The sequence below is a fragment of the Mesocricetus auratus genome, unplaced genomic scaffold (genome assembly GCF_017639785.1).
Source record: "Mesocricetus auratus isolate SY011 unplaced genomic scaffold, BCM_Maur_2.0 Super-Scaffold_100023, whole genome shotgun sequence".
NCBI classification, from domain to species: Eukaryota; Metazoa; Chordata; class Mammalia; order Rodentia; family Cricetidae; genus Mesocricetus; species Mesocricetus auratus.
In genome coordinates, this window is record NW_024429204.1 from 17,815,616 (window position 1) to 18,090,909 (window position 275,294).

Here is a 275,294-nt window from a genome sequence, read left to right on the forward strand (position 1 = left end):
GCAAGAGAGGGAGGGAGGGAGGGAGGGAGAGAGGGAGGGAGGGAGGGAGGGAGAGAGAGAGAGAGAGAGAGAGAGAGAGAGAGAGAGAGAGAGAGAGAGAATGAGAATGTGTAAATCCCAATTTAGGGTGACCCTATAGAGTCACCCCACCTGAATTGTTCCTGGGATGGGGGTCTGAGGCCTTTGTCATATAGCTCATTTGCCCCCTCTGTCCATTCAAGGCTTCCTCCTCACTGGACTACTCTCAAGAGCATCTGTTCCAATAAACATGTGCCCAGATGGCCATCTCAGTCTGCTTCCAGGCAACCTGACCCTTGACGCCACACAACACAAACACTGAAAAGTGCATTGTTTACAATTGCACAACTTAAGGTGTTTTTATAAAATGTGGCCCCTTACTTAATAACCCGCACCATGACAAGAAACACTATTTCCTCATTATTCAGAAGAACCAATATTCTTACTTCTAACCAGGTTGCTTAGCATTTTGCTTATTAGGCATGTATACGTTGTTACCAGGGGTTCTGTGCAACCCACTCCCACTGAGACAAGGTTTGCCCTTCTGAGAATCTAAGTCCCTTTGTTTTGTTTGAGACTGGGTCTGACTATGTAGCCCCAACTGTCCTGGAACTCCCTATGTAAACCAGATAAGTCTCAAACTCACAGAAATCCATCTGCTTCTGCCCCACAAGGTGTTGGGATTAAAAGAATGTGACACTATGGCCAGCTCAGTTTGTTGTTTTATGGTTTTTTGTTTGTTTGGTTTTGGTTTTTCGAGACAGGGTCTCTCTGTATTGTTTTGGAGGCTGTCCTGGAACTCGCTCTGTAGACCAGGCTGGCTTTGAACTCACAGAGATCTGCCTGCCTCTGCTTCCTGAGTACTGGGATTAAAGGCGTGCGCCACCAACACTCAGCTGTTGTTTTATATTTTTGTTGAAAAATATTTGAGTAGGCCCTGTTTGAAGCAATGATGAAAGATACCACGGTGAATATTCTGGGAAATATCTTTGGTTGCTCATTAGCATCCTTTCCTGTAGGAAATGCATATATTTTAGTTCTATTAGGTACAGCACTACCAGTTTTTGCAAAGTGGTTGTCCTCATTTGTACTGTAATATAAGCATTAAGACCGACATTTGCTCTTTATCCATTTTTTAAATCCCAGTCACTGTGACAAATGTGCAGGGGTTCTATATTGTGGTTTGCATTTGCATTTTCCTGCGTCATTGACACAAAGCACATTTTTATATGTTTATTGGAGATGTGGAGAGTTCTGAGTGTTTGCTCTTTGTCTTCTCGTTTTTTGTTTTACATAGTGTCTCCCTGGGCCATCTTGAATAGGCTGGCTTTATACCCGCAATGATGCCCTCGCCTCTGTGTCCTGAGCACTGGAGTGACAGGCATATGCTGCCATTTGGGGCTTCCTGAAGCATTCTTAGTCAGTTTTTCAAGTTTGTTGGGAGCTTTTACAAAGACCACCTTCAGTTAAGATGGGAAAAAAAGCCGGGCTTTGGTGGCGCATGCCTTTAATCCCAGCACTCGGGAGGCAGAGGCAGGTAGATCTCTGTGAGTTCGAGGCCAGCCTGGTCTACAGAGTGAGTTCCAGGACAGCCTCCAAAACAATACAGAGAAACCCTGTCTCAAAAAAAAAAAAAAAAAAAAAAAAAAGATGGGGAAAAAAAGAGCTTGTTTTTCAAGGACAAAGCAATGGACTTGCTCATAATAAAGAGTGCATTCGGGGACTTGTGCATCAAAGTTGCTGCAAAAGCGAGGTAAAATGAGATTTGTTCCACAGCAACAAAGCCATGGACTCCTGTGGAGGAAGGTAAGCGGGACAAGGGAAGAGAAATCTAAGGGTACGCACAGGGTCCAGCTGTTGCCTTTAGAAAAGGCAAGTGGTAGTTTGGGGTGGACAACAGTAAGAATCCCAAGAGTCGACTCAGAAGACAACACAAAGCCACATACATAAGATGTCTTCTTGTTAGCCTTGTTAGAAAAGGCTATGTTTCCTGGCTAGCATCCCAAACAGAGACTAAGAGGAAACAGAATGCTTGCTGGTATGCAGGCAGGGGTGCTAGCTGAGAGAATGGGTAATCCAGGGGCACAGACATTTTTCAGACTCGTGGAACCAGCAGCGCATATGAGAAGTAACAAGGGCAGAGCGACCTAAGACGCAACAACATCATTATCCAGGCATCTGTGTTTCTGAAGAGCAACCCACAACCCAAGCAGCAGGAGGGGCCTGGAGCTTCCTCCGCAGGTTCTGCTGTCTTCCTGTCTGTGTGTGCACTGGCCTCCCCACACCCCAGTGCCAGCGCTGGACCTGCCCTTACCTGTCTAAGTGAATTTCGAAGCTATCTAGATTCTGCTTCTCCACCAGTTTGACCTAAAAGAGGTCTTCATGTTGGCTCTCAGGTCCCTATGGGTGACCTGAGAAATCGGGACCCCATGTTGTCCTTTCGGATCTCCATCTGAGGACTTGTACAGGGATGGAGCCCTCCCTCTTGCTTTACAGCGATAGGCCACTGAGAGACTAGGTTTTATTTTAGAGAGGGAGGGGAGAGGATATGTCTATTAGTCAAAAAATAGAGAGTGTAGGGACGAAATTATTTACTTAATATGATGGCTAACCTTCACTGCCTGCTTAACAGGATTTAGACACACCCCGGAGACAAATCTCTTGATGAATCTGTGTGGGTCTTCCCACAATAGATTAACAGAGGAAGACTCAACCTAAATGTGGTGACACTTGGTGTTCAGGAGTGAATAAAATGAAAAATATGAGCAGAGTGCAAGCATTCACCCCCTCTCTGTTTCCTGACTTCGGACCTAATGGGAACAAACACTCTCTGCTCTCATTGCTGTGACTTCCCTGCTGTGATGGACAGCATCCCCTCAAACCAGAAGCAAAAAGAAGCCCTCCATTAAGATGTATTTCAGTCAGGCATTCTGGTGACAGCAACAAGACAAGTAGCTAATACATTCAGTGGTTTGTTTTTATGGAGCATCTGCCATGAGCTTGGTGATATGTCCCTGAGACACAGCACCAAACAGGGACACAGGACCTTCATGGAGCTTTTAGTTTCAGATAAATGTCAGCCAGGTAACATCAAGGAAGTATAACAACAAGACCTAGACCTTCCTTCAGTGGGTTTATGTTTTTCTATGTGTTTCCCTTTGCTGTTCTTGTGGTGGGGGGTGGTGTGTGTGTGTGTGTGTGTGTGTGTGTGTGTGTGTGTGTGTGCGTGCATGTGGGGTTTTTGTTGTTGTTTGGCTCTCCTGGAATGCCCCCCCCCCCCCGTTAAAGGTGTGTACCACCACTGTCCTGCTTCTCTTTGTGGTTCCATGGGAAGAAATCATTGATAAATTCAAAGCCCAGGTTTCCCTGTGAGGAGCAGAGTTCACGGGCAGGGATGTTTGCTGACATTTATAAAGGATTTGGTTATGACAGTTGGTTGCTTCCAGCAAATAATAGGCAGAGATCGGGGGTGCAGCTAAGCATTAGCCCTCCCAACAGTGACTTGGCTCAAAAACTCAGAAACACAAGGTGTTTGAATGCACACCTCACCATCTGCTTAATAATGGAAATTCATAAAATAGGGACATACAGCTAAACATAGGTTTTAAACAGAAGACGTTTCAACAGAGCACACACTTTTAATTCCAGCACTCGGGAGGCAGAGGCAGGCAGATCTCTATGAGTTTGAAATCAGCCTGGTCTACAGAGCAAGTTCCAAGACAGGCTCCAAAACAATACAGAGAAATCCTGTCTCAAAAACCAAAACCAAACCAACCAAACAAACAAAAAACCCTAAAGCAACAGAGAATTCCTGTCTCAAACAAACAAACAAACAAAAACAAAAAACAAGCAAACAAAAAAAAAACCTACAAAAATCAAACAGACAATCATTGGAGTAGAAGGGCGTGATTTAAAACACTTGAAAATGGCCCTAAAAGGAGACAAGGACTTAAATAGTTCTAGAATACTATCAGTTGAGGCTGAAAAAGAATTAGAATGGGTAGAACAAAGAATATTGGAAGCACATGTGGATGGTGTGAATCCAAAACTGGACTGTATTCTGGTTATTTTGCCATCTAGAGACTACCCCTCTGGAATATTAATGCAGAGGGAAGACATAATACTAGAATGGGTATTTCTGCCACATAAACAGAAAAAAAACTGCAGACATGTATAGAAAATATCTCTGATTTGATATTAAAAGGTAAGTTAAGGACCCAGCAGAGATTGTTGTACCCTTAACAAATGAGGAAATTTCCTCCTTATGGAAGGATAATGAATATTGGCAAAGGGCTTGCAGTGACTTTTTAGGATTGATCAGTAACAATTGTCCCAAAACAGAGAGAATCAAATTCATAAAAGAAAACAATTTGGATTCTTCCACATATTGTAAGAAAAACACCTATCTCTGGAGTTCTTACATTCTACACTGATGCAAATAAGTCAGATAAGGCAGGTTATAAATCAGGAAATATAAGTAAAGTAATTCAAAGCCCTTACAACTCTGTGCAAAAGGCAGAGTTGCATGCCATTCTGGTATTTAAAGACTTTACAGAGCCTCTTAACCTCATTGTTTTTACAATTGCAGGAAACTATCAGAAATAGAACTGATCCTATATATATAAAACACATCAGATCCCACACGGGTCTGCCAGGTCCTCTAGCGCAAGGCAATGATGAGATTGATCATTTATTAATAGGAAGTGTGTTGGAAGCTTCAGGATTTCATAAGAAACACCATGTCAACAGCAAAGGCTTAAAGAAGGACTTTTCTATCACTTGGCAACAAGCCAAGGAAATAGTAATAAACTGCCCCACCTGTTCATTCTATAATCAGACTCCACTACCAGCAGGCAGTAATCCTATAGGTATTCACAGAAATGAAATTTGACAAATGGATGTATTTCACTTTCCAGAATTTGGAAGTTTGAAATATGTACACTATACCATAGACACATTCTCAGGTTTCCAATGGGCTACTGCCCTCAGCTCTGAAAAGGCTGATTCTGTTATAACACACCTCTTAGAGGTAATGGCTGTTATGGGTATACCTGCACAAATAAAAACCGACAATGCTCCAGCATAAGTCTCCTGCAAATTGGAACGTTTTTTCAAATATTATAACATAAAACATGTAACTGGTATACCTCACAATCCTACAGGACAAGCAGTGATTGAGGGATCTAACCGCACCTTAAAAGAAATACTTCATAAACAGCCAGGGGGAACAAAGACCCCCAAACACATATTACATAATACTTTACTAATGTTGAACTTTCTTAACACTAATGGAAAAGGACAAACAGCTGCATAAAGACACTGGACTATAGAAAAAACTTCTGAACTAAACCAACCAGTGTATGTCAAGGATATTACGACCTCAGTTTGGAAACCAGGATATGTGTTACGTTGGGGAAGGGGTTTTGCCTCTGTTTCCACAGGAGAAGGAAAACTTTGGATCCCATCAATTCTGTTTGGATTCGATCCAAACAAGAAGAATCCTCAGGAGGAGGAAAGATGACAGCTCATCTACCAGGTCGTATTCTACTATGTGTAAAGAGACCTCATAAAAGGGAAGTGAAGTGTTCTGTTTTTGTCTTCACAGGAAAACTCAGCTCCAAACAGAGAAAAATACTGGACACATGAATACCTGAAGAAGAGAGGATAGTTACCCTGAGGACCATCAGACCAACTAGGGGCTGTCATCTGTGTATACTTGGTTCCTTTTCTGAAAGTCTAATCTCCCTCATGTTTACTCTCTTCCTTATTGTTGCCTTTCCCGGTATGCATACATATTAAAGTAGAAAATTTCTCTGTTAGCACTAATGTATGAGTTTTCCAGAGAACAAGGAATTTCCTAACAGCAATCTTCAAACACTTCGGAAAGAAGATGGGACCCCACGTCATCGACTCCATCTGATTCTACTTGATACATCTGAACTGCCCCACATCATCAACTCCACCTGACAAGCACCATCCTGAAACTGGTTTGGAACTACATCGCTAGACACAACTCCGGACCAAGGAACTTCTACTATCTGGCCAGAGCTTCAGACGAGAGCTTCAATCAACATTAGAACTTCAGTCAAGAACTTCAATCAAGCATCTCCTGCCAAACAGAGACTATTTAATCTAGTTAAGACTCTTTCCCACAGGTTCCCATGAGACTGTCGTCATCCCATTTCAGCAGGAAGTAATTTTGAAAATACTACGCCCCCGTTCCCTACTGTTGATATTATAGGATAGTTTACACCTGTTAGTATTAGTTTTCAATTATTTTAGGATTGGGATTGGAAGGAGGTGTTCAGACTTGGGCATCTCTTTTAGATAAGTTTAGGATTTAGATGGGATAGATACGTTTAGTGTAGGATATAAGTAGATTATAACTCACTTATCACCTTCTATGTATATATGTTGCATATGTTTGAGTTTTATATCAAGTTTAAATCTTTTATTTAGACTAAAAGGGGAATTGTAGGGGTGAGCCCCCAAGGGGGCGTGGACAGGGGTACGGTTATAGGTGAGGATTGGAAAGGGAAAGCAAAAGTTTGCTCTCTTGGAAGCCGGCCACGCTTCTGATCTTCCCAGCTTGTGTGTAAGTTTTATCCAGTTAATAAATACATTAGTTTCTCCATTGCATTGACTCCCTTTACACCCCCCCAAAAAAAACAAAACCAAACCAACAAGACATTTCTAAACTCTCAGTGATTAAGCAATTCAAGTCTATGATGTATGAGCATAGATATTTAAAAGTGGCATCAGGACCTGCAGGATGGCTCAGTGGCTAGAGGGACCTGCTGCCAAGTCTGATTGACTGCATTTGATCCGCATGGTGGAAGGAGCAAACGGACTCCTGCAAGTTGTTCTATGCATGTGCTGAAGCAGGCATGCCTCTTCCCAACACACACACACACACACACACACACACACACACACAGACACACACACACATACACAGACACATACACATACACAGACACAGACACACCCCCACACACACAGACACACACACACCATGTAAATGTAAAAAATAATTTTAAGTAGCATCACTAAGCTGGGTGTGGTGACATTTATCTGTGACACTCAGGAGATTTGAGACAGAAAACTGTCACTTTGAGTCTAGTCTGAGCCATACCATGAGACCTTGTCGCAAAAAACAAAAACCCAACAAAACAAAACAAAAAACAAACAGACAAAAACTCCTAAACAGAGATTGATGGCCTCAAAAAATGTAAGCACAAAGATTCTTAAAATCTAGAAGTTGCTGGGCAGTGGTAGTGCATGCCTTTGATCCCAGAACTTGGGAGGCAGAGGCAGGTGGATCTCTGTGAGTCCAAGACCAGCCTGGTCTACAAGGACAGCCTCCAAAGAAAGCTACAGAGAAAGCCTGTCTCAAAAAAACAAACAAACAAACAAAAAAAAAAAATCTAGAAGTTTTGCTGGGTGTGGGGGCACACACCTTTAATCCCAGCACTCTGAAGGCAGAGGCAGGTGGATCTCTGAGTTCAAGGCCACCCTGATCTACAAAGTGAGTTCCAGAATGGCCAGGGCTACAAAGAGAAGCCCTGTCTCAAGCCCCTCCACTCCCCGCCCCCAAAACCTAGAAGTTTCTCCCAAGCATATGGAGCTGGGGTTGTCTCTGCCCAGTGAATCAGAAGACACCCAGGAGCTTGGCTTCACGTGTCATCACACTGTTTACTTAGGACAAGTCCAGCCGCAGAACTGTGGAAAGAAGCAAGTGATTTATCTTCCCTGTTTGAAGACTGAAAAGCAAGGACAAGGCAGAGATTAATAGAGTTGCACCCCTTGAACGACTCCAGTCTGCATACTCACTGGGACACAGGGGAGGCTTGGGAAAGGATGTCTGCTCCGAGTGACAAGAGTCAATGGAGGACACTGGTTTAGAAATCTCGGTGGCCTTGGGCCATACATAGGAGTGTGCTGTGCTTACAAGGCTGGAAAGTTCCAATGCTTTAATAGCAGGTGGGTACAGAAGAGGGGGAGGGGTGCAGGGACTGAGCCATTGTGAGTGTTGGGGCCCGGTTAGCTGACTGTGCTGCTACAAGTTCAAATTCACCTTGATGTTTCTTTAAAACGCAACAAATCCACCGTCCCTGGGAAACGGAGCACAGCTGCAGGCTCAGCCCTCCCCTCGGTTCATATGCTAATCCCTGATTGACAGCTAGACCGGCAGAGCCTGCATTTCCACCTCTGAAGGTTAGGAATAAATCTCCTTTCCCTTGCCATGCTCTCCTAGGTGCTGCTTATCAAAGTCTTCCTGGAGATGAGGGTACGGAGTGAACTGCACCGACCCCACATAGAGTCAGCTGTGTAATGAGTTGAAGTGTAGAATCGACATGAGTAATAAAGTCTAATTTTGTACCGATCAATTTTATCTGGGTATGAAAACACATTGATGTCTAGAGCTAGCTACTCGAGGGCTGGGATGTAGCTTAACAGAACACGTGCTTAGTTAGCATACTGAAGTCCCTGTATTCAATCTCCTGCAATCTCCTTAAAAGCCAGAATTTAAATCTTCCTCTTTAAGGAAGCTAACATCATTAAAAGCCAGTGATAATGGTTCCTCAGGTACCATAGACCCAGAGTATCTCATGCTGTTTCGTTTCATTCTTGTGGCAGCCCTTGGAGGTTGGTGGTGTTCTTAGCTCCACCAGACAGGTGAGAGGCCCCAGATATAGGAAGGTACATCAAATCTCCCAAAGTAGTTCGGGGAGTGGTGGATATGAGCCCACGGAATATGGCCAAGTTGCCATCTATAAGTCTAAGTGCCTAGCTGACGGTATTTCCTTTCTTACTGCTGTGATGAACTTTGGTTCATAGTTGCAAAGGGCTCAGTCCATGTCAGCAACAACACACAGGTAGCTGCTGGTTACACCCAAGATGTAGGGAGCCCCGGCTTCAAGAAGGGCAAGGCTATAACCCACAAGTCCCACCCACACTCTCCAGCTACCCATTTTTGTTGGCTACACTCCACATCCTAAAGGTACCCAAACCTCCCGAATTAGTACCATAAGTTCAGGACCAAGTGTTCAAACACACGAGACTGTGGGAGACATTTCAGAAGCAAAACATAACACCAACACCAGATTTCTTATTCTTCCCCATAAGACTGCACTCCTGAGTACTCTCCCAGGCCAGTGGAGGGAGTTGCCCAGAGCCTGAGACCTTTAGCCCGGTCCCACTGTGTGGCAGGAACAGGATCCGGGTTGGGGTTCTCTGTTATCTCAGGAACTCTTTCTTTCCTTTTCTTTCCCCCCCTTTTTTTCCCCAGCAGGCAGGTGGAAGAGGAAATGGATATTAAGACGTGGTCTTGTCTGATAGACCAGGGTGACTACAAACTTAGTCTCCCTGACTCCGCTTCTCAAGTACTGAGATTACACACATTATTGTTAGCTTCATCATTATTAGCGCCACTATTTTACCAGAAGTTCTTCAAAACAACGGTCGGGGGTTCGGAGTCAAGGTCTAACTGCACCTTGTAGCTTCAATCTCTCTCTCTCTCTCTCTCTCTCTCTCTCTCTCTCTCTCTCTCTCTCTCTCTCTTTTCTTTTTTGGTTTTTCAAGACAGGGTTCCTCTGTATTGCTTTGGAGGCTCTCCCAGAACTCGATCTGTAGACCAGGCTGGCCTCGAACTCACAGAGACCCACCTACCTCTGCCTCCCGTGTGCAGGGATTAAAGGCGTGCACCACCAACACCCGGCTTGTGTGTTCAATCTCATGTGAAACACTGCTGGGGTAGATCGTTGTGAGTCTTGTTACCTTGGAAGCATGCTGCACATGGGGTGGATTAGCGAACTCTGTGTCCTAGGGCTGAGTCCCCAGATGGTGTGTGGACTAGTGGTTTCTTTTTGACCATTCAGGCAGCGTGGCAGATGTAAAACATGTGTTGAAAGATGAAATTATTTGTGGGGGCAAAAATTTGGGGTGCCATCTGGTAGATAACCAAGAAAAGACTTTAGTTGGAGGCTGTCTTATGTTGTTTCTTTTGCCAAGGGGGCTTGATATCAAGTCCTGTCTAGTGAATTCAACAGGAAAGAAAAGATAACTAATAGGCACCCTTGGGAAGGGGAGGTAGCTACACTGTCCAGCTTGTGACTTAATGAAAGAGTTTGGTCTAAGTGGGAGGACATTGGCGTATCTTCAGCCTTTAAATAGGCTGCAGTGATTACCATTTGCAATCTGCATTCTCTTTGCCTGGCCAGGGCTTGGGTGCATCCTCGGTTGTCTTTCTGTCATGCTGGTTGTTTCTAGCCACGAAGGTCACCTCATTTCCCTTCCGTCTTCCCCCTCACCCTCTGGCTCTGTCTTCCACGCACAGGGTCTGGCCTGGAGCAACCCATCCTTTGCTGCAGTGGTGTGTGGAATTTCTGAAGGTGTTTCTTACCCACTTCGATGCTTGCATTCCTGCTGTCTCCTACAGCCCCAGAAATGACTAGGTCCTTGAAAGAAACTTGTCTGAGGACCTCAAAGTTGGTTATTCTCTGTTCACTGTGGTGGATTTCCCGGTTTCCTTTTCTCTGTCCATTACCCAAGGTGGACAGGCAGAGGAGCGATTATTGCTTCCAGAACCCAGACTGCATGGGAAATACTTTATAGCCATTGGTCTCTTTTCTGGGTTGCAAGATTTACACCAGGAAGAAGAAAAAAATTCCCTGACCATATGTCCACCTTCTTCCTACAGTCCCTTTGACGGGAAGTAATTAGACAGACACTTCTAAGGAAGAAGCCCCTCTAGTTAATGCTTTAAAGTAGCTCTTCTCTCAAAAAATATTATTATTGTGTATCTTGGTGTGTAACATTTCTATTGCTGTGATAAAACACAATGCCAAAGGCGTTCTATAAAAGGAAGGATTTATTTGGGTTTGCAGTTACAGACGTTAGAGTCCTTGATGCTAGAATGGAGGTCTCATGGGTAGCTGGGACTGAAAGATGAACACTCACACTTGAACAACAAGCACGAAGTCGAGAGAGTGACCTATAATAGTGTGAGTCTTTAAACTCTCAAAGCCCACCTCCTGGGATGTCCTCCAAAAAGGCCACACCTCTGAAGACTTCCCAAACAGTGCCACCAATTGACGATCAAGCTTTCCAATTCCCCAAGGTTATGAGGGAATCTCATTCAGTGTGTGTGTGTGTGTGTGTGTGTGTGTGTGTGTGTGAGAGAGAGAGAGAGAGAGAGAGAGAGAGAGAGAGAGAGAGAGAGAGAGAGAGAGAGAGAGAGAGAGAGAGAGAGAGAGAGAATTCAGGAACAAACAACATGTTTCTTGTGTGGAGTCAGAGGACAATTTTCAGGAGTCAGCTTTCTCCTTCTACATTTTTGAGGTAAGGTCTGTCTCACTGTTTCCTGCTATGCTGCATACTTGCATACTCCAGGCTGGCTTGCTGGCTTGTCTCAGGACCCTCTGGTCAATAACCCATCTCTAATTCCCATCTCTTCATAGGAATGCTGGGATCATAGATGCAAGCCCTCTCACCAGCCTGTCACATAGACTAAGAATTAAACTCAGGTCTTCAGGCTTGCACAGCAAATATTTTACCTGCTGAGCCTTATTACTGGTCCCCACTTAGTATTCCTGCTTACTCCTCTGACTTCAATACCGTCTTTAAGCATGGGGCAGCAAGCCTTGTTGAATGGGTTTCATGGATGAAAGGGAAGCTTCCACAGGAACTCTGTCAGTCAATCCATCAGACCTACCTTTGATGTCATAACAGGCTCTGGAGATAGAAAGCTGTAACAAATCCTCCTTTTGTCTTCCCAGAGGGCCCAATTTTACTGTCTTTCTAGAGAGAGTAAGCACACCGTGTCTAACACACCAAATCTTTGGAATGGCTCTTCTTCAAAGAGACGATTGACAAAATCATAATAAAATGTGATTCGAAGGGAGAAATGAAAACACCCAGCTTTATCATCTCCAAAGCTCCGTTAGAACTGGCATACCCTTCGTGCTCTGCTCTGTGACGGACTGGTCCATAAAGGCACTAGATGCACAGTTGTGCCATGGAAGTCACTTCCTGTCCCACCCTAATTGAGCAATCCACCTCTAGGAGCGAGAGTCAGGTGCTTCTGCCTCCAATCCGTGTCTACAGGAAATGGAGCCCTTACCGTGGAGTTTTGGGTGAGAAGTCAATTGTTTTCTGTGTGTGGCATGTGACCCAGGAAGACTTTGTATGAAAATACAGGGTTGGAAGCTAATCAACAGCAGGGGAGCACTAGCTATACGCCTTGGTTGGCTGTTCTTGAGACTAACCTCCCAGACTGTGGCGTCTTTTTAAGATAAAATGTTCTCTTAAAAACCCATTCCCAACAGATTTCACTTTACAAAAGAAAACATGCTCGTTCAGCATTCTTAATCTGTAACATTGTGAAATGCTGCCTCCTGGTGGTTTGTCAAGGTTGGTTTTGTTTTTGCCTTAAAAAGGATTTTAAATTTTAAATGTATTGGCAGTTAAAACATTTACAATTTGTTTTTGTGCTTGTTATTTTGTTTTGTTTTTCTTTTCCTTTGGTTTTTCGAGACATGGTTTCTCTGTATTGTTTTGGAGGTTGTCCTGGAACTCACTCTGTAGACCAGGCTGGCCTTGATTCACAGAGATCCACCTGCCTCTGCCTCTTGAGTGCTGGGGTTAAAGGCGTGCGCCACCACGCCTTTTTAACTTTCTTTTTAAGTTTTATTCTTTTCTCTCTATTATATAGTTCTGGCTGTCTTAGAACTTGCTATGTAGTGCTGGGCATTGGTGGCACACACAGATGACTGACCTTGAACTTCTGATATTCTTGCCTATGCTTCCCAAGTGCTGGGATTACAAGTGTATGCCCCCCCCCCGCAATGAACTAAAACTTTGCTTTGATATATTTTTTTAAATGGCCTACCTATTTTTCTCTACAGTGAAAGCAAGTGGAATTAATTATAGCTACTACTGCACATGACTATGAAAGTCTTTTCTTTTTAAAATAACATCCCTCGGAGAAAAAGCCATGGTTTCCTTTATAATGATAAAGGCTACAATCACAATAGATACTCCTGAGAGAAAGCCCTATGCACCTCCAATATGGGATTGAGCAAGATCATTTCCAATTGGATTCCTGAACTATTGTTTAGAAAAGAACAATATGGGTGTGAGGAAGGAGGCAAGGGAAGGCAGTTGCAAAGACACAACTGGAGGTGATTCTACTGTTTACTGCGTGCTAGGCCCTTCATAAATGTCAGGTCATTTAACCCTCCTAGCTACTCTACATAGCAAAATTCGTTACTTAATTACAAATAGTACTGCTTGCTATGAACATAGCAAACATCCTTGTGGTATGATTGGGCATCCTTTGGGTATATGTCCAAGAGTGGTATTGCTGGGTCTTGAGGTAGATTGATTCTCAGTCTTCTGGGAAACCGCTATATTGATGTTCAAAGTGGCTGTACATGTTTGCACTCTTACCAGCAATGGAGGAGTGTTCCCTTTACTCTGCACCCTCTCCCTGTCATCATTGTTTTTTATTTTAGCCATTCCGATGGGCATAATATGGTAGCTCAGAGTCCTTTTGATTTGCATTTGCCTGATAACTAAAGTTGTTGAGCAATTCCTTAAATATCTTCAGGTCATTTGGGTTTCTTCCATTGATAATTCTTTGTTTAGATCTGTACCCCGTAGTTTAGTTGGATTATTTGGTATTTTGGTGTCTAGTTTCTTGAACCTCATAGTTTAGTTGGATTATTTGGTATTTTGGTGTCTAGTTTCTTGAACCCGGAAACAACCTAGATGCCCCTCAACCAAAGAATGGATAAAGAAAATGTGGCACATCTATACAATGGAGTATTACTCATTGTTAATAAACGATGACATCTTGAAATTTGTAGGCAAATGGATGGAACTAGAAAAAATAAAAACATCCTGAGCGAGGCAACCCAGACCCAGAAAGACAAAAACAGTGTGTACTCACTCATAAGTGGATATTAGACATAAAACAAATGATAACCAGGCTACAATCCACAATCTCAGAGAAGCTAGGTAAAAAACGGGGACCCTAAGAGGAACACAAATGGAGGACCCTAGGAAGGGGAAATAGTTAAGATCTCCTGGAGTTCAGTTGAAGAGAGGGAGGAGGGATCATATGATGGGGGAGGGATGGTCAAGATCATGATTGGGAAAACCACAGAGACAACTGACCCAAGCTAGTGGAACCTCATGAACTCTGGACAGACAGCTGGGGAACTTGGCCCTCTGAATGTGGATGACAGTCATGTGACTTGATCTGATGGAGGGGGCCTCAGCAGGGAGACCAGGACCTATCCCAGGTGCATGAACTGGCGTTTTGGAGTCCATTCCCTATGGCAGGATACCTTGCTCAGTCTTGATACAGGGGTAGGGGCTTGGCCCTGCCTCAACTTGGTATGCCAGTCTTTATTGACTCCCCAAAGGATGCCTTACTTCCTTCGAGGAGTGGACTGGCAGGAGAGGTGAGGGAGGAAGGAAAAAAGGAAGGAGGGGGGGCTAGGGTTGGTATGTAAAATGAAAAACAATTTTTTTTTTTTTGGTTTTTCGAGACAGGGTTTCTCTGTAGCTTTGGAGGCTGTCCTGGAACTCACTTTGTAGACCAGGCTGGCCTCAAACTCACAGAGATCCGCCTGCCTCTGTCTCCCGAGTGCTGGAAAAACAATTTTTTAATAGAAAAAATGGAATGAGTAACCTGGGGGAAGCTAAATAACTAAGTAGGCAGCCAAGTGTCAATTGGCTACAGGTGTACAGACTTTACACTGTATATGTATTATGTCTCTGTGTTCCCACGAACATAAGGAGAATAACTATATAGCAAAAATAAGAAAGATAACTCTGTCACAACTGCAAATAACTGTGGAAATTGGTTTATGTATGCTATCTTAACAATTCTATATTTAGGATGCTTCTTTTTTATTTTACTACTTTTCTTTACTGAAAATAATTGTTTCCCATATGTTCTGATTAGGGATTTCCTCCCCAAATTCTTCCCAGATCCTCTCTTCCTCACCTGTCATCTGAATTCATACCCTATCACTCCTTAGAAATCAAAAAGGCATCTGAAGAATAATGATAAAATAAAATATGGTAAAACAAAAACAAACAAACAGGAGCAGAACAAAACAAACAGAAGAAAAGAAGCCAGAGAAAAAGCAGAAGAAACACATATGAATGCAGAGACACACATGTTTGCTAACACAGGAATTTCATGTAAACACAAAACTACAGGCCATAATATACACAGAAGGACCTGCAGGGCCAAATCAGTAAATAAAAATAAGAGTTAGAAGTAAATACATAAGCAGATGCCCTGACTAGGCGTTATGAGTCAAAGAACCTTCAAAAGATGCCAATGGTGAAAACTAAATTTTCAGTTGTGAGTGGCTATCTGTTGGGAGCAGCTTCTGAGTTAGGGGTGGGGCTTGTGTCCACTTCTCCTCTGAGTGCAAGGACCCTGTGTGGTGCAGACCTGGGCAGGCTGTATGCATGCTGCCACAGTCTTCAAACGTGTGTTGGTCCTGCTATATTTAAAGGTGTTTCTTTGGTGTTCTCCATCCCCTCTGGCTCTTACAATCTTTCTGTCTCCTATTCTACAGGGGTTTCTAAGCCCTGAGGGGAGGGATTTGATGGAGATATACCATTTATGGCCTACTTGATAATCATCGATGATCTTTTTGATGTGTTCTTGGATTCAATTTTTGAGGTTTTTTCTTTGTTTGTTTGTTAAGAGAAGCCTTTTCCGGCTGGGTGTTGGTGGTGCTCGCCTTTAATCCCAGCACTCGGGAGGCAGAGGCAGGTGGATCACTGTGAGTTCGAGGCCAGCCTGGTCTACCGAGCGAGTTCCAGGACAGCCTCCCAAGCCACAGGGAAACCCTGTCTCGAAAAACCAAAAAAAAAAAAAAAAAAAAAAAAGAGAGAGAGAGAGAAGCCTTTTCCTTGCCAGCCGCTTTGATTTATCCCCACCAGTTGCCTGGGCTCTGCCGCGTTGTAGTCTCCAAATAACACACAAGACGCTGTATTAATTATGAAGCTGTTGGCCTTGCTTATTTCTTACTGGCTAGCTCTGACTTAAGTATTTACCCCATAATAGTTAATCTAAGTATTTCTCTTACCAGAGAAAAGGGTCTGGACTTCTTACCCCTATGGCAGCTACATGATGACTCTCTGTGTTTCTCCTACCCAGAGTCCTCCTCGACTCCTAGTCCCACCTATCTTGCTTCCCTATTGGCCAACAGTGCTTTATGGACATATACACAGGACTTCCCGATCATCTCCTCTTTTCTGTCTAAATAAAAAGAGAGATCTTAACTTTAACATAGTCAAATTATATATAACAGAACAGCTATCAAGCAAGAATGCAGTTACAATATTTTGTCTATCAACATTCAGCAAGATTTAAAGAAAATATCACCCATCCCATCCTTGGGTGTCCAAAGTTTTGTATGTAGCTTATCTTTTATCATAACTAAGGAAATCTATAATTATAACTATCTGTCTTCAATTCTATCAAAGACCACAGAAGGATAATACATAAATACTAGGGTTGTTATTGTTGTTTTTTGAGACAGGGTTTCTCTGTATTGCTTTGGACCCTGTCCTGGAGCTTACTCTGTAGACAAGGCTTGGCTTTGAACTCACAGAGATCTGCTGGCCTCTGTCTCCTGAATGCTGAGATTAAAGGCGTATGCCACCAACGGCCAGCTGTTTTTAAGTATTTTATTGAGAACTTTTGCATCTATGTTCATGAGGGAAATTGGTCTATAATTCCATTTTTATGTTGAGTCTTTATGTGGTTTGAGTATCAGGGTAACTCTGGTCTCATGAAATGAAGTGGGCAATATACCTTCTCTTTTCATTTTGTGGAATAATTTGAGGAGCATTGGCATTTGTCTTAGTCAGCGTTCTATGGCTACAAAGAAACACTATAACCATAGTAACTCTTACAAAGGAAAGCATTCAACTGGGGTTTGCTTACAGTTTCAGAGGTTCAGTCCATTATCTTCATCGTGGGGAGCATGGCAGTGGGAAGGCAGACACAGCAGCTGAGAATTTTACATCTCGATCTGAGGGCAGCAGGAAGAAAGAGACACTGGACCGGACCCGCCTTGAGCATTTGAAACTCTAAGGCCCACCCCTAATGACACACTTACACCAACAAGGCCACACCTCCTAATTCCTGTTTTGTTGGTTTGAAAGAAAATGGCCCCCAAAGGGAGTGGCCCTAATAGGACTTGTGCCCTTGCTGGAGTAGGTGTGGTTGTCTTGGAGGAAGTTTGTCAAGATGGAGGTGAGCCCATCCTACGTGCTCGTATACTCAGAGTCCAGAGACAACAAACTTTGAAATTCAAGGTTTTTTTTTGTTTTTATGACTCAGAGACAGCACTTGTTTCTTACCTCTCAAAGTGCGCCAGCATTTTGGTTTGGTTATTGTACTAAAAGCTAAGATAAAGTAAACAAGTATTATACCAAATAACTGAATATTCCCCAGTCCTCTGATAACTATACTCTTGATGCTACTATTCACAAGAGGAATTTAACAACAATGAAAATTTACTGGTCAGGTACATTTAAGTCCTACACTCGAAAGCTTATATGTCAACAAAAATCAGAGTGCAACATGTGTGAATCTGAGTGAAATTCATAATAACTAAAACTAAATGTATCGTGCGTGTGATTACATATGCACCTATGAGCATAGATACGCACTCATGATTTATTAACAGCGTCTTAGCTACTCCTCTAGTACTGTGAGGAGACACCGTGACCAAAGGACAGAAGGACAGAAGGAAGCTTGCTTACAGTTTCAGAGAGTTAGTCCATGATCATCATGCATGGTGCTAGAGCAGTAGCTGAGAGCTTTACATCCTGATCTGCAGGCAGCAGGCAGATAGAGATAGATAGATAGATAGATAGATAGATAGATAGATAGATAGATAGATAGATGCTAGTCCTGGCATGGACTTTTGACACTTCAAAACACACCCCTTCTCCAACAAGACCACACCTACTCCAACAAGGCCACACCTCCTAATTTTTCCTAAACAGCTCAGTAGCACCAACTGGGGACTAAATATACGAGTCTATGGGGCCATTCTCATTCAAACGACCACATTCCATTCCCTGGCCCCCATAGGCCTGTAGTCACGTGACAATGCAAAATGCATTTAGTTCAACTTCAAAAGACCCCCTTAAGACTGTTTTAAAGGCCAAGGGTCTTGGCTGACACACAAGGCAATCTCTTAACTGTAAGCCCCTGTAAAACAACAATAGCAGCAAAACAAAACAAACAGAAAACTCCACAGATCATAAACCTTCAACATTCCAACATTCAATGGCACAGAATATTCATTACCATCCCAAAAGGAAAGAAAGGAACATTGATGTGGGACATAATTCTATATGTTGCCAATATGTGTTGCTTTTATTGGTTGACGAATAAAGCTGTTTCAGGCAATGGTCAGGGCAATGTAGCTAGGCAGAAATTCCAAACAAAGATAAGGAGAAAAGGAAGACAAAGTCAGGAAGACGCCATGTTAGCCACCAGGGAGGCAAGATGCAAGGACATCACTGTAAGCTACAGCTATGTGGTGATACACAGACTAGTAGAAATGGATTCGTTTATAAGAGAGTGAGCGCTAGCCAGCAATAAGCCTAAGCCATTGACCAAGCAATTGTAACTGACATTAGGTCTCTGAATGATTATCTTAGAAGCAACTGCTGGGACCTGGTGGGCAGAGAAAAACTGGTCTAGTGGGATCAGACTAGACAGAAAAAAAAAAAAGCCTCCTCTACAGAACATAGTGAAGAAATAGTGAATCAAAGCAAGACTGAAAACCAACAGGGCAAACTCCAAATTCTGCAACTCCATGTCTGATGTTAAAGGATTGACTGGGTGACTCTCCCTCCCAGCTTTGTGACCGCAGCCCATTTCTGTCTCTTGGGGTGGTCCCACATCCTGTTAGCTGTCCTCACAAGTATTCCGTAGCTCCGGCATCTCCAACGTCTTGGGATCTCTACTGAAATCTAGGCTTCACTTTCACACATGGCCTGTCTGGGCCTCCTTGGGGGGATTTCCCCGCTGCAAGCCTGACTTTCCTTAACCATGAAGGCAGAGTCCACAATTGATTTCCTGCAGCAGCCCTAAACCCAGAACGACATGGCCAAAACTGCCCCGTGGAAAGTTTCTGCACCCCCATAAGCCTCTCCGCCGATGCAGCGATCCAAGTCAGACCAAATCAAACCAAATTATTAATGGTTACAAGGCTCCCTGAGGGCAATCCAGCCCTCCCCCACCCTCCCCCACAGAGAGGGGATGGGAAAGAGAATTCTTCAGCTTGCTGGAGCTGGATCCTGGCCCCCTCCTTGACTTGGATTTTTATAAGCCTTTCTTTTTAAGGGCTTCATTTGCTGTTGAAGCTTTCCTTATTTTCTTTTTGCAGTCGTGGGGTTGGCCTGAAGCTAAGAAGGGGCTTGAAGCATGCCCAAGACCCCAGATTTTCTCATCCAGGGAGCGGCAGGAGTTTGACTGCTTATCCCGCCCTACCCCTACCCCACTCCTGCCTCGATCAGGCACCAACAGACCCCAGCAGAGAGGCTTCTCTGAGTATGGACGTGCCCCGCATAGCATCTGATAAGCCCCCACGTCTCCAAGGCAACCAGGCCTGGTTGCTGTTTTTCTGACCACTGAAGCATCCCAGGATGAACCTTATGAGGTTCCTCGCCCTGACCCCTGAGCGTGCACGTTAAGCACCCTCAGCGTACCTTGCCCCGATCTGTGACATGCCACCACCTCTCTGCACTCTCTCCTGCAAGCTCTGAATCTACAGTCTGCCTGGCCAGCAAACCTGTCCAAACAGGCAAATTCGGTGGGTGAAGTCCGGTACTCCTTTTGTCTGCCTGAGACAATATACGCTAGTCCAGTTACTTCAGTACCTGTGCTATCCACTGGCACAGTCTCAGGGTGTTCCTTTCCCGTTGTACTCGCTGCTGCCGCGCAGGGTCCTCTTCTGGCTCTTTGGTTTTGGGTCCCGCTTCCCGCTTTCCCCTCTCGCCTTGGCCTAGTCTGGACTCAAGCCCGCAATAGCCCAGTATGTGGCACTGACTTCTGTCTTAGTTACTGTTGTGTTGCTGTGCGATCTTTTAATTGGGTAATTGCTTACAGTTTTGGATGGTTAGTCTATAATCACAGTGAGAAGCAGGCAGGCTTGCCATGGGGCATTTGAAGCCTCAAAGCCTACTGCCAGGAATGTCAGGCCTACTCCAACAAGGCCACACTTCCTAATCCTTCCTAAAAAGTTCACTTGCTGGGAACTAAGTATGCAAACAGTGATCATATGGACCATTCTCAATTAAACCACCACGAGAAGTATTCTGCTTCTTTGCTTGGTGACAAAAAAACAATTTAAAGGAGAACGGGTTTATTTTAGCTCAAAGGTCATTGCAGGGAAGTGATGGGGGATGTCCTTCTGTGTATATGTTTCCCTTATTGGTTGATGAATAAAACACCGATTGGCCAGTAGCCAGGCAGGAAGTATCGAGGAGAGGAGGAGAATGCTGGGGTATGAGGCAGAGGGAGGCAGACAGGAGATGCCACGTTGCCAAAGGAATAACAAGCCAGATTATGGGTAAGCCACAGCCTTGTGGAATATATAAATAGAAATGGGTTGATAATTAAGAGAGAGAGCTAGCCAGTAAGAAGCCTAAGCCATTGGCCAAACTGTTTATAAATTAAGTCTTTGTGTGTTTATTTGGGGCTAATCGGCTTCGAGACCAGGCGGAACAGAAACTCCGTCATCAGGGAAGTATCCAGTCACATCATATACATAGCTAAGAGCAGAGAGAAAGGAATGCATGAATGCCTATTGTTCAGTCTCTTTTCTCCACATCTATACAAGCAAGGGCATCAAACCAAGGAATAGTGCCACTCACTTTCAGCCGAGGGCTCCCCACATTAATTAAGGCATTGAGACACTCTCCTACAGACATGTCCACAGGCTAACCTCATCTAGAGACACTCTCAAGGGGGTTCTTTTCCCCAGGTGGTTCTACGTCATGTCAAGTTGACAATGAAAATGTCACCATCACAGATGCTATCTTACTTGGTCATATTGGAAACAGGGGCACCCATAGGATAATGATGATGAGGCATGAACTAAGAATTAAGAGGAAAACAGTAAGATAACTTCAGGCACAGTGAGCACCGTACCTTCCATGCCTTCTCAGATACCACCTTGCTTTCTGCTCTCTGAGGAGGGCCTCACCTGAGCTAGCTGGCCTTTCATGTGGCTCAGATATCAAGGCACTATGAAATTACAAGAGATCCGACTTCCTCACGGGCTGCCAAGGCCTAGATAATCAGTCAGGAAACTTGGAGCAATTAGCCTCTTCCTGACCCTGCTTCTTCCTGGAGCCACAAACATTAATGACTTAGATGTAAAAATCTCTCTAATAACTGTTTAACCTGGATCCTACGCAAGCAGCTCAAGAGCAAATTTCATTATAAAATGTTGATAAGGGCTTGTTGTAGACCCGGGGAACCAACTGGTCTTGGGCCAGGATAAACGTATCTCCCAGACCCCATCAGAGAAATTTCTTTGTGCTGTGGATGGCTAACAGAGAAACTCGGGACTGAAGAGATGGTTCAGTGCTTGAGAGCACTGATGCTCTTCCAAAGAACCTGGGTTCAATTCCCAGCACTCCGTGGTAGCTAACAACTGTCTGTAATTCCAAGATCTGACACAGGCAAAACACCAATGACCATATAATAAAAATAAACAAATAAAAAACATAGAAACTCAAAGCTGGTTTTAACAACAACTAAGGGTTGATTGCTTAGCCACAAATGGGGCATTAATAACATAACACCTCCCCAAGGCTTAGGGACCGTGGAGGAATATGGGAGTGACAATATTGCAAGAGTCAGAGGTCAAGGACAACTGGAGAATAGCAATGTCTTCTGAATCTTACTGCTGCACACCCAAACTCAGCAGCTGTGGTCGCTTGCACAAGAGCTGCACACAATAAAGCCAATCAGAATTCCAGCGTAGAGTGAGAAGGGGCTCATGAGCCTCTAAGGAGCTGTCAGTTTTCTTTAAGGGTGTGGCTCCTGGTGGGTGGACCACGCCCCAGTGGATGATCCCACACCCAGTAGTCCGTGGACAGTACACACTGAAGTTGATGAACTATTGAACACAAACGCAGTCGTGAGGATTAAGGAGGCCGGGTGGTTCTGAGAGAAGCTAGGGAATAAAGTGTGTGTGGGTAAATATATTCAAATACCTTGTAAGAAATTCTTGAAAAATAAAAGTATTTTTAACTAATTAAATCCAACCCTTAAAAAACTAAGCAGGTTTTGTGTGAACAAAGCACTTATTAATAATCTACATAAATAGAGCAAACCCTCTGATCTTTTTTTTTCTGTGATAAGGGTACCACTGAAGAAATTAGTAGACAAAAAAAAAAAGAATAACTGTGTGGATGATACACTCACGGAGAATTCAGACTTAACTTCAAGAAAAAGATGCTTGAAGCGACTTATGTAAGCAATGGAAGGGTTTTGATCTATTATTGGGTTGTGAAAACATAGAGGGCTCCAAACAGCATCATAAAAAGCAGAAGGACAGACTGGCAAACATCTGTGTGCACAGATGTCTTAGGGCTTGTATTGCTCGGGTAAAACGCCACGCATGACCAACGAAATCCCTAAATCAAGAGTTTAATTTGGCTTACCACTCCAGAGGGTCTGAGTATAGGACAGCAGAGCTAAGGCATAGTTGTAGGCAGCTAATAGTTCATATTTTGACCCACCATCAAGAGTCACAGAGCACACTAGGAATGGCTTGTGACTTTTGAAACCTCAAGCCCATTCCCAGTGACATACCTCCTCCAGCAAGGCCACACCACCTAATCCTTCCCGAACAGTTCCAACAACTGAGGACCAAGTTTTCAAACTTATGAAGCTCTCTCTCTCTCTCTCTCTCTCTCTCTCTCTCTCTCTCTCTCTCTCTCTCTCTCTCTCTCTCTCTCTGTGTGTGTGTGTGTGTGTGTGTGATTTTCATTCAAATCACCACAGAGGAAAAGTGTGAGTGATTTGGGGGAGGTTTTCTTAAATGTGTTTTAGAGTTTATGTGAGCATATATATATATATATATATGTATATATATACATATATATATATGAAGTAATATCCTAAATGGTGTGTGTATGTGTGTGTGTGTGTTTTACAAAAGCTGCAAAAACACTGATGTATTTAGTGACAACAGCACATTTTTAAAACATAAGCAAAGAAAGACATATTTTTAGAGAATGAGACAACTAAGTGAGTTGCCAAAGCGTGATTCTTGTTGAGAGTCCAAAACGTGTTGGCTTGCTCACTGCTGCTCTCTAGTGGGAAGGATGATCTGGGAACGCTGCAAAGATTATGTTTTCTGTGTGTCTCCTAAAGCTTAGAAATGTTGCTGGCATGCATTTTGGCCGCTCCCTCCCGTGCTGACCTGCTTGGCCAGTTCTTACATACTACCCACGATGGCATCTTTCTCATCTCTCCAGACCCGGGAAAATGGGAGAGCAGCAATGGGAACAGACCTAACGCTTGACTTGGAGTGTGGAGAAGATGCCATTCATTTCCCGTTGGCCCTTACTCTACAAGTGATGAAAGGCCCAAGTGTCAGGGAGACTATTGGGAAGAAGACTAGGGTGTCTTCTGGTCACTCTGTGCAATTGAAAAAGATTAAACCCCGAAAGAGTGTAGCACAAACTCCTTTCTGGCAAGGACCTTCCATTTTTCCAGGCTTGCTGCCCAAGCATAGAATAAGCCTGCCTCTTGCAGGTGTCTGTGTCACTTGGAGGGAGTCATCCCACGGCAGGGGACCAAGCTGGCTCAGTGTCAGAACAGATAGCCAGAGGATGGAGAGGGACTTCTATTCATTCCTTCTCCAACCCTCTCTCTCTCTTTTTTTTTTTTTGGTTTTTCGAGACAGGGTTTCTCTGTATTGTCTTGGAGGTTGTCCTGGAACTCGCTTTGTAGACCAGGCTGGCCTCGAACTCACAGAGATCCACCTGCCTCTGCCTCCCGAGTGCTGGGATTAAAGGCGTCCGCCACCAACGCCCGGCTCTCCAACCCTCTCTTAACAGCTAGATTCTTGCTTCCTAACACTTAATTTTTTTTTTTTTTTGCTTGTGGAGCAAAGATTTGAAACTGCACTCAAATTCACAGACAAGAAGTAAAAAATAATTTGGCTGATGGGATGGCTTAGTGGGTAAAAGCAAGTGCTGCCAAGCCCGAATAACTCTCACCCTCTGGAGGGCGAGGACGTGTGGTCACAGGCTTTGCAGGCTCTCCACAAGAGTACCAAGGAAGAGTCCATCTTCCAGTAGTCTGGCAGAGAGGGAGGTGTTAGATTCTATAATCATTTTGCTTTGCTTTTGTAATTTTTTTATTTGTTTGTTTAGTGTGGGAGTAGCAATGTCCCTGTCCACAAATAATACATACTTTTAAAAAATGTTTGAGGAAAGGGGTCAAGAAGGTGCTGGTGAAACCCACATAGACAGCTGACCTGACAAGGGGGAGCTCTTGGACCCCAGACTGATGGCTGAGAGGCCAGCAGGGGACTGATTCAGACCCCCTGAATGTAGGGTAGTGTCAGTGAGGAGGCCTTGGTACTCTCTGGGGCCTTGGGTAATAGATCCATGTTTACCATGGCGTACGAATGAACTTTGGGAGCTATTCCACATGGAGGGATGCTCTCTCAGCCTGGTTACATGGGGAAGGGCCTAGGTCCGGCCCTGGATGAAATGTCAGACGCTGGAGATCCCCCTTGGAGGGTCTCATCCTCCCTGGGGAATGGTGTGGGGATTTGGTGGGGGGCTGGGGGCTGATGGAGGGATAAGGGAGGAGGGGTGGGAGAGGGAGCTGGGATTGACATGTTGAAGAAAGTACGTTTTCCATTAAACTCCACGTGTGTTTTGTTGACTTTTGTGGTTCGAGTTTCATCGTCCACAGCTGCAGCAAAGCAACACTACTATCTTTCTATCTGGAACAACTTTATATTACTGTAATAGAGTACCCAAGATACATTTCTTTTCTTTTTCTTTTTTCTTTGTTTTTTGTTTTTCAAGATAGGGTTTCTTTGTGGCTTTGGAGGCTGTCCTGGAACTAGCTCTTGTACACTAGGTGGTCTCTAACTCACAGAGATCCACCTGCCTCTGCCTTAGGAGTGCTGGGATCAAAGGCGTGCGCCACCAATGCCCGGCTCCAAGATACATTTCTTATGAAGAGGAAAAAGCTGATTTAGTTAAGGTTTTAGAGGTTCAGGTGTGGGAAGTGCAGCCTCATGGTTTTTGGTCCCTGGTGATAGCAGCATATCATAATGGGAGCGATGTAAACATTCACCTCAATGCTGTGGCAGTGACAGGGCGTGGGAGACCCACAAACCCACACTGGGTTTCACAGTTCCCTTTGAGTCACACCCAGAAAGCTCTGAGGCTCTCCCAGGAGGTCTCACTTCTCAAAAGTCTATAGTAATTCTTAGTATCCCCGTCTGACTCCAACCTTTATACATGGACCCTTGAGGGACACTCATCCAAACTATACCATTTTATAACTTTAAAGATCATTTATATATGCATTATCGTTCACTTTTTATTTGTTCTAAAATCCATTTCATTTAGCTAATGAAGGATTTCCCCCCTTTCTTTTAAATAAATGAATCTGTTTTATGAATATGGGTGTTTTGTCTGTGTTCATCTGTGCACCACAGGTGTGGTGTTTCTGGAGGTTAGAAAGGGATATCTGTCCCCTGGAACTGACATTATAAATGGTTGTGAACCACCTTAAGGATCCTGAGAATTGAACTGTCTTCTGAGCTGTTGTCTGTTCAGCCCCCTCACATCAAGATTTTTCTCCATAGCCCAGGCTAGACATAGATGTTATGGTGGAAGCTTCACCCAGCCCCTGGCATCCATATACCCAAAGAGTCTAGATGGTGTGGTGGAGGTTCCACCCAAGCTCCCCACCCCATCTCCCTCCAAATCCTGCTGCATCTCAGAAAGTCCACCAAATGATGGCCCCTCCCCCAGAGATGCCCAAGACCACTCCCACAGGGTATTTAAAATGTCCCCCAGGCCTAGACCCTACCCTGGATGACATGACAGACTCTGGAGATCCACCATGGAGGGCCTCACCCTACCTGGGGATCGGAGTGGAGATTGGGTGGGGGCCTGGTGGGGAGGGATGGGGAGGAGGGGAGGGAGAGGGAGCTGGGATTGACATGTGAAACAAACCTGTTTCTAACTTAAATTAAAAAAAAAAAAAAGGAAGAGGAAAAAAAAATGTCCCCCAGAGAACAGACTCATAGTTTTCTGGGTGACTGGAAAGCCACCTGAAAGCGTTGTATCCATTAAATGTGGGCTTTCTCTAATTCGGTTTGCTTTGGTCTGATTTGGATTGCTGCATTGGCGGAGAGGCTTATCAGGGTGTAGAAACTTTTCAATGAACGCCAACCTTCTCACTTCCACTTTCCCTGTGCTGGGATCTTAGGCCTGTAACATTATCCCAGAAGGTTATTTTTTTTTTAAAGATTTATTTATTTGTTACATATACAGTGCTCTGTCTACATGCCAGAAGAGGGCACCATATTGAATTGTAGATGGCTGTGAGCCATCATGTGGTTGCTGGGAATTGAACTCAGGACCCCTGGAAGAGCAGTCAGTGCTCTTAACCTCTGAGCCATCTCTCCAGCCCCCGGAAGGTTATGTTTTTAAAGCATCTGATTTTTTCTTTTCTGGAAGCTCCATTTTTGTTTTTCCAAAGTTACTTCAGTATATTTTTATTATCGCTTGTACTTGCTCATATTTTATTGAAAGTTTTATTTCAGTTTGTATGTCCACTAATCTTACTATGCAAAGTCTCTGCAGGTATGCTATTGTGCCCTGGCTTTATTGCTGCTGGCTCTGCCTCCTCCTTTTTTCCTTATGGAGCAGGAGCTCAGCCGTGAGCGCGCTAGACAAGCACATTAGCCTTCAGCTGCAGCCCCAGCCCCCTGCTGGCTATTGCTCACTATTGCTCATGGTCTTTTGTCTCCGTATATGGCATATGATTCTCTTAAGCCATGCATTAATATATTTTACAGTTCTGAGGTCTGTGTATAAAGTAAGTGCCTCCAGATGGGCCAAGTTTACTTCTGCTAGGTGTTGAGGGTCGTCACCAAGCTGAGACCAATTTAACATAACTTTAGCCTTTCGTGTGTGCACTGAATACACACATGATCTGTGTGCTCATACATGTGGAGGGTACAGATCCGAATCAGGTGCCTTCCTTGTTTGCCCTTTACCTTATTTTTTTTTGAGGCAGCATTTGTTATTGCCCTCAGGCTAGCAGATCCCAGAGGTCCTCCCCTCTTCACCTGTTCAGTGCTGGGACTACGGACATCCATATGGGGATGTCTTTAGTTTTCATGTGGCCCTAAAGGTTGAACTCAGGTCCTCATGCTTGAACTTTTTTGACACATTTCCTGGAAGAAATCTCTCATCACCTGATGGGGGGTGTACTTTTATACGTATGCCTCTCTTATTGGTTGATGAATAAAATAAAGCTAGGCAGGAAGGATAGGCAGGGCTACCAGACCAGGAGAAGGCTAGGGAGAGGAAGGGGATAGAAAGGCGAAGAGACACCGTGTAGGGACCTGGAGGATAGGATGCACCAGGCATTCTCTGGTAAGATAAGGCCATGTAGAAATACATAGATTAGTAGTTATGGGTTAGTAATTAACAGAGAGCTAGCCAATAAGAAGTCCTAGCCATCAGCCAACAGTTTATAAGTTAATGTAAGTCTTTGTGTGTTTATTTGGGGCAAAGTGGCTGTGGGGCCAGGTGGGACAGAAACCGTCCATCTTCAATCACCCATTCACCTTATTGTATGATCAGAGCAACCCTATGCAAGATCTGTCTTTCATTGGTGGTGGAGCCTCTCTGGTTGTCAGCACTCAGGGAAGGTCTCCTAGAATTCTTTTGTGGGGGTCCCTAGCATTGAACTTGAAAGATGGCTCAAGACCAAAGTGTGTTTGAGTGTTGATGCCCCCTATATGATTCCTGATTTTTATTAGCTTTTACACCTAAGGATTTTTTTCTTGCCAACTTATAAGATGCTGAGGTCTTTCATTTAAATCAACTTATAGATTTTGGGTTGTTTTCAATGGAAAAGTTGTCAATACTCATGCTATCCTACCTTGGCTACTTGGTTACTTCAAAGTCTAATACATTTTTAAGCTGGGCATGGTAGCATATGCCCAGGACAAAGTAAGTTTGCCGATAGGAGTTCAAGGCCAGCCTCAGCTATACAGTTAGTTTGACAGGGCCAGCCTGGGCTAAACAAGAATCTCTCAATCCATTTCATTCCCATTCCTTTTCTCCCTCCCTCTCTCCTTCCCTCCTTTTCTCTTCTTCCTCCTCCTTATCTCCCACTTTTTTCTTTCTTTCATTTTTGGTGGCTCTAGGTATTAAATCCAGAACCTTGTGCAGGCTAGGCAAGTGCTTTGCTGCCATATCTCCAGCCTCTGAGGACCTGTTTCAAAAAACATAACAAAACTAATTTTAAAATATTACACACACACACACACACACACAGGTTTTTCGAGACAGGATTTCTCTGCATAGCTTTGGAGCCTGTCCTGGCATTCATTCTATAGACCAGGCTGGCTTTGAACTCACAGAGATCCACCTGCCTCTGCCTCCGGAGTGCTGGGATTGAAGGTATATGCCATCACTGCCTGGATTAAATATATTTTAACTTTTTATTTTATTTAAAAGATTTTATTTGGTGCCCCAAAAGAGGGTCCCAGATTTCATTACAGATAGCTGTGAGCACCAATATATATATATATATTTGCTGGGAATTGAACTCAGGACCTCTGGAAGAACAACCAGTACTCTTAACCTCCGAGCCATCTCTCCAGCTATTTTAATTAGTTTATTTTTATTTTATGTGCAATTGTGTTTTGCCACAGGTGTCGAGTCCCCTGGAACTGGAATTACAGACAGCTGTGAGCTGCCATGTGGGTGCTGAGAATTGAACCCAGGCATTCTTCAAGAGCAATCAGTGCTCCTAAACACCGAGCCATCTCTCCAGCCCCTAAAGTATATGTGAAAGTTGGAAAATTATCGTAAGCATGTTATATATTTGAAGATGTCAAAATGAAAGCCATCATCTTGTACAATTAACATATGCTCAATTTAAATTATGATATAGACATCTATTTATAAATAGATACAATGATGCCATATTGGTCACTGGCAATAAAGTTGTAGGCATTTTGGTCGGATGGGGTGGGACCGGTATTCTGGCACTTGGGAGTCACAGAATACTAAGTGTTACACACACTGTAGGAGCTAAGAGATGCAGCAGCCAGGGAGGAGTGTGTACCACAACTGGCCTACTCCTTTACTTTTGTCCCCTACTAGATCCAGCTTCCAGCTCCTATTTTGCAAACGCTTACAGATCTATCAATAGTTACTTAGAAGACAGGACATTTATACAGTATGTGTGTGGAAAGACCAGACCCCCCCCAAAAAAAGACTGGGCTTGGAGTGGAGAAAAGAGAAGGTTTGAATGTAGGAAAGGAGAATCTCCTTCCATTTCCCCGATCGCTCTGAGTAGTTGCAAAGGTCCCGAATAATACTGGGATATAGGGTGCCATTACGTGGCCATTTGGACTGATTATCTAAGGGGTATTTAGACCAAATTTGATTATAAAAGTGAGTAAGTTTAGGGCCCTTCAGTTCAGGTGTCAGATTAGAGGCTGGAGGTTTTCTAAGAGGCATCCCAAGGGGGAATGAGAGGGTATGGATGACACCGTTCCCATGGATGAGAAGGAAAAGATCACTGCAGCCTGTAGTCAAGGGCGTCCCCAGGACTCAGGGAGGACCACCAGAAGGGGACCAAGCCGTTCAGAGGGTCATCACCCAACTCAACGGGGATTAGGCTTAGCCCAGCTAAGCCAGAAGAGACTCGGAGCCTGGTACCAAGGCTTTTCTAGAGGCCAGAGGCGTAGACGGAAACCGAGCTCTAAGAGGGGTCTCATCCACAGGAAAGGGTCAGGAATGGAGTTGCAGAAGCCACAAGGGCCTAGAGGAGCCATGGGATGACAGCCAGCTCCAAGGGGAGATAGGAAAGAGGGTCTGGAGGGGGTGCAATGACCCGATTGGACCTAATGAAACCGCAGGATTGCAATTCCCAGGGGTGGTGGGTTGGGGTCAGGTGAAGAGGACCAGCCATAGCCTTCAGGACTGTGGCTGGGGGAACCTGGGCCTCTAAGAGTACCAGAGGAGTGCCAGACAATCAGTGGCCACTTCCTCGGTCTCAGGGAAACGTTTACAGGGACTGAAGGGGAAACTTACGCAGTTGTTGATGGTGGATGGAGTGTTGAGGGATTGGTGAGCTGCAAGGCGAGTCTGCTGCAGGCCAACTGGAGATGAGAGAGAGGGTCCCAGTGCGGCTCAGACTAGGAAGGGGAGCACAGGCACCAGGAGAGCCTATCCGAGTCACGGCACCAAATGAGGCATTTTGGTCCGATCGGGTGGAGCAGGTATTCTGGCATTCGGGAGTCACAGGATACTGAGTGTTACACAGCTCAGGTGGAAAGGTATCCTGGAGCTCGGGAGCCAAGGACCACCACAGGTTGCAATAAGCTTAGCAGCTCACAGTTCCGCCTTAGGGAAAGGCTTCCCAGGCATTTCGGCTCTGTTCCAGCAGGAGAGGGTCTTCCAGATGGGGATGTTCGCCCAGTGTAGCAGTTTTGCTCCAGCAGGAGAAGGTTTCCCGGGCGAAGTTGCTACAGTTCAGCTCTGCTCTCGGAGTGTAACAACTCTGCTCTGCCAGGGAAAGGTTTCCCCAGCAAAAGTGTTACAGCCCTGCTTGCTCTGCTCCAACGCAAAAGAAGATCTTCACCCAAAGCTCATCCAAGGGGTTTATTGGAAGGAAGAATCCAGGAGAGTGGCTGCCCTCTATCAGAGTGGCAGAGGACAGCCTGGTAGCATGAACAGCCACAAACTCAACAGACACAGGGTTTATATATGGCTTCCAGGGTGGGGATTGGTCAGATTTTAATGCTGAGCTCACATTGGCTAGAGCTCCTGCTCGAGGATTGGTTAGTTTTCTGCACAGGGTTAGGGTCACATTTAGCTTTGGTTTCAGGGCCAAATCTTTGGCTCTGCTCAGGGTGTGTTTCTTTGGCTGGACCCTTTTCCCTACAAAAGTCATAAAACACTGATGTATGAGCTCGTTACTATAAAATATTTTGAGCTCCTTATATGCAGAGCAAAATAGCTCTGTGTAGGACTACTAGCATCTGCTCGACTAGCAGGGCTTGAATTCTGTGTGATTCTCTTATTTCTCCTTTTACAATTTTCCATAATAACATATATGACTGGCTAAAATATTAAAATCTATTGAAATGTGCATTTGAAATGGTGCATTTTAATCCTTCACAGAAACGCTGAATCTCCACACAATTCTTTTTTTTTTTTATAATTTACCAGCTTTGGCACAAACCCACTTTGCGTGCATAGAAAAGCCTTAGTTTGTGTGTGTTTGTTCTGGCCTTCGAGAGAATTCAGTTGGGTAGAGACTTAGTTTTCCGTAGAGCTTTTTGAGTTCTGGAAATGCAAACCTTTTGCCAGGAAGAACGGCTGCAGCTCCTGGGACCCTTCAGTATGAGGAACTGAAATGGTTTTAGAGGCAGGAAATAGAGTTTACAATCTCCCCAGGACTATGCAGGGACTAGGCTAAGATCGTGTGGGTGTGTCCCCTGTCTGAAATCTCCACCTCTCCCCTCACTTACTTCCTTATAGGAAATTTAATTCCAGACGAAAAACAATTTCACAGCCTTCTCGAAACCTGTCTTGCCAATGGGTTTTCTGGGGATTGGTCAGGAAACTGAAATTTAGTGTGCAAGTAAAGATCTGAAGACACGCAGACCCTTTCCTGGGGAGATATCTGGTGGGGAGCATTGAAGCCAGAGCAACTACGCGTAAAAGCAGCTGCTGTAGGACAACGGAGTTTGGGAAAGCAGCCTATGTCTCCAGGGAAATTCCATTTGTATACATCATCCATTCCATTTGTATACAAAATGTGTACGGTCATCCAAGACAATTGCGTTTTTTTTTTCCCCAGAAAAACCTATAGTGGTGATTGTTGGGATAAAACGCCAAGGGCACTGTGAGGATTCCATGGCAGAGGAGGGTGACCGAAGCAGGCAGACAGAGCTTAGTGAGAAGTTTTATTAGAAAGGGGAGGGAAGGGGGAAGGAAAGAGAAAAGAGGTAAAGAGACACAAAGGACAGAAGAGAAGAGGGAGACAGGAAAAGTCTCAGGGGCAGCAGAAAAAGGGGAAGGAGAGTGTAAGTGGGCCGGGTCTGTCTTTTAAAGGGGTCCTTTGCACCTTCGTGCAGACTATGCAACCACAGAGCTGGAATGACCAGGGCACTGCCGGAGTGCTTTCTGACGGGGCAGGCCAGCATAGTGCCTGAGTCCTTACAGTGATAACCAGCAGTTTAATCACGTAAATATGTAAATCATCTTCCTTCAGATATAGGTTCAGGAAATTTCACAACCACGGCAACAGAATAATTTACTTTTCTAAGATGTGGGTGGTGCTTGACTCTGAAGTTGGAAGTTCCCGTGGTGTTACTAATGGGTGTTAATTGCACCCAGTAGCCTCATGGCTCTGGTACATGTGCCCGTTTCAGTCTTGGACTTGAACTCTCTTGGTTAAAAACCTGCAGAAGGAAACGTTTTTCCAGGCTTGTTCAATTCCATCGCCATAAGCTGTCATAAATTACTTCATTATCTCAAGTGCTGATGGATCAGACTTGGCAAGGGTGCTTCCTAAGAGGTTTGGAATGGGCTGGAGGTTTGCAAGCATTTCTTCCTTAGTTTAGGGTTGGGTCCCTGGACAAGATGCTTCTGGGCAAGGAATGCATCTAACCCTTAAAGGACCTGGGTCCTCCTTTGAGTTCTAAATGAAGTGTTTGTCTTGTTTGTGTCGTCAACCAGATTAATTATCTTGAAAGTTGACCGTATAATTGTTGAGGTCTTACTTTTTGGGAGTCTGCCACATGGTCATGAAATACTGATTTTTTTCTTTTTTATTTATATTTAGTTTTTTATTTTATTTTTGTTTTTTGAGATAGGGTTTCTCTGTGGCTTTGGAGGCTGCCCTGGAACTATCTTTTGTAGACCAGGCTGGTCTCGAACTCATAGAGATCCACCTGCCTCTGCCTCCCGAGTGCTAGGATCAAAGGCGTGTGCCACCAATGCCCGGCTAGATTTAGTTTTTGAAACGAGGTTTCACCATGTTACTTATGATGGCCTAGAAATCATGACACTCTTACCCCTACCTCCCAAGTGACTGGGGTTACTGGAATTCACCAGGCCCGATTAATTTCTGTTTGTTTTCATTTCCCCAAGCCCAATTGGGCAGACTCTGTGCTCTTCCTATAGGCACGTGTTTATGGGTAGGATCATTCTCAAGTGTTTATTTCATAAAGCTTCCAAGTAAAAGAGTCATCTCATAAAAATGCTCTCGTTATCACTCGGAAAAATATGTTTCCACAGGGAGCACACAGGATGATCTCATCTGCCTGAGAGTGACAGCTGACCAGGCAGGCCATTGTTCTCTTGAGAGCTCGCCTTCTTACCCCAAGGCCCAAGGCCTCTCTAGTATCTGCAGCTGGTTAATAACACTGCAAGTGAGTGGAGGCAGCTGACCTTTTTCCTTGACATCTTCCAGGTCTGTACTGGTTGGTCATGTTCACTATCTGAGAGGGCCAGGCAAATATCATGACGGCCCCCAATACCTCAGTTAAGAACTACGTTTCACTTCCCAACAAAGGACAGTCATTAATGCCCCTGATACCGACTGGTACATCTGGACCAGCACATCTCTCCCCTCCCACAGGTGATGACCAAATGAGGACAAAGCCTGGGACTTGTCCAGACCTGCCCAAGAATGGAAAAACTATAGCTTTAGCCCACCTCTGCTAGCCCTAACCAATTAGAAATGTACTGATATGATTGACACTTGTGTAAGCCAATCCTGAGTAGAATGGTCACACTGCTTTTAAAATTCCTAGACTGTCTTTAAAAGGGGCTTACACATCCCTCTCGAGGTCGTCGCCATTTTGTACAGGTGGGTGTAACCCCACATGCATGGGGTCTAATAAAAATGTTCTTGCTGGTTGCATAGTGACTGGTGGTTTTTGAGGGACTTCTCCAAGACCCAGCACTATCCTGATAGTCACTGTTCCCTTACTCCAAAGAAGGTGGCATTTGTGGTTCTCTTTACTCTGACAAGGTTCCCAGCTGTCTGCCTCGTGCTTCCCGGGACCATCCTGGGCAACAGCAGCTTGTGTCTGTCCCCAATCCCTGTCTTACTCTTCTTTCCAGCTAAATGGTGTTGTTTCTCTGTTATATTTTCCGTTTGCCCCCACCACGGCTAAACTCCACATAGGAGGGGCCTCTCTACTCCCTGTCCCTGAGGGTCAGAATCTCAGTTGGTAGGGCTGAGGTGGTAAATGAATGTTTGTTAGCAGAAGGAGTGTCTCAATAAGCAAGCTGTTTCTGAACCCCGTGTCACCTGCATTTTTAGACAGCCAAATGTGTCGCCCATAGGGTAGATGGCTCATACCCGAAGACAGCCACACTCGGCACAGCTGTCTGAATTTATTCAAATTAATGTGGCAAACGCTTTTTGAAGGCCTGCGCTGGAGTTGACAATGCCTTGTCTGCTTCCCCGAAGAAGGCTTATAATAGATGATATACGGAAGATGACAAAGTGAATTGACCTCATCCAACTGGCACTTTCTCCCCTGGTTCCTGTTGAAAAAATCTGAAGTTGACAAGCCTTTTGTGAAGCCCTACTATGAGTCATGTGCTATGCCACTGGCAATCTCTGCTGACATACGCTATTACAGTGTTCTATCTTCTACCTTTAAAGATTGACAAATCTAATATGCATGGGGGGAGAAACAACTTGTGGGAAAAGGGTTTATTTTGGCTTACATGTCCTCGTTACAGTACATTATGAAGGAAAGTCGGGGAAGAACTTAAGGCAGGAACTGGAGTAAAACCACAAGAAATGCTCCTCATGGCTTGCTCGGCCTGCTTGTTTGCTTGCTTGATATTTTTAAGTTATTTTTTTATCATTTAAAATAAAAATTAAACTGATTTCCCCTCACCTAGCAGGTATACATATCAGTTCTATTGTTAACCTTTACCCTAGTGGCTAGGTTTATATTCATTCGTTCGTTTTTCTAAGAATATAACAAAATACAATATAATGGGATAAAACAAGAACTATCACATTGAAGTCAGATAGACAAAGCAACAGAAGTAACAGAGCCCACAAAAAGGCACAGAGTCAGAGACCCACTTATTCATAAACATGCGGAAATCCCAGGAAAACCCTCACCTGGCCTGGCGGTGGTTGGACACTCATTTAATCCCAGCACTGGGGAGGCAGAGGCAGGTGGATCTTTGTGGGTTCCAGGCCAGCCTGGTCTATAGAGCTAGTTCTGGGATAGTCAGGGCTGTGACACAAAGAAACCCTGTCTCAAACAAAACAAAACAAAACCCACTCACCTGCAAGCAATAACGTATTCACACAAAGGGCCTGGGGCAGACCTGTGCGAGCAAACATGGCTGCTTCAGCTTCTGAGTTTAAACGAACTTTGCTCATGGCGACTTCGAGGGCCTTGCTTTCCTGGTGTCGTCCATCCCCCGCCCCTGGCTCTTATGTTCTTTCTACACTGATCTGAGGGGAGGAATTTGATGGAGACATCCCACTTAGGGCCTATTGTTCCAAGGTCTCTCACTCTCTGAATAACGTCTGGCTGTGGTTCTCTGAATTTATTCTCATCTTCCGCAGAATGAAACTTCTCTGGAAATGTCTGAACAAGGCACTGTTCATATTTGTCTCTCTAGAACTGAGATACCTCATTCAGGTTGACTTTTTTTTGTCTAGTTCCATCCATTTACATGCATGAGCTGCCACTTGTTTTGTTGACCGTAGTCATTCTGACAGGTGTGAGATGAAATCTCAAAGTCGTTTTGATTTTCAGTTCCTTGATGCTAAGGATGCTGAATGTTTTGTGAAGTGTTTCTCAGTCATTTGTGTTTCTTCTATTGAGGATTCACTGTTTAGCTCTGTACCCCGTTTTTAATTGGATTATTTGTTTTCTTGATACCTCATTCCTGAGTCATGTATTTTGGATATTAGCCCTATATTGGATGTGTAATTGCTAAAAATCTTTTCCCATTCTCCAGTCTGTCTGCTTTCTTATACAATGCGAGACTACCTGCCATGGAAGGAATTGCCTCCTGTGGAATGAGGCCACCTACATCAACCATTAATCAAGAAAGAGCCAATCTAGTGGGGACATTTTCTCAATGGAGGTTCCCTCTTCCAAAATGACCATACCCTGTGTCAAATTGACAAAAACAAACAAACAAACAACACAAAAAACTAGTCAGTGCATGCATGTTATTTAGAAATACAGAGATTTGAAAATGTCAGAAGAAATAGAGGAGTAAAAGACATTATTTCAGCAGAGCAAGATCATGTTATTTACACCTTACACAATTCAGTATTACTGACTTTAACAATTGAACACGTGAATTGAACGCTTGCAGATAGGGTTTCATGTAGCCCAGACTGGTCTCAAACTTGTTGTGTAGGCAAGAATAACTTGCAACTGATCTTATTTCTGTCTCCCAAAGGCTGGGATTGCAGATGTGTGTCAGCTTGCCCAAATTATTTGGTGTTAAGGATTGGACCCAGGTCTTTATACATGCTATGTAAGCTCTCTACAAACAGAGCAACGTCCCCAGCCCCAAATTATTTTAACAAGATAATAACCAAATACGCAAAAATGAGCCAAATGAGCTCTTCTAGTATGACTAAAGTCAAAAGCTCTAAGTAAGGCCCTCCTTCCTATTGCAAAGAACCTTGCTTTTAGGTATATAGCATTGATCTAGCTACCACAGGCTCTTTTGGGAGATTTGGACAGGGTAGCTAATTCACTGTAAAATGAAGGGGAGTTGGCACATGTATAATTGCAGGCCTGCTCTAGCACAATTGTGCTATGAATAGAACCTTTTATGTAACATGCACCCCCTGACGGCCTGCTGTCACACATGAAAAGCTTGGCTGCTATTAACGTCGTGACTTTGATCTGGGCCACAGGGTTGAAAAGATGAAGAATGTCTTAATCACTTGTTCAAGAGGATGAATGGCGATTGTAAGCAGAGGACTGTCGTAGCACAGGACAGAATGAGTCAGCATCAGTTGGACCTCTGGAGTGATTCTAATCTTGCAGACCTAATATATTAAGCAAGAATAATGAACTTGAACTTGAATGCTTCTTGTAAAGCAAAGCCCAGTAAAAACATGGAAGGTATCATTCATGTTATTTGGGAGGGGTCAGCACATCACAATAATACAAGCTCAGACCCAGGGATTAGGACAGTTCAGTCTGGTGCTGACTTTCTGTTGACACTCTGGGTGAACTTGGGCAAGCTTCCTTACACCCTTGGTGCTCCTCGGGATTGCTCAATTAAAAGCAGCCTTCTTTGAAGTTCTCCTGTTGGCAGGGAAAGAAATTCAATCTGGAGTATGGAGGGCTGCTCCTATTAGAGACAGGATCTCCAGAAAGGGAAAGACAGGTGCTTGGGAGAGCTGGGCAAGGCTGTTATTCAAGACATTGAACAACCAGCTCACCACAGGGGCAGCTTAATCAGAATGCCTGAAGCTCAACCTGAGTAGGGATCTGGAGGCCCAGCTCGATTACTGGGACAAGGGAAGATCATGATCACGATTCCAGGAAGGTAGTGGAGAGGTCATTTGGGGCAGCGGAGCAGCTGTCACTCAGCAACCACATGGGAACATTTCACTATCTCAGCATGCAGGAAGTCGCAATGGTAAACTCCTGCTGGAAGCTGGAGTTACATCTGGGTACAAGGTTATTGTTCCTTCAGGCCTCAAAGTTTGGATTGTGTCGTGAGATCTGGTTTGTAATCTACCAAATAAAGCTTGCCTGAAGATTGGAGTGCAGAGCTAAGCCACTAGTTAGCCACAGACCTAGTTAAGACCTAAGACACCAGTTAGACACACACACACACACACACACACACACACACACACACACACACACTAAACCACTAGTTAGCCAGACACCTGAAGTCACTAGCTAGCCGTAGAGGACAGGCAGTGGCGGTGTACAGCTTTACTCCCAGCACTCGGGAGGCAGAGGCAGAACTCTGTGAGTTCAAGGACACCCTGGGCTACATGAGAGTAAAACAGTCTAAAATAGAAACAGAGCTCATGCCTTTAATCCCAGCACTAGAAAGAATATAAGGCAGGACCTCAGAGTAGTCTCAGGACAGTCTGAGGTTTGGTGGAGAGCATTGCAGTCTACAGTCACTCTGAGGAATGGATTGCCTTCTTTGGCCTGAGCTTTGGTAGAGGTAAGAACTCTCCAGTGGCTTGGCTGCTTTGCTTTTGTAATCTTCAGTTTGAGCCCAATATCCGTCTCTGGGTTTCTATTATTTGTGCTACAGGTTTCAATGGGGGCAAAAAAAATGTATCATGGCCAGCAAGCACCTCCTAGGCTGAACCATGTCCCCAGATCTTCGTATAAAAAGCTTAATAAAAACTGTTGTTCATACTTCTTTTAGATGGATATTTATACACACATTTCATATCTTGTGATCTTCAATCTTCCACCCTCAACAAGTGGTAGTTAAATAATCCACCCTTTCTGGTCTCTTCCCTACAAGTCTGTGCCAACTCAAAACTACCTCCCCCAAGAGAATTAGAAGAAAGGTTTACAGTGGTCATCAGCACCATGATACATTATTAAAATGGGATCGTAATAGACGTTTGGGGAGGAAAGGACATCTAGCCAAGGAACAAATACTTCTTGAGTCGATGCTCCTGTTTGTCTAAGGTCTGTTTCCAGTTCTCCAACCCGGTGCAGACACCAGGTGGCGCTCTCGCCCCGGCAGTCCAGTTTGCGGGTCCTCAGCTCTGACGCGGTCTACTGAAAACTGTAGCCTCCCGGGATCCCGGAGAATTATGCTCTCTAAAAGGCAGAGGCAATTTCGTGCAGCAGCCGCCTCGCCAGTTGAAGGCAAGGCTGATCCCCGACCCACGGTCTTAGGGAGGAGGCTATAGCCGCCTTTCCGCTCCAATGTGAAGTTCAGAAACTAGGCAGAGGTCTCAGAAGCCACCTTGAAAGGTGTCAAGCATCCCGTGTGTGCTCCCAGCAGGGCATTTGGGAAGCAGCTGGGGAATTCATGAGAGTACTCCTTACTTTCCTCTACCCCCTACGCTGGGAAGTGTTTTGTTTTGGTCTTTTGTCGCAAAGTATGGCCTTGCTAAATGGTACACATGTATGCAGTGCCCGCTCCCCATTTGAGCCAACAACAGTTTCTGGGCTCAGGTCCCTAGACACCCAGGGCTCTGGAACTTCTGTTCTTGTCTCAGGTCAGAACTTCTCAAAGGGCGTGCCCTGCATGGACTAGGGCCTTCAGGGTTTTGGCATGGGTTGGGTCCCTGAGATCCTCCCAAACCTAGCGACTATAATATCTGTGCATGGGGAAATCTGTAGGTCCAACCGCACGAAACTGTCCATATGTGCTTTTTGCGACCAAGAAAACCCTGCGATTTAACATTCCTCCAGCTGATTCCCCTGAACATAAAAGTCAACCCATGGCAGCCTTGCTATGCTGGCCCCTTGAACCTGAGCAAGGGGCAGGAGACCCTCTGAAGGGCGACAAGGTTCTTCTCTGGAGATGGGATCTTTTGGAACTTGGGATGAAATCAGGAGTGCCAGAGATCTCTCAAAGTGACCTGGGGCTCTGGTTTAGGATCTGGCGGCACAGGCCACTTGCAGGGGACCAAGTGGCTGATCGCCCATGTTCTGAACCGAACCCGGCTGCCACGCACGCACACCTGGGTCGGCTGCCAGGCCTGGAGGTGGGGGGAACTTGGGAGGCGTGGGGCGGGCGGGCTCCTCTGCAACTTGCGCGGGGCGGGGATGCTGGCGAGGAGGAGGAGGGAAAGTGGGGGTCTGTCTCCCCCACCTCCCGCCCCCGAGGCCACCTTCGGCTTTATAATTGGCTCGCTCAGAGGTTCCTTTCTTCTTATCTGATCCTGGGCGATAGGAGGGGAAGCTCTTTGGGGGAGGAGGAGGCAGGGAGAGGGACAAGGAGAGGACGGAGTGAGCGACAGGAAAGAGAAGCTAATTAAGAAAGGGTACTCCGAGGGAAGCGAGCCAGGGCAGTGGTCCCTAAGAATCAACCGGCGGCAAACCTTCCCTAGGCGCCAAGAGGTCCCCAACTTGGGCTGGAAAGTTGCCCCGCACAGGTCAGTGGGTCTTTTCTCTACTCTTTGGTTCGGCTTTGCAGAAGTCCATAGATGGAGAAAGAAAGCCAGAGAGAGCGCGAGCACCTGCAGACCGAACGCGGTTTCCAGGACGGTCCACCAAGCGTCTGCCCGCGGGATGGCCTGGCGACCTTAGGAGTGAGATAGGAGATCGCGCGCACAGTTGGTGCCTCCTCTCTGGGGACCACAGGGCAGAGAGATGGCAGGCTCTGAGGTGTGCCGACAGCGAAGCAGCCCTTCGCTTCTCTCTGGGGTATCTCCCGATGGTGTCTGGGTGCGGTGGGCGCCGGACAGGAACTATCTGCCTTTGGCTGCTCTCCAGTGGCGGCTCCAGTAAGTTCTTTTGGTAGGGTCTTAGGGATTTGTTTGGAAGCTCTGCGTGTAGACCATAGAGCACAACGCTGTTTTGATTCTGTCTGCTGGTGGCTTGGGAGACTTGTCCGCAGAGACGACTCTCACCCAGGCGTTCAAAGTGCTGCTGCGGACCCGGCTCTGAACGCGAAGGGGAGCAGCCAGGCAGAGCTCCTAGAGGGTGGAGCGCTACCACGCTCCCCGTGTTGCTAAGTTGAGAGGAGCCACTGGGCTAAGATGCTGCGGAACCCTCTTCACTTAATTTCCCTTACATCTTTCCGAACTCCTCTTTACTTTCAGTCTCCTTGCACGCCGCCTCTGGACATTCGAGGCATCAGCAGAAGCTGGGCTTTGCCCTACACTGTGTGTAGGCAGGGGCAGGGCGAGGGTAGCTCGTTAGAGTAACCTTAGTTACCGGCCAAGGTTTGGAGTTACGCAGACTTGGTGCTGAGTTCCTGCCTGCTCCTTGGGAAGCTAGTCCTGCCCTGGAGAGCACAGGGTTATTTAACCTAAGTCCAGGAGAGTTTCCAACGCTCCTGTAGACACTTGCTTACAGAGGACTGGACCCTTCCCCCTTTCAAGCATCCCGCCCCCAGGCTATACGGAAAATGCCTTCTAGAAGGAAGATTTATTTAGGCAGGGTCTTATGCAGTCTAGGCTGGTCTAAAACTTTCTTCGTAACTGAGGAAGGCCTTGAGCTCCCATTCCTCCGGGTCTCCACCTCTCAAGAGCTGGGGTTACAGGATACCTGGAGTTCCTGACTGGTAGCGGCTGTAGCCGTGGAGTGGAGACCGGAGGAAGCGAAGTAGGAGACAGTCTTCTGTTGCATCACTGTAAGGAGAAATGAAAACGAGTTTTCTCAATCCTCATTTGCTGGAGGCCCTGGAATGCAACTTTTACCAAGGGCCAAGAGGGGCGCTTCTTTAGAGGGTCGTGTAACAAGCAGGCTCAGGGTGGTTGGAATGAGGAGACTGGGTGTTCTGTCGCTGATGAAGGATTTCAGCTCTGTAGGTAGCCTCACTGTTACATTAGAGATGGGTGGGTGGACGGATGGACAGATGGATGGATGGACGGATAGATGGACGAGATTTAGATCTGAGGTTAAGGGAATAACACGAATGGGCTTTGGTTGAAGCTGGGCTCAATGCCATATTCTAGAGTAAGTTTCTTTGGTGGGTTTTTGTTTGTTTTGCTTTGTTATTTGTTTTATTGGGACAGATTGTTACCCTTTAGCTGTGACTGGCCTGAAACTTGTCATGTAGTCCAGACTGGCTAGGAATTCCAGGACCGTCCTGCCTTAGTCCCGTAAGTGCTGGAATTACAGGCTTGTACCACCATGTCTGGTTCCTTCTTTGTGTATTTAACAGTTTACTTGACAATAATTTCACACAGGATACAACCCACACATTTAGAATGCATAATTCAAAGACTTTTAGTATTTTTAGAGTGGGCAGTCAATATCACAAACCGAGAATGATTTTGGGTGCCTGAAGACAGGGCCTAGTAGTTAAGGGCACCCATTGTTCTTCTAGAGGGTCTGGGTTTGGCCCCCAGCAGGGACATCTGGTGGCTCACAACCACCTGTAACTGCAACTCCAGGGGATCTGACGGCCTCTTCTGGTCTCCATGGGCACTTGCACGCAACACACACACACACACACACACACACACACACACACACACACACCATAACACATATCCCCATACCACATGCACACTTACACACATGCACATACATGCACATTTCCAACACGCCACTACACACTCAGGAATATGCACACACACACATTCCCTCTCCCACATGTCCCCCATGTCCCCACACATCCCCTTATACCTACACATGCACATTCCCAGCACACTACATACATACACACTCACACAGAAGCACACACCCACATCCACACATTCCCCTACCATCCACACATCCACACACACACCACATCCCCCGACACACAGACATACACATATTTTAAAACATTCTAGAAAGAAATAGAATGCATTTAGTATTTCCAAAAGAAGATCTACACCTATGGACAGTAAATTCCCAAATCTTTCTGTCACTCTGTCTCTGGGGTTTCATATAAATGAAACAAATGATCTAGGCCCCTTTGTTGATTGACTTTTTTCATCTACTAAGATATGTTTAGGTTTTATCCATGGCACATAGGGTATCCTTTTAGTCTCTCAGTAAACACTGGACACCCTCTCCTTCTGCTTGAGGAGCTCTGAACGGGCAGTCCCAAATCTCCATCGCAGCCCTGACCTCCTACAGGTCCCTTGGAAAGGACAGGAACCACCCTTGTGAGGCCTCTTAATAATTAATTCTCTGGGCAGTGTTCCTTGGAACCTGTCAGTGTTCCTGGAGTAGTTTTGGATGGCTCCCAGGCTTCAGGATGGATGGGAGGAGCCCTTTGGCCCTGATCCTGGTGCTCCCACAGCTCAGCTGAGGATTTCAGGGAAGGCTTTAGCCTTCCCTGCTTTTTCAGAACCCTCGGGGGCTGGCCTCCAGGACAGACTGAGCAAACTAGAGTGACTAACACGCAAGCCTGGGACGGCCCTAACTTACTAGAAAGACCCCGTATCGTGCATTCTCTTCAGCATTTACTTCCCACTGTCCCCAACTAAGACACAAAGATCTTTTTTCTTTTCTTCGAGGCTGGTTGTAGTTGACATTCTCTGCAAAGATGTGACTTCAGCTACGTTGGAGTCACTCTCAATCAAATTCAGCCAAATGAGCGCTGTTTTCCTGGAACACAGAGCAGAACTGACAATTTCTTTAAGTCATCTTGAATTGCTGCACGCTGGGGCTCTGCTGCATGTGAGCACCACTGAGCTAACACGCCATCTGTGATTATGGTATCGATACAGGACACGCTGGATGATCACCCGAGGGACTGGCAGCAGAGGCGCGGGGTGCGGGGGTTAAGGGGGTGCAGGGGTTAAGGGGGTGCGGCAGGAAGCAAGTTTAAAGGGAAGTGACAAAAGTTTACTTTGTCTCAGAAAATATGTCCCTGATAGTGATGGATGTCAAGGAAGCAATCACTCTCTTTTCTCCTTATATGTAAATAAATAGTGGCAGGGGCCCAGTTACTCTTTTATACATTAAACTTGGAGTGTAGGCTGCTTCTTGTTCTCATGGGAATAACGGTGTGTGTGTGTGTGTGTGTGTGTGTGTGTGAGAGAGAGAGAGAGGGAGAGAGAGAGAGAGAGAGAGAGAGAGAGAGAGAGGGAGGGAGGGAGGGAGGGAGGGAGGGAGGGAGGGAGGGAGGGAGAGAGAGAGTTGTTTATCTGTCTGTGTTAGAAGCTGTGCTACTCAGCATTTTCTCACTAAAACAAAACACTTAAGATAATTATAACGAGAAACGATGTACTTTGGCTGATGGCTGAGGAGGTCTTGTCCCTGATGAGTTGGCTCTGATGCTCTGGGCCTGTGGCAGAGCAGTTCATCAAGTTGAAGTGCATGGTGGGACAAAATCATTTACATTGCGAAGGAGGGACTGAGAGGAGAGGAGGGGGGAGGGGCTTTCTGAGCAAGCCTTTCTGGAGACCCCACTTTTATTTTCTACCACCTTTCAGAGGGCCATGCCTTTAATACATTAGTCTTTGGGTGACATTTATAACCCCAACTGTAACAGAGATACTGGCACGTTCTGGTATTTATTCCTTTCTCTGTAAAAGCACACTATCTTCTCATTACTTCGGGACATAAACACTATTTCCCTTCTAGGAATAAAGCCTGAACCCCAGGGGAACTTGGCACCTCCTCTGGGGTCACAAGTCTAGCAAGAGACAGGGAGAAGATGAGGGAAGAGGGTGGCGGAGTCTGAGTGTGTTATCACTTTGGGCACTCTACCCACTGGTTTCTCCACTGGGGGAAGCAGCAGGAAATGTGTCTGGAACTGGAGTACATGGTGTAAGCTGTGGTCACATGCTCTGGTAGCTGAAACAGAGGAGGGGAGGCAGAGGGATGTGGGGACCGCTTAGCATCAAGCTTTCTTCAAAGAGTCTGGTTGACAAAAGTGATTTCTTTTTTTTCCTCCTGCTTCATTCTCTTCTTTTCCCTCTTAAAGAGTTCTGTAGTTTTCTTTTCTTGGCTCATTTATTCTGTGGGAATTGTGACAAGAAAGGAACATCTGTGGGGTATTATGAGAGCCAAGAGCACAGATTGGAGTGTAGAGCTTAGAGACCCAAATTCCACCAAGGTTGAAAAATTTAAATCCATAGCACCCCTGCAACCCTTCCTCTCTTTCCTCCGTATCTTTTCCTTATGTGTGGTGTATGTGAGTGTATGTATGTGTGCCTGTGGTGTATGCACAGGTGTGTGGGTGTACATATGCCACATAGCCATGGGGAGGGCAGAGGATACTTTCTAGAGTTAGTCCTCTCCTTTACTATCGGTTCTGGGGCTTGAACTCAGGTCACCACTGTGTAACCCAGCTGCTGCCACCTATGTAGCTATTGCTAGCCTGGAACTCACAGCAGCCCTCTTGTCTCAGCCTCCCTTGTGCTGGGAATACAGGCATAAGACACCATGCCTGGTTGTAAATCAGTTGTCCTCTTGCATTTTTCTGTTAGTGACTGCTGAAATTACCCTGGCAGATGTCCCCAACTTGAGCTGTTTAGGGAGTTGCATTCAGATTCTTCTCCCAGATTTTACGGGAGCTGCTTGTGAAGATTACTGCAGAGGGGCTAGCCTTTGCTAAGGCCATCAGATGACTAAGGGCAGGTCTGTGTGGACAGTCAGGAGACACTTCAGTGAATAAGGGTGTGCTCCCGGATGGCTTCCTGTCTCTGCTTTTGTGGAGAGGAGCACACTGAATTGAGGTTTTAAAAAAAGAAGGAATTTGATTGTCTTCTTCTGGAGTCCAGCATCTTGCCACAGCACCAAATATTCAGAGTACAGTATTGCATAATGCACATCTGAAAGCAGAGATGCAGTTGACGACTACAGTTCAATGATAAGCTTGTAGAGTGGAAAACAGGAAAAAGGGTCTCGGTGGGAGGACCAGGGCAGCCTTCCTGAATGGAGATGTGTGCAGTGAGAGGTGAGGCTAGCTAGTCCTCTACTGAGGATAGTCACAGGCTTCCTGAAGGTAAGTCTGATGTGGGAAGTCCTGTGTATATGTCAATAAACCACTGTTGGGCCAATGGGAATCTAGATAGGTGGGACTAGGAGTCCAGGAGAACTCTGGGAAGGAGAAACACAAGAGAGTCAAGATGTAACGCCATGGGTAGGAAGCCCGGAACTATTCTCCGGTAAGAGAAATACTTAGATTAACAATTATGGGGTAATTACTTAAGTCAGAGCTAGCCAGTAAGAAATGAGCAAGGCCAACAGCTTCATAATTAATATAGCCTCCTGTGTGTTTATTTGGGACTGATGCGGTTCTGGAACCAGGCTGGCGGGAAGGCTTCTCTCTCAAGGAAAAAGCTTCTCTTTACATAAGTCCATTTCTTTGGTGGAGGAAATCTGTCAGTCCTTAAAAAGCAAGACGAGAGGGAAGACAAAAGCCAGATGATGGGACACTCATGGGTCAAGTAGCTGTCACCGATCTGCTGGGCTTCTGGAGTGGCTCTGGCTTCTATCTCAAAATTTACACATCCATTCAGTTTGAGTGTCGCTCATTCTCTCTGTCTCTGTCTCTGTCTCTGTCTGTCTCTCTCTCTCTCTCTCTCTCTCTCTCTCTCTCTCTCTGTGCTTTCTCTTTCTGAGTGTTCTGTCTCTCTATGTGTGTGTGTGTATTCATGCTCTCTCTCTCTCTCTCTCTGTGTGTGTGTGTGTATTCACATGCATTCATGTATATATAGATAGGTCTAAAGTTGACTTTAGGCATCCTTGATCATTCTTTACCTTGTATATTGAAATAGGGTCTCTAACTTGAACACTGATCTTGTGGCTTTGGCTCCTCAATCTATTCAGCTGATTCTGGGGTTTCACGTCTCTTCGGTTCCCCAAGATGGGATTAAAGGTCACTGCCATACCCTCTTGGCCCTTATGCGGGTGCCAGAACTCTAGTCCTTACACTCTCCAACCCCCCAAAGTCATCTCCTTAGCTTGAGATCCATGTCTTAAATAAACAAAAAACAATCAAGAAACAACAAACAAACAACAAAGGAACCCCTACAACAAGCAAAAAAATATGAACAAACAATATTGGAAAGGTAGAGTTGAGGTTTTTGTCTAGCCCTGACTGTCTTGTAATTCTAGCGCTGGGATTAAAGGCATGAGCCACCACCACCTGGTGTGTGTGTGTGTGTGTGTGTGTGTGTGTGTGTGTGAGAGAGAGAGAGAGAGAGAGAGAGAGAGAGAGAGAGAGAGAGAGAGAGAATTGGTGTTTTGCCTATGTATATCTGTGTGATGGTGCCAGATCTTGGAGTTACAGGCAGTTGTGAGCTGCCACGTGGGTGCTGGGAATTGAACCCAGGTCCTCTGAAAGAGCTGTCAGTGCTCTTAACCGCTGAGCCATCTCTCCAGTCCCGAGGTGGACATCTTAAAAACCATTTTATCATGCCCACCCCACCAAGTAGGAAAACTCACTGGGATTGTGATCCTAATCTTCTAACAGAGGAAAGTAAATTATTCTCATTGTTGGACTTTGAATTTGCATCAATTCCTTTTAGAAGGAGCACCAAAGAATCCAGTTTTAGTTTCTGCGTGAACGCACAAAGACATCTGTTATACGCCTCTCATTCTCAGCTCTCTGCGGCCTGAAACATGCTGGAATATCCCTATTCCGTCACAGCGTCTTCGCACAAACTTGCCCACAACTGCAAAGCCTTTTTTCTTAAGCAGCCTGTGAATGGCTCTCGAGTCAGGCGGCCACATCAACAGAAAGCTGATTATTTTAACCTGCATAGAGTTCTATCTGGAGAGAGATAAAAAAAAAAATGGATAGGAATGTGTTCGGAACCGTCTACAGTAGTTCGCGCAAGTGGGTAATGGCTGCCTCTGTAATTATCTGGATCCTCAGTTTTGGCCTCAACCTTTCTGCCAAGCTGGCCCTACACCCTTACCATGGGGGAGATAGAAGGTTCTTTGTTCGCCTTCTTCCTTCAGCATCTGCCCAAGCAGCGAATCCACTGCTTATCACCATTTCCGTTTCCTCTCCATTAACCTGGTGCCCAGGGGCCAGAATTAGAACCCTTTGAGTGCTATCTGTGTGTTACGGTGATCATCTTTCTTTTCAATTGGTTTTTAAAAAGTAGTGTACCAGCAATGGTTTTTAGCCTGGCGTTTTGATACTTTTTGTAGCAGCCTCTCCCTCACTCTGTACTCCTGCTGGTCCTTTTCTCCCCACACCCTCTTGACTTCGTGTCGCATATATATATATATATATATATATATATATATATATATATATATTTTTTTTTTTTTTTTTTTTTTTTTTTGGTTTTTACGAGACAGGGTTTCTCTGTATTGTTTCGGAGGCTATCGGTGCAGCCCGGCCTCGAACTCACAGAGATCCGCCTCCTCTGCCTCCCGAGTGCTGGGATTAAAGGCGTGCGCCACCACTGCCCGGCTGTGTCACATATATTCTATTTCCCTATTTTCTTTTCTTTTACTTACCCTTCCCTCTTTCAAGATGTATTTTATTCATATGTGTGCTTTGCCTCCACGGACGTCTGTGTACCACATATGGGCGCTGGGAATCAAATCTGGTCATTTGAAAGAACAAGTGCTCTTAACCACCGAGCCTACTCTACAGCCCAAAAGCTCTCATTTCTTTTTCTTTTTAGAAACTCTAAACTGTCTTGGAACTCACTCTATAGACTAGGCTGGCCTTGAACTCAGAGATCTGCCTGCCTCTGCCTGGTGAGTTCTGGGATTAAAGGCGGGAGCCACCACCACTGCCCAGCTCTTACACACCATTCTTAAGACGTCATTTCCCATTTCGTGGTTCCCTCTCTGGTTTTTATGATCCATACTCCACCCTCCACACACATATATGAAAATTAAAATCTAGTCTTTGCGTGTAATTATGCAGTGTCTGTCTTTCAGAGTCTAAGATGCTAGTTTAATGGGGTATTTTCCAGGTCCTTTGGTTTTCCTGCAAATGTCAAGACTTCATTTTGCAGAGATGAGCATTATCTTACATACATCATTGACAATGAGACACACAGTGACTGACATGACACCCATCTTGGGCTAACATTCTTTCATTTCATACCTGTTTTAGCTCTGCATTTAGCTTGCAGTCTTGCTTTTTAATGGAATTGTAAGAGCTCCCTAAGGGGAACACGTGGTATGATGCTTTCTACATTTTTCTTTGCACTAAGGACTCCACTTTGGTTATATGGTAGGGTTCTCAATAAGTGTTGGAATGATAATTCCAGTTCCATAAATATCTGTCTCTCTCAGAGCCTGGGTCTTCAGCATTTGTGTTTTCCAGGTGGCTAAGAACAACAGTTCTGTTTAAGTTTGCAGGGTTTATTTTATAAATTAAACAGTGATTGGTGGGAATACTCTTCAAGATTTGGTTGTGTATATGTATAAGTTTTGGCGAGAGCTGTAACTGTTGAATAAACATTTGAAGGACTTCTGATAAAACTGACTGTCTGCTAAGCTGAGAGAATTCTTTGAATGCCTGTAAGCGCTGGTTAATGGCTTCATTTGGGTCCTTGCTCTTTATTAAACCTAACTACACAAATGAGATTTGATAAAACAAATACACAAACTAGAAGCAGGCTGAATTAGCACTGATAGGGCTGGTTTACAGCTGTTTGTAACGATATGACAATGTTTTGATCATACTACGCTATGTGCTTTCAGAAATAAGTAGCCATTTCTGACATGGTGTGTGTTTAAGAAGAAGAAACAAATCAAAGGAGGGTTACTTGCTTATTCAGACTCTCGGGCAAAGTTTCAACAAACGAAGCTTTGACATTTTTTGGTAAATGTTAAAATGTCTCAAGGCACTTAAAGAAACTGAGACTTGTCTTGTCTCTCCTTCTCTGCCCAAAAGTTTGGTGACTTGGCAGAAAAGCTTGGGAAAATGAAGATTCTACTTCTCCCAATATACTATTGCTAATTTAAAGTAAACAACTGAAAGAATTTGAAGAGAGGCTCTGCATAAAGGCTTTATTCCCACTCTTATAAAGAAACTGTTTACCCCCAAACTGATATAAGAAGGGCAGTAGGTACATAATTAGCTAAAGTATTTGAAATGTATTCACTTCCAATGCTACCTCTTAATTATCATGCAATGTCAGGGCACAGGAACTACAATGTTTTGGTAGAAACAGACAAAGGCTCTGGCCCTGATATGGCTGGAGAAGGGACCTTCTCTTCCTGTGTTGGAATAGACTTGCACATCTGATGGGCATAACCCGGTATAAAAAAGCCCACGGACAGATGTGGTCTGTTTCCCTGCAACCTAGGGTTACCATGTTTGGGGAAGGGATTCTTAGGATGAATGCTTCATTTGATAAAGAGATTTTGTGTCTTTATTTTTTGTGCATGTGTGTGTGTGTGTGATGGATAGATCCATGCATGATTAGCCGATTGAGGGATATGTTAATCCGAGGAGGCTGAGGCTGCCTGCTGGAATCTTCTCAAGTTCCTGTACATAAGGGCTGCTCAGTCCCTTTGGATTGGTTTGCTAACCTGTAGTAAATTAATTTAAGCTCAGATGCTATGCAGATAACACCATTGAGTGTTCTGCCACTTCCATGGTTTCTTTGTGAATGAAGTGCAAAAAAAGTAGTTAAATATTCTTCCAGATATACTATACCATTCTGACATAAAACCAGAATACAAGGTTGAAGTGTTGATGAGCTAAATTACTTTAACGCTTTATGGAGTTATGGTTTATGATTAATTCTGAAGACAAAGCCTCACATAGCTCAGACTAGCCTCAAGCCTTCTCTGTAGCAGAGGCCAGGCTTGAGTACCTGATTCTCCAGCCTCTGCTTCCCAAGTGATGGGATGGCAGGCTCGCACCACCACGCCAAGGGTTTTACTGCATTCACAGAAGGGAAGCCAAAGCTTATGTGATGGTGCCAAAGCGTGTTCAGCAGCAAAGAAAGAATAATGTCTTAATGAAGCATTAGACAAAGCAATACATCAGCAGCAAAGAACATTGTGCTATCAAACAAAAGTTAAAACAGAAAACAACTATTAGTGATAAATGCAGAAATAAGCTGGGGGAAAAAGCAATAAACTTGACAATTTATCAGAATCTCGTTCTTAAAAATTGCAAATTGGGCAAATCCTTAGACTGTGTATTTTGTGTCAAAAAACATACTGATTTAGTGCTTTCTTTCTTTTTTGTTTATTTGCTTGTTTTTGTTTTTTGAGACAGGGATTCTCTGTGGAGCTTTGGAGTCTGTCCTGGAACTTGCTCTGTAGACCAGGCTAGCCTCGAACTCATAGAGATCTACCTGCTTCTGCCTCCCAAGTGCTGGGATTAAAGGTGTGTGCCACCAACACCCTGCCTTGATTTAGTGCTTATAAATGGAAAAGAAACAGTTGGAGCGGGATAATCTAACAATGCTCAAGTAAACATGAAAATCCATATGCAAAGAAAAAAAACTTACTGGGAGATACCTATACCAGAGCCAAGAAGAATAAAATTTAACTAGACTTTAAAACAAGAGAAAGAGAGAGGAGGGGAAAGGTTGTGCACGAAGAAGGGACACAAGATCACTCAAAGATGACAATAGGACACTTTTTAGTTTTCCTTAGGAAGCTAGAATAATCTCGACACCAAGATTTCTCAAGAAAACTGTAAGTCAACTTTGGTTATTGACATAGCTTGAAAATTTTGGCTGCACAAATTAGATTTAGTGGAAAAAGGGTACTAAGTTAGTGCAAAAGATATGTGAGCCTGGATGGAAGCTCCTAAGAGGAGGCTTTGCACTGGGGGAGCCTGATTGGCAGCTGTTGAAAGGTCCTGTGGTAAGCCAATGCACCAGTGGACGGCACAAATTCAGTCCAGGACTAGATTCTGGCACCAGAACTCTGTGCAGGAGGCTCCCACAGATGGCCAGAATCTTGGGATCCTTGAGATAAATCATTGCCCAAGTCTTGCCTCATAGGGACCTGGTTTAGTCTTCAAAATCCTGGATGCTAAGTCACTGTTATAGGAATTTGGATAGAGTAATTACTAGCAGAGGGCTAGTTCCCTAGTGGCTGTACAAGCCGAGCCGTCTCCTGGATCTCCTTCTGTGTGTTGCGCAATCCTTAAGAGAAGCCACTTTGGCAGCATGTGACACAGCTTCAAGAGAGCAGAGGGCCTTTAGGATGTGATTAAACGACCCCGTGTGTGTGAGCACCAACGTATTTGTTCACTGTGGGAAGTGTGCAAGAATCAGTTGCCTCCCCCAGTTGCATTTTCAATGGGGCAAGGACCCCAATATTGACATCACAGCCTATCTCTCCCCTGGAACTGGAGGAGCTGATGTCTACTCTAAAGCTCTGCGGAGACAGTGCTGCAAGCAGGAAGTCTCCTCCTTTATCTTTAGTCCCCGGATGAAAAGGCATCCATCTGTAAGGCTCCGGAGTAGATCACAAATGGATAATGACCCTGGAGGGTCTGGAAGAAGCCAGAAAAGCCAGATGAGATTGACGCCTCTAAAATGGGAAGAAAATCCCTAGGTTAGTCCTGACTCAGACCCAAGTGACCATGACATTCTTCATCCAGCAAACTCAGCAGAGCCTTGAGACCATTTGTGGCTGCCACTAATAAGGCCATGTACCAGGTGTCCCCATGAAGGAGGCCCAGGTCTTTAGTATCAATAGTTACTACCTGATGGCTGCACTAATCTCTTACCTATCTATGGCATTTATAGATTTGGAGAGGACTAAGACTCCTAGAGGCCTTATCTCTTAATGAAGTTTTTCCAGAGTGGATGAAAAATTATCTCTCTAGCCTAAAGCTTGGTTGCTATGTGCCTTGCTAGACTAGATCTGTTTCAAAGACTGAGCTAGCATCTTTCAGAAGAGAATTCAGGCCTGGAAGAAGTATCAAGAGAGCAATTTAAAACATTTGGTACTGAATAAGCAACACATGTTCTATTAAACACTCATTCGTCAGAGTCTCTTGGCAGGCTTTGTAAACCAGGAGACACAAAGGGTAACTCAGTATATTCTTGCTACACCAGGAATTTTATCCAGACATCCCGATATCAAAGACCCCAGAGTAGAAACACTAGAGACAGGGTGGCTCATTTGGGTGGTTGAGCAGAGAGAGAAACAAGGTCAGCCTAGGCTTCATAGTGAGGATCCCAAAAAGAATTTTAAAAACGTATGTTAAAAAAATCAAAACAAGAAACAGCCAAATTCACACTATTTGAAGACAAACGACACTTAAGATGGGCTAGAGATTTGGTTCAGACGTTATTTGCGCTTACTGCTCTTCCAGACTTTGGATCCCAGCACCCACATGGGGCCTCTCCCAACCTCCTGTAACTTCAGCTCCTGGGGATCCAATGCCCTCTTCTGGCCTTTGGGGTAATGGCACAAATGTGACATGTACACACACACACACACACACACACACACACACACACACACACACTAAGAAATCTTAGTAAATAGCAGTTTTGCTCTTCAAGAAAAGTTATAGCAACTGTTACTAATGATTCATCTTAGTTTATAAGTTGCAATTAGGTGACCTTAATTGATTTGGTGTTATTTTTGCCTTTGCAGACTTGTGTCTACAATAGAGAACATGCAAGCATTTGAAAGCTTAAGACATTTAGCAGTTTATTGGCACTATAACAGGTGACTTGCATTTAGCTTGTCTCCTGGGACCTGGAGGGATGGAGAGTTCAGCTGATCTTGTTTTCAAGAATGTAAATGACTAAGAGACCAAATGTAGGGTTACTAAGTTAGTGAAAACTTTTTTCAAGGATGTGGCAGGATCTGTCATTTCTACTTCAGAATGGCCTGGTCTGAAAGTCAGGGCTACTATAGATATGTGGACATTTAACATACCATAACTATCTTTTGTAGGACTATACTGCAATTATAAATTAGTGCTACCAAAAGAATTCATTGCAGTGAAAGACCAAGAAGAAAAATATAATGTGCCATAAAGTGTTTGGCACTAATCTCTTTAAAAACTATCCTAAGGTATAATGTGCATATCATGTCATTCACTTATTTTAACTGTACAATTTTGAAGCTCCTCTTTTTAATGGGGTTACGTCAGCACCTGAAACCACACTCAAAGGGTGTGGCCACTATCACATGCTCACTGGCAAGGCAAGATGCCACTACAGTCTAGTTTTAGTAGTCACGTAATTATGAAGTTGTCACCACAAATACATTTTAAAGCAGTGTCCACTTTTTAAATTAGGTTTTTAGTTAGAATATGGGATTATGGGCTTCGCTGTGGCTTCATTCATAAATTCATGCACTCTGCTCATATTTGTACCTTGACTCCCATGTTTTTCTCCCCTTTTCTTGATGATCTTTTCTGCTCCCATGTCCCGGGGTGGTTTTTGAGGGAGGATCTCACATAGCCTCTCCTCCTGATCTTTCTATTTCCACCTAGGGGCTGGAATGGCAACCGTGTGCCACCACTCCTGCCTAAGAACTTCAACAACAACAACAACAACACCTGCCCCCCCAAAAAACTAAAACCATGAAAACAATCTCTACCTCATTCCAACTAACTACCAGCAATATAGTTAAGGTGAAATTTTGAAGCTTCGCTCGTAAAACAAAACTTAGTCTATGCAATAGAAATGAGATTGAAAAAGACATAAAGGTAGTATTAGTCTAGACTATTGGATCATTATAAAGCAATGTATTTCTGCATTACAAATAGCCCATTACACAAAACAGCATTGAAAAGTTCATTCTCACCTGGAATTAAAAATTTAAGATAGCTAGAAACAAAATTTGGGTTGAGATAGGTCATGTTCTCTGTGACATTGGACACCATGCTGAAAAACATTTGGCTGGATTATTTAATTGAACCAACCAACAAACAAAACTTGAATCCAGTAAATATGATTGAAAGGTAAAAATAAACTAGAAAAATGGTACAAGTAAATTAAAATAAGTAGTATTGTAAAGATTTCTCACAATACATAAAAAGTGAATAGGACATGGGTTTTGCTTAAAAAGTTAGATAGCCAAAGAATACCAAATATTACATTAAAATGATAGTCAAGATTTAAAATTTGTTTTGGATTTAATTATGTCGTTCTATTGGTATGACTGTTTTGCCTGCATGTGTACATATGCACCAATGTGCACAAAGAGGTCAGAAGAGGGCATCCAAAGCCTTGGAACTTTTCTTACAGATCTATGTGGGTCTTGGGATTGAACCCAGGTCCTCTACAAGATCAACAATCAATGAGCAATCTCTCCTGTCCCTAAGATAGTCAATCTTAATTGTTAGATGGTAGTCTTAACTGTCTTGAGACATGCCCTGGAGACCATAAAACAGCCTTTGGGTGACTCTGAGTTTCCAGACATAATTAGATTACAAGGACTCCGAGTTAATCAGAGGTTTTAATACATTGGAGTGTTAAAGTTTAAGTAGATAGCTGGGAGATGGCGGGACTTCCTGCTTGGTAGGAGGAAGTGGGTCACTGGGGTGTGTGCTTAGGTGCTGCATCTTTCCCTGGGCCTTTCCAATATTCCCCTTACTAGGTCTTTGTTGCCATGACCAAACTCCTCTGATTTGCCACCATCTCCCTGTAATGGTTGACTGACACCTCTGAAGCTTCGCAGAAATGAATAATTCCTTGCTCTGAGTTAGTCTGTCAGATGTTTTGGTTATAGCTGTGTGAAAGTAACTGATCCGCTGGCTATGGAAATCAAATTCAAACACGACTCATAATCACAATTACCTTTTTTTTTAAAGATTTAATTATTTATTACATATACAGTGTTCTGCCAGAAGAGGGCACCGGATTTACTTGTAGATGGTTGTGAGCCACCATGTGGTTGCTGGGAATTGAACTCAGGACCTCTGGATGAGCAGTCAGTGCTCTAAACCTCTGAGCCACCTCTCCAGCTCCCACAATTATCTTTAAATCTGGTTATAAGCAACCCTTCTGATAGAAGGAGTGGTATAGCATGGTACTTAGATGCTGGTGGGAGTGGAAATCAGTGTAGACACTGTACACCACTTGGGAAACTGAAACAGGAAGATTGTTAGTTCAAAACCAGCCTGGATGACCTATTGAGATGCCTCAGAAGAACAAAACAAACCTTATATCTTGTTTTATCTACCAGTTCCATATTTTGTATCCAGCCAAAGTCTATCAGCTCAATAAGGATGTTTCTCCCAGTGTTTGTATATGTTTGAGAACTTTGGAAATAACCTAAAATTTTCAATTCTGACAAACGAATTCTGTCAAATGTATTGAAGAAGGACTTTTATCATCGATAATGTTTACACTTCACTAAAGAAAGAAGACCAAGTTGTCTATATTCTCAGATTTTCTTATAGTGAAAACATTATTTTTTGGCATCTGTGATGCCTATTTTTATTTTTTCTATACTTACAATTCTGATTTTATTTATTGAAAAATATTTTCAAGTAATATATTTTGATGTTTTTCTTCTATTTCAGTTCCTCCCAGACCATATCCATTTTCCTACCCACCAAAGTTTATGTTCTTTTTTCTCTCTTTAAAAATAAATAAACAAAACAAAAGAAATACGTGTACACTCCCACAAAATGAAGATACAAACAAGACCAATAAGATAAAAATTGCCCCAAACAAAATGAGACAAAAATTTCACAAAAGTACCATTGAATTTGTTTGTGTTGGCCAACTACTCTTGGACTTGGGGCCTGGCCTGAAAGTGTGATCCATATCCCAGGCAGGCTCACCTGGAGAAAACTGATTTTCCTTTGCCAATGATATTAATTGCAGATAGCTTCTTGGTTAGGGATGGGAGCCTGTATCTAAAATTTAGACCAGCCTAAGAAGGGAGCTTCAGTGGAGGGACCTCCTAGGTTCCCATCCATTGGGGGATGTCTTTACTGCTAATGGATGTTGGAAGATCCAGTCTGTTGTGGGCATTGATGTTCTCTAGTCAGAGAACTGGACAAGACAGGAGAAAGCTAGAGGAGAACCAGCCAGCATGCAGTAGGAGTGCATCCTCGGGGTGAATAGCTGCTTGAGTTCCTGCCTAGACCTCCCTCCAAAGGATGGACTCTACCCTGAAACTATAAGCTAAATAAAACCCTTTCTTCCTATGCTGCTTTTGCTTAGGATATTTTATCACTAAATCAGAAATGTAGCCAGAAAACAAGGAGAAATATTTTAAGGGATAAGCAAATTGATATGAAGGGTGGTATGTGTTTCCCTAAGACATTGCGTGTCATCTCTTTATACCTGTGTAAACTCCTCACTCCTGGTCTCACAAACCCTGGAACTTAGATACTCCCTGTGGCTCACTGTGCTCAGTATTCAAATCGTGGCTACTCTAATGACTGCTGTGGTGTTCAAGGAAGTTTCTATGGAGATAGAGTTTTTAGAATATTTTTCACATCCAGAAAGGGTGATACATATTATGATGAATAAAGTGTAGTAACACATGTGGGGAAAATTCTACCTAACCTTTAGTATCAGGAAACCTATGCACTTCAGAGAAATGTGTCTTAAAATTTAACATAAATATGTGCTGAATGACAAAACAAAGTCCACTTCTTCCTTTGATCACTCTTTCATTAATGTGGAGTCAAAGTCACTGTTGTCTTCACTAAATACCCAGGAACAGGTACAACTGTCTATGCTAAATTTACTCTTTCATTATTAAAATAAAATTATCTTGTCTTAGGCTATCCAGTAAGATACAGAGAACCCAGTATCTTACATAAACCCAGTAGTTTTACATAAATAATGAATGATACTTGGGCATTATATGTTGTTGGGGACTTGAAGGTCCTTGTGCCCACAGATCTCCAGGGAAACCAGGAATGTTAAGCATGCAGAATTGTTCTCTCAAAGGAATGGATGTACATCCCATTTTCTTCCATCCAGAAAGCTGAGAATTGGAGGTGATCCATAGCTTGGTTATCTGTGTTAATTTGTTGGGCTAGGCTCCCATACGGGGACCAGAGGTGGCTAGCAATATAAATGACACTTAAACCCCTATGCTCCCACAACCAGGACTGGAGTTATCTAGGAGTCCAAATGTAGCCAGAGGCTCCCCCATGTTCCCACAAGCAGGACCAGAGGTGGCCAATAGCTCAAATGACCTCTATGCTATCTGTATGACTGAGATCTGGCTACTTCCCAAGGCCCTCCAACTAGTACAGGTAGCCTATCTCCAGAACCCATCTTCTTGGAAGAAATGACATGTACCCTGAGTTGAATTTTGATGTAATTATGTCTCTTTGTGCACCAGGGATTGTATTACACCAGGAAACTTTTTTCCTAATTATATTGTTTTAAAATATATTGTCAACAAACTGCCTGGCATCAGACCCTCTGAAGTTTGATCAAGTTTGACAAAGTCTATCTAAATTGAGTTTTCATCTTCATCTCTTTGTGGTTCTTTTCCCTACCTGCACCTTCAGGGTGCCCCTCGATATGTCAAAAACATTTCCCAGAGCATACTTACCCCCAAATTACTCACTATCTATCTGAAATTGAAATGTAGTAAGAGCTCTGTAGTGTGTGTGTATGTGTGTGTGTGTGTGTGTGTGTGTGTTTTAAGTCTGGCAAGTTTATCTTATACACTGTATTTATGTGTATCTTTGCGGGGGGGGGTGTGATTTTGAGACAGTGTGTTTCTCTGTGTGGCTTTGGAGCATGTCCTGGAGCTCACTCTGTAGACCAGGCTGGCCATGAACTCACAGAGATCCTCCTGCCTCTGCCTCCCAAGTGTTGAGATTAAAGGTGTGCACCACCACTGTCTGGCTGTTACTTATATGTATCTTATATCCTATATATTGTTAAGTTTCCTTTGGTTTTCTGAGGAACAATTTTATATAATAAATGGAGGAGGGAATATTTGAATGAATAGATGATTGAAGATGTCCTAGCAGAAGAAGACTTTTGAGACATCTTATAGTTCTTAGAAACACATGTAAATTATATATAAAAAGATTTTGTTGTGACAGTTTCACAACTGTACCCATTTCCATCCCCATTATACCCTCTTAACCCTTCACCACTGTAACTGGTCTCCTACTTCTACTTAAGTAGTTGCCTTCTACATTCATGTCTTGTGAATATTTAACCAATGTGTTTAATTATGACTACTTACAGAAGCACAGGTGAGGGGTTATTTATGGGAGCATGGACACCTTACCAATGACTACACAAATGTCACCTTAATCTCTAAGGAAAAAGCTCAGAATTTTTCCAATGTAGTGATTTAAAATAGAATTGTGATCAATATACTGGCCTTTTATATTAATACCAAGTATAGAGTTCCTTTCCCCCCGTCCTCCATTCCTTCTCTCGATTTTTCTTTTTCCTGGCTTCTTCTTTTCTCTACATTCCTTCTCACTCTGTTTTTGTACCCCATCTTTCACTAACATTAAAAGAAAATATCTGGAAGAGTTTCAGGTTCACGTATATTAGAAACAAAAGGAGCTGAGAGGAAAGATCAAAGGACTGGAGAATATTCAACCCATGAGGGGAAAACTGGGCAGCGACTTTGCATGAGCAAGCTCTCTTTGATCGCCCATGTAAAGGTAGTACTCACTTGTGTTTGTAAGGTAACAGGCGAGATATTAGCTTGGTGTGATAGGTGCAGGAGGGCCACGTGATTGGAAAAGACACCGTGTCAGGCAGACTATTCAAATTACATACATCCTTGGAGAAGGGACTCACAGTACAGCCTGAACATCTCACCCGGTTCTGACACCCCCACCGCTTTCTTTTTTAAAAAGTTTTGTTCTACTGAAAAAACAGTTTTTTGTTCATAAAATATCCTTTAATCATGTTTTTCCTTCTCCCAATTCATCCTAGATCCTCCCCACTTCCATTTCCTCCAAACTTTATGTTCTTTTCCTCTTTGTGTCTTTACAAAAAACATACAAAACCAAAACAACAAAAGCCAACACACACACACACACACACTCCTCCCCAAAAACAAAAATCAAAATAAACCAGCACAAGACTGATAAGACAAAAAAAGTACCCAAAGCAATATGAAGCAAAAAGTTTACAAAAATATCAATTTGAGGTCTTTTTTTTTGTGTTGGCCAACAGCTCCTGGCATGGGAGAAAACAGATTTTCCTTTTCAGCAGGTATCAATTACAGATAGCTTCTTGGTAATGGGTAGGACTCTGTCACTGGCCCTTCTGAGAGCTGGGACTCCATCTGGTTTGAACCTGTGCAGGCCTTGTCCATGTTGCCGTATTCTCTGTGAGTTCACATGTGCATTCCTATGTTGTGTCTGGAAGACATTATTTGTTTGGAGTCATCCATCATCACCTCTGGTTCTTACAATATTAATGCCTTTTGTTTGTTTGTTTGTTTTGAGATTGGGTCTCACTATGTAGCCTGTCTGGTCTGGAGCTCACTATGTAGACCAGGCTATCCTTGAACCTGTAGAGATATGCTTGCCTTTGTCTCCTGAGTCCTGGAATGAAAGGTATATTGCCACCACACCCAACTCTCCTCATTGTCTACAATACAGAATTTTTCAGAGGAAAGTGCTTTCTTCTGCCAATTTGTGCTTGAGAATGAAAAAACCCAGCACTGTAGGAGTTAACTACTTCCTGATGATTCTAAGTCACAGTTGTCCTCTTGTTTCTCCTGGATGACAACATATGCTCATTTTCCATCCTCTCTCTGTTTCCAGGAAGCTGTTGTACCTCATGTAAACGGCAGAACATAAAATGAACATTTGTCAACGCGAGATGCGGTACTGGCTGATTCTGGCTGTTCTGGCAGTTGCTTATCTCTGCTCCATTGTCCGGGGTCAAGGTAATTGCAAAGCCTGGGAGTTCAGCCTTTTGGGGTCTTCATCCTCACAATCTTTTGTTGGTATACTTGTGTCTCCAGGGAGGAAATCCATTAGCTTTTACCCATTCTATCAGCTGTTTGCAATATAGCAACGGAACACACCACTTACAGGGTTACCACGTCACCAGAAAGTGGGCATAGCTGCTTTGTAGGAGTATTGATTAAAGAGAGGCATCTGAAAGGCCATCAGAGTTTAGTCTGTGAAGTTCAAGGCTGCAAGTTGCCAGATCAGCTATGTTAATAGATAGCAATAGCGTGTGTGTGTGTGTGTGTGTGTGTGTGTGTGTGTGTGTGTGTGTGTGTGTGCGCGCGCGCATATCACATCCCCATCTATTTCCCATAGAGTTTACAATAAATAAATTAAACTGATTTTATTTTCTTTTATTTTTGGAGGCTTAGTCTCCTCATGTAGCCTTGGCTGGCCTAGAACTCTCTATGTAGACCATACTGGCCTAGAACTTACAGACACCAACCTTCCTCTGTCTCCTGAGTGCTGGTCTTAAAGTTATAGGCTTTCATACCTGGGACCTATAGTATATTATATCACCTCAAACTTGGTTCCCTTTTTTAGTCCTTTTTTTAAAATTGGGCACAGTTTAAGATTGTTAAGGGTAGGCCAGGCAATAGTGGTCCATGCCTTTAATCTCAGTACTCGGGAGGCAGAGGCAGGAGGATCTCTGTGAGTTCAAGGCCAGCCTAGTCTACTGAGTAAGTTCCAGGACAGGCTCTAAAGCTACACAGAGAAGCCCTGTCTTGAAAAAACAAAAAAACAAAATCCAAAACAAAAGCAAAAAACCCAAACTGATTGTTCAGAGTCTTGTAGAAGTTGCCACAAATATGGGACTTTATTTTGGCCTTTTGGAAAAAGAGTCAGGAAATCTACTCTTTGTATTAGCTAGATCTGCTCTGCCACGTTTTAAGAAACCCCCCTTTCTTATAAATCTGTAGTTGACAAACTACCATCCACAGGCTCAATCTGGCCCACTGTCTGTTTGTATAAACTTTTTTTGTTGTTTTGTTTGGTTTTTGAGACAGGGTTTACCTGTGTAGGCCTGGAACTAGCTCTGTAGACCAGGGTAGCCTCAAACTCCCAGAAATCTGCCTGCCTCTGCCTCCTGTGTTGGATACACTTTTATTACACGCACGTTTGCTTACATATTGTGTGTGACTGCTTTTATGCTAGAGTGGTGGAAGATACTAGTCATGGCGGAGACGATGGCTCTCCAAAGGCAAAGCTATCTGCTGTCTGGCCCGTTACACAGAACTGTGCTATCTATGATGTCAGTGCACATCACACTCAGTGTGTCCACCGCTCTAACTAGACAAATGCTTGAACCTGCCGAAGCTTAACTGCTGCTGTAGCAACAGTCAACACTAGAGCAAAAGTGTGACTGCAACGAGGTGGCTTTAGGAATGTTAACGTCTCATATCTGCAGCTGAACGCTGCAGAAATCAAATGCATGGACCACCATGCCCTGCTTCTTCAAAGCCAGGCACACCTGTTTCAAAAGGAATGGAACTTGTCTCCATGCAAGTTCAACCAGCTGTTGTGCACCCGGGGCTGCCGGCTGGATTTCCGACCACTTCATTGAACACATATTGAGCAGTTAAGGAGACAGATTCTGATTTTCTTACTCACATTGTTGAAAGAAGGTTTTCAGAGGCAACTTACTCCCTGAACTCCATAATGCATGATACAGATCCTTAGGAATGAAGCAAGTCACTAAAATGTCTAGTAGTGCCACCTCAGTCTTGATTAGTTTAGAACCTTCATTTGTGGAGTGGAGTAACTAGTCGTTATTTATTAATTATTATTATTATTATTGTTATTGTTGGTTTTTCGTGACCGAGTTTCTCTGTATTGCTTTGGAGGCTGTCCTGGAACTGGCTCTGTAGACCAGGGTGGCCTCAAACTCACAGAGATCCACCTGCCTCTGCCTCCTGAGTGCGGGGATTAAAGACGTGTGCCAACAACGCCCGGCAGAGTAACTGGTTGTAGACATTTCTATGTAATGTTTTCCAAGGGAACTGCCAGACCTACCTTGTCAGCCAGATTCTGAACAAGTGAACAGTTAAGGAACACGTTTTATGGTCTGTGGTTCAAAAGCTCAGCTGAGTAAGACTTTTCTTTTTAACTCATCAAGAAGTTTACTGGCCACTGTGTAGCAGATAATCACATTGTCTGTCCCATGGGGCTGTGACCAAAAGCGAAGGCTGGAAACCTGTAACGTGTTGTCTTCCCGCCAGCCTGGTCTCAGAGCCATGCCAATCCCAAATAACACACAGGACACTATATTAATTATGAAGCTGTTGGCCGTTTGCTATGGTTTCTAATTATTAATCCATAATTACTAATATATATTTTTATAAGGACTTATCTTTCCAAGGACGCAGCCTCATGTGTCCTCTTTCCATGATCACATGGGGACAACTCACCCTTGACTACATTTCCCAGAATCCTCTTCGACTCCCAGTCCCACCTATCTTGCTTCCCTATTGGCCAACAATGCTTTATTTAATCAACCAATAAGACAAACACATATACACAGAAGGGCTTCCCCCATCAGAAACCAAATGTACATTTAAACCATAGCTAATTTTCAAATCATTTTATTTTATATAGCTATGGTAATATTGATAACAACACTACCTGTGCTTATGAGTTAGATGGGTTTCAGGCATAGGCATAAGTAAGTTGGCCTGGCTGCTAAAATATCAAATTGTTCACAAACTGGGCGTTGGTGTCTGGAGCAGGCAATGTGGCTGCAAGAATCAGAGGTAGAAGAGATGGGATGTGTTCCTGAGTGTAAAGGCAGGTAGAAGACAGGGCATGCCAGAGGCTATCCTAAAGCTCCTTGACTGACACCTGAATGGATGGGACATTTGACTTCATCCCTTGTGTGGTCACTGCTTCTATATGTTTGCACCCCAATTGTTGATTACTGAAGCTCGCTAAAAGCAGGGTGCTGTGTCTCTGTTACAAGAGGTTTGAATCGTAGAAGACATTTGTTGAACAGATTAATAGACGAAGGAGGAATTTTAGGTTCTAGATATCGAGTTCAGTCCTAGACAAAAATGTGGGGCTTTAGGTTTTGGGGAGACATACAGGTGTTTCTGGTAGGTGTGCAGTTGATGGAGTTTAGAGGAAAAAGTGTAGGACAGGAGAGTTTGTACTTGAGTTGTATTGAACTTTACAGTTAGAACTAGAGACCTCTGGGGTGTGGTTAGAGGTTTGGTTAGAGAGGGATAGCTCCATGGAAGGATGGCGGTGAAGCTCATAGAACACACTCAGACAAGAGTTCAATAGAAGAAAAATGGCTGATTGAAAGTGTCCAATGTAGAGGAAAAAAGAGGAAGAGGAAGAGGAAGAGGAGATCAAGGAAACAATAAGAAAGGTCAGTGAACTACAGTGCCTGGAAGTGAAGGATGAAAAATTATGGCTGCATGCTAAGAAATCCAATTTAGAAAACATTAGATGTCACCGGGTTGGTGTCTGAAAATCCATTAGAACTTCCAGAAAGCTTATCTTATTTTTACATGTTTCACTTGGAACAAGAAAAAACCCATACAAATCACCTTACAGTATTAATTTTATATTTTTATGAGCTATTTATAGTGAGCTCCTATGAGTTGACCATTTTTTGATGACTCTGAAAAGCCATATAGATACTGTGAAACTTGCTTTGAACAAAATTGAGAATCAGAGAAATAGTCACTGTGGTCAAGTAATGTACCATGAACATGTTCACCTCCCGACTTCCAGCCTTCATGAATGAGTTATATGTTGGATTCCTGGAGGAAGCCTGCTTGGCCTGGCTTCCGATGCTCTTGCATTTCTAAGCCTGGGGAATGTGGCTGACTGATAGTTTATCTCTGTTAAGTGGGAGGGGTGATAGCATTCTGTGAAAGAAAACCAGAGTTCTGTTACCTAAGGAAAAGGGGATATGGTCCTGGGCATTACACACACACAATATCTGCAGCTGTATGCATCCCAGAGTAAAATATGGTGTTAGACCATGCTTGGGAAACCCATAGCAACAGCTCATCTGAGCAAGTGGAAGCTCATGGATTCCAGACTGACAGCTGGGGAACCAGCATAAGACTGAACCAGAACCCTGAACGTGGGTGTCAGTTGGGAGGCTTGAGCAGTCTATGGGGCCTCTGGCAGTGGAGCCATTATTTATCCCTAGTGTATGAATGGGCTTTGGGAGTCCATTCCCCATGGAGGGATACTCTCTCAGCCTAGATACACAGGGGAGGGCCTAGGTCCTGCCCCAAATGATGTGTCAGACTTCGATGATCCCCCATGGGAGGCCTCACCCTTCCTGGGGAGTGGATGGAGGATGGGATGGGAGGGTTGGTGGGGGAAATGGGAGGATGGGAGGGAGAGGGAACTGGGATTGGTCTGTAAAATGCGATTGTTTTTAATTTAAATAAAAATTTATTTTAAAAAATGCAGCGTTAGAAGCAATTGAGGAAAGTATCTCATTAGATATAAATCTTTACATAAACCATTTGTCAAAACAGCACTATTGTAACTGAACTGGAAAATAGGGGGAGTAAATAGAGAGAGTTAATACAAATACACATACACACACAGAGAGAGAGGGAGGGAGGGAGGGAGGGAGGGAGGGAGGGAGGGAGAGAGAGAGAGAGAGAGAGAGAGAGAGAGAGAGAGAGAGAGTCCCGCAAGAAGGAAGAGAAGCAACAGAAAATTATCCATCGAGTAAGCAGATAATGGGATAATATAAAATATCTTTCCTCCTGGATTTCTATGGAAAGATTGCCAAATTGTTTCCTTCAAGCAAAGCACATTGCAGCACAGCAAGTCAAAGCTCCCTGTGCTTTTAGTGACAAGCCTCAGGAAAGAGAAGATAAAGGTGGACAGCCTGCCTCATTCCCCTTTGGGGTGAAGTGCATGTACACACAAGCATTTTCTGTTGAACCTAATCTCATGTCACCATGGAAGAGCTCGTTGGCTTTCTCCGGGCTCCCAGTGTGTGCCCCAAACAAAACTTTACACTTGATTTTGTCTTTCTGAGAAGATTAGTATTTGCACTGACACAGATTAACTTTTTAATGAAGCTCACTCAAGCATTTACTGGAAGTTAAGGACAGCGTATATGAAATAGAAACATGTTCTTTGTGTTTGCAGAGGGAAAAAAACCCCACATAGATTCTTGTTGTGTGAGATAAGAGCAATTATTTTTCTATGACTCTTCATAGTGTTTCTGTCAGCTTTGCTTGTCCTTGCTTTGGCTCAAGTCCCAATGCCTTCCAAAGGCAGGGGGTGGGGTAGGAGGGAGCTGACTTTGAAATCTAGAACTGTTCCTTAATTAGCATTTATTCCTTGCACTGTATCTCTCCCCAAAGGCAAAACATGCGTGCTTTGTGTCTATCCAAGAATTTTTGTTTTAGTGATTGTCAGGATATTTATGCTTCTGTTGGCACTAGATGTGATTTGACTTTTTGTAATGGGATGGTGGCCATATGATCTATTTGTAAATTAAATTAAAGGGTTGACCTTTGGTGGACTTCGTTATGTCCCTTGTCTCACACTGTTTCCTTGAGGAGGTCAATGGAAGACATGTCGCTTTGGGTTCTAGACGGCCATCTGCATTTCATAAATAGCACAGCCCATACTGTTTCCATTGTTTTCTGCTGGCAGCTTAGAAAGCTAGCTGTTGTCTCAAAGTGATGCCGAGGACAAGGAACTCACACGACATCTAAAGAACAGCAGTCTATGTATGCTAGAAATCTTCTATAGATGTCTACCGTCTAGCCTGGCAATCCTGAGTGCGGTTAGCGTCTTTGCTGTCCTTGAGGCATCAGCTAGCAGACTCCACTGAACTCTTAGAAATGACTCAGCTCAAAGTCCCCATCTGCTCCCTGTCCTTTCTTACCTCCTGAGGCCCAGGCAGGTCAGGTTTTTCTCACTGGTGCACTGATCTGAAAGTGATAAGTGCAAGCCCACTGATTTGATTGCACTCAGAAATGCTATTTCAAACATTTCACTCATATTTGCAATGTTTCCCACAGGTAATAAAAACGCAGCTCCTCATAGAATCTTGCTCCTGAGTTGTAGACTTAGGAAAACATTTGCTTTATTCCTTAAAATGCTGGAAACTAAAATAGTTGTTCTTGCGATAACATTGCATTTTCCCATTAACCAGAAAATGTTTGTCCATCGTATCAAGTAGAAACTATAAAACTAACACTTATGTTGTGCTATATAAATGGCTCTCTCTACTTATACATGGTTAAGGACAACTCTAGAGAGATTTCATTCGTGAGATGTGTCCTACAGTGCTCACTGATTCCACGTGTCTGGATAGTTGTACGATATAGTACCTCAGTTTGGTTTTCTATTGCTGTGATAAACATCATGACCAGTAAGTAACTTGGGAAGGAAAGGGCTTGTTTCACCTGTGAACTCTCAGGCCATACCTCCATCACTGAGGGAAGTCAGGACAGGTACCCAAGGCAGGAACCTGGAGAGAGGAATTGACACAGAAGCCGTGGAGGGAGGGGTGCTACTTACGGATTTGCTCCTCATGGCTTGCTCAGCCTGCTTTCTTAAAGAACTCAGGACCACCAACAGTGAGTTGGGCCCTTCCACATCCATCATTGTTCAAGAAAATGCCCGATAGAACTTCCTATAGGCCCGTTTTATGGAGGCATTTTTTCAATTGAGAGTCCTCCCTTCCCAAATGATTTTAGCTTGTGTCAAGTTGACAAAAAACTAACCAGGAAAAGTAATAAATTCACTGTTTATCAAACTCAGTGCAGGATGATTTGTTAATACGGATCCTACCCTTCCCCTCCCACATACCCGTGAAGCAAAGTATAGATTTCACTTGGGTCAGAGACTGTCCTTTCCCAGTGTGTGAACTTGAACGAGGTTTTCAACAGCTATTCCTTGGTTCCTTTATACTAAAGCCAGGCAATTGACATACTTCTGTGAGGATTTAAATGAGTTTTAAAACTCCATAATTAGCTAATGGAAGAGGAAGGGGAAGACATTTTTATTGGCCATCTGTTGTAGTATATCAACTAGTCTATTTAAGGTTACAATCTAGGCATTGTAGAAAGTATCACTTTTTCTAAATGTAAGGAAACTGGTTTTGGAAGAATTGATCACTGGATTCAGGCTGTTTAGCTGATCAATGACAGAACTGGGAATCAAGTTAATGTCTAAGCTCATATTATGCCTCATGGCTATTATGAATGTCTTCCTCCTTCCTGTGTCCCAAAGTAAGAAAAGAAGGCCGGGCCCAACGTCGATAATGAGCCCTGACATTCTGCTAATAAATAACTTTATTTAGATATTACATACTAAAAATGTCCATGCTAAAGCACTTCTTTTGAAACCCTGGGGGCATTTACAGTGGGCTCTGAAACCTGGTCTGAAGTTTTAATGATTTACATGAAAGTAAAGAGATCTAAACACTTTTGTGAAACTTCAAAAGATCAAATACCGAGGCCCGAGTCACTACCATGCACAACACACCTGATCCGCATGAATCATCACCGAAGAGGAGTAGACAGGAGTTTAAAAAACACAATCACCTTGCATTTGATTCTGAATTTCCTGGTGATCACTATCTCTAACATCTCATTAATGTATTATTTTAAAATTATATATGAGTGTGTGCGTGCGTGCGTGCGTTCATGCGTGCGTGTGTGTGTGTGTGTGTGTGTGTACATGAGTGCAAGTGCCTGTCAAGGTCAAAAGACGACTTTAGATCCCCTGGAGCTGCAGTCACAGTGGCTGTGAACCACCGGACACATGTGGGACCTGAGCTCAGGCCATCTGCCAAAGCAGCACCTACTCTTAACCACCGAGCCAGGTCTCCAGCTCCCCTCAAATGTTTTATTACCGTAACATGCCTGGAGTAGTTTCAAACGTAAAGTCATGCTTTCGATGGTTCCAGGTAGGTAGAGAAGTTCTCAAGTTCCAAGTAGGAAATACGTCCTTCACACATAATGAAATCAGTTTGCGAGATTGGCTTTGATTTTTGAAGGAGACTAGCTATTCGGTTCTGTCCCTGTGTCTCAGGTCAGTGCTGTTTGACGTATGCGTGTCCCTTGGGAGAAAAGCACACTCGGATTGATTCCATCCTGGCATTGTAGAAAGGACGCCTTTCCAGGCTGATGAACTCCTGTGTAGCCTGGTCCAGCTGCTTTGACTTTTCAGGTTAAGCCTAATTGTTTTCACCTTTAAGCCATTTTGTTTTTCCTTTTCAGTGGCTCCACCTACAAGGTTAAGATACAATGTAATATCCCACGACAGTATACAGATTTCATGGAAAGCGCCAAGAGGGAAATTTGGTGGATACAAGCTGCTCGTGGCCCCAGCGTCAGGTAAAGACAGTTCACCATATTACCTGGGGTTTATGAGCCTCTTATTCATGGATGGTTAAAAATATGTGATGCTGAATGCTGCTTTGGGATTTCATGAAAGACTTGGTCTAATTTAACTTTTTCAGCTTGACAAATTCTCCTCTCATCAAGGAAATAATGTTCCCCAAGTGTAAGGTCTGGCTTTTGGGCTCATCTGTGATTGACTCTGGTTAGGCTAGAATTTACAGAATATCAAAAACCCTACCACCCAAGTTTCAATATACAATAAATACTTTGGATCCATGGATGGGGTAAACATACAATACACACGAGTGTACAATAGTTGTTCCTGTCTGAATAAGTCATAACTAATGAACTTTATAAAATGACACTTAGCAATTACACATCAAAATTATAAAGGTCAACTAGACTTTGTGCAGATAATCTGCAACAAGAAACACCCGAACTGAATAAATTTATTGATCATTACATGGAGGTGTGACATAAAATTGGGATTAAATTGTGGGTGAAGTTTTCATTCTCATGTTTTATATTTCTATTACGGATAAAGTCAGTCAAGGCAGGGAATGTAGGGGAACTGAAAGGGTGTGATGGAGATACAGAGACTCAACACTGATTCTTGAGGTCAGGTTATTTAGCGTCCGAGCGCAGTTTCTTCTGTAGAACGCAGGAAACAACATGATCACCCTCCTCCTGCGAGCTTCCTGAGCGTGCCCGTAGCATTTCCCGGAAGTTTATGTAAAGCACAAAGCATGAGATCCCAGCCCCAAACTTCTGAATCAGTCTGAACTGTAAAGAACAACGCAGAGGAATTCCTGTAAAATTGAAGTTTGGGAAATGCTGATTGGGAAGGCCAAAGGAACAAAACAACACACACACAGCAGTGCATTCCTCTGAGACAATGCACTCAAAAGCCAGATGCCCAACCTTTGCTTAAATATCTCCAGTGCTAAAACTTGTGAGTTAAATTATTTCTTAGTGAACATTGGGTTTACTTTATTCACTGTCTTTATTACTACTAGTGTATCTACTTGATTTAACACAACAGATAAAAAAGTATAATAAATAAATTTAACCCCAAAACATTCACGGACATTTCATCATTGTGAATCACCATCCAAGCTTTTTTTTTTTTTTTTTTTTTGGTTTTTCAGGACAGGGTTTCTCTGTAGCTTTTGTCCTGGAACAGGCTGGCCTTGAACTCACAGGGATTCTCCTGCCTCTGCCTCTGCTGGGATTAAAGTGTGTGTCACCACCACAAGGCAGTCCAAAGTCTTTTTCATGCTAATCTTTCCTAAAGAATGTTGCATGTTATTCTGCAGGGTTCGAATAGCAGTTATACAACACAATGAGTTCATGATCAAATAAAATTGGGAAATGCTGGCTTAGACGGAGTGTAAAACATTGATTTTATCATAGAAGTCTCAAAGCTTTAATAAAACAATACATCCGCCTTCCAAAGAGAGACTGTAATATACAGGGTGTTCTAAAAACCTTCTTTTCAGCCAATTATAGATTACATAATATTTATTTGTGTACTTTATAATAGACTCGAGACTTGAAGTTTACATTTTAAATGTATGTGTGTTTGCCTGAGTGCATGTCTGTACCACACATGCATACAGCGCCCATGCATTCCTGAACAGGACACTGGGGTCTCCTGGACTGGAGTTCTAGCAGGACGTGAGCCACTGTGTGGGTGCTGGGCATCGAACTCTGGGTCTCTGGAAGAGCAGCCAGTGCCTTCAACCACTGAGATGTTTCACTAGCCCCCAACAGATGAGTTCCAAATGATAAGGGTTTATGAAACAAAACGTAACATCTTGAACACTTAAGGAAGTAGGCTTTGGTAAGAGAAAACTCAGTATTGTCCTTTAGCAACAGGCAGCATGGATAACACCAAGAAATATTTCAGATCTAGATATTCATTTTATTGGGATTTAATTAAATTTTGTGATAACATATGCTACATTTGATTAATTTGTACCTCCCCGAGGGCTGTGAGAGGGACGGAAGTTTTGAATTAATTTCCCCTTCATTTTAGACTGTTAATTACTGTCAGAAATTCGGAGGGGGAGGGGAGGTGCTTTTGAAGCTTCACATAGAAATACAGCATTTAACCAAAAGCATTTTCAAGAAAGCCTTAGATGTCAGTATAATTTGACGGGGATTTTGCAGTTCTTTTCATGAATCAAACAGACTTTTAAGTAGCCAGGCAACCAGCACTTCCTTCAGAATCTTGAGACAGCGGTGACCAGATTTCAGATAATTATGATTCAAGGATGCTTAGTGTTCCTCCAGGGAGCAGAGGAAAAGCTGCCAACGTGGCTAATAACGTTTAACCAGCTCATATGTCATTCCCCCGCCCCCCTCCCACACGCCCGTGCTTTCAAGAGGCACTCCTCTTTGAATCTGATCTGTGATCTTGTACTAGATACCCAAGGTGACAGAGTGCTTTGATGAAAAGTCTCTGGTGACTGGGCGTTTATCTAACAGGGGAGGGGGCAACCGTTTGTTACCTAAAGCAGAACGGATATGCTGAACACGAGAATGAAAATCACTTTGTAGTAGGGTCTGTGCCTGGATGCTACCACCTGGATGCTAGGTGTTAGCATCCAGGCACACCTTGGCTCCACCCCTTGGGGACCTGGCTGAGTGTGTCACCCCTGCTCGCAGGGCAAGCAGTATGGTACCCTGACTCTGTTTTCAGGGCAAAAGGTCCCTTTAAGAGACAAGCTTGGGGGAGGGCCTAGGCCCTGCCCTGAATGAAGTGACAGACTCTGGATATCCCCGATGGGGAAGGGTCTGGGGATAGGGTGGGAGGCAGGGGGGGCTGGTGGGGAGGTGCAGGAGAGGAGAGGAGCTGGGATTGACAGGTGAAGCAAGCTTGTTTCTAATTAAAAAAAGTAATAAAAAAAAAAAGAGAGAGAGACAAGCCTTGCCCACTTCCACTCTCTTCCTGCTGTTCCTCTGAAGAGGCAGGCAGATCTTTTCCTGTCTTTTTCTTCCTCTCGCCCAACCCCTTCCTCTCTTAACCTCCCTCTCCCTCCTCTTCTCCATCCCTCCCCTCCCCCTCCCCATCTCTCCTCCCCACTCCCCTCTGTCTTTCTCTCTCCTCTCTCTCCCTACCCTTTCCCCATTCCCTTCCACCACCCCTCCCATAAACTGGAGTGCTTTGTCCCTCACCCGCTGTGGTTTGGACCCACCCACCAAGGTCCAATCTCCTGTCTTACCATAGCATTAGGTATGTGTATTGCAAGTGGTTTTACCATCCGGTACCTGTCAAAGTGGGTCGTGCACTGTAAATACATGCAACCAAATTAAAAAAAATGTTAATGTCTTTGCCTTTTAACAGTCTTGAATTGTGGCTGGTAAGAGTTCTCAGAGCATGCAGTTACGCACAGCTTTGACCGGACTTACCTTTCTGCTGTATTACAGGGGGGAAAACCAACCAGCTGAATCTGCAGAACACCGCAACAAAAGCCATCATCCAAGGCCTTCTGATGGAGCAGAATTACACAGTTCAACTCATTGCCTACAATAAGGACAAAGAAAGCAAGCCGGCCCAAGGCCAGTTCAGAAGTGTGTATCGACAGTCTTTAAGTACCGCCTGGGGCTCTGGGCTTAGAATACTGCATGCACGAGGGAGGCTTTTGAGATAGGCTTTTGTGAGTCTACCTGTCCTCGGGTTCAGATGATACTTTACACTGCTTGAGGTTCCTCCATTGTCCAAAAGCTATCAAGAGCTTTGCAGGTTTTCAGTTTAAGTCACTCCCGCCTCCCTTGCGTTGGCACTCCAGTCTCTCGCCTCCCAAATTGTCACAGAAGTACCGGAAATAATGTCTCCTCTGGTCGATGAGAAATAGGAAACCAGAAGCAGCCCATTTCGTATGGGTGTCAAAACTTGCGACTGATAATTTCAAGAATGGCTCCACCTAAGCTGCAGAGGGAACCCCAGGGTCATGGAAACTTGGTTATTTCCCACTTGCCTTTCCCTGTGGGCCAGACCTTGTGGTCCACCAGCCTTCCTGTTGACAAACGCTAGGCATGCATTTCGTGATTTAGCTGTTACTGTTACGGGTGAAAGACGGGGTGGGGGGAAACATTTGTTCTGCTCATGTAGAAATACATTTCTTTGCAAGGCCTTCTTTTCCCTTTTGTATTTCGCTGATAGTCCCGCTCCCTTATACGATGGAGTTATATTTAGCCTGACCTCCCTGTCTTGAAAACTTCCATGGTTACATGCTGGAAAATGGAGGTCATGACCAAGTCTTGGGAGATTTGGATTCTTTTTGAATACAATTTTTTGATACATAAACAACTTTTGGACTTTAAGAGCAGAGCGAAGCCTTGTGCTGGTGAGCTTATTGTCACGATACCGATTTGTTGGGGTGCCTTTATCATCTGCTCCGTCCCCCTTTCTCTGACTCCTTCCCTCTCCTCCATCTCCCTTCTTCCCTCCCTCCTTTTGTCTTCTGAGGCAGTCTTGCTTCGTAGATCAGGCTAGCCTACAACCTACTCTGTAGCCTCTGCTGTCCTGGAAGTTGTGAGTCTCCGGCATATATATATATATATATATATATATATATTTCCAATCCTGGAATTACAGGATTGTAATTTTGAAACTCAAAAGAAATGGACTGCTTCTGCTCCTCTCATTTCCTGTTTCTCATCGACCTTAAGAGACATCATTTCTGGTAGGTACTTCTGTAACAGCTTCGGAGGCAGGAGAACGTGAGCTATTACACCTGACATGACAATTTGTTTCTAACTGATTTTGTTCCTACTGGAAGGTAACATCATTCATTACAGTTTCTTCATGACCTTGTAGCCCAGCTCCTGCTGAGACTTGCATTTCAAAATTCTTTTTTTTTTTGGTTTTACGAGACAAGGTTTCTCTGTATTGTTTTGGAGGCTGTCGTCCAGCCTGACCTCGAACTCACAGAGATCCGCCTGCCTCTGCCTCCCGAGTGCTGGGATTAAAGGCGTGCGCCACCACCGCCCAGCGCATTTCAAAATTCTAATGTAAGCTGTTGCTGTTGCCTGTTCTGGAACACTTCCAAGCTAACTCTTCTCCATTGACCTCTGCTCGAATCAATCAGCCCATCTTAACAGTGGCACAGAAGTGTTTCCCTTCTAGGAACAGATCTGCTGACTCCTGTGTTTGAAACTTATTTCCCAGATTTCTTTATACCTCTAGCATTTTTTTTTTTTTTGGTTTTTACGACACAGGGTTTCTCTGTATTGTTTTGGAGGCTGTCGGTCCAGCCCGGCCTCAAACTCACAGAGATCCGCCTGCCTCTGCCTCCTGAGTGCTGGGATTAAAGGCATGCACCACCACTGCCCGGCTCCTCTAGCATTTCTTAACACAGTTTTTCCTCGTATATAAGCTGATAGATGCATTTTATTTTAGAAAATGTGAGTGGCCTGGGTCATAGCCCAAGTGTGGGTGGGGTGAAAGACATAGATTTGGAAATAATCCATAAGGAGTGAGATTTTAAATTGTTGGGTGATAAAATTATGGGCAGAGTGTCCAGAGATGCAACTTTAGTATAAGGTCATGTTTCAGGAATGGAAGGAGAAAAAGAAGCCAAAGATGAGAATATAAAAGAGTAGTGGAATAGGAATAGGAAGAAAGTTGCAATTATATCTTTGCAAAAACTGAGGACAGAGATTTTTAAAGAGGCATGGGGTCTAGAGATGGATATAATATTCAGTTATTGAACCTAGTAAGGTTAAAGTATCTTAAAATTTTAGTTATAATTCCTAGCTGGGAATTAAATCTCTTGGTATCAGAAAGACAGAGAGGAGTTTTAAAGACAGGATTACTAGAATTGAGATGATAACTCTGATTTGGGTGATAAATCACGGACCTTTTCAGCAAAGGCCTAAGTCAGTGGGAAGGGGTGTTACGGAGACAGGCTTGATGGGACCATCTCCTGGGGAAGATGGCAAGGATGGTTGGAGAAATCATCATCTCTCCTATGGAGCTGACCTACCAATATGCCTGCTCTCTTCTTTCAAGTAAATAAAACAATTAAATGATATATCTTGCCTCTGGCATTTTTGCGTTTTCACAGGGAACTTTATATGTACAGAAATTTGACACTTGGTGATGTCCTTGAAATCTTTGGAAACTTTAGAAGCCAAGCAGTGGCAGGCAGGTTGTTGCAGAGTGTCAGCATAGAGTGCAGTGGGAAATTAAGCTAATGATGCAGGTGGCCATGAGTATACCAGAGGAGAAGGGGGTAGTGTTAGCCTGTGAATATTGCCTCATTAAAGTGACAAGCACTACCGTCTAGCTGTCAAAACTATTTTTGTCATTTTTATTGGTAAGGATTATTTATACATAATGAGTTTCACTATGACATTTTCATCACATTCGTGATTTTTACTATATTCACATTCCATTACCTATTAATGACCCACCTCACACCCACTGGCTCCCTCACTCATCCCTGTTAAGCCCTTCTACTTCGATGTCTTCTACTTTTCTTCTTTATTTGACAACCCAATGGGTTGCATTAGGGTTGCTTACAAGGTCATGGGTGAGAAGTTGCTTGCAGGAGCATGGACACCTTACCAGTGGGTTATACCTGTGGAGAAAATGTTAGAGAAATATTTTGTTTAAGCTTGGGAGGAAAACATTATGGGGTTTTCTACCTTTTGAAGACATAGCAATTACTACTAAGAATATCCACAGTTACTATCCTTATAGAATGGACACTAAATCCATACATTGAGTCCAGAGACAAGAAGTCAAAGCCAACATGTATCGATTTTATAAGCTATGTTTTAGCATCTTGGTTTTTCATGCCTTTGTCCCTGAGGATGGGATCATCAAATGAGTTTTACAGCTGTTTTGAAGTACTAAATTTCTTTGATCCATTTGTCCATGGTGCACACTTGACTTAAGCCTGTAGTACTTTTCATACCTCATGAATAGATTGAAGAAAACATTAGGGCCAATATTTGGAAAGGAATCTATACTGTGGTAACAATGTTATCAATAGTTTTTGGTTTTGCAGGGATTTTAGTTAAACAAATTGAATATATTTTTATTTGTTTTTTTTTACATCCCAACCAAAGTTTCCTCTTCCTCCTCTCCTCCCATCCCCCCTTCACCTCCACCCCCCTCATCCATTCCTCCTCTTCTGTTTCTCTTCAGACAAGGGTGGACCTCCCATGGATATCAATCAGCCATGGCATAGTAGGCTACAGTGAGATTAGGCACCTCCTCTCCCATTGAGGCTGGGTGAGGCAATCTGGTAGGAGGAATGGGTCACCAAAGCAGGCGACAGAGTCAGAGACAGCCCCTGATCTCCCTGTCAGGAGTCCCACAAGAAGATCAAGCTACACAATTGTAACATATGCGCAGAGGGCCTAGGTCAGTCCCATGCATGTTTCCTGGTTGTCAGTTCAGTCTCTGTGAGTTCCTATGAGCCCAGGTTAGTTGATTCTATGGGTTTTCTTTGGTGACCAAGACCCCACTGGTTCCCACAATCCTTCTCCCCTCTTCCACAGGATTCCCAAGTTCTGTTTAATGTTTGGATGCGGGTCTCTGTTTCTGTTTCTATATGTTGCCTGGGGAAGCCTCTTTATGACAGTTGGGCTAGGCACCAATCTATGAGTATAGCAGAATATCATTAGGAATTATTTCATTGACATTTTATTTTGCTCTACTTTTTGCTAGTCATATTTAGTTCTATCCTAGGTCTCTGGGGTATCCTGCTTCTGGGGCTTGGCCCTCAGGGGTGAACTCCCTCCCAAGGTATCTCAAACTGGGTCAGATATCGGTTGGTCACTCCCATGATTCTTCGGCATTCTTACCCCAGTACATATTACAGGCAGGACAAATTGTAGGTCTAAGAATTTGTGTCTGGGTTGGTGTCTCCCAGTCTCTCCAATTGAAGTCTTGCCTGTGCACAGGAGATGGCCAATTTAGACTCTGTGTCCCATATTGCTAGAAGTCTTAGGGTCACCCTCAAAGATTCCTGGGAGTTTCCATTGCTCTAGGTTCTTAGCTCATCTAAGAGATGCCCCAAAATTTCAGTTGTCTCTCCCAGTATTCTCTCTCCATTGTCCCCCTACCTGTCCTTCCTGTTCCCATCCTCACCCCCATCTCTCCCCTAGTCCATCAGATACCTATTCTATTTCCCCTTCCCAGGGAGATCCATGTGTTGCCCCTTTCTCCTTGTTGCTCAACTTCTCTGTGTCTGTAGATTGTAGCATGGTTATTATCCTTTACCTTACAGCTAATATTCACTTATGAGTGAGTGCGTTAGTCTTTCTGGGTCTGGGTTACCCGGATCATTCAGGATGATCTTTTCTTGTTCCATCCGTTTGCCAGCAAGTTTCATGATGTCATTCATTTTTAGGAGCTGAGTATTACTCCATTGTGTAATGTCCCACATTGTCTTTTTCGTTTCTTCTTCTTTTTAAAGACATTAATACCACATGTTCCTGTCTTTTTTTTTCTAGTTAAAGATTTAGAGAAAAGAAAGGATCCAGCAAAGCCCAGAGTCAAGGCTGTGGACAAAGGAAATGGAAGTAAACCAACTTCACCGGAAGGTTAGCTATTTATGTGTTTAACTCACTTCGGGCGTGCCTGGCTTACTTGTACAGATGAAACATGCATAGTTGTTGGGCTCAGCAGCAGAGAAATACAGTATGTTATGAAGATTGCCACAGGTTCTTTTCACCTTCCCAATGGCTGTCGGCATTTGCTTGGGGGGTCTTCCATTCACTTTTCTATGACTAAACAGGCACACACATGAACGCTGTCCTGTCATATTCCTTGCTGTGTCTTCACTTTAGGGACTTCCCTCGTGGATAGTTAGAGCAGGCAGGAGTTCATGGTCAGCTGTCTGTAACACTGGGTTCTCATTTGTGCTCCTCCTCCACTGTGCCATGCATTTTTAAAACTATCCAGATATTGCTCACATTGCATCCAATGCCTTGACGTACAACATTAATATTTTATAATTTCCGCTAGGTTGTCTTCTTTAGTCCATGACTTACTTCAAATAAGCTATTAATTTTAAACATGTGGTGGTCTTAAACAAATTCATTTATTACTAGTATCCGACTTTATTGCACTGTGTTCAGAGAATGTGGTATGCAGGGATATTTTTAAAAATTTGTTGAGATATTTTATTGCTTAAATATGGTCAATGGTTAGATTCATTCCACATGTCCTTGAGAAAAAATGTGTTTTAATTTCCCTCACTAATGTTTGTCCACTTCTATTTGAAACTGCCTATTTTAAATTCTTGTAATGCTGGTGACATATAAATGAGAGTTATATTTCCCAGGGAAAATTTACTTTTGATATTTATAATGATCCCTTTTGTTACTAGTCATATAGTATTTGTCTCAAATACTCAGTGTCTAAAATAAATGTAGTTATGGCCTCTTTATTGGGTGTAGTATTCGCAAGACAATTCATTCTTGCTTTTTATTGTTTTAATACTTTATTTTTACTTATGTGTGTGCATTGGTGTTTTAACTGCATGTATGTCAGTGTGAGGATGTCAGATCCCCTGGAACTGGGGTGATAGACAGGTGTGAGCAGACACAGGTACTAGGAATTGAACCTGGGTCCTCTAGGAAGAGGACCTAACCTCTGAGTCATCTCTCCAGACCCCCATTCTTGCTTTTTAAACTGCCACTATATTTGTGTTCCCAGGTTTATACTGAGTAATCTTGTGAAGAAGATTGAGTGGCCTTTGAATATTCAATCTTATGGTAGCAATATTTATTTATTTATAACTGTATTCACTTAAATTTGCTCAAATTACTGGTAATTTTAGACTTACCACTTATTTCTCTGCTTTGTATTCACATTTTTAATGTTTTTCACCTCTATTTATGGTTCCTGTTCTCTTTATATATATATATATATATATATACATATATATGTATATATATATATATATTTACCCTTCTACTGACCTGGAAAGTGTTCATTCTTTTGTATTTCTTTGATATAATTGTGTTAAGATTTAATGTGCACATGAAACTTAGCAAAGTCAACAAGTAGCTGATAGCTTTAGCATATCTCAACAATCCTTATAATGCTTACAGGGTTCCATAGTTTCCTGTCTACCAAGAATTTCTCCGCCTTTGTTTTGTTATATCTTTTATTTTATCTCAGGTCAGTTTCACACAGCTCATTTAATTTTCTATGTCAGTATCTTCCAAGTGAAACACATGAGTCTCAGTATCCTCAATTTTCCTATTTGTATGTGCAACCATAGATATCATTTTATATATTACAAAATAGGCAGTGTAGACAGGACACACTGTCTGTTACCTAAAGTTGGATATTTGCTTTTTGCTTATGGCCTAGAAATGTAGATTCAAAAAGATCTGGGAACCAGAAGCTGAGGCAGGAGAATTGCAAGTTCAGGATTTGCCTGGGCTGTATCACGAATAAAAGGCAAACCTGGGTAATGTAGTGAGGCACCGTCTTAAAATAAAGAGTTATAGCATAAAGGCGGGAGGGTCAGGATGTAGCTAGCGTAGGGACAGAGGGTTTGCCTAGGATGAGGCAAAGCTTGGATCAGTGCTTTTATTCATAATCAGCGGTGCTTTGTCACTCATTTTTTTGTTTTGTTTTGTTTTTTCCCGAGACAGGGTTTCTCTGTGGCTTTGGAGGCTGTCCTGGAACTAGCTCTCATAGACCAGGCTGGCCTCGAACTCACAGAAATCCCCTTGCCTCTGCCTCCTGAGTGCTAGGATTAAAGGTGTGTGCCACCAATGCCCGGCTCTTGTCACTCATTTTAACATAGGCTAATGAGTATGGAAAATATTGATGTGCTTCAATATTAAGAGTCAAAAATTAAACAATGGGCAATGAAGGAAAAAGTATCCTTCCTTCCAGCCTTACTTGGCCTCAGGAACCAAAGTCTTTCTTTTCCTTAATCTTTTTTTGTTTGTCTGTTTGCTTATTTGTATTTTGGGTGGTGTGTGGACAGTGCTGGGAATTGAACCCACCCAGGACCTTGCGTATGCCTGGCACATATTTTGCTACTAAGTGACATCCTGAACTCCGAATACATCAGTTTTTGACTTATATGTTTCCGTTTCTTTTTGATAAAGTACATACACTAGCATTTTAATGTGGTATTTTTTAAGTCCTCAGTTAATATTTGAGATGTTCAGGTCTTGCTGGTGTAGAACCCCTGGTCTTTGCTTGTAGAGTAAAGTCTTCCCGCCAGCCTGGTTCCAGAGCTGCATCAGTCCCAAATGAAGACACAGGAGGCTATATTAATTATGAAGCTGTGGGCCATTTGCTTGATTTCTTACTGGCTATCTCTGACTTAAGTATTTACTCCATAATTGTTAATCTAAGTATTTCTCTTACCGGAGAAAAGAGTCTGGACATCTTACTTCTCTGGTGGGCTACATTGTCTCTCTGTGTTTCTTTTTCCCAGAATCCTCCTTGACTCCTAGTCCCACCTATCTTGCTTCCCTATTGGCCAACAGTGCTTTATTGACATATACATGGGACTTCCCCATCATTTGCTGGTGTCATGTTACTCATTATGTTGTTGACTATGTTCTTGTACTGCCATCCACCCATCTCTTCCTCCAGTGCAGGTGGGGCCTGTGATTCAGGGGTCTCCCTTCATCCAGTTGGTGTAGGTGGGGCCAGTGGCTTAGGTGTGATTCAGGAGGTTTCCCTTCATCCAGTTGTTGTAGGTGGGGCCAGTGGCTTGGGTGGTCTCTTCCTCTCACAGTGAGGGTGGGGCCAAGGCTCCCATGGCTGTAGATGCAGTGTTGTATGTTTTGGCTTGTGGGGAGGCTGCACCCAGGTCTCTGGGGCTTCAGCGGGCAGGGGTGGGGAGTGTGATGTGCCCCGGGTGATTAGGGACTAGGGGTAAGTTCTCAGTTAATATTTGAATTAGTATTCTTTGCCTTTTCATACTTAGAGGATGTTTGAGATAAAAATCTGTGGATTCATGTGGCTTCAGAATTTATTAGTTCTAGCTGTGTATTACTAAATAGTCCTACTTTCTTTGCTCTTTGCCTTAAATATCTTCCTCTTGCTCTTCCAAAACCCGGGACTGAGTGACAGGAATGAAAAACAAATAAGACAATAATGAAAAATCGCGGGTGATATGGGCATATGTTCTGAGAAACTTTCAAAGCCTTTGAGGATTGAAGATGGAGGTTTCTGTCCTGCCTGGTCCCATAGTTGCTTTGCCCCAAATAAACACACAAAGACTTACATTAATTTATAAACTGTTGGCCGATATCTAGGGCTTCTTATTGGCTGGCTCTGTCTTAATTATTACCAGAGAACACCTGGCCTGTCCTATCTTCCCGGTCTCTACATGGCATCTCCTCATGGCCCCTTTCCACCTCTCTCCCCAGCATTCTCGACTCCTAGCCCCTCCTATCTTCCTGTCTCTACTGGCCAATCAGTATTTTATTCATTAACCAATAATAGAAACATATATACAGAAGAACATCCCCCATCAGGGGATTGGACAGTTCACAGTGCATGTACTCCCTTGGAGATATATTCGTGAGGGACATTCCTGAATCCTGGTCAGGCAGGCTTATTGCAGTGATGGGGACCTATGTGGGGGCTGCGACTCCCAGGAGATGTGGAGGGGCAAGGATGGGATTATTTTCAAGAGAGGTGTGTGCAGGGGCTGTGAGGACCCTATAAAGGCGCAGACTATAGGAAAGAATTGTCAGTGAATTCCGGCTAGGCATGGAATGGATGCCAGAGACCCAGAGGTCCCAGTGCTTTAGGGAGGTAGAGACAGAAGGAACAGAAAGTCTGAAAACATCTTAGGTTCCATCGTGAGTTCCAGACCAGAGTGGGCTATGGGGCAAGAAAAAGAAAAGTGGGCTCAGGAAGAGAAGAAAGGGAAGTAGGTGGTAACAGTGCAGGCCATCTTTAAGGCTCCCAGGAGGAGTAACGTGAGTGGAGGCCACTAACAACTCATAGTCCCTGCCAAGACTTAGCATACACCCTTCCCAGGATGAGACAGCCCCACGATTCACATCGAAATATGTTGTCCTTTGTTTTCCCCACAATCTACAGTCTTCCAGTATGAGCATTTGTACTGAGAGTAGCTCATAAACAGTCATTTCACATTTTTCACTTAAATGCAAGGAGCCCGGATGTTTAGCTAAAACTTCTGTGCTGTGAAATAGTTACTTAGTTTTAGTGCACTGTGCATATTTCTTCATTACTCAGAAACCAGCTTGCAAACGAAAGTGGTATTTGCCTTTGAGTAGCATTGGCACATTGACATGAATGGCCATTTCCCCATGGCTGTCCAAACAGCTTTCTCTAATTATTTTTGGCATTTTGCATAAGAATGCAGAACCAGATTGGAAAAGATTATGGATCAGATAGGACAAGAAGCATAAGGATTCTTTCTTTTCTGCTAATGTTTTTTGTTTTCAATTAAACCCACCAAGTCTGTCTTTCCCTCCCCATGTACTAATGGGCTTGACCCTGCTTGTCTTCTGTTTCAGATGAGGTTAGGTGCTTTCACACAGTGTTGCCTTAGGCAGCCCTCTGTTTTCTCTTTGTGTTCTCTGTTTTAGGGAAAGAACTGGAGACTGGAGACTAGACTTCTCATTTTCTTTTCTTCTTAAATTTTTATTAATTTTCCTTCACACAATAGGGCTCTGGTTTTCTAAGAAAGAAAATCCTAAAAACATGAAATGGGTTTGGTCTTCTTTCCAAAATAACAATACTCTGTGGGCCAACCCAGTCCTCTGCTACTTTTTAGACAATTGTTGGAGCACAGCTTTGTTCATTCCTGACATACTGTCTATGGCTGCGCTCCCACAGTATCAGCGCTGAAGTGTTCCAGAAGAGATCATATGGCCGGCAAAGACTCAAGTATTTCCTATCTTGACCTCTTCAGAATATGGCTGCTGATTCTTGCCTCAGAGGGTTTAAAACTTTCATATGTATTGAAACTGGTTCATTTTCTGTGGACATTTGCTTTCTCTTGTTATTTCTAATCAAAATTGCTTAGGGTATAATCTCATTTTTGAATCTGCGAAAGATTCCCTTTCTTCTATGTTCACATTTGCGTTTTCTTTTAAGCCTGAAACTTGAGAACTCCTGTGTTAGTTGTGAAGACTGAAAGTATTAACTTGAGTTAAGTGCTTAGTACACAGTGAGTACTATTTAAAAATTATCATTAATATTAGAATGCTTGAAGCTCAGCATGGTGGTGCAAGCTGTATTCCCAACACACAGGGAGGATGAGCTTAAGGCCAACCTGATCTACATAGTGAAACATCTTGTTTAAAAAAAACCTAAACAAACATGATAATAAAATAAACAAGATCCTCCAAATACTAGAAAGTATATTTGTAGATCTGTCTGTCTGTCTACCTATCTAGCTATATCTATCCATCTAATATATCATCTGTATCATCTATCTATATCTATCTATCTATCTATCTATCTATCTATCTATGTATCTATCTATCTATCTATCTATCTATCTATCTGTCTGCCTAACTACCTACCTCTATCTATCTATCTATCTATCTATCTATCTATCTATCTATCTATCTGTCTGTTCTCACACACTTGAGGCTAGTCTCAAACTTGCTGAGTCTGGTCTTGAATTCCTGACCTTTCTGCCTCTAACTCCCCAGTGCTGGAATTATAAATGTTTCATACTTGACTAAGAGGCCTATCTTTTATGTTGACTTGACAATGACCAATATCCTTGGGGTTAACTGATGAACATGGTTGGTAGATGTCTACTCTCATGGAGCTTGTGTAGCTCATTGCAGCTCAGCACAGGTAGCAAATGGCTTCTCTAGATGAGGAGTCTAGAGTTATGCATAATCATCATATTTGGATGTAGCTAGGTCTTACTATGACTCTCAAGGCATGTTTTCTCCTCCTCCTCCTCCTTTTTCTCCTTCTCCTCCTGTCCCTCCTCCTTCTCCTCTTCTTCTGAGACAGAGCTCTGTGTGACCCTGGATGCCGTGGAACTTGCTGTGTAATTTAGGTTGACTTTCGACACAGAGATCCACGGGCCTCTGTCTCCCGAGTGCTGAGCCTTCACATCACCTTTGACACCTTATGGTTTCTAAGTCATAACTGGGAGACTGATTTAAAAATGTGCCACCTGTCCCGCTAGTTTTTCAGGGCTTTCATATGCCAAATTCAAGACTGTGGATTCTTCTTTGAAACAGTGGAACTATTTGGGATTTAAACTTCAGTTAGACAGGGATCAGAAGATCAGTTAAAACACAGGGATACAGGTGAGTTTTTAGACAAATGCTGGCTAAATCCTGACTCCATTCTTAAAAGTGTGTGTGTGGGGAGTTTTGTGCTGGTTAGAAGTGTGCTATTGGGCTTTAGATGTGGACTAGACCATTGCACCCAGCAGCAGCAAACATCTTCAGCAATTTGTCAGTGGGCAGTTTCATTGCTTTTCCAACATCATAAAATATACACACAGCTCTTAAATATCTTTGCATGTGTATATATTTGCATGGTGCATGTGTGTGGCTGTGTCTGAGTGTGTGTGCACGTGTGTGTGAGCATAGCCTCCACAGTTTACACGTAGAGGTTAGAGAACAGCCCCGTGTGCCACTTTTCCTCTTGTTTGAGACAGGGTTTCTTGTTCATGCCAGTGTATGTCAGGTTAGGTGGCCAGTGAGCTTCCATGGATTATCCTGTCTCTGTCTCTTGGTATATGAGAGCTGGTATGGCAAGTTTCTCCACGTAATCACAAAGGGCCTAGGGGTGCTTTCCAAGTTACATGGTTGCTAAACATTCCACTGTCATACGGGAGAAGTCCTAGATAATGTGGCATTCATTCATTCAATTACTGAGAATCAGACCCAGGGACTCAAGGACACTAGACAAGCACTTTGCCATTGAACTATACCTTTAGCCCTGGTTACTTCAGTTTTCTCATTTCTCCTTTACTGCCCTTGATAATTTAACAAATTCTGGACTTTTTCTTTGCTTGGCCTGGAGTAAAAGTTATCATTTCCAACCCATGACTTCCACAGTAGTAAGAATGCTTTGCTGCATCCAAAGTAAAATTTCAAATTTCCACGTTTGAAAAATAAATTGTAATGTTTAAGTACATCAGTTACTTTGCTAGTATGAGTACTGTTAGTGACTTGGGCAGAGTCCATCTCTTTCCAGACTGGTGTCTCTCTTCTGATCAGTCCTGAATTTCTTGTCTAAGAATATTCTAGAACTCCTTGTCTCTGGCCCTGCAGAGCTAACTGTTGACATCAAAGAGAACAGATGTTTTGAACTTAAAGTTGTTGGGGACTAGTTATTAGTGAATTAGTCACAGAAATGGCTGAGCTTCTGAGTTAATAGGCACTCACCTAGAACAACTAAAGTAAGCACACAGCCAGATATTCAGGGAAAAATCTGTGCAATAACATACTTTAGGAAGAGCTGAAAACAAATGAGACTGTTATACACGGGCTCTAGACTTTGAGAAAATTTTATCTGAAAGCAGAGTTGATAAGACAAAATAGCCTATCTTAAGTCACTGTTGAGAAAACCAGGAAGCAACCAGGGATCTATATAAACAAAATCTTAAAACTGACTTCATACAAAAGTTGTTAGAGAGCATCATGTGTTTTCAAAGGACTTCTAATCTATTTTAGATGCTGTGATTGTGGCAGGTTCACTTTTGAGAAGGAAGATAAGCTGTGTGTGTGTGTGTGTGTGTGTGTGTGTGTATGTGTGTGTGTGTGTAAAAAGTGAATGGCTAAAATATGAGAGTTGTTGGGAAAGAATATTAACTGTATTGGCATGAATCGAGAACTAAATACAGACAAGTGAAGAGTTAAGGAAAGCTTTGAAAAGCACAATGAATAGTTTAGCTCAGTTTTGTGGGGGTTGGGGGGCAGTAATCTTGGGATTTAGTGTTGGCAATTATTGAACAACCAGGTAGTTAGACCACAGAGAATGTGTTTGAGGCTCCTTACTTGTTCTGTCTGTTTTCTTTTCTATACATTTTATTTTAGACATTATTTTACCATGTATCCCAGGCTGGCCTCCAACTGATGAGAACAGTCCAGCCTCAGTTTCTCAAGTTCCGTGGCCACAGCTGTGTACCACCATACCGAGCTCATCTGCTTTAGTTAACAGCTATTACTGCTCCCAGTCAGACAGCCTGTCTATAATTGAGTTGAAATCTGTCACCCGTAGTCTCCTGTGTGCATACAGAAACTTCTAATCCCCCTTCCAAGTTGACAGCCCTTTAAATATGGAAGCAGCTGTCTGCTCCCAGGCCCCACGAGCAGAGGGGCAATGTGATGACTGTGCTGTTTATAGGACTGTCAGTTATTGCTATGATTCAGAGCTCTGAGTGGCAGTTGAAATATTCTCCTGGCTGTGGTGCAGCAACTGGGCTTCACATTCCTGAAAGTTGTTGTGGTGTTATGCACTGTAGGTCAACTGTAGGACAAATGCCTATGGATTTGATTTCATGCTGTGTATATCCACAGCTTGTCGATTTTTGCTTCCTTCCCTCCCTCCATCTGTCTCTGTCTCTGTCTCTGTCTTTCTCCCTCTGGTTTTTCTTTTGTGATAGTATTTGCTGTGCATTTGGCTAAGGAGCTCAGACTTTATAGTCAGCCCTACCTTTGAATTTAGACTTTCCATCTTCTCAGTGTATGGGGAGTGGGCAGAGTTCCTACCCTCTCCAGTTATTCAATACCCTTTCTATGAAGTGGGAAGAACATTTATCATATATGATTGATATTGGTTTCTTTCCAGTCTGGACCAGCTGATTAACCCCAAATAAACACACAAAGACTTACATCAATTTACAAACCATTGGCTGATAGCTAGGTCTTCTTCTTCTTCTTCTTCTTCTTCTTCTTCTTCTTCTTCTTCTTCTTCTTCTTCTTCTTCTTCTTCTTCTTCTTCTTCTCCTTCTCCTTCTCCTTCTCCTTCTCCTTCTCCTTCTCCTTCTCCTTCTCCTTCTCCTTCTCCTTCTCCTTCTCCTTCTCCTTCTCCTTCTCCTTCTCCTTCTCCTTCTTCGTTTTTCAAGACAGGGTTTCTCTGTATTGTTTTGGAGCCTGTCCTGGAATTCTCCTGGTAGACCAGGCTGGTCTTGAACTCACAGAGATCCGCCTGCCTCTGCCTCCCCAGTGCTTGGATTAAACGCATGCACCATAAACGCCTGGTTTAGCTAGGGCTTCTTATTGGCTAGCTCTGTCTTAATTATTGACTCATAGCTACTAATCTATGTATTTCTACATGGCCTTATCTTACCAGAGAATGCCTGGTGCGTCCTATCTTCCCGGTCTCTATAAGGCGTCTCTTCCTGTTGGTCTCTCTTTCCTTCCTCTCTACCCAGGATTCTCCATGTCTGGTAGCTCCACCTATACTTCCTGCCTGGCTATTGCCCAATCAGTGTTTTATTCATCAACCAATAAAAGAAATATATACATACACACACACACACACACACACACACACACACACACACACACACACAGAAGGATATCCCCCATTAAGATTTGATTGAAAAGACATTTGTAAGGAAAGAGATTTGTAAGGGGATGTCTTACAAAATCATGGAGTCAATCAGCAAGCTGGGGACTCAGGAAACAAGAAAGTATAGATTTAGTTCAAATTGGAAGGTGGGAGTTTACGGCATCAACTCTAGACTAACACCCAGAAAACTCAAGGCAAGAAAAACTGCTGTCCTAGGGCATCTAGGCAGCTGGCAGGAACTCCCTCTTCAATTGTCTTTGGCTCTGTTCAGATACAGATGTTCAGTTGGTTAGGTGAGGCCCACCCTCAGTAGACAAAGCAATCTGCTTTACTGTCTTACCAAGAAACACTTTCATAAACACATCTAGTCTAATGTTTGGTCAAATGTGTAGGTACACATAGCTCAGTCTGAATTAATGACATAAAACAATCACTACTCATTTCTGCAGTTTTTTTCTTTTCTTTCCTGTTTTTTTGTCTCAAGGCAGGGTTTTTCTGTGTAATAGCCCTGGCTGTCCTGGAACTAGCTCTGTGTAGACCAGGCTGCCTTTGAACTCACAGAGATCCTCCTGCCTCTGCCTCCTGAGTTAAAAGTATGTGCCACCACCACTGGGCACCAGTTTTTTTCTAAGAAATAAGACATTCCAGGAATAATGAAGAGCAGGTTAGGAAGAGGACATTGGGGAAATGCTGTGCTACATCGATGTCCATCAAGGATGCCATGGTGACAGATTCAATTGTCTATTGATTGGGTTGAGAGGCATCTAAGAGCTTACTACAGCACGTTATTGGAATGCCCATAATGGTGATTTTAGAGGTGATTAGATAAATTCCTTGATGGATTCACAATATGATGGCATGGTTGGAAGGAAACCAAAGGTAGAAAGTAAGGGTTGCCTTAAAGGATGTATGTCACTGGGACAGTCTTGTTTTGGGCTATCTCATATTGACTCTTTCCTATACTCCTATCCTGGCCTCCATGATGTGAATGACTCTGCCCTACTGCATCCTTCCCACACAGACAGCTAAGACTCTTAAAACCATATTTCCTTTTCAAAGTTCTTGAGGGCAGGTATTTTGTTCAGGCAATGAAAAAGTTGCTAGTACAGTTGCCTTATGAGGTACACCTCCACCAAGACCTGAGAAGATAAGAATTAACTTTATTCTGGTTAAAATGAATGACAACTAGAGCTGAAATATCCATGCTCCATACCCACTAGCTGACAATTTTCAAAGTTGTCACCTGGGCATTTGTGAAGACAATGTTTATGGAAGCCATAACCTTGTGCTTTAGAAAAGTTCAGTTTGAAGTTCTGGAATCTAGTCCTACCTCTGATAATGACCATGGAGTCAGTCACTTGTGTTTATGAACTTTAGTTTTGGGTTTTGAACAGTGACAATAATGTTTCCTTTTGGGCATAATGCAAGAATCAAAATGGAGATCGTATCTATTTCCCCTTCCTACAGGCATGCATGCATGTCTTTCTTAGGTTCCTCCTTGCTACTTAGCTTCTCAGAGGTTGTGGATTGTAACCTGGTTATCCTTTTCATTATGTCTAATATTCACTTATGAGTGAGGACATACCATATTTGTCTTTCTGGATCTGGGTTACCTCACCCAGGATGTGTTTTTTCCCCTAGTTCCATCCATTTGCCTGCAAATTTCAAGATGTCATTGTTTTTTACTGATGAGTAAATGTACCACACTTTCTTTATCCATTCTTTGGGTGAGAGGCACCTAGGTTGTGTCTGAAACCTGCTGACCTTTTTGAACATGCCTGAAAGGGGGAGTGAGGATTGAGAAAAGAAAGAGACAAAATACAGAAGATGGAGTTGGGAGAGCTCTCAGTAAATACTGTAGATGCCTGGGATTTTATTTTGCATAGCTTTTATACCCAAAGCAAAGGGGAGGGGGAAAAAAACTTCCTTACCACCATACAAGGAACACACAAGTGTAATTATTCCCTTAATTACTTACTTAATCCAAGTGGACATTTTACCTATTTCCCCTTCCCAGGGGCATCCAGGCATGTCTCTCTCAGGGTCCTCCTTGTTACCTAGCTTTTCGGGGGTTATAGGTTGTAGCCTGGCTATCTTTTTCCTTACGTCTAATATCCACTTCCTTAATTTCAAAGCATCTAATAACCATGCCCTTTATTAAACATCTTGCCCTTTCACCTTGAGGAATAAAACATCTAGTAACCATGCCTTAGATTAAACATCCTGTTTTCTGGCCTTAAGGATCAAGAATAGAGTTCTCTGACCTCAAGTCAAGATGGAATGGAGTCAAATATGTGGGCTCCCACAAGGTTGTTTCCAGGTTCTAGCTATCACTAATGATGCTGCTGTGAACATTGTTGAATAAATGTCCTTGTGGTATGAATGTGTGTCTTTTGGGTGTATACCAAAGAGTGGTATTGCTGGGCCTTGAGGTAGACTGGTTCCTAATTTTCTGAGACTCTGCCATACTGATTCCAATGTGGTTGTACAAGTTTGCCCTCCAACCAGCAATGGAGGAGTGTTCCCCTTACTCCACATCCTCTCCATTATAAGCTGTCATCAGTGTTTTTGATCTTAGCCATTCTGACCAGTGTAAAATGGTATCTTAGAGTCCTTTTCATTTGCATTTCCCTGATGGCTAGGGGTGTTGAGCAATTCCTTAAATGTATTCCAGCCATTTGAGTTTCTTCTGTTAAGAATTCTCTGGTTAGATCTGTACCCCATTTTTAAATTGTTTATTTGGTATTTTGGTGTCCAGTTTCTTGAGTTCTTTATATATTTTGGAGATCAGTCCTCTGTCGGATGTGGGATTGGTGAAGCTCTTTTCCCATTCTGTAGGCTGCCTTTTTGTCTTGTTGAGTATGTCCTTTGCCTTACAGGAGCTTCTTAGTTTCAGGAGGTTCCATTTATTACTTGTTATTCTCAGTGCCTGTGCTACTGGTGGTATATTTAGGAAGGGGTCTCCTGTGCATTCAAGGCTACTTCCTACTTTCTCTTCTGTCAGGTTCAATTTCTCTTTTATCAGGTTCAGTGTAGCTGCATTCATGTTGAAGTCTTTGATCCACTTGGATTTGAGTTTTGTGCATGTTGATAGATATGGATCTATTTGCATTCTTCTACATGTCAATATCCAGTTATGCTAGCACCATTTGTTGAAGATACATTCTTTTTCCATTGTACAATTTTGGCTTCTTTGTCAAAAAAATCAGTTATTCATAGGTGTGTGGATTAATATCAGGGTCTTCAATTCAATTTAATTGATCCACATGAAGGAGAGGGAGGGGCTAAGGGGAGGGGGGGAGGAGAACATGAGGGAACAGGATGGTTGAGTTGGGGGAGGGACAGAGAGGGTGAACAAAGAAAGAGAAATTTGGATAGAGGGATCCATAATGGGGTTAGGGAGAAATCTGGTGCTAACTCCCAAGAATCCACAGGGATGACCCCAGCTAGGACTCCTAGCAGTAGTGGAGAGGGTGCCTGGAATAGGTCTTCCCCTGTAATCAGATTGATGACCACCCTAGCTGCCATTGCGGAACCTTCCTCCAGTGACTGGTGGCGGCAGATTCAGAGATTCACAGCTAAACACTGGGGGGGAGCTCCTGGAGTCCAGTTGAGAAAGGGAGATGGCATTGTATGAGCAGGGCAGGGGCAGGATCATGATGGGGAGGCCCAGGGAGACAGCCGATCCGAGCTAGTGGGAGCTCACTGACTCTGGACTGATATCTGGGAAGTCTGCATGGGGCTGAACTAGGCCCTCTGAATGTGGATGACAGCTTTGTGGTTTGGGCAGTCTGTGGAATAACTAGCAGTGGGACCAGGATTTATCCCTGGTGTATAAACTGACCTTTTGGAACAGGTTCCCTTTGGAAGGATGCCTTGCTCAGCTTCTATGCAGGGGGAGGGGCTTGGTCCTGCCTCAGCCAGACTTTGTTGGCTCCCCATGGGAGGCCTTAGCCTTACTGAGGAGTAAATTGGGGGGGGGGTTGGGGATGGGGAGGTGGAGGGGAGAGCTGGAGAAGGGGAGGAAGAGCTGTGGTTGGTATGTACAATGGAAAACAACCTTTTAAACAAATAAAAAATAAAAACCAAACACAAAGAATCAAAATGGGCCAATGTGCTAAAAAAATTATTGAGCTTTGGGCAAATAAAATACACCTGGAGCCAGTGCCTGCTTGGTGACAGTTTCTAAGAGTTCCTCATCTATCTCTTCTTTATTCTTTTTTTTCTTTTTTTATGGTTTTTCGAGACAGGGTTTCTCTGTATTGCCCTAGAACTCGGTCTGTAGACCAGGCTGACCTCGAACTCACAGAGATCCGCCTGCCTCCGCCTCCTCCTTATCCATTTCTTAAGAATTTTCTTTCCCATTGTCCTGAAATGTAATCTCACAGAAGATTTAAGTTTAAAAAAAGGAGAAAAAAAGAAAAAGAAAACAAAACAGAAACCAATATTCTGCAGTCATAACTTTCCTTTGGATGCCTCAGATATTTTTCTAGTGGAGCAAAAGAAAATAATTCAAAGCCACTAAATTAATCATGGATCCTGGTGAAATGATTATGAGGTTGTTTTTTTTTTCTCCTGGCTCTCTAGTAAGTCAGGGTGAGTAAGAATAATACATGCTCCCCTTTCATGTGGAAGACAAGTGATTCTGACATAGCCTCCCAGATCGCCGAGGTACTGCAACCTGACTTCCTAGTGTCTCTAGTGCTGAAAGCACAGGTTTTTCAAAAACCGAAAATCTTTTATTATTGTTGTTATTTGACACAGGGTCTCACAATGCACACTGGTTAGCCTTGAACACATGATTCCCTCATCTTAGTCTTCTGAGTGCTGGGGTTACAGACATCTCCCCCGAAGCCTAGCAAAGCATTTAGTTTTAGGAACATGATTTCCTACTCTTCATGAATACAGGCTGAGAGCTGATCAGGTCGAAGGGTTTAAAGAGAGAGCCATGGACTGTCTCCTTCACGGTGTTCGCAGGCAGGCGGACGGCAATGTGAGCGAATAGAGCAGTTCACTGGAAAGACTACAGTAAATAAATGCAGAGGAGATAAGTCTCATTAAATGACTTCGGGGAAAGCTTCGGGGATGAACGAGGCTTTACCTGGCAAAATGTCTTCTGGCAGTGTTTCTATTTTGATACACTTGTGTTGACGTATACTTGTCTTCATGAGCACACAAACATTTCTGCTTAAACTATAATTAGACAATTAGAACAGAAGGAATATCATTATCCTTTATGACAGATTATGAAATCACCAAGATCTTCTAAACATCTTCATGCTTAATTAATCTGGGGTCGCTTTACCCAAGGTCATTTTACTGCATTTTCTGCTTGTTAATTACTTCCAGTTTGCATACACAGATGTGAGTTTCTAGAAGACAGGACATGGATATGAATTTCAAAATGTGCTAAGTTAGAGCTTGGATGCTTGTATCACATACTTGTATGACATAGACCCTGGAATTATTTTTCCTGATGATACAGTCTATGTGCTAGAGAGGATTGTTTCTTCCTTTTTTTTTTCAAGTAGTTGCTTAATTATTTTAATGTCTAGCCTCTTGTCTCCTAAAGTCTTAGACCCATAGCTTCAACCATGATATATGACACTGCCACCAGCCCAGTGACAGCTTTCCCTTCTTCCAGGGATCCATCATACTGGCTCTATTGCTGTACCCTCTCTTGTTTGTGCTTTTTACCTCATTGCCCTACATTGAGGCATATTTTTTCCGCATCATGCTAAATGGAATCTTCTGAAGCTTACTGGTACCAAATAACACTATCACCAGCTAGCAGCATCTACAGAGGCTCATCCAGACCTCTGCATTCCCGAGAACTACCTCACTTAAGTTTGTTGTCTAACGTTCCATTGTGTGTTGGGTACTCTTCCTCTAGCTAGTAATGGGTGTCTGTGCCATCCCTAGAAGTGTGCTGTTATGAACCGCATTACTGTTTGACTCTTGCCTTCTGCCTCAACTGTGCAAGAGTCACAGACTTGCCAGTGGGGTGACAGAGCATCAACATCAGCAACTGTACCTCAGTAGAAGGAACTGGAAGAGATGTGCTTCAAAGAGCTTGCAGCCATCTATATTTTCACTAGGATTACCTGAGAGGCCCTCCGAGGGCTCACATTGTTATATTGGACCTACTATTTTATACTTACTATAATCACACTTGTTATTATTTGTCCTGTCGTACCTAGTTTTTGTAAACCTGATACAACTTGACATACCTGGGAAGAAAGAATTTCAATGAAGAATCGCTTTGATCAGATTGGTGTATAGGCTTGCTTTGTGGGTCATTTTTGCTGTTTGTTTGTTTTTGACTGCTGATTGATGTGTGAGGGCCAGCTTCACTGTTGGCAGTGCCATCCCTGGGCAGGTGGGCCTCGACTGTAGAAGAAAGGAAGTTGAGCAAGCCAAGGCAAAAAGCAAGTAAGCAGTGTTCTTCCATGGTCTCTGCTTCAGGTTGCTGCCCTGAGTTCATGCCTTGCCTTCCCTCATCGATGGACTGGAACCAATATTCTGAAATAAACTCTTTTCCTCCCAAGTCGGTTCTGGTCAGTGATTTACCAAAGCCACAAAGAGCAAAGCAGGATGTGTATTAGCTGGAGTTTATTAGGGATAAAATTAAATCTGCCTATCAACTTCAGAATAGTTGATATCATTAGTATGCTGAGTCTTCCAGCTTATGAATGCATGTCTCTACATGTATGTAAGTGGCAGCTTTCCTTCATGTTTTCTAATTTTGACCAGTGTTTCTATGCATGTTTTGGCAAATACATGCTTAAGTATATTTTCATCTTTAGAGCATTAGCGAGTGGCAATACATCTGTTAATTTTTGCCAGTTGAATGAGCACACATTACATATCAGCATCGTCTTGTTTGGGACACTAAAACAATTAAATATTTCTTTGTTCACTCATTGGCCTTTATTTCTTGTCCTCTAGAATGTCTGTTCATGATTCTTTACTCTTGAAAGTAGTATTTTTCAGTTTTTCCTATTGTATAATGTTCCTTCTTGGTTGTAATCTATCATTTTTCTCCTCTTTCTGTTTGTTTGTTATAAGCCCAAATCCTGGTGATCCTTTTGCTGCTTCAGACTTGCAAGTGATGTGGTTATAGGTGTTAACCAATGCATGGCTTTAAAAATTTCCTTTAAGGTGTTTTGTTTATGTGAGCAATTTTCAAGCTTTAGTATAATTAAAGTTATCAATACTTTGACTTTGGGCCTATATAGAATTTATTTATGAGTGAGCTTAATCGAGAGGATATTTTCATTGGAAATCATTTTGAAAACAGAAAACTTAAGCTTCTTCACTCTTCTGGATAAGCAGAAGGGATTTTCTGTCTGGAATCTTTTCTACACCTGGGAAGACAGCTCAGAGAGAGAGAGAATGCTTGCCTCAGATGAGTGTGGCCTCTTGTTCATTCCTAGAACTGCAAAAACAGGCAGCCATGAACTCCAAGAAAGTGTAAGCAAAAGGAAAATGTCTAAAAATATTTTGTGTATTTTCTCAATGATTTAATAATATTTTTCGAAGTTTTGAAAGAAACAAAACCACACCATTTGGGAGTTAGATGCTCTTCATTTAACAACTAATAAAAATAAGTTCTTGAAGCATAATAAGATAACGATTTCCCCAGATTATGACCAAAACCTAAGGAATTTCTGTCTCATGGACTGTGGCAGTATCTGGTTTAGGCTTTTTAAAGTTGCAGTAGGATTGAGTCCTAAGTGCAAGGCTGGTATCTTTTTCCTATTAAATTTAGGGCCAAAAATGTAACTAATAGCTCTGGATTGAGTTGTAACATTGAGCTTCCACAGTGAAGACTGGAGTATTCCCTTGGCAAGCACATTTTTCCCATCTGCTAAAAGGATCTGGGTCTTCCATGCATATTAATGTCTGGAAAGAAAATCAGCTCCTTTAAGCAAATGTGGCGTGGAGGATGCAGAAACACATTTGTTAGGCTGCCTGTCTCTTTTGCTAGCCACAGTGGTTCAGGTGGTTATTTTTTTTAATAATAAAATCATTTGGTTTTTCGGTTTTTAAAAATTTCCTACACATATATGACATATCTCAATCTTATCACATCCCTCCCCCTTCAGTCCCCACCTTCCCCAATATATGTCTCTCCCAAATTCATTTTTTTGTCATGACCTGCTGAATCCAATTAGTGTTGACCATGTGCACATGGGCATAGCCTACGTCACCCACTGGGGCGTGGACAACCTACCAATGGCCACCCATTAAGGTGACTCTACCTCCTTCAGTAGCCATCAACTAACTGCCCGCCATTCCTCAGCTAGGGGTGGGTATTGGGAGCCCCTCCCCACTTAATGCTGGGATTTTTTGCTTGCTTGATCATGCGCGGGCAATCATAGCTCTGCTATTAGTTTATGTGTATAACTGCCGCATCATTTCCAGAGGACAGCATTTCACAGCACACACTCCCATCTTTGGGCTCATACATTCTTTCTGCTCACTCTTCCATGATATTCCCTGAGTCTTGGAGAGGGTGGTTGATGAGATATTCCATCTGTGGCCGAGCACTCACAGTGGTTTATTCTCAGCACTTAGAAGTGTTAAGAGTTTCAGGGCTGGAGAGATGGCTCGGAGGTTAAGAACACTGGTTGCTCTTCTAAAGGTCCTGAGTTCAATTCCCAGCAAACACATGATGGCTCACAACCGTCTGTAATGAGATCTGGTGCTCTCCTCTGGTATGCAAGCATACATGCAGGCATAATACAATATACATAATGAATAAATAAATTTAAAATAAAAAGAGTTATTAGCCATTCCCCACTGCCATAAGAAGCATCTCTGACCAAGTTTGAGAGAGCACAAATCTATGGATACAAACATGAATATTCAGAAGGCAATTTGACACCATGACTATTTAGCAAAACAACATCAATAGGTTCTCCCCCAGGGATGATTATTTTCCTAGCCATGGGTTTTGACCATGCTTGTAGTATTATCTATGAGTTCCCTCCTGTGCAGCAGATCTGAAATTCAATCAGTATAGCAGTTCCCCGACATCTCCACCTTGCCATTGCTTCACCAGCGGGCATATCTTGTCTATGACTCATGTTCTTTCTGATTGTGATTTTTTGCATTTTGGTTTTCAATATGCAATTTATATTTAAAATATTGCTAGACTGTCTTTTAATGATAAGACATAAACCAAGTAGGGAATTTTTTTGGTCTGGCAAAAAATTAAACACACACACACACACACTTACTTTATTTTCAAGGATTTATAAACTGCTTTAAGAATATCCCACCATCTTGGATGTGTGTAAGCAGAGGTGGCTTCCACGTGATTATCCGCAGACCAGTGCTTCCTTAGGCAACCACCTATGGTTGTGAAGGCACGTTTCTTCTCCTCTTTACCAGCATTTCTGCAGTGGGTGGGCACCATTCTGACAATCAGGCACTGGTGGTACCATGCCAACAACCTGGTGTCCTTATGGAACACTGTGTGAAGTACTCACTGAAGTATTGAAAACACCAGTTGCCCAGCTCAAATTTAGGGGTAAAATCTTACTGTAACACAGAGGCAATATGAAAATCAACAATAGCAGCAACAAGACACAAAACAGACTTGGGGAAGTCCTTGAACCCCTCCTCAGTTTTCTTTTTCCGAATGATAACGTACTTAATCAAAGGTCTCTGTGCGATTTTTAAACACCTAGCCTTGGCTTATCTAGCACAGGCTCTTCAGGGCCACCAGGTTGGGTGGATGGCCCTCACTGACACTGTTGAGACCTTTCCTGGAAAGAATCTGCAGGCTGAAGCCCCAGGCTGGAAGATTCTGTACAGACACCATTTTCTAAAGCACACAGCAAGATGAGTTGCCAGGTTGGCCTGAACCTGACAGCACTTTGCTAACGATTTCCAGACCCTCCAGTCTGCTGCCAACCATTACTACAGGTTTTTCCTTGGAAGAAGTCGTTTAAGGGAAGAGTTATAAAAAAAAGATGGCAGCTCTGATGGGAGCTTTATTGTTTTCTTAGCACTAAGTTGTCTGAAGGACATTGAACTTGACTCGCCCTTTTCCCAGTTTCTGACAGTGACACATGTGCTTCTGCTGTTTGCACTTTGCAGAAATCAAATTCTTCTGCGAAACTCCAGCCATCGCCGACATTGTCATCCTGGTGGATGGGTCTTGGAGCATCGGGAGATTCAACTTCAGGCTGGTGCGGAATTTCTTGGAGAACCTGGTCACAGCGTTCAACGTGGGCTCGGAGAAGACACGGATCGGTACACCTTAGGCACCATAGGACCTGGCTGCTGTTGGGAAATGTCTGCAAGAGTCTTAAGAAATTCAGAAACCTTTTATGGAGCTACGTTCAAAGTTATCAAAGGATCAATTATACTGTTGCTCCTGAAAGCACATGTTCATGTCAACATGTATTTATTCCTAGCAATGTTATAATATCCCCACTAAAATTTCCAATTCATGCTGCCATTCATTCGACTATGGAATACATTAATTCTCTGTATTTACCCTGCTTTTACTGTTGGTAATAGTGAAGCTTTACAACATAGCTTGCGCTTGCATAAGAATTCATCACATAGCCATCTGTGTTTAAAAGAAGCAGCCAAGTCCAGGGAAATGTCAAATCAAAAAGCTAGGAATAATATTTTGGCATTATAAACTGTGTCAAATTAATTCTAGTTAAGATAAAAAGGAAAAAAAAACCTCCTGTAAATCTTTGTGTCATATCTAAGCAATAGCATAATATATTTTCTATAAAAACCCTATCTTTACCTAAGTAATCATTAGGGAATATTATTCCTTTGAGAATAAAATGACAGCAAACGCACCTAGATCTTTGATCTACACACGGACGGCCTTTTTGCTTTTATTTGCCAAATAGCTTGTTACTTGATAACTTCTAGATAACTAGAAAATATGTAAACTCCCTTCATTCCTAAATACATCCAACCAGACTCCTTCAGCCGATGCCAGGATTTCTCTTTGAAAGTGCAGCACCAGGCAATGAAAAGAATGCTAGACAGATTACACCATGCCATCAGTCATTCGGCGGGTCTCCAGTGGTCACGTGATCCTGAGCATCAAGTAACTTCCGGTTTTCTCTTCCTGCGCTCCAGGCTTGGCACAGTACAGTGGGGACCCCAGAATAGAGTGGCACTTGAATGCCTTTAACACAAAAGACGAGGTGATTGATGCTGTCCGAAGCCTTCCCTACAAAGGAGGGAACACCCTAACAGGTATGCTTTCTCCAGTGCACATTCTTAGCTAAATATTTGCAAAGCAATTGTATTACTTTATTTTGCTCCTTTTTAAGAGGTGGCATAGTGTTTTCTATTTTTGTTTTTTGAGACAAGATTTCTCTGTATTGCTTTGGATCCTAGCCTGGAACTTTCTCTGTAGACCAGGCTGGCTTCAAACTCACAGAGATCCGCCTGCCTCTGCCTCCGGAGTGCTGGGATTAAAGGTGTGCGCCCAGCTTGTTTTGCTCCTTTTTAAGAGGTTGCATAGTGTTTTTTTTGTTTGTTTGTTTTGTTTTGTTTCCCAAGACAGGGTTTTTCTGTGTAGCTTCAGAGCCTGTCCTGGCACTCGCTCTGCAGACCAAGCTGGCCTTGAACTCACTGGGATCTGCTTGCCTCTGCCTCCCAAGTGCCAGGATTAAAAAAGATTCTGAGAAATGAGGATAGAAAAACATTAAAAATATTTGCTTTCCCCAGTTAAACAACTGTGTTTTCCATATAAGTAGACAACTTGCTAGGGTCAGTTAAATACTGCAATTCATAGCACCCAACAGTCTTGAAATTAAACCCAGGCATTGGCAGCGTTTATTGGCATTGTGCGGCATGATGGCACATACATACAGTGCAGTGTGCATGCTATGCATCCAGAAGTAAGGCTGCAGTGACGTGCTGTGTGATGCCACATGGGCGAATGCAACCAGAAACACCTCAGATTCATTACATACTATTTATTTTATTTATTCATCGATCTATATATACATTTATTTGTATTTACTTGAGACAGTGTCTCACTGTGTAGTCCTGACTGGCCAGGAGCTCTTTGTATAGACCAGGCTGGCCTCAAACTCACAGAGATCTTCCTCCCCAGTGCTGGGATTTAACGTGTGTACCATCATGCCCTGCTCATTGCATATTTGATTTTTAATTAATTTGTGGTTCACTGCATTCAGAAACCTGTAACTGTTGACAGAATTTTTTTTGCCAGCCTAATGACCCCAGATATACAGGGGTTCATGTGACCCACAGTTTAAGAAGCTAGGCTCTAGAAGGAAATGAAGCCATCATGGTAGCCAATAGCGGTCAGCAACTGCAATACATAGTGTTTGCTCTTTCAGTAGCCTCTCCTTTCCCTTTCTTGAGACAGAGCTTAGCTGTGTAGAGTAGGTAGGATCGGAACTCAGCAATCCCCCTGCCTCTGCCTCCTGAGTGCTCGGATTTTGAGTGTGCATCGTCACCTCAATGGTATCTTATTTTTAATCAATGATTTTTTTCTTCATCCTTATTTGAAACTCCAATTACTAATTATCATGAAACTATCTGAAGACTTTGGCCCACTAGTATTTTAAATAAGTAACTATTATAGCAATATTTATATTAAAATTATCTGTGTCATGTAAGTGGTTTATTTCACTTTTTTAGTGGACTTATGAGTTTTATGGACAAAGTAGACAATATGCAATAACAAAGGAGCAATTCAAGGGGAAAGATGGAAATCCAATTAAAAGTTTCCAAAGAAATACTAGCTGTAGGAAGGGAACAAAAAGCAAATAAACACCCACTATAAAACAAATGAAGAACATATTTGATGGGTTTAGTAGACCAACAGGGACTCATGAAGAATCTCTAAGCTTGATGAGCTCTGTAAAAGAAGGAAAAAAAAAAAAACCCCAAACTAGAAATCCAAGAACTATAGAACAGCTGTGAAGGCACGTGATAACAGCAATTCCAGAAGAGAGAAGGGTGAAGACATAATACTTGAAGTAATGATAATAATAATAATGATGAGATTTTTGCACAAATTAATGTCAAGCACCAAATTCTAGATTCAGATTCTCTCCCTCCCTCTCTCTCTCTCTCTCTGGGATTGAACCCAGGACCTTCTGCAGGCTAGACGAGGACTTTGTCACTGAGCCACATCTCCAGCACTATTTGAGCAGCTTTCACCTTAGAATGGCTGTTGCTCTCCACTAGCATATGGCTTGGGTACTCAGCTTTAACCGTGAAGATCTTATTATGGACATCTAGGCAAATGGCAACTTGGTAGTTGATCGCCTTCCGAATTGGAAGCATGCTCTAGTGGAATTTGTTAATACCCATGAAAAATTATTAAACACAGATGCAATGTTTTCTTACTCTTTCCCAGGTAAAAATTGCCCAAACTTGCAGTAGCAAGTTTAGACCTCAGTTGGGAATGTAGATTCATGATTAGTTCAATGAATCGTATGTGATGCTCTCGAGTCGATCTTTAGTCTTGCCCCCAAATAAGGAAAATAAATAAATAAGATCAAGAAGAGAGAAAAAGGGAGAGTTTTCTTTTATCATAAAACCTAATTTTCGATACTTAACAAGACTACAGCCAATGTTTAGTTGAGTGATTTGGTGGTCTCAAAGATCCGTTGACATAATGTTGTTGTTTTGTATATTAATTTTAAAAGAGGAAAACCAAAAATAATAAATGATTTCTTAAATAGTGTTGTGAGAGACAAAAATGCCCATTAAATCATCCAAGAGAAGTATATTTTTTGTTAAGATGAAGGAAATGTGTTATTCTGCTGTAACTCAGCTGCTATTTGCTGTATTTTCCATCCTCTGAAGAAATGAAGTCAAGGAAGAATTCAGAATGTGTTATCATCTATGTTGTATAACCTGATACATGAGCAGGTTCTTTTTTTTATTATCTTTATTCTAGTGGATTTGGGTTTTTCATTAGCTCCTGTCAGATTGTTGTGAAAATGAAGGCTCACATCTAATAAAAACCCTTTTAGCTCTACACATCATAGGGATATGATTTCCAAGAAATGTTTGTTTTTTTGTTTATTTCTCCCAGGCCTTGCTCTGAACTTCATTTTTGAGAATAGCTTCAAACCAGAGGCAGGATCAAGGAGTGGGGTTTCCAAGATTGGCATTTTAATCACAGATGGAAAATCCCAAGATGATATTATCCCACCATCTAGAAACCTCCGTGAATCTGGTGTAGAGCTGTTTGCCATAGGTATGTTTTCTTTTTAAATTTTTATTTATTTATTTGTTGTCTATGTATCTAGTATGGGTGGAAGTGTGTGTGTGTGTGTGTGTGTGTGTGTGTGTGTGTGTGTATTCAGAGGATAACTTGTGAAGGTCAATTCTCTGCTTTCTCCATGTGAGTTCCAAGAATGGAATTTATTGGGATTGGCAGGAAGTTCCTTTCCCCTCCAAGCCATGTAACCAATCCCTGTTGTTTTTAAGACAGGCCTGGCTAGTAGCTGACACTGGTCTTGAACTTGTGATCCTATATCAGTTTGAGTGCTGGGATTACAAGTGCCAACACACTTAGCTGCAATATGTTGCTATGTGTCTCTATGGTCAAGCCTCTGTTGTGGATGTAAGTACATACCACTTAATTCAACATGTGCTACTTTGAAAGTCAGAGGCCAGTGCACCTCTATATCAGGCTTGCCATCTGAGTCCAGATTCCTTCATTTAAAACAAGAGTGATTGTGTCGCATACACCACAGTGTTTGGAACTTTAAGACAAATATTGAGCACAAATCTTTTGAAAAGCATATAGTGATGTGCGAAGGTTAGATTCACATTTGTTTTCATTTAATCAGCCACGGCTTGCTCTTCAGGGTCAGTTTATAGCTGTCTCTTTGCTAGTTGTGAAGAAATCACTTCCCACATATTCAAGGAATTGAGAATCCTGCAGCTATTAAAGCTGTGTGGTGTGGCTGACTTGAATCAAGCACTCCGAATGCTATCATTTATGAAAAAGGATATATACAACAGATCCAGAATAATTACAAAAATATTTACATGATAAGCTTTGCCTTCAATTAAAATGTTTACAATTTCTCTGGCAAGAGGAAAGTCTTCTGTTTAGTAGAGACCAATAAACTTTGGCACAAAACAAAACAAAACAACAGCCCGATTGCCAAGACACTGAAACATTAAACCAAATGGTTTAGCAAATCTCTCAACAGGGCTCTGAAGACATTTAAAAGTCTCTTGTTACTTATGGCCCACTTAGTTGTATTTTACACGGTGAATTATTCTGATGTCAATCTTTTGTCTCATTAAGATATACTTATCAAGCCAGGCATTGGTGGTGCACACCTATAATTCCAGCAGTCAGGAGGCAGGTGGCTCTCTCTCTGTGAGTTCAAGGCCATCCTTGTCTGTAGAGTGAGTTCCAGTACCAGCAACACAGAGAAACCCTGTCTCAAAAGACATATGTATATATGCTTATCAAGAACATACTTCAATCTTTTCATGAACTTTCTGTATTCTTCATTGGAAGAGAATACTTTCAGGTTCTGCAGAGGTCAGAAAAGACAACAGTTGATACATTACTGAAATAAACCATAAGCTTCTTTCCTAACCCCACTGTCTTAGGGTTTCTATTGCTGTGAAGAGATACTGTGACCATGGCAACTTTTTTTATTGCTATTTTTTCATATGTTTTACATGCCAACTACTGTTACCCCTCCCTCCTTTCTTCCTGTTTCCTACCCCCACCTCCAGTCTCCCCATCCCCCCATCCAACTGCTCCTTTGTTCAGAATGGGGCAGGCCTCCCACGGGAGTCAACAAAGCATGTCGTATCACAGTGAGGCAGGACCAAGCTGCTCCTCCTGCATCAAAATGGAAGCCTACAGAATGGGGAAAGATCTTCACCAGCCTCACATCTGACAGAGGGCTGTTCTCCAAAATACAAGAAGAACTCAAGAAGCTGGACATGAAAATAACCAATAGCGAGTATAGATTTAAACAGAGATTTCTCAACAGAAGAATCTCAAATGGCCTAGATACACTTAGAGAATTGTTCAACATCCTTAGTCATCAGGGCAATGCAAATCACAATGATTCTGAGATATCACGACACTGTGACCACAGCTACTCTTTATGAGGTCTAATTGGGATGGCTTCCAGTTCAGAGGTTTAGTCCATTATCATCATGGCAAGAAGCATGGTGTGGAAACTTGGCAGCATGGAGAGGGGCATGGCGTTGAAGAGGTTGCTGAGAGTTTCACTTCTGAATCCTCAGACAACAGGAAGGAAGGGTGAAACACTGGATCTAGGTCGAACTTCTGAAACCTCAAAGCCCACCTCCAGTGACACGCTTCCTCTGACAATGCCATACCTATTCCTACAAGGCCATACCTCCTAATAGGCCACTCCCTATGGGTGTATGGGTGGTATTTTATTCGAACTACCATACCTACTAAATTGAAATAGCTAGGAAGAAGGTTTCTGGCAAGCTATACTTCAGAAACATACCTATATCAGGCCAGATATAGTGGTGTCTACCTTTAATTGTGGCACTTGGGAGGTAAAGGCAGGCAGATCTCTGTAAGTTCCATGTCAGCCTGGTCTACATAGGGAGATCTCTACCAACCAGGGCCACCTGTGGGACTCTGTACTTTGAAAACACTCTTCAGGGTTTAGAACTTCTGACAAACCCATTCCCTCTCTATGAGTGTTGATATGTTTATCTTCTTAGAGAAAGATCGTAGAAGATTCCCACTTACACATTTTATTTATTTCTTAGTTTATGTAGTAGTAGGTTGCTGATTGGTCCCCTTTATTTAGAACTTCTTTTTTTCTTTTCTTAGAAAGGAAAACATTAAATTGGGGGTAGCTTGCAGGGTCCTTGGCATCATGGTGGGAAGCATGCCAGCATGCAGGCAGACATGGTGCTGGAGAACAAGATGAGAGTTCAACATCTGGATAAGCAGGCAATAGGAAGAGAGCTTTGTTTGTTTGTTTTTTGAGACAGATTTTCATGTATGTAGTTCTGTAGATCAGGCTGGCCTTGAACTCAGAGATCTGCCTGCTTCTGAGTACTGGGATTAAAGATGTGCACTTACTAGTGTTTGGCATGTCTGACAATAGTTGCAGAACTTGTTGACACTGTGGTTTTCCCTTATTTCCTACTCCCTACATTCTCTCTAAACAGTGAGATGCTATAGGGTGAGATTGTACCTTATCTCTCCTTCCCACACCCCATCCAGTGTCAACATTTGCCAAGCGCTCTGTAAATGACCTAGTGGTCTAAAGTATTTCAAAGGCAGCACTATTACTCTTAGCATTGAAAATCAAGATGCTCATAAATGGTGCATCTAAGAGAAGCATATTGTATTTGCTCAAGCAAGCAGGGGATATTGTTTTGAACTATACAGCTGTTACTGCTGCATTTTCCATTCATAGACAAGAGAGTAAAAGAGGATCAAGAGAAAAATTAAGAATGGATCATATTCAAATTCTGCTTTAGTATTTTTATATCCTTGTTATTTTGTTTGCCTGTGGTTGTGGATGGTGAGGTGAGTATTGTATCATAGTGGTGCGGAGGAACCATCTTATACCAGTTTTCAAAAGCCAGCCGTGCACATCACATTCCTCATCTGCATCTTGACGTGGAATAGGTGTTTGACATAATTCACAGGTAGCTATACTACAGAAAATGGTAAATACTGGAAATGGGGGCAGATAGACGACTGTTACGTATTTAGCAGCACATTCCTGGAACACAGAAGGGCAATAAACCATGTGGTCATTTTGGTCCTGGGAACTGATTCAGTTGCTTGTCCTAGGCATTAACATTTATTACTCTGAAGTTGAACAGTGCATCTTTTGTAGCTGCCAATGGGAGGAAAAAATGCCTATAACCCATTCTTGCTGCTCAGATGGTGGGTTATAGAATGCTTTATTCAAGACTTACTCACTTCATTGTGTGCCAGGCATTGTGGGGAGCTCCGGGATGCACAAACAGGAACAAACTCCTGACTGCACAAATTCCTTCCAAGTCATTACCGCCATTTCCTTTACTTTCCGTGCATTCTAAACAGTGAAACTATTTTATTCATGAAGATGGGGAAGCAAAAATACGGGAGCAGAGAGAGACAGAATCTTTTCTAGCATTCCTAACAAGTGTAGACTTGCACGACAGGATAAAACATTTTCTCACAAAGCTTTTGCTTCAGCACAAAATTCATGTCATATTGACTCAGTTGTGTATTCTAGAAGTCCTTTGAGCAAGAAACTTCAAATACACATTTCTTTAAGTCTCTCATTCAGTACTGAAAACCTTTGCAGAAGAGTTAAGCTAATGGAGGATTATCTTGTATATTTACCCAGAGTTTTATGCTTTTGTTAATAATCCTTAGAGAGTGTTCAAACAAGACTTAGTGAATTCATCTGGATGTTATTTGAACTTCTCTGGAAACTACCTGGAAAGGAGCAATATTCGTGATCTTACAGTCTCCTAATCACATGATTCAGTGATTACTAAAGCTTTGTTCCATAGTATGTTGAGCGTGAAAGTAGTTTAGTAGTGTAGAAATGTAGGCATATGAGAAGTCATCTGTGCTGCTCCCGGCACCTCTCTGGCAGGTATTTCTTTAATACCCTCAGATGATTTATGATACAAGGATTTTGTTTGCTGACTCTTGAGGAAGAGAAATCTCCCCTCTCACCCATAGAACCTAGTTATGTGCCTCTCCTTTTCCATCTCCAAGTTCCTTTGCTCTTGGTAATGTACCATTGGAGAGGCAGCACTGTGTAGTGGAACTACTGTGATACCCTTTCCAGTCATGTGTCCTTCAGAAAAGTTCATTAACTGTGCGTGTGTAAAGCAGCAGAAACAACAGTGGTTGTTGTGTGAGGGTTGCGTGCATTGATGGAGTAATCAACACAGCTCTAGAGACAGAGTAAACACACTGTAAGTGTGTCCAGTCACTGCCCTTTGTCCTACTATTTTGTATTAACTTCCAGACAGCATTCTGCTTGACCCGTGGTGATGAAATTCAATAGAGACAGTAGAAGGAACTTCCTTATTTGATCCATCAAATTTGCAGAGATCACTGGACAGTAAATTGTGTTTGAGTCCATTCAAAAATATCTTCACCCATGTTACCTTCAGGTTTAGTACTGGATAAAGTAGCTATGTATATAAAGTTTTAATTCTAGCAGCATTTCTCAATTTTATTTTGTTGAGATACAGCATTTCACATTATAGATCAGACTAGCCTGCACTCACTATGTAGCCCAAGCTAGTCTTGAACTCATCACAGTTCTTCCTCCTCCTGAGTGCTGGAATTATAACCATGATTCTGAATGTAAATAAACTTGCTTTGCTGAAATTTAAACCTGAAGATTGATTGTTTTTGGTACTAGCTTAGTTACTTTTGATTCTGCAATATTTGTTCAAGGCAGAAATTATATCCATTTATGTTCCTGTTAGGGAGTGTTGAGCATAATCACTGCCTAATTACTTAGGAAACAAAACACATGAAACATTATTGTTTTCTTTTTCTTTGGTTTTTGAAATAGAGTCTTGCTGTGTAGCACTATTTGGTCTACAATACTCTCTGTAGATCAGGCTGGCCTTTGATTCACAGAGATCTGCCTGCCTTTGCCTCCCAAGTTCTGGGATTAAAGGTAGGGGCCATCACACACCATCATATCTTTCTTCTGTAATTAAAACAAAACATTCAAGTGAGTAAAATACCACACATTCATTATGTCCCTCCCCCAACCCTACTACTCTTACTTTTCTTTCCCTTTTCCCTTTTGTGAATTTCCTTTCTTACCCTCATAGGTTTGTACTTTCATGTTACATTTATGAATAAGATTTTATTTATGCACCTAAAAGCTAGGACAATATGTGAGAAAAAATACAGTATTTGCCTTTCAGAGACTGGCTTAATTAATATGATTATCTCCACTCAAATCCACTTTCCTGCAAATGACGTAATTCCTCTCTGTGGCTGAAAAATATTGTTGTGTATGTATGCCATTCTTTGACTGCTTCAGTGTTATTGGACATATAATTCGATCCCATCATCCGAGTAGAGGATGCTTTGGTTGTGGTAGAGACTAAGCTAACTCCACTACAGTTGCTCTTCCTAATGAGGCATCAAGATCACCATCCTCCCTGTTATTCTCAATGGCAGGGGTTAAAAATGCCGACCTGAATGAGCTGCAGGAGATCGCCTCTGAGCCAGACAGCACTCATGTGTACAACGTTGCTGAATTCGACCTGATGCACACAGTGGTGGAGAGCCTGACCAGGACTGTGTGCTCCAGAGTAGAAGAGCAAGACAAGGAGATTAAAGGTAAGCGAGGATGGAAAGGTCCAATGGTCATGGGCAGCTCGATACGCACAGGCTGTCATTGTCTTCATAGGTCTCTAACCACACACGTTGCTGGATTTTCTTCCAGCCAGGTCCCGCTGCTCTTCTCAACTCCAAATACACACAGGGATGCCATGTCAATTATTAAACTGTTTGTCAAATGGCTAAGGCTTCTTATTGGCTAGCTCTGTCTTAATTATTAACCCATTTCTATTAACCTAAATATTTCCATGTGGTCTTATCTTATCAGAGAAGGGTCCGGACCTGCTACTCCTTTGTGGTCTACATGGTGACTGTCTTTGGCAGGCTCTCTCTGCTTACTTTTCCCAGAATTCACCTCATCTCCTAGTCTTGCCTATCTTCCTGCCTTATTGGCCAACAGTGTTTTATTCATCAACCAATAAGAGGAACATATATACAGAAGGACATCCCCCATCACACACATATATCTATTATTGTGCATATAGCACTACCATCATAGACACTGAACCATAAATGAGATAAAACGTGTCCACAAGTTTGTCACCATGCACATATGTCAGTCATGGTGGACACATGGACTTTTTTTTCCAAGTTGACCTTTTTAATACTCCATTTTGTTTCTGGTGCCTGAGTCATCATTCAAAAAGAAACATGCACCCTGGCAGCCTCATGAGGGTAAGGGACACCTGCTTTGACTAGAAGGGGATTGTGTCTGAAGTGTTAACATTTAAAACATTCCATTTTTTCAAATAAAATGCTCGATATCGAGATCATGGTGTAATTACGTAAGATGTAAGGAACAGCACACAAAGAACTAGCATCGTCTTTTCTAACTTTACCCTAATGGCAGCACCTTGCAGCTCCACCATAACACGAGCGTGCCATGGACAGTGATAGACTCAGTATGAGAAACACTTCCATCATGGGGATGTTCCTGCCGCCATTCACAAACACCTCCCACACCATTTTATTACCCTCTTGCTAAATCCTGATAGCCACTCCAGTGGTCTCCATTCCTACTTCTATTCTTTCATTTGAAGACTAGTATACGAGTGGCGTTTCTGAGCATTCGGCCTTTGGGGACTGGATTTTTCCATGCAGAATCATTCCCTGCAGATTTATCCACACTATCTGTGTACCAGTGGCCCATTGTTTTCATTGCAGAGTTGTCTTCTGTGGTATGGATGTGCCACCATTTGCATGCTCTTGATTCTTCCAAGTCTGAGGGTTCTATGGCAGAGCTGCTGCAAACATTTGCTTATTGATTTTTGTGCAAATGCGTGTTTTAATTTCTCTGGAATAATGCCCAGGAATGCAATGACTAAACAGTATCCTGAGTGTATGTTTAGTTCAGTTTGGTTGTCATTAAGAAGCTGACAGATTGTTTCTAGAGTCTAGAATTATATGTTCCAAGTGGCAACATGGGAGTGTCCCAGTTCCTATGCATTGACACTAATATTCTGGTTCCTTTTGGTTTTATTTTGTTTTCTTTTAAGCCATACTGAAAGGCTGATAGTCATGCAACGCTGTGGATTTTGATTTTCATTTCTCTCATGGATAGTGATATTGAACCTTTCATTTGCTTGTCTTTTCTTCTGCTTGTCATCTATGCTGAAACACTCCTATTAGAAAGACTTGAGACATTTTCTAATTGAATGTTGTGTGCCACTATCAGTTAGGTATAATCCTGTAGTTTTCTTTCAAGCTCTTTGGCCTCTTCCCTTGGGTCAACTTGTCTAATTTTCTTCCAGAAATAATTTTTGAATTTTTGATTTACTGTAGCTGTATAGTAAGTCTTTAAATTGTGTAGACTTGAGTTATTTCATTCTATCTCTCTCTCTCTTTCTCTCTCTCTCTCTCTCTCTCTCTACCTACCTACCTACCTACCTACCTACCTACCTACCTATCTATCTATCTATCTATCTATCTATCTATCTATCTATCTATCTACCTATCTATCTATTCCCGTGACTACTATATAGATATCAGATTACAGCCTTTGGGAGTTGATTCTCCCTTCTCCTCCAACGTTATTGAGACAGGTCTCTCTTGTTTATGCTGCTGTGCTATCTGAGGCTGGCTGGGTAAGACTTTCCAGTCTACTGTGCTGTTTCCACCTCCCAACTCCTTGCGGGAGTGCCGGGCTTGCAGATTCATACCACCACATCTTGGGTTCTGGGGCTCTAACCTAGGATGTGACTTGTGAAGCTAGTGCTTTTACCTACTCCTTGATTATTCTTTTTAAGTTTTTAAAAACTCCATTTCTTTATTACTCTATTAAATATTAGGATATCTTTATTCCGTAAAAAACTTTACTTGAATTTTGATAGGAAATGCATCGTATAGATTATCAGTTACCAAATATTCACTTGGTGAAAGAATCATTTTTGCTTTGTTGGGGGTATCTAGTCTATAAATATAGTATACCTGTTCACATAGTTAGATATGATTTTATTTCTTTCATTAGCATTTTATAATTTTTAGGACTTATGAGTCCTATCTGCTTATTTACTATAAAGACTTTGTTAGAATTGTACAGATTATTTAATTTTATATGAATGATTTTGATTGAATTTTTAATTTCAGTGTCCACATGTTTATTTCTTGAAAATAGAAATAAATTTGATTTTGCATATTTATCATGTATACCATATACATGACTTGAAATTACTAATTAGTTTAGGGGTTTTCTTCCAGATTTAAAATCTTTTTTATATAAAAAGTTGTGTAATTTACAAATGGAAATAATTTGTTTTATTTTTTTAATTTCTGCATCTTTTATTTCATTTTCTTGTCCTACTGCATTTGCTGCAATTATTCATACCAAGTTGCATGTAACCATTGCATAGGGATATTGTTTCCTTAGTCCCTTTGGTTTTCAAGGAACTGGTTCCATTAATAAATGTTGGATAATTGTGTAGAGTTCTTCACACTCCACTATTACTCTTTTGATGTCTGTAAGTCTACAGTAATGGTTCTCATTTCCTTTCTGATAACTGGTGAGTGACACACACACAAAATTCTCTTACCTTCAGCCATTTTTTCTTTCCTATAACTATGTGTCTATTCCATATTTCTCTATATATGATACAGTCATACTAGAAATTTTATAACTCCTGTTCAGTCTTCAAACAGAGTTTCCTGAGACAATGTCTCCTATAGCCTGGGGTGCCTTTTCATTTGCTATGTATCTCAGGGTAACCTTGAGCTTCTGATCATTCTACTTCCACTTTCCCAGTGCTGGGATTACAGGTGTGTGCCAGTGTGCCCAGTTTATGTGCCCAGATTAGACCCTGAGCTTCATGCATGATAGATAAGCACTCTGTTAAGTGAGCTGCTCCCTCCCTTCCTTCTTCCCTCCCTCCCTCTCTTCCCCCTCCCTCCTTCCTCCTCCCTCCCCCTCCCTTCCTCCCTCCTTCCCTCCCTTTCTGTGTTTTATGTCCCAACTGCAGTCTCTCCTTCCTCCTCTTTTCTCAGTCCCTCCCTGACTCCCCTCTGCTCCCCCCTCCACCCCTCCTCCATTTCTATTCAGAAAAGGACTGATCTTTGCACATAATTTAGAAAACTTAAGGGAATATATTTCATTGTTTATTTTATGTTTTCTGACTTCTTTCATAATAATAACCTACGGCCCTTCTGTTTTTTTATAATCATTTTCTTTTATTTATTTATTTTATTTTCCAGTTTAAATTTAGATAAGAAACAAGGTTGCTTCACAAGTCAGTTTCAGGTCCCTCTCCCTTTCCCTCCCCTCCTCCCGTGCCCTCCCCCCAACCCCCCCCCGTTATCCCCTCATTTCCCCCAGGGAGGGTGAGGCCCTCCATGGGGGTGTCCATAGTCTGTCGTTTCATATAGGGCAGGGCCTAGACCCTTCCCCAAGAGTTCAGGGTGAGAGTGCACCTCACATTGTTCTATGGGAGTCCAAAGTCCGTGTGTATACTTGGGATGGGTACTGATCTGCTGCCCAAGGCTCAATAGATTACCTAGGCCTCCTCACTGACACTCAAATTCAGGGGGTCTTGATCAGTCCCATGCTGGCTTCCCAGGCTGATGCCTGGGATTCAAGAGTTAACCTTTGTCTGGTCAGCTGTTTCTGGGGGTTAAACCAGCCCAGTCTTAATCCCTTTGATCATCAGTCCTCCCTGTCTGTTACTGGCTTTCTTGAGTTCAGCTCAGTACTTAACCAAGGGAGTCAGCCTCTTCTTCCATCAGCCATTGAATGAAGGTTCTGTTTCCTAGACTCTCTGGCCCTACGGCCCTTCTTTTAAAATAATTTTATTTTCAGTGAGAGATCAATACAACTTTCTCTCATTTAGAAGGACAGTCTGTTGGTGACAGAGTTTCTTCTTTTTTTCTCAGAATATCTTGGTTTTCCCTATATTGCTGACTCATGTCTTTGCTGGGTGTTGAGATATTGTTAAACACTTTTATTTCTGAACTTGCAGACAGACTTGTATCTCCTCTTGGTTTCCAGGGTATGATAAATTGTTTTCCTTCTCCAGGTAAGGGGCATTCTCTCATTATTTAAAATGTTTTTTTCTTCATATTTAGCATTCGTGAGTTTGCGAATGGTTGGCTTAGTGTGAATTCTTGTAAATCTTTCCCTGTGCAGAGTAAATTTTGTTTCTTCAAGTACTGTTTGAGTCCTAACTTCTTTTGCATCCCCCTTTAAGATTCTGATGTTACGAATTAAAGATATTTTGTTATATTCACACACATATTTGAGTCTCTCTTAGTATCATTATTAGCTCTTTTTATTAAAAAAATGTTCTGAGACAGATTATGTATCTCAGCCTGACTTTGATCTAATTGTGATCCAGTTTGGCTTTGAACTTATCCAGTAACTGGGATTCAAGGACCTTGAATTCCTTATCTTCTGTATTTACCTTCCAAGATGCTGCAAGTTTGGGCCTCCACACCCAGTTTTGCTGAGTTTCAAGTCTGATTGTTTTTTCTTGCTATTATCAGGCCATTTCTGTTCCAGCAAACAAGCTTGTTGCTTCTTCCCTCTGTCCATATCACTGCTGTGGAGCCCATTCATTAATTTTACTAATGATTTTTTTCTGGGAGTCTTATGTTGTTATTGGTTTTAATTGTGTTTTCCATCGTCCATTTGTGCTAAAGCATTCCAGGGTGGCTGCACTTTCTGGTTTAAGTATCTTTCTCTGATACCACCCTGCCAAGAGTGGCGAGCAATACTTCAGTTTTGCTCTAGTTCAGGTTAGAAGTCTGGGTTACTTACTTTACCTACTTCAGTTTCTTAGGAGAAAAGGGCTACTTGCTGGCCCGCCATTAATAGACACCTTATTAGGGTAGCAGGAACCCCTCATTTCTGTTCCCCAAGTGCCAGTTCTGTGGGAATGGCCTCCATTTGGTGGGAAGCTGCGAAGGACCTGACACACTATCGCATCTCCCCAAGTGAAGGGGAAAGGGTTATATAATGATTCGTAGGCGTTATGGAGCCTAGGCAGGCCCTTTCTGTGAGCAATACTGCCTTCACAGGTAGGATGGTAGGAAGGGTTTCCCAGCTTGGATGGAGGGACGTGTGTGTGTGTGTGTGTGTGTGTGTGTGTGTGTGTGTGTGTGTGTGTGTGTGACCCACTACGAAAACCAAAATAGGGTGGAATTTAGGGGCCCATTCAGTCTTTGGCTGCCATTGGGTGACAGTATCAGAAGTGGAGTACAGCTGTTTCCCTTAGTGCCTGCCCTGAGTTACTGTCTGTCTTTGTATGATAGCTTTTCTCTGGTCCTTTGGTATTAGAGATCAGTCTTTGTTGGAACAGCTTTTGGTGTTTCTGCGTTGCCTGATGCTTTTACCTTCCTGTTAGGGACATTTGAGCACTAAAGAGAAAGGGAAATCACTTCCATCATGTCACTTGGCTGCCACAGTGCCTCTCGACTCCACCTGTTTCTCTCTGACTTCAGTGTCCTTTTAAGCTTGTCTAATAAACGATGTCCAGGATTTTAGTTATATTTAAAGGAGAGTAGAGAAAGATACACACACTCTGTCTTCTCCGGGATAAATTAAGCATCGTTGTTCAATCCCTGATCTTCACTGTATTAATTGGTCTGCAGGTTACACCTGGCTCATAGGATCTGGGAAGAGGGACTGTATCAAGGTTTTATTTTGATGAAATAAAGAGTTTGGTTTATTTCTTGTCTTTGATATATCTCAGAAAGTTTCATTGTTATGTTTGGTTCATTTCTTTATCTCTTTCTGTCATTCTACTTTCTATGTACCAGATCTCTTTGGGATGGGTTGGGTACCCTAGTAGTAGGGTCATGAACAATTTTTTCTGACCTTCAGAGTGAGTTTATTTTGTATCTGAGCTTTTCCCACATAACATCATCTACATACACACAGACACAGACAGACAGGCACACACACACACACACACACACACACACACACACACACGATCCTGTATATGTACTTGATAAGAAAGCATGTCATACTCAGTTGTTCAAACAATGATAAATAATTTTCCCCTTGCTGTGGTTACTAATGTTCTTTTGGGTTCCTTAAAAGTTTGAGAAATGTTGGCAATCAACTAATCACTTTAGTCTTACTTTCACATTGTGCTCCCTCTCTGCTAAGATTTTACATTCCCCAGATTTATAAAACCATTTCTTTAGCATGTACAAGGCACACACATGTCTGACACAGAGTGGGCTTTCAGTACATGTCCATTTCTTTTCTACTTTTATGTCTAGATATGGATCACTTGTTGACTGAACATCTGTGTAGATGCTTTGTATCTGGAGGAACCTAAATACAGTCTCATCTTTGTATGCTAGTCCTGGTCTGTTTGTTACTTTTTTGTGCCTTGATTTTTCTCATCTACAAAACACGGGCAGCAGTAGTATCCATTGGGAGTTAAACAACACCTCTAAAAAAATCTTAGGAGAGTGTCATTGGATGTGTGCACATTAACCTAAATGCTTGTTTCATTGTTTATTACCAATTCTTGTCAAACTTTCTGAGAATAAAGAACTCTGTTTTATTTCAGTTTGTGTCCTAAGCATTTGCATTAGTGAACAGTTCCTTATGGACACTAAAAGTTTTGAATGAGTGAATACAAGACTACAAGACTTAACAATGGAACCAACATGTCCACAGAGGATACTTTTAGGGGCACCGTAGCATCCGTAGTCACTCGAGATTAGTGGCATTTCTTAGGCTCATAGGAATGACTTGGGAAATCAGATTTATTCGGTGTGTTTCTTTCATTTAGCATCAGCCCTTGCCACCATGGGGCCACCTACAGAGTTGATTACTTCTGAAGTCACCGCCAGGAGCTTTATGGTTAACTGGACTCACGCCCCAGGGAAAGTGGAAAAATACAGAGTTGTGTATTATCCCACCAGAGGTGGAAAACCAGAGGAGGTAAATGTGACAGTCTTTCCAAACTTCTCAATCCCTGAATCTTTATAGTGCATATGGAATACTAATGTATGTGTAGGACATTATCCGGTTGGACCCTTTAAGTGATTTGCAACGGATTGTTCCTCCATCTCCCCAAGTTTTGGTATCCACATCTTCTCTCATCCCATCATACAGTCATCCTCAGAATGGATCAAGTATGCACTTATAGCCTAGTGTACTCTCTTCTCAAAATTAGCAAGGTCTAAATTCACTAAGATTTAAATTAGTCTTTTTCTATTTTGGAGCCGTCATGTATTTCTGCCATAGTGAAGACCGTATGTTCCAAATTTTGTGGTAATCATGATGAGCTAGTCCTCTGGGATTCGGCATTTCCTGAGCATTTGTAGAGACTAGGATAATGGAAAGCCATCATGGAGCAGCCACGGCCAGTGTTTTCTATCTTGGCCAGTTGTAGCTAGAAGAGAATGCCTATTGCCAATGCCTGGGCACTTTCCCTGCCCTGCCTGGATGCAGTGAGTCACTGAGTCAAGACATGATGGAATCTCCTCTTCCTTTTGTTGTTTTAACCTCCGACTGACCTCAGAATGTTTCACAATGTTCTTCTGTATCAAGGCAGGATCCACGGGTTCCTTTTTTAAAGTGTTACAGAAATTGATCATGGAGTTTCAAATACTCTGATCCAAAGAGAAAAGTAAACCAAGATCCTTCCAGTGGCTCCATTTTTCTCACGACTAACAAACTTTTTAAAGGCTTTCCAAAGTTCCATAGAGGAAAATTATGTCTACTGTTATCTTGTGTATGTGACTAGGACAATAATTAGCCCCGGAGTGACACAATTGGCATGATATATGAATTAAGAAATGACTTTGGACACATTCCATGAAAGTGTGTTCATTTATGTACAAAGACAAGGAGAATTGATCTCTATAGTGGAAACAAAGACACAGCACAGCCAATAAAACATTTAATGAGATGTTCTTGCTGGAAGTGTCTTTTGCCTTTGGTCTCAATTCTGCATGCGAGACACATCATCCTTTCCTCACCCTATTCTTCCCACAGGTGGTGGTGGATGGGAGCGTATCTTCCATAGTGTTGAAAAACTTGATGTCTTCAACTGAGTACCAGATAGCAGTGTTTGCAGTATCTGTCCACACTGCTAGCGAAGGCCTGCGGGGAACAGAGACCACATGTACGTATTTCATTCCCCTCTACTTTTCAACACATTGCAGCCACGCCGAGGTGGCTTATTCCTAAACTGGGCTGCTCAGGGTGGATAGACCCTGTGATTGAAATTCACAGGAAGTGGCTGTCGTGATGTATGTGGCGAGGAGGGTACTGCCACTCCATCTTTGCAGCTGTTGTATGGAATGAATTTGACAACCAGTGGTGAGGGAGGCAGACTCATTCATTCATTCATTCATTCATTCATTCATGCATGCATGCATTCAATCACCAAACATAGTTTTAGTAAATGTCTACAGTGAGCCAAGAGCTGTGCCAAAATTTGTTCATTGGAACTGAGAAGAGGCTCAGGACTTCTTTTCCCTGCAGAAGTGTTGAAGAAATGACACCATCTCATCACAATGAGAAGGATCTTCTGAATAGTGATAGTCCTTTCATTGGGCATGACCACAGCTACGCAAATGCATACTACATGCGCGCGCACACACACACACACACACACACACACACATGCATACATACAGCTACATACTCAGAGAATCATAAAAAGATAATCTTAAGATGATCATATTTTAGTTATTTTAAAGATTATGTTCTTAATACATGCTGTACATTATGCCAAACTGCTCTAAATAATTTACATTTGGAAGGATAATAACTATGTAAATACTTTTCCCTTGTGCAGTGATGGGTTTTTGAATGACAATAATCTGTAAGGCCAGTGTTGATGCTTCTGTTTTTGGGGAAATATGTTTTCCCTTGTTTAAATTATTATTTTATTTTATTTTATTTTTTGTTTTTCGAGACAGGGTTTCTCTGTGGCTTTGGAGGCTGTCCTGGAACTCGCTCGGTAGTCCAGGCTGGTCTCGAACTCACAGAGATCCGCCTGCCTCTGCCTCCCAAGTGCTGGGATTAAAGGCGTGCGCCACCAACGCCCGGCTTGTTTAAATTATTTTTAAGTTAGCATACGAAGTAATGGCTTCCATTGTGGTGTTCTCATACATATGCATCACATTTTGTTCTAAATCATCCCCTTCCTCTGAGGACTTTTCCCACCCTGCCATTCCCAGCTGCTTGCCTTCCACTCCCCCAAGCAGTCTCCCTTTGCAGAAATAGTCTAATGGCCATTTTTCCTCTCATAGATGTTTCTGTCTAGTACAAGCTGAGTCTGCAAACACGGGGCACTCGAATATGTTAGTGCCATGAGGTGGTGTAGGGACTCCAAAAGAAACATGTGTACACAGTTGCAAGTGTAAGCAAAGTCCTGACCTTGACAATGTGATTAGAGAAGCTCATATATGAAGGATCTGCAGTTATGCCTGGAAAAAACAAAGTCATGTTTTCACCAGTGATGTCCAAGCCTTGAACTCGTGGCTTACCCCAATTCCTTCCTCCCAACTCCTGTAATAGGGTTGGCATTGTTCTTTTTATTACTTTTTTCCTTTTCCTTTCTTTTTGAGAAAGGGTGTCACTCAGTAGCCGAGACTGGTCTTGAACTCGAAGCAGTCTTCCTGCCTTCTTCTAAGTTCTGGGATGATAAGCACGGCCTCTTGCTTCTTATTGCTTCACTTCTCAAGGGCAGTTGTAAATGACGATGACAAAGAGCCTCTTCTTGCAGTGGCCTTACCCATGGCTTCCGACCTGGAGCTGTATGACGCGACTGAGAATAGCATGCGTGTCAAGTGGGATGCGGTGCCCGGCGCCACGGGATATCTGATCCTCTATGCTCCCCTCACCGAAGGTCTGGCTGGAGATGAAAAAGAGGTAACTCCCCCAACCCCCCCCCCCCGGGTACCAATTACAGCCCCAGGACCTTTGATTTCCAGATAAAATTTTTACTGGAAAACTTGTGTAAAATTCAGACAAATGCAAATTGTCAGCACAAATACCTAGGCGGCAATCTTCCTACCTATAAAAACAGCTACTCATTATTTTCTAATGCTAAGGACTAAACTCAGGACCTCAGACGTATTCACCATGTTGTACTGCTGAGACATGCATATCCCCACCCCTTTTGATTACAGCCTCTTTAATGTATTCTGTTTTCTTTGATTTCCCTTCCATCCTCTTTCCCTCCCTTTCTCTCCCCTTCCTTCCTTCTTTTATGGTTCTGGGAATCAAATCCAGGACTTTACACACACCAGGCAAGTGCCTTACCACTGAGCTGCGCCCTCTCATCCCTTCAGCATATTTTTAAAAGGTTGTTTTATATTTTGAATTATGTATAAATATGTGCATATGTGTGTATGTACATGTGTGTAGATGCCCGAGGAGGTCAGAAGAGGGTGTCAGATCCCCTGGAGCTGGGGGTAGAGGTGGTTGTGAACCGCCCTAATGTGGGTTCAGGGAGCCACCCAGGTCCTGAGTAAGAGCAGGATGTACTCTTACTCCCCGAGCCATCTCTCCAGGCTCCCTTCAGTGAATTTTAATGTGTTTATGGATGCTTTAGCATTTAGAAACTTAACTCAAATTGTGTGACTGGAGGTTACCGAGATTGTTTTTTTTTCCCCTTCTAAAATGTAAAAACTGCCTTGTCACATATTTGATGCCCGGTTGTCACACAAGCCAGCCACCTGGCATACAAGTAGTTTGACAAGCCCCAAAGGTCAAAAAAGTTACCCCAGAGACCAGAGACAAATTGACAAGTGGGGGGGGTCATGCTGAGTTTCTCTCTTCTGAGTACCTGAAGGGACTTGTTCTTCTTCCAGATGGCCTCCTTGTTAAATGGGGTGGCAAAACCGGCCCAGTGCAGGTGAGCTGGAAGCAGAACCTGGGCATCCAGCCAGAGGACTGGTTAGGATTAGCAAGCGGTGACAAGTGCCCACTTGGTCCTGCCTCCAGCACGCTGCTCTGAGGCACACATCTAGAGAATACGTCTAACTTCCACCCCCACTGTCCTGGGGACCAGACAGCAGTCATTTGCCCAGCCGTGAAGCATCATCCCAACACAGCATGTGGGGAGACACTCAGTCGTATGCGGTTCTATATTATCAGCTTCTAATGGAAACCAACTTGAGACAAACCCGAAGTTCCCACTGAGCTTGTCTGATGTAGGTGCTGTGAGAGGTCACACAGCCTCGTTGTCACCTGTGTTCTGTTGCACTCTGACGAGCAGGGCTAACACACATTGGAACATGATCGGATTCCATGTGTTCTTTTCAGATGAAGATCGGAGAGACGCACACAGACATTGAACTGAGAGGGCTAGTCCCCAACACAGAGTATACAGTCACTGTGTACGTCATGTTTGGAGAAGAAGCCAGCGATCCTGCCACGGGGCAAGAGACGACCTGTGAGTGTAGCTGTGGATCCCCACGAAATACTACCCCAAAATCCGACACGTGTTTGATTAAAACCCCTCTAGCGTGACTTAGGAAAATGTGTATTTTGCTTAGGTAAAGAATTGTATTCCTTTTATCTTGAGCCATCAAGAGAAGTTTGGATGTTAGCACTAACCTTTATCATCCTTCAGATAAGTCCACCTGTGTCTCAAATCTAAAGGAAAGAGCTCTAGAATATTCTGGAATCCTATAAGCCGAGGTAGGGAGCTCACCACAGGTTAAGCTGGGTGATGATGACAATGTTGTCACTTCCTCTGCCTGTAAAGGAAGGAGCATTTTCTTATCTATTATGTGGTTCATATATGATTAAATCCATGCAAAAATATGTAATCACTCAATATTTTTTTGGCTTTTCAAGACAGAGTTTCTCTGTAACTTTGGAGCCTGTCCTGGAATTCACTCTGTAGACCAGGCTCAGACAGATCTCAGAGAGATCCACCTGCCTCTGCCTCCTGAGCGCTGCGAATAAAGGCGTGCGCCACAACCACCTGGCTCAATATCTGTTTTATGTTCATTGAAATTAATATTTTTCCTAAAAATGTTTGCTGTCCTTCTTACACAAGCCCCTTATTTTTGAACTTAGTTTTTAACTAAACATTTATTAAGAAGGCTAATTTTAACTTTTCTGGTGTAATGTCGCATGTATGCTAGACAAGTGGTCTACCTCTAAGACAGACCCCTATGAGACTAATTTTGACTAAATTACTCCTAATGTTTTAAGAAAAATATATGTATTTAAGTGCTTTGAAAATATGATACTAGACTAAGTGTGATGGCGCAATAAAAAGGTTTGCCACAGGCCGTTACAAACACTACTCTGTTCATGATCTTGCGAATCACATGAAAGTTCAGGAAACACCCTCCTGCTCCTTGAGATGAGTAGCAACAGCACCAATAGTTCTTTGTATTTACATTCGACTTGAGGCAAAACATAATAGACGTTTAATGATAAAGACATTTTCCCACATCCATTCTTTGTAGTTCAGGCTGGACTGTTCTTGCCCTTCGGGATAGTAATTAAAACATCAAATCTGGAGAAGGAGAAAAAAACCTAAACCTCTTCAGAAAGTATCTCTATACCACTTGAGGGTTTGGGGAAGCAATCTATTAAAAAGAAAACAAAATCAACCCAACTGTCCATCATGAAGAATGCTCATTTATCTATGCGCTAAAACTATGTCCAGTGCTTTCCTGTGATGAGTAGCTGGAGGAGGTAAAGGAGGAGGTAGGATCAATTCAAAATGTTCCCAAGTGGCATTTCTATGTCCTAAGGAAAACAGATTTTTTTCTTGCTATGTCACCAAAATATAATTGGATTGTGGAAGGATGTAAATGTAAGCATGCACAATGCCTGATTATATCACTTTATTTTGCTCCCAATACTTTGTTTATAGCCCCTTAGGTATTAAAATGATCACTAACTCCCGAGAGCTCTGTATTGTCAAAAAACAGTATGAATGGAGGCCATGAAAACCTTAACCATTCCAGTAAAAAGCATTATCCCTTGTGGCTGAGAAAAGTGTCATAATTTGTCGGCAAGGCTTTGATTCTGTTGATTCCACAGAACACACACACACACACACACACACACACACACACACACACACACACACACACACGAATTGGTGGGACCTTGAGAAAGTCTCAAAAGCTATGGCCACGTGCAGATAGAAGACAGCACCTTCCTCCTTTTAACAGGGGGACGTGGCTTTTCCAGAGTCCCATGACAATTGAATGGACTGGCCCAGACTTGGTCTTAGGTGTCTTGTTTTTGAGCCTGTGGTTTGTGGTTTATAATATTTTCTAGTGCACAAAAAGGCTCAGGGAGTTACCCAAGTCCTGCTTCTTTCTAAGAATGTGCACCTTTCTGCTGCCACGAATCCTCTGCAAGGAAGAGTTTCTTTGTTAATTAGACAATTTTGTTGATCTTTATGTGACAATTCACTGTGTATTTCAGGATGATCTTATCCCCCCTCCCCCATAAGAAGTACTTTGAAAGTCAGGAGTACCATTTCTTAAGTTTTCATTTATTTTAAATGATTTTAGTTGTTTAGAATTTTAATTATGTTCTATTCCATTAGTACCTTTAACCCCACCAAGAAATTTGAGAATCTCCAACATTGGCTCCAATAGTGCTCGATTAACCTGGGATCCCACATCAAGAAAGATCAGTGGTTACAGAATTGTGTATACCAGTGCCGATGGGACAGAAATCAATGAGGTAGGTTGTGGGACATGCTGTTTGTCGAGTTGTTGTGTAGTTGTTGATTATGACCTGTAAGTGGATCTCTTAAGAAGGTCCATCTACAATGACCTTGTAATCAAAGCCTTGTGGATCGAGACCATGCTAATGTTCCTTCCCCTAGTGCAGTTCTTACAAGCTGAGTGGTCTCAGGGGTCAGCTGGGTCTGGCCCCTTTCTGACTCTGAAAGGCATAACGTTTCCTGTTCCTTCTTTCTGTCTCTTTCTTTCGAGTGTTGGCCAGGATGTAAGTATGCCTTTGTCTGCTGCTTTGGTTTCTCTTACTCTTTCTCTGATGCCCCACTGCCTGTGTTGTGGCTGCCTTCTGTAGTGTTTCTGACCTCCATGTTGGTAGCCCAAATGGCTTGACTTTTTTTTCTTTAATCTTCTCTCCTCCCCTCACTTCCTCCAAGCATCTGCTGAGATGTACAACTTGCCTGCCTTGGAGGGTTTTCTTTTAAACTAATAAAATTATCCTTGAGCTTCAGCAAAAGACAGGCAAACAAATAATACTAATGACATAATACATTATTACTATATATATTATTTATTTCCTTTAATAGCGTGTGGGGCTCAGGAGGTGGGAATTGTTTATACTTCTGCCCTGACATGCAAATGGCCTGAGCTGGTGTGGTCTCAGTGACTTTTTACACATCCAGTGCATGGTCTAGGGAGGTTGCGGCAGTTGATAGCTAATACTGACATCTACTTCTCTGAGTTCATTCTTTATGTGAGATTTCCAGCACACAACTTCAGGAGTGTTGGTTCAAGAGTCTCATGATATATGCCCAAAGGAGAGAGAAAGTACTAGATGGAACTGAATCGCTTTAGTAATCTAGACTCAGAAGTCATTTAAAGTCAGGCATGGTCACACACACAGGATCATAGCACTCAGGAAACTGAGGAGGGAGATATAGTATGGACTCCATAAGAAGCCCACATCTTAAAAAGTTTTGGAAGAGACATTTGCTATCATTGCTGCCCCATTCCATTGATAGAAACTGCTGGAAGTTCCTGTCTAAATTCAGCTAATTGGGGGGAGAAACACAGTTTTCACCTGCTGTGGGCAGCTTGGCAGGCATGTAAGAGGAGCCTGCGGGTGGGAGATGTACACCGGTGTGGGTGTGTTTGCCTCTGAAGAACACAACATGCCCAGGCGAATGGGAGTGAGGACGTGTGTGTCTTCATGTATTAACAAAGTGGCCCAAAGTTTGGTTTATTTCTCTGTTCTAGTAAATGGACACCTCAAAGACTCTAGATAGATGAATTTGAAACTAAATTTTGACTAGAGAAGAATTCAACTTTTGTAGGAAGACACTCAGAAATAATGGAACTTGCTAGAACTCAAGAAAATATAGTGTCTTATGCGTGGTGACTAATACTTTTAGGAATCTGTTCTTAGAAACATGTTTTAGCAAGATAGCAAGGTTATTTTTGTTCTATTTTTCCTTATCTTGGTCCAGGAAGCAAAGAAAATGAGGGAAATATGTTGTATTACATAATTTCTATTTTCTGACCAAATAAAATAAGTATTTTCATATGTTGGGACAAACTTTTTCCTACAATTAAACTCAAGTAATAGTTTGCAGTGTGTACTCTCGTCAGAGTCATAGTGTAATGGAATGTCAACAAGGACACATTTTCTAACCCGAACAAACAACGTTCAACCCCTCTCTTCAACATTCATAAACCTGAAAAGTAAATCATTTGGATGAGTTTGGAGTTATTGGGTGAAAGTTGCTTTGGTTTTGAAGATAACAGCCCAGAGTAGTAAAGCAATTAGAATAAAATCCCTGAGCTACAGGTGTTTTGTTATTGCCAGTAATAAGCAAGTTACTCTCCCAAGATTTGCACTCTTAGCTGTATAAGAGGATCAGGCAAATAATATACACAAGAGGAACATGGCAATTAAAGTATAGGGATGTGTGGCCACCTGAGATACCTCCCATGATGGGTTCTGTGACCACACAAGGTATCTCCCATGGTGGGGACATGTAGCCAGCTAAGACACCTCCCATGATGAACCAGTTGTGTGGCCAGCTAAGAGACCTCCCATGATAGGGATGTGTGGCCAGCTAAGACATTTCCCGTGGTGGGGATGTGTGGCCACCTAGGACACCTCCTATGGTGGGGATTTGTGGCCAGCTAAGATTCCTTATGCCCCAGTCTGAGGGAGGAGAATGTGGGGCTTCTGAGCAGATACTCATGATTCCTTTTTTCCATGTGAGTTGTCAAGTTAAAAATTGAAGTATATTGCTTAGAGGCCTTGTAGTCAAGTGGACTGTGGCGATCTAGAAAATTGTTCCTATTCCCCAGAAAGTCCAGAGACCACAGTCCCTGAGCCAGCTGGGTACATTTGAGATGGAATGATAGAATCTTCATAAATATAGAATGATATGCAACTTAGGATCCATGGAGGTAATGGCCCTATTGAATTCTTGAGAGTGAAAAGCCTTGAGCTCTTGACTAGTGTCTATATGAAACTTCAAAGACTTTGAAATAGCATCACTTTACAGCTAATACCCCTGGTCACTAGAGGGATTCCTCGGGTTCTGAGACTTAAGTACTCGACTGTACCAGGACACCTTTGCTAGAATTCTGAAGGAGATTATTGAGTTTACGTTTTGACTGCATTAGCTCCAGAACTGAGCCTTCTTCCTAACCCTCTGTGTGACTCAATGGCTGTGCAAGATGGTGATGGGGACGCTGCTAAGGGTTCAGGCACATCTTGAGTTCCTACCACAAGCCAGGCACTGTCCAGAGTTTTCTACAGAGAAAACGTCATACGATCTTCACACAGTCAAGCGCTAGCAAAGCCTGGGTTGTTCACTGAAGGGCAGGCACCATCTCGGCATGTACTATGAAAGCTTTTAAGGAGAGGAAGAGAATTAAATTCGGCCACTGAGTTTCATAAAAGTAAAGCTGCCATTTTTAGACCGAGAGATGTCAGTTGTCATCAGCCATAACTGGGTGGCGCAGCCCACTTCTCCCATTCCTCAGTAGTGCTCTTTCTTCATACCCCCCAAATGAGGCTGAAGGGAAATATTTAGCCAGACTGTTAATGAAGTTCTTTTCAAATTGGTTTTGAAGCAATGTGGTTGTGGTCATTGTCATTTCTTAAGTCTTGTGTCCTGTGGTGCTGCCAGTAAAATCAGTTTCATAGCTAATAGTTAAAAATGTATGACTCTACAGGCTGGTGTGGGAGGTAGATCAGTTGTCAAAGAGCTTGCCTAGCATGCAGGCAACTTTTCTTTCAAGTTCCAGCGCAGCATAAAGCAGGCATGATGGCTGCAATCCAAGAGGCTATCCTTAGCTGTATGATCCTTCTAACAAAACCAGCACAGGAAAAGTAATAAAAAATGATGCATAAAGCTTTGTATTTGGTGAAATAAGTTAATGAATCCTTCAGTTATGTAAAATGTAGCCTTAATTTGTAAATAAAATACTTTGGCAAATGAGCAGAATCCTTTGTAATGAATACATATACTGCATATACTTTAGACTCTGAGTGAACCTACCAAAATGGACTTCATTTTTGTGTAGGCTTGATACCCATACAAGATTCCCATTTGTCACAGATTTGAGAATTAAAAAGAAAGTTAAGGTGTTGCCAACCTACCATTTTATGGCTCAGAACAAAAATTAGTTACACTCCTCAGCCTCAGGTTCTTTGGAAAGCCATTTTTATAAGTACCTAAAGTGTGGTGAGGGAAGTCAGGGAAGGGGCTCTGAATAAATAATATGTGGTGATTTCAGGATTTACCTACAACAGTTCACAACACCAGGAAACAATTCACAGACACCATTTTGGAAGATTTGTATTGTATTAATATTTTCAATATGAACTTGTGGGTTTTGTGCCCTTAAATAATGAAACATATGGTAAACTGCATGTAAGACAATAGGGTTTAGAATCTGAACATCTGGGTCTAAGTCGTAGGTCCTAGTTTGTATGCTCTCGAGCAAGATCCTTAACTAATTTTTCCATCTTCTAATTGAGCGTAGAAATTCATATCCCTAGACATTTGGTGAGAATCAAGTGATTAATGCAGTGGATGCAGACAATGCTCAAGCAACATTAAACACTAAGTTCTAAGAACCATCTAGAATATCGCCTATCCTTCGGTAGGGGATAACCCTTATTTTCAGTGACTCTTACCATGCAACACAGCAGCAGGTGGGTGTGCACTGAAGCTGGTCCTGTGTCTCTCTGTTACTTGCTATCAGAATAAGGGACTTGCATCCCTCAGGGAGCTTGGCTGGGATGGAGCTGCCAAAATGACCTCGCTGATGCTGGGTATCTTAGTTGACGGCTGCAAGACTCTAGTTGGCTGTCCCACTCCTGCAGTGTCTCTCAGGGTTGCAGAACAATGAAATAGAACCCTCTCTCCAGGTGGGCACTTTCTTTTGCCCTACAGTTGATTCCCCAGGGAAGGATATGGTATCTGAACAGGTTCTTAGTTTAGACAAGTCCTTCTCTTTCATAAGGGTTTCTGAGGTACTCCCGTTTTCATTTTAATCCACCCAGTCCGTTTAATAAAAGGGAAAAGGGCACCAAGTCACAGGCCATCCCTCAATTAGAGTGGGAGGAGACTAAGGTGAGGGTCCTGCCCCCAGGAGCTCACAGACTGCACAGAGAGCCACACGTACAATAAGTTCAGGCGGGAACAGTGCCTGGAAGGACACGACAAAACCAGTGCTAGAGAACAAATCTACCGACAAATGCGGGAAGGGAAAACCTGCCAAGGGGGCACATCAAGCGTTTTTGAAAGAGATGCAGAAGGCTGGATTTGGAAAAGAACTGAGCAGTAGAGACATAGACAAAATGGATTCCATGTGCAAAGACCCCAGGCAGAAAAGGTGAGAACATGGCGGAGGCCAAAAAGGCTGGAGACCAAGGGACCGTTGGGAGTGCAGGGTAGAGTCCTAGAATACACAAGTTAGAGTGATATGCTGGGATGTTTGGGTTTTATTTGCAAGTCAGTTGACAGTTAATGAACAGCTAAGTGGGGAGTGACATTTCCTATTTTGGTAAAGGTCACATTGGCCATTGTGAGCAAACGTGGAATCATTTGCTTTTGCTTGACACTAGGCATCAAGATTAGACATTAACAATGCTTAAAATAGATTGTTTTGTATTGCTTTAAAATGTCTCTTGGAATTGCTTTAAGTGTCCTTTCATTTGAGGAAGCCCGTTTCCAGGTAATATGGTTAGTTCTTCAATTTTCTGGAATACCACCAGAGCTAAGGCATCTTGCTTTAAGACACTATGTATTGTCATGGGATTAGTTAAGACATATGTTAAGCTGGCAGCAGTGGGTACCATATGAATGATCTACAATTTGATCTCCAAACTATGCAGCTTGGCAGCCCAGTCCAAACTCTCAATGATAAAGCCATGTCCATCCCCTCTCTTACCTTCAGGGTGGTCTGGGTGGGGACTTATGACCTAGATCCTGACCTCATCCCCTCTTAATTTGTACTTTCTTCAAAGCCTTTTATATAAAATGCCCTTAGTCTCTTTGTTCAGGACTTAATCACACACACACACACACACACACACACACACACACACACACACACACATATATTCGCACAAATTTGTCTTTCTGTGAAATGTAAAGGAACATTTGAATGTTTCCCGTGTCCTTTGGTGTTAACATTTCTCTGCATGGGAGTTGCTGTGCAATTATGATCTCGCTTGCCATCACACAGTTATGGAGTGAGTTGAAAGAGCCCGGGCAGGGAAGCCAAAACTGTCTGCTCTTAGTGCACATAGCTACAAACATTGTATGGTACTCCATCAGCCCCACAGGCTGCACACCTGTCACATACCTTCCGAGAACCGTCCTGAGAAACAGCTGAAAATCAATCCAAGGAAGGCTACAATGTGTGCCCTCAGCCACTCCCTGCCTCTGGGACTCAGTGCTGTGCCTTGCAGTCATGATAGCCCTTCAGCCAGCCAAGCTGCAGATAATAACAAGATGGTTTGTGTAGTTTGAGAGTACTGGGTGTGGACTCCATGGCCACTCTGTTTTGCAGGTCGAAGTTGATCCCATCACTACGTTTCCTCTGAAAGGCTTGACCCCCCTCACGGATTACTCTGTTGCCATTTTCTCCATCTATGAAGAGGGGCAGTCCCTGCCTCTGGCTGGAGAGTTTACTACAGGTAAGCCTTACTTGGGATCGATAGGATCTCAGACGCAACTATTCAGAAAACGTGTGGCAACCGCCTCAACTGTGACCTGTAGTCCACATTTATTTCTAAGATATTATTAACAAGTGAATCATTAGATAGCTAATGTGTGCTAGCTAATTCCTTTCCAGCAAAATAAGGAAAAGAGAGAAAACACCATCTCATTTTAAAGGGTCAATGCCCCTACACCTGTGCCCATACAGGAATCGTTAATCAGACTCAGTGGGTTAAAAAAGGGCATTCAGTTAGGAGGAGGATGTAGTGGAAGAGTTCAGGAGGAGTTGAAGTGGGGAATGGGTACGAGAAAACATATGTTCATTCATGACATTTCCAAACCATTAAGAAACTTCACAACGCACCTATGGGAAAGTGTGCATCAATGTTTTCTTAGCCCTCACCCCCATTTCTCTTATTTCTTAGCACAGGGTTTTTATACTTGTCTTCCACTCATGTGTATGTGGGTGCATTAGACCAAACTGCAAAATTACCAACATGAGACAGCTTTCCGCCAATGGAAAAGGCATTCGAATACTACTTAACTTAATGCATTGTGCTATGACTGTATTATAACGCAGCTTGAAACTCATAACAAGGAATGACTGAAATATGGAAATTGAACAGAAGACATTTCCCGTTGCATTCTGTAGTTTCCCTGTAGACTGACCACCTTTTCTTCTGCCTCATAGGGGCAACAATTCAGTCATTTTATTTCTGAATTTATTGATCACACTGAATTTATTGAAACAAATACATTTAGTTCTAAATCATGGAAGTAAGGTAGAGGAAAATGAAAATTAACCCAAATCTCATTATGAGAACGCTGCTTGGCGTTCTAACAGAATTTTAAAAATCGCTGATTTCAGATAAGCATCAGTGACTTGAGTGATTATTTGGGGTGCGTTTGGATGTTATGCTTTCTGGGGTAACCAAAGTTTGTATGGTGTGAGATGGTGGAATTCATGATAGATGATGTTTGGTCACTGGTGCTGCCCACACCTTCATGTTAAAAAGGTGAAGGTTCCTTCTCCAGAACTTTACTCATCACGGTGAAGTGATTTGACACTAAAATGTAGAGAGCGTTTCTATAGGCGTTAAGGTGCCCTTTCCTCAAAATACTTGGAATATAATGTCTTACCAAAATAATGAATATGACATTTTTACTTTAAAACTGCGAGTGTGTGTGTTCGTGTGTGTGTGTGTGTGTGTGTGTGTGTGTGTGTGTGTGTGTGTGTGTGTAGGGCAATCTTGCATGTCATCCTCAAGACTATCATCAGCTTCTTTGAGACAGTGGCTCTCATTGGCCCGGAACTCACCTTTTAGACCAGCTGACCAGAAAGTTTCAGGATCTTCAGTTTAGGCCTCTCCAGAGCTCTTGTTTACAGGGCCCACGGCACTTTTATAATGGTTCTGGGGTGGGGATGGGGTGCGGACTCGGGTCCTCCTGTTTTCGAGGCAAGCACTTTATGACTGAGCTATCGCCCCAGCTCCGTTCTAATTTTTTATACTTTATGAAAATGGCCCAAATATAAACAATGTAAGAGTTCTGGAGTTACTGGAAATGTTTTAGAGAACAATGTTTTTGTGGTTTCCCTAATTCATGCTGTTGGAAGGTGCAGGGGCAGACGTTAAAGCCTTATTGTTGGATCGAGGCTGGTCCCCGCTCTGCCAGGGCTTTCCAAAACCAAGAGCTCGCTCAGTTGTCCCAGCCCGTGGCCCCTGGGAGCTGCTTGCGATTGGTTTCTTGCCTTTTCATTTCTGAAACTCAATCTCCTCCATGGCTCGCAGAGGAAGTTCCTGCCCAGCAATACTTGGAAATTGATGAGGTGAAGACAGACAGTTTTCGGGTGACCTGGCATCCGCTCTCAGCTGAGGAAGGGCAGCACAAACTGATGTGGATCCCGGTCTATGGTGGGAAGACCCAGGAGGTGAGTTGACCGAAACACCGCAAAAGCGCCCAAACATGCTCCCCGGAAGTGAATGCCTACTGGCCCATCCAGGTTAAAAATGGACGTGGGAACTGCAAAAGTTGCATCTTTCAGGGCAGGGCATTAGGCATTTCATAAGCATCAAATAATACTATAATTCAAAGATTAAAGATGTATCAATACCAGGGCTTTAACTATATATCTCAGATTCCTTCACCTTCGCAAGTATCGTCTAATGAAAATTTGCGACTATACTTTTACAAAAATTAATAATATATTTGTTGAGGGAAGTGAAGGCAATAAGGTCTGCAGTTTGATTCTGAAAATGAATCCAGCATTTCACTGTTTTATTCCGTTAGTTCTTGCTTACATACAGATTTTTCCTTTGTATTTTTCTTTTACCTTTCATTTCCCCCTTTTCTTTTTAAAAAAATTATCTTTTCTTTTTGAGTTTATCGTATAATTACATAATTTCCCCTTACCTTTCCCCTTTCCAAGCCCTCCTACATACCCCTCCTTGCTGTCTTTCAAATCCATGGCCTCTCTTTTCATTATTTATTATTGCATACATATATGCACGTGCATGGATATATATTGTACCTAAGACTAGGGATCGTTGCAGGAGATAGGGTGGAGAGATCTAGAGGAGCAAAGGTCAGGGAGTTTGCTGTGAGATTGTGTCTCCTAGTAATGTTGGAAGCTACACCCACAAACTCTCACCAACACGATTGCCTGGACACGGGCTGAACAAGGAAGACAGTAACAGACATGACAGAGTGGACAGGGAAAGGACCATGCCTCGTCAACCGCCACGAAGAACTACAGACAGCTAAGGATTGCTGAGTTCGGGAGACGTAGTCTTCCCCAGGGAAGAGCTCACTCATTTGTGTCCCAATGCCGAACGGTCCATCTCCCCTTCTCTTTTAGTAATTGTAGTTGCTAAGCATCAAGTGCTTTTCAGGTCGCCCTGAAGGAAGAGCAGGACTCGTACGTTGTTGAAGGCCTGGATCCGGGAACCGAGTATGAAGTCTCACTCTTAGCTGTGCTTGATGACGGAAGCGAGAGTGAGGTGGTGACGGCCGTTGGGACCACACGTAAGTCCTGGTTTGGCCACGTTGGGCTTCAGTGTCCGCCATCCACACAGACAGCCTGTCTTCCCCTGTCAGGCTTCAACTTTGCTTTGACCCTCCGGAATTTGTCTTGCGTCTTGTAGCCGATGACATTCATGACATCACAGTGGAGGCACTGAGCAGTCTTATCTTGTCCATCAATTTATTCTCTAGCATTGAACACTGTATTTGGCATAGCTTAACATCAACAATCACTGAATGGAAAGATAGATGCAAAGATGGATATACCCTTAAATGATCAAATTGGAAAATAAGCCAGATATTAATGTAGCCAAGAGCTTCTGGAATTTTCCAAACTGGTCTTGTCTATAAGAACATTTTGAAAAATTTTACTCAACGACTACTATTCCCTTCTTCATTTTCCTTTTTGAAATCATCTATCAACTACATCCTTCTTTTTTAAAAATGAGGTATAACTATACAATAAATTTTCTTAAAAGATAGTCAGAAGATTTGTTGCTGAGTGTAATTGGGAGACCCTTATGCTATAAACTGAAGAGAGTATGGTCCTGCACAGCAGGAACCCAAATGAGGCCTGGTAGTCCTGTCAGTATCCTCAGAGCTGAGTCAGTTTTCTGAATTGTGTCAAAGTGAGGCAAAGAGGCTAGGCCCAGCATCTGTGTCTTCAGCTGGTGGGGAAAGACTGTCCATCAAAGAGGCTCTGCCGTCAGAGGAGGAAATTCCCAAAGCTAGCATTTGATGGTGTGCTAGATAGATGTGTTGATTAACAAGTGAATACAACACACCCCACAGCCACTCCATTCCAGCTTCCACCTACGGCAGACCCAGCACGCAGAGGATACACTGCCTGCCTGAGCACGGTCCTCCCTTGGGTGGTCTTTTTGGGTAATCCTTTTTACAACCTGGTCTGCATTTTAATTATCTGTAGTCATCATGGGTATGCCCCGATTTAAAAACAATAGTGAGGTTTCATAATTTTGTAGATGTAATTCAAGCACTTGCCTGGAATCCCTGATGAGACAGTGATGATTTCCAGTCTATCATCCTAAAACAGCAAATACGATATAGCTTATGCAAATGTCTAGAACATCGTCTTTACATAATTTGTAAGTAACAAATTTTCTTTCAGTTGATGATTTTTGGACAGAGACACCCGCAACTGTGGAGCCTACCAATCCTGTGACTTCAGGTGAGAACACACAGGGGCTGATTTATCCTCAATAAGCTTGATTTAAGCAGAAATTATGTTCCCTAGTTTTATTTGGGTTTGGTTAGTAATTAGAAAAGAGGTGTTCTTTCTTGTTTTCTTGCAAATAGCTCATGTGTCACCAACCTTTGAACATTACATCTTCTCTTCCAACAAGCGCCACCCAGTCTCCTAGTTCACCGTCCCTAAAACGCCCTGCCTTTTCTGCTGTCCTCTTTGGTTCCCAGTCACCCTTCTGAGGTTGCTAACATAGCAACACCCACAGGGGTCTTGGTCTCCTTCGCTTCTGTTGCTCTCTGTGGAGAGTTACTCGCACCACTGTCGGCCATTTCTGTTGGGACCTGAGGCTTGACTTCTGGAGTGTTGGCCCATCACCAGGAGTTTCCCCTCTCATCCAAGCTTTTCTCCCTACTGCAGTACCCCTCCCATCTATCTGTGTGAGTTAAGTAAGTGAAACACGCCCTAGCTCCACATCTGAAACTCTTCAGTCGGCCTTTATTACCCTTTTACCCATTTACTTACGTATTTATTCTTCAGTTAATCTTTCCTTGAGCCTTCAGCTCTCTCTTGATAATTCTCTCTTTGATAGTTCCTGCTTCCGTTCTTGGCACCTGAGTTCAGGAACTCTGCCTTGAACGGAGAATTTACCACAATTCCCCTGTTGGGTAGTATACCACAGTTATATCAGTTAAGCCTCCTAGCTACTCTGTGTCATTCTTACATTTTTTTTCTCAATACTTAATCATGATCTGTCAAAGGCCTACATAATATGACACTAAAGACAGGTCCTGGGAACGCTTTATGGGTGAATGAATGAAGAGAAAGGAAATGGGCAGTGGAGATGGACAGGAGGAGAGGAAGTCAGTGTAGAGAGAAAATTTAAAAAAGGCACATACAAGGGAAGTGACACCTTGGCAGATGGAGATGAATGTTCCAGCGAACACAGGTGAAGAAATTTGGGCAAATATCCCAGAAAAGTAACGTGTGTGGGAAAAGATAACTTGTGTGGGCTGAAAGATGAAGGCACCTTGAGTTGGGGAGTTGCTGTTGAGTAAGCAGAGTTAAAACAGGCAGGGGCCAGTGGACTGATGATGTTGGATACTGCATCACACTGGAGAATGGTGAAATCTGGTACCCCAAGCCCACTTCTCTAAGAGATAACTGAAATGAGGTCCTGGAGCCATGCTCCCTCTTGGGTTTCATCCAGTGGGTTTCCTTCAGTATCCACAGACATGGAGGTCCTGCTGAACATAGGTGTCCCTCACAGGGCTGCACTGAATGATGCTGGATGCTTCCCCACAGATAGCATCTGCGTCTTATGTTGAGTTACGACGGGCCACAAGCGCTTTAATATGTGGTTGCATTTATTCCAGTTCTCCAGACAGGAATCAGAAACCTGGTTGTAGACGATGAAACGGCCACTAGCCTGCGGGTCACATGGGACATTTCTGACAGCAATGTGGACCAGTTTAGGGTGACCTACATGACGGCCCAAGGGGACCCCCTGGAAGAAGTGGTAGGAGCGGTCTGTATAGCTGTGGCTGACCACTAGTCCCACAGCCTTTGTTGGTAGAGGTATCACGGCTGCCTGTGGCGGGGAGTGCTTACTTCCCTCCCCATTGCTGGCCGGCTCCAGGTCTGCAGAAGCTGATGGTCTTGGTCAACCCCTTCTTCACTGCTGACTTCGTCGTGTCCTTTCTAACCCGCCCCACCCAGTTTGCTTCAAGCTAATGAAGCCTCTGCAGCTTTTTTCTAACATTGCTTTTGCTGCCGTGTCCATCTGCTAACCTAAATGGGCTTATAATGGAGCTATTAGGGAGGGTGTGGTGGCATGGGCTGACAGTTCCTAGGGAGGCTGATGCAGGAGGATCAGCCGAACTGAGGTGCTGGAGACCAGCTGGCAATGCAGAGATACATTGATCCAGTGTATTTCAAAAGCAAACTAAATCAGGACAAGACTGATGGCATCACACACTTGTGTTTGTATACATGCGTGTAGATATGTGTGTGTAAAAGTTCAAAGCAGGGGTTAAACTCTTTTTGCTCTTGGGAATCTACTGTTAAGTATTTAAGGAAGGCACACAAGAACAGTCTAACCATTCGCCAATTTTTTTCTGCTGCCACCAACTCATTTTGAGTTTATTTTTAACCATTTCTCATTTACTCTTAATCGTGGGCATCTCTTCTCAAGGATTTGTGATGCATTTTCTTTAAATTATTTTGCATACATTTCTAAGAGGCAAACCCGGTACACTCTTAATCATGGCCTCCCCAGGTTTCCTTAGTTTATAGCACATTGTTACCTTAGGGATTATTTCTTATGCATGCATCCAGACAAAGGAGAGCGCTCCAGTTTTCAACAGAAGGTGTTTGACTTCTTACAGCACACACTTTATTTATTACTATATCATTACTAAGCTTTTTTTCTTTTGCTGTGTCATTTTTAATAGTCTAGGGAGGAAATCTCCAAAAATCATCATTGCTCAAGAATAACATTGCCCCCCACCCCCGTGCTTTTTTAACTTATGAAGACTTTGATGAAAAAAGTCTGAGCTCAACATTATTTATTTACAGGTGATGGAGGAAATATTATAGGGCAGAGTGATGGCCTCCAGGGTCTTGTGTATGGTGTGGATAGCCATCAGGTTCATGCTGTTGAGATGAGAGTGTTTCTGGAAAGTTAATGGACACTTAATTCAGATTGTACTGTAATTTCACTGTGACAATAAATACATTCCAAATGATTCATGATTGGCAAATTTAAAAGGTTGTACTTAGGTGTGCCAATTAAATATGATATTTGGGTATTTTATTTTTCCTATTTTTATCCTGCTACTGTATAATTTTGTTCCAAAAAATAAGGACCCATAGAGACCTCTTAGCATCAAATGCTTTCCTTTTTAGTTTTCAAGAAGCACAGTTAGCTTCTTGGTGCTAGCTCCTGCTGATTTGGAAAAAGTAACAATTTAATCTCACACGTGCACTTGTAAACTCTGCAAAGTGAAATAATAATAACATTTACTTTGGATGGCTTCTAGATTGTGGACCCTTTGAGAACTTCTTTTGTTTAGCACTATTTATCTTAGAAAAACTTGGACACCTAGATGAAGGGGAAAAGATAAAGAATCTTATTCTTTCCCAGCTAAACCAAGCTTTAAAGACAATGAAAAATATTGATAAGTTTGCTGTGTAATAGAGTGTTGGCTTTCTATTATGTAAAAAGAATCCTAGTGGGAGACTTCAAATTCCTAGCTCCTTTAGTGAATTCTAATTAAATTAGACTCCTGCATGCAACTTACAGACACTTCATGAATTAATAGACTGGCCTGAGGATTGCGAATTTATAGATGTGTTTTATCAAATGCTACTGCTGCATGCAATGATGTATTGTTTTAAATCTTCAGCTAATTAGAGAAGCATATGTGTGTGAGAGAGACAAAGAGACAGAGATACAGGGAGATAAAAACGCCCATGTACATTTTCTGTAGAAGGCAGAGGTTGACTCTGGTACCTTCCTCTATCATTCACCTCATTTTTGAGACAGGGTCTCTCATTAAATTTGCTGCTTGACATTTTACTAGGATGGCAAGCAAGCCTCTGGGATCTGCCAGTCTCCACTCCCCTGGTGCTGGGGTTATAGATGTGCGCTGCCATGCCCATGTTTGTATGGTTGTAGGGTTCTGAAATCAGACCCTCATGCTTAGGTTGTGAATGTTTTCCACACTGAGACACCTCCCCATCCTGCATCATCAACAAGACAGGAAGCAGGATGCATCTGAGTTTAGGATATGAAAGTAAGGCAGGTTAGTGACATGCAGGCCAGTGATGAAGTCCAAAGGCCATGACATCATGTGGACCAAATGATATCTTAAAATAATGATGTCTGGGATGAAGAGCTAGTTTAGTCAATGAAGTGCTTGCCTTGCAAGCACGAGGAATCCTACATTCCCCAAACCCATGTTAAAAAGAACACTGGGTGTGGTGGTATTCTTGTAACCCCAGCCTTGGAGAGGCACAGATAGATGGACCTCTGGGGCTTGTTGGCTAGTGTTCCTAAACTACTAAATAAGTAACAGGCTAATGAGAAATCCTGGCTCTAAAACAAAAAAGTGGATTGCCTGCCTGAGGAATGACACTCATGATTGTCCTCTGGCCATCACATACACACTCATACACATACACTGTGCATTCATGCACATAAATATCTACAGTTACACACACACACACACACTCGCACACACACATGATCGCACACAGTGCTTGCCTAGGAAAGATGGACAGCTAAGGTATCCTATGAAAGCAAAGGAAATGTGTCATGATAGAGGACATATTTTCTCTTTCCAAGTTTTATTTCACTCCTAAAACTGATTGTATTTGCATGGTCCAAGGATAAAATAATACTCAGGCTGGAGAACCACATACACAAATAACAATGTAAACCAAATGAAAGCAAGAGGAACTAAATTTACCAGTTAGGGTATGTGAATCACTTCTGCACGTGTAACCATAGTCAAATCTACCAAATACTCCAAAGAAAAAAGATTGAACTCTAATATATAAAAATAGCTGTCCATATTGCATAAGGACTGTCTTTCACAGCGCTTCAAAACATGAAGAAGCAACAATGACAGTGACCTCAGTTTTGTTGTCAGAGTAGAGGCGTCTCTCTTGTAAAAGGCTGCTTGGGAATCCAGCATCCTACAGTCAGTGTACCATTGACAACCACAAACTGGATGCTGACTGGTGAGCACTGTCGAAAGAGGGACCACTTAAAGTGTGTCTTAGTCTCCCATGGGATGAGTCCACATATTAAGATTAAGGCTTTGAAAGCTTTGACAGCCATTTAATATTGCTGCAACCATCCAAGAGTGGGATCGCTTTTCTATCAATTTAGCTTTATTATATTTGATACACTTATTTAACAGTGGATGGAATTAAAGTAATACCAGCAACACCACTCTGTATTATCATTCATTACTATATGAAGATCATGGTCTAAAGCAGAATTTTGGAAGCCAGGAAACACAACAAATTGCAGGGACTCTATTCCTTCTGCAGGTCACAGCTTGTTATATGTGATCCAGACAGCTCTGATAGAACCAGACCAAAAAAAGTTACATGCCAGAAAAAAATTAAAGCCATGAAGATCCCTAGTGGTGTTTGCATCCCACTTAATCACGGACATCTTTCATAGATTTGTCTTAAAAATTAAAAGCACCATCTGCTATGACTTCAGCATTTGTTTTCAAGTAGGAGTTTCTATTAATATACATAATTTTACTTCCCTTTACTTAAACAAGCAGAGACAGAACAGAATGAAATTTGCATACCCTAGAGGGAATTTCCGTTTTATTCTGGGAATGAATAGTAGGGTAAAAAAAAAAGTTTGTTCTTCTTACTTGTATGGCATAAACCCCAAAGGTTTAGCAAGACCTAGATTAGATCTCTTGAGGTTCCAATATAGCCTCTGTACTGAACCGTGTGTAAGTGAGTGTGATATCTCTACTTTAAAAAGTTATGGCCACAATGAAGTAACTTAATGGATTCAGATTCTTCTAGTAGCACCTGGCACAGAACATTTGGTGCTTAATGAGGGCTGCTGTTAAAAACTGTAGCAACTACTTTCTGGCAAGCAGTGGGAATCCTCCAGAGTGGTCTCACTACTTTACAGTATTTTGTAGGCTAAATTTAATCAGCACCACGGCCATATACTTCTCAGTGTGAGACCTGACCTTATTTAAAGACTATCTACATGGGTGGTTTGCTAGACAGCTTGGAATGAAAATCTGGACTCTATTCCAGCATTCTGTTCAAGAGAGACACCCCTACGGAAGCCACCCCGGTGGGGCAATACAGGTCAGGGCATCCACAGATGTCTTCCACCTCCTTCAGGCCAGGCTTGAGTAACTCATTCTAGATTAAGACAGAGGGCCTGTTTTTGTATCTGCTTCCCAAGATCCCACACGATGCAGCCTATACATTCCAGTGCCGCTTCTTGCAATGAGCAAAACCACTGTCACCTAAGGCAGACTTCCTTTATCATATACAAGACTACAGCGTGTTGGAGCTTAGCTGTATTATAGCAATAGCTGCTGCTGGGTTCACCACAAGGTTTTCTAGGACTTACTTCATGATGGATGGGTTCCTTCCTTCACTCAGAAGGAGACAGCATGGCCTAGCCTGCTGGCATCTCACCCAGCTGTGGAATGGAAAACCTCTCTGTCTGTCCTGGTCTTGTGACTCTTTTAAGCCCTCTTGGGTCAGTTTCTACACCCTCACATTTTTTGCTAGTGATTATTAAGTTCCCAGAGAAGTGCCAGAATTTAACTGCTGGAGCACAAGCACAGTATTTTGTAGTGTAGATATGGTCCAGAACAGTCCCTTAGAAATGCCAAAATTGTGCTGTGGGCCACGGGGCACATTGCACACCAGCTGGTGCCGGGTCCCACTTGCCTCTGGATTTCTTTTTCTGGCATCTTTAGTGACAGGATAGTGGATCCAGATGTAGGAAGGACATCTCCTTCCAGATGTAGGAAAGCTGCAGCAGTTTTTTAGCGTCGCTGTTAAGTATGTTTCAACTCAAAAACGTTGGCTCGCAGTGCTTGGCTCTGTTGCTCTTGGCTGCCATCCATCCCTTCTAATTGAAAGAATAAAATGTTGGGGTCTGGTTATCACTGAGGAAGGAAAATAGGGGAGGCTCGCCGCACAAGAGGATGCTCAAGACATTTCAGAGCAGATAAGCAGCAGTCTATGTTGTAGCATGAACATTTTGACCCTAAGTACCTGCTGGCTACACAGGCGGTCATCCTGTCTTCTTCACAAATTTTGAGAAGACATGGAGAGGAGATACTATAGGGAGTTAATCCTCCTGTACTAGAGATTATAGACTAATGTTTGTGTGAGGGGCATGACAGGGGGAAATGCTTTTGCATGAATGCCTTTCCCTTTTTCATCACTCCCAAAGCCTATCTCACTCTCGATGCTTTCAGAATTTCTATAGAGACACTTGGTTAATAGGTGAGTGGGAATAGGATGTCTCTCAAGGTCATGGTACTTTACTTTCCGCTCAGGTTATGGTGCCTGGAAGGCAGAACAATGTCCTTCTGAAGACTCTAATTCCAGACACTGAGTACAAAGTCACAGTGACTCCCATCTACACCACTGGAGAAGGTGTCAGCGTCTCTGCCCCTGGAAGAACTTGTAAGTGAATCTTTGCTTCCTTGGACACTAGCTTACCTACCACCTATGACGGGTAAAGTACAATGCAATGTAAGGGCAAAAGATCAGGGACCAGAAATCTGTTAGAACTCTGACTCCACACCCATAAACGGTGCAATCTGGGCATCGGTGGGCTCCAGTGTTATTTTCTATGAAAACCGAAACACACAACAGAACTGATCTTTCAGCTACGCCTTAGGGCTCATCCCCAGTCCTGACGATTCACCAAGGCAGAGTCCTCAGGCCCCTGAACTTTCTCCACATTTCATGGGACCACGACAATCTAAGTTTCTTTGTGGTGCCATCCTGTTCTTCTTTTGTCCCCACTTCTTTTTGTAGGCATAGATTTATTTTTTAAATAACCCTATGGCAAATGTGCTTTCTTTTTATTACAGTTCTGTGAGTTTTAACACATGTATGGAGTCACGTAACCGTCACCACTACAGTAGAAAATAGAAAATATATCTCCCCGAAGTTTCTTTTGCTGGTATTACCCTTTGTGGTACTGTATTGCTCAAATACCCATCCCCTAGCAACCTCTGTTGTTTCAAATTAGTCAGTTTTTTGTTGTTGTAACACACTAGTCGAGGCAATCAACTAAAAAGAGGGAAGGTGTATTTCTTTCCACAGAGGCTTCAATTTTGGGGAGCCCATCCATACACTTCCGTTTGTATGCCAACTTCTGAAAGTACCACCTGGTCCCAAGGAGGTTTCCTAAAACCTTTAAGAAGCATTGACTATAGTTAAATGAGAAGTCGCAACCCGACTCTTATCTGTCTTTTTTTTTGCTATTACTAGTGTCTATTCTTACATAAAGACCACCCCAGGATTTAGTGACTATGTTTATTTTATTTTCTGATGCTGTGGGTCAGGAAATCAAGGAAATTCTTGCTAGGAAATGCTTCTGCACTGTGTAAGTGATATAAATTATCATTACTCACTGGTATTCACATTGTGACTGGGTTGGTCGGCAAGGTCCAAGACAATTTTACTACATGCCTGACATCTTGGTGAGGACTGCTACAAGATCCAGCTGTCTCTATCGAGTCATGTCAGAGCTCTTCATAGTTATCACCTGGTGATCCTGACCTGTAAGAGGAGGATTTCCAAGGGGGCCACTGCCGCTTAGTCTATGCCTAACATAGTAGTCAGAGAATCCACCCAGATTCAAACAGAGACCGATGACTTCCAGTTCTTAACAGAAAGAGGGTCTAAAAAAATCTGTGACCATTTAATACATCATCAGTGACAAACAGTTACATAGGCTCGAGTGCAGAGTAATGTCAATGATTAAGTTCTGTGCCTTACTACTGTATGTAGGTTTTCACCAAAGTCACTATAGAGAATAAAGCAGAAATTCCTCCAACTCTTACCACCAAGGATAATCACCAGTTACATTGTGTGAGTAGCATCCTCAGTATGGACAGACGTGCATTTTGATGTATGTGGACCACATTGGCACAAAGATAGAGGTTTTTAAATAAGCATCCTTCAATTTATTTTTGGTTAAAATTAATTGAAAAGAGAACCATCGTACGTCGAAAGAGCCTCTGGATCTCAGATGAAGTTCATTTTTTCACCTGCACACGTGTTTAACTCTGTAGGTTAATGACGTAGATTTCATTGGCAGCAAGAGAGGGTCACCAAGAAGGGGACTATACCAAACCTCTCACTTTCCCCCTTCTGTCTGCACAGTGCCATCCTCCGGTCCCCAAAACTTAAGGGTCTCAGAAGAATGGTACAACCGGTTGCGCATTACATGGGACCCACCATCTGCTCTGGTGAAGGGTTATCGGATTGTCTACAAACCTGTGAGCGGTAAGTTCCTCTCAGAACCACGGGTAGATATCTCAAGTATATTTAAAGTTCTTTTTAAAATTACATTTCAGATAGTGTGTGCACATGTGCACGTGTGTGTGTGTGTGTGTGTGTGTGTTCTTTTCTGTGCCAGAGCATGCAAGTGGGTTCTAGGTGTCAAACTCAAGTGGTGAGGCTTGACAGCAAATCATCAAGTATCTTTTACCATCATTTTGGGCACTGTTTCGCTCAGTGTTTGATCTAATATACTAAACAGCTAAGAATTGCTTCCTGTGTTTTCTGAGAAGGGTTTTTTAGTATGGTCCTTGTTGGGGAGACATTATTAGAAGGATGAAATGATGAGTTCATGAGAAAGCTAGCAGGGTTATCAATGAACAAAATAGAATATCTGCTTGGTGTGCATCTCTTTGACCTAATCTCAGCCGAGGCAGTCTAAGGAAAGCTGGGCCTCCCAGGCAGAGGAGGGATCGTTGCTCAATGGATGTGTAAATCCTAGGCATTTAAAATCTGTAGTTTTAGAGACAGTTGACACTAGACTTCAGTTCAGCCTTATTGTTTGCTTGCTGGGGCAACTGTCAAGAGTGGATTGAGTAGTTTTCCCTAAGAATGCATGTGTGTTGTGACCGTAGTGCACACTTTATCTCTTTTAGTTCCTGGTCAGACTCTGGAAACTTTCGTGGGTGCTGACATAAACACCATTGTTATCACAAATCTCCTCAGTGGAATGGACTACAACGTGAAGATATTTGCTTCCCAGGCCACAGGCTTCAGCGATGCTCTGACTGGCCTCGTGAAAACACGTAAGCACGGATGATGGCTGCTGGCCTCAGCACCTCCACTAACTGGCTTTGCGCTTGGCTCTCCCTGTGACTCAACTACTGGCTTCTCTTCCCTCCTCATTAGCCTTTCTGGATGGTATTCTGTGGAAAGAAAGGTGTGGTAGTTTCTCAGGGCTGTCCAGAGTCCTAGTTGGCAGGCGGATGCCAGCAGCTACTTTTTCCAATCAGCTTGCTGGTTGCAGATAGGATTTCCTTCTGGAAAATACGTTGGCACTTTTCAAATTAGGCGAATTTTTCCAAGCAGTCTATGTATTCTGACATGGCCAATGCCAGTTAATGCTGGGCCAAGGAGAAGTTTGCTTTTTTACAAAGTATTGTCACCCAGGCGCATGCTCTCTCTGTCTCTGTCTGTCTGTCTGTCTGTCTGTCTCTCTCATAGACACACACACACACACACACTCTCTCTCTCTCTAAGGGCTTATATTTTTTAATGAATTTTCAAGTTGGGATTTTTCATTGGCCTCAGAACTCCTAGACACACATGGAATTATGTCGGGGACACATTCTATTGTTCTGAATTTTTTTATATACTTCCACGCCATCTGTTCTATGCATAGCTTTAGATACAAATACTTAAAAAAACATGTAACTATGATAAACTGAAGATTGGTATTTTCTATACATAGTGATTATACATCTTTGATCCCAGCAGTAAGGAGGCAGAGGCAGGACCGCCACAGCCACATATAGAGGGAAAACAAAACAAAACAAGAAAATAATACACAAATGGAGATGATGTGACCAACTGCTCAATAAAATAAGCCTGTAGCATGTTCCCCACTCTTAAGGCTATAGTCAGGGAATATGTAAAGGGAGACTTAACTGTGCTGTGTATTAGTGATGGCTCTGGACAAAGTAGTTACTTTCTCAGAGCCCCGAAACGCCTCAGTTCTAAGATGAAGACACTAGCCATCCTGTAGCAACTGTGGTGTACATGAAGGAGCTAATGTGTGTAGAGTGCCTGTCAAATGGAAGGCTTTCCATGCATAGGTGCTATTATTATCAAAACAATTGTGCTATGCTCAGCATGTATTTGATATTGCTCTCAAATTGAATGGTTAGTCAGATAAACAGTGTCATTCGAGAATTTGGGTTTTGTAAGACCAGGCTCCAAGCTACCTTGCATTTTTTTGTAGGGCTGGTCATTCCGTAGGAGGAAGGTTCCTAAATTATCTTCCGTGGAATATCTTGACATATTAAAGATTACATACTGAATAAAATCCATCTCAAAAGAAGTGGTTTCTATCCATGGGTGTGTTGACACCTCAATACTTAGCAGGCTGATGCAGGAGGATCACCAGTTTGAGTTTGAATTAAAGGTTGAGGGGGGTATGTCACATAAAAAAGACCCTATCTCAAAAATCACAAAACAAAACAACCAACCAGCCAAATAAAAACCAAAAAAATCCCAAAGTAAACCAAACTAAAAACAAAGCCAGGTGTGGTGGCACACACCTTTAAGCCCAGCCCTTGGAAGGTAGAGGGAGACAGATCTCTGGGACAGCCCCAGCTACATAATACAGGGATCCTGTCTCCAAAACAAAGCAAAACAAAACACCCATAAACACACACACCACAAAATTGAGTTCCCTGCATTTGAGTATTCTGGGATGCCTTTAGCCTGTGGTTCTGTCTCTTCCTTGACAATTGTGGCCACACTGAGGTACTGCATGGTCACTCAATATGTTCCTCTGTGACAGCAGCCCACAACCCCCTCTTATCACACCGGAGCCCCTCCCCATTATCACACCAGAGCCCCTCCCCATCACAGCAGAGCCCCTCCCCATCACACCAGAGCCCCTCCCCCATCACACCAGAGCCCCTCCCCCTCCCCATCACACCGGAGCCCCTCCCCATCACACCAGAGCCCCTCCCTATCATCACAGCAGAGCCCCTCCCCATCACACCAGAGCCCCTCCCTATCATCACACCAGAGCCCCTCCCCATCACACCAGAGCCCCTCCCCATCACACCAGAGCCCCTCCCCATCACACCAGAGCCCCTCCCCATTATCACATCAGAGCCCCTCCCCCTCCCCATCACACCGGAGCCCCTCCCCATCACAGCAGAGCTTCCCTCCAGTGTATATCTCACCTTCTTCCTCCTCTGTCTTCTGTTTACCCCTCCGATTCACCTTTATGCCTCTGCCACATGATGTGTCTCCAGAATACTTTTTTTTGCCATCTTTTTTGTGTACTTGTTTTCTCCTTTTGTATTTATTTTTTCTTTTCCTTTTCTCTCCACCAGAATGTTGAACATTCCAAACGTATTTTTGAAAACAGAATATTAAATTATTTTATATTCCTATGCATTAAGTAAAAATTAAACAGTCTTTGCTTGTTCTTTCTCCCAAGTAAAATACAACCTCACGCAATGACAAATAATTTAATATTTTTAGCATGGTTGCTATAATTATTAATGTACTTTCCTTGTGTGGGGAAGGGGTATTTCAATTGGCCTTGGGACGTGAGAATTCTCTCTCTGCTCCAACAGATAAGAGCAGTATAAATATGTAAATTATGCTTAGGTAAGATTATTTTACTATCTTGAAAACAATAACTATGAAATAATTTTTGAGTTAGTCAAGGGACATGGTGACATAAGAGAAAAATCACAGAGAAGGAAGAGATCATTTGGGAAAACAAATGTGAATTTTTTGCTTTTGGTTCTAAATGATAAATACCAAACATTATCCTGAATAAATCTTTCCACAGCTTCCCAAAATTATCTTCCATGTTGATCAGCATTCTAAGATAAAAAGGAATCTAAGGGTGTTAAATAATTTCTCTTACATGTACAAATTCTACATTTGGAAGTTTCAAAAGTTCATTTTTATGTAGTTGTATTTTGTTTCATTTTGATTAAATATTAATCACTGTGTACACATTTGTAGGATATGTTGTGGGTTTTTAATACTTGAGTTCATCACAAAAATCTAACTGGGATAATTAGCATATGTCACTTTAAATGTCTATCATTTCTTTCGTTGTGCATTGTTATAAGCTACAGCAGCCCCACTGTGTAATAGCCCTACTAGGTGATAAGATGCTTGGCTTCATTTCTCTCTCGTACTCAGAGCAGCTAAGGAGCCTCTCCCTGCCATTTCCCAACCTCCCCACTGTCCCCAGTGTCTGGTAGCAAAGCTCTTCCTCTAATTGTGCAACATCACAATGGAGTATCTATTGACAATTAAAATAATGAATCCTGTCATCTTCAAGGAAGTGTATGAGCTTAGAAACATTGGCCAATCACATGACACAAAAGGACAAATGTCAGAAAACCTTTCACACAGTGCTCAGTCTTTGTGAAGGCACTTTTTTGTGTGTGACAGCTTGCTCTTCCTGTGGATTTAAGTCATGGCTGTCTCTTTCCCCTGTAAGTCCATCCTGTGCTGCTTTGTGTTACATGGTTATTGTGAAACAGGTAAAGGCATGCCTCATAAAAGGGAGGCCATGACACCACCCGTTACTTGGGTACTCATTGCCTCTCATGTTTTTCTTAAGAATACATGTGTCCTTTCATTTATGAATATCAGACTGCTTCATAAGTCTTGTTTTGCACACCTTTATTTAAATGATAAAATAATTATCTTCTATTTTTCAGGGTTTTTTTGTGAGTTGATAAATTTTCCGCTTCTGAGTCTAGTGCTCTGACTGAGCATTTGGTCACAAATTGCTTCCAGGCCTAGGTAGCATTTGTGGCATTGTCTGCAGTGTGACCTAGTTTTCTGTTTTGTTACAGTGTTCCTGGGTGTGACAGATCTCCAAGCCAATCAGGTTGAAACAACAAGCTTGTGTGTTCGGTGGCAAATACATCGCCATGCCACAGCCTATAGGATAGTTCTAGAATCCCTTCAGGGTAAGTACACTTTTGTGAAGTCCTTCAGTGCTCGGTTCCGTGCAAACCATTGTGGACAAGTCGCATCAGACCAGAGCCGTCTTCTGGAAGCTGCATGTTCAGGCCTCAGAGATGTAGCATGTATCAGATCAGCTGACCTTAACTCTTGAACTTCCCTCATCTGTTAAGAAAGGCTGCCATATAAGCCGGGCGGTGGTGGCGCATGCCTTTAATCCCAGCACTTGAGAGGCAGAGGCAGACCAATCTCTGTGAGTTTGAGGCCAGCCTGGTCTACAAAGCAAGTTCAAGGACAGGTTCCAAAGCTACAGAGAAACTCTGTTTTGAAAAAAAATATTACCATAGTATTGTTTCTTTTTGGGAAGGTTTTATGAGGCATCTTCTGAGAATATGAATGTAATCTGTCATCCATTAATGCTGTTCACCTAGTAAGCTCTTAAACAGTGTGATCTGCCATCATTCTCAGGAAGCAAGTAACCCATGATAGCATGGTATTATCCACTCCATGGTGGCCAGCTTCATATGGAATGTTTTCCTGAGTGTTTCCTTTGCCTTAGTGGTAACTGGTGAACACATTCTAATTCAGGAGGAGATGCCATGTGTCCATATCACTGTGAGTAGGTTGTTCATGTAAGTCTTCAGACCATCTCTGACTTGAAACTTTGCTCTCATACGGCAACACTAAAAACCTCTCCCTGTCCTCATTAAAATCACCAAAGACAAGAAAAATTTTGAAAAAATATATAAATCTTGTATATAGTCATTACATTTTATAAAAAAGACTTTACCATTTATGTTGATGAAAATTGACTTAATTAACCATTTAGGGGGTTCTTTTTTTGTTCAAGATTTTAGTATATTTGCAGAGGAGCACTGGGTTTCTTTATCAGAAGATATGGTTAGTGTGTATAACTATTGATCTGCTAATTCCAAGCCACCTTGACTTCTTGCTGAAGCCAAGGCCTTTGGTGGCCACAAAATGAATCAGAATGTGTGAATCTTTCACACTCCCACAGAATTATTTCCAGGCTGCCAGAAACCTTTCATACTGAATGGCTGTGGTCATAAGGATGTACAGAAGTATTGTTTCTTTTACTTGCCATCAGCATTTGTAGCTGAGGGATTTAGAAGCTGAATTAACTCAGTTGCCTCTCATCCAATGGCATTTATCAGCAACAGGTTCCAATTGAGGGCTGCCAAAAAGACTGCTTGGCGAATGTGGGGGTAGCTGGAGGGAATGCAAGTCTGATATTTTAGCTGCTAGAGTTGAGTTGGAAGGATTGGATTCCTTCTTTGGAGTGGGGAAGAACGGGGTGGAGCACCTTCATCTTACAGAGAAATGTGATTGTTGGTCTGCCCCGTTGTCTGTGAAGGACTTGTAGGGAGATGCCCATCATTCCCGTGGGGGGATGAATTGCAGGTTTTGAACATGTAATCTATTTTATTGGTTATACGTATTGCTTCTGCAAAACTTTCTCTCCCTCTGCCCCAGCCAGAGGAAGATAGCAGTGAGAAATGGAGCCCGATTCCTCCCGTGTTAGAGAAGAGTTCTGTAATAGGTCCACTTATTGCTGAATGCCCCAGTTACATTTCTATTTCCCCCCATATATTCCCCGTGGCCTGATCATGTACACTTTTGTTCTGATGTGACATCAGTGGAGATGTCTCTGTTGGAACCTCGGATCCTTGTCAGCTTTCTTCTCCAAGCTTGTCCAAAATGACCTCGTTTGAAACTATCAACTGTGACAATTAACCACACATTTCCAAGGGTTGGTAAGCAAACTCTCCAGGCTGCACCATTCAACCTTGTTTATTCCACTTACAGAACTGTAATCAACAAAGGGAGTTAAGGCAAAGGTTAGTTTCTTGGCTGCCACATTGAGAGGCTTGATGAGTCTGGCTTCAGGCACGTCTGGATCAGGTGTTTGAACATTGTCCTTGGGACGCAGCCTTGCTCCCTCCGACCCTGCTTTGCGTTTTCAGCCAGGCTCCATGAGGGGCTCCCGTAGCATCCCCAGTCACATCCTTCCAGTCTCTAGCTTCACGGGCGTGGTGAAAGAGAATTTTCTTTCTCAGTGTTTCCACCAGAAGTCCAGAAACTGAGTCATGCTAGTCTGGTTTGATCACATGCCCCTAAATCTGTCACTGAGTGCACAGGCATGAAGTCAACAGACTAGTTGGACCAGGCTGCTTTTCCTAACAGTGTCTGGTGGCAATGGCCAGGAGTAGCAGGGTGGTATTTAATGCTGTCCAGATTAGAAGCACAAATCGGGGAAGGGATGGATTCCAAGAGAGAAGGATGCCACTCAAGGCTGGCAAACACAGTATATCTGCTTGTGTAAGCATTATGACATTTTTATGGCTAGGAGGTGTGTGTGTGTGTGTGGGGGAGATCACCAGAAGGACAAGGCCCCTCTGGTGAAAGACTGAAATAAAACTTGCCAATTATCCATTTGCCAGATTCATGAATAGGCTTTGGTTAATTCTGGCATTGATCACAGTGAGAGACTTTTAGTTGCTAACTCAGATCCCTGTGAGAACCCACGTTAGACCCACAGTTGCTCTCCATTTCCATCTGTTTCCAGTCGACATGGCAGCTGAGGTTGGATGCAGCATTTCTCTTTGAGTTCCTGCCACAAAGGCCCAGATAGCGTCTCCTCGCTAATTTGTCGAACTTGGTGAATTCCTGTAGACTGCTCAGGAAAGAGTTCAGAGGGTGAGCCCCTCTTTTCTCCTTTTAGGTGCCCACATGCCAACTTTGTGGTAGTGTCTGTTATCTGGGAAAGAAGATTGCAGCAATCTATCTTATCAAAACCAAGGCTCAAAAGACATATACACAGAGCCTACTTCAGAATAAAACTCTCTGGCACAGGCATGATGACTGGAGGTCAGGTTATTTGAGAGACCCAAGGGCAGAAAGTATTTATGTCACAACATTCTCACAAAGTCCTTGTTCAGGGCTTTAATAGCCTCTGCATATGGTTCTCAGCAGCGACTCTAGGCATTTTGGAGGTGGGTTGGGGGAGTCAAGATGGTGACGTCTTTACCAACATAACAATCCAGAGAATTTAGATTACCTTGCTTCTTAGAAATAAATACACAAAAAAACGAACATTTTATCCTGTTCCAAAAAAAGTAAACTAAATTAGCTTTCTACTTTGGGCAGAGGGATTGAAAGGATTAGTCATCATCCGATCACTTTAGATTTTGTTTTCCTTTAAGGCAAAGCCATTAGACTTGAATGGCACATGCCAAAAGCAACATGTGTGCACCCCAACCCATGGAACCCCTCCTTGTTAGTGTTGGGAGTCAAACTAATACTATTTGGCATTAATTTTAATGTGCCCATTCCAATTTTCCAAGGCTTTATAGATTTGTTATTTTTTTTGCAGTAAAGTCCATTAACATTCCATTTTCAAGGGTCTTTAAATACACAAGTATCTATGATAAATAGGAAATGGCAGAAATAGAGAATCCCTGGGACGATTTTGTGGTCACAGCTCTTTAGACTTCATGAATAGGATTTAGGAGATGCTTGTATTATGGGCATCTTACAGAGACCTCCAGGCAGTTGCAAAAGGGTGCTAGGGAGCCAGAAAGAAGCAGTTACTGGGGGTTTCTGAGCCTTGGGACCACAGGGTAAACTTCAATATGAGCAAAGGCAAGCACTGGATTTAGGAAGTCTGTTTCTTTTATAGTAAAATGTAATCTTATAAAATGGTAATACTTTTAAATTTAGGAATATTATCACAGGGATAGGCTGTGTGGAGGCCAGAGGACAGCTTTGTGGCATTGGTTCTCTCCTTCTGCGTTTAAGTGACTTCTAGGGATCAAACTCAGGTCAGCAGGCTGGGTGAACATCTTTTCCAGTTGAGTCGTCTTGCTGGCCCTGGAACAGTACTTTTCACTTCATCATTACATGTGATGTATGAGAAATAGCTAAGTGGATAGTATTTAATTGTGAACAAATATATTTGACTTTCTTGTTTGTGATGCTGAGAGCCAACCCCAGGCCTCACATGCTAGAGAAGCCCTGAGCTCTACTCTCAGCCCAGTGCAAATCTATTAATATATATTACTTTATAAAGTTCACTTCTGAAATTCTTTAATATTCACAATATGCAAAAATGAATTTCAAATGTCATTTACCAAATGACTTTAATTTAAAGGTCAAGTTTTTTCCATAGCCAAAGTTCAAAGAAATGTTTATTATAATACAGAAATATTGATGTAGATTAAAATATTTAAGATCAAAGTTTATCTATGTGTCATACTTTCTAAAAGACAAGTTCTTTGATGTTTTCACTTAATAGTTAATTCATCTGTTTTTATAGTTTGTATATGTTGTTTTTAAAAATAAGCTTCTGAAGTGATATATTTGGAGAAGTAGATGGGTCTTATTAACCATTAAACAAAATATGTAGAAAATTGAATCCATGAAGCCTTTGATAGCAATTTCTAAATTCCTAGCAAGAAGCAGTTGTAAGACTTTGATTAAACATATGCAGTTTGAGTTGGAGAGATACTTACTGCTCTTGCAGAGCTGGTTCCCAGAATACTTGTTGCGGGGCTCACGACTTCTTGTAACTCCAGCTGTTAAGGATCCAATACCTCCTCCTGGCCTCTTCAAGCACCCTCCCCCACATGACATACTCTCCCACAGACATATACACATACACATACATTTAAAAAAATCTCTAGGAAAAAAACAAAGACATGATTTATGAAATAGCATCTAGAATTATCCCAAGGGAAGTTTTTAAAGTTACATTCTATTTGTATATTTGGTGGAGGGGGAGCACTTGCATGCCATAGCAAGTGTGGAGGACCATTTGTGAGTCCATTCTTCTACCATGTGGATTCCAAGGATCACAATGAATTCCTTGGACTTGGTGGTGAACACCTTTACCCACTGAGCCAACTTGCTGGCCCCTAGAGGGAAATTTTAATAATTGTTCCTTTTGCAATAATACTGATTCTTCCTTCCAGTCTGTGGTGGAAAATGAATGTTATGACTAATCCTGAAACTTTTCAGTAATTTGAAACAAACAAAGCCAGCATGGATTTATGAGGACCCCTTACCTCCAGCTAGTGAGCATGACACAACTCTCAAGAGTGTTCCTTTTGAAGAACTGAGTCTTTAATTTACATTGTTTTATGATGTAGTAGTGGACAGTAAAGTGACTCCCTTTGAGACCTGAATTTATAGTTTGAATTCAAATTTCAGTTCTGTGACTCTAATAACTTGTTGATGTTTCTGGTCTCCAGTTTCTTGTCTTTAGATTGAGGATAATTACAAATGGTCTAAGAACAGAACAGACTAATACACATAAAAATCTTTATGATAACTCTTGGCACATGATAATCATTCATTGATTGTTTTTGGCTGTTGTCATTTGTGGTCGTGATTATCGCTGAAGAACAATAATGGAACCTGGAATAAAATAGGCTGTCAATAAATGATGAATATAATTAATCCAACCCCTCTAGCTCCAGACCCCAGGGACATCACTAATTCTTCCAGAGAAGTACAGCAGTTTTACTGTGGATATGGGAAGAGAGAAGGGACCAATAGTTACTCTTACACCATTTTTTGTGCCTCCAGCGTGGAGCAGACAGAAGATGTGATGGTGTACAGCAGGTGTATGCAGCACAAGTCCTTGGTAGAGCTAAAAGTGTCTGATTACCAGTGACTGGTAGACAATATTCCTGTCTCTGTGGTCTTTAACAATTTAAACAACATATCCATGTTGAAAGAATAGAGAGGGTTGATTTCATAGTGCAGTCAGGGAGTTTAGAAAGGACATACTAAGCTTGCTGAATCTCTTTCATGGTAGGCATGACATGATTTAAGTGTCAGCTAAAAATCAAGACTGGAGATTGGGATGTTGCTTGGGGATACAATGTTCCCCGAGTCTGCAACAAGGCCCAGGGTTCAATTCCTAGCACCCCATAAAACTTGGCATGGTTGCAAACATCTGTCATCTCAGCATTCTGAAAGTGGAGGAAAAAGGATCAGAAATTCAACGTTGTTTTTAGTTACAGAATGAGTTCAAGGTCAAGCTCAGCTAAGTATGGGTAAGGGATAATGAGAGAGGAGGAAGTCTTTAGTGGGAACAAGGTGGAAAAAGAGAGGGTAGTTAATCACATGCGATATGAAAGCAAAAGGGAGTCTATTTGAGGAGACCAAGGGGACCACAGAGAGGAAGACAGGGAAGGACAGTGGGGAAGGGGAATGATTTAAAACAGAGTATCATGACACATATGCGTGAAAATGCTGTGGTGAAACCCATCATTAAAATGCTAATTAACAAAAGCAAGAGAAGAAACTGGCTCTCTTGGAATCCTATGTTGTCCTGGTAATTCCCCAAGCTTTTATACATGTTTCTTTGACAACAGATTCCAGTCACAGTGTCTTACATGATGCTAAGTGGTAAGGAGTTAAAGATCTGTCCTATGTCATTCTGTGATTATGTGACTATGTTCTGCTGAATCAAGTTGAATGAAAGGGAGCTTAGTGCAACAGATGAATTAAGATGCATGCATATAATTATGTGCAGTAAGAGTTCTTTTAATAAAGGTTTGAACTTGGCAATTTTTAAAATGATAAGTCTTATTTTTGTCCATATTAAATGGAATTTTAGCAGGAAAAAATTCAGTGGCTATATAAAGTCTTTACCTGGAGATAGAATATTGCAAATGAATATAATTGCGGGGCTTGCATGATGGAGACTGTTCCTATTATGTGTTCAGAAGCAAATGATTGATGTAATGGCTGTTTCTTTTTTCAGTCACATATGTATGTTTTGTTTTGGTTTAATTGTAGACACACAAACACAAGAATCCACCTTGGGAGGAGGTGTAAACAGGCATTGCTTCTATGGACTTGAGACAGATTCAGAATATAGAATCAGTGTTTACACAAAGCTCCAGGAGATCGAGGGACCAAGTGTGAGCATCATGCAAAGAACACGTAAGTCAGATGTCTTCTCCTGATCCCCCTCAATATGAGCGAATGGAGCCACATCTTCACTCTGTTCAGAAAAGTAATAGCTGCTGCTGCCTAGGAGTGTGAATAATACATTCTTTTTCTTCTATTCACCCCAAATTCTCTGCAATTTTCCTATACTGTCATCAGTGTGTTTTCATTTCCATTCTCTATATGTTGCACAAGAGACCACAAGGCCATCTGATGGCAAAAGGCTTGAAACAATGATTTACATTGTGATCCAAATGGATAAGAAGCATTCATGGTATGTGGTGTGTGAAACTGAGTTTGAGGACAATACCATCTTACCACAGCAATGAGGGTAGGCTCAGAGCCAACATTTCCAACTGGCTGACCCTGGAGTTATTTCCTCCTTAACAGACCCTTGTGCTGTTTTTCACGTTGGAGCCCAGATCTGCATGGAATGGAAAAGCAAAGTATAAAATTAAAACAAAGTACTTTTTACATGTTCCAAGGAATGGAGGATATCAGACTCTTGGGATGGCTTTTAATCTGAAGTTCCTGACCTGAAGGTCATAGTCGTTAAACTGGATAAAACAGATTTTTGCTGTATTGGATTGAGGGCAGTGGTGTTTGTATGCTTAACTCAGTATCCCTAATTTAAAATCAAATTCCTGAGGATGAGCATCTGAACAAGTGTGTGTGTGTGTGTGTGGGGGGGGTGATCAGATTTCCTTCTGTTAGAAAGAACTTGTATAGATCTTCCATGAAGGAAGAAATCACAATCAGCACATTCCCTTAAAACACACTAGATGAGCTAATGTGAAGTAGCTCATGCCTTTGATTGTAGCACTCAGGAGACAAAGGCAAGGGGATCTCTGTGAGTTCCAGGCTGGCCAGTGGTACACAATGAGATGCTTTTAAAAAGAAGTTGGTTGAAATATAATGATAAGTAGTATCATCTAAAATTTTAACACAGAAAATTTATTTCACAGTAACATAGTTAACATTTATACATGTTTTGACATATAATTTTTATCTCATAAAAGCTAAGCTCCATTTATGTGGCAATACATTTGAATACATTTGAAGAATCATATAGCCATCACTACCATACCACCTTAAAGCATTTTTATCAACTCAAAGAAATCTTATCTACACTCTCTCCCCTTTCAATTACATGTAACCTCATGTAATGTTCTTTACTTTGTATTTTCTTTTCCTGGACACCTCATATGAATAAAGATATGTAACAGATAATCCTCTCTATCTGCCACACTTTGACTAGCATGCCTTTAACGTCTACCAAGGCTGTAAAATGTATCTGGTGTTTTTCTCTTACTTTTTCATTAGAATTCAGTCTTGTGGATGTACATCATATAATTTTTTTAAGTTAACAGGTCTTTGGGAGTCAAGCATATATTATTGGATCTCTGTGGGTCTGTTTTCTGCTACCATGGTCTTGGATAGTTCAACGTCTCTGAGATTCTTTTTGCTCTTCAATAAAATCAAATACACATTTTTCTTACCAACAATGTTGGCAGGAAAAATTCAATGTCTCTTTACATATGTTGAGCTTTCAACTTGTGTTTTATTGGACACATACTTTTGTCTTCTACATTATCTTCTTGGGAGTCGCAACTTATAGCCAAAGAGCTAGATCTCACTATCATGTATTTTCTCTTGGCCTTTACTTAAAAAAATTTTAAATATATTTTGAAAACTTTGGACAACTTTCAAATATAGTCTATGTACCCTCCTGGTGCCAATCTTCTGGAAGCTGTTAATTGCTATGTTCTTGGGTTCACAGGCTAAGTTTTTTGTTCATAATCACTGTCTGACTGTTGAGAACAGTTGAGTTTGTGACCTCTGGTCTACTTTAGTATCCCCTAACCTTAGTCTCAACAACTGTTAGCTACCAAGCCAGGGTTAACTCCATTTGGGATCTCTTAGTTTGATGGAAAGAGTTCCTTGATATGGAAGACATCTGTCTTCTTGTAGTTTCTATCCACTGGCTCTAGTTCAACTTCCTGAAACAATGCAGAACCGACTGTTTGTCTGCTCTGTGGAAGCCCCCCATATGGTTGAAGATAGGGACCATCTGTGTGCCACGTAATGAGTATGGACACATGGCACCAGTGTGTGTGTGCTCTTCATACCCAAGAGATCCTTTGACCAGATGCTGTGCTCAAACAAATGCCCCTTGATTTGATTCTGAGTTAATTGGTGACCCTGAGGTTATGTCTCAATCTTCTATAATAAATAAAGTGCTTACTAGTAAAGATGACCCACAACTCCCAAGTTCCTTAAAGTACATAAGCCAGGCTTGGGAAGCATTTTATAGTGATCTAATGAAAATTTTACAATCATAGTTTTAGTATTACAAACCCTTTTTCTTCTCTCTCATTATTAATTTTAGAATTCTCAAAAATCAACAAAAACCTTTAAAAACAAAAGTCATTCCTGTATCCATAACAGAACAGCAGCAACACATAAAGTGTGTCTTCGCTCGTTCTTCTAGAAAGACATTTCTACCACTGTGGCTTTCTACTAAAAACTTTTTATTTTACCCCCAAATGGAATCCTGGCATGGTGTCCTATGACTTGCTTTGATTCACATAATAATTAGTTTATGGACTGTTTTTTCTTTATCAGTAATATACAGTTATCTCATTCTTCCATGTTGACTCATGTCACATAGATAATTTTATTGAATCCCAGATTAGAAGAGAATACAAAAGTCATCTCTTCTAATGAAGGAATTCTCTTTATAACATTTGTCAGAGTTTGAACTCTTCCAGCTGTTGACTATTTGAAGCTGGACTTCCCCTTTGTGAATGGCCATTATTAATAGAGGGACTTCCCAAATATTAAACTGGGATAGTAAGATTTTTTTAAATATTCAGTGTCAGAATCACTTTTATTTCTAACTATCCCCAGGTTATCTTCATGATGTAGGTTGAAAACATCTGAACTGAAAGACTTTCCAGATGCACATGGAACAGAACAGAGAGAGAGTGAATCACATTTCATTCATAACTGGTGTCCTTGGGGACACAGGGTGGGAAGGGATAGAAGTGTCAGGGACCAAGGATTGATGATTGATGCTTATGCAGAATGGAAATGAAGTTCACTGTGTATGTGAAAACAGTCGGAACCTACATCTCCAATGAAGGCTAGGATTTCTGCCTTAAATCAACATCAGAACCACTTTGTAGTTGGCAGTTTGATTACATTGATTCCTGCTGGGCAGACTGAATGGGGGCAAGATGGCATTTCGAGCCTTTGGTGTACAATAAAAGGATGGATAAACCAGTTTTCACAGGCTGTGACTAGTTTATAGCCGTCATTAAATTCTCAAAGAAGCCAGTTACCAACATCATTGATAACCTTGAGTAAAGATTTACTATATCACTTTTGTCTGTTCCCTACAATGAAATCACTCTTTGTCCTCTTCCTACACAGAATCACTTCCCACCGAGCCACCAACGTTCCCTCCAACCATCCCACCAGCAAAGGAAGGTAAGAGAGCAGTAATGATGGTGTGATTCCACATTCCAGATTTCTGTTGCTTTTGTTTGTTCATTCAGTGAAAACCAAAGTGGCTGCTGGAGAGATGGCTCCATACTACTTTTCAGAGGACCTGAGGTTGCTCCTCAGCATCTACACCAAGCAGCGCACAACCCTGTAACTCCAACTCCAGAATGACCCAAACATCCTGGCTTCTTTGAGTATTGCACTCACGTATGCAAACTCACAAGTGCAACCACACATCATTAAAAAATAATAAAAACAAAAATTTTATAAGAAAACCAAGGTGTTAAAATATGAAATATTTATTGTCCTACCTAATCTTTTTCTTAACATACATACATAAATACATGTTTATCAAACCCTGACAATTAAAAAATCCACTTAATAATAAATTGTAAACATAGAATGGATTTTTCTTGCAGAATCACTTAATGTTGATCTCGTTGAAACATCTCAGAATAGAGAATGTTTACCAGGGCAGAATAGTTGCATACTTACGTAGTGTAAATGAAAAGCTAGTGTATAATTTCTAATTCAAGGGGAATGATCTCCAATTTACCCCCTAAGTGCCTCTTCAGGCTCTATTCTCATCTCAACAGCGGGAGCTGCCAAGGCAACCATTTAAGCCTCTAAACAATGTACTGATCATTACTTTTTTTAACCGATTAGCATGCACTTATAAGCTCTACTACTAATTTTCAAAGTTCTTATGTTAGGCATGAGGAATACCACGATAGTACAGGGTACTACTTTTTGCTTACTTTCAGTATTGTGAGAGAAATACATACTAATGCAGATAATAATGTCAGTGGTTTGAATTATAAAAGAGAAATTGAAATATGATAGCCCAGGAGTGAGAATAATTAATGCTGCAGTTGGTTAATATCTGATAAACAGGGGAGATTTCATCTATCTCTGAACAAGCTTGAGAGATAAATAGCAGAATAAATATTGCTCAGTGTCACAGAGTGATCCAAGTCCATAATGCGTTTGGGGAACCACCAATGCTTTAGTGAGACACACAAAAGACAGTCAAGATAAAGTTATGAAGGGAACTATGTGCCAACAAAAAGAATTTACTCTTCAAACATATGATGCACAAGATATTCACTTAAGGGAAGGATGACCTAATGAAATCTTTGCTTAGGAAAGATAATTTTGGGCCAGGGAGATGGCCCAGGTAGTAAATTCTCACTACATAAGCCTGTAAGACCTGAGTTTGGACCCTAGCTTCGACATAAAAGCTGGGTAAGATATACATAACCTTGGGCATATTGTTGGAGCTTGTGGCCCAGCCAGTCTAACAATAATGGCTGCTAAAGCCCCAGATTCCGTGAAATATCCCATAGGTGGAGAGACATTGAAGACAACACCCAGCATCAACCTCAGGTCTCCACATGTATGCATACACATACACATGCAGGAACACCATGTATACACAAATATTATGGTTTATAGTATTCACAGCTGGGTAAAAATGTTGATGGTTTTCCCTTGATGCAGCCTACATAGCACCTTCTGGTACTATGAAAGCTAGTAGGCAGGAAGGAAGCCTCCTGGCAATACAAATATGATTTCTCCATGTCTGATGGCCAAAGTATGTGGTGTCTTCAGCAATAAGCTCTTACCATCAAGTTCTGGTGGCAGCCCAAATGTGATAGGAATAGCCTGTATTGTTTTGGAGATTTCTAGGATGCCCTTGACCAACAAGTTGAGGAAAGGTAACCACATCTTTCCCTGGACTTTTATTTGAAAACCTGTGCTGGATACTTATTAGGCAAGTATTTAAAATTAGAAAAAAAGGCTTAAACAAGAAAATTAAAAACAGTTTTATATATCCCAAATGTAGTTTCTTCATTCCTGTTGATGAATTTTCTTTTATTCTAAGCCAATGTTTCATTAGCAAAATTTAAAATAAAATTTTGCTTTCATTTTGAAGATAAAACTTAATGTTTATTTCATCTTTGCTTGGAAGCAGAAAACATGATTTCCTTTTCTGTTTATAATTAGAAGACATTTTTTATTCAACTTTTGAGTCAGGCTATGAATTGGTAAAACTGTGTAAGTCACAGAGTTCATGAAAGCAAGCTTGCCGGATCCTCATGTGACATCACTTGAAGATGATTTATCTTACCTCATGGACAAATGGCATAGGTGAAGTTGCTACAATAGTAGCCAGGCTGTTGTTTCTAAGAAGGGAGAAAGGCAAATTATCTCATAGGGCATTTGTGAGCAACTGAGCTAAGATGAAAAAAATGAGATTACAGAAGATCAAATTGCATACTTCATTATAAAACATAGTTAATCGCAATGATCCACACCAATAGAGTGAAAGAGGACTAGATCATGAGAAATAGCTCAGAGAAGACTTTGAAAGGGGGCTTTCAATGGAGACGGGCTTTGCTTTATTATCGTGTGGCCTTTAATTACGTCATCATCCATAGTGACTACTGATGATGGCTTCCTTCTACAGGCATTATTGTACAATTTTTTTGACATTTGTCACTGGGTGGTAAAAGGACATAGGGAAAATTTTTAAATAATGGAGTCATTAAAGTTTGCTTGTGCTTATTCTCAATGAATTGTAGACTTTTTAAAAGACAGTGCCTCATGTAGCTTAGGCTGCCATCAAACTTGTCATTAGCCAAGAAAGACCTTGAGCTTGTGAAGCTCCTGCCTGTACTTCTCCAATGCCAGGTATATAGGCATGGGCTGCCATGCTCGGCGTTGTGGAGTTCTAGGGATCAAACTGAAGGTTTTGAGCATGCTAGGTGGGCACTCCAGCTATTTCATCATATCCCCAACTTAAATTGCAGTTTCTCTGATTCCACTGTCTCACATGTCGTCCCCCTGAGCTCAACTCCTCTGGCATTAACTCAGACTCAACAGATAGATGTCCGTGGGCATTAGATAGTTCTTGATGCTTGCTTTAGTCTCTACATCCTTTTCATCTCAATTTCTTCTATTCCTCGTTTTCATTATTTGTGGTGATTGCTAGATTTATTCTCCTCCCTGTTCTCAGTCATAAATGGACATGAAAGGGAAATGATGGTGATGCAGTTTTAGAAACATGGATGGAGAATCTTAATAGCTTAAGCTTTTTCTTTTGGAAGGAGCTTTAATTACCAGAAGGTGTCTGCTACCTGCCTTCTGGCTTGATAAAGATGGTATTTTCCTCTTACCTATGACTCAAAATGTATTCTTGGTCTTCAGTATGTAAAGCTGCCAAGGCAGACCTAGTATTTATGGTGGATGGATCCTGGAGTATCGGAGATGACAATTTCAATAAGATCATCAATTTTCTGTATAGCACTGTGGGAGCACTGGACAAGATTGGGGAAGATGGAACTCAGGTAAGGTTAACAGACAATCCTTACACTATCATATCATCAGGTAAGGTGAACCAGTCAATTGTTACATTATCCTATTAGGTAAGGTTAACCAGTCAAGCATTACATTATCCTGTGTATCCAGGAATTACGATTTCTTAGTCTCTCACTTTGACCATTTGTCAGGGATGTAATCAAAGAACTGCTAATCCTTATAGACGTGTCCAACCTGTTGCTCATGGATACATGCATTCGGGATTGCTATGATGCAGCCCAATTCATTTGCAGATGACAGCCTCATACTGCAACATCAAAAAGTTGAACATCCCTCCAAGAGCTATCGAGATTAGCGAATTAAAGATCATAGGAAAGACATTAAGACATACTTATTTTATATTAAGGCAGAGTATTTCCTTTACACATGCTATCTTCCCTGCCTTGAAGGGCATGGAAGTCTTGAAAGTCAGCGGCCAGGTCACAGTCACACATTTCTAAGGATCATGCAGAATGCAAACCTGTTTCATCCATCCAGCACAGAAGCAATCAATGCAAAACTGTCCCATAGTGCAACAGGAATAGAAGTAGCCAGTAGGAAGTTAAGGTAGCAAGATTGATGCAGTAATGAGTGAGATCACAGATTTTGAACTAGAATGTACTTGACTTCAGCTGTTTGTTTTTTAACTTGACTCTGTTGATTTCGTGTGCCTCTGTTTCCTCCTTTGTACAGTGGGTGCAATCATAGTAGTTACTTCATATTTGTGTCATAGGAATCTCTTTATAAAGAATACAATCATGGTTCTGCGACCCATCCAGTTACCAGACTTAGGAGGTCAATTCTTGCTTGTTACAGGAAGTAGCAAAAGTGCTGCAACCATTAGAAAGAATTTATAAAAATTGTAGATCTCAATTTGTTCCTAGAACTTGATATTTAGTTTGCCTCCAAATTTGATATTTTACCTCTATGAAAATTTAATGAAAGGATTGGGTTAAGGAAGAAATTTAAATGATGGTTGGCACTGTGCTACCGTGTCATGTTTTCTGACCTTGTGGAAGTCCCTATTTGTGTAAAAGTGGATGCACCCTCTATCTCCAGGTGGCAATGGTTCAGTTCACTGATGACCCCAGAACAGAATTCAAACTCGATGCTTACAAAACCAAGGAGACACTTCTTGATGCAATCAGACACATTTCCTACAAAGGAGGAAATACTAAAACAGGTAAGACCCAAACAGACAGACGCTGACAAAACAATGCCCAGCAAAAGAAACATCAGGATGACTTTAGTTTACGAAGCTTTTTGTTTCTTTTGGTGCTGAATATGGAATCCAGGGCCCTCACAGGTTCTTCCCCTTGCGTGGCAGCCCCAGCTCCCAGGATGCAATAGTTTTTCACTGATATTATGTCTCTGCCCCTCCCCTTTTCTGTCTGTGGAAGCATGTGGAGGAGTGAAACAGTCCTGTTGATTCTTTGTTTCAGGAAAAGCTATCAAGCATGTTCGCGATACCTTATTCACTGTAGAGTCAGGTACAAGGAGAGGCATCCCGAAGGTTATCGTGGTTATAACTGATGGACGATCACAAGATGACGTCAACAAAATCTCCAGGGAGATGCAGGCAGATGGTAAGGTTCCCGTATACGCACCATCGTGGCTGCTGAGAACAATACTGACACCAAGCACACATTCCTATCAGCTTCATCCCCCGGTGGATCACATGGATCTTAAAAATTGGAAACATTTACAATTCCGTGGGTGTGCCTGTGAGGGGATTAGGTGGCCTGGGGGCATGCCTGTTGAGGGGGATTAGGATGACATGCAGGCATGCCTTCTTACTTGGGTTAATAGAGGTGGGAAGGCCCATGCTGCATTGGGGTGGTGCCATCCCATGGGCTGAGCCCTGAACTGAAAGAGGAGAGAGTGACCTGGGCATTAGCATATGTGCATTCTTCACTCTCATTCCTGATGATAGATGCAATGTGACCAGTTCCCGCAGGCTCCTGCTGCTCTGACATCCCTGCTCTGATGGACTGTGACTCCTTCTCCCTTAAGTGGCTTTTGTCAGGATATTTCATCACGGGAAAGAAGTTAAGATGATATGCTTAGCAACAGTAATTAAATACTTACGTGCCAGTTTTTACATTTAGTTTAGGCTGCTAGACCTTAAACTGCGCTTCTGGAGGGGGAAAAACAAACAAAAACAAACCATTGCTGCTTAAACAGTGCCTCATGCCACAGACGTCAGAATAACTATTAAAAATACACAATTGTAAATATATTGCTCAAATGGGAACCATTCTGGCTTATTCACCACCTGGGGCTTTAGCTTTGTCGAGTTTTTTTTTTTTAAGAGAAAATTTCTTCAGGGGATGATGAAGTAATTTTCACATAAGGAAATATGCACATAAAGAATTCTGATGAACAGTAAGAAACTTAGCCACTCCTCTTGGCTTCCTAAATAAGCACAATTTAAACATCTGGACATCCAACATCTTGCATTGTTTGTAATTGGTGAAGCTTTAAGTAATCAAAAGTCTGTCACGTGTCACTCACAGGTTACAACATCTTTGCCATCGGTGTGGCCGACGCTGATTACTCAGAGTTGGTTCAGATCGGCAGCAAACCCAGCTCCCGGCATGTCTTCTTTGTGGATGACTTTGACGCCTTCAAGAAAATTGAAGATGAATTAATCACTTTTGTCTGTGAAACGGCATCAGCAAGTTAGTTCTTTGGAAGTTGTATTCCTGAGTGTTGTTTGAAACCTGAAATATCTAACACTGGCTAAATAAAGAGTCCCATCGAGAGCTGAGGAAGGACTGTTGGCACACAGGGCTATTTATCATGCAGGTGTTATGTCCCATGGGTTTGAAAAGCATGTGAGGTAAACATCTTGTCTCCTCCCTTTAGAGGTTTAGGTTGATGAAGACCTTCCCAAGTTGATGACAATTTGTGTTAAACACAGGAGTGTTAAGACAGGATGATGGCCCCAAGTTTGAGGCCAGCTTGGAATACTTAGTATCAGACGAGGTTACATAGCAAGACCCTGTCTTAAAACAAAAACAAAATAAAGTGAAAGCAAACAAATGGAGGAAATAGTTTTCAAAGATGTCTCAATTAAAACATCTTTCAACTTCTGCTTTCAAGTTGATTTAATGGATCCAGGAGAGTGGTCGGAAGCTATGGACCTGTGGTCTATATGGGGCATTGTACTAAAATTACCCCACAGTTCTGGTATGGGAAGCTTAGGGAAGGTTGTGTTAATTTCCTGTGCCCTCAACAATGAAACCATATATTTGGAAGATGCATGAGCTAGGCTTTCACATTGCTTGTCTTGCTTTTCAGCCTGCCCAATGGTGCACAAGGATGGCATTGATCTTGCAGGTATGAATCGCCCTGTCTTTCCTGTTTCCTTTTATTAAAAATAAAGTTTGTTCATGTGATATATTCTGATTATGACTTCCCATCCCCCAACTTCTTCAAGGTCCCCTCCTCTCCTCCCATCTGAAATCCAGTTTCTGTTTCTTGTGAGAAAAAAAAGGCATCTAAAGATTGATTAAAATAAAATAGCAAAAACAAAGAAACAAAGACAAATAGGACAAAACAAACATGAAAAAAAAAGCCAAAGAAAAAGCACAAGAAACACATAAGATGTAGAGACAACATACATGGTTACACATGCAGAATTCCCATAAAAACAGAAGCCTTAATATATATGCAAGACATGAGACAAAGAACAGCCATGGCGCTGAGTTACTTTCATGTTTTGGCATCTGCTGTTGAGCATGGGACTCAGTGAGACTCTGTTGGAGAAACTGGGAGTGGTTATAAATTAGAGATAGCTTCTAGGTTAGGGATGGAGGTGTGTGTTCTCTCCTCTCCATGCTGAGACTCCATCTGGTTAAGACCCACACAGACCTCGCACTCGGTGCCACAGTCTATGAGTTCAATGCGTGCTGGTCCTGCTGCGTGTAGAAGGCCTTGTTTCCTTGGTGCCCTTCATCCCCTCTGGCTCATAGAATCTTCTCTTCTCCTTTCCCATAGGGTTCCCCGAGTCCTCAGGGGAGGCATAGAGATACCCCATTTAGGATTCAGTGTTCTAAGGTCTCTTACCTTCTGTATGTTGTCTGGCTGTGGGTCTCTCCATTGGTTCCCATCTACTGTAAAAGGAAGATTCTCTAGTGATGGCTGAGCAAGGCATGAATCTATGAGTATAGCAGAATGTTGTTAGGAGTCATTTTATGGCTCTATTCCTTTAATAGAGCACTAGTATTTCGTTTTCTTCTAGATCCCTATCTAGTTTCCGATTCTTGGCTACCCAAGCAGTGTCCACTAGCAAGCATTAAATCCAATCATACATTGGTTGGTTACTCCCACAAGCCTTGCACCCTATTGTACTAACACATCTTTCAAGCATATCATCCCTGTAGACCACAAGTTTTGTACCTGGGTTGGAGTTTACCATTCTTCTTTGGTAGCATACAGCGTATGTTCCAGTACCATGAACACTAGCCCATAGGGGTGAAGGTTCTAGGTAGGCACCAACTCCAAGTTCAGTGATCTGTGTAGGTGTTGTGTTCAACAATAGGGCCTTACTGTCAGTTTATAGAGAGCAACCCATGGCCTTGGCTTTAGTCTGGGTTGTTTGGGGCTTTTCCATGGGACCTCTTTGGCTGATGTCTCAATGAGATGAAATCTATTTCTGATACTGGAAGTTTTATTCAGTTATAAGAGATGTCTAGTTGGGACTCTGTCTCCCCTGTTATTTAGTGATTTTAACTAGATCATCTTCACACATGCACATATTTTAGGAAACTTCTACTGCATTAAGTTTCCACAGGACTCTTCAAATGGCCCCTACTTTTAGCTTTTCCTGTCTAGATTTATTCTCTTGCATCCTTCTTCCCTCCTTCTCACCATTCATCCCCCCTTTCTGTCCCTCTCCTCAGCCATCCAACTATCCTATTTTCCATTTCTAGATGCATTTCTGCTCCACAGTCCCTTGCTCTATACCTAACTTCTGTTGTGATGAGGATTGTAGCTTGCTTACTGAACACTTAAGGAGATCAAAGGGATGCAAATAGGAAGGGAAGAAGTCAAAGTATCTTTATTTGTAGATGATATAATTGCATACACAAGTGACCCAAAAGATTGCACCAGGAAACTCCTGCAGCTGACAAACACTTTTATCAAAGTAATTAGATACAAAATTAACTCAAAAAAATCAGTAGCCTTTCTATAGACAGATGACAAATGCACTAAGAAAGAAATCAGAGGAACAACACCTTTCACAATAGACTTGAAAAAATATCTTGAGGTAACTCTGATCAAGCAAGTGAAAGCTTGTATGATGAAAATTTTAAGCCATTGCAAGATGAAATTGAAGAAGGTGTCAGAAGATGGAATGATCTTTCATGCTCACGGATCAGTAGGATTAATATAGTAAAAAATGGCCACCCTACTGAAACCAATCTATAAATTCAACACAAACCCCATCATTATCACAACACTTTAAAGAGAAATGTTGATTAATTTGATTGGGGTCCAGCTGCCTGTTTTTAAAAATTTAGCAGAACATTAAAAAAATTAAATTCCTGCCGGGCAGTAGTGGCACACGCCTTTAATCCCAGCACTCGGGAGGCAGAGGCAGGCAGATCTCTGTGAGTTCAAGGCCATGCTGGACCGATAGCCTCTAAAGCAATACAGAGAAACCCTGTCTCGTAAAACCAAAAAAAAAAAAAAAAAAAAAAGAAATTAAGTTCCTGTTTGTTTTTATACCCTCTCTCACCACCTTAGGATTTAAGATGATGGAAATGTTTGGTTTGGTTGAAAAGGACTTTTCTTCAGTGGAAGGAGTGTCTATGGAACCTGGTACCTTCAATCTGTTCCCATGTTATCAAATTCACAAAGATGCTCTGGTTTCCCAGCCAACCAAGTATGTTTTCCTTGCAAAATGCTAAAGTTAATCATATGTTTATTATATCTCAATATGAAAGCGATGTCAACTTCTAATTTACTGTAATGGTTTGTGGTAAGATTTTCTATGATGTTTAGAGCAAATGATGTTTATAGTTCTTTATTTAAAAACAACCCTGGGGCTGAAAATATAGCTCAGCCAGTAGTTAAGAGCACCAGCTGCTCTTCCAGAGGACCTGGGATCAATTCCTAGCACCCACTTAACAGATCACAACCACCTGTAACAGAGAACATAAAATTTTGAAAAATTAACATAAAACATCAACCTCATCCTATAATGGTGGGTGAAGTTTAGCATAATTTCATCTGTAAAAACATAAAAGTAATGGATGCTTACATAGTGATACAGTGGACCAAGTGTTTTCTGAATCCTGACTTATGCTAAGTCTCAATCTCCTAAATAACTCTGAAACTTTGAAATGAAAACTCAGAGGCACCAATGGCTTGAGGTGAAATCCATAGATGCGGCAGGGAGTTGACAAATGTGTAGCTGACAAATGTGTTCCTTATGCAAGCTTGATAAGTTGAGTCCAAATACCTGGAATCCATGTGAAAAATGGATTCAGTGGTGTATGTTTGAAATCCAAGTGCTGCCAAAGTGAATTGGGAGGTGGAAATGGGGAAATTCCCCAAACCTGGAGAACCAGATAGCCTAAAATAGAGATCTGACCGGGATTCATGGCAGTCTCCTCTTGTTTTTCAAAGCTTTTGTAATGAAAACCTATTACTTTAGAGTCACAAGATGACTTTTTCAAGAAATCTACAAGCCATTGTTTTCATTCCTCCATCAGGTATCTGCATCCTGAAGGACTGCCTTCTGAGTATACAATGAGTTTCCTGTTCCGCATCCTCCCTGACACTCCGCAGGAGCCGTTTGCTCTTTGGGAGATTCTAAATAAAAATTCTGACCCACTGGTTGGGATTATTTTAGACAGTAAGTATATTTGTACGTGCAGCGTTTGTGATACACATGATAATGCATGTGGCATGCCCTCCTACCGTTTCCTGTTGCAGCATGACTTAAGCAATGTGTGAACAACAAGCAATGAGTTATGAAATCACTGATTCATTCACTTGTTAACCTATGCTTTCAAGAAATGCTCAGTGAGTTCCTGCTTTGTGCCAGCATTAGGCTCAGATGGATGGCCAGCAAGGTGAAGCAAGACAAGTAGTTTCTACTAGAGAGTGAATACTGCAGGCAGAGCAAAATTAGGGGGGCAGGGTTATTTGCAGAGGTGGGATCTGAAGATAATTTATTGGACATGGATATGATAAATACATATGCCTATTTGATATTCCGTAGAGGAGGCCAATTTGGAAGCATTGTATTTGGAAAGTATTCTGGGATAGAGATGTAAATTTTCAAGTTGTGTGTGTGCTACAAAATTCTGTCATTGAGAAAGTGAGGAGAAGTGCATGTGTTGAGATGCTGGGAATCTAAAATGCTTGGGGGCTGGAAATTCGAGGAGGAACCAGCTAGGAAAACTTCCCACTGTCTTGCTGGGAAGTGTAGCAGATGATACTCACAGAGTTTAGTAAGTCTCATATTTAGAATGAAGCCACGAACCAAACCCTGAAAGGTATTTCTGCTTAGTGACTCAAACAATTGAATTAGGAGATTGGTTTCTGACTTCCAAGCAATGGGAAGTGTATGGAAGTCAATCAACAATCAAACAGTATGGGGAAATCCTTTTGCATTGATATTGAAACTAAGAAGAATCTACAGACTGAAAGGGGTTAAATCATAAACTTCATAAACACTCTTATATGTATAAGAATTATAATAAAATAAAGAAGTCTTAAAATGACTAAAGTGAGTTTGCTCCTTGTCCTAGTTAGTTTTAACAGTCAATTTGACACAACATAGATTCACTTGACAAGAGAGTCTCAAATAAGGGAGTTTCCAGATTAGATTGGCCTGTGGGCATGTCTGTGGGGGAGTGTCTTGATTGTTAATTTACATACGAAGGTCCAGCCCACTATGGGCAGCATCTTGCTTATGAAGGTGTTCCTATACGTATAAGAAAGATAGGTAAGCATGAATCCACTAACAAACCGCCAAGTAGCATCTTCCCGTGGTTCCTTCTGTGTCCCTTTGGTTGTGTGGAATAGCAAAAATGCTTGGCATTCAGTTCTTACCTGGACTTTAATGATACACCCGTAAGCTTAAACAATCTCTTTCTTCCCATAGATTGCTTTTGGTCAGAGTGTTCACTTAAAAGTAAATTAAAAATCAAATTCTAGTGTAACAAAGGACTGTTGAGAAAAAAATGTGTTTATTTTTAATAATGAAAATTCCTTATAAGACAAAGGCAGGAAGATTAGGAAGCTTTTGTTTGTTCGTAACAAAGGAAACATCAGTGGGGTAATATGCCATTTCCTGGGAAAGTTGGTGTCTGTAGTGGAGTGGTAAGACAATATGTCTAGTTTTTATTTCCTAATATTTATTGATAATCTCTCATTATCACCTTTTACTCTAAGCTTTGATGATTGATCAGTGTGGATAAGAGTTTAGGCAAAGGGTTGTGAGGGAAGGGGACTTGTAGGGTCCTGGTCTCTCCATCATCACATGGCATTAAGTCAAGTTCTTTAGCCATCTGAAAGCCTGTAACCACCCAAGGACTGTTCAGTGTCTCATCCCCCTCATTTTGTTTTTGACATGGTTTCAAAATGATGGATTCACTATTTTCTGTCAAGCTGAATTTTAGGAAAATGTTATTTACCAATTATTTCTGAAATACCTGGCTTTTCTTTATTTGACTAGATGGTGGAAAAACTCTGACTTATTTCAACTATGACTACACTGGAGACTTTCAAACTGTTACATTTGAAGGACCAGACATCAAGAAAATGTTCTACGGAAGCTTTCATAAGGTTGGTGAGGCTCTTAGTGTAATGTACTTATTAATTCCAATTTCTCTTAGGAAGAGGGATAGGTGTAGTGGTGGTGGTGGTGGTGGTGGTGGTGGTGGTGGTGGTGGTGGTGGTGGTGTGTGTGTGTGTGTGTGTGTGTGTGTGTGTGTGTGTGTGTGTGTGTGATTTTTTTCCCAATAGAATCTCTCTATATAGCCCTTACTGTCCTGAAACTCAAACACTCAAAGATCTACCAGCCTCTGCCTCTGCTTCCTGGGATTAAAGGAATGCTCCACTATACACTGCTCAGAAACATATTTCTTGAAATTCATGGAGCTTTAGGTTTCAGAATTTAACTGGAGTAAGAATTACTTCCTTCAGGACTTGATAATGATACCCAAGATACTGAGGTGAGACATTAGAATATGCACTCATAGCAGGCACTCCAGGGGATATTGACAGATTCGGTCCAGAGTCTTCCTCTGAGAAAGTGATGCATTCCTAATTAGATTAGTGTTCATTTGCTTCATTGTGTGTGATATAGTAAAGATTGCTGGCTGGGCTGGTGACACAGCTTAATGTGTAAGTGCATGGAGCAGCAGATACTGTAGGCTTAATGATCTGACTTTGATCCCTTCAACCCATATGAAAGATGGAAGGAGAAATCCAACTCCACAAAGTTGTCCTCTGACACTACGTACATGCTATGGAACATGTACACAGACATACACACACACACACACACACACACACACACACACACACACACACACACTCCTTGGTCTCCCTCTCCCTCTCCCTGGCCAATTGGAACTATCTATATTTTTTGTTGTTTGTTTTTGTGTCTTTACAGCATACTGTATAATTAAGAATGATTACATATGAAAACTTACTTTTTTTCTTGTTTGATAGGATTACATACCTATCTGAAAAGTGTGTGTGTCGGGGGTACAAGTGGAGGTTTATGAATCAAAAGTTCCATTAACAGCTCTTTGAATTTCATTAGAATCATGGTGTGATGCTTTACTCGGTTGTATAGAGTGTATTGGAAGGCAGCCAGGGAAAACTGTAGGGGAGATGGAAAGCATTTATAGTATCCATCTATGTCAAAAGAGTCATTGTCATCACAGTCTGTGACTTAGGCATGAGCTTGTGTTCTCACTTCAAGGAACTCTTTATGTGTCTCCAGTAGTGTAAGGCTTTATTTTCCTGACCGGAACTCAAGGAGCTACAAGTGAGATTTGTTAATGATTGGCTTTAAATGTATACATCTTTAAAATTTTAAAAGCTGTGTAAAGAGATACTTCCCCCTAGCTTATGTGCCAGTGGAGCTAAACAAAAAACAGAATAAAAGGAGAGACCTACTGTGTGATAAACAGAAGCAGCATGCAACTGCTGATCAAAGACATCAATGAAAGTTCAGTTCTCACAGATCAAATTGTATTTGTTCAAAGCACTATAATTGAATAAATAGCTTCATTATTTATTCATTATTAGATGACTCTATTTTTTACATTTTGGGTATAAAATATAGTCCCAAAATCTTTCTCAAAATGTTTATAATCGCTGTTGTTGGTGGCGCATGCCTTTAATCCCAGCACTTGGGAGGCAGAGGCAGGTGGATCTCTGTGAGTTCGGGGCCAGCCTGGTCTTCAGAGCGAGCTCCAGGACAGCCTTCAAAACAATACAGAGAAACCCTGTCTCGAAGAACCAAAAAAAAAAGAGTTCGTAATCATATAAATGGAATAACCATTTCTGTGTGTAACAAAAGTAGCAAAATATTTTTGAGGATGTTTCAATGTCCTCTGTAAAGCAAAATATTGTTTTAAACGTGAGAACAATCTCTCCAGAACACACAGAAGTCAATCTCTACTCTTGTGAATGATAATATTAACAAGAAGCAAGCCATGGGGTGGGATTTCCCCAGGAATGGTCTCTGTTTGAATAACCATTAATTTCTTTTTGAGAGGAAAAATTCCTAATGAACTGCCTATTGAATGGAATTGCTTCTACCCTGATGTAACCTAAACAAGACATTAAATAAATGTAGGTAGGAACCCACATACTTTCATCTTTTGTACAACAAAGCAATGTTGAACAAAATCTGGAAAGTTAAACTATCTTAATACAAAAGATGTTACATCATTGACGTGCTGAATGTGCTCATGATTTGAGCACAGGGTTAGCTGGTTTAGCTTTTATAACCTTGATTCACATTACCCAAACGTCTTCATGGTTACCTTCCTATGGGAGTGAAATCGTTACAGAAGTGTGGATTTTTCTTTCCTTTCACTAGTCTGCCACAAGCAACTGGTATTCCTGAAGCAAACAGTTCAAATCAAAATGGGTAGTGGGCCCAGATATTTTTATTTGAGAACTTAGTCACAGTGTGTTTACCTGGTTTATCTACAGTATATGTACCCTGGATGGTTATTAGAGGATGGAAAGATCTGGCTTTTCCAAATCCTCACAAAGCACACATGGCTGTGGAAACCATGTCCTCCATGCCGTTGAGATTGTAGTTTGAGGACACTAAGCAGAAGGGCTTCTTCTCACATGGTTTCGTTGCTCCCCTCCCCCTCCCTTAAGAAAATGCCCTTCACTCTCTCGACTCTGCCCAGCTGCTGAGAGGCAGGGAAAACAGGGGAAGACAATGGAGGAAGGAAACGAATTAGAAATAACTATGATGACACATAAAATTCCATAATAACATACAATGCTTTGCAAGCTAACTTAAAACACCAGTAAAAGTAAACTGAAATCTCTAATAAAAAGTGACTCATCTTCAAATCATGTCGAAGGAAGTATTTTATGGAGATGATTCTTGAATGTTGAACAGTCACAGAAAAGGCCTAGCAAAGTCATAGAGACAGAATGCCCTCCCTTCTCTGTACTTGTTAACGATGAGTTATAACGTTACACACACTGGTTGGTACTTCTCCCTGCATAGTCTTCCTATAACACCTTTTCTTTTGCCTAGCTCCATGTTGTTATCAGCAAGACTTTGGCCAAAGTGGTTGTTGACTGTAAGGAAGTAGGCCAGAAGGCAATCAACGCGTCAGCGAATATCACATCGGATGGTGTGGAAGTCCTGGGGAGGATGGTCAGATCGAGAGGGCCCAATGGAAGCTCTGCACCAGTAAGTGGATAAGGGAGTGAAACTAAATGTCTGTTACAGGAAAAATTCCTTTGGCATTGAATACATTTTCAAGGGAGGGGATGTGGTGATGAAATGATGGATGAATGGGTGGACAGATGGATAAATGGACAGACAGACATATAGATAGATGGTGACTCGTCAAACAAACTTGGAAGTTCAAGGCAGTAGGCTTCTGGTGTATTACAAAGAGAATGCTTCAGGTACTAGGCTAGTTAATTATCTAAATGCATTTCAAGATTAGAATATTGTAATATTCAGCACCTTATTTGTGACATAAGTGGTTTGTTATTGGAATTCAAAACTCTACATGTACAAGAAAACACAAATCCTTACAAAGTTTCTCAATATTATACCCAGGTAAGTGGTGTATGCCTCTGATTTGGGTTAGATCTGTATATTTTAAAACTATTTTGCCATCAATAATGTGAAGTTCACTCTTTAATGTGAGTCACTACTTATGTAACAATCCTTCTAAAATAATTTTTAGACTACTAAAATGGAATTTAAGTCTGGGAGACTTTTAATTGACACAGAAATCACATTCCTTTCACTCACTTCCCACAAAAAGAAAAAAAAAGGCTTATATAGGGTTTCATTTTAATACCATGCACTCACAACTAATTAGTAGTGCTCTCTCATTTGAGTCATTCTAGAACTAGTAATGTATTTTAAAAGAACTCTGACTATTCTTGTTTATATTCCTTCTTTATATAACACCAGAACTGTTTGCCAGAGACTGTAAAAATACATAATTAACCAAGTAGGAATACAGGCGGTGGTAGTGCATGCAATCTTATACAAATCTTACTCTCTCCTATTTGTATTTTATACTTATAACTTTATAGCAATTGTGTTTCAAATTACACCATGGGTAATAATATATTCTATGTACATAACTAAGTAAATACCAAAAAAATGGATTTCTAAACATAAAAGTGCCTGTACATCTAAGGTACGCTGGTTGCAATTTTTCACTTTGAAATAGCAAAAAAAAATGCAGTTAAAGAGAAGGTCTTTTGTGGCAACTTGTAGCCAGTAGTAGACAAAGGAGAATTTATAGATGTCAATAACTAAAGAGCTCTTTGTAAGACTACTAGGAAAAAAGCCACAGCTTTCCTTATAATCTAGAAGTCTATCAAGGGCTACTAAGTAGATTTTTAGTCTTCCCACTTACTAAAGAATTTGCTTATGCTGAATGGATAATATTAGGTTAGATCGTAAAAATGCGATTGAGTAGTTGGTCTGGCTTTGGGGGACATTGCTTAATGCTATCAGTGCAATGTGAGAGAAGTCCTGGCCTTTGGATTTAGTATCAAAAAAATATCCACTTCAGTGTTGGTCTTCCTCTGATAACCAGCAAAAGGGACATAGTTCAGATAATTCCAGGAGGGGGAATGTGTAGCAGGCACAGTTAAGATAATTCAGGAGGAATAATTATAATAGTAGCTCACAGGTCAGTGTCACCTGCCAAATCTAACAATAATTCAAAAATGTTAGAGAATTCTAAGATTCTTTTTCTAAAGAAAATGTATTATTTCCAACCATAGTTGAGTGAAGGAGAAAGGATTTAGGGACATAGTAACTACTGTATAGAACTTGCTCACATTCTTAACAAAAACAACTCATGCTCAGAAATGGAAGATTCGGCAGGCAATGGCAGACCCCAGGGAGACTAAACTAAATAACCTAGCTGTCAAAACACATGTGGAAAGAGAGTAGCTACCGCTCTGTTCCAGTCTTTCCACTGAGAAGTTTGCCACCTTTTTCTTTTCCTTTCTTTCTTTCATTCATTCTTTCTTTTTTTGTTTTGGATGATTCTAGAAACAGTTTGAACTTTGGGCATGGAACTGTGTTTCTTAAAGTTTCTTTTCTACTTTTTTTTTGCATCTAAAACTTAGGCAGTTATTCAATTGGCATTTATTCAGCCTCCTGCTATTGAAATAAAAGATAAATATGTCGGGGAGCTACCTATAATTTTGTGTCTTCTATTTCAGTGCCGTCTCTCACTAGAACAGACTCTGTCTCTATATATCTTAAGGCAGAGAAGCAAGTCTGGTCCAATCCAGGGACCATGGGCCCCATCTATTTTTTTCACAGCTTCAAAGACTCACTATTTGGATTACAAGCTTGCAAATAATGGTGGTCAAATCTTACCCGCAAAATGTTTCTATATGGGGCTGGAGAGATGACTCAGAGGATAAGAGCACTGACTGCTTTTCCAGAGGCCCTGAGTTCAATTCCCAGCAACCACATGGTAGCTCAGAACCATCCGTAATGAGATCTGGTGCCCTATTCTGGTCTTCAGGATACATGCAAACAGCTAAATAAATGACATTATTAAAAAACTGTTTCTACACTTCAGCATTTAAATTTCTAGCAACACATAGAAATGTTGTTAACTTTCCTTTCTAAATTTAACTAGAATGCTCATGGTTTCCCTAAAACATAATAAATTAAAAGCAAGTAAAAGCGCCAAGCTCCCCCATGACAAAGTCTTAGTGTTTCTTTCTTTGTTAATGCAGTCAACGAAAAGTTGGGCACCTCATAAGAAATGGAAAATGACATAGGTCTCTGCAGCTCTACCTATGGAATATTCTTATATACAGAAGGCTTTCTATTTGTACACAAGTACACTTGCATTTTTTTCAAACAAAACTTGGAGGAGAAAATTTGGTACTGAGTGGAAAGTGGAGCCAAGTTGAAACTCCCATTCATAGATCAAAATGACTCAACTGGCAAGAAATATTTTAATCTTATTTTCTTGCTAACATTTGACCCCAAATGACTTGCCTTTTGAGCTACACCCAGACAAAATGTCTAGTGATGGAAAATGAGCATTTGTAATTGGCTGAGTATTCCATTTTAGAGAAATTACAAAGTATAAATGTGGTAGGTTACATGTCCTTTCTTGTGTTTCTAAAATGTTTTATGTTTTGGGGGTTAGTTAAGTAAAAGGGAGCTGTCTCTTGTATTAACTGCCTGAGCTACAATTTCTTTTGAAACATTATTTTGCATTCTAAGGTGCTCAAGTATGAGTGCTTTTTTTTGACACAGCTTTCCTGCCTTAGCTCCTGTGTAAGTTGTACAGCTATGCATGCCATTGCTTTTGGAGTAAAAGCCAGAAGCCCGTTTTATTTCCTTTGTTTTTTTAAAAATCTATCTGCAGATGTGTGCCTTGGGAAAGAAGTCCTAAGTACAGGCTAAGGAATCTTAGCTATCGCAAATGCAAAACGACTATGAATAAATTTGTTGTACTCAAAGAAAAAGCTGCTGATTCCATCTGATTGCGAAAGAAAAGGCAGCCCACGTAGTGGCATTCCTCAAATGATAGCAGTGTCTTCGTTAAGTACTTAGACCATGTTTGATCCTTTCAGTAGATAAATTGAGCTCATACAAATCCTAATCACTCCACAAGGCAGAGAGCTAGGCAGAGTAGATAGACATTATGCAGCTACAGTGGCTGAGTGTTGAGTGTTTATTGGAAAAATTTCAAGCAAGCTGGATGCATACTGAGGTGGTGAAGGGCTTTTGCTTTATGTAAATTTTTCCATCCATTGAAATATTTTGACATAAAGATTTTATCCAGGAATGTTAAACTTCTTAATGCACAAATGACTTCCAGACATAACTGACTTTAGTTGATGCTGCCATAATGAGACCCAATGAATAAATGTTCTCAAATGCAATGACATTAAAAAGTCAGACTGCACTATCTTCATTTTAAGTATTGACCCAAAGATCCTTTTATTGTGAAATAAACCACACTGGTTTATGTTGGCTTTACGGACGCTGTAACGATACGCGACACACAATTAAGGAAAGTGAAGCTAAGTATTTAATTTAGAAAATTACTCACAAGATACCAAACCCCAAGAAGCCCAGCAGATCTCAGCTAGCGACTGGACCGGAAGCCGAACTCCAGGAAAAGAGAGCGAGACTTCCTGTGCGCTGTCTTTTATGCCTTCCCCCGTAACGCCCCTAGCCATGCCCAAAAGTGGGCCTGGCTAGTGACGTAGTTCCGCCTACGTACGTATACGTCTTTACGTCCAGCCGTATACGTCTTTAGTCCTGCCTAAAGTGGGTGTGGTTAGCGGTGTGGTAAACCGCCCTTTTATTACCTCATCTGTATGCGCCTCTAGTAAGTCACATGTTTAATGGCGGCATCAGACTTCCTCCTACAATTCCCCTTTTAGTCTAAAAAAGGACAACTAACTTGTGTCCATGAACAAAATGTATCAAACATGTATTCTATCTAAACCTAAACTTATCTTAAAGAAACACCCAAATATGAACACCTCCTTCCAATCCCAACTCTAAAATAATTGAAAACTAACACTAACAGGTGTAATCTTATAATATCAATAGTAGGGAGAGGGGACGTGGAATTCTCAAAACTACTTCCTGCTGAGATGGGACGATGATAATCTCATGGGGACCTGTGAAAAGAAAATGTTAGTATAACAAAATCTGAGTAGATCAGACAGTCTCAGTATGGCAGGAGATGCTTGATTGAAGTTCCTGACTGGGGTTCTAGTGTTGATTGAAGCTCTTATCTTGAAGCTCTGGTCAGATTGTAGAAGATGTGCTATTTCCGTTCCTTGGTCTGGAGTTGTGTCGAGTGATGTAGTTTCAAGCCAGTTTCAGGATAGTGCTTGTCAGGTGGAGTCAATGATGTGGGGCAGTTCAGATGCCTCCAGTTTGTTTGATGGTCCTCAGGGTAGCTATTCATTCTTCTACAGGAATCCATAAGTCCAGTATTCTTTGCTGAGTTTACCTGTGAAGACAAAACCAAAACACTTCTCTTTCCTTTTAGGAGGTCACTTTACCCATGGTGGACTATGAATTTGTCGATGGGCTGTTATCTTCCTCCTCCTGATATAATTGATTCATCCTCTGGAGCTAATGTATTATCCAGTGCCGTATTATTTTCAATGGGCAGTGGATCTTCTAATTGTCCTGGGAGAGGCTGTCCTCCACTGTCACTGGGAATGACCGGATAATCTCTTTTCGGGGCTCGGTTGGCTTTAAAGATCTACCTTGTCTGTCTATTTTGGAATAGCATTCATCAGTCCAATGGCGCCCCTTCCCACACCTCCTGCATAGACCAGGAGGCTTAGGCCTTCTGTTTGATGCATTCCTGGTAAAAGCATTATTTCTAGGAATGCGTTGTCTACAGTTCCTACTAAGATGTCCTATTCTACCACAGTTAAAGCATTTTGCATCTTTACGCCTATTTAAATTCTTTGAGATTGCCTTCCCTACCCATGCCTCTATATCATCACAGGTAGGGTATTTGGCATCCTGGTGCCTCCTCAAACCTGTAGAAATAGCTTCACCTACCCAAGCTCCTGTATCCTGACTTTTACATTCCAGGTTCGCTGTATGCAGAACCCATTCCTCCAATGGCGCTGATCTTATTTTTAATGGCCAAATTACCTGCCTGCATTGAGGATTCGCGTTCTCATACGCCAAAGATTCTATAAGAAGACGCCTGGATTCTGGGTTCGCTACCTGTACTTCTACTGCTCTGGATAATCTCTCTAAAAATTCAGTGAACCTTTCCCTTGGGCCCTGTAATACCTTGGTGTAGGGTTGCATTATCTCTCCTGTTTCACAAACCTTATCCAAGGCATTTAAAGCAGCTGTACGGCACAAAGACAACATGTGCTCGTCATATGCAGATTGAACCTGCGTGTCAGCGTAAGGACCCTCCCCAAGAATCTTGTCTTGGGGTACTTCATGACCGTTCTGCAATTCCTGAATCTCAATTGCTTTTGCTTCTTGCCTCCACAAAGCTCTCCATTGAATTTGGCAAGAATTTTCGAGCACTGCAGAGGCTAATTGGGCCCAGTCTTTTGGGGTTACTTTATTTACAGTAGCCCATGAGGTTAGGAGCTCTCTGACAAAGGGAGAATGAAGACCATACATGACAATGGCCTCCTTAATATTTTTTAGATCCTTCATCTGTATAGGCTCCCAGTGATAAGCAATGGGACCATTTGATTGTTTTTTCGTTGCTGGTTTTTCTGATACAGATACTGGAAAAACCATAGGGGAACGCATAGCAACCTTAGGGAAATCATTCCGGCATTTGAGAAGCTTTGGGAAACTCCTGTCCTGACCTGTTGCCTGTATTTCTGATTCTGAAGTATCAGATTGAGCGTCTTCTAAATCCTGCAGTCTATTCATCATTGTTTCTCTGAGCTCTTGAAGTTCTTGGGACAAATGATTTTCTAAGGATGTCATGGAATCTTTCATTTTCTTACATTCATCATTTACATGTGATTCCAAATTTCTAATATTCTCATCCTTAGCAAGTACCTCAATAGCATGTAAACTGCCTTCTACAAATGATATTCTATCAGTTAGTTTACCATTGCTCTCAGACATGGAACAATTCTTTTCTGCTAGCATTTCAATTTTATGTTCCAGTCTTTGTAATTTGCTAGTGAAATCATCAAACATGGAACCGTGTTTGTCGTTAAATGTTTCCACATTATGTTCCAATTTTTCAATTCTATCTATGGAACACATTTTTCCTGAAAATAATTCAATTTTGTGTTCCGTCTCTTTAAACCTGTTCGTCAGACCTACATTATCATTTTTAATATCCTGAATATTTTCTACCAACCCTTTCTTACTCTCCTGCAATGAATTTTGCATTTCCTGAATCCTTTGTATTAAGATTTCAAAACTATCCTGCGATGACTGCATGACCTGTATAAGTTTATTCCTATTTTTGAGCCATTTCATTAACAAAATTATATTGATTATGAAGCTAATAATCACCATCATGGGTAGGAAGCACCTTTCAGGTAGGTCCTCAACCCTTTCTAAAATCCCATCCATACAAAAACCAAGAAAATTCTTAACATCCTGCATCATAGTGTTAGCTGTTGACATTGTATAAAGCAGTTACGTTTGTTACCAATGGAGTAATTCAGGCCGAAATCAACAGGCTGCCAGCGAAAGAGCACGTGGCCGGAGTCAGCTGGCCGCCAGTAAAACAGCACGTGGCCGCGAGAGAAACCTTGGAATACCTAACCTTACCGGCAGGTAGAAGGTGCTGGTTCCTGGCGGCAGGAATCGTGCCTTGCCGAGCGAAGTAGTGAGGAACTTAGCGAAAGGAGAGTCCACGTGTGCCTGGTCGGGCCGAGAGAAGCCCTGGGTCCCGATTCCAATCCCGCTCCGACACCAAACTGTTGGCTTTACGGACGCTGTAACGATACGCGACACACAATTAAGGAAAGTGAAGCTAAGTATTTAATTTAGAAAATTACTCACAAGATACCAAACCCCGAGAAGCCCAGCAGATCTCAGCTAGCGACTGGACCGGAAGCCGAACTCCAGGAAAAGAGAGCGAGACTTCCTGTGCGCTGTCTTTTATGCCTTCCCCCGTAACGCCCCTAGCCATGCCCAAAAGTGGGCCTGGCTAGTGACGTAGTTCCGCCTACGTACGTATACGTCTTTACGTCCAGCCGTATACGTCTTTAGTCCTGCCTAAAGTGGGTGTGGTTAGCGGTGTGGTAAACCGCCCTTTTATTACCTCATCTGTATGCGCCTCTAGTAAGTCACATGTTTAATGGCGGCATCAGACTTCCTCCTACAGGTTTAGACCACACATTGGTTGTGCTGGTCAAATCTCGACTGGGATGGAGCTTTCACGATGTACTGCAATTATTTTGGTTCTCTTATCCCAGGACCTACAGACCTGGACCACGGAATTGACATTACCATCACTGTGTTACGTGGTGATGATAAAATGATTGACATAGCTTGTTTAGAATAGTACCTGGCACAGAGCAAGTTTTCAAAGCCTGTTGGTTGCTATTGTTAGTTGCTAAGATTTTTTTCAAACAAAATGTTAAACATAAATAATAATTTGGAAGAAAATATTCTGTCTCTGCCCTTACTGTTATCACTTTTATTTCCATTCTACAGTTTTGGTTGGTATACTTTAAAAGTAGATTATGAGAGTGTTGTGTATAGAACTTTAAAATGATATTTATTGTTTATTGCAGCTGTGTTTCAGGGACTATTCTAAATGTTATCTCTATATTAACTCATTTGGTCTTCTCAACAAATGTATGGCTAGCTAATACAATTGACTAACCCTGATCTGAAATACCTGGTATCACAGAATTCAGAGTTTGGGAATATTTGAATATTCACAGTGAGATATTTGAAGGATGGAATCCAAGCCTACACACTAGATTTAATTTATGTTTTATGTGTACCCTTTACACACACTCAACAGGAGCCTCAGATGTCTTTAATGTGCTTGCATTGTATATGCAACCCACCCAGCAAGCCCAGATGTAGAACTTCTCATTCATGGCATCATTTCAACATTCAGAAAGCTTCAGACATTCAGATTAAGGGTGTTCAGTCTGTGTCAGTACACACTTTCACAGATGCAAAAACAAGACTTCAGCACAAGAACTAATTTCTTCAAGCTTCAACTCACTAGGATTGGAGTTAGGACCCTCACTCCATCAGTTTGGTTCCTTTGTACTCTTTGAACTATTTCTTGCTCTCTATATTTACAAAAGTCTACTGTAGCATACTTTTGGAAATGCCTTCTTTTTTTAATTGCTCATTATTTGTCGTGTAGTTTCCCTGTTCTCGTGGTTCATATATTATATATTTGGGGCCTGGATATTAAAACACCTAGGGGAACAAAAGCTATGTGCTCTGCTGGTATTTCAGTAAATAATACATTGCTATGCATAAGTACAAGAAAGTAAGATGCTTTGAATACTGAGTCTATTTTCAAAACCCAAGGTTATTCTGTTGATTTGTTAAAATAAATATTCCAATAATGCACACAATTACTCTTAGTATGAGGAAAGAAAACCTGGTTTCATTTCCTTCCTGTTAGAAGTGGCCTTTTGGTGACACTTTCCAAACTTTGAGTAGTCTGTTTCAATAGTACTAGTTACTTGAGTACTGCCATTTCCACCCTAAAGGCTTTTAGCCAAGGATGAGTAGAATCCTTTGGACGACATATTTATGGCCCTTATTGGAAGCATTACTTGCTGGAGGAAGGTTAAAGATTAAAATGAAAATATTATCATCTTTCCAGTTCTGTTCATGTGGAAAGAAATAAATAGAAATAATGAGGTCATTAAGTTAGTGTTAGCCCTCACTAATGTGGTAGAGATATTTATGTATATTTCACCTTGTACCTTGGGTTATACCAACATATATGAGTGAAACAAAACAAAATATTTACAGTGTGACAAGTGGCTTAAACAAAAACACACCAAGTTCATGTACCCATGGTACTCTCTGTGAATGTCTCACGTGAGCACCTCTTTGAGTACAATATTTATATAGAATATTAATTTAGTTTATTCACATATTAGTTTTATCATATGCTAATATAATTAGTTAAATTAACCAATTAAATTAAGTATAGTAATAATTAATATAGTATATTCATTATATAGCTATAATTAATATGATTTTATATGGATATAATATAATATTAGTATTCCCTATGAGTTTTTCCAGCACAGGACTGTTCTGTTTTCTGATTTTACTGTTATTACAGAAAAGACTGTGCAATATCTTTTTTTTCTTTTCGAGACAGGGTTCTGGAACTCACTCTGTAGACCAGGCTGACCTCGAACTCACAAATATTCACCTGTCTCTGCCTCCCGAGTGCTGGGATTAAAGGCATGTGCCACCAATGCTGGGCTGTCTATACAATATCTTGTAAAAATTATTTATACAAGGAATGAATTAAGAGTTAATGCATCAGACTTTCTACATGTTTGTTATGTGTTACATACTATGCTAAGTGACTCAGAGGTGCACATTTCTCTTACCTTGAGGAATTTAAGGAAATGGTAATACAAAAGAACTGAATTGTGGGTGTGAAGTGATCTATGAAGTCATCTTGAGAGCTCCATGACTACAGGGCATTTGGGAGGCTTCCAAAGAAGGCTTTGACTGTGGAACTAAGCTTTTTGTAGCAGATCTGAGGAGGGGAAGTTATGATAGGGGGAAGGAATTTGATAGTAGATGGAGCATCTGTGGACAGAAAGTTAGAACACTGTACTTTGGGGCAAAGTTAGTTTTTTTTTTAAATTTTCTTATTGGAATGTTGTGTCATAAATATTTTTGTGCTTTATCTCCGATGTAGCGGTTATAACTATGAACGCATTTTATATGCTTCCCCCTTGTTGAATGACGGTTATCTTTTTTAATCAGTTCCAGCTACAGATGTTTGATATCGTTTGCTCTACATCGTGGGCCAGTAAAGACCGATGCTGTGAACTTCCCGGTCTGGTAAGAATTCTTGCACCTCTATCAAAATTTAAATCTGTGATTGCTTTGGAAATGAGGGACTGTTCCTCAATATTCATACCATAACCAGTTCCTTTGGTGATGATAATTAAAGTCAGGAAGTTTTCATAGACAGAAAAGAAGAAATAGACTAGGCTATCACATACAATCCCACGGGGTTTGAAATGTATATCACAGCTGTTTTTGACACACACTCCGGGTGCTTTCAAACTTCCTGCCTCACAAATTTTCCTAGGCCAAAGGAAATAATGGAAAGTTCCACTTATAAAATGTTTAGTGTGAGCCTCCTGCTTACAACTAACCGCTCGGTAGCCATGGAAAAGTAATACGCAGGAACTGAAAATAGGACATTTTTGTTTGATTCCTGGTTAATGATGCATATTTATGAATGAGAAGTATATGTCTACTGAACGTGGCAGTGTCCCCATGTCTGGAGGTCAGCTTTTGCCTGTCCCTCACTCCCCTTTACACACTGATTTGCTCCGTGGTCTTTGCTTTCCATCATAGCGTCTACTGAAAAAACTAGAACATCAAAAAGATGCTTCAAAATACACTGTTGAAGCTATAGACTGCTTTCATTTATACATTTTGTTTGGGGAAGAGAGTGTCATGCCATCTAGGCAGTAGTCAAACTAACTGTGTGGCCTAGTGTCCTATTTATTGTCAATTGGACACAGCCTATTGTCACCTGAGAGAGGAATCATTTAGTTCGTATTAGCCTGAGGTCCTATCTATAGGGAGCTATCTTGACTGTTAACTGTGGGAGATCCAAGCTCACTAAAGGGCTGTACTATCCCTAGTAAGTCCTTAACTTTGTAAGTTAGGCTACCTTAACTCCAGGTGAGCATGGGCCTGGGAACGGACCAATAAGCAGACGGACTGTGTGGCTTCTGAGTCAGGTTCCTGCTCTGAGGTCTCCCACAGCTGACATAGACCTTCTCTTCCCCTAAATTGATTTGTCCGGATGTTTTATCACAACAGCAGAGATGAAACTAGAACGAGGATGACCTTGACCTCTGACCTTCCTGCCTTTATCTCCCAAATCCTGGGATTACGAGGTGGCATCATGGCCAATCCCAGAAGGAAGCTCTGAGCTTAAGTTAGTTATTCACATGAAGTCCAGTGGATGCCAACCATTGTTTTATTTTTCCTTGACTTTCTAAAACATTTACAGTGTCAATATGAATTTAATAGACTGGCCCAGGATATCCTGTCAGACTGATTTGGAAATGTAGTCATAATCTACATAATCTATTTGACACTGCTAGAAAACTAAACACTTCCCATTATGCTCTCATAACATCTACATATAATATAATGCACAATAACATATAATATAATGTCTGCACATATACAGAAAAGGGATCCATATCTTTGGATCCTCATGGAAAGCTAGCTGGCTCTGCTGTGGCTGGACAGTTAGCATGTCTTAATAATTAAACCCACCTAAGTCTTCATGAAGTCCAGAGGACTTGATTTTAGAACCAGATTAGAACATTTATTGCAGGCAGTAAATCCTGGGAGCCTGTTTGGGGAAGCAAGTAACTCATTCTTTCTTCATCAAAATAAGTTCCTAAACCAGTAGTGAACTAAACAAGACAGCTTAGTGTTAGACATAAAGGAAGATAGGTTGGGAGATGGGAGAGGAAACAATCTCATTTTTATAGAGAAAATACGATCACCAGTTCCCATAGGAAGGACCTTGGTCCTTTCAATACTTTTCTCCTTGCCTTATTCACTGAAGGGTTATAAATTCCATACCTGAAGACATCATCAACTAACAAAAACACCCCAGCATCTTGAAACAGGAAGGCTGGTGCTAAATTCATTTGGGAGATCTTCAATTGATGTTTTAATCCAGTCAACCAAATATTAGAGCAGATGAGATAGGTCAGCAGGAGATCTGAATGGAAATCTTTCCTTATGGTCCACCATTTAGAGAAAAGGATGTGAAGGGTATATAGGTCATTTGTTCAATTGTTTTTTTTGGGGAGGAGTTGATTTGAATATTTCAGAGACTTACTTTCATCTTTGTAATTTATTGTCTGTTCTCTGTTCCATCTCACTTCACTGTCCTGTGAGGTCTCACAATGAAGCCCTTTCCATCTATCTACTCAAGGGGACTGGTGGATTCTACGTTCTGTAGTTTCTTCTCGCAGTGCTGAGGTTATTTTGGTATCTGCTCCAAATGGGATATTTTAAATTCATAGGAGGCTGTTACCAGGCTCGCTGCCTCGCTCTGCATTAGAGTAACCCACTTGAATCTATTCAGCCCTGTGTTAACAATCATTTTCTAACATCACATGTCTCTAAACGTCCCAAGAGAGGAGAAAACGCTTCTGACCATCCAGATTAATATGGTTAACTAGTGGCAAGTTTCTGCCCAGCTACTTCACTTCCTGTCTGTCTGTACAGACCTCCAGACCTCTATGGTTAGCTAGTGGCAAGCTCTATTCTCTGACCCCCAGACAGGCTTTATTTGTAGAAGAAAGATATCACCACACATTGCTATTCTAGATGGATTAAATAGAAACCAAAATGTCCTGTGCTCTCTGCTGACCTTGTTTCTTTATTTGGATTTTTAAGCCAGTTTCAGCAAATCCCTCTAAAGCTGGGATAACTGATGATCTGTATGTAGCCATGCTATCTCCTTACAGAAGAGATGGTACAGTTGGGAACCTTATAGCATAATGTTCACTTAAAATTTGAAAACGTTTCCTAAAGTACTTTCTTAAGAGTTAATGAAGCAGTTTATGTAGACTGCCTTGTTCACAGTTTCCCTTTATTTTCTACTCAGAGGGATGAAGAGTCCTGCCCAGACCTTCCTCGTTCCTGCTCTTGCTCCGAAACTAACGAAGTGGCTTTAGGACCAGCTGGCCCCCCGGTAAGTTTTGCTATCTCAGTCTTGAATGTTCTTCAGTGGCATTAATGCCATCACCTTGGGGTCACACATGCAATGCCTACTGAACTAAAGGGCTGTCACCCACTTAATTTTAAGTAAACTTAGGTACATCTATAAGATGACCCTCTTCCGACCATACATCCATCTTCTATTACTTTATGAAAAAATCCTCCCTTTAAGCCGCCATGATTTGTCTTTAGAGCAAGTTTCAGTCATTGGCATAGCCTCTTGCTGCCCACTCTGTATAAACATTTATATGTGCTCTGTTGATGTTGTCAAGTCGTTTTCAAGTAAATATGCACACCCCTGGAATAAATTGGAATTGCATGGGAGAGTGCTAAGTCAGTTTCAGGGATCTTCAGTCCTTCTGTTCAATGGAAGGAAAAGTTGTCTGGTGTCACATGACCCACATTAACACTGGTCACCTCTCCACTTACAGAGCAAGTTTTTCTGTACAGATTTTAGTAGGAGCAAAGCCTAGGTAAATTGGATGACATCATCAACACTGTATTCATTTTTAAGGTGATCTAGCATTTTTTAACAATACTCTTTTTCATAATTTTATATTTACTTTTACAAATAGATTTATTTAAATGTATTAGCCAGTTAAAATATTCAGAGGATACACACATTGCATTTAGATGTGTGTTTATAAACACTAACAAATACATAGTATATTCATGTTTATTGTGTACATAGATATGCCTAATAAAGGAAATTGTCACTGAAATAGTACAATTTGTGTATCAATATGTCAGAACATCTTGGGAAGAAATACAAATGATTTTGATTTCAGAAACACTAAATTACTTTTTATTTCTGTATAAATAACTGCAGTTGAATTGTTGCCTTTTCATCAACTTTTTATGAAGTTATGGTATAAAACACACATAATTCCATGCCAGTTGAGTATTTTATTTTTTATATATGAACAAAAGTAGCATTACATAAAGCTTTAAATAAATAAATTGTGTAAGAAGTCTTAAGGTTTAAAAGGACCCGTCAGGAAAGGTTTTCTGAGACTATGAAATTATCTGCAGGAAGGGCCAGAACTGGGTGGGAAGTTTCCAGTTGAAGATCGTGATGAACATTTACTGGTACACAATGTGTGGCCTTCATATAAAACAGCAATGACCTAATCCCATATTATGAAGAGAGATGAATAAAGTATGCTGTTTTGAGATTTGTTCTTAAGCTAATGCTTAACATCTGTTTGCCAGGGTGGTCCAGGCCTCAGAGGACCAAAAGGCCAACAAGGTGAACAGGGTCCAAAGGTAACGTGTCCTCTCTTTGCCTCAACTAGCCATCATTTTGGAATTAGATGTGACTTCACCTATCCTTGTGACTTACAGTCTCATGTGTTTGTGACATGTCTAGCAATTTTGACTTGATGTGTGTGTGTGTGTGTGTGTGTGTTTTAACCAAAACAAGTATAATAACTCAGGCAAGTGGGCGACTTTTGGGACAGACAAGAACATCAGTGTTCTGTGTGGCTTAGCCTGCAAGGTGGCCTTCTCTCAGGTACACGCTTCTCTTTCTGCATCTGTGACAGAAATGTGTCTTAAGCAGACTCACACAGTCACAGTTCAGCCTCAGTCCCTTCCACATTTTGGATTCCTTCTCCAGTTTGGCACTATATAAAACCCAACACCTAGCTTTGCATTCTTCTCTCAGTCCCCAAAGCCACCAAGTACGATGCTCTAGGTCATGCATTGCAGAGGCATCAGCCAGCCAAAATGACCAGGCCATGCCAACCCACATCAAAACACACATTTTTTTTCTCCTTTGCATAAAGGCATCCTAAGGACTGGCAGGAGCCCAGCTACTAATTGAGTTCAGGCCTCATCCTCTTCTCTTTGAATTCTGGAATCTTTAACTGATCTCCTGTGTCCAGTGCCTTGACTTTCTGATTGATCCTACACATCTGTTCTCGAATTAATTTCCTGAGACTCTATATTGGATTTATGCTTATTTAAAACTTGCCATCATGAACCATGGCTTGGCCATTGTAGGCATCATATCCACGGTCCTTCCTTCCTAAAAGATTTATTTTATATGTATGGGTGTTCTGCATGAATGTCTGTGCACCATGTGTGTCAAGTCCTTGTGAAGTTCAGAAAAAGGTATTGGATCACCTGGAGCTGGAGTTAGTGTGTGAGCACTGGGAATCGAACCCAGGTCCTCTGCGAGAGCAGCCAGTGCTCTTAACCACTGACACATGTCTCCAGCCCCTCCAGATCCTTCCTAACTCAATTTCCCCCATCTCATTCTTGTGACGTTGCTTCTCACAGTTTGCATGCCATCTGTCTTACTGATTTAGTGCTTCAAATATATTACATTTACATATTATTCATTCATATAGGGAGACCATTACACTAAAAAAAAGTTTCCCTTTAGAATTGGAAACAGATGATGCAAGGTAGGACAAGAAGTGAGCATGAAAAAGAAGTAAATGAAGGAAAGCTGAAGATAATCAATCAAGTATTATCCAACTCAGAGACCACGGGCGTATCCTCTGTGGTTCATCTGTTTCCTTTTCTGTCCCTTACTTGGCTCCGTCTCTTCCCATGCTGTAAGACAGGCCAGAGTCGAACACCTCCTCTCAACAGCATTGCCCTGACTCTCTCTGGGTCACCCATGGCAGAGCCCAGAATCTCCTATGTTTTCTGGCTTCTGCCTCCCAGGGATTCCTTCAGCAAGACCCCAGTGATTTTTTCCAACATTCCCAGTTGACTACGGTTCTAATGATGACTAAGAATGAATTCTGATATTTGGTGACACTATGGTAACCCATTTTCTCTAATTGTCCACTCCCACATGGTTATTTCTGTACTGCAGGTTTGACAAAGGATAGATACTGTTATGCAGTGGATTTCAGATAACACAGTGTCCCATAGCCACCTTTGTGGCTAGAATGAGGACAGATAAGCTATACCACACACACACACACACACACACACACACACACACACACACACACACACATGGAAAGTCCTAACATGTAATCTTTTTTTCCCCATTTCTTACACCAAATAGATGGCAGATCAAAAAGCAATGATCATGGGTCTCTTCTAGTCTATTTGTTTTAGATTTTAAAGAATAAAATGGCCCACCTACCTTCTTCCCTACTCTTCAGTAATACATAAGTGATACAGTGCTAAACTCTTACTGCTAAACTCTTACTGCTAAACGTTAAAAGTGATATTTATAAGTTGCCCCCTCTCAAGCACATTGCAATTTTAATGCTCTAGGCCTCTTCCTCATAAACCTCTCATGCTTCTTATAAGAACAGTTATCATTCGACGCTCTGCAGTCTTATTTCCTACACAATTCTCAAATTACACGTGATTCTGATCCCCTGGAGTCCTGTGGAGTTGTTCTCACTGAAGCTGCCACATGTGACCAGTTCCACACGCTATTGTTTAATGTTTACCTCCCTTGAGATTCCTGCAATGGTTGACTCATTTGGCCAGCTCTCTATTGGAATTTGTTTCTTCTTTGCCCTTCTAGCTTTGTTCTGGTACTAACTTTGTGGCTTTTTCGGAGTCCTTCCCAGGCTTTCTCCATTCTAACTGTCATGCAGTTTTAAGCAACTTCTACTTCCATTGTGTGTTTAAAAAAATACTTAATTGTAATGTTACTCTATTTGTTTGTGCATGGGTGTTTGGCCTATACCCACATCTCTGCACCATTGTGTGTCTGATGCCAATGCACAGCAGAAGAAATGATTGGATCCTCTGGAAGTAGAGTTACAGACAGCTGTGAGCTACTATGTGGGTACTAGGACCCAAGCTGGAATTCCCTGAAAGAGCAGACAGGTCTCTTAAACACTGAAAGGAATAGCCTTTGCTGTGGTCAACAGATTTGACAGGGAAGAAGAAATTGAGCATAAAGAGATATGCTGAGGGGCTGGAAAGATTTCTCAGTGATTAAGAGCACTGACTGCTCTTCCAGAGGACCCCGGTTCAATTCCAAGCAACCACATGGCAGCTCACAACTGCCTGTAGCTCCAGTTCCAGGGGACCTGGCATCCTTACAACAATGCACATAAAGTAAAGTTAAATGAAGAATTTAAAAAGGAGAGAAGGATTCTGAGTCTAAGATTACTCTTTGAGTTGTTTAAAAGACAATGGGGTCTGAAAGAAGTGGGGGGTGCCGATGGGAAAGGCATGTCTGACCGACCCCGGATAAGAAGGAGAGATGGTTTGTAGCTAGAGGTGCCAGTGGTTGCAGAAGAATCACTCTGTGGTATCCAGAGGGATAGGGGAGGAAACAGGCTTGGTGGAAAGTTCCCAGCGAGAGGCTGAGGTTCACCAGGTGGGAATGGAGAGCTGAAAGGATGGAGAAGAGCCTGTTCGTCCAGATTCCTTCCTGAACCAGGATGGTGGTCCCACAGTGCTTTCTCTTTGGGGAGGTGTTAGGCGGTTGTGGGAGACTACTTGCTCACATTAATTGGCACAACGTTCTTGTTTGCAGAAACAAAGTAAATATAGTTGATGAAATTCCTGGTGTGTTTATTCTTATGGCTTACTTGATGACATTTTACCTGGGAGGTAAATCATTTGAAATTGTGTTAAGGAATAAGCTTTGTACGCAGGGATATCTTTCAGGTATTGGAGGACCTAACTTCTAGAGTAACTTTGCTTTCTTGCTTCTAGGGACCAGAAGGCCCTCGGGGGGAAACCGGCCCTGTAGGACCCCAGGGCCCCCCTGGACCCCAAGGACCCAGTGGTCTGTCCATTCAAGGCATGCCTGTGAGTTGTGCATACATATTCAGATGGATTTTATTGTTATCTGTTTTCCGAAGGCATGAAGAATGGGCTTTTATATTCTGTGTCTCGCCAATGAGCCCCAGTCCCCGAGAAAATCGTGACTGAATGACCATTCATTAACTCAACCTATGCCCTACTGTTTGCTCAGTGATGGTGGCCTTTCAACAAACGCGCACATGGAAAGAGTGTAGACAGTCCCAGCATTGCACCTAAGGAGGATTACAAGACCAACGTGACAGCCTTAGCTTGCTCACCTAAATTCTTTTGTAAAATTGTTACTTGTTTGTGTGCACATGCGGTGTGCATGTGGGCATGTGTTTTTTGTGGGTGTACTGAATGTAAGATGCATGTTTGCATGTATGCAAATAGAGGCCAGAGTCCATCTTGGGTGCCTTCCCCAGGAGTCACCTACCTTGGTTTTGAAATATAGTGCCTTCATCGGCCTAAAACGTGATGAGTGGGCTAGGCTACCTGTCCAGGGAGCCACAGGGACCCACCTGTACCCAGTGCCCCGCCCCAGTGTGGGGACTATAAGCATGTGGTACCATGTTCAGATTTTAATTTTTAATATGGGCCCTGGGGATCAAACTCAGGTAGTCCTCATGTGCCTTACCTCCCCAGCCCTTGACTAAACTGTGAACATCTAGAAGGTAACAACTCTTATATCAATGTATTATTGATGTGTAGCCATTTTGAACACAGAATAATAAAAACCATCGCATAATTCCTTATTTCTACTATCATTAGAATAGAGTTCACTGAGTGAAGTTTGGAGTTTAGATTAAATGGCTATTTTGAAATGCTTGCTATCTTGGAAAAGAAATTTAATTTAATTCATGGAAATATAGTGATTTTAAATCATAAACTATAAATAATATTAAAATATTCAACTCACCCCCACATATGTTAGCTTTATCAGCATGGCCATCTGGGACTACACGTGAAGGGTTGGAACTGTTCTTGAACATAAACACTCGGTTCTGCAGAAGTGTTTACATGGATGGCTAAGCATGTGTGAGAAGTGAAACACAGCATGTGTGTTAGTGCCAAGGCAGTTTAGTGTTGAAAATACTCTAGCAGTGTGTGGGTGTGCGGAGGGGCCGAGAGCTTATGTCTGTGACTCTAACTCTGTGTACCTTTGGACACTTAGGGTATGCCAGGTGACAAAGGAGATAAAGGTGACGCTGGCCTTCCTGGTCCACAGGTATTATTTTTGCTGTTACTCCTTAGCCTGAAGCTTCTGACATCAGCAGGGACGACCTTTAATAACATTTGCCCATGTTCACTGACCTGTCTGGAAGTCGATGGAGGTTGGGCAAATCTATTTCTCAGAGGGAACTCCTGGGTATTAGTTTTGTGTCACAAAAGGGTTCCCATTGTGACAATGGCTTTGTTTTGGGGGCTGTGGTCTGTCCTAGAGAAGCAAGCCAGCTGTTTCTGTAACTCTCTTTTCTGTCCTTGTTCTCTCTAGGGTGTCCCTGGAGGTGTGGGTTCACCAGGACGTGATGGCTCCCCAGGCCAGAGGGTAAGAACTTGCCAAATATTGGTTCTTGGCAAGGTAGACTTCCTGCCTAGTCACTTTGCTGCAGACAGGTTTTTATGTGTGGGCACCACATTAGGATTTGTATATTTTCTTTTGTCAATCTAACTTCTGTCTATTTTGTATCTATTTCCATTCATCCATGACTTCTATGTCCATTTCTCTCAATAAACTTACCCCAGCCAGCAGCACCCCATCCTGAATGCTCCCAAGCCGGACTCTACTGGATTCATAGGTTTTTGCTGTTGTTGTTGAGTCCTTGAAGTACAAATCTAAAAGAAAGTAACAGTCACATAAATGGAAATTTAAGTAGAATGGCTTATAAAGGAATCTCCATTAGTTTAGTATAGTTTCAGTTTTCTGTTCTTTTTACCAGCTCAACAGCAAAATAAAGTACAAAAATCATTAAGTGAGGTGTAAGTTGAAATGAAACGTTTGTTTCATTGACAAGTTTTCACTAAGGCAGGTTTAGAGGCTTATATATTTAGTGAGGGAAATTCAAATTTAAAACTTTGTCACATGTTGGGCAGTAGTGGCTCACGCCTTTAATACCAGCAACTGGGAGGCAGAGGCAGGTGGAGTTCTGAGTTCAAGGCCAGCCTGGTCTACAGAATTAGTTCTAGGACAGCCAGGACTACACAGAGAAACTCTGTCTCAAAAACCAAAATACAAACAAACAAGCAAAAGCAACTTTGTCACGTGTTATAATGGGGTCAGAGTCCTGTTAGAACAAAAGAATGGAAAGTCAAGCCAGCCTAGGAGGATCTGAGAAGGATTCTCTGAGGAGGGGCTGTCTAGGCTGCTGCTTGCTCAAAAAGCAGAGGTGGCCAGGTAGATAAGGAGAGGAAAACCGTTGCCCACAGGGAGAATGGTTTATGTAAAGGAGGAAACGGGAAACAGTGGGGTATCTTTAATATGCTATGTTTGGTTAGAGATCATAAATCACTGTGTGTGCATATGCACATGTGTGTTCATGCTTGTGTGGTGTGTAGGTAAAATGCAGTCAGCTTTACTTAAAGCATCAATTTTCTTAACCTAAAATTTTGACCCAAAAATTTGAACTTTAACATGAAGGAAATAAAAATCCACTACATTTTCAAGAGAAAGCAAAGCTATCTGATTTTTTAAAATGTTTTTATTTATTCTTTGGTAATTTCATATATATAGTGATCATATTATTTCTCCACTTTACCCTCCTCCCAGATACTCACCCCCAATTCTCCATCCCAACTGCAAAGCCTCTAGTTTTAATCTACTGAGTTCAGTTACTGTGGCCTACACACGTGTGAGTATAGGTATAGGACCATTCCCTGGCTTATGGGGAACCTTCCAGAGACCACATCTCTAAAGAAAACTCTGTCTTCTCCAGCATCCGTCACCTCCCAATAGCCCCTCAGCTAGGAGTGGGGCTCTGTGAGTCCCTCCATCATGCACGTTGGAACCAAACACTGGTTTGATTATGTGTAAGTCGTATGATGCGTGCGTCTAAAGCTGCTATGACTTCGGGTGAACCACAGCCCTGGCATGTCCAGAAAATATCATTGACTAACAGTCTTCCCCAGTGTTTGGCTATTCCAGTCCTTCTGTTCCCTTTTCCATGATGTTCCCCAAGCCTTGGGAGGAAGGAGTGTGACACAGATGTCCACTTTGGATCTAAACACCACAATCATTTACTCTCTGCATTTTGAAGAAGTTCTGCATCTGTGTTAATTGGCACCTACTGCAAAAAGAAAGTTCTCTGATGAGCGTCAAAAGCTGAACTAATCTATGGGCACAGAGCTAAATATTCGTAAAACACTATGATACTGAGTCCTTTTAGCAAAATAGTAGTAGAAGATTCTCCCCTTTTGTCTATGATCTACCCAGCCAGGGCTTCTTGGTCCACTTTACAATACCAGGTATGAGTTCCATCCTGTTGAGTGGCCTTAAATCCAAACAGAAAACAGTTGACTACCCTAATAACATGCATGCTACTAACACATGAACACCCTAATAACATGCATGCTACTAACACATGAACAGGTGTGTTTTGTGAAGCACACAGAGTTCACAGTTGGATCAGACTGTTGGGTTTTCTTCCCTAGAACCCACACAGCACCTTCTGGCACCATGAGAGCTAGATGATAAGAAGGGAGCTTCTAAGTCTGTACCGGCGTCGTAATTTCTCCATGTCTTGTGACCTAAGCATAAGTCTCTTCAGGGTCTGTCTTTCTAAGCGATCACTGGTTTGGACTTGGGAGGAACCCTACATTTCTCTAATCCCTGAGCTAGAGGGCATGCCAACACTTGCATCTTTCCCAGTGAAGACCAGCATGCATAGTGTTCCGTGGGAGTCAATACACTTTGGGAGGCTAACACTTTAATTAGAATGCTCACTTCTCTGCTCTGTCAGGCATGGCTGTAGCTTCCTCTCACTAGGCTGCTCAAGAATAGGGAAATGGGGAAACAGGCCTGCAGTCCCAGGAGGCTGAGACATGAGGATTGCTGTTTGAAGGCCTGCTTGGGCTGTGCTACAGTAAGAGCTCAAGGCTAGTCTAGACAATTTAGTGACTCCTCTCAAAGGGAGAGTAAAAGTGCATTCCAATGGTAGAGCACTTAGCTGGTATGCATGGAGTCCTAGTTTCCACCTCCAATACTGCAAAAGAAATTAATTTTTTCTTTGGGTGCATAGGTATGGGATTTGAAATCTCTTCCTATCCCCCCCCCAGGCTTTAACAGTGTATTTACATTTGTTTAAAATCTCAATGCAGTCTCTGTTTACCAAATGGACTGGGCTATAGAATATGTTTAGGCTAGTGTATCTGAAGGAGACCTTCTGTGAGAGCAAGATTTATGCAGGGTTCTTGTGCATTTTGGAGGAGTGTCTAGAAGTATTTATATGTTTTGGCCAAGCACATAGGCTAAGATCCTGTGTGGTTACACAGCTAGATTCCTTCATGATTCCTGAAGCCCTAGAAACAGCAAGTCTGAAGATTTGGTTGAGTGAGTTTATTTGATTTATCTATGCATAGAGCCCAGTCTTGGCGAAGAGTTCTGAAGCAAACCTGTTAGGTTAGTGTTTGAGTCCTTTGGTTGTAAAATTATTTCTCTTAAAATCCATATCTGAAATCAGACTTTTAGTAAATAGTTTTCTTTTCACATATGTTCATCTTTAAACGTTTAGAGCTATCATAAAGTGATGTGCTATCTACACTTGGATTTTGTGTTCCCCTCTCCCTCCATTTGGAAGCAAAATTTTGAGGATGCGTCTGATGTTGGTTATGAAATTGACCTGGATGGGGAAGGAGTTATTTTTAAAATCTGATTGTCAGGGATATTCATTCAATATGAAACCATGCATCTTTTAAAGAAGACTTCATGGACCAGGTGAGCATTATCTTAGGAAAAGTATTTGAAGACAGTACCATCTGGCCTAAACATAAGGAGATACCATTCACACGAAATACAATAGTGGTGCCGCGTAACTGTGACATAGCTGCTCTGCCCGAAGGAAGAAAGAGACGTACTTTTCTCAATCAGCCATATCTTAACTGAGCACCTCCATCGTGCCATTTACCCCCTCAGCTTGACCAGCACTTTCCATTGCCATCTGCAGAGATGATTATGAAAGCAGGAATACTTTTAGTCGCTAAAGGGAGCAATCTGTGGACCACCTACAGAAGGAAAAATCAGGGCAGGCTCTCATGCCTACTCTCCTGGGCACAGAAAACAAAAAGTCTTTCAGGGGCCGCAGAGAAGGCAGGAAAAAGGGTCCGTTAAAGAAGAGCCACTTGGGGGACTCTGATCTATTTCGTCAGGTGATCTGAGTCTGGGGGATGGTTACAGTCTAAAAGAACTGCTTATCAGGGACAAGTTTTGGAAGAAGTAGACAGACATAGATTGAGACCCTTTTAGGAGACACAGCGTGCCAGGTTGCTCTGATTAGACAGTGGTAGATATGGGGATACTGAAAGAATACTGAGAATAAAGCCTTCATGACTATCCCGGTTCTGCTGTAGGATGCTATCAACAATAGCAATAATCTTGGCCCTCTGTTGACTGTCAGTGGACAGAATGTTGGGATCCATAACCAAAGTCACTGGAAAACCCCTGTTTTTATCTTACAGCCTCGCACCATCACTTGGTGGGTAGTGTAGGGAAAGGATGACCTCTTTCATGAATCTGGTGCCAACATTACCTCTGAATTTACTGAAAGGGAAGGAGGTCTTGAGAAATAATAAAAAAGAGAAAATATAACCTCTTCTAATAGTTCCAGCTTATTCTGGCTTTTCCCAAGGGGAATCTTGGACTCTTAGAGACAACTCTTATTCAACTCTGGGCCTAAAGCCATAAGCAAGTCTAGCTAGACTTCCCGGAGTAAGTTTCCGCCTCTGCCGTGGAAGCCAACAGACTAGCTTGTTGAAAGTGATGGTTCAAGCTTACATTTGCAGCTAATTCAGTCAGGCATCCAGGTTTCACTCGAAGCCATTCCAACTAAAACATTCTGGGCCTTCCCTCCTTTCTCCTATAAAACTTGCACCCCTGCTCATGCTTCCCCCACCCATATCCCCCTTTCTTCTTTTCTTTGTATCTGAGTTCAAGACCTTTTGCATTATCTTCATACTCCTCTGGTGTGTGGGCAGTAGATTTCTCAGTCTCTACCCTACACATTTATGTGGTCCTTAGGAAAATCAGATAGAATAGGTTTGTAAGATAGGTAAGTGGATAGATAGATAGATAGATAGATAGATAGATAGATAGATAGATGCATGGATGGATGGATAGATAGATAATAGAGATAGATGACAAATAGATAGACCTATATATGGATAGATAGAGAAATAAATAGACATGGATAAATAATAGATGATAGACAGATATAGATAGATAATAGATAAATGGATATATAGGGAGAGACAGATATAGATAAATGGATAGATAGATACATAGATAGACAGATGATAGATAGGTAAATAAATAGATAAACACAGGGATAGAAAGAGACAGATTAATTATAGAAAGAAAATGGATGATAGAAATATAGACAGTTGATAGAAAAAATAGAGACAGGTGATAAAGATATATATAGATAATTGATAAATGAGAGATAGACAAGTAGATGACAGTTTAGATAGATTGTGAAAGAATTAAAAGTAGCACAGAGAAAAGAAAAATAAAAGACAGCCTCTTTCCTAATTCTGAGCTCCATTTCCTCCAAGTTTAACTTTCTGGCCAGCACCCAAAGAAAAATTTTAGAATTATGCCTATCTTCCAACTTGTTTTACCAAAAATTGAGAGAAAGAAAATACACCGATGACAAGGAAACAGTTTATGGCCCATTGGAGAGCAGTTCCTCAGTGCACAGTGTGTTAGTTTTTTAATTCAGGGCAAACCTATGTTGGAGTCCTTCCTTCTCCAAAGCTCCCTTCATCCTAGCGGTTGAGCGGTAGCTGGCCTTCCTTAGCTATAAAGCATGAACTGTTATGGAGTGCGCTCTGCACCTGGATGCATTGAACTCAGGTGTTGATAAAAAGGTCTGTGGGGAAGAGCACACACCTCACTGGTAACCAGGTTTAAACCCAGGTTGCATGGTGTGGGACCAGTTACTTCATGTCACCAAGACGCACTTTCATCATCTATCAGTCAAAAACATAATATGGAGTTGTAGAAATTCATTCATCTGAAGCACTTCTAATGGCATGATCTTAAGGTAATATTACTGGTATCCACGGTTTTTGAGGTCAGCCTAATGAGTCACAGCTTTCTGTAATGCTTGTGCTTAGTAAATTAAGATGTCTTGGAAGATGGTGAAGAAGTCAAGAAAGTATATATTTTTTTAAATATTTGGATTCTACCTTGAAATGAACCTTAAAGGATGCTTCTTGATTTTGTGGTTTTGATGTACACAAAGACTGTATTATATGGAATGTTCTGTTTCATCAAAAATGAATTTGACTTAAAATGTACTTGAGACAATGGACTTGAGTCAACTATTTGGATGGATTTCATTCCTGTCATGAATATTAGGCAGTGATGAGAGAGTCATCTAAAAAATACTTTGTGAAATACTAGGCTTATGTAATGAGCCCCTTGGGCATCTTCCTCTCTCAGAAAAGGCAAAGAAAACTGTTACCACAAAACTGGTAGCCAGAATGATTGGATTTTCTTCTTGTGGGTCCAACTCTAGATGGAGTTTTATAAAAATCTCAGGAAAACATTTGCACGGTCAGCTACAGTGAGGATAGTTTATGCAACTGGGAATTGGATGCTTATTTTAATTAAAATGTCAGTAAGCCGCTCCATCAAGTATGGAATATATGCAGATGTCTTCTGTTCCCTTCTTTAACTCCAGGATATCTATGAATACTAGGTAGTGCCACACCCATTGCTCTAGACAGAGAACCAGGAGGTCTGAAAGTTAGAGGAACTAAACAATGACCAAAACTGGATAGTGCAGGAGCCAGGGGTTTAGCTCATCTCTCTGGCTCCAGCAACTGTACTTTGTCTTTCCACTAAATTATGTAAGTGAAGATAACTGTGTGGTTTTGTGACTGAGAAAATCTTTCAAGAAGATGTTTAAGTAGCAGGACTCTAACAAGGAAATTGTCACACTCTGCACTTTGGTGGCAGGAATCTAATCTAGGTTACTTTCTTTAAAAAGTAGGAGTTGATCATTCATGAAGCTGCATGTGTGTGATTCTAACGTTGGGTAACAGTTCATCTGTGCACATCTGAGAGGGAGCTTCTGGGGGACTTGCTTTCCTGCTCTTGGGTACGCTGGTGAAGCCCATTCTTAGACATTGACTTTGCCTTCCTCTTGAAATGATGTCATTCACGGTAGGGCCAGATGTTTAAGGGTTTGTGAACCAAGAGATCTACCACCTCAGTCATCAGGTGGTTTTTGTATGTTTGTTTTGCTTAATGCCCAGATCCTGCACTTAAACACCAGGTATTCAGATGTAGAAAGCCCTTAAGGCAAGACATAGGAATGCTTAGACTTAGCTTAAAGATTACATACCTATTTAAGTTTTTGCAATCATTGAATAGTCTATTATACAAGGTCTATTGTATGCCCAATTCAGTTCTTTGGTATGTACAATATTGTTGATGTGTTATTTTTAATTATCTGAAGTTATAAGTATGAGATATTAAAAAACTATACAATTATATTATTCTAGATTGCATTAAATAACATATTAAATAGTGTATGTGTGCACATTGTGCATATACTATGCATTCACACATAATTTTAATGTGTGTGTCACTGAAAATTCCCCATGAGGCCTAGCACAGCATGGTGCATAAGGACTGGTCTTTAATCTCTGTCCCAGGCCAGTGTTTGAATAGCCTGTAGCTTTTTGCTGCTTGATCTTTTTGTCTGGTAGTACTAATCCTTCGTGGCAAGTGGCAGTCGTATTTCTGGTGGCCAACTGCCACACCAGTCTTGGCAGTCCAGAACTGGACCATAGGGTTGAAATCATGCATCACAGGGTTGTCTAGCCCTTGCTTCTTGACAGCTAACTCACTAAATCCGGGGTGGCTCACAGACCCTACTTCAGCAATCAAGAAACCTTCAGGGCCACCCATATTACAGAATCTTATATAGCTTAAGTCCGTGATCTGCCATTGCAGGCTTCATAAAAAGCATATCACTAGTGAGTCAATGGTTCTGCAAGATGTTTCTGAGACATTCATAAACACATACACCCTGGCTTCTCACTTCAACATCTATTACAAATCTAGCTGTGAGTAGGTGGGTTTTATTCCACAGATGCTGCAGGCTCTGGCCTAGAAACTATATATTTATTAGACATCTATACTTGCTCTAATGTATGCAAAAGGGAAAGTGTAAACGGAAATTAATAAATATCCAATGAATTTGCCATAAAACGTGCCTTGCAGTTTTTATGCAAGAGTGCATTTAATGTTCATTGGAATATTAGTGACTATGAAAGTAAATTCTAAATTAGTTTTTTTTGTTGTTGTTGTTGCTGACAAATCAAAGCCAATCATAACTTAGTGGATTGCTCATAGCCAAATATTTCTAAAACAAATTATAAAGATGCTTTTAAGATTTTAATAGCAAGAATTATTTAATGTGGGCTGTGGGTGTATGTTAGTATTTTGAGGTAGGAATATCAAAAAAGGCAAAAATGCTTGAAGCCATGTCAACAAACATCTATGTTTATGGATGGCTGACTTCATGCACTTTATAAAATACATCTTATAAAGTGTACACGCTTTCCAGAATTTCATTTTACCAAGTTTGTTGTTTTCCTGAGATGAAGGGGGGGGGCTGAGCTCTGCCCTAATAAGAAAGAAGTAATAGATTTTTCTCAGAGTGAGTTACATCAGGAAATGCAGTGGTCCCCGGAGACGGAAATGGACACCCTGAACGTTACCTGTTGATCTGGAAGGTACTATAACAGAATACTTAAGGGTAGATGATTTATAAAACAGATTTATTGGGTCACAAATTTCAAGGCTTGGAAGTCCAAGGTCTAGGGCATCTAAGGCCTCCTTGCCTGAGGCATAACATGGCAGAAGCCATTGAACAGTGAGTGACAGTGATTTAGAAAGAGTGACTCATTGTTGTGACAAGACCCCTTCCACAATGACCATGTTCATCATTCGCAGGCCTAACTACCCATTACAGGTCCTAGCAGTAGGGCTGCAAAGGGAATTTGGTTTCTTTTTTATTATTACTTTAAATTTTTTATTCATTTTACATGCCAACCACAGTTGCCCCTCCCTCTCCTTCTTGCTCCCCCCATCCACTCCTCAGAAAGGGTAAGGCCTCCCAGGGGGAGTCAACAAAGCCTGGCACATTAAGTTGAGGCAGGACCAAGCCCCTCCCCCACAGCATCAAGGCTGAGCAAGCAAGCACCCTGCCATAGGGAATGGGCTTCAAAAAGCCAGCCCATGTGAGAGTTTGGACACATTTTAAACCATAGCAAGGTTCAACCATTCTGAGTGTGTTGGCCTAGATGTTTGCTCTTCTGTGAATGCTGTCCTGTGTCCCCCCTGCCTGAGCTGTCTGCTTGCACTGCCTGTCCCTTGTGTATTAGCATAGATGTTGCTAATGTCATTCTGCTGTCTGGTAATTCACAGAACTTTTGAACTTGTCTCTGTTGCCAATCTAAACCTTGAAGAATGCCTAGCCCACCATAACCGTGGAAGTATTTCTAAATGTGTGTTAAGTAAGTCAGGAGCTTACAAAACCAAAACTATTGAAGAGATCAGTTTACTGATGATGATTCTATTTTTTTTAAATGTTATTTAAACTAGAAACAATCTTATTTCACGTATCAATCCCAATTCCCTTTCCCTCCAATCTATTCTTTTTTAATTGTGAAGTCAAAGCTGTGAATCCTTTTATTTTTTTTGTCTAGGATTAAGAAGACATTTGAGGAAAATGCCTTTGACTTTGTCTCCAAGGTGCTGTTAAGGCTAATACTCTTTTAACTTATAGATAAAATTTAATGGGGAGGGGGTGATAGAAATTGGAAACTCACAGTAGCCTTAAGAATTAATGTTCATTTGTTCAAATGCTTTAGTCCAATTAAAAAAAAGTGACAGATTAAAATCCACTGTGATTATATCTCTGTCTTATGGATAAGATCAGATATAAAATCTACTGTTTTGGGTACTGTGGGTTCCCTGGCCAGATCCGTTTCACATAGCAAATGTGCTACATCCAACAGCGGCCAAAAGTTGCTCATTTCCTGAGAAAGTTATCCTTGGAAAGGGCATGTTAGCCCCTGGGCCATCGCTAATAGGGGCCTGTAAAATCTTAGCCTGAGTTGCCTCTGGTGTGTAATTCACACTCCTGAGCTCTCCCATGGGCTCAGACAGACCAAACTTAAGATGACCTACATTTCTGCCTGCCTCCCCTCTCCTGCTTCCCTCCCTCCCCTACCTTTCAGAACCAGCCACACAGAGATGCAGAAGTACTTCTAAGAAACCGCCCCCAGGAACTTAATGAAATGGAATTGTGACTTCTGACGTTAGTTGAGTCCATATCTGGGGATGATAGGAAGGGCTGAACACTGCAACTCAGTCATGCAGTCCTTGCTGGAAGGTGCAAAGCCCTAGGGTGACTGACCTCCAGCACCATGAAAACCAATGAAAAAGACTAGGAAGGAATGACTCCAGCATTTCCTTCTATCCTACACACCGCCAGACTCAGTACAGCTCCAATTACCTTTTCCTTGTTGAACGTGAGCAGAGTACTTCTGGAAGCGTTTATCAATGGCTGTTCTGTGTAGCAGGAAGGAATTAGGAAGGTCACCCTGAATAGCACCCACTTTCTACCCTCAATGCAGGATTCAGCCATGTCGGCACCTGAACATGTCGTCTAGGCATAGAACTCGGAACTAACTAACTAGTAAGCATCTTTCTCACTCACTGGGTACCGGACTGAGCTCCAGAGCAGGAACCACATTTCACTGTTTTCCCTCCCACATGGAGCAGGCAGTGTCTATAAATCAGGCGAATGCAAGCTTGCATCAGCGGAGAGCAGAACACAGACTATGAATTTTTCACATGTCTTCCCCCGTGGTGGGGAGCAGGGTGTGAATGCATTATTTCCTGCTAATCTTCTGGGGAATAATGCAAGTTTATGCCATTTTCCTCTTAGAAAATATGTCATGGATCAACTCTGCTTTTGACTAAGCCTGTCTCTGTTTGCATTAGAAATCTTCTCCTTCCCGGCACTGTTAGAGCAAGGCAGCTGTTTGGACCTTGGCCACTTCTCCTTCTTGTCAGGTGCTAGAAGACATTGAAGGCAGGAACCAAAAGGAACCCTTTTAAAAATGTTTTCGTATATGCCCATCATCTACCTTGGTCATATTTTCAAATTTTCTTTGGCATTTTACTTTTTTTTTGTTTTGTTTTGTTTGGTTTTTCGAGACAGGGTTTCTCTTTATTGTTTTGGAGGCTGTCCTGGAACTCACTCTGTAGACCAGGCTGGCCTCGAACTCACAGAGATCCGCCTGCCTCTGTCTCCCGAGTGCTGGGATTAAAGGCGTGCGCCACCAACTTGTGGAGAACTTCATTTATCCGTACAATCCATTTTGATCAAATCTCCCCCTGTACCCCTCCCAACTCCTCTGCATCCATGCAGTTTTTCTCCCTTTGATTTTTTGCCCCTCCCCGCACTGGGTGTGCTTAGCTGGAGTTGCTTTTTGTGAATGATGTGGGACCACTGGCTGGAGTATGGGTAGCCTATCAGGGCTCACAACCCTGAAGGGATGCACTCCCCCTACCAGGCAGCCATCGCGGCAAGGGGCGGGGTTTCGTAAGCCCTCCCCATACAGCTCCAGGGGGTCTCATGTCCTCCCCTGGCCCTCCAAGGGAACCTCCACACAGGTAGCACACAGACACAAGCATACACACTCGCATAAGGAAACAAAAATAGTTTTAAAACTTTCCTACATGAAACATTTTCTGTCCTTTCTTACATTCAAGTCTTCTCACTTACAAAGCGAGACTGTGAGGTCCTGCTTATCTCTCACATATTCTGGCTATGCGTGCCCTTTTCCTGGGAAATGCCACCTCTAAAATCCATTTAAGATAATTCATTCATGACAAGGCCTCATTGGGCTGTTCTTGATCTTAACATGTATCCAAGACTGGTGTCAAACTTTCATATCTCCCTGCCTCAGCCTCCTGAATACCGAGAGGCATGAACCTCCAAATGCTGCTAAAATAAGTTCTTTATTACTCTCCATGTACGTGCATGCGTGCGTACATGCGTGTGTGTGTGTGTGTGTGTGTGTGTGTGTGTAAAACTTAGTCTGTGTCAGGACTTATCCTTAGAGCATCCTCAGAATTTCCTTCCAAGAAAAAGCCTCACCATATAGCTCATATAGCCCTCAATCTCATAATGTCTCAGACTTGGCCCTCTGAGTGCTGAGATTGTAGGTGTATACCCTCATGCCCAGGTCTAACTCTAATTATTTTGATGGAAGTGAAAAACCAGAAATATTATAAAACAACAATACCATATGTGTCAATCTTGGACAATGGCCATAATGACCCTAACATATAAGTGGCTTTGTATGCAGTGCAGAACAATAAAATAAAGTCAAATAACGACTACTACTTGTCCACAACCCGGACCAAGCAAGGGTGGGTAGAGGAGCAGAAGGAGTCTTTGCCTCACATAATCACTTCAAAGTCTGTGTGCCTTGGAGGGCTCCTCAATGTTCAGCCTCTAAAGTTGCTGCAAGAGGGGACTAGAGAGTGGAGGATCACTCACAGGAAATGATTATGAGCCAAGGCTGGAACTGGCCCCCTTTCCTGGCCAGTACTCAGGCATGAGCCTCCAGCTGGACTGCCAGGAGGCTGCAAAAACGAGGCCAAGCAATGTGCCAGGCAGCAAAGGGAAACCAGAAATAGAGGTGAGCTTTAACCTCGCTGGCTAAGACTCACTGGCATCGTGAGGGTTGAGTCACCTGGCTGCCTCATCTATAGTTCTCCCACACACTCACTCCATGCCATCCATCTGTGGCCATCAGGACTCCCCTGCTTACAGCCATCCACAGCCTTATCTGGTACTTTGTGGTGGAAGAGGTGATGCTAATGTGGATTCTTGTGAGCTAGGAGAGAAGAAAGGGCAACCTACTGCAAAAGTGGGGGGGATTTGTCAGAGAGAGGGTTGCGAGAGGCAGCAAGGACAGTAGTCAGGGTGACTTGGGCTGGGACCTGGGGTTCCAATATAAAATTTCATGGTGAAAAGTTTACTTGTCCCTGAAGTCAGAGGTAATATTTTGAAAACTTCTATGAACTTATAAAATTTGAATTGAAGATTCACACCAACTGCATCAGAAAAGCCGACATTCACAACTCAGCTAAGAGCAAGTCATCCCAACTGTTCAGTATTTCTGACACTCATAAATATAGCACATAGACACTTATCCAATATCTTGGAGAGAGGATTTTTCAAGAAACATCGTTTGTATTGGGGGGACTGCTGTTGTTTCTTTGTTTGTTTCGTACACTTAAGAAATGGAATGGGAAGTGGGCATGTACCCAATGGTGAGCCAACTAGAGTAGACACTCAGTGAACTTTCCCAGATCAAAACTGTCACCACAGCTGGTCATCCTGTGCACACTCTCCTCCAGTCTGCTTCTCAAGAGCTAAGAACTGCAAATAATTGTTCATCCCTTATTGCAATATAGACTCCCCATGAGGGATACTCCTCACCCTTGACTCATGGATCCTGAATGACAGTAATTCATTTTTTTAGGTGCAGACATTAATTAAAAAGAATTGAATTCATTTGTTTGTTTATGTTTCACTTAATTAATGTCCTGAAAATAAGCTCTCATTTAAGTTGGTAAGTGGCATTTCTCACACCTACGGTGTTTTCACTTGGGTGCCATATTGAAGCCAATAGACACAAAACACTTGCCAGGAATAAGTCCCACAAGGGTTTAATGGCAATGCATCCTTGGTAGTCCAGAGCAGGTGGCAGAAATCGTGCCTTAGATGTTGAAGGGAATTTGAGGAGCCTCTTCTGAAAGCCATATAGCAACTACTTGGGTGACATGCCATTTCTTTTTCACAGGGATTTCCTGGGAAGGATGGTTCGTCCGGTCCTCCAGGGCCACCTGGGCCAATTGTGAGTATTTCTAGAAACTTCTGGGATGTATTCTACTTTAAAGCCTTTATTTCCTTTGCAGAGATTGCCCTTTGCTGGGTTTTCCAGCTGCCATTTTTGCTACTGTGTAACAACACTTTACCCGTTGGTGTAACAACACTTTGCCCATTGGTGCAGACCCGTAACACCCTTTAGAAAATAACCCATCTGGAGGGTTTGACTATTCACTGAGCCAATTCTAATGTAAGATTGTCTGCATTCATGTAGTTGTTATTACCTATAAATAAGACTTGGAATTGATAGAACCACACCTGACCTATTCTATGGAGACTTAAAAACTACTCTATTCTTGCTCGTTGGGCACAGGAATGAGCAATGACTCCTGAAACATTGGTGGGAAGGGAAGCTGTTGGAACATGCATTGTTAACCCTGTTTGAAAATTGACTGTGATCATATATATGAATCTTCACCTTTGTCCCATTTCTCGCTTCCATTTTAGGGCATTCCTGGAGCCCCTGGTGTCCCAGGGATCACGGGCAGCATGGGACCACAAGGAGCCTTGGGGCCACCTGTGAGTATTCAATGATAGCTGGTCAGGATATATGTCCTGTCATCATTTGTATGTTTGAATTTACCAGAATCTCCATGGAACAGAAATGTTCATTGAGATGCCAAGCATTGTGGCACACACCCTTGATGCCAGCACTTGGGAGGCAGAGGCTGGTAGATCTCTGGGAGGCTAGGCCAGCCTGGTCTACAGAGCAAGTTCCAGGATACTGAGGACTCTATAGAGAGACTCTGTCTCAAAAAAAATATATATATAAAATGTGTTTATTCAGGATTGGACATTAAAGTATCCCATGAATGAAAGTGGTTAGAGTTTAAGATTGGGTTGTCTTCACACTATAGCTATTGAACCCTACTGAAACAGTCGGCCATGCTGTTGTTCATATGTGTCCCCATGGCTTGTTTTGGATTTGCCTAAGTGAATTCAGTACCATACGTCAAGGTTGGGTACAACAGCTAAATGTCAATCAAACTTGACTCCCCAGAAGGACAAACATAAAATTGGAGACATTCAAGGTTTTAATGAAAATGGGAATATATTTGTATACCTTACATTCAATCAGAAAGCACATGCACACAGAAGTAAACAGTGTAAATGCAAAGGGTGGAGTCTATTCTCCCGTTTACCTTCCTGATCTCTTCACTGGCATTTAACTGTGACCAGTGGGAGATGGTAGGGAACCAAGGGATGCAATGCCACTCTCACCAAAGCCACACTTCGCGTCTTCTGTGACTTGGAAGATGCACACTGTAGGCTTAGCGATCAGCATCTGTGCTGGACCGAGTGACTAGGAGACTCAAGCAGCTGCACTGCTGCGAAGGCTGCCCTGCTGCAAACCTGCAGGGTGTGACTCATGGTGGAAGGGCCCAGAGGTAGGGATAAGTCTGAATTCTATTGCTACCAAACAAGCCACCACAACACTATCATCCTACAGTTCTGCAGGATGGAAGTCTGCTGCTGATCCCATTGCATTAAGAGCAGGTTTCTGGAATTCCCTTTCTGGAAGAATCTAGTTCTTTGACTTTTCTAGCTTCCAAAAGTTGGCCACATGCCTTGGTTTGTGGCCACTTTCATTTTCAACTCCAGTAACGTGTCATCTTTTGGTTCCATCTTCCATGGTCGCATCTCTTCCATAGATGGGAAAGATTTTTGCCCTTAAGGACCTGTCTGCACAATCTCTCTAGATAATTCCCAAGTCCTTAACTAAATTCTCTTTGCAAAGTCTTTTTGACTTTAAAAAAAATGACATACTCACAAGTTCTGGGGATTAGGCATGGGCACATGGGAAAGATGGGAAAGTTTTCCACTTGTCCTAGGGGAAAAGGCACAACAGCAACATCAGGATGGATTAGAAAGCGCACTTCTCTTCTTCTCTGTTCACAGCTGGAATTGTCACTGTTATCCTTGGGATGTATTTCAGTACAATGTTCAGTCCTCAGAGTCCTCCTTGGTGTTAGGATGCGTGCGACACATACCCAGATGCACTTGGGACATGCCCGGAAAAGTGAATATGGGGTTCAGAAAACACATAATGGTTTGCACACACTCATAAACTATCATTAGTAGTCACTTCACAAAGCTGTGTACTTACGCTGTCTTCTCATTGTCAAAACATTCTTGATTCCTCTGTTTTCAAATCAAACTAGTGTCGAGTCACAGAAAAAAACTGAATGACTTTGTTTTCAGACATCTTCTTTAATCAAAAAGACATTGCCACATTTGCTCTTGTGTGCAGAAACACACACACATACACACACACACACACACGAGCTCTTACAAGAAAGCACATAGACTGTTTCTCTTTCTCCCTCTCTCTCATCTTTCTATGGCAATCTTTCTACTCACCTACTCATCCATTCTACACCAAAACCCCTTAGAAATCTTCAACTACTAGGTTTCAGTCTGTTCCTTAAGGTGTGGTGTAGGGAAGCAGAATTCCAGAATTCATCATTGGGACGTAGGAAGCAAAGAGCTCCAGTCAGAGAGGTTTCAGAGGTATTTCACACTCCATCCAGCAGAACCATGGCAGCACTTAGGGCCTCAAGGACCGTGCAGCATCCCAAATACAGGAGATGAAAAGGGTCAGAAGAAAGAGCAGGCACCAAGTCTTGGGGGAATTTAAATGGTTTGTAGAGGGGCAAAGTAAGACCAGAATGTATTGATAGGAATGATACGTCTTCCTTGGCCTAGTGGGCATCTGCATTAAGTTCTAAATATGGGACATGCCAAAGCATCAATACAGTCCCCACAAATAGATCACTTCATGTTAGTTTTATCATCCATCGGGAGAGGATGGCATTGGTGGTAACAACAGAAGCTTCATGCCATGGACACTTTTAGCACACGCAGAAACTGCTCTCTAGCTGCTGGGTGGGGATACCACAGTCAGCTCGGGTATTTCCCCATCCAAAGCAAGTTGTTCTCTGCAGTAGAGTCCAAGATTTTCCCTGCATCCAGGCGGCCAGCTCCCACATCCCACCAGCTGCCAGGCCGGTGTCATTATTACAGCAGGCTCCATGTTGTGCTGTTGAGGCCTTGATTGATTTCCCATAGATATCTGTCTAGGAAAACGAGGGAAAGAAACCAAGAAGGACAGGCTGTGTCACGGAAAATGGCAGTGTGTTTCCTACAGTTGACGCCAGCAATGCTTGCACCAGCTTCTCTGGGCAGATGAGCAAGCATGGCTGCTGCCAAGCTCCTAATTCCTCTCTAGGCACTGGCTTAAATGTAGAACCTCACTGCCATGGGTCACATGCATCGTGAGGCTTCTTACTGCTGAGGTCACGTGCTTTGGTAGGTAAGCCCGTTATTTCAAGAGCCCTGATTAAATATCCGAATACCCAATGTGTAGGTGGGGCTCTGATGCAATCCAGTCTGTCTATAGGAGCCACAAACTGAACCAAACCGTCTAGCCTACATCTTAGGTAGCATCCCTAGCTACATCTTCCCCTCCTGATGTCCATCTCGTGACTGACAGATAGCTTCGGGGAGTCAGGGATTTTATTGTTGTGCTTGAGTATCTCTTTATGATCTGAGACGTGGAGCGCTTTCTATATATTTGTGAGAAGAAGGGGAGGAAGAAAGAGAGGGGAAGAGAAAAAGATAAGGTGGGGACAGGGTTGTTGTTTTGCTGCAGCTGCTTCTGGGCATGAAAGGGGAACCACAAAATTCAACAAACCCACATGGAGTTTATTGGGGAAAGGGAGGGGTAGGTATTGGCCAGCTGGGAACAGAGATGGAAGGGAGAAGGGAACAGAAAAGAGACAGAGAGAGAGGACAGGAGAGAAGAGGGAGACAGGAAAAGTCCTGTCTGCTTCAGGGGAACAGCGGGAAAGAGAGGAGAGCGGGAAAGAGAAGAGAGAAGAAAGAGACAAGCAGGCAGAAAGACCATTAAGTGGGCGGGGTCTTTCTCTTAAAGGGGTCTTTTGCACCTCTGCAGAACCCTGGGCTGAGTGCATTCTGCCAGGTGACAGGGGCAGGCCAGCATAATGCCTGAATCCTTAGAGACAGGGTAGGGAAGGAGAGGAAAAGAGAGGACCTGCATTTGTGTTCTCCTTAGGCTGCTGTTCCGGGAGACTAAGCTCTGTTACTGGTTCGAGGTCAGGTCACTGAAGATCTTTGAAGCCGGCTGAGGGTTGGATTTTATTAACAGGCTTCTTCAGCATGTGGGACTTGGACTGTGAGATCATTCTCTCCTTTCAGCCCCAAACTTATGTGAATCTATGAATGTAGCTACTGTATGTCTTTACATTTCAAGTGTTTCTAACGCTAAACCACCCCACATTTTCCTGCCTCCATCCACAAAGACGATGTGTGTTCCCTCAAAGCATGTTTTGGTGGAGCTACGCGCCCTCTGCACTCAGGAATTTTTATTTTGTTTTCTTGTTTTACTTTGCAAAAATCAAAGGAAATATTTCAGAGAAGTTGGAATCAAAAATAATTACTTGCTGTGCTAATATTTCACTAAATATAAAGATCTTTCATTGAGACTGCGTAGCTGTGTCTTTTAACTACTTAATAACAAGCATCATGAGACCGAGTCTGGGGAATTTCAGGCCTAATTAAACACATCCATCTCTTTCTACTAGAAAGTGCCAGTAGCGAATGCTGTTTCCATCCCACCAATCAAGTTAGCTCTCTAATTTCTTTCTTTAAATATGAAATATTTTCAAACATGCCAATATAGCAAACGACACCAAAGGAAACATGGAAAGGCATCTTGATGTTGAAATTAAAGTGTTCAAGGCAAAATAATTTTCTTGAACATAAAATCTCACCACGTAGCCAGGTCAGGCTTCAACTCAGGGCAATTCTTCTGCCTCTGTGCGATGATTACAAATGTGTGAGCTACCATTCAGGGCTCAAAGTCAAGTTTTTAAATAGCTCAAGTTAGGATTTCACTCTCAACTCCTAGAATTAAGTGTGTAGGCAGAGTATTGGTGTTTTTTGCTTGTTTGTTTGTTTGTATTAGGGAAAATATTTTCTTAATTGGAATGGAAGATTCTGGATCACGGCTGTGTGAAGTTATTCTCTTCTAGCCAAGCAACACACAGGACCAGGTCCAGAAGTCAGCAAATTTACCTCAGGTTCCTGATCTTCTACATCCCTTACTGTGTGATTGTGGGCAAATGATTTGAACTCTCCTTGCATGGTATTCCTAATCTGTAAACTGAGAATGTCTCTTGAAGTTGTTTACAAGGACTGCATGAATTAATTGCCCACGAGTATTATAGGGATAAAAAGAGCTACCTTACACAGCTACTGGAAGGATGAACTGAGGGAATTCATGAAAAAATATCCTGAACAGTGGGTGACAAAAGCAACCCAAAAATATTCATTATTAAAATTTATAATTTTTGAATACACTAAAAAGTCAGGTTTATTTTACTTCTTTTTTTTTTTTGTTTTATCTAATGGTCCCAAAGTTGTTTATTTTTTACCCAGTGGTGTCATAAGTAGCTCTTGTCCCCATTCGGACCTGTCAATGGATACTACCTTCTGTGGGGGTTTGTCCTCATGGTGTTAGAAGTGGCAGGTGCCAAGGAAAGAAGGCATAGCTTGTGTATTTATTTACAAAGTGGATTTAGGATGACTCTCTCTGCCTCTGTCTCTCTCTTTCTCTGCCTCTGTCTCTCTCTCTCTGCCTCTGTCTCTCTCTCTCTCTCTCTCACACACACACACTCACACACACACACACACACATGGGGTGGGGGGGAGGGAGGGAAGAAAGTGGGAGGAAGGAAGAGAGTTGCATGAATCTCATTTTTGCAAGTAAGTTTTTCTTGTGGAAGCTGGGGATTCTTCAACAGAACTAACACTTTTTCTAACCCTTGAACAATGTACTGTAGTGTCCTTTAAACACATTTTTCTTCTGTCTCTTTTCTGTCCAGGCTGTTGAAACAAACAAAGTACAGACTGGCTAGTAATGCAGACTTGAAATCCAAACCACACATTCATTCAGTCACCACGTGCATGTGAGCTCCTGCCACATCTCAGGGAGTCTCTGGAGGTGGGCGAATGGAAATCCCGTAACTAGACAGACCCAGCCTTGTGGAGCTCACAGGTCAAGCAGGGGTTTTCTTTCTTTCTACAAGCAGGAATCCTCTTACAAGCTCTTTGTCCACCTACTTCAAAAACATCAGCATGTCGTGAGATGGTGAACCGTGAGCCTTAAACCGTGAGCCTTCTACTCCAGAGATTCCTTCCATTGGACGCCCCTGCCTTGTAGTGAAACACAGAGACTTTAAATGGATTGAAAAGCCAAAGTCCTGCATTTCCCCCAAATATTTGCTGCTCTTAACATTTTTTGTTTATTTTTATTGGTTTTTGAGAATTTTGCGTATGTTTTGGTCATATTCACCTCTGGTTCTTCCCAGATCTGCTCTCATTTTCCTACCCACCCAACTTTTTAAAAACAATAAAACCATCAGTTTTCATTGCCTATATATTGTTGGATACGGGCCTGCCACTGGAGTGCAGCCAACTTATCAGAGACAACATATATATATATATATATATATATATATATATATATATATATATATATATATATATAAAATCGACTCTCTCTCCCAGGAGCTATAAATTGCCAATAACTCCTTGGCTAAAAGTGTGAGTTTGTGGCCACCTATGCTTGCTCTTCTTATTTAAAAAGCTATTTTCAAGTTTTGTGTTTAACTGTGTGTATACGTGTGTGGATTTGCACACATGTGTGCAGTGCCTGTAGAGACTAGAGAGGGCATCAGACTCCCTGGAGTTGGAGTTACAGGTGGCTCACCCTGTGGGACCCCAACTAGGGTCCAACGGAAGAACAGTATGCTCTCTTAACCTCTGAGCCATTTTTCTAGCCCCTGATTGTTTCAAACTTACCCAACATTGCAGGAATTTTCAAGTGAGCACCTATATACACACAATACCAAGATTCTGGGATGGTATACATGTGTGCATATGTGTTCTAAAGTAAGGTTTATCTTGTGCTTAGCTGATTGTGGATGCCATGTACAACCTTGGAATGTTATCTTACGGCAGACTGAAGGATAAATTTCCAATTATAGTTGAGAAATATGGTCAATATATTATCATTGTTTTATTAGCAAAATAAAGGAAAATGCAAGGCCAGAGAAATAGATGGCAGTCCCAGATTTCAGTTTACTATTGGATGTAGACAGATGTTTGAATGACAACTTTATGCAAGGATTTACATACTCAAGTTCAGTGATTTGAGAAAATAAAGTATATGGTAGTTTTTAGAAACCTCTAATCGTGAAATCCATGAATTAACTCATTTAACATGCACAGTGATATGGATTCAGTGTTAGAGAGTTGATTCTCAAACTAATAGCTATATTAAAATATTCTTGCAGTGACACTGAACCTATAAGATCTATAGTTAATGCTTTTCTCACATACCAGCTTTTCGTATCTATAATTGACCGTGCCATTGAGAAGGAAAACGTGGGATTTCCAGGAGCATGATATAAGGAACTTGGGACCAAACTACAAAAGTTGTTTGTTTGTTTATTTAAGGACTTGGACTTTGTCATGTGTTTAAGCATCACTGAGTGAGTTAGTCACATTAACCATCAGTCACATCCCTGGGCTTCCTCAGTTGAGTGCTGGAGGCATTTGGGAAGGAAGAGACCAGTACTTGTGTGCATGGTAGATTGGAAGGGAGGTCTGGACATTACAAATGCCTTGGTATGAGATTGTAATCACAGGAGGGATGGAGATGAGACGAAATGTAGGTTTTAAAAGGTGTGTGTGTGTGAGTGTATGTATGTGTATGTGAGTGTGTGTATGTGTGTTGTGAGTGTGTATGTATGTGTATGCATGTGAATGTATTATGTGTGGATGTATTATGTATGTGAGTGTATGTATGTGTATGTGAGTGTGTGTATGTGTGTTGTGAGTGTGTATGTATGTGTATGCATGTGGATGTATTATGTGTGGATGTATTATGTATGTGAGTGTATGTATGTGTGTGAATGTGAGAGTGAGTGCATGTATGTGAGAGTGTGTGTATGTATGTGTGTGTGTGAGTGTGTGTGGGTGTGTGAGTATATGTATGTGTGTGGATGTATTGTGTGTGAGTGTATGTATGTGTGTGAGTGTGTGTGGGTGTGTGAGTGTATGTATGTGTATGTGTTTGAATATATTGTGTGTGAGTATGTGTATGTGTGTGGGTATATGTATGTGTGGGGTGTGTGTGTGTGTGTGTGTGTGTGTGTGTGTGTGTGTGTGTGTGTGTTGAATACAATAGGAAGAGTGCCGATGGAAAAGAGACATAGTGGGCTGCTGCCACCTGCTCAAGATAGGTCACTGTTGGTTTCCCTGCCCCTGTCTACTCCAACTATGATGTCTGTGTAGCTTGAAATAAACTGGGAAAGAAGTCTTTCTGCTGTCAACATCTGCACACGCTACAAGTCATGGTATTATCTTTCCTGGGCCCTATGAAGTGAACCAAGAATTTTGAGCCTGGATAACTTAGCAAAGCAGAGTTTGGACTCCACACTGAGTTTGGGTTGAGCCCTGATGAAGTTGAAGTAACAAGAGGAAACAATCTGACAATGTGGCATGTTCCATTCATGGATTCTGTTCACACTCCTAGGAGTAATTGTGGACATGTTGTCTCCATATTGCCATGAGTTGACACAGAAACACCACAGCCTTCTGAAGACACCTGTTTCCCATTATAAGTATAATTTTCTCTCAGAAACATTGAAAACACTGTATTTTTTTCAGTAAATATTTTACAGTAATAGTAAAGTTTCTTATTGTCAAAAGTAGTAAGGCTGTGGTTTTAAATGAGAATTCAGCTGAGAGCGCACGCACCGTGAGCCCTGATGTTGTAGGGACTCATGCCATCAACGGAGGAGAAACAGAAAACGTAGGGCTTCATAGATCTCATCAGTTCCCTAACTTCTAGATTGAGAGGAGTTCTTTGCCTTTCTTATAGATATGCTTTTCTAAAACTCAGAAAAAGAAACTTTTCAGAAGGGGGTTGGGGGGCCATCGTGACACACTCTGTAAAGTTCAGCACTGTGCGTGGTGTTTGGTCTAGGAAGCTGTGAAGGATGTCATTGGTAGAAATGTAGGTTCCTCAGCAGTACCAATGTCCCATTCTACCTGCGTGGCTCCAAACTGCCACATCGCTCCATGAAAGATCCAGAGGATTTAAGTGTGTAACAAGCTCTTCTGCTCGGTGGGTCTACAGGTTGCTACTTGTTTTATTTCTGTTGCTACTTGCTTTTTTCACCTGTTTGGGAAAAAATGCCTTTATCAACTATGAGAAGGTGCACTCTCGTGACTCATAGCTCAGCACAACATCTTAAGTAACTTGAAAATTATTCTTCACTTTTACAGGGTATCCCTGGACCAAAGGGAGAGCGAGGCGAACGAGTAAGTCTCCTAAGGATGCTTCTGGCTGTAGGTGGTTGCATGCAGCCCTTGGCTAGGCCTGATGGATAACGGTCATTGCCAACTGTGGTATTCATTGCTGCTCCAGCAGTTTTTCGTTTGGAAGCACATTTCCCAGGGGGGGAAAAACATCTGGCTGGGTTGGGAGCCAGGAGAGGATTTCTAGCTGTGTACCTGCTGTCATCTGGCTCCTTGATCTTGGGCTCCACTCCTTAAGGATAAACCCAGGGAGAAGCACACTCACCCACCCCACAAAGTGGAGCTGAGATGGAAATAAATAACAGGTGTAGAAGGATGTCCTCATGAATGTGGATGGTTTTACACTAATGCCAGTCAGTGGCATAGGACTCCCATTTTCCTGATGGCTTAGTTTTGGCACAAAGCAAGGCAGTGGTTGGAGAGCCTCAAAAACAGTCCCTGAAATTCAAATCACTTTGACTTCAGTGCCCACTCTCTCTTTGTAGAAACTGGGAGGCTCCTAATGCAGTTGCATTCTTGGCTGTGGTAGAAACAGAACCGGTCTCAGGTTCAACGAGTTATTTCTATAAAAACTTTGGCAATGTACTTTTTGTTAGTTATCTGTAACATGAGCTTAAACATTTCCCTATGAGCTTTTATTAGTATTAAATGAGCCGCCACTTGAGAAGTCATTAACTAACTATAGATGAGTATAGTTAGATATTGTTAATATTTTTTTAGAGTCCGGGACCAAAAATACTTATTTGAGCTTATGAATCTAATAAGCGAAGACATTCAGAAACCTTGAACACTGGATGCAAATTGCCTCTTTTGCATTATCCCCAGTAGTTGGCCCTCCCCGCTGCTAGGAGCTCAGAGTCTTGGTGGGAACAATGTCAGCTATGTCCCAGCTGTATGGCTGCACGTACGGCCATGCTTGAGGAATGTACTTTCTTCCCATCCAGGGAGACCTGCAGTCTCAAGCCATGGTGAGAGCAGTGGCACGCCAAGTATGTGAGCAGCTCATCCAGAGTAAGTGCACATTGCTGGTCCTCCCCCCCCCCCCCGCCCCGCTGCCATGTCTCATTCCTGTCCAAAGAAAGCCACCCTTCCCAGGACGAGAGAAACCAAGGAGGACCCCGCTGAAGCTATGAACTGCTCCATGCACATAGCTTTATAAGCCTCCTCTCTGAACCACCGACCAGCCTTATAGATTGTTCCAGAGCTCTACAGCGATGGTGCAGGAGCCAGACTCCCATGTCCTCAGTCCAAGAACCATTAGTTTGCAAAAGAATATTTAACTTAACTGCTCTGATTGGCTCTTGCATTCCTCCGTCTCCCATCAAATGCATAGGTCCTTTCTCAAGGGTTAAGCACTTGAAGACTACCAGACTGTGTCAGAATCAAGATGACCATGGTATTGGTTTCTACTGGATCACAGATTTTAATCACTTTCCCTTTCTTATCCGGTTTATGTCTGTTACTGTTGGTTGGCTTAAGGCCCCTCCTTTGATTCCTTAGGCTGTGTGCCAAAATATACACATACACATAGGGTTCATGTGACATCTGATATGACAGTTGGGCGTCATTCCTAAAGCCATACCAGTGCATACTTGTCATAACATTTATTCCATGTATTCATTTTCATACCTGAATGTTTCAACAGCCTTTATTTCAACATCAGATTCCTGCACTCACCCATTTTGTACACATGCCCACTTATTTTTATATATTTTGTCTCAAAAATGTAACCACAAGGTTACTAGGGTGGGCCCTTCTCTTTGCCGAGAATGTGTTGCATTCCAGAATATTTGAGGGCAAGCAAAAACAAAAATGCCTCTCAGACCCACCCAACTCTAGCCAAGCTCTCATGCCCAGCACTCCTCATGCTGGTAGTAATCTTCTCCTCCAGGGATGACATTTTCAGGGTAGCTGCCTTATCTATCTCAGGGCAGTATTTATTTTAACCCAGAGAAGTCTGGCAGTCAGGCTAGTGGAGCCCACTAAGTGTTAAGGTCTGTTGGCAAGCTCCTAAATGCCACCTGTTCCTTTGGGATAAACCCAGGTCCTTCCCTGGGGAGGTGTGGATGACAAGAAGGGGGATTTCACTCAGGCAAAATATCAGTAGCAGGAGGAGGGAAAAGCTACTATCATCAAACACAGTTGTTTTCTCTGTATGTTGTATTCAGTCTGAATTCAATTCTGAATAGTGCCTGCAGCCAGTGTGCGTGGAAGGGAAAATTTACCAATGAAACTAAACAGTTCCCATAAGTGACAAAACAAGACCTTTGGAAACCATATGCTCTATAAGGGAAACTGGACTTTAGTCTCCTTTAGAGTAGGATGCATCCAAAGCTCATGTTAGCTCTGCCTTATTTCATACGTTTCTTAATCTCAAATGGACACCATGAATGAGTAGAAGGTCAAGCTTGTGCAAAAACAAACCCTGCTGAATTTTCATTTGACTTCCTACACACATCAGGAAGAATGAGTTATGATAGTTCCTACCTTATTCTGCTATAGGATGAAAACTCATGGCTGTGTGATCATTTAAAACATGCTCCAAAGGTTTCCTCCCTTAGAAAGTCTCAGATTTCGGTGAGTGACTTCTAGGAGTAGAGTCAGAAAGGAGACAAGAGCTGAAAGGAATTTGCAATAGGGAGGGCCCATCTGTCAGTGAAGCTGTCTTAGGAGGAAATGGTAGCGTCTGCCACACCAGCTCTGCTCTCCCGTGTGTGGCTACTGCTCTCACCTGGGACCCGGTTTACGGGCCTGCATGTGCTTTCATACAAGCTCAGTCATCTGGGTTTTGGTTCTTCGTTGATCGAAAGACTTATGCTAAGAAGAGTTATGTGGGAAACGGAGGGAGGGTAGGGTGACAGCAGCTGCGGGAGTGATGAATGGCAGCTCCTGTCAAAGTAGGAAGTGGGAAGACAGATGCCTCACCTACCCAAACAGCAGTGGACATGCCTGGTGATTGAGTCAGGAGAGCATCCAGGATCACAGTCACAGTTCAGTGTTTAGGGAAAGGAAACATTGGATGTGTTTGTATGTACTTCCTAAAATATGATTGCTGCTTTTCTTTAGATTGAAGTGTTTAAAAGGAAATAAATATGTCTGAGGATGGAGCTCGGTGGGTAGAGTGTTGACCTTACATGTGTGAGGTTCTAGGTTTGACCTGGGCTTAGTGATGCATGCCTGTGATCCTGGTACTGTGGATGTGGAGGCAGGAAGATGAGAAGTTCAAGGCCACCCTCAGCCACATAGCTAGTGAAGGCCAGCATGAGACACACGAGACCTCCTTATCTCTCAGAAACAAAGAACCCCTCCCAAAAAGCCACCAAAAAGAGTGGGTGGCCTTATACACTGAAATAATGAATGAGCTGCTCATTTCTTGAAAGGAGATGAATAACAGCGACATGTGTGGGGAAATCTCACCCTCAAAGATGCTGGGAAATGAAGTACTTACAGTATCGGGGCATTATGTGCAATTGTTCGAATGTGTTCTTCCCAACATGAAAGAGTTAAGGGCTTTCCAGAGAAAGGAACAGGTTTCTGTTATCTATCTATCTATCTATCTATCTATCTATCTATCTATCTATCTATCTATCTATCATCTATCTATCTATCTAAAATCCAAGGCAGGGGCAGCTAGCAGCTGGGACACAAGTAAAGCTTCTTGAAAAACCATCTTGGCAACTAGAGTTGAGTGCAGACATAGTACTTATCTGGGGATTTGAGAGCAATGGGTGGAGCAGGCTTTGTGGGTTGGAACAAAGACAAGTAAGTGATGTGGGGGGAAATTGCTGGGGAGAAGGGCAGCTGGGTGAGGGTTCAGGGGTCAGATAAACGTTGGGGTGAGTATCAAATTTATGACTTCTGTTCAGTGATGTTTATGGCAATGCTGACGTGAACTGTGGAATTCCAAACACATGAGATGTGACTTGAATGTAGCCCAGCCATTAATATCATCCAGGATAAAATGCAAAAAACTCCTAAGTTACAAATGGGCCCATCTCAGAAGGGTGTGCCTTCTCCTCAGTGAACATCTGAGGGAATTGTTTGGAGGCTTGAAGAATGGCACTCCGCTTTCCCCTTTAAATGTGTGACAGTTCATTTATTTGTTGATTCTCAGGTCATATGGCCAGGTACACAGCCATCCTCAATCAGATCCCCAGCCAATCCTCATCCATCCGGACCATCCAGGGCCCTCCTGGGGAGCCTGGGAGACCAGGTTCACCTGGGACCCCTGGAGACCAAGGACCCCCAGGTGCCCCAGGCTTCCCGGGAAATGCAGGTGTGCCAGGGACCCCAGGAGAACGAGGTAAGTGAGGTCACTTCTCTCACAGGCTGTCCCCTGAAGAGGGGACAGTGAATCTAAGTGACTGTGGTGCTTGTCCAGTGACAGAGACTGAAGTAACAGAACAAAATAAATTCTTCCTCTATTACTAAGTGTCTTATATGTCCGGAGATTGAGAAAATTAAACAGTATACCTGTTGATCAGAGTATATCTATGTGTGTGACAGAGTAGAGCCAGAAGTCCCAGCTCACAGATATGAGACTTTTGTTTAACGATTTGAGAATTGTTTATGTCTTTATCACACCAGCCCTATTCTCCCTTGTCCATCACTCCCTCTCTAATTCCTCAGCTCTTCTACAATTACTCTTGTATCTGAATACAGATGCACAGATACATACAACTTACTTATTCCATTTAGGGTTGCCCATGTTGACATGTGTTTAGGGATGACAACCTAGGTTTGGGGCACCTACCATGGGGCTCATCATTGACAAATTGGTTTTCCCTCCCTCAGCAGCCACTTACTTCTTATAGCTTTCAATTAGGGGTATGGTCTGGTCGACTTTTCCTTCATTCATATTGGTATGTTGGCTGGGTTGTCTTGTGCAGGCATCCGTACTGTTGAGAGTTCATGGGTGCAACATCCCCGTCGTGTCCAGACAAGACCGTCTTGCAACAGGTGTCTCAGTTCTCAGGCTTTTCTGTGATGTTTCCTGAGCTTTCCCAGTAGGGGTTTTGGTGTCATATAAAAGGACTTAAAAACAAAAATCACATGACCACCCGAATGGATGCGTTACTGCTTCGGCTCTTATATGTAGTGTTTATTTTTCTACCTTTAGAAAAATCCTCTTTCCCTTGTGCTATGCATCTTATTCTTTTTATTTTTTTGGTTTTTATGAGACAGGGTTTCTCTGTATTGTTTTGGAGGCTGTCCTGGAATTCGCTCAGTAGACCAGGCTGGCCTCAAACTCACAGAGATCCGCCTGCCTCTGCCTCCCGAGTGCTGGAATTAAAGGCGTGCGCCACCAACACCCGGCTATGCATCTTATTCTTAGTGCAAGGTTTAGGTTAATCCTGTCCTGTGTGTGAGCCTCATCCTGAACACCCCAGACCAGAAATATAGCCACCCCTGGATATGTGGTACATTTATCACCTCTTACTCACAGTTCAGTGTGCCTCTGACATTAGTTGACAACTAGATTGCGGAAAGTGAGAGCATATTGTGATTGGCAGTGTACAGTGCTTTTAACTTCACTTCCTACAAGGCCATCACATTGATTATGATGTGATCATCATGCAGGACACAAAATGAGAGAGAAGGGCTTAGTGCTCTTCCAGTTCACCAAAGATGCGGACACTGGAACCAATCTACTTCAGCCAGCAGGGCACCCTTCAGTGGTGTTGAGGATAGAGAAGCAGTGACTCCAAGAGGGTACAGCCAGTGCCCGAGTCACTCCCACCTAGCTGCCAGTTGTCTTTGCTCTTTATGAAATTCCTTACTTTGCTCTTGCCTAGAGTCTTTCCTATATGGCAAGATAATTGAGTGATTCAATGGAAGGAAAACTACCCAGGGTTCTCAAATGGTAGCTAGACAACTGTTGGGTATTTGGATTTCACCCACTAATCGTAGTAGGAGATCTTGGACTTGTTTATCTCAGTTTGAAAAATAGTGTCTTAGAATGGCATCTTTGCTTAACGCCTGCCTGTGAGAGCTGGCCAACCAGTCTTTGTAGTCAGAGAACAGAAGAAAACGACAGACCGTGACTCTGTCTAAGCAATGCAGGACACGTGGCTCTCTGCAGCTCTCCTTATTAAGTCAGAGATGATTTTCTGGCTCATTCTGGTTGTTTCTCTCCTCCTTGACACTTTGTCTCATTTCATCTCTGAAAGTCATACTCAAAACTTACGTGCAACGATATTCCATCGACTCTCTTCTCTTTTAGATTGTAATATACAGAGGATCCTCAGAATGGGAGGATTTCAAGAGACCATGCAGCTGTTGTTTCCAGCACACATTCTAGTGCTGTTATCCCCAGTTGCTGGTACTCAGACCTTCAGGGCCTCCATTCTACACAGCATCATGCTTTCGTTTTATAGCCTGGTTTCTCACCTGCCTTTTCTTATTACAGTCAAAGAAAACTCTTTTTCTGTAGATCAACATTTCCTTTGCTTGCCTAGTTCTTCTCATTACACCATGCACTGCCCTGGAGTACAGGACTCTATACTAGGATCAACCTTCACCTTCCTCTTTGATTTCTTGAACTCCCACAGTCATGTGCTGACTCTCTGACCCTCTGCTCTGCTGGTCATTGGCTTGGGTGAGTCCAACTACACTCCTCCATCATCAGTTCCTCTGTCCTTTTTCTTACTCCAGTTGTTGACATGTCCATAGCCACACTGGTATCTGGAATTGAAAATAGAATCTAACCAGCTCACCAATGAGTTTTTTTACTTACTTGAAATGATTTATTTAGTTGGAAGGAGGTATTCTTAATTTACTCATAAATAACCAATACAATCTCCCAACTTCTGTCTTTATTAACAATTATTCCAATTTCTATAATACTTCAAAAAATAGTCAGATCAGAGGAAACATCCAACTCAATAGTTTCATATTTTCTATCTCTGACAGCTGAATTTCATATTTTGTATGTTTTCCACAATAAATCAGCAAAGTTTTATTCAGGAATTTTGTAAGGTTTTGTGGCTTCTCCAAGTGAGAGAGAATAATTTATGGCTATAATTTATGAAATATCTCTACCAACGGTTGTCATAGACCAGTGCACACAGTACCTCATTCAGAAAGTTGGGAAATGGTTCAGAGAAGGAAGAGGATGAAATCCTACTGAGTTTATAAACTGGGGGATGGCAGGTGCCTTGGGACTGTAGCAAGTAAATGGTTTCAGGATTTAGAGGAAAATATAACTGTGAAGTTTGTTTAATAAGGAATGCTGGTGCATATGGAGCAAATACCATGTATCATTTGCTAGTATGATCTTCATTAAAAATAAAAAACTTATGAGATCAGGATTAGTCCCATTATTTTTGTGATGCTGAAGGTCAAATCCAAATGCTAGAAAGGTGTTTAAACACTGAGTACGTTTTAGCACTGGATTATACCTTCCTTAGTGTGTGTGTGTGTGTGTGTTTGTGTGTGTACATGTATGTGTTTGGGGGTACACATACATGTGTACACAGATATGAGTGGAGGCCAGACAACAATTGCATGTATTAATTGCATGTTTTAATCAGGTACCATCTCCCCCACCTTTGAGACTTTGGCATTGCTAATTAGGCTAAGATGGCTGATCAGTGAACTCCAGGGATCCACTTGTTTCTGTCTCTCCAGTAATGGGATTACAAGTGCACACTACCACCTACTAGTACTACTACTGCTACTACTACCTTCTTTTGCTTCTTTTTCTTCTTCTTCTTCTTCTTCTTCTTCTTCTTCTTCTTCTTCTTCTTCTTCTTCTTCTTCTTCTTCTTCTTCTTCTTCTTCTTCTTCTTCTTCTTCTTCTTCTTCTTCTTCTTCTTCTTCTTCTTCTTCTTCTCCTCCTCCTCCTCCTCCTCCTCCTCCTGCTTCTTCTTTTCCTCCTCCTCCTCATTTTTCTCTTCTTCCTTCCTTCTCCTCCTCCTTCTTCTTCTCTTTCTTCTTCTTTCTTATCTTTCTTCTTCTTCCTTGAGCTGTGAATCCAACTCAGATCTTTGTGTTTACAAAGCCAGTACTCTACTGACAGAGCTGTTCTCCAGCCTATTTTGTTATTTTGAGACAGGGTCTCATGTTGCTGTCTTTAACTTGCTATGTAGCCGGGACTGGTTTTGAACTCCTCATCTTCATAAGTGCTGAAATCACAGATATGCATAACTACACTCAGCCAAGCTCTCTGTCAGGTGATGAAACAGAAGCAAATATGAATTATTGATTGTTCAAAGTCACCGAGAAGAACAACAAGGAGACCAGGACCTAGGGTCTATATGTCACTAATATGATGCACATACACACTGTACTTATCATATCAAACAGAATTTTCCCTACAAATATCTGGACTATCTCCTAGGGATGACACTACTGAGACTCACTGCTTCAGGTAACTAACTCACAGAGTGCGTAGGTGGCACTCTGAGTGAGGAGATGGAAGCCAGCAGAAATGTGGAGGGGGAGGGGAGCGATATATGACCAACACTCGTTTGCTGGGTCTTGATGAGGAATCTGAACTACTTCCTAGAAACAAAGTCAACTTTCTAAAGTTCCTCTTGAAGATTACTTTCATTAATACCATCATCGGGATTATTGTTATTATTCTGCATTTGTTCACAGTGAAGCTCTGCTAAGACAACAAATGCATGATTGCCATGCACATGAACATCAGTGAGCAGATGAAGGGAATGTCCCCAAGCAAATACAAGTGACCTTTCTCAGATGCCATAAATAAATGACAGTCCATCAGAGAGACCAAGAAATGGCATGAAGGCAGGGGTTGCTGCCCCATACTAAGAGAACCTATGTCCATAACACATTCGATAAACTGTTAGAAAATAGAGTCCTGGATCTGATGCTGGGAAGGTTTCTTGTGTTCAGCATTCCTATGGTTTAAAAGTTAGCTGTGAGAGCCACAGATAAACTTGGCAGATAGTGGTAGTTATTAATTAAAATGACAGCACAGCAGTAACTCTCAGCCAAGAGTGTAGTAATACTCTTAATGTCCCTTGTGTTCTAGTTTGGTTCTAGAAAAAAAAATGACCTTTATGTGACAGATCAACTTGATTAGAGAGTGTATAAACAAGTTTCATTATGATTTGCTATTTGGCAGTTGAATATTTACGTCTTCCTGTGGCTATTTTTGTTGTTATTGTTACTGTTGATATTCAGTTGCATGTCATGTGGTATTTGTTTCCATTGCTATTCAGATTATCTGATCATGGTGTCTCCCCTGCCACAGCCAAACTTTAGGCAGAGCTCGGGCAATCTGAGGAAGTGGGGGAGGAAGGATCGTTGGAGCCAGAGGGGTCAAGACACCACCAGAACATGGCCCACAGAATCAACTAAGCAGGGCTCATAGGACTGGCAGAGACTGGAGTGATAGTCACAAAGCCTGTGTGTGTCTGAACTAGGTCCTCTACATATATGTTATGGTTGTGTAGCTTGGTGTTCTTGTGGGACTCCTGAGAGTAGGAGTATCTCTGATTCTTTCGTCTGTTTTTGGAAGCCTTTTTTGGGGGTTGCCCTATTCAGCCTTGATATGAGAGGATGTGCCTTGTCTTACTGTAACTTGTTATGCTGTGTCTGGTTGATATCCCCAGGAGGCCTGCTCCTTTCTTAAAGATAATGGAGGAGGAGTGGACCTGGGAGAGAAGGAAGATGGGATGGGAAGGGACTTGGAGGAGAGGAGGGAGGGGAAACTGTGGTTGGGATGCAATCTGTGAGAAATAAATAAATAAATAAATTTAAAAATAAAAAGAAAGAAATAAGAAATTTAAAACTGCAAAGAAAAAGGAATCAACTGAAATACATTTTGCTTTCTTTTCCCCCTTCACATTCTTTGAGAGGTGAATACAGATATCTTTTTCTCTTCCCATACAACGATCAAATGAAGTCTAACTTGGACAATCTTTAGGACAAGGCCTCTCACTTCAAGTCTGATGGATCAGCTTCTTAATGTATGATCTCCTTAAAGTATTGCCAATGGTTGTTCTTTCCTCTTCCTTTCTTCCTTCTTTCCTTGCTTCCTTCCTTTCTTTTTCTTTCTTTCTTTTTTTTTGCATTTCAGGTTTTTTTTCTCCAAGGGATTGGGGTTCAGAATTGAGTCTACAGTGCCTTCTGAAGTGGGAATTGTGATGTCATTTAGGCTCGTAGGGCAACGAGAGGCTCAGTCGAGCTAGGGGACCTTTCTAGACAGCTTCCTCACAGGGCAGTAGGCAGGCATCTGGAGCCCACGGTGGCTATGGGGGGGGGCTCAGTTCCTTATCATGGAACTGATGGCACACAACATGGGTGATACTTTCCTCAGAGCAGGTGGTGGACAGTAGAGAACAAGAAAGTTCACAGTGTCTTTCTGGACTTAGTGTCGGAAATTCAAGCTGTTTTTTCTACCATCCTCTATCTGTTAAAGCAATTGGTGGGAGTCAGAAAACACAGTCCCTGATCAAGTACAGGGAGACTATGTAGTCCATTTTGGAGCAAGGCTATTAACAAAATCATGAGCCATGATTTAATTCATCATCCTCCCAGATCAAACCTAAGCATAATGCTTCTATCAAGGAGTGTGACCTCCTCTCCTCTCCCCCATAGGATGTGACTTCTGGGACAATTAGAAATGAAGGGGCTGAGAAAGGTCAGTCCAGTGTGCCAACTTTCACCCTTTATGTATGTTTTTATTGTGGCCTTTCAAATCATTTAGTGGTACATGTAGCTTTTCCAAATCACTTAATAGTAGATGTAGGGAAATAGAATATGTAGGTCTAAGCACCTCAAGGAAGTATAAGACAGGATAGAAAAATGTTTTTATAGGCATTACTATCTTTTATAATCCTGTTTCTGAGATATATTGTAATCGATACAAAACCATTTTCTAAACACAGGAAGGTTAAACAGAGGCCACTGTCAAATTGAAATCAGACTAAGTTATCTCTTTACTACCATAATAAAAGTTATAACGCATATGTATAAAAGTCTCACCCACTTTTTTAAGCCATGGAAACTAGTATAATAAAAAAACTTTAGAGCCTTCAGAGTAGTTCCAAGCAAATATTTAATAAATCAGCAGATTAATACTCACCTCATTAGTGTGTAGCATGCTCCATTTAGCACCCAGGTGGAATATACTGTCTTGAACTGAATTTTAATGATTTCACTTTTGTTAACTCTAAGTCACCAAGGAGACTGTGTTCTCATCAGAGGGCAAATAGAATGTATGTTTTAGTTCCCCATAGTGCCTGAAATACAATGGTTCTTTCATAGATGGTAAAAACGGATGGCGCTGAGTGCCTGCTGACTAGGTTTTGTGATTGCCATTTCTCAGTCACTCTGGAGCCATGATGAAAGTGGAAGCTCATGCTGTTATAGTATGTGTGTGTGAGAGAGACATCACGTTAATGGAACGTTACTGTCAATGAATGGTGTGAGCATCACCTCTCAAGTTGTCATAGTTTTTATGGAGATTTTGTTACACTGGATAATAGCAGTGGGGGTGTACAACAGGAGGCAGCGAAGGAAAGAAACAGGAATGGAGGTACAGACAGAGAAATTTCTTTTTATTAACGTATACCTTTCAATCTTCTAGATATTCAGGGCTTGAACATAATAAATAAGTGCACTAGAAATATAACAAATCCTAACTCACATGATAAAACTAAAGTTATAGCTATGATCAACTATTTTTGTGGATCTTTAGATATGTGGATCTCAAAAATAAATGCAACAGTGATGAAATAAATATATTGCAAAATGCACTTTTTAAAAAATGGCTAAAACATACAAAGAAGGCATGTGCATTGGCCCAGCCAATTTTATTTGGCTTTAGACTTAGCATTTGCATGTGATCACTAGGTAGATACATCAAACAAAGTAGCTCAACTTTTCTGAAGTTTTTCAAAAACCTAGAAAACATAATGGTTGTTCATATACACAAAATGTGCTTATTCAACAAGGAGTCCTGCTGATTTTAAAATCACTTTTATTTAAAGTTCTGAAGACAGGGCTGGAGAGATGGCTCAGAGGGCTGCTCTTCCAGAGGTCCCAAGTTCGATTCCCAGCAACCACATGGCGGCTCACAGCCATCTGTAATGAGATCTGGTGCCCTCTTCTGGCCTATGTGTCCATTATATAGTTCTCTTCAATCCCAGGGCTAGAGGCCATTGTACCATTTTTCAGTTCAAGTCTATAAGGCATGTAGAACAAACTATCATTTAAGTCTCACTGACTGGTTGAATATCCATGCTGAGCCCCAACTATTCATTTCAAAGCTTTCATTCCTGGTTCAATTTTTCCCACTATTCATCAATAACGTGAGTTCTTAGTGGTATGCGTTGTAGGTGATGTAATAGCTTTTCAGGAAGGGTGTTGATATTTTGGAGGTGGAAGTGACAGATTAGCCTTTACTCTGACATTCATATGAACCCATGGGGGTCATAGTGTGAGTAGCAAAAAATTCATGAACAAAAAGCTGGGGCTCCTGGTGCCTGACATGACCTGTGTTTCTTTCTGCCATCCATGTACCTGCAGCTGTGACCAGGTCATCCACCATGCTACAGTAGGCTGGTCCTTGGTCACCGTTGTGGACCATATCTTCTTCCTTTTCTCTCCTCCTGCTGCATCTCCCCTCACACCATCTTTTATTATCGTCCCTGCACTGCAAGGGTTGATAGTTACTTCCTGCTCTTGTTAATGTACAGGCAGCATCTCTATATAGCTTTTAAAGACCTTCTAAAGCTGTCTTATCTTTGAAATACTGTCTCTGTGAAATTCACTTTCCCCCCAAGGTCTAGAGCAGTTTGTATTTCCCTGACAGGGTCCTGAATTATAACAGCATTGTAAATAGCCAGCTGCTAACATCAAAAAGAAGAACTTTTGCTAGGCTTATTTATACCTAGAACATCTCTACATTTTCCATCCTTGGCCACTTTCACATCAAGTACAGAGCTCTTTGTGATCTTAACTAGTGCTGGGAGCCAAACACACAGAAGTGTGAGAGCTTAGGAAAATGCAGTGGGCATTCCTGGAACGGAATCAGTCTCTCTGTCCTCTTGTAAGTGGGTACTGAGTACCTTGTACCTTTCAGGCATTGGAACCCACATCACATGAAGAGCAGACTACATTTGGACCTCATCGCCAGCGTTTCCCAGGCAACAGACAAATATAACACAGCTGAAGCCTTGCTTCACAGGCTCTGGCTTTTAGTATAATGACATGGAAAGCATTCCCAAGGCCTTGCATATCTGCCCAGGCAGAAATCCCAAGAGTTTCTCTGAATGTCTCAGCTCAGGAAGAAGTGAATTTGTTCCTTAGAGTTGCATGAGATTCCTGCTGTGGGTGATTGGGGTGGCCAAGGGCACAGAACTGAATACAATATTCCAAGTTGAAGGCCAATGGGCCAAAGAAAATAGGAAACAGACAACAAAGGGCCAGACACAGGACATGTAGTCAGTGTAAGTAAGATAAATCCTTTTAAATTCAACTTCTTATTCAGACAAAAGTGCAAATGAGCAAGAGGAACTGTGGTAATAAACTCAAAACTGATTTCTGAGTTGATGGCAGAGGCAAAATGCAGACCATTTGGCAGGCAGTTGAGAAAACTCAACCAGAAGAAGAACAAACAGGCTACAGGACCTGCTTTGACCAGCTTCGGGTGGAGAGGAGACAATGCAGTGAGCTTTGCATTCTCTTGTCCTACTTGAGAGCAGCTAACTGGGCCTTGGGCCTCTTGGTTCTTGTGAAGACTAAAAATGAACTTACATATGTAAACCACCTGATTCTTACAACCTAGTGAAATAGTCTATAATGCCTGATACACTTCCAGCCACATTTTCCCTTATCAAAGTCTACAATGGAACTTAACATGTCAATCACTTACTCAGTAGTTCAAAAATCATTTAAAATATTTTATGATGATATTAACTACACAGAATCATTTTATTTTTGAGGCACTGTCTCCTATAGCCCAGACCACCTCAAACTCACTGTGTCACTGAGGCTGGTCTTGAATTTATGATCATTCTGCCTATAACCCCAAGTGCTAGAATTACAGGCACATAGGGGACTAGATTTTTTTTGTTCCAAGACAGGGTTTCTCTGTGTCACAGTCCTGGCTGTCCTGGAACTCACTTTGTAGGTCAGGTTGTCCTTGAACTCATAGAGATCTTCCTCACTCTGCTGGGATTAAAGACATGCACCACCGCCACCTGGCAGGGACTAGATTTTAAAAACCAATTTTACAAAATAAAAGAGTGGGGAGGATTAGAGTTGAAGCCTCAATCTAAGGAATTTTGACTACCCATCCTTTGGAGGTCATGTTTGCTTGTTACATGTATTTAAGTGTTGATCTAGACATGCATTCACTTAGGTGTCACCCCATATATACTGGGCTCTCATCTGGTCTGATTCAAGAGAGCTAAGTAAGACATGATGCCAACAGTCAAAAGGCTCTTAGTTTGGGGGCAAGTTGGAAATGAGATTAAACAATATGATGGGTCAGAGATAACAAAGACATAAGAGCAGAAAACTCATCCATTCATCTGTTAGTTCATGCAACAAACATTTTTCAATTTACATATTGTGTGCAAAACACCAATAAAGTATTGGAATGTAACTACAAATAAGATGGGTAACCCTTGATCTCTTGGACCCATTTTGACTCTGCTTGTTACAATTATGAAGAAGGGTTGAATTGAGACTTTAAGAATGAGAAATAGCTAGGCACGTAGATGCACATCTTCAACCCTAGCACTTGGGAAGTCAAGACTTGTAGGTCTCTGTGAGTTCAAAGACAGCCTAGTCTACATAGTGAATTTCAGGCCAGCCAATGCTGTATGGCGAGAACCTGTCTCAACAGAGGAAAAAGGAGTGAGGAATAGCAGTAGAGGCAAACAAGGGGAAGGGGCATTCCCAAGGGAATATCTCCTGTCCTAAGGAATCACAGCATCTCCCTAGAAGGGGAACTGATACCTAGCTTGGGGTGACCCCAATCTCATTCCCAAGTGGCCTCACCTTGGGTCCTTGCAAAAAAAAAACTTTGTTGTGGACTATGACTGTGTTTTTTTCTGTAAAGAATCTCTTCATACTCAGCTCTGGGGAACTTAACCTCCTCACGGGCAGCTGTAGATTCATGTTTTAGGACACTCGATTCTACTACCTTTTAACCAGGTTTACAAGGCATACAAAGGCATCTCCAGGTCTAACTTCAGATCTTTAATTTCAATCCTCGTTAATTTTTACATGGAGAGAGAGTGGTAGTGAGAGAGAAACAGAGAGAGGGAGGGGAGTGAGGGAGAGAGAGAGGGGGGAGAGAGTTAAGCTCAGGTATGATGGGCATGAATAATATCCATTTTGGCAATCATGTATGTGCATAAACAATATTAACACATTAGCCTATGCTATGAGTATGTAATATGTAATAACTTCAAGGACAATAAAACCCAAATTTCCCTACCAATATGGACTTGTGTCTTTCCAGTCTTTATCTGTTCTGAGACATTTCAATAGGCTACATGTGAGGTTTTCTATCATTTGCATTGCAGATAGCATCAAATTATACCTACTTTTCTCTATAGATTTACAAAATCAACACAACCAGTTCTGTCAATTTTAACCCCCCTTGCCTTTTCCTTTCTTGTGAATAAGTCAGGAAACTGGGGAGCTCTTCCTGCAGGTTCTTTCCTGGAGGTCCCTTCAAGCTAATCCGTGTCTTCTGCTGAGAGCACATCAAGATGGTCTTGCAGTGTAAGGTCATGAGAGGTCCCTGAGTCATGGTGGATGATAATGAGGAACAGCTTGACATTAGTCATCAGTCTGTTTTATTATGTTCTAATTCCTTCACAATCAGAGGCTCCCTGTAGGGCATGTCAATGTGACTCCTGACAGAAGAAGAGGGATTGTCACTAAATACCAAGATTCATTTTAGGACGCAAGCACTGACAAGTGGGGACCCCCACTGGCTGAAAAGAACTAGCTCTAGTTGGCTTCTAAACGAATAGGCAGCAGATGGTCTCGAGTGCTTTGGATCTGAAGGGTCTCAGAGACTCGTGGTTTCTGTGCTTGGTTGCCACTTGCAGTTTTGGAACAGGAGAGACTTCAGGAACCGGGTAGGGCTTTGGAGGTTATGTCTACCCTTGGTTCTGGCCACCCCATCTTTCTTCCTGCCTCACCACAGTGTGAGCAGTTCCTGTGACATACTGCTGCCATCGTGAATTCTGCCATGCCTTTCTACTGCGAGGGCCCCAAACCCCAGAAACTACGAGCCCCAACAAACATGTTCTCTTTTAATGTGCTTCTGTCCGGTATATTGGTCACCGTGACACAAAAGTATCCAGACACGCTGCTGTAGAGTGGCCTTCTGCCTGGCAACTTGGTTAGCATCTGAGCGGGAAATGAAGACTACTGGAGTTAGTTACGTGCCATTAAAACTCAGATGATAGGTTTACCTTGGAGACTTGAACTGCAGTCCTTCAAAGCATTGTTGCACCTGAACACTGTGTAGCTGAGACTCCGAGTCATGTGAGCTGTGAGACCTAATTCTAATGCAATGCTAACCTGTCTTGGTTTGAGACTGGGACACCTAAAGGATTGTATCACCCATCCAGTGGTCTTGGTATAGAACACAACTGGCTAATGATGTCTCAGAATATATACCTCTGTGTTGTTTTTTACCTGTAAAAAATGTATACTTTGTTAAGAATACTGAAAATTGGGCCAGGTGTGAGTTCAAGGCCAGCCTTGTCTATAGAACGAGTTCCAGGCCAGTCAGGGGTACATAGTGAGAACCTGTCTCAAAAAAAATCCTGTAAATTATTTGGAATAAGAGATATACCCAGTGGAAAAGAAGCTCAAATAGATTTAGATTTTTATGGAATTGAATCAGCCAAATCAAACACAGGCTTTCCTAAAGCTTCCAACTTCATAATGGAAAGTCATGCTCTCCTGAAGTTTGTTGTTTAATTATAATCCATGCCTTTTGCAGACATATTATGGGGTGGACTGAAAGGAAAATGTTAGACATGTCCACTTGTGGTTTCTATTGTGCTACTTTGCGGATTGCCAACCATATACTCTGAGTGGTCTGGTGGGTGTCATGGCAGGCTCAATGATGGTGCGTTCATGGGAGGCTGAACCCCTTCAGTAGCAAGGAGAAAAAGAAATAGAGCAGATATGGATTACTGGGCAGATCTTCTGTCATGCGATTTCCTATAAGCTCACCATGTTAATCCTAACCAAAATGAACTTCATTGTCCTCACTAGAAAGGAACTTATGTAACATCTAAAAATGGAACTTCCAAGATTTAATTCTGAAGAGAACTTCTGTCCCCCCCCCTCTTTTTTTTAAAACAGGTCTAACTGGTCCCAAAGGAGAGAAAGGCAATCCAGGCATTGGGACTCAAGGTCCAAGAGGCCCCCCTGGACCAGCAGGTAAACCTTTCTACCTAACATAAATTATAGTATATACATCTTTACGATCACTTTTAGGTGAAGAAAAAAGCCGTGTTCCACCCTTGTGTCAACAGGAATAACTATGTTTTCTCATTTATTTTATTGCAAGGTCAATGCACTGGTTGCAGTCCACCCATGATGTCAGCCTTAAAAGTTACAGCACATTCGGGTTCATTTCCATTGAATGAGTTAGTCAAGGTTCTAGTAACATATAAGCCCCCCCCCAGAGCTTGGTGATACAATGAAACTTTATTACATTTGCATACTTGCATGTGTGAGGTAAATACTCCCCCATGTTGAACCACGTGATGCGCATCATGAGTTATGCACCCTCCAAGAAAAGGGTGAAGAGGGCCCACCAATCTCAATTTCCTAAACATGGTGACACCTCCTAGCTGGAACTAGTCACACATCCTCAGCTGAACTGTAAGGGAGGCATGAAATCCAGAGAAACACAAGGGAATCTGGAGATCATTGGGAGTTCTTGCTGTGCTTGTCTTGCCAAATGAGCTGTGTGCAAGTTTTGGGTTCTGAGTACAATATCATGTTTTTCAAATTATCTCCAGATGAACTGAGTTGTCACCGGAAACATGAGCTTGTGTCCTGTTGTATTTACAACCCAAGTCTTAGCCTTATTGAGTTGAATGAACACAGATTTTTCTTTTCAATGCAACAGTAATTATGGATTATTTCTCCAAGCAATAATCTAAAATCAATAGGTCCATTGTGATTGTAAGTACTTTTACTCCTGGAGGTTGTGTGAGGAACTGAAATCGTGGGTTACACAGGTTTGGTGATTCGTGAGAACTGACAGGCTGAAACTGAATGTACTTGTAGAATTCATATTACTCAAACAGCAAGTGGTACTTGTGTCTATGTCTCATTTCCATGTGAGTTGAGCGGGATTTTAGCTCTTTATGGCTTTCATATTTCATATATATACGTAATTTGTTTTGGTCAAATCCATCTCCATTCCCTCTCAGATTCCTGCCCTATCTGCCTCCTATACACCACTTTTCCTCCAATTTCATGTGTTCTTCAGAAAAAAAAAAAAAACACTTGGTTCAGTTGGTGTTGCCTCCATGTATACAGAGAAGGATAATCTACTAAACTTTGGGGAGCCTCTCAGGGATCACTTCCCTGAAGAAAACTGACTTCTCTCAAAGCAGCCATGAGTTTCCAATAGCTCCTCAGCTAGGGGTGGTACTTCTGGAGCCCCTTCCTCCCTCTGTGTCATTGAATGGTTTTATTTCTAGCTGAAGAATCCCGTTTAAATTAAGGAAAGCCAAGCCTAAAATTCAATAGCCATGCAAAACAAAACAAAAAAAACCCAAATCCAACAAATCTCATAAATTCAAAAAAAATTTAATCACCCCTTTTTTCCATTCAAAGTTCTTAATTGATGCAAGATGGCCTAAAGAAGTTAGACTAATGCACTGGGTTCAGTTAACTACTTTCCATTTGTCATTTCCAGAATAATGTTTTTAGACCTAGACTAATTTAGTTAGCTGAAACCATAAGCCAGTACTGATTCACGCAACAATTTTAGCTTTACGAGATTGTGATTTGAATGTATTCATGTATGTGTACATAACGTGCATGCCTACACATTGGATTCAGGAGGAGCTGTGTTGGGAAACGAGCTCCATTGAGAAAATGAACTTTTTTGAGGATGGCCTACTCCTTTCCCTTTAAAGCCCAAGAGGACATAGAGAAGAACACAGTCTGCTCCCTAATGCTGCAGCTGATTATAAGCACTGTCTTTGAGGGGAATATGTGAATATGGTATGACCCTTTGCTCAGGGTCTCAACTTTAGAACAAAGAACACAATGAGTAGAACCGTTCAATCTCCTAATTGTTACATCTTTTAAAGTTAAGTCACTTCACGGTGGTCTCAAAACTCACTATTGTTGTAAATGACAAAGTCTTCGTCTTTGGCTGCTTCATAGGACCTTCAGGGGAAAGTCGTCCTGGCAGTCCTGGGCCACCTGGCTCTCCTGGACCAAGAGGTCCCCCAGGTCATCTGGGAGTTCCGGGACCACAAGGTCCTTCTGGCCAGCCTGGATATTGCGACCCCTCATCATGTTCTGCCTACGGTGTTGGAGGTAAGTCCAGCCTCTTCTGAGCTTTGCAGAATTATACAGCGGTTACTACTAACCTGTGGAGGGGCTGAAAATCAATGGTTAGGAGAGGACAGCAAAGCTTGGCCTCCTCATACCCTTACGTTATCTTCTGTAAAGTGCAGTTTACTGTTGAGTCTACTTAAATCCCCTAGTGGGAGACTCAAATAACGCCATATCCAAGTTTCCTTTGCTTCTAAATATTGACCCCTGGGCTAGGGATATAGCATAGTAGAATATTTGCAAAATGGGAACTCAAATATTCTTGGCCTCCTATTAGGCCATTTGTTTGAACATTTTAGTATCCTCCATGCTTTTCCTCTCATGGTGTAGCCTGTGAAATTCCACTCTTAGTTTTAGACCTTCCTCATAATAAGCAAGGCCTCCCATGATTCTTTTAGAGGACATCCTTCCCATCACATGACAAGGAAGGTCTTAAGAATAAAAGTAACCATGTTGTCTTTGCTTCATCTCTAAGCCTAGACCGAGAAGCTGAGAGATGAAACTTCCCACAAATGGCAACAGTCCTCCTGCTCACACCAAGGCCACTTTAAATCATCAGGAGAGAGGTTCTGAGACAGCTTAAGTCAGTGCACAGATTAGTCAGTGAATGAACATTTTTCTGCTCTGAGAGAAATTTAACCTTAGTTGCCTGAGAAATTGGTCAAAGTTTTGTTGATGTATTTTTCTCTGTTCATCTTTCCCCTCCTTGCCCTCTTAAATCTGTCCCCTGTCCCTTAAGATCTCATCCCATATAATGACTACCAGCACTGAAGTGTCAGTTTCGCACTTGGGTTGCCTTGGCCTGGGCATTTGGCTGTGGATACAGAACTGGTTCACCACCACCACTACTAAGCTCTTGCCCGTAACCATAGTCACCTCTTTCTTGCCTCCATTGCCTCCCCGCCTCACCATGTTCAAGTCCCCTGCCTGCCCTGCTCCAAACATGATGGAGTGATAACATCAAAATGTAACAAAGACAGACAGGTCAACTGTAATAGAAACTGATCCACCCCCCCCCTGCGAGTCAGCCTGAATGGAGCTCTGTGACTGTCCAGCAAGGCTTCATCCCACCCTCCTCTATGCTAAGGCTTACTTAACTGTATGTCTCGTTCTTATCCCGGACAAGATGAGCACCTTCCCTCCTGCCTTGGCCTTCTTCTCTTAATCACCCTCTTCCCCCTCTCCCCCGGTGATGGACTCGTAACACACGATTGGGTTTTTAATTTTGTATCTTCTTTTATCCATCTACTTCATTTCAGGGTTTCTTTTGTAAATAAAACACACAATATTTAAGCAATTGGCCACAATTCTAGTTTTCTAACATTTTTCTCCCCTAGCTTGTCCTTCCTTTCCTCTTTTTTTACTAACTATGAAGTCCCGTGGGGAGGTGACATAGTGGGCCTCTCTCCTCCCACAGAGCACCTCTGTGGTTTACTGACCAAATCTGTGTCTCTAAGGACTCGGAGAGGGGAGACTATCCATTTATGGTTCCTGGGTCCCATCAGGTCCCCACCCCCACTTTTCCTCTTTAGTGTCCCATCCGGATCAGCCAGAGTTCACACCGGTCCAGGATGAGCAGGAAGCCATGGATCTGTGGGGCTCAAGCATCTGATGACCTCAGGACTCATGAAACGCAGTGGCAGCCCTCTTCTGGAGCTTTACTTACAAAATGTTGTCACGTGGTCTGCATGCTACTTTGCAGGGGGAGGCAGGGCTCCTGTCATCAGCCATTGGTTCCTTTTTGGTTAGCATTAATTATTGTTTTTAAAAAAACTGTATTTTAAACCATCCCTTTTTGTGACACAGTTGAAATGTTGTCCCTCTGCTGTTTAAATTGCATGCCAGATAATTTGGTCTTCTTCCAAAGAAGAGTGCTGAGAGAGGAATTGAAAAGGTTAAATTGAACTCCAGAATCTCTTCTCTGTTAGATCATTTCAGTTTTAAAATAAATAAGAGAGGCGTGCTTACACTGGAGGGAATCGGGGCCCCAGTAGCAAAAGATCCAATGTGGAGATTAACTGATTGTGCTACTTACCCATACCCATGGCAATGACCTTGCTGATAATTAAAATACCACCATTGTTGAGGAGACTACCTCTTTTTTGTTTAAATTGGTCTGTCCAGTTCTTAGATCACTCAGTAGCTGGGTTCACGGGTATTCAGAAATAAGAGCTAGATTATAGCCTTTCTGGATTTGATAATTAAATAAATAGATTTTGCTTCCCAGGAGTTTTTGGTCCATGTAAAGTAATGACTTCTACCAGCTCTGATGCAAAAGAGACTCATTTTTTTTTATAAATAATTTGTCCAGCAGTGTGTTTGAGGGCTTGCCTCCCCTTGACTACAGGGATTGCTTTGTAAATGCAGATATGTTTTTGAAGACTTGTTTTTATTCCTTTTTTATAAGCAAATAAAAAACTTAAAACAATACGTGTGTGATTGCCTTTATTGTACTTCTGAATATCACCTTCAACTTTTGTGGTCCTAGTAGAGTGTCCACATGAAAAGGAACATCTGTGGCCCTACAGATAAGCATTTTATTATTTTTTTTTTTCGTTTTTTCGAGACAGGGCTTCTCTGTGGCTTTGGAGGCTGTCCTGGAACTAGCTCTTGTAGACCAGGCTGGTCTCGAACTCACAAAGATCCGCCTGCCTCTGCCTCCCGAGTGCTGGGATTAAAGGCGTGCGCCACCAACGCCCGGCTCAGATAAGCATTTTAACTCTCATTCCTTCATGACTTCATCTTCAGTGGAGTAGAAAGCTTACCAGAGCTAATGGCTCACACAAAAGGCCCGACATCATTTTAATATCATTTATTATTTATAGTTTAGCAGGCAAGGAAAGCAACACAAATGTACCAGTCCTGCTCAATAACACAGTGGTTGACCAAAGAACTCCTTTGTGTTCTAGTACTAAGACATTCTCTAGGACAGTGACTCTCCATGCTCCTCATGCTGTGCTGACCCCCAACCATAAAATTATTTTCTTTGCTACTTCATAACTGTAATTTTGCTATTGTTTTTAATCATAGTGTAAATATCCCCCCCCCCCCGTTTTCCGATGGTCTTAGATAACCCATGTGAAAGGTTTATTCGACTCCTCCCTCCCCCAAAAATGGGGGTTAGTTGAGAACTCTTGCTCTAGATGGTAAAGAGGAAATTAAATTGAATCCCACAATCTCTAGCCTTTAAACTAGAACTTCTCTTTTTTTTTCTTTTAAATGAAAATCAAAGCATTAGCAATATTAGATTTCTGCCTTAGTGAGGGTTTCAACTGCTGTGAAGAGACACTATGACCACAGCAACCCTTATAAAGGAAAACATTATATTGGGTGGCTTACCGTTTCAGAGATTGTCCATTATCATCATGGGAGGACATGGCAGCGTGCAGGCAGACATAGTGCTGGAGAAGGCGTTGAGAGGAGAGAAAGAGCTACATCTTGATCCCGAAGGCAACAGGAAGTGGTCTGAGGTGCTGGGTGTGTCTTGAGCATATGTGAGACCTCAAAGCTCACTTCCATGGTGACATACTTCCTCCAACAAGGCCACACCTCCTAATAGTGTCACTCCCTTTTGGTGCCATTTCCATTCAAACCACCACAAGTTCTATTATTTGCTGGTTGAGATTCGGAAAGAAAACGATATCTTTCTGTAAGTTGCATAACCCTGCTAACAACCATTTTAAGAATGTTGGGTGACTTCATTTACAACCAAATGTAGATTCTGTCTGGATAAGGAAAAAATTCATGAGAAGTAGAGTGTTTGATGGGTCACAGCAGTTTCTTACCCTCTGTCCTCCTGAGGATTCTGTCACTAGAGAGAAGAAATCTTCTTGATAACAAAGGATGGAACCAGCAGTTTTATGTGTGTGCATTTGAGGACCCAGATAAATAGCTTTTTGGTGTAAAGGAAGAAGTCAGTGAGCAAGTAACTTGTATCCATCTTTAAGTCCTGGGTGAAACTTACTGAAGAAAAACAGGACCAGTGAGGAAGAGGAATGCTTGATAGGACATGGCAAATCCACATAGTCTGACCTGGGAGAACTCCAACTTAAGTACTGACAAGGTAACACATTGCTCCATAACAGTTCTTTCTGGGTTCTCAGTCAGGGGCATTTAATGGTGACTATCAAGATGGGTACTATGTCTGCTTTAGGGAGTAAGGAGAGAACAAACATTCTAATACTGTGTCACTGCAAAGACTCAGTTGTCATGGCTGATGACACCATTGGAGGCTCTAATTCATTCACACCATGCTTGGGTTGCACAAAAGTACCCTGGCCTTGATTTTGTTTGGTGATCTGAATATGTTTACTTAAGCATGTGTCATTGCTTGGATCTAGTACATCAGCTTTTTATTGAGCGAAATGTTCAGAACAAAAGGTGTTAACTCAGATTTGGGATGTGCGTGTTTACGATGCATCACCTGTAATACAAGCTGACTCTCCGGCATTGTTACTGACTAGCTTATCTTGGCAGGAATGTACTTCCTTCTCTCTTTATAGATGTAGGGCATTTTCTGAAAGTAATAGGACATCCACGCTCTCATGAGAAGAAACACTACTCCTCAGAATTTTCATCACATGTGTTAGAATTTCTGTTTCTTTTGAGAATGGGCCTCTTAGGATGCAGTATTTTTAATCTCAGAAAGACTCTAACTCCAGGATGACCTCTTTCCCTCTTTCTGCTTTGCCTTTTTTTTTCTGGCTTCATCTTTCCATGTCTAGCATTGCTGTTTTAGTCCTGAGGGTGAAAACAATAACAAGAGAGATGTGAACTATGCCCTTCCTTATGGAGAAAGAACCAAAATGCTTGAATAGACCCATATATTAATTAAGACTCATAAGTGCTGAGTCGGTAGTAGGACGGAGTAATATAGGAGCAAATGCTTCTAACTGGGTGGACATAAAATGTCTCTGAGCAATAAGCTGAGAAATGGAGAGAAGCAGAATGCTGGAGGAGCATGGAAGCAGAGTTCAGTGCTCTCTGCCAGGAAGATGCTGTCTTGTGAGAGGAGGCTAGCCAACAAAAGAGTGAACAAGAGGGAATTAGACAAGCCTGGAGACCAAAGAAGGCAATTAATGGCTTAGATTTTAAACTTAATCCCACCAGAATCAATCACAACATTGTCAAAGGCCAAACTACATGGGCTTCTCTGTGTTATGTTAATATAAGGCAAATAGTTCTTCCGTTGGCCACACTGCTGGGCTTGTGCTCTAAGTTGTCAATAAAGTCCTACCCCAAATATGTTGTATGCGACTGTGAAGTTAAGTTCATCTAGGCACAAAGAAATTAGTTATAAAATCAACACACACAGTGATAGTTCAAGTCTGGCCATTATGCCAGCAGATACACTATTACCCTACTACTGTATTTTGTGTGACAATAAATTTTAGTGGAAAAGAAAATCACGTGGGAGCTTAGAATGATAAAGTTATTTCTTTCTCACATCTTTGAGGCAGCTGCTTGGCATATCTTGATCTAGGACTCTGCACTGCTTCTATGTAAGACATTTCTAGTCTCAACATGCACTTGTGTGGTTGTCATGGCAGCAGAAAAGATGGCATTTGGACTCTTCTTTCCATGCTTCTGTTGGAAATGATGTACACTGTGTTCAAGTGTCATTGACAATCAGGTGATCATTTTTCAATATGGAGAGAAGTACAACTATTGGCCAACAGAGCAGAAGAGAACCAGGATGGTTGGCGAGGTGTGCTGCCAATTCAACTGTAGCTTATTTGAACCTCGTGAAAAGCCAAGAGCTAGTTCACAAGCATCTTGATTTTTTCCAGTGACAATGCAGAAACATCTTAATTACCCAAAGACCCACAGATAGAATGTAAACCCGCTCTGGCAGAAGATGTGATGCCCTTCTAACTTGCAGACACTGCTTGGCTTTGTAGGTTGGTAACTCTTCAAATGGCAAACCTAGAATAGAAGTGGAACCCAGTAATTCAGAGATTCCAAGACTCTGGAGAGTTCCCAAGGATTCCCTTTCAGATGCCTGAGTTGAGAAGTGATGTATGCTCTACCCCCAAACACACATTCTCACACGCATGCATGCACACCACACCACAGACAGTCAAGGATCGCAGGCAGTAAGTAGACAATCACTTGAGACATACCAGTTTGTGGTGAAGAATGGGTTGGAGGGGATCATAGCAAACAACAAAACAATACTTAAACATTGTAGTGGCTACCGACAGATGACGGACGGCCATCTAAGCTGTCAGAATCAGTGGCTCACTAACCAATATGAGTGGAGATGAGGTAAAGTCAAGGCTAGTCCAGTACTGGCATACACAATAGAGTAAATGAGATAACTTTGGCCATCTGAGAAGTAAAGATTTGAAAAAGAGAGAATGAAGCGTTCATGTTAGGAAATAAAGCTGACTTGTCAGGCATTAAGAAAACAAGTTGAAACTTGGGAAAGAAACAAGATCAGAGACAAACACTGAAAGATTTATCAGCATGCAGGCTGAAAGCTATGTGGCAAGGTAGAAGAATGAGTGTGATCACTTGAGGGAATTTATCACTTTCAGTTTTGCTGACAAAAATGATCCAACTTTGATTATTCATTTTTGGCTTTGCTTATATTAAAATGCACCTCTCCATCCCATCCCAGATTTCAAGCTGTACTACAGAAGAATAGTAATAAAAACTGCATGGTATTGGCATTAAAAACAGGCAGGTGGATCAATGAAATCGAATCAAAGACCCAAACATAAGTCCACACACCTATGGGCACCTGATTTTCAACAAAAAAGCCAAATTATGCAATTAAAAAAAAACACCTTCAATTGATTGTGCTTGTCTAACGGGATACTGGTATGTAGAAGAATGCAAATAGATGCCTATTTATCATCGTGTACAAAACTCAAGTCCAAGTGGATCAAGGACCTCAACATAAATCTAAATACAGTGAACCCAATAGAAGAGGAAGGGGGAACTAGCCTTAAATGCACTGGCACAGGAGACAACTTCCTGAACAGAACACTGGCACTAACACAGCTACTAAGATAAACAATTCATAAATGGGACCTCATGAAACCGAAAAGCTTCTGCCAGGCAAAGGACATTGTCAGTAGAACAAAAATAAAAGTCTACAAAATGGGAAAATACCTTCACCAACTCTGCATCTGATGGGTAATTTCCAAATTATATGAAGAACTCAATAATTTAGACATAAAATCACAAATTATCTAATTAAAAAATTGGGTATAGATCTAAACAAAGAATTCTCAACAGAGGAATCTTAAATGGCAAAGGAACACTCTAAAAATGTTCAATATTCTTAGCCATCAGGAAAATGCAAATCAAAATGACTCTGAGATACCAACCTACACCTTTCAGAATGGCTAAGATCAAAAACACAAGTGACAGCTCATGCTGGAGAGGATGTGGAGTAAGGGGAACACTCCTCAATTGCTGGTGGGAGTGTAAACTTGTACAGCCACTGTGGAAATCAATATGGCGGTTTCTCAGAAAATTAGGAATTAGTCTACCTCAAGACCCAGCTATATCACTCTTGGGCATATACACAAGGGATGCTCTATCATTCCATAAAGACGCTAGCTCAATTATGCTCATACCAGCTTTATTCATAATAGCCAAAAACCAGAAACAGACTACATGTTCCTCAACCAAAGAATAGATAAAGAAAATGTGGTACATTCACATAATGGAGTATTACTTAACTGCTACAAATAATGACATTATGAATATTTCAGGCAAATGCATAGAACTAGAAAGAAATAATCCTTAGTGGGGTACCTCAGACCCAGAAAGATATATATGGTATATACTCACATAAGTGGATATTAGCTATAAAGTAAAGGATAACTAGGCTACAAATCCACAGAGATAGAGAAGCTAAGTAACAAGGAGAGTTCAAGGAGGGTTGCTTGGGACTCCTTGAGAAGGAAAAGTAATAGATTTCATGGGTGGACTGGTGGTGGGTGGGGATTGGAACAGGAGAGATCAGGTGTGGGGAGTATGGAGGAGGGCAGTATTGGAAGAGTTGAATGGAAAGGGGGACATATGGGGCTGAGGTAGAAACCTATTGCAATGGAAATTCACAGGAATCTATAAGAGTGACACTAGCTAAGATTCTTAGCAATAGGGAATATGTAACCAGAACTGGCCATTTCTGTAACCAGGCAAGAATTCCAATGGAGGGACCGGGACACCAACCCAGCCATAGAACCTTTGACCTGCATTTTGTCCTGCCTACAAGATGTACTGGAGTAAATGTGGTGCTGAAATTATGGGAGTGTCCAGGCAATGATTGCTCTAGCCTGAGACCTATGACATGGGAGACAGCTCAATCCTGACACTGCCAGAGGGCCATGAACCAGAGGTTGGATAGACCAGAGACCTAGGACAGAAGGACAGAATCAAACACGACTGGCAAAAAAAAAAAAAGAATGACCACATTTTTAATTTAAAATTTAATTTATTTTATATCCAACTACAATTTTCCTCCTGCCTCTCCTCCAAGTCCTTGCCACAATCTCCCTTCTGACCCCCCACCATCAATTCCTCCATGTCCCTTCAGAAAAGGACAGGCCTCCTATGAATATCATCCAAGCGTGACAGTTTGGGTTGCAGTAAGACTAGGCATCTCCCCTCTTACTAAGTCTGGACAAAGGAACAACACCCTCTATTTAGAGCAGGAAATATTTTCAGACATAAGGCAGAATATATAGTAGACAAGAAATAAAAGACTGACTTTTATAGCAGCTTGCAAATTCATTTATCAAACATTTGGGGTGTGAGGGAAATATTTTCATCTTATCTTGCAAATTCAGATTTATTAGACATTTCAGTATGTGAGGGAAATATTTTAATCTTATCTTGCAAGTTCAGATTTAGTAAACATTTGGGATGTGAGGGAAGTATTTTAATTTTATCTTCCCTTAAGTTTATTCAATCATGTGTGCATATGTGTATTCATCTCTTCATGCACGCAAATTCCAGCCACTGAACTTTGAATTAACATCTGCCTCATGTTCAGCCATGTTAGGGTGCTAAGGAAAAAGACAAGAATTATGTCACAGGAACTTGATTTGTTGTTATAGGGGAAGTAAGGAAGACACCCTGGACCAGTGTCTTGGTTATGACTTCAGTTGCTGTGAAGAGACACCATGACCATGGCAACTCTTATAAAGGAAAACATTTAATTGGGACTGGCTTACAGTTCAGAGGTTTAGCTCATTCAGGCCAGGAAGCATGGGAAGCATGGTGGCAAGAAGGCAGACATGGTGCTGGAGAGGTGTCTGAGTTCTACATCTGAATCCACAGGCAGCAGGAAGTCACTGTGACACACTGTCCTGGCTTGAGTACCTAAACCTCAAAGACTACCTCCTAGTGACACACCTCCTCCAGCAAAGACACACCTACTCCAACAAGGCCACACCTAATAGTGCTGCTCCCTACAGACCAATGAGGGCCATTTTTATTCAAACCCCTACAACCAGATTCTGGAAGTGTTCTATTTCATATTAAAATGTTCCAATTTTTACCCAAGGGCAATAAGAATTCTTTCAGTGGATGCTTTTAAGCCAAGGGGTCAACTAACTAATTGGAATTATTACTTTGGAGCAGTTTTGACACATGTATAAGACAGACTTGGGTGAGGAGGAACTCCCATGTGAACTTAGATTCTGGGCACATGGCAGTAGGCTGGCTTCCGGATGTCAAGCTAAGTATTTCCTTAAGTGTTGGGATACAGAAAACAAGTAGCACTTGTGAATCTATGTAGAAACAAGAAGAGGCAAAGTGGGGATTTTAATTGTGATTGATTTATTTCAGCTCATGAGCCTTTCCCTCTATGTACTATGCTGCCTGCTACCACATTTCAGTGATAGCTAGCAGACAGACAGCAGCAGTGCAGGGGCGGGGTCATAAGCGGACTCTCTGTGGACGGTCTAAGAGGGATCATGGGTAGAATGTGATGCCTGATGACGTATGGGGTAGAGATATGAACAAGGCCCGCATGGCTTCAGGATTTCAAGCTGAGAAAGTGGGCGATGCTTCCCCCTGAAGTTCCTGCTCTCTCCAGAGGAGGTACATGGCTACTTGCAGAGGGAGAAACGGATGGAGGGTTGGGATGACTCATTTAGGCTCTGACAGCCAGTCAGCGCTTAATCTCTTGGGGCCTGTCCTCACCAAGAAGTGACATTCAGATGAAGAGCGGAGGTTTCCAAGGTACAACCAAAATATTTGGTTCAAGAAAGCATAGCTGCCGATCCAAATTTGGTGTGGCATTGGAAACACAAAGGGAAGGAAAAAGTTCAAACTCAATTTAGAGAATTGCTCTCCTCTTGAGGACATCCTGAGGGGTGGGGGGGAATGAATACACTTATAATGGTTTTCTTTTATTTGGCTGGAGAATTTGATTAGAGAAATATGTTAGCTTCTTAATGTTTTTCACATATCCATATTGAAAAACTGATACTAAAAATGCCAAATGTTCAGTACTGCTTATTTCTTGAGTGTCTGTTATTACCTCCTAAGTTTGGGGTTGTGAACAAAATATTTTTCAGAAAAATGCTTTATGTGCTCCATTTGGTTATTTCTGTGTTGTTTGAAAAATACTTTGCGACAGGTTTATGGTCTCAGAACTTTAGGCATTACTGGAAAAACCACAAAAGATTACAGAATGTAGCCCAACTTTACAAGAAAATATACTCTTTTTAATATTATCACTATAATAAGGATTGAGTGAAGAAAAAAGACCCATTGATATTTGAAAGAGGCTGGGCAACAATATCTTTAAATACAGAAAGGGGCAGAAGGCTCAGTACTCTGCCAGGGCTGGTGGGATGGTTTGCTTTGGCAGTGCTTACGAATGTACTGATGGTTTGATTTTCCTCTGTATTTTACCATGTAATAAAAAACACATGGTAGTATGAATAACTGTGCTCTGGTGTTCTTGTTAATTTCTCTTCTTTTCTTGTTGATTAAAAACTACCCATGACCAATATAGTAATAGTGCATGTTATTCACCTAACTTAAAAGGAGTTTTATAATGAAAGCTACACAATAAAAATTGTTAAGGTCAAAATTCGGCACTGAGTGGTCTTTTTTAAATATAAGAAAACAAATAAGGTAGAAAGAGAAGCATAAGTAATAAACACATTTTTCTTCAGTCAACTGCCCCCAATTCAGAGAGTTTTAATAACATTATATCCTGATTTTGTCCTAAAACTGATGCCCTATACATTATTAACCAAATTGTCTTTCATTATAAAAAGATTTCACTGGTATTTGAATGTGTTTTATTGCTTAGTCAAGAAAACTGGGCTTTTCAAATGTTCACAATTTCCTCTTATCCAGTTTTTATTTCATATATATCTTTCCATCAGGCCTATGAACTGGGAAGTTTTGAGGCAGACAGAATTGAATTTCACATATAAAGTTCCTTTTACAAACACTCCAGTTACCAAATTCGGGCAAGACAAGTAGAAGCCCAGCTACTACAACCTCCCAGTCACTGTGAGCCTGGGGTATTTCTGGGGTATTGCCACAGTGTTTATGTCAATCCCACTGGAGTGTATCTCTTATCTAACAGCCCCAACTCTGGGGATTGGGAGCCACGGAGATGCTCAAAGGCTGGATACAGTTCAAATGCTTGTTATGCAAGTAGCAATGCTATTCTACAGCTTTGGGGAAGTTCGCTCTTCTGAAACAGCTACGGTCCACATCCAGGGGTGGGCTCAGAGGGGACTGCATCTGTACCTGCAAATGCTGGCTTTCAAGGCTGGAGAGGGAAAACAGTTGACAATTCACTGGGCAGCCTATTCTCCCTGCACATTGGCAGTGAGGAACCAGGATAGCGGTTTTGGCTATCACTTTTTCCAGGTAGCTGAAAACGGACATTGGTGGCTGGTAGAGAGGCTGCCGTTTGTACAGTTATGGTATTTCTATGTCAGAGATTGAACCCAGGCCCTCACGTACCCGAGACTGGTGAGTTTGAGCTGCTGCTGAGCTACACTCCCAGCCCGGCATTTGTGCTAGAGACAGGCACTGACTACAGCTCACCCAGTTGTGCTTGGAAACCACCAAGTGCTCTGTTCTCGAAACACGCCTGTTTTACAGCCTTGCATTCTTTCCTCAACTCAGTGATCTGGAGTTCTCAACACCCTAACGTTGCACACAGACCCTCACGTCTAGGCAGTAAACCCTTACTTATTGGTTCGATGTCTGAGACTAGCCGGACACAGCTAAACTTATTTTCTCTGTGTTCAGGATACAAATCGGGTTCTCACTTCCCAGACTGCTTCTGTATGGCTGCAAGGCACATTCTTACTAACAAAGTGGTTTCAAAATGAAGAAAGTTACAAAGTGTGGCACGGTTTCCAACTGTCACATTTTCGTTTGCAGTGGATACAGAGGACCCCAAGAAGATGTAGAAGAGAGGAATCACAGCGTAAAATGTTGGCGCCCCTGAATGATTTCTGTAATCAACCAGGATGAGCTTAAATTAAGTGGGTCCTACTGCGATCACTCAGCTAACACCCCCAATGAATAACTTTTTCATAGACTCTTAAAAGACCTTGAAAACCATGGTCAGAACCTGCCCTCGATGATGGATAGTAAGTGTTGCTTTAAGATGCTAAACACATGATGACTTGCTGTCATCAACAGATGACTTTTAACTCTGAATATGGCAAGCTCTGCATGAAGGATCAATTGAATAAATATTCCAAATTTCTGATTCCTGTAAATGACAGAAGATACAAATGGAGACAAAGAGCCGGGCGTTGGTGGCGCACGCCTTTAATCCCAGCACTCGGGAGGCAGAGGCAGGCGGATCTCTGTGAGTTCGAGGCCAGCCTGGTCTACAGAGTGAGTTCCAGGACAGCCTCCAAAGCCACAGAGAAACCCTGTCTCGAAAAATCAAAAAAACAAAAAACAAAAAACAAACAAAACAAAACAAAACCAAAAACAAACAAACAAACAAAAAAACAAATGGAGGCAAAGGTTGGTTTTCTCATGTGATACCTCATTTGAGGGGGTTAGGAAATACTCAGCTAGAAAAGTCTACTACAGAGACAAGCCTCTATCTTAGGAGAGTAGGCTTGTACAGATCTGAAGGTATAGACTTCAATACATGCTAAGATCTGATAATGCACATGTAGAGGGAACTGACCAAGGAGGTCTCTGTGGGTACCAGTGCAGAACCCTAGAGGTCATGGCATTTAAGGGGCAAGAAGGGGAGGGAAACTAGCTAAACAAGAGACCAACAGAAGGGAGAGGACTTCACTGGGTTTCCCAATGGATCTCCACCTACTATAAATCAGACTGACCCCTGGCATGTTTGTGACATCAGGAACTGGGTACCTCCAAGACAGATTAGGAGCTAAGCTTGACTTGTCATAAACAAATATTCAAAATCAAGGGGCACAATTTTTGTTTTCTAGAACTTTAAAAAGCATTATAAAGTGAGTTCCCAGCACCTTATCTTGTAAAAATCTGAGGCAGGCAGGGCCTCAGAGACCTTCCTCAGAATGATTTCTGTTCATTCTATTGTTTTCTACCCTCATTTTTTCTTCATAGTAATTCAAATAATGTATTATGAATTATTTCAACAGAGCTCTCGTAATTCACCACAACAATACTAGGTTCCTTCAGCAATGGTGGATCTGGGTCACAGAACTGCTGTGAATATTCATTGTCATAATTCACAGTGGTGCCAACTTAACACTTGTACATTCTATTTTCTTTTGGGGGGGGCTTTGAGTCCTTATCTTTTTCCTCAATATATTTTTTTATTTAAATTAGAAACATGCTTGCTTCACATGTCGATCCCAGCTCCCTCTCCTACCCCTCCTCCCTTGCCCCTCTACCAACCCCCCCCCAATCTCCCCCAATCCCCACACTATTCCTCAGGGAGGGCGAGGCTCTCCACGGGGGGTTTCCAGAGTCTGTCACTTCCTCTGGTGCAGGGCCTAGGCCCTCCCCCATGTGCCCAGGCTGAGAGAGCATCCCTCCATGTGGAATGGGCTCCCAAAGTTCATTCTTACGCCATGGTAAACACTGATCTACTACCCACGGTCCCAGATATTGCCGAGGCCTTACTGACACCACATTCAGGGGATCTGGATCAGTGCCCATGCTGGCCTCTCAGCCTCAAGTCTGGGGTTCAAGAGCTCCCCCTTGTTCAGATCAGCTGTTTCTGTGGGTTTCACCAGCACAGTCTTGACCCCCCTCCGTTCTGTTTTCAAGGCAGTGGTCCTATGTGCATCAGAGATCTCTTTGAGGGCAGAGGTTTCTCATTTTCTGTCCCCCTGTACTGCTTATAAAAGAATGTGTACATGGGAGATGTGCAGACAATACTTTGCTGGGTTTACTTTGTTAGGACTGGCAGCATTGATAGATTTATATTGGCATACTACACACACACACACACACACACACACACACACACACACACACAGAAGCACATACACACACACACAGAAGCACATACACACCACACAGAAACAGTCACACACACCACAGACATAGACACAGACATATGCGCACACACCTTTATTAAGTTGCAGTATACAGTCCATCTCTGTATAGTGCCAACTCTAAGCTGACAATATCCCAGGGCCACTTTCAGGTCAGTTGACCTCTGGTTGATGCTGCCCAGCTGCCTCAGGACCATTCCAAACTCAGGAATAGCACAGTGTGCAAGGCCGGATGTGGGGCAATCCTGTTACACCTTGCTGGGCTCTGTTAGTAAGGCCTGATCAGTCTGCTTCCTTCTCTACCATCTTTCCTCTTAGTGGTATACTGTGGCCAGGGAAGCCCTAGGTGAGCTGTGGGTTACCGAGAGGGTCAGTGTAGATCCATGTGCAGTCAACTTCTCTTCCCCATTTCCAGATCTTACTGTCTAACCCAACACATACAATACAGCCTCTTCTCCCCCTCTGCTGGTACCTTCGCCCAAGATGGCTTCCCTTCACTTCTGACGTCTCTCTGCTTCTGTTCTTGCCTCCCTATGGTCAATTATTGCAACCTTTCCCAGTTAAGTCCTGTTTTGTCCTCTCAAGGTTCATCCATTGCTTTACAACGCTCCTTATGTCAGCTCTGTCTCCGATGCTTGCCTCATGGCTGCTCATTTTAACCTCTGTTCTCTGAAGATTGTGGACGTGCCACTGCCTGAGGGTGACTGCACTCGCCGCTCCTGTATGCCTCCAATCCTCTGTTCCCAGCTAATGTCTGAAGCTTTCTCAACTGTTTTCCTGCACTGTAGTATGCCCTACGCGTGACACTTCCGATGCCTCTTAGTCCTCTTCTCACTTCAGTTGGATAAACTAAATATAAAAACACCCACCCCCATGAGAAGACCTCCCAAGCCCATGACTTTGACTCACAGCAGCCAATGGGCATTGGTACACACAGCACAGCAGGTTTGACAAGCTTGCCCGCCCAGCTTATTTCCCTTCCTGCCTTCCCTGAGACTGATGCAGGGATAACCAGGGACACGTGGGAAAGACTTGGATCTAAGCTAAATGGTGCAGGAGTGCCCCACTGAGCCTAGCTGCAATCAGTGGAACCCCATCTGTCTCTCATGTGTACATGAATGAAAAAATATCGTTTTGGGGTCACATTATGTAGGATTACTGTGGTAACAGCTGAGAGATCTCACACTTCAAGTCTACTATGTAACTATGTGTACCTTAGGTTTAACTACTATATTATGATTTTTTAAATTTCACCTGCCTTATTACTGTGTAACAGCTGAGAGATCTCACACTTCAAGTCTACTATGTAACTATGTGTAACTTAGGTTGAACTTCCATATTAGGATTTTTAAAATTTCACCTGCCTTATTACTGTGTAACAGCTGAGAGATCTCACACTTCAAGTCTACTATGTAACTATGTGTACCTTAGGTTTAACTACTATATTATGATTTTTTAAATTTCACCTGCCTTATTACTGTGTAACAGCTGAGAGATCTCACACTTCAAGTCTACTATGTAACTATGTGTACCTTAGGTTGAACTTCCACATTCAGATTTTTTAATTTTACCCGCCTTCCTTCATTGGCATCAGGTCCAAAGCAAGAGGAGCCATTTCATTTACATGTGCACCTCAGGCAACAGCCAATTCCTCTAGGTACGGAGTGGCGGGACACTGACGTCACCGGAATAACTGAGAGGAAAGGTAGCGAAGTTACTACAGACAAGTGCACTGCTTCCTCAGCACTCCCAGAGTTTAGACTTCGAGGTCAACTTTGTGAAGAACACGTGCATTCACATTTCTGCACCATTTACTGGCTGTGCCTACACATCATGAGGGTAGCAGTGTATTAATGGGGAAAATCCCGGGCAATATTGTTTTAACAAGTTACCCAAATATTTTATTTGGGTTTGTGAATTTAAATTCCCTCTGAAGAGCTGGACAGACTCCTTTCGGTTTTGTGATTGCTACTGCAGAAGAAGCCAAATGGCATAGCAATTTCCAAGCCTCCATTTGCCAGGATGGAATGCAGTCTGAGGGGCTGGAACTCAGTCCCAGGAGCCTGTGAGGCACGTGTGTACCCCCACAACACAACCATCTTCTCAAAGCCTCTGTCAGTGAGGGTTTAAGAGGAATTCACTCTGGAGTCGAAGCCCGACAGTAGCAGAAGTCGTGTTTAATCAGGTTTGTTTGAAACCAAAGAGTTCCTTGTCGTCTAAATAGCCTCCTTACAAATGCTTGTCTCTTCAGGGGCCCCATTAATGCTTCCTTCATGGAAAAAACACCCATTGAAACGTGCTGGCTGTTAGCCTGCTAAAAACTGGCCCTCGGCTGGAGCTGACCATCTACTTTATGGCTGCCCATCCTCAGAGTCACGTTCTTCCAAGGTGAGGCCCCAAACAGCAGCAAAAGAGGCTGCAAATCTACTTGGCTCTCTCTGCCCAGACGTCTTGGGTAGAGTAGGGAAATGCTATCTCTCTTATGTCTGCCTTGGAAAGCTGGGTTTTTTTTTTTTTTTTGGTTTTTCGAGACAGGGTTTCTCTGTATTGTTTTGGAGGCTGTCCTGGAACTAGCTTTGTAGACCAGGCTGGCCTCGAACTCACAGAGATCCACCTGCCTCTGCCTCCTGAGTGCTGAGATTAAAGGCGTGCGCCACCACGGCCCTGCCCTGAAAGCTGATACTTTCTTAAATAGGGTTCTATCCAGTCCAGACTCTATCATGCACAGCTTGGCTAGAAATCTCCCTGGGTCTTCTTAGCTGTGGTTCTTGATCTCGCTACTTGTTCCATACCGGGAACTGTTTACAGGGGAGTCCTGACACTTGGACTTGCTCTTGGCTGACTGTGATACTAAACCCTTCTTGGGAGAAGGTGGCTAAGCAAGTCGGTCAACTGTAGCATCGTGAGAAGAGCATATCCAGAATGACAGAGCCTAGCTCTAGATGGGAAGGGCAGAGATGAAGGGCAGAAAGCACTGTAGGGATTTTGTTGTGTTTTGTTTTAAAGCTAGTTCACCTGTTATATCTTACAAAAACAAAGACAAAAACCCAACTGCTACTCTCCAGTCACCTTTGAAGATGGCAACATTACTCTATTACTAGCATCCTCTAGGCCACCATGTGGTACAGTTCACCTAGACCAGGCAAGGTTACTTCTTAGCCTTTCCAACTGTAGCTCCAAGTAGTTACCTTGTTAGAGGAGGAATTAGAATAATCGAAGTTTCAACTATGGCCACAAGATGATTATCTATAAGGACCTGTTTTGTAACAGAGCGTTTTCTGAATTTTCCTGCTAAGTCTTGGTTGAACCTGACAGTGGGCTGTCTGGCTGACAGCAGTGTCACCATGCTCATTTAGGAGGCACTATAGTGAGGTACCCCTGTTCCAACTCAGGTTTATCTAGAGTCTTCCAGGTAGCTGAGTCTGTTGAGGCTGGGTAAGTGGGACTCTTTTCAGGAATTAGCCTGGATACTGGGACTTGAATTCCTGTCATATAGCAGAAAGTGCTCTTAACTGCTGGGCCATCTCTCCAACCTCCTTTTTCCAGTTTTAGGAGCTGGCAGAAGGGTAATACTCTGATAAGTAGACATTTCTAATGAAAGTCATAAATAATGCTTTCACATAAAGTAGAATGATTTGAATTTATTTAGTAAATTCCATTATGTCTTGATTAATTCAGGAAACCTCAATCGAGTTTTGACCCCAGTTTTTATTCAGGAAGTATATGGATAATAGCAGGATTAGAGTCATAAGATAAAGGTTTCACTAAACAATGATATGTAATGTTATAGACATATAGATCTTGATAAGGATTCCCTTCCAAAACAGGTTCTAAGTTAAAAAATACATATATATTAATTAGAATTTTATTTTGCACATGTGTTCGTCTAAAAGTATCTTTAAAATGTCTTCTAAGTTACATAAAAATAGAAAAAACTACCAAGTAAAGTTGAGAGGTACGCAACATAACTTTGGTAAAGAGGGTGAAGGGAAAATACTTTTGATTGCAAAAGAGACGTTGGATGCTAAGAGAAATTGTTCCAAATGCTAGAGGATCAGACTGCTGCACGAAGTGTGTAAGCACCAAACATGGTAAATGGGCAGGATTATAACTGACAAACTGCTTATAATAAAAAGCTATTAAAAATTTCCAGGCCAAGATTCTGTATCTTGAGATAATACTGCTTGATTCTGTTTACAAAAAAAGTTTTTACAAAAATACTGATACTTAGTAATGCTTTAGAATGGCTTAGAAAAGCAAGGGTGTTTTCCTTTTATTAAATGAGACATTTAAAACTTGTGATTAGGTTTTTATACATTTTATGCATGCTTTCCATTAGGCAAAACCTCTGCTTGTTAGATACCCACTGCCTTAACATAAGGGATAATGTTCTAAAGAGAATTTTTCCTACTTGGAACACTCCTACCAAGCTAAATAATGATCACAGAACTAATTTTAATAGCTGAGTATATCAAATATATTAAATAAATATATAGAAAATTAACTAAAGCTTTGGTTTTCTTCTAAGATTTACCCCTTTGGAAAACATCCGCTATCTCCTTACAAGAGAAGTACTTGGCATCCCATAAAAATATAAGATAAGGACCCCTGGCATCCAAAAAATAAATAAGCATATAAGCCATTTCCATTAAAGGAAAACACCCCAGTATAAAGGTCTTTCACATACGATAACTAAAAACTCAGAACTAGTTAGTCCTCCTTGAAGGATAAGGAGAGCCAGATGGCTTCATCAACTAAAAGGAAGACTATTCTGATGGGAGGAACAGTGCTTCCAACCACTCCTGATCTAGGAAGTGGAGGTGAACGTTAGATTCACACTCCCACATCGGACGTGTGCCAGCTTCACTGAGAACACATCACACGGACTCTAAAGATGATGGTGGTAGTCAACTCGACTGACTGCTGACGTTTCTTACGTTGTGTTTCTTAAGTCCTTTTGACATGAGGTATTTTAAAACATGTTTATGATATTTAGTATTTCACTTGGTATAATCCCAAGTGATGATAACGTTAGTCATGAGGCATTGCTTTCCTACAGATCTCACGGCTTTGCTGTGACTGTCAGAAAGCCACTGTCCTAACAGGGAAGCTTCTGTTTGTTAGATGGGTTCTTCTAAATTATGCAATGATGTCAAACTAATCTTAGTGAACACATACTTAAATCTATTTGCAAAATCTGGCTTTTTGTTGCACAATGTTCCTTGTGCCTATGGTTGTCAATCTTCTGGATTGAAGATTAACAATTAAACAGAACTGTAAAAAAAAAATCAACTGTATAAATGACTAAAGCCCTTAGCTCTCTCATCCAAAGACATTCCCATTAGTTCTAATCTAGGATCTATTTGGGAAAAAAAAAATCACTTATCACCTTATAAAGCGATAGGTGGGCAAAGAGCTACCTGAGTTCTCTCTGCTATAAAAAAGCATTGCACACAATTATAGATCATACAAATGAGAACACAATTCAGAATTGGCTAGTCTTTCCACAGTGAGCTCCTGGGAAAAAAGAACCAAAAGAATGAAAGGTAAAACCAGGTGTGGTTATCAATCCATTAGCCTAGATGGAAAGACCCTTCTAGGTGCTTCTATGACCTGTACTAAAACCTTAACAAACAAATGCTGGGATTTATATATCTTCCTTCAAATTTGAGCCAGCTCCTGACGACACACCCATGCAGACTGCAAAAGTCACCTTCAGCTACACCAGCAACTGAGGACACCAGGTAACTGAAACTCAACCCTTTGGCATTTCTTCTAACTCTTACTCATACAGTTCTTAAATTGTTTTATAGTTAATGTTTTAAAATTTGTCTGAGACTTTTAGTGTTTTTGCCACAGTAAATGATTGAAATAATGCCGAGTTGGTTTCATTGAAGCTACAAACAAGATGTTATGTCCTCTCACTCATCATATTCATGACTGCTTGCTACTTAGCTGTGAGACTGCCAGTATGTGTTCACACGAAAGTTTTAGCACATGCAGTATGAAATGAGATGCAGACTCAGTGGATGGTGGCTGAGAATATTACCCAGGCTGTCTTCCTTAATGCCTTCTGCAACTGCTCTCTTCTCCCAAAGACTCAGCCCTATCTTTCCCAGAGCTTAGTAACCAGCCTTCCTAGCACCACAGAACATAAAACAGCACTGGCTTCTACATGTGTACAATGATGCTTGACCAAGCGGGGAACTGCCCGTAAGTTCCCAGAAAGAGAGCCACAGCTATACTGAAGATTCTGCAAGACTGGCTGACCTAACAGGGTACCAACAAACCAAAGCAATGATTTCACCTGTGCACGGCTTGCTGAACCAATGAGCTCATTGGAATTACTCATAGGAACATGAGTTAGTTGCCAACACAGGGATAGTTCATGAAAGGCGTATCAGATAAGTCTCATCTTGAGCTAACTGCCAAATGCTACATCCTCTAGTATCTCCTAAGACCACAAAGAACAGGACTGGCTATGCAGGACACAGAAAAAGATAACAACAGCATATACTCATTAGAGTAAACATTACCGTACTGAGTCAGAACGATGAGTTCTGCAGAATGGGAGGTAAGAGAAACAAAACAGGTAAAGAAAGGAGCAGGGAGGATGGGCCTGTTCACGGGTATAAGAAGAGTAATCTGTTTGATGAGGAAATACACATAGGTGGGGATGTCTGTCTTCTTACAACTGCACGTTGTACAGGGGCTATGTTTTCAGTAAGTGACATATTGAATGGGTAACTTAGTAAGCAGGTTTATTAACATTTCCAGCACTTAAATCAGGTTCCATAAGACACTTGTGTAAAGTAGCATGTGGTACGCTCTATTGCAATATGCTACTGGGTCCTGCCTTTGAGTGTTCCCACAGGGAGGGCATGCCGTTCTCTCTGTCCTGGGTCATGGCAGTTCCCCAGGAAGCATCGGTCTCTTGCTGCTGCTTCACCATTCCCGTTTTCCTACAGCCGATAATCTTCAGGTCTGAAAGACAAAAAACATGTGTATTTCTTCATGAGCCGTTATTTCATTGTCTACTGGCTGAAGAAGAAAGATTTACACCTAAGGAGAGCATGTCTAAAACACATTCAAACCCAAGTATCACAAGAGAGAAGAGACAACTTCAAAGCACTTTAGAATGTGGACCACAGACTCTCTGTGCCTAATATCTATGTACTTAGTAACTGCAAAGTTCAGTTTCTCAGGCTGGTCAGGGGCTCAGTGGGGAGAGGCCTGATGACTTAAGATTGATCCCTGGATCACCAGGGCAAGAGAAAACGGACTCGCACATGTTGGCCTCAGGCCTTGGGATGCAAGTGTGATGTGCTTTTAAAAACAACAAAACAAAACCCCTACAATCGCAAGTTTCTTTTTCTCAAGTAGAACAGACTTCTTTTTATGGTTCCAAGCGGCTGATCTGTTCACACCTACAGGAACAGCTGCTTAGAAGGCCCCATGTGAGAAAGCGCAACACCGCAAATCCCCAGATCGACGGTTCACACCGGTGACGGCTTGGTTGAAATGGGAAGGGAACATGGGAGAGCGCCCTCTTCCCTAACTCAGCTAACAGCTCCTGACTGTGACAACAGCAGATTAACTAGAGTCTTGTGGGAAAACGCCACATGACCAGGTTAGCAGCACAGTCACAGAAAACCCTGAAGCTCTCAACCCAGACCCCCATTCCTTACAGGATTAAGTAAATCTTTCTTCACTGTCTTCAAGTTTATGAGCTAACATACGCTTTATAAGGACACGGGTAAAACTCCTGTCTTAACAGTACTTACAGTAAAACTGGTAATACGCACTTTATTAGGAGGAATGGCTTTCAGGTCAGAGATTATACACTAAGCTTAAGCCTTGCTCCCTTCAGTAGCTGCTGCTTGAATAGGGAGGGTGCTCCTTTGGGTGTTTCCCGGGCCACTGTTCCCAGCACCTGGAACCCTACTTTGCTTCTAAAGCATCATTGGATTACTCATTAAACACTCTAAACTCAATCCAACTCCGTGGGATGACAATTCCAAGACCACTCATGGTTGCCCTCATTACCCACCCCCTCCACGTCTCAGCAGGTGTGTTTCTAATAGCATACTCAGCAGCATGGGGAATATGGGGTTTTCACTGTCAATCTGCATGCACCACTGACTGCTGGAGGACGTCTGTACCCTGGGTGAAGATGTGTCACTATGACTGGTATAATAAAGAGCTGAGTGGCCAATAGCTAGGCAGGAGGCAGCACAGCGGGGACTTCTGGGCAGAGAGGGAGAGAATGATGGGAAGGAGAAGGTGGGAGCTGGCTGCCAGAGGGGGAGAGGAAACAGGAGGTGCAAGATGAAAGAAAGGTAAAAAGCCATACATTAATATAAATGGGTAATTTAAGTTACAACAACTGATGGGACAAGCCTAAGCTAAGGCAGAGCTTTCATAATTAATACTAAGTCTCTGTGTCATTATTTGGGAGCTGGCTGGCAGGACAGAGTAAGACTTGTTACAAAAGATGCTCAAACCTTCCACTCAGTTATTCTATAAAGGTGAATTCAGTTTAATATAAAGCATCATTAACAAGTGAAGGGTTAAAATGCAAGGCAGTTCAAGATGAAAGCATCCACCAATGTAGTTTTCCAAATACTAGTTCTCCTACAGAACTATGAAAAAACTCAAAATGAAAGAAATCTAAAATGAGCCAATAAAAAATTTCCATTTCAGCAAGAGCACCAGAGTATATAATTACTGGAGCTGTGTAGCATACTGGCAAAACTACAAAAATTATGGAAATAATTACTGATGGTATTAAAACAATTGTTCACTTCAAAGCTACAATTTCAGACAACTGAAGTATAAAGAAAGAATAGTCTTGTTATTTTGTAATTTCTTCTCATAAATAAGGAGAAATTCTAAGTGTATACCCCACAATCACACTTTTACATTCAGGCATATACCTAACTTGTATTATCTAGAGCATGAAATATAACTTTATAGCATCTCCCCGCCCAAATTTTGTATTCTTTAGGTATAAAAGACACTAATATGACAGATATATCCATTAATGAAAGAAGTGAGATGAATAGCCAATATTACCAATACGGAAAAATGGCTTTACTTAAAAAAAAGTGATGATTTTTGTTATCAATAGATTTCATCTCTGATCTGCTACCATTATTTTATAAAATGACTAATCTGCTGGGCGATGGTGGTGCACGCCTTTAAGCCTAGCACTTGGGAGGCAGAGGCAGGTGGATCTCTGAGTTCAAGGACAGCCTGGTCTACAGAGTGAGTTACAGGACAGTCTCCAAAGCTACACAGAGAAACCCTGTTTTGAAAAAAAAAAAAAAAACCCAAAAAGACGAATCAGTAATGAGGAAACAATGCTAACATATGCCGAGAGTAGGCCTGAGAGTACACAAGCACTGTAATCAGTAATAAATGTAATCAGTGGTTCTTCCTTCCTATTGCTGCGCCCTTTAATACAGTTCCTCATGTGGTGACCCCAACCATCAAATTATTTTTGATGCTACTTCGTAACTACAATTTTGCTACTGTTATTAATAGTAATGCAAACATCTGTTTTTCGATGGTCTTAGAGGATCTTTGTGGTTATTTGGCCTCCAAAGGGGACATGTCCCACGGATTGAGAATCACTGATTTAAATGAAATCCCAACAATAATAGTTTTTAGTTAAGATGAAATCAAACTTATTAATCACCTACAGGCTTAATGTTTAGGTTGACAATTACCTGTTGCTTAAAAGTTTTAGCCTCCAAGAGAAAAGTTTATAAATTTCCCTATTACCAATGTCAATAAAAATCCCCATACAGGTTTTATTGCCAGTGACACTGACTGACACACACACACACACACACACACACACACACACACACACACACACACAAAGCCACTTCCTAGTGTATTCATTCCTGGGTGGTCCAGGGACACCTGCGTCAATCATGTCTGCAGATTCACCGTCAGTTCAACCCCACATCGTTTCTAATGATTATATTCCAAAGTAAGACCATATTCTTGGTTCAGCTATTTTTGGTGGAATAAAAGCTTATTTTAAGTAAGTTCTTCTTCCAAAAGTAAAGATTTTCATAAAGGCGAACATTCAAAAAATAAGAAATTCTACTTTCAGTGCGTAGAACTGAATGGTATTTGAGATAAGCTTATTAAAATTACATCAAATTCAAGTCTATTTCTCGCCACACAGTAACAGTGGCGCAGGGTTCAGTCCCGCAGCTGGCCAGACTGGCTATCTATGAAGCTGTTCCTGGTCACATGTGTTTTATGCACTAAAAACTACCTGAACCCGATGGCAGATCTAATATGCAGAGAAAATAACATTTTGAATGATTTATGTTAAATGAATAATACACTTATACATGATAAAGTTTCAGTAAATGCATATCCATTTACTATTTTGGCAATAGAAGTTACCATGTGTTGCATAACTACTTAGGAGAAAAGACCACAACTTTAATGAGCTATAAAGCAAAGCCTAACGTCTAATGCATATTCCTGCCACAGGGGAGTATGGAGAGACAGGGCAGGAAAATTCATCTCCATGTAGTAACTCAAAACTAAACCCAGCGGCTCTGGCTTCCACTGAGAATCTCCTCACACATAATCAGAGAAAAGCCCTTTCTAAGTCTATTTACTTAGTGGAGACTCAGTTACAGTAAGCAGTGTGACCAGTACTGTTTGATATAACAATATTAAATACTTAGTTTTGAATGTTAATATATTGCCACACTGCTTTTGTTAAACTCTTTAGAATGTATTATAACTTTAAGTTCATAAGATGTCTTTGGTGACTTATTTGGTTAAACTGCACCTGTGGTAGATAAGGTTAAAAAAATGCTACCACGATTCTCCTGGTCAGGACCATATGCTTATTTCTGACGGTGATTCTATGAGACTATTAGACATGGGAGGTTGTCACAGAAGGCAGCCTGATAGGACTTTATAGGACAGATTATTTACTTTTTTAGAATGTGACTTAACAAAGCTGAGTACCTGGGATTCTTTCTACGCATACACTTTCATATAACAATGCTATAGCACCATGCACGCCGGTACTAGGTAAGCTCAGATGGGGAAATAGGCTTGCTTTAGGGGCATAGACCTAGGTCACATAGAGGCAAATCCAAGTCTAAGCATGGAAGTTGTTCAGGTTAATTTTGAGGGATATCCAGAAACACTCACTGAGCCCTGAGATCATGTGGCAAGTACTACCTCCATGAGTTGGGATTTCTCAGATGCATGGACCGTTTGGTACTTATATCACAGGCAGTCAGCAGTGGCTGACACGCTTACAGTTTGGTACAACATAGATAACATAGACACACAGGGCAAGGGGTCACCCCACCTCTACAGCTGGGAGGATGACCTAGGGCTGGCACCTTCTGCTCAACCCAGAGTCCACCACTTATGATTATGTGATTTTAGGGCCTAATCCACACCTTTCTCTGCCTTTATTTTCCAGTTTATAGAAAATGGGGATCAAACTATACTAACTTATTAGTTTGCTCAGAGGATAAGTAGCTGTAATTATATGTAAAGTACTGTAAGTTCTTTCTTGCTATTTTTACTATTATTAATTTACAGAGATGAATAATAAAAGATATAAATTAAATTATTCTGGGTAATGATAAATATTTATAAAAACTGAAAAATGATTGTTTCATTTTTTCCTAAATATCTTTTCTTTAGAACTTCACTTATAAAAGCTGATGATGAAAATTGTGCATCTTAATTAATTCACTTGGTAAGAATCTGCTGAGTGCTGACGTAGTGTGCCAGGCACTAAGCAGGAGCAGGATGCAGTCTTCTTGTGAAATCAGTTGTGCACAAGACACTAACCAGATAAGCACACACTTATCTCAAGTGCCCCAGGATAAACACGGTAGTGGAAAGGAGAGCCCATGACAACAGCTTACAATGACGAGTCAGCCAGTTAAGGGCTACAGGGGCCACTGCCTGAGAAAGTGGAGATACATGCTTCACGTTTTATTCTTGTTTTCTTCTAGGACCAAAACTAAAATTCCACAATCAAGGGACTTTTCATTAAGAGACATTCTTGTCTTACAAAACAATCTGAAAACCCACACTCACTGCTTTAGGCTAACGACAGTGGATTTGTCACTAAAAGAGACAGTCGCTCCAAATAAGGTCACCTAGCATGGAGTTTACATAGCTGCTGAGTTTCAGAGGGCATAAGAAACTGTTTACTCCTCTGCTTGAAACACAAAAGAGTGGAAAGACACAAGAAAGCACACTTACGGAGTCCACACTCTTGGGAAAGCCTCTATTTCTTCTTGGGTGTACTCATCCAGCCGTTTAGGCACTTTCCGTGGCTGAGGAAGCTCTTCCACTAAATTCTTAAGAATATCTTCTGGAATATCCTAGATCAAACATATTCAGTATTTTGAATTCTTAAAATACCCTTCCTATTGATAAACAATAAACAGAATTAAAAACTAGCAAAACGAATGAGAAAAACACCATCATTTTAAAAATTCTTTGTATAAATGCCCGAAAAGTACAATTTTGGAATTGGTTCTTCCATTCTATTCTCCTTCCCTGATTTAGCTCCACAAGACAAGGTTTTACCCAGGTTGGCCACGAAACACTCTAGATAGCCCAGGGTGGCTTTGAACTTGTGATCACCCTTCCTCGGCCTCACAAGTGCTGAGTTACAGATGTGTGCCTCCTTGGCAAACTGGATTTTGAAAAAGTAGTGATTAATTTATTCCCTTCTTGCTTGCTGTAAGGAGGAGCTGTGCTGGTTCATGCTCACATTCCCACCCGAATGAGTGATGTACCAGGTCACTGTATTAAGTACTGATGCTTTCTAAACCTTACTTTTCCTTCTCAGAATTTAGTCTGCTTATGTAGACAGTGGCCTAGCCTGTACAAATCATCATTTAAAACATTCTTGTTAGGTCATGGGCAATGATTAGCAACCAGAGTTATTAACCTGTGATCAATAGAAAGCTTACTATTTATCACATAAATTGAGACAAAGTTATTCTTTCACAGTTGATGAAACTATCACTGAGCACCTCCATTTCATAGGGCACTCATAATAGTTCCCATTAAAAAGAAAGCAGTAGCCAGGCGGGTCTCTGTGAGTTCAAGGCCAGCCTGGTCTACAATGCTACACAGAGAAACCCTGTCCTGAAAAACCAAAAAAGAAAAAAGGAAAAAAAAAAAAAAAAAAAAAAAAGAAGCAGTGTCTTGCATGCAAATAGAACTTGTAGTAGAACTTATAGATATTCTGTTTTTTATTTTAATGATATGTCCCTTCATGGTTTAACATGGGAATAATTGCCACTGTGCATGTGCATTCATACATGTATGCATTGTGTTTACTTTAAAATACGATAGATATGTTGGAAGTGGAGATACAATTACTGAAGATAAACTTATGGCCGTTGTTTGAAGGCAGCAAATAAGGCTTCCCTGAGCCTGAGTTAGAGCACTGTTCTCAGAGCTTCTGACTTACCTCGTCTGGAAAAAGATGCAGCCTCTGCATCATTGTCCTTCTGTGCAGGTTTTTGGGCAGCATGCCGTAAGTAGCTAATTTCACAATCTGAAAAGCAGACACACTGAGGACTTAATAGACGGTGAGACCCAGGATGGGCTGAAAGCAGATACAATTAGAGATGGAGGTGAAAAGGAAAGGCTAAGATTCCTCCATGTGAACACAGTAAAGACCCAGGCACACCAGAAAGGAACTTTTACTTCCTTCCACATCACTGTTTCCTAGAGGTGCTGCCTGCTTACTGCTTATAGAGAAAAAGAGCTAATGGAGGGGACTAGACATAACCCTTGTATGTGCTAATTTTCAACACAAATCATTTTCTAAGTTTACATAAGGGCCGGTGGGACATGAGTCCCGTCTCCTCCAGGAGGACACCAGTGAGGTTTAAACTCATAAACTAACGTAAGTACAGTTATACAGACAGGAAGACACAAGTTAGAGCAACGACCACAGCGAATGCTCACCAACAATTTACCAGTTGTACGGTAGTCAGTGTGTTACATTTTAACAACATATTTATGATGCCCCACCTAGAAGCAGAGACACTGGCTGTGGGTAAAGACTGACCTAATTTCATCTATCAAATGGCTACAGCATTCAAATTAAATGGCATTACTCCCAGGAACAGAAACAGAGTATATGCAATCACACCCAAAATCCACTTCTCTCTATAACTTATTAGGATGACACATGCCTCAGGAGCACACACATACATGCAGGTAAAACACTCATACACAGAAAAATAATTAATAAATAAAATGTTAACAAATTAAGATCTTTCAACGAGGTAAAAATGCAAAGAGGTTTGAGTGAAATATTTTATAAGCCTTCAACATTTTGTAATGTTTCAATTTTTGTTCATCAAAACTAACTAGAACAAAGTAGAAAGACACATGTATAAAAATGCCATAAATAAGCCCATTTGTTGTATGTCCCTTGAAAAATAAAAAATGTTAAAACCAGTTTTTACAAACCTTATCAAGCGTCAATACTAAAAAGTTGAATTATATTGCCTCCTAGTGTACAGTTAACATACCCAGTGAAACAGAAACTAGCTGAAACTTTTCAACTTCTAATTGAAACTGTAATTTGTTGTAACAGTTGTGTGAGAGAGCATCATCCAGCTAGCCTTACTACTTTTCTATACAGGCCCTAACAAGTAAGATGAACACAATACCGTGAGCTGTGATAGTGTAAAACCACACTAGCTATGAAACAGAACATTAACTGTTTCCTAAGAAGTAGTGTCTGAGCATGTATGATACAGATGGTGACATGTGGAACTTCTAAATGGTTGCTAGGTCTGACTATAATAGAGTATCCCTCTCCTACATTTAAATCATCAAGGAAACTCAAAGGAGTATAAACAAATGGTTGCATCATGACAACTTACTCACCCCTCTCCAACTTTTTTATGAAGATAAGAAGGAGTACTTTTGGAGCAACTACAAATCATTTAAGAAAAATGCTAGTAGTCAAAGGAAAAGGGCTGTTTCCTCTATGAGTACAGCTTAAAGGCCAGGTTTACTGACAGTCAAGAAGGAAAAATAAGTTGTAAAACAGCAAAAGGAGACTTTATGTTTTATTAGTACTGGGACAAACATATGGATTAGAACTTTGTTGAATATATCATTCAAATAATACGTCAACAGTGATGTTTACTAATAATAGATATGTATTAATATAGTGATTATATAGTAATAATAATATATATTTAATTAGTAATAGTGTTTATTTACTGTTCATTGATATATCTTGTAGGATTAGGGATACAGGTCACTGGTACAGTGATTGCCTAGTACAAGCTAGACTCTGGGTTTCATTTCTAACAAACACACCTGTTCAATATTTTATTAGCCCTTCCAGTTCAATATTCTTGTTACTTATCCTGACATTTGACTTCTGTTGTATTGTGTTGTGTTTTGCTGGGGTATGTTCTTTTTTTTTCCTTATTTGTTTACAATGCATTGCTGCCCTGCCTCCCTTCTGGGATCTGTTTTCTCACACATGAAGTACTGGGAGGGATAACGGATGTTAGAAGGGACTGGGAAGTTTAAACTATAGAAAAGTAAAGCCCAGGTAAATAAAAATCAAAAGGAGACTGATACAGCTATAATCTAATTAGGAAAACCACGGAGCTCAAGGTAAGAAGCATTCCTGGAGATAAGGAAGGCCAAACACATTGATGCTGATATATTTGTTCTAAGATTATAATCTCAAACTCAGATTCACCTGATACTAAATCTTCAAAATATACAATCCCTCACTGACAGAGCTATATAGACATAAATAAACCCATTAACAAGTAAACCCTCAATCAGACAATAAATCAGGTAAACAAACAGTTGGTAAGTTTAAAATATACTAAACAAGCACATTATATCCCTTTGTCTTTCTCCTAAGGTATTTGCAGCACACTGATCTTATTCTACACAATGGCAGATATGCCCCAAATAAAAAAGTATCTAAATTCTTTGAGTTGATCTAACTAAATGATGGTAATTAGGAAACAGAACTGATCGATAAGGAACATGGCATTAATAAAACTTTGTGTAACATGGTGAAGCAGGTACTGCCCTGAATGGTGTCTTAAATGGTCAGCATCAGTCTTGCCCAGACGACCAATACAAACAGTGAGCTAGCTTACCGCCACTGGGTCCTTCAGGTGAAGCTGTGCAGCTGTTACTTGTCGAAATCCACCCGGGTAGCTGTTAAAAGAGAAACACGTTCTTCAGCTGATCATCCTTTCATAATGCCCAAATGATTCTAAAAATTTTATCTTGCCTCTGGAAACTTAATTAATACGTACATAGCAACGAGCCAGAATAACGTATGTGCCTATCAAGTTGGGCTAACTGCATAGTCTAGGTATGAGAGCCTGGGGAAGTGGTGGCAGGGCACTTGGTCCTGGAGCACGTTCATCCTCCTCTTACCCTGAGACACAGTCTCACGGCTTGGGCTGGAGTCACATTTACCATCCTCCTCTTACACTGAGACACAGTCTCACGGCTTGGGCTGGAGTCACATTTACCATCCTCCTCTTACACTGAGACACGGTCTCACGGCTTGGGCTGGAGTCACATTTACCATCCTCCTCTTACACTGAGACCCGGTCTCACGGCTTGGGCTGGCCTCCCTCCTCACATAGCGGAGGATGATGCTCAATGCGTGATCTTCTATCCTCCAGTGTTTCCAAACACTGGGATTACAGGTGGGTACCAACAATCCGGCCAGTTCATTATACAGGTAACTATCCATTTCTAACAGTCCGTGAAGACCACTAGGAATTATGGGTTGGTTCCAGGCAATAAATTACCTATGTCCCAGTGTTCAGGTCAAGCACTGAACTTAAGTGGACACACTAGGGTTGGCGTAGTATCCAGATCTAGACCTAGAAACCAGCTTCTGTCAGCAGCTCCCAGATAATGCTGAGACACTGGCTTTATGTGTCTAATAAAAACTGTTATTTGCCCCATCTAATTTTACAAAACTCTGAGTCAAAGGAGGAAATAATATTTGTAAAATTATAAGAAACTGACAATACATAGTTATGAGGGCTTATTATCCTATATAAAAGAAAAACATTTAAATGGCTTTTACAAAAAGAAAAAGCAAAAGGGGAAAAAAAGGACAGCCAGTGGATTCTAAGAGAAAAAATTAGGATTATCGAAATTTAAGTTACTTTCAAGTAATTCTGAAAACATTTTAAGATAATTAAGTAAACCATACATTAGGGCTTCAACTTAAACATACTATATGCTTACTGAGAAAGATGGGCCATTTTAAAACTGTTACAACTTATTTGCTTCATGGAATTTCAGTTTTAGAAGAAGAAACACCCGTCTAGACGTCTATTCCTATAGTCTTTCCCTTCATGGAAAATTACTTTGCAATGTCTATGCTAAAGACTATCTTTCTATTTTTAGCACTAGGCTGGCAAATTCCAAAGCATAATAGCATTTATGCTATATTTCACGACTTTGGCCCTTCTCCTGAAGGACCTGGAAAGCTAATTGAGTCCCAAGCAGGGGACGACTTGAGTAATGTGATATGCAATGGATTCTCACAAGTGAAAAGCAGCTACATTTCTTCCCTTACTGGAATGCCCTGAGAAAGTAAGGGAATGTGATTGATATGACAGTCACACGTTTCTCAAACAAATGAACTCAACACATACTCTCTAAGCATCTGTTTGCTGCATATGAGGGTGGCACAGGTACATCAGACAGCATCCTGTCCTAAAGAGAGAGGTGACATGACTTTTGACAGTCATGTCAAAACATTTCAGTGAATTTAGACAGGGTAATTCAACATGAAAAAAAATGAGAAGTCAATACTCATAAATTATTTGTTCAGAAAACCTTATTGAGACAAGAAATCAGAAGAATTTCAATGGAAAAGCCTGACTAAATTATATAAAAATTAAGTGACAGTAAAGAATGCCATAAAGTTCTTAAGAAACAAAAATTTAACAACAGACTTGAATTCTTAATAGATTAAAAGCACATACATAGTGAAAAGGAAGCGGGAGGGGAGGTGCAGCACACTCCTATATGCCCAGCACTTGTAGACACAAACTGGAGGACCAGGAGTTCAAGGCCAGATTCAGCCACATAACAAGCTCAAGACAGGTCTAGACTTCATAAAAGTCTTGTCTCAGAGAAACTAAAACAAATAAATTATGCCCCTCCTCAGAATACCCAAAGGTGATACGAAAGAGCAGAAATCTGCTATTTAAGCAAGTGAAAATGATCAGATGTCCATAACAACTGCAGAACCTTATTACTATTAAGTTGTTTTTAATGTTGTATTATGGCCACAGTCATCAAAAATCAGGTATTTGTCTACAATGGTAAAATGACTCTGGAAAACACCTGTGGTGATATATTGTTTATGATCTAACAAAGCTTGCCTGAAGATCAGAATGCAAACTAGCCACAGCCACAGAGGTCAGGCAGGGTGGTGCACGCCTTTAATCCCAGCTCTAGAGAGGAGTTTCATTCAGACTGCAGTCACGCTGAGGACAGGATCACCCAGTCTTGGTAGCGATAAGATCTCTCTAGGTTGGCTGCTTTGCTTTTCCGATCTTCAGCTTGAACCCCAATATCTGCCTCTGGGTTTTTATTATTTGTACTACATATTGGTACCCAACTTAAAGGTATGAATTCACAAAAAACTACCAGCCTCCTTGTGCACTGTACCCCAGTGCTCCATGCATATACATGCATGCAGATAAAAATGTGCATACGCATAAAATTAAAGATAATAATGGAAGACCAACATTTATAACCATAACTTGGATGACAGTACAGAGGTATGTTTTAATTTTTCTTATCTGAAACTCTGGGTTAATTCAACATACATGGCAAAATCAGGATCTCAAAATAAAGTAGTAGAGATAAAATCTAAAATGGAGCAAAGCTAATCTCTTGCCATTGGATTAACACAACTAAAACATATATAAAAGAAGAGGCATAATTTAACAAGGACATGCGAGAAAAAAAACATGAATTTGGGCTGACAGTAAATGTTACGAACCACAATACTGACATAGCCTCGAAGACAATCTGTTTTACAGTGAAAGATGGTCTAGCACCACAAATACTGACATGGCCTTAAAGAAATCTATTTTACAGTGAAAGGTGGTCTAGCTGGGGAAATGGAGGAAAGAACCCCACTGTCCCTGAAAACGCACAGTGCGCTCGGGAAGTGCATCTACCGAAGACAGATGGTGACAGACAAGACGGGAGCGAGAGAAGAGTGGTTGTGCTTTATCTTCCGTGCGGGTTTCCGTGTTCAGACGGTGCTGCCAATGGTGAGGTGGACTATAGCACAAAGACCCACGTTGTGCTGGGGGCAGTCTGTTTTTGTTCACTAAGCTAAACATGCAGTATTATTAAAATCAGTATTTTCTTACATGTCCATACTCCCCCCTTCCTTTAAAATGAGGGCAACGGTATCATGAAAGCCACACATCTGGGCTGCGTTCCTCAGCAATAGCGTTTTCTTACCCAGTGTGTGAGGAGTACACTTTCTGCTCCCACTTGTTTCCGGAAAATGCAATGTGTCTTGTGTTTATTATGACAACATGATCTCCACAGTCACCTGGATTTCAAAAGAAACAAGGCGGAAAGACTGTATGAATACATCAAAGTCTTAAAAAACACGGCTTGATTACTCAGTTACCAAAGTGCAGGCACCACATTCAAAACTAAAAGGCACAGTACAATATCACAGTCCTTGAGCACATCTGTTTCGTTTGATACACCACATAAGGCCAGAAAGAGCTGGCGGGCCGTTTGGAAACTCACAACCCAGGATGGCAATAGTGACAACACATTCTTTAGAGGCAAACTATTATTTTCCTCTTACTCATCCTGCCGATATCTCTCCTCCATTTAAACATTTCTATACAGTTACCTTTAAGTGGATGCTACAAGGGTTTCTTTACAAATAGCAAAGAAGATGAAAGCAATATGTACATAAAAGTACAAGAGCATTTTACCAATAGGCAAATAAGAAACAAATGTGAGACATTACAATTGATTATTATTCTTTTCAGTTTTAGAGAACAATAGAACACTACGGCTTTATGCTTTAACTACTACCGCAAGGCGTTTTCCAACCACAATTAACTAGTTAAATCGAAAATGGCACTCTCAGCAATGACTGCAAACATATTGTACTGGGCAGATGACCTGAAAACAAAATACATGTATTGTATTAACTTCCTTAGGAAAAAGACCTTAAAGTTTGTGTCTATCTAGAAACAAACAGAAATGCCAATATGCAAGTTTTCACGTGAACCAGTGTTCCTAAAGTCACTAGCTAATCTGAAACATTAAATCACTATTCTATTACTTAGAAACAACAGACCTCAAAAAATTTTAGAACCATATTTTAAAATGTCACTAAAAGTAATAAGTATAAATTATCATATCACTATAAACTCCAAAAATCACATGAAAAGGTTCTAGGCAAAGAATGAATTTGACCACAGAATTTTCAGATAGGTTCATATTTTTGGATCGTGGGTGAAGAAAAGCAGTGTTTTGCACTGCCAGTGTAAAAGGGGTAAGAAGCTAAAGGGAGAAACTGAAAAGCCTGTTGCTGATGGGCTGGAAGAGAAAGTTTGACAGTATCTGCCTAAGTGACAAATGGCGGCCAGGGAACCAGGAGAGCAGTAAGGATGTGGGAAATGTCCCAGAATGCCTCAGCGTGTTGAGAGGACCCCAGTTCCAGACACTTCACCACTACAGCAGCGGGGCTTTCAAGGTTAGGTGATTTGCTGACACTCATACAAGGCTACTGACTCAGGCTAAGCTGTGATACCTATTGAAGAAAAACCGAATATTATAAGACTTTAAATAATTACAGAACATCTAGAGTCACTTAAAAACCTTACAAAAATCAAAAAGACCCTTTTAGAGGGCATTAAAGACCACAAATATGATAAAAACAAGGTCTTTTCCATCTAAAGTATGGATTATTTTTCCATAGTAAGTTATGTCAAATCTCTTTATCTTTAAAACATCTTTCTACTACTTCAAAATAAAACTGATCCACAACTAAATATCTGTGTTTAAGTGAACTACAGATTAACACAAAAGTAACCACTGGTGGAAAAGACTCTATTTAGTCCTGATTATAGCAGGATTGCTTTTGTCAATGAAATACAAATATCTTCACTTACAAATTTTAAAAGCTGTTGCTTTGTGTGAGTGACAGCAGGTACATGTGTGCTCACACAGAGGTCAGAGGACAATGCTCTGAGGGTGGTTCTCTCCTTCCATCTTCCGGTGCACTACAGGGACTGCACTGAGGTTGCCAGACAAGAGCAGCAAGCATTTCACTTGCCGAGACAAGCACTAGCACAGTTTTAAACTTTTAAGTAAAAAACGTACAGTTTCTGTCCATGGATTGAACGTAAATAAATCAGCATTCCTCCATCATTTTTTTAGACTGTGTCATTCTATGTTTCCACCAACAGGAGATGAATAATCAATTTCCCCTTTGCTTTCTCTCATCATTGCTCTTTTATTCTTTTTTAAAGCTCACAGTGGTTTTAATTTGTATCTCCCCTCCTGGCTTGCAGTGGACTTCCATGGCCCTGCCATGTGCTCATGTAACCTGCTCGCCTTCCAATGAGGCGGAGACTCTTCAGGGTTGCATCAGTTCTTGGTTAACCCTGTGGGTTTCTTCCGGTCTGTAGCTTGTTTTACCCCCTTCTTATTTGCCCTACTTTAGCATATTTTGTTTTCATCGTTTTTTATTAATATATGTTTTACATTCCAATCCCAGTACCCCTCCCTCCTCTCCTCCCGCTCCCCCACCCCCAATGTAAGCGGAACCTAAGAGCCTTGGGAATCTTAGGTGGTGATGCAGGGTCAAGAGGCTAAGGCCCGATTCTCTCCTTCAACCAGCGCAGCACTGTTTTTATACACTGTAAGATTTGGTGTAAAACATTTTTAAATTACTATTCAAAGTAAGTAACAAAAATAACAAAAGTTGGCACTGGCCTTTATGCTTGCTTCTAATTTTCCACAGTCAAACTTGGAAAAACTCACGTGAACATGGTTTCTGGCATCTGAGGCTGTGTGTAGCCAGAGGTCAGTGGCTGATTGTGAAGACTGATTACATGCTATGAGTCCCTGCCATCTGCTCCCTGACTTACATCTCCCACAAAAATCAAATCTCAGAGTTACAGCACTAACCTAGCATGTCTGAGACTCAGGTGCAATCCCCAGCAATCCCCCCCCCAGCATACACATACACAGGGTGGAGGGATAAAACAACTTTTAAGTGGCAAGCCTGTTTGCCTGTTTCCTATAACATCTCGAAAGGTTCCCCTGACAAACTAAGCAGTTCAAATATTATTTATGTTACATTCTGATACCTTAATGGTCAACTTTATAGCCATTCCTAGAGGACTATTTGTTGTCATTTTCCAGAAAAATGTGTACAGTGATTATGAATACTTAATGCCTAGTTAACTACTTATTAGACTACTAAATGTTAGAAATAAACTTTTAAAAGAAAATGCATTTATCAACCACTGGTGATTTAGAAATTTGGTTATAGTGACATCTTGTGGTCATGAGGAGCTTTGCTGATGTAGCCAACATGCTCAAGCAGGAAACAATCTTTAAAAGGTTACTTTTCCAAGCCATTCTCTATTAAGGATGGACTGACTACAGGCAGTCATGACAGCTCTTCCGGTGTTCCAGCAGTATATACTCATGGCATCTAAAGGATACACAAGGAATAATGACTGCCCTTTGAAGAAAGAACTTACTGAGGAGGCAGGTACCTACTGTCCTTGGGGACAGAAATTAGCTATCATTTGTTTTAGTTTACCTCCAATTTCTCATCACTGCTGTTTCTACAAAGACAGACTCAGTGAAGCTGTCTGCTACTGATTCAATTGCTAAGGAGCACATACATGAACAGGAGCAGAGTAAGTGCTAACCACCACACAGAGACAATGGGGAAGCTCGTATGTAAGGAAGCAGGGGCCCAATTTGGTCCCAGGCATACGATGACGTAGATGAAGGACAATGAGAATGTCGCCATCTTCTTCCTTCAGTTTTTCACCTACCTCTGGAGCAGGTCAAACATCTCAAGTCATAGAAATTGTACAAATTTGCAATTCTATCAAGATGCATGGTTTGCCAATTATTATTTTTAAAGAAAAAAATGAAGTTTTACAGGAAGAAAATGCTGCTCGACATTTCTCTCTAAGTTGTTCTCATTATTCATAACTTCGTATTTGTAAGTTTCCTCCGTCATTAGAACTTGAGTTGCCTGAGACACACATTGCCAGCTGTGGCCACAGAAAGCAATGTTCTATTTCTTCTCTATTTGGTGTGATAGTTTTTGCACTTGTATTTTTTTGTTAAGTGCCTTCACTCTTTAGGTACCTCTTAACTCTGGTACTGGAATAATGTGTAATATTTCTGAGCATAGGCAGGCTGTGCAACATGCTCTGAGAGACAATGTGTATTAGGTAAGCTTAGTTCACATATGAGTTATAAGTTATAACGTTGGGAACCAAGTGCTCAGTGTTAAAGCTCATATATATGCATATATGTATATATTACATATATGTATATATATAAAGATCTTTACAGAAATCTGTAACACAAATTAATAAATGATCCAGAGACTGATATTGGGATTCAAACTTTAAGCTGAATATGGAAAAACAAAGGAGTTGATCACTAGCTGTTACTCTACCTCAAGCTGAATGGGCTGATTCTGTCTCCTCAGACAGTAACCTCTCCTCATCGTGGTCAGAGAATGAATGTCTTCTACTGAAAGATACTGAGCCTTCCTAGCTTCAGTGTGGCTGGAGAACAAATGCCTTACACTGACTTTTTGTCTAGTGCTGGGATTAAAGGCATGAGATCCTATTACTCTTTTAGACTGATTCAATCTCATGTATCCTTGGGCGGCTTCAACTCACAGAGATCCATCTACCTCCTAATCCTGAGTCCTAGGATTAAAGGCGTGTACCACCACCTCCTAGCTTCTGATTACTGGGATTAAAGGTGTGTGTCTGGCTTCTATGACTTGTGGCTGACTTTGCTTTCTGAATCCTCAGGCAAGCTTTAATAAATCATAAATAATGTATCACTACAGAAATCCATACAAACAAGATTAGATACTGAGTGGTTGATAGAAATGATGTGACATCATTTCCCCCTGAAATGCTGTGCAGTAATCCAGTTGTGACTACGGAACCAAACTCCCAGGAAGAAAAGAGGTGATTGTGTTTATGAAGCATCTGCTTGAAAGTGTCACGCACAAGCTACTTCTGATGGGAGGGTTCACCTACTACATGAGGAGCTTGGGCATGCAAACCTTTAGATTCATATTCTACACACAGATTTCAGAATAAGGTTCTTCTAAAACTCCACTGAAGAGTTTATTACAGAAGGAAGATCAATAGGCTTAACAAATATGAGAAATTATAAGGCTGTGCTCTTAGATAAATTCAATCATTTGAAATCCTTCTTTCTTTTGCTCCAGCTCCGTGGCAAAATCTAGCAGCTCAAAGGCCAAGACCCTAGATGAAAGGTTTTCTTGTTGTTTCTTTTCGTTTTCTTAACTAGTGCTTACAACCGCAAACATCCATACAAACACTTTTTACATTTCCTTAACATGGGTACTCAGAACTCTTGTTTGTTTTGTAAGTTCACGTCTGGTGAAGAAAGGTGGATGGCCAGGATGTTCATGTCAAGTGATACATAAATGGCAAAGTAATGATAAAAATGGTAAAAGAGGGCAGAGTAAAGGCTTAATGGGTGAACGGGTGACTACACAGAGGGCTCAAGGAAGGCCTTGTTAAGCACAGAAATGACAAAAGACCCAAAGGAGTGGAGCGCGCAGAGCTGGGAAAGACTATACAGGCAGAGAAGAGAGTGCCAAAGGGACCCGAGTGAAAACGTGCTTAGTCCAGTCACGGAGACAGCAGCAGGCCTTAGAGGACTGACTGCTCAGAGGATGGACGGGAATAATGTTAGAGGCTCAGGAGCCACAGACCCAAGTCCTGGAGGGATATGCACAACTCTGCCTTTTATTCTGCAGCTTTGGAAAAGATAACTTAGCCTAGTCTGTGCAGGAACTGTGTATGAGCAAGACAGTTTAGAGAGAACAACAGCTCAAAAAGGAACAGAGTGAAAAGCTGCCAGACTGCAGGAATAACTGCTTTCTGATTTTTAAATTAGGCATACGTACGCAGGGCATGGGGACCGAGAAGAGAGCGTGTAACTTAGAAACAGAGACGGCTTCAATGAAGAGCATCCGAGAAGACACAGATACTGTCAGTTACGATGGGGGAAAACTGAGAAGGACAGGCTGGTTTAGGTAGGGAAAATTCAGGAGCAGGATGTCTCTAATTGGGCTGATTTACTAAAGATGACTACTGGGTACCCAAGAGGACATGCTAAGCAGCAACTGGACACATGAGTGTAGCATACACATCAAAACTAGAGACAGATATTTGGAAGGATTTGCACACACATAGTTCGTAGAGCCCTGGGACAGAAATCAGTCATTTAATGAATGAGGAAAGGTTTTGGGTTGAGCAGTAGGACACACCCACTTTTTAGTGAGAGGAAAATAGGGTTGTGACAGAAAAATGTCTCAGTAAACAAAGTCAACCCAAAATGCCTACAAACCTAACTCTTGTATGATGAAAACAGGTTTATCATTTTAGAAAGAGCACACAGAAAGCAAATACTTAATTCAACAGTAAAAGGCAACCTGCTGTGGACAATCCTTTATCCTGTGAATATGAATTGTTTTCCTTGGTTTAATAAAGAAGCTGACTGGCCAATAGCTGAACAGGATAAGGTTAGGCAGGAGCCAGACTAGGAGAATGCTGGTAGGAAGAAGGGGAGAGTTTGGAGATGAACATGCCATGCTAATAAAGGTACTAACACACGGCAAAGCATAAATAAGGAATATGGGTTAACTTAAAAATGTAAGAGCTAGTTAGCAATAAGCCTGAGCTATTGACTGAACATTTATAATTAATATTAAGCCTCGGAGTTATTATTTGAGGGCAGCTGCAGGACAGGAAATCTCTGCCTAAAGTAACCTACTAATACTATCTTTCTAGGGAAGGATTTTTACAAAATAGGCAGGACTGTTGTTAAAAACTCTATTTTCAAAGACATGTCACATAAAAAGAGATGTGTAAGAAGGGAAACCCAATTTACAGTTCAAGTCAAGACACTATTAGAGTGGAAATAAGGGCTACTGGTGATTTTCTGTTTGGTAATAGTGTTAAATGGGGCTGTCCTGGAAGAATGGGTACTTGGGGCTTTTCTTTCAATAAGCCAAGTTCAGTTTAGCACCAGATGAGGACTGCCAGAAGGAACACAACACAGAATCCTCATATACCCATAAGGAGCCCTTCAACACAGTTCTGTCAAGCTTCACAAGTTCCTCTTCTGGAGTGTACACTACGGCTGCTAATGATGGGTCAAAGACAATACTTACTCAGCTGATGGTACACTGGTTTATGCAGACCTTGAAGCCGCTTGGACGCTATAGCTGCGAGTTTGCCAGGGGGCTGCATCTTGCCATCTAAGAGATACCACATTCGAGCAAAAGTGGCCCATTGCTTGGAAAAAAAAAATGATGAAGAAAATCGTAGTTAGAACGGGAATAATTAAAT

The 275,294-nt window shown here is 41.9% G+C and overlaps 2 protein-coding genes across 4 annotated transcripts in view; one reads left to right on the plus strand and one right to left on the minus strand.

Moving 5' to 3' along the window:
• Positions 1 to 40,223: 40,223 nt before the first annotated feature.
• On the plus strand, positions 40,224 to 236,540 carry Col14a1 (collagen type XIV alpha 1 chain). Of its 3 annotated transcripts, none has more exons than XM_040730425.1 (48): positions 40,224 to 40,444; positions 60,550 to 60,674; positions 68,961 to 69,077; positions 72,516 to 72,659; positions 77,559 to 77,648; positions 97,675 to 97,830; positions 98,686 to 98,805; positions 101,633 to 101,797; positions 107,735 to 107,896; positions 115,132 to 115,283; positions 116,343 to 116,472; positions 118,084 to 118,229; positions 119,628 to 119,757; positions 121,888 to 122,027; positions 128,090 to 128,216; positions 130,029 to 130,168; positions 131,130 to 131,262; positions 132,389 to 132,448; positions 133,840 to 133,991; positions 139,537 to 139,666; positions 141,380 to 141,502; positions 142,153 to 142,302; positions 146,083 to 146,199; positions 153,023 to 153,169; positions 156,611 to 156,667; positions 159,893 to 160,032; positions 161,102 to 161,225; positions 161,485 to 161,628; positions 162,559 to 162,723; positions 163,346 to 163,384; positions 165,797 to 165,935; positions 166,768 to 166,910; positions 168,741 to 168,850; positions 171,810 to 171,968; positions 182,208 to 182,285; positions 185,101 to 185,187; positions 186,426 to 186,479; positions 189,864 to 189,959; positions 191,128 to 191,181; positions 191,449 to 191,502; positions 205,071 to 205,124; positions 205,604 to 205,675; positions 214,535 to 214,570; positions 215,512 to 215,578; positions 218,682 to 218,870; positions 231,890 to 231,967; positions 233,939 to 234,094; positions 234,852 to 236,540. In XM_040730425.1, exons 2-48 carry the CDS (start codon positions 60,587 to 60,589, stop codon positions 234,881 to 234,883), a joined length of 5,346 nt encoding a protein of 1,781 aa, XP_040586359.1. In that variant the 5' UTR covers positions 40,224 to 40,444; positions 60,550 to 60,586; the 3' UTR covers positions 234,884 to 236,540. The 3 variants fall into 3 exon arrangements, with proteins under 3 accessions (XP_040586359.1, XP_040586357.1, XP_040586358.1); XM_040730423.1 differs by having other exon boundaries at positions 40,225 to 40,444; positions 235,645 to 236,540; XM_040730424.1 differs by having other exon boundaries at positions 40,226 to 40,444; positions 133,840 to 133,982; positions 235,645 to 236,540.
• Positions 236,541 to 255,315: 18,775 nt separating this feature from the next.
• Positions 255,316 to 275,294, minus strand: part of Mrpl13 (mitochondrial ribosomal protein L13) — a 21,884-nt gene continuing 1,905 nt past the window's right edge. Inside the window, exons 2-7 of the mRNA XM_005082727.4 lie at positions 275,117 to 275,240; positions 268,120 to 268,213; positions 264,756 to 264,816; positions 262,070 to 262,156; positions 260,845 to 260,966; positions 255,316 to 255,555 (exon numbers count right to left, since the gene is read on the minus strand). Of these exons, the coding sequence (XP_005082784.1) occupies positions 255,534 to 255,555; positions 260,845 to 260,966; positions 262,070 to 262,156; positions 264,756 to 264,816; positions 268,120 to 268,213; positions 275,117 to 275,240 (510 nt within the window). The 3' untranslated portion in view covers positions 255,316 to 255,533. The remainder of the gene's footprint in view (positions 255,556 to 260,844; positions 260,967 to 262,069; positions 262,157 to 264,755; positions 264,817 to 268,119; positions 268,214 to 275,116; positions 275,241 to 275,294) is intronic.

Coding starts and splice junctions, on each gene's coding strand:
- Col14a1 (XM_040730423.1), top strand. CDS start 60,587: ATGAACATTTGTCAACGCGAGATGCGGTACTGGCTGATTCTGGCTGTT. Junction 115,284..116,342: donor GAGGTGGAAAACCAGAGGAG/GTAAATGTGACA, acceptor TTCTTCCCACAG/GTGGTGGTGGATGGGAGCGT. Junction 205,125..205,603: donor CAGGGCCACCTGGGCCAATT/GTGAGTATTTCT, acceptor CTTCCATTTTAG/GGCATTCCTGGAGCCCCTGG.